General features: G+C 40.4%; 8 protein-coding genes across 14 annotated transcripts in view; 2 read left to right on the top strand and 6 right to left on the bottom strand.

The window, feature by feature from the left end:
* Nucleotides 1-74,128, bottom strand: part of grm8a (glutamate receptor, metabotropic 8a) — a 216,443-nt gene extending 142,315 nt beyond the window's left edge. For both annotated transcript variants that reach the window (XM_020644056.2, XM_065951301.1), the window contains exons 1-3: nucleotides 73,972-74,128; nucleotides 73,395-73,544; nucleotides 67,765-68,589 (exon numbers count right to left, since the gene is read on the bottom strand). In XM_020644056.2, the coding sequence (XP_020499712.2) occupies nucleotides 67,765-68,307 (543 nt within the window). In that variant the 5' untranslated portion in view covers nucleotides 68,308-68,589; nucleotides 73,395-73,544; nucleotides 73,972-74,128. The remainder of the gene's footprint in view (nucleotides 1-67,764; nucleotides 68,590-73,394; nucleotides 73,545-73,971) is intronic.
* A 1,443-nt stretch (nucleotides 74,129-75,571) lies between these two features.
* On the bottom strand, nucleotides 75,572-105,214 carry znf800b (zinc finger protein 800b). Of its 2 annotated transcripts, XM_020644059.3 has the most exons (12): nucleotides 105,056-105,214; nucleotides 94,435-94,539; nucleotides 92,226-92,544; nucleotides 89,179-89,274; nucleotides 86,403-86,546; nucleotides 82,441-82,612; nucleotides 82,067-82,247; nucleotides 81,765-81,927; nucleotides 80,721-81,085; nucleotides 79,095-80,270; nucleotides 78,513-78,627; nucleotides 75,572-77,961 (listed from the first exon to the last, which is right to left on the bottom strand). In XM_020644059.3, the coding sequence occupies exons 2-11, from the start codon at nucleotides 94,489-94,491 to the stop codon at nucleotides 78,526-78,528; spliced, it is 2,775 nt and encodes a 924-aa protein (XP_020499715.2). In that variant the 5' UTR covers nucleotides 94,492-94,539; nucleotides 105,056-105,214; the 3' UTR covers nucleotides 75,572-77,961; nucleotides 78,513-78,525. The 2 variants fall into 2 exon arrangements, with proteins under 2 accessions (XP_020499715.2, XP_065807498.1); XM_065951426.1 differs by lacking the exon at nucleotides 94,435-94,539.
* A 9,660-nt stretch (nucleotides 105,215-114,874) lies between these two features.
* On the bottom strand, nucleotides 114,875-145,615 carry atxn7l1 (ataxin 7-like 1). Of its 3 annotated transcripts, XM_020644054.3 has the most exons (12): nucleotides 145,378-145,615; nucleotides 144,864-144,941; nucleotides 139,581-139,685; nucleotides 132,220-132,418; nucleotides 131,690-132,117; nucleotides 128,244-128,326; nucleotides 126,821-127,083; nucleotides 124,773-124,983; nucleotides 123,674-123,795; nucleotides 121,034-121,582; nucleotides 120,163-120,415; nucleotides 114,875-119,029 (listed from the first exon to the last, which is right to left on the bottom strand). In XM_020644054.3, exons 1-12 carry the CDS (start codon nucleotides 145,604-145,606, stop codon nucleotides 119,012-119,014), a joined length of 2,538 nt encoding a protein of 845 aa, XP_020499710.3. In that variant the 5' UTR covers nucleotides 145,607-145,615; the 3' UTR covers nucleotides 114,875-119,011. The 3 variants fall into 3 exon arrangements, with proteins under 3 accessions (XP_020499710.3, XP_065807395.1, XP_065807396.1); XM_065951323.1 differs by lacking the exons at nucleotides 144,864-144,941; nucleotides 145,378-145,615 and adding an exon at nucleotides 132,901-133,016; XM_065951324.1 differs by lacking the exons at nucleotides 144,864-144,941; nucleotides 145,378-145,615 and adding an exon at nucleotides 132,901-133,016 and having other exon boundaries at nucleotides 120,163-120,373.
* Nucleotides 145,616-147,044: 1,429 nt separating this feature from the next.
* On the bottom strand, nucleotides 147,045-156,487 carry sypl1 (synaptophysin-like 1). Of its 2 annotated transcripts, none has more exons than XM_020644047.3 (6): nucleotides 156,331-156,487; nucleotides 155,647-155,834; nucleotides 150,404-150,522; nucleotides 150,007-150,211; nucleotides 149,664-149,855; nucleotides 147,045-148,985 (listed from the first exon to the last, which is right to left on the bottom strand). In XM_020644047.3, exons 2-6 carry the CDS (start codon nucleotides 155,713-155,715, stop codon nucleotides 148,854-148,856), a joined length of 717 nt encoding a protein of 238 aa, XP_020499703.1. In that variant the 5' UTR covers nucleotides 155,716-155,834; nucleotides 156,331-156,487; the 3' UTR covers nucleotides 147,045-148,853. The 2 variants fall into 2 exon arrangements, with proteins under 2 accessions (XP_020499703.1, XP_020499704.1); XM_020644048.3 differs by lacking the exon at nucleotides 156,331-156,487 and adding an exon at nucleotides 156,055-156,324.
* Nucleotides 156,488-157,958: 1,471 nt separating this feature from the next.
* nampt1 (nicotinamide phosphoribosyltransferase 1) lies at nucleotides 157,959-180,766 on the bottom strand. The gene is made up of 11 exons (XM_020644043.3): nucleotides 180,603-180,766; nucleotides 174,295-174,451; nucleotides 171,696-171,799; nucleotides 170,041-170,169; nucleotides 166,088-166,246; nucleotides 165,480-165,616; nucleotides 162,224-162,449; nucleotides 162,018-162,137; nucleotides 161,761-161,901; nucleotides 161,472-161,606; nucleotides 157,959-161,302 (listed from the first exon to the last, which is right to left on the bottom strand). The coding sequence occupies exons 1-11, from the start codon at nucleotides 180,654-180,656 to the stop codon at nucleotides 161,189-161,191; spliced, it is 1,476 nt and encodes a 491-aa protein (XP_020499699.2). The 5' UTR covers nucleotides 180,657-180,766; the 3' UTR covers nucleotides 157,959-161,188.
* Nucleotides 180,767-183,176: 2,410 nt separating this feature from the next.
* gsap (gamma-secretase activating protein) lies at nucleotides 183,177-217,948 on the top strand. Of its 2 annotated transcripts, none has more exons than XM_020644040.3 (32): nucleotides 183,177-183,522; nucleotides 184,192-184,262; nucleotides 185,153-185,209; nucleotides 185,298-185,367; nucleotides 186,313-186,360; nucleotides 186,477-186,565; nucleotides 186,947-187,016; nucleotides 187,135-187,184; nucleotides 187,516-187,626; nucleotides 187,725-187,781; nucleotides 187,890-187,936; nucleotides 188,120-188,205; nucleotides 188,809-188,886; nucleotides 189,006-189,092; nucleotides 189,339-189,431; nucleotides 189,628-189,796; nucleotides 190,224-190,314; nucleotides 192,322-192,391; nucleotides 194,656-194,735; nucleotides 194,881-194,961; nucleotides 195,379-195,501; nucleotides 195,861-195,916; nucleotides 197,237-197,268; nucleotides 199,436-199,497; nucleotides 201,055-201,150; nucleotides 205,512-205,582; nucleotides 205,813-205,907; nucleotides 207,298-207,417; nucleotides 210,499-210,560; nucleotides 213,226-213,330; nucleotides 214,919-215,015; nucleotides 215,203-217,948. In XM_020644040.3, the coding sequence occupies exons 1-32, from the start codon at nucleotides 183,435-183,437 to the stop codon at nucleotides 215,301-215,303; spliced, it is 2,613 nt and encodes an 870-aa protein (XP_020499696.2). In that variant the 5' UTR covers nucleotides 183,177-183,434; the 3' UTR covers nucleotides 215,304-217,948. The 2 variants fall into 2 exon arrangements, with proteins under 2 accessions (XP_020499696.2, XP_020499693.2); XM_020644037.3 differs by having other exon boundaries at nucleotides 205,807-205,907.
* ccdc146 (coiled-coil domain containing 146) lies at nucleotides 217,448-265,584 on the bottom strand. Its single transcript, XM_065951617.1, has 23 exons — nucleotides 265,563-265,584; nucleotides 264,326-264,504; nucleotides 248,372-248,454; nucleotides 247,238-247,453; nucleotides 244,960-245,017; nucleotides 243,052-243,134; nucleotides 242,756-242,849; nucleotides 242,582-242,655; nucleotides 241,369-241,596; nucleotides 241,170-241,259; nucleotides 240,079-240,175; nucleotides 238,829-238,921; nucleotides 237,593-237,760; nucleotides 236,752-236,840; nucleotides 235,391-235,555; nucleotides 234,915-234,990; nucleotides 234,235-234,383; nucleotides 233,903-234,131; nucleotides 224,197-224,307; nucleotides 223,828-223,965; nucleotides 223,190-223,315; nucleotides 221,385-221,507; nucleotides 217,448-219,870 (listed from the first exon to the last, which is right to left on the bottom strand). The coding sequence occupies exons 1-23, from the start codon at nucleotides 265,582-265,584 to the stop codon at nucleotides 219,670-219,672; spliced, it is 2,892 nt and encodes a 963-aa protein (XP_065807689.1). The 3' UTR covers nucleotides 217,448-219,669.
* On the top strand, nucleotides 252,630-263,153 carry fgl2a (fibrinogen-like 2a). Its single transcript, XM_020644042.3, has 5 exons — nucleotides 252,630-253,481; nucleotides 254,255-254,459; nucleotides 259,616-259,835; nucleotides 261,213-261,383; nucleotides 261,474-263,153. The coding sequence occupies exons 1-5, from the start codon at nucleotides 252,891-252,893 to the stop codon at nucleotides 261,787-261,789; spliced, it is 1,503 nt and encodes a 500-aa protein (XP_020499698.2). The 5' UTR covers nucleotides 252,630-252,890; the 3' UTR covers nucleotides 261,790-263,153.
* Nucleotides 265,585-288,358: the final 22,774 nt, after the last annotated feature.

The following is a 288,358-nucleotide window of genomic DNA, read 5'->3' as shown; positions in this document are numbered from 1 at the left end:
CCAATATATGAATATATTTTGGGATATGTTAATGGCATTAAACATGTTAGGGGCAACAGGAGAAAAATTGAAATCCTCACTGCAGTAAGGTGTTCATTTCAAAGCTGGACAGAGCAGAGAGATATTACACAGGTCAAAATGAATGCTTCAGGGGAAAAAAAAGACATAATGGAAAAATGAATGGTCACATGGAATCAAATAATCTCTTTTGTATGGCAAAAGTATAAATCAAGTTATAATAAACACTTAAATTTGGGCTATTTTTTGTAATTCTTTGCCACCTCATCTGAATACCTCATCTGTAATTGATTGCTTTAATTAGTTTAACATATGATGTGAAAGAAGCAGCTTGTTACTACTTTGAATTTGGTCATCTGGAGGCATAAGGTGATGTAAATGGTAAGGAGAGCATGGCCTTTTACAAATAAGCTTCAACCAGATGAAAGCCTGGATTAATAGTCATTTGATTGACGATATTGATGGATATAGATCTGCTTCACCACCACTTAACCTTTTAACCTGCCCATCCATTTATTCTAATGAGCATTTTATCTACGAACATGAACATGGAAAATATGGGACCTAAAACTGAACCCCTGATAGGTATAACATGCTCAGAATGTCAATGAATTAGCCATTGTGACACGGAAAGCTCCACTCAAGAGCCAGAAGGTAATAACCAACCCATCGCCTCAGTCTATTTTCATTTCAAGAGGAACCTTATTAAAGGCTGCACTTGTGTCGAAAAGATTCACAATAGTGGAGATGAATGTGCATCTGCTGCTGGGAGAAGGTCAGAAGGTTTGCTCAAGGACAGGACCTGTCAGATGATATAGATATAATGTGGTGGTGCAAACACATAAACACACAGTTCCAATTTTGGGGATATGACGTCTGTGTTTGTGAGGTATGAGCAGACACGAGTCACTGGGGTAACATCTGTGTACGATGGCACACACACACACACACTTCAACATATACACACAGCCACTGCCAATATCGGAGAGGTGAGGATGGCCATGCAGCTGGCGAGAGACGTGAGGCTATATCCTTTAATATATCTTATTCAATACATTATCATCTTCTCTCTAACCCCACTATGGCCCTGCATCACGCAGCTCGGAAACACACACAGCAGCCATCTGTCTTTGCATGGCTCTGACCGTTCAGAATACAAATCCCGTTATAATGCACCAGGAATACTTAAAGACAGACATCGCCTACAACAGCAGACTTAAATTGTCGTATCATGGACACTATTCAGCGTGGACATTTTGACAGGCAAAACAGCACCGAGAGTTTTTCTTTCAGACATTTTGACAGGAAATATCTATGGCAAACTGAGGCTGTCTGAATCAATTTTTAATGACCATAAAAAAACAGCCAAGACTGACAGTTTCAGGCCGTAACCTTTATGAAATAAAGTCGTATTTATCTAGAAAAGTGCAGAGATACTTTGCGAGATTAGACCAGCAAATTTCCATTACTGGAGGAATAAAAAACTCAAGCAGATGAATAAGTCATGACATGTTTCTGGAAGTTTAGAAGAAAGCTTCATTATTTTGCTCATTATGTTGTGTCTAGTTTTACAGCAGGCAATGGAATCTGTACAGAATTGTTATTACCTTAAACACAATCTATTTATCAATTTACTCAAATTTTTTTTTTTTAGGAAACTTCCATTTGATATCTTACGTTTTCTCATAGCATTCTACATCATGACTGATTTTATTTATTTAAAAAAAAAAAGTTTAATAGAATTAGATTTATTCCTGAAACCATCTTTTTCTCCTGTAGATTTTCTACCCTGTCCTCATCACCTCCACTCTTATTTTCCTCTCCTATAAACATCACTCCTTTGCCTTTCCTTGAGTGTGTTATTTGAATAATACATTCCCCCGAGAGCTGCAACCTACACACACATAGGCGGGAAGCGCCAGGCTGCTTGATCCAAGCCAGCCACCTGCAGCTTTCCCTTTCTGTTTTATCGCTCCCTGCCATTACACAAGAGCGCTATCCAACAGTGCTTCATTCAGAGTTTTTGTGCACGATAGTGTGCGTGAGTGTGTATGTCAGAATGAGCGTCTGACACCTGCTGTCATTTAGACAAGTTTGATACTGTATGCATTCATCACACGGTGTAACTGTAGCTGCAAATGTCAAACACAGGGTTTTAAACATCTCAGCCTTTGAATGAGCAATAACAGGAGGAGTATAGATTTACACAAGTAGAAAACGTAACACGCTGGCTCATCAGTATCTCAGAATTTAGAGTAAGAGAAAGTTTTGAACAGGTATTCCCCAAGCATCAAACTCATTAAGCATCTATTCCCATTGTTACACTTGTAAATGAGCCTCATACATCATGTAATATGCCAGCAGACCTGCACGGAAAGCCATCTAAATCTGTTTAATGAAAAACATCTTGGCAGCAAATTAGAGGCTAGAAAGTCTTTAAAAAACATTTGAGCGTGTGTGTTCTGTTTATGAAATAAGTTTTGGATTAATGTTTGATGCGGGGGACATTTCTTTGAGACAACACAGAGATGACAGGTTTCCCCAGGGGCAAACAAAAATCGATGCGTAGCCACACAAGGCTCAAGCACGCACTGCTTATGTCGTGACTGTCATCAGTGTGTGTGCTGGTTGTGGGATTTTTATGAGAATCCTCAGTGCTCCTCAATTTCCACGGTGTTTGCACGTGTGTGTTTTGATTTATTTTTTTCCTGCGTGAGCTTGTTGACCCCTCACAGGAGACCCATCAGCAGCTCAGCAGGCAAACACTTCACATGGGTCGTGTTTTGCATATCACATTATGTATCAGCATCGCAAGGTGTGCGAGTGTGTATCACAGATATCCCGCAACACCTGTTGCTGAAATCACAACAACACCATCAGGTCTTGAAATGGCGGAATGAAAAGTCGTCGCCCACACAAATGACGACTGAATGAGCAGAGTTCATGTCAACAGAAGATTCAATTGACATGAGTCTTGACTGTGTTGCGAATACATATACATTTAAGAATAGTCTTTCATGTCATTATTTTCAATTATGTTTTTTTTTTTTTTTTATCAACTTGTGTTTTTCACCCCAAACATCATTTGACTTTGCATGAACTTTATTCAAATTAAGTATTATTTTTTCAGTGAACTTTTGCTGCTATCATATTTATGCCCGATCTCCTACTTTGATTTTTCTTTGTACATCTTTATAATATTTCTAAACAATATTTTCAGCATAATGCTTTAGTGACTTGTGATGCTGGTTTGCATCTTGCTATACCTGATTGAGTGTCAACTGGAGATGTGTACCTACTCTGTGGTCGTACTCAAGGAAGAAGCCTTTCATTTAACCATTTATTCATTGACACACCTAAACTAGCTCGATCCTTTGTTGCTTAAATGGTCCCTGTGGGCACAACACATTTTACTCTTTGTATAAAGCATAAACAGAGTTTCTTGTATGGTAAACGATAGGTTTAAAGGGATCCTTCTGTGGTGTTGTCTGTTTGTGAAAATGCAACTGTTGTATTGTGGAGTTTGAGCAGGCTCGCTTGCCCTTTAAACAAGCTCACTAACTATAGAAATTAGCATTACTTACAACATTATTTATGGTATAGGATTGCAGACAATAACTTCTTAACATCCACCCTGCGGAAGCCAAGATGCTAGTTATCAAAGTTTAGAGTTATAATAGCTTCCTGCTCATTATTTTCCTTAGGTAAGTTTTCCATTAGGACCTGCCTCAGACTTGTAGTCTTAAATGATTCACGCAGCCATAGTACGGATAATTAAGATCCTTTGACTGCATTCGTGTTTAAAAACAAATCAGCTGGAAACATTAAAAAGTCAGCTGGAGATGGAGTTTACAGCCCACTCGCAGAGATTAACTGTAGAATTACTGTATTTTATGTTTGTTACCCACAGCGGCGAAATGGGCTAGATAATGTTTGTCTTTGTGAAGTTGAAGACTTATATTGTGACACAATAAGTGATCCGTGTCCACAGTCCACGCAAAATGTGATCCCTCTATTTCTAGTTATGGCTTCCCATTTGCTTCTTTCCATCCACACCTTTCATCCATCCATCCATTATATATGATCTATTTTTCCCGTTCGGGGTCGCCGGGGGCTGGAGCCAATCCCAACTGTCATTCGTCTTCTTTCACAACTTGAGTTCTCAATTTTCGTTTAGACAGGAGCCCCTAAATATACATTGTACTATTGATTAAAATGACTTTTGAGAATCAAACAGCGTGTTGCCACGACCCTTCCTGTTCCACCACAAAGCAGGAGGAAGCGCTAGAGGAAGCGCTAATGCATTCTAACATTTCAACAATTGTTTCAGGGTTGAAACAGGGCAGGGGATCGTGAATGTTACACTCATCTAACTCTCTTCCTTCTAATATTCCGTTCAGATTTCCTGTTCGAAGCATCACATTAAAGTCTCTGTCACTTTTCACATTCAATATGAATGTGGGGGACCATGTCGGCCAACCTCCGGTGGTGGTAACAGAGGGGGAAGAGGGACGGGATCACTGTAAAACAGCTGAGCCAGCAGGGGAGAACGGGGCTGTGTGTATGTGCATGTCTGAGTGTTTGTTTGTAGAGCTTTATTTTTACACCTCGTGCTTCCCTAACACGGTAATGCAATGTTATTATCACAGACTAAATAACACCATTGCTGAATCAACATGGAAGCACAAAGATGTTTTGACAGTGCAGCTTGATGGTGCCATTGTGGAATCGCAATTGTGGCCATTAAAGCAGGCCCACAGGTTAACACAATCAAGTAGAACAAATTGCTGTAGCTGCACTTTTGAAATAGGAGGAGTTCGTCAAATCAAAGGACTTTAAAAAGTTAAGGGAGAAGTACCTTGAGTGAACACAGGGGTTCAGTGTACATTTTGTGGCTTTTCTGTTGGTTCAATTAAATCAAAGGGGAAGTAAACATGCACTTGTACTAAAATCTAGACAAATCAAAATATAAAGAAGGACTCATTATAGTTACATATAAGCATTTGAATTTGATCCTACATTTAGTAATTGTTCAGCGGTCACTCACTCCGCAGCGATGTGTGCTCAGAACCTGGAAGGTAATTGCCCTCAATGAGAGATGATTGAGCTCACATGTAATAAAAAGCTTCACTATTAATGGTTAAATATCCCAGCTGCTTATGCCTTCAATAACAAGGTTACAGGGGAATGATACCACATCATATCATTATAGTTTCCCAATGCTAACTTCATTCCATTAAAGAAAACTCCTGATGCTCTCTCAGCCTGTGGGGGGGATGCGCACAGGGAAGAAGTGTTTGAGGACCAGCTCATTATCTGTACCATATGTCTCGAGGGAAGTGGTATCATTTTATTTTAAGGGACTAGCAGACTCATACTCAGATGCTCACACACACCCACACACGCACACACACACACGCACACACACACACGCACACACACACACTCACTGAGAGGAAGCGATACCGTTTCCTAAAAATCCTGAGTCACAAGTCCTCACATGTTCGCACTCACAGAACAACCGCTAAAACGTACCTAGGTCCTGTCATAGATCTATCTCAATGACATAGAACTTGACATATCCCTGCACAACATCAGACTTGGAGTGACAATGATCATTGCTTCAGCTGAGTGCTGTTTTGAGTTGTGTTGTCACTTTAACAAACTCCTGGTGTGACTCATCGGGTGCCCTATTAGCATGCATGACATGTACCGGACTGTGACTCATTGAATATCAATTCCAGAAGTTTCCCTGTGAGCATACACTAGTTCTATATGTGAGTCTGCGTGGAGAATGGATGTACCTTGGTGAGTGCACAACCTGTACATGTGATCGTATGAATGCCACTCGCAGTCTGCCATTATGCTGTTAACGTGTCCAGCAGGGTAACAGGCACCAGTGTGCACACATAATGTACTAATGCAGAACAGGCTAATAGAAAAAGCTAGTGCTGAAATCACGAACTCTCAACGGCCTATTAATATAATGGGATGGAGTAGGGGGGAGGGAGGGAGCAGGGAGTGATAAAGAGAGGAAGAAGGAATGGAAGGATTATATTAGAATAATCTGGGTTGGGAGTAGATTTGGGAAGACATGAGGAGAAAGGGATAAAGAAAATCACTTAAAATGAAAAAGCAAGCAAAGAGAAATTGAGAGAGGACATATGCAGAGAGATGTAATATACAGAGGTAAAATGGTGAACATATCATTACTTAAAGGGATACTTCAGCCATTTGCATTAAGCTTTGTATCATTAGAAACCTGGTAGTATTTTTGAATGGTTGTGCATCCCTCCCTCATTTTTCCCTGAAATGGGAAATCTTTGTATTTCTAAGTCTGAATAGGAGCTTCCAGTGACGCAAAATGATGAGTTTGCATCTGGAAGCTGTTGCGGTTAATGGGGTGAAACTACAACGCTTAGTTCCTCATATTTTCGACCACTGAAGCTACAGACCAATCACAGATCAGTGGGTGGGAACTCACTCCCAGAATCGAAACTATGCTATGCTAACAGGCTCTATGGAGAAAGCTGATAATGGCGAAAATATAAATATAGCGGCGAGACGGCTGCTGCAGACAGGCCGGTCTTGTGTTTTGGCTGCTGCGGCCGCTGACCGCTGCCGGCCACTCACCAGGGCTGCTTCTGGCCACTCGCCGGGGCTGCTTCTGGCCGCTCACTGGGACACAAGACCGGCCTGTCAGCAGCAACCGTCTCGAGGCTATATTGCTAAATTGCTGGCCCCTGAGGAGCCCGGGCCGGCTCAAGCTGGGGCGGACTGGTAGTGTCGGTGCTCTCACTGTTTGCCTATGGACACAGACTTAGAGTCTGTTTTCTGCCAGGAATTTCCACGGTACCAAATTCCTTCTGGAAGAAATCTTTGAATCATTTGAGGAAACAGCCGTATGTGTTGAAGTAAATATGTCTGTAAATGTTTTTATTACTATATTTCTACTGCTATATTGTATATTTTGGAGAAACTGTCACGATCAAATTTCCCACTGGGATTAATAAAGTATTTCTGATTCTGATTTGGACCTTAGTGGGAGTGGCCTGCGGTGCTGTGCATTCTGGGATTTGGTGTCTTTCATCCATGAGCCACAAAGACACTTTCTGCCTTTTCTCGGCCAAGAAGGCACCAACTTCAACATTTATTTCACATTTCTACGACATATATGACCCAATGTCAACACAGATTCATGTTTCAACGGGTGAAGTTTCCCTTTAAATGTGATGCATAGAAGAATAGAGCTCTGCAAGACTCACAACTTCCAAATGGGATGGAAAAAAAGCTTTGGGAATGGATGTGACATATCAGAAAAGTTAACAATTACAGGTGTGGTTGGATTTCATACCGCGAGATCTCACAATATCTAATGTGGAGATAATTCTTGTAGAGGTGAAAATTGCCTCGCGATAAATACATAGACACAGAGCAGCAGCCATCATGGCGTAATCTGATGCTGCCCTAGAAATGACCATAGAAGATGGTTTGTGTTGCAACCAGTAGAGAAACTGATCACAGCTGATCCGTTGGCTGATCTGCAGATCCAGAGAAAAAGTCCCGTCACTACGTTTAATAAGTGTGCAAATAGGGAGACAATCCAGTCTTAAAATATAATTTTACATACGTTTTTTCGCAGACTTTCACACAGAGACATCTCTAAAAGTTAACATTTCAGTAATTGAGGTTACTTTAATTTAAGCTCTGCCTTGACTTTAACCCGTTTAATGTCATCATGTCTGTATAGCTATATGAACTTGGCAAAACAATATCTGTTACAGAGCCCTGTAATCGCCCCAAAAACTAAAAATTTTGTTCCAAACAACTGTCCCTGGTTAGTTTTGTTTGAGTCACAAGCGCTGAATGAGCAGCCAGTGCAGACACGCACACATCCACTAAATGAACGGGGGTGTGTGTGTGTGTGTTACATGTTCAAAACTGTCAAAGCTCACATAAGAACCCAATATCATGTCTCGTCTCATCTCACGAGCTTTGTATATCCTCCCTATATTCCAGCAACTGTCCCAATAGTGACATGCAGAAAATGAGAAATGATGATCTAAAGCTTGCTTATTAGCTACAGATCCACAGGCTAAACACAAGCAGAACATAAAGTAGACATCGTGAGGTCATTAACTTGCAAGTGCAACCATGCAAGTGTTTCTGAAACTTAAAAAAAAAAAAAAAAAAAACCTCAACGCTAATTAGACCACACATTGCATTCTTATTATTTAGATGTGACGATGACTTTTGCTGTCCATGTGCACCCCGTTAAGGAAAGGTCTGATTAAGAGTGATGCAAAAATAGATGTAAGCACATTTAGAAAGGGTGAAAGGCTCATGAAAATAGTCTAATACATCTTAGCATCAGTGCCTACTCATGCCACAGAAGAGAACTCCCAGAACGACCATCAATTGCCGTATTGTATTCGGCTTAGAAGTATTCTTTTGTCCATCTTCTCTGCTGTTTTTGAACATTATCTACCTGCAGGGTTTTTAAATACTGGGCCTCAATAAAACCTGATTCTTCGTGCCACACAACCTTTTGCAATCTCTGCTGATACTTAAGTCCTCTCAACTTTTTCGCTCACCTTCCTCTGCTCTCTCAAATCCACTTTTCTCATCTTCTGCTCACAGCTATCTATTATATAACAGAAAAATATTTTTATCAAGTTTTCTCGGGGGTCCTATTACTTTCTTACTCTGCAGCCTCCTCTCATCTGTTCTTGTTCTTTTCCTCAAAGCTGTTTTTGAAATATATGTTTCGTTTGCTTAAGTCGCCTATTTCTGTGAATCAGTGTTTAATTGATGAAGAGTATCAAGATAATCATTACTGTTTTTTTTTTTTACACTTAATAAAAGCAGCAGCAGCAACAGGAGCTTTGGTCTAAATATAGCATCCCCCATGAAGACTAAGATATTAAGAGATAACCTAGGAATTAATTTAAAAAAAAGTTCATGCAAGACAAGACAAGACAAGGGGATGCCACCAAATACTGTAAGTAGCCTATTAAAAATCAAATAAAAAGCACCTTAACACAATGTTGATGTGGCAGTGACACATCCTCACTTCCCCCCCATCTGTCTCTCAGCAATCAAAGGTGCCTCCAGTCCTCCATCACTGTCTGTTTCAGTCCCCAATCTCATCTAACTCCTCTCTTTTCATCTCTACTCCCTCGCTCCCCTGCTGTCTCTCCCCACCTCCATCTCTCTCTTCACTTATTTACACCTCTGTCCCGACACCCCCGCAGGTGTCCTGTCCTCTCCCTCCCCAAAGCTTCATGCCTGCACACATCTGAACAGTTATCACACTCTTCCCTTTCCCAAAGGAAGAGGAAGCAAATGTCTTTGATGTCTTAATTTAAAGAAAAAGGTCACTACTTTAGAAATTGCATTGGGATGCATTTACTTAGACATCATATGTGTCTTTACACGGCTAGAAAACCTGGAAAAGAACAAGAAAGCAATGGAATCCATATCTGACTCAAAGACAGTTGTGATTAAAGTCAATTGTTCACGTCAATGTTCCCCCATCACTTGTCGTAATGTCCCATTTTCCCTGTGTCATTCTCGCCCATTTTCACCCTCTCTCCTCCGTTCACATCTCCCTTAACCATCTCCCATGCTTTTTCACACATTTGTGTTGCTCTGCTCCACTGTGCCTCTCTCTTCCTGTCTCTCTCTCTCTCTCTCTCTCTCTCTCTCTCTCTCTCTCTCTCTCTGACACATTGCTTCTTTTAAATCTCTTTTTCTCACTTATTTGGAAACCAAGAAGAAAGTGGGGTATGTCGTGCCTATTCAATTTTTAATCTTCTGGTTGGAAAGCAGTGTGGATGTCATCTAGATGCAAAAGCGACACCTTTTTAACTTGAGAGTGAAGTGTACTGTTGTCCGACCTCCTGCCTCTCACTCCATCATACTCATGCACTATCACTTGAAATGACATGTAACCGAACACTGAAGAAACAGGCCCAGGTCAGAGGAAAATGGTATTAGCCTGCTTTTTGATGCGAAAGATAGCTAGAGACCATATACAGACCATATACTGTATAAAATGATGGACCACTTGACAGCTCCTTTAGTGAAGCTAAACTGGTTGGAGCTCCCCCTACTGACTCACTGCTGTATAGGTCATGAGCTCTGCCTCCTCCATGTTAACAGATGGGAAATGGGTCAAACTAGAAAATCAAAACACACCTGAAATACATTTTTCTTGAACATGGTTTTGTGTTTTGTGTCAGAGAAGTTTTAGTTATGCCATACCATTAAAAGGGGTAAAAAGCCATAATTTACAGCTCTGCTTCCACTGTGCTGTGTTCACCAGATTAGCAGAGTCGAGGAAGAACTGCGAGAAGGAAATGTATGAGTCATTGAACATTTCATAACTGTGAGTGTCTGCTTCAAACTGACACAAGAATCTGTTCTGCTGTCGACTGTACATACTTGAGGGATCTTTGTCGGTTTATGGGTAAGTTAAATGTGTGTTTTGGTTAGTGGAAGGGGCTGAGCGTAAAACCACGGCAGAGTCTACTGCACAACTCTGGTTCTAAATGACATCACTAGTGTAATATGTCAGCGCCTGGGGTGTTTTGGCTTCATTTTTAATAAAATTTGAGGAGCTGTCCATCTTTATATACAGTCAATGTTCACAAGCACCAAATGATCCATTTATAAGTTACTGAGGAGATGGGGCCTGTACAGATGAAGATGTGAATCACTATTATATCTGATGTTTTGGTTAAAAACATGTTATTCCCAAACTAGAATGATCCTGCTTTAGGATGTTTAATTATGCACAAAATTGTATTAATTCAGTTGTTTTTTAAACAAAAATGTTAACAATGCTAGATGTATCTACTAAAGTGCAAACAGATCACCGTTCGCTAACACATTTTCCATGTAAACATATAGATGGAGTATAAGTGTTGTGATCAGAGGTTACATAAATTGCCAAAAATCTTCAGGTTCAGCTTAACACAGAAAAAAAAAAACCTTAAAAAGAGTTCTGGAAAAATCCATTAGGCTACTACCACATTCTAGGGCAGATTGGCTGTCACAGGTTCAGAAAACGTTCTCAGTTGAACTGAACACAGTGCGGGGTCTCTGGGACTAGTGTGTGTTTCCCTCTTCTGAGCCCCAACCTCCCAGTGTGTTTCTAATGCAGTTTGTCTACAGAAATACCTAAACTGTCCACATCTCGCTCTCATAATGGTGACGGTAATGAAAGGTGATGGAGCTGCTGTCACACACTTGCACATACTTTCCCTTAAGTAGGCAGAAAACTGTGGTTAGACACACTCCCCTGGTCCAGCACACACTCAGAAAGGCAAACAGACAGAAGACGGTGATGTTGGATTACACATAAGCAGGGAATTCTCAATTCCTGCTGCCATTTCTATCAGGTTCATCAGCTCTAATGATTCTAGACTTAGCGAGAGTAAACGCACCTTTCAAGAACATTTTCAGTGGAAAGATGTCAAAGAAAAGAAAATGCTCCTCTCCTAAAGCGTACTCTAACCCTTCAATGCTTCGTCATTCCTCTTCTTCACCCTCATCTCGCCCTGGGACTGATGACTTTTTTTTTTTTTTTTTTCAAAATGATTTTCGGCTGTCTGTCCGGGTCCATCTGTCAGTCTCTGTCTGAGAGGGACACTAATATGATTTCTGCCATGGGACACCACACTTTTTAACTGACGGTGGGTTTAGTCTGTCTGTCAATCTGTCTTTTTTCAGGAGGAGGATGGGATTATCCCACAGCACAAAAGCACCCTTCCTACCTGACTGTCTTTCTGTCCTATAGTCATGGGACCCATTAAAACTGAGGGGTTTCCAGTGTGACAGTTGCGTGTTGAAGTATAATCAAAACACTATTTGTCATTTTGACAAATAAAAGATAATTGCCGCCCCGCAACGCACTTACTCACATATAATTGAATCATCGTCAACAGCAGTATCAGCATTAATTAGGGAAAAGCAGCTGCTCACCCACCAAATAGGATGCTTAAGAAAGTTAAATTGTCCAGCTTGACGTTGATTGGAAGGCAATGCAGAGCAGCCAATCACAGGCTAAAAAAGCTCTGCAGGTAGTCAATAAGTTAATTGGATTAGCACACAGCTGGATGTATAATGGAAGTGGTATGACAATTTCCAGATAGCCAATTCAGAACAAAAATAATGATTTCTGCCTTTTCTCTTTTTCTATGCTACACAAGACAACCCATAATTTGATTGTGGATTTTATGTCTCCAAAGCTACAATCCTGTCTTCAAGCAATTTCTAGGGATTGTCAAAAAAGGTAGAATTCGGGTAAACACAAATTCGAAAGATCAAAAGCATATGTTTGAATGATTATAATTACTGCTACATGTGTCATTATCTGTTTATCTGCAGTCACCCTTAAAGCATGTCTGTCCCTGTGCATATCTCATCTTTTTGTCTGCCAGTCTGGAAGAGGTACAGTTTTCACACATTACCCTGTGACACAGCAATTTTTCTCTATTGAAAACCATCCGAGTGGTTGAAAAGGATACATGAGCGTGACCCTCTCAAAATGACACAGGCAAAAAAAAAAAAGGGGAAAAGTCACTGGGATTATATACAGAATGATGCCCCTTTTCACTTCACATCACTTATTTTACTTCTCTGCTTTCGGTACTCCTGTCCTCTACTTCAGAGAAGAAGCAAAGCAAACAGGAAGAAGTCGTTTACATTGTAGTTTAAACGACTCTACTCTCTGCAATGCTTCTATTGTTCTGTAAATGTGACAGCAGCCTTCTACGTATACAAAAAGAAAAATCAAAAAGAGAAGGTGAATAAATACAATAATTCAATATTCCCTACTTATGTATGATCAAGGGCAGAGAAGTGTGGAGTCTGTTACTGCACTGACTAAACTCATTTCACAAATTCTTTTGTTTTCACTTCCTCTTATGGTATGCATCAAAAGATCAAAGAAAGACAGCATCTGTGTGTGCATGTGTGTGTGTGTGTGTGTGTGCACACGTTGGTGTATATGTGCATGAATGCGTATGTGTGTGCGTTTCTGAGGGCTTTGAAGCTCCCTGTTGGCATGCCTGCTGCTGCCATAAACACCTACTATATTGTAAGTGTGGGCAAATAAACAAATCCAGGTTCAAAATTGAAGCGTATATCTGACTTTTGCACACGACTCTGTTGCCACACCTACAGAAAATGTATAGCTGTGTCTATATCCACACCCACTCATTTATTATAGCATTATTAACATATTAACACACTTACATTTTGAAAAGGCTGAAATCAGGGTTACTGGACAGTAAAAACATTTCAGTGTTGTCCACTTTTATTTTGGGTTGCCCTTGGCTCTCTATTCATGTCTAAGACTCACAAATATAAACACAGGTTTCTTCTTCATAATGAATCATACAAACAAAAATGCTAATGATTCAAATCTCTACCCTTTTTCCTCCTTATGAATGTTAGTCCTCTTTTGTTCCAAGTCTTCTTGTATATTTCTGTCGCTTCAGAATCTTTGATCAGTGTGTCTTTTTCATCTTTCCTGGTGGCACACTCTTTCATTTTGTATCTTTGTCTCTTGCCCGCATACTCCAATTTCCATCACATTTTACAAAGCAAATCTCATTTACAGCAGCGCCGACGTTTCCCGCTGATCCCTCGCTTCTTTTCTCAGTGCAAACACAGAAAAATATATCCAGAGTTTGGACGTACGCAAATGCATGCACTTAAATCAAATCCTTCTGTAGCTGTAAGTGGGGACGATAGAAGACAGTTTTATAGAAAAGATGGATATATGATGGGAGATTTTTATGTCATGTCAAGAGAAGGGAGAGAGGGGAAGGAACCGGATGAAAGGTTGATTGGGAAAGTTGTAAAAAGCGGGGTAGTAAGAAAGAGAGGGCATAAGAGGTAGACATGTATAATTTATTCCTTCACCATTTCATTAAATATATATGGACATTAGGGACAGGAGAGATCAGACCGACTGCAGCACAATAGATCTGCAGGGATCTCTCTCTTTCTCTCTGATGTGCCAAGAGTGAACACACACAGTTGCAGAGGCATCGACAAAGACTCCTGGACACACACACATTTTCTTGGCAGGGGAATCAACTATTACAGTATCTGTCGGCCATTACGCCTTATTCCCCCTGTGATGGATGTAACACTTTGTGGCGCAGCAAAATGTGTTTTGGAAATGTGTTTGGAATTGCTTTGTGGCACTGCTGAATGCTTTTGGAATGAGATCATAACAGGCTGAGAGCCCCTGTAATACCATTGTGGAGCAAGTGGCAGGGCGCCGCTTCCATGTAAGTGACTGATTGGTGAATGTGTGTTTATGTCAGAGAGTGTGTGTGCATGCTGTTTAAGGTGCATTTGTTATATTTGCCAACTGCATATGTATGTGATATAACAGATTGATGATTATGCATGTATGTTTATTTCTGTGTTGGAGGGAGATTGTGTACGCGCACATATTTATTTGCCACACTGTCAATTAAGGGTGAGTTTGCTTGCGTTGACAGCAAATAATGTGCGCTAAGTGGGAGTGTCGGTACGTCACCTGCTTTGTGGTGTCAGCTGGAAAACTTGCGACTCGGAAACAGAAAAATATCAGTTTAGGCAGTTTAGGAAGCAGGGATTATAAAATAGCTTTCAGGCAGTTAAAGCTGCAACACTGTTAAGATCATGAGGTCAAATCAGAGCATTTGTGGGCCTCCAAACAATATTACAGCAAAATCTTCACTTGGAATACACTCTGTGATACAAATCTGTGTCTGAGTTGAACTTTTTAATGCCTCTGTTAACTGATCGAAGCTGTATTGCATCAGACATCTATTTTATTATTTCTCAAAACCAGTATTTTCCAAGCATCAGTGATTCATCACCAAAAGCAAATGAGGTCAAGAACCACTACACTCCTCTCATGCTTTTTCATTGGTGTGAGCATGCACATTACGGTGATATTTCTGGATTCAAGTGTAAATAAACACTGATGCACACACACACACACACACACACACACACACACACACACACGCACCAACTCAAAAAGAACTATCAGGTAGAGCCAAAACTGCATCCCACAGGCCTCCAGGATTAATCAATGGATCCGAGCTTCATCGATCCAGCACATGGATGCCAGCCACGTATGGATTAAGTAGGAAGGATCTTTTGCCTCCAAGTCAAAGCCTGATTTGAAACTTTGCACCGAACTGAAATGTGGCTCCATAATGGAAAAAATATGTCTAATTTCTCCTCCTACTTCGTCACTTAGACTTTTCCTGAGGCTCCGCTCAGCGTGAGGAAAGATAACGTGGACCACAGAAGAACTTGATGGATGCCAGCTAACAGCTATTGTTGTAACTCTTTTACATGCTGAACAAAGGTACAAGGGGAGATGTTAAGTAAAGCACCAATAATTGATGATTGCAGATGGCTCAAAGAGCTAACTCTCTGTGCCTGATAGCTGGAGATCTCACATGGGAAGTAGCTTAAAACAAACTAGCAATGTTCAACCAAAAATCTCTTTACGTAAATAATACATTCAGTATGTTTAATTCAGGTTGGTAATGTAATACTGAACAAAACAGAAGAGAAATTTACACCAGGAACACATTTTATACAAGGGTGATGTGACAAGTGACAAAGGAGATAAGTATCATGAATACGTTGATAGGACACATGTAATGTGTTTTAAAGAATTCATCACACATCCTAAGCAGGTTGAGCTTGGATCGGAGACTTCCTGAACTGATCAAAGTTAACAGATGATCCTCCGAGAATCTGAGAATATGACTATATAATGGGTTCCCTGCATTTTAGATAACTATATGGAATACTGTGTATATGGCAGATTGATGGCTGAGGGTTTTCTTGGTGTTTCAACAAAATTGTATATGTATGACTGTTCATTTTTATCTGTTTGAGAAACATGCCTTTATCCCTATATCACATAAATACACACACACTACTGTATACAGAGGTCACACACACACACACACACACACAACATCTGGAAGGAGATGCCCTTGGGTGAGCATGATTTCAGCCGGACTACCGCCTTCAACATGTCAGAGAGACAAATGTGTGTGTGTGTGTGTGTGTTTGTATTTCCCCAAAGATAACATCTCCCAGGGAGAGACCACAAATGTTCACTTGAAGGCAAAGGAAATCTGTTTCAGTTAAGTGTTTTCAAGGATGTGCGTGTGCGTGTGTGTGTGTGTGTTTTGTCTGTACACTGTGTGCTTTATTGTATAATATGGTACAACTTGTTCAAGAAGCCAATAAGATGCATGCTGTGTGTTTGTAATGCTTCTCTACCCCAGAAGCTAAGAATCCAGCCTACAACTTTCCAATCCTGTTTTGTTTCTTGTTTCTCCTTTGAGTTCAATGCCAGAAAGGCATGAACTTGATGTTTATTTATTGTCTTTTTACTATCTGAGTTCTGATGGGTGGGAAGATGACTGAAATAAACTTAACTCAAATAAACCAAAGTGTGTATTTGTATTAGTATCACCTCAAGATCTGTCACTGATGTTCAGTTCAAAAGCAGAAGTAGTTGGCAATTTTTGCAAAAAGGGCATGATGCAGACAGCTCATCTTTGCACAATGGTATTGATTACATTTGAAATGACAGATCTTGTGCTAAATGATAAATGGTATGTGGCCACGTCATAAAAGAGATACGGCCCTAATTGCAATATTGGACCCTTCGGGACATTGAAGACTATGTTCTATGAATGGTTAACTGCAACATGCTTCACGATTACCAAGACAGGTTTTTATTGCACCACAAAAAAATCCAGAAATAATCTGTTAGCATACATTCTTGAGCTGTGGGGGGAAGGGTGTGCCATATTATTCAAGCATCTATTTAAAAAAAAATGCATTTCATTAACCTCTTCTACAAGCTAACAACCCCCGATGGTGTAGTGCTGAGAACCATTAATAAGGGGGTTTAACCTAAAATCATAAATAATAAATAGCCAAAAATCACTTTAAAAAAAGAGGAGAAGAAATGTAAAGGGAAATGATTTTATCCCTGTAGTTGTAAAACATTATGCATTTGAACATCAATATTTCCACTGCAGTGTAAGACAGGCTGTCTGCATATTAAGATATAGGAGAAAATGGCAGCATTCAGTTCACAGTGAGCAAGTTAGACACACGTCCTAATGAAAAGCAAGAGATTCAAAACAGGATACATCTATTTGGATTAGTGGCAGAGTCAGTCGTCCCTCAACTGGAAGGTCTGGGGTTCAATCCCCTTCTCCTGCGGCCACATTACTGGTTCCAGACACGTGACCACAAAATGCTTCCACTGCTATGTAAGCAGCGTGCGAACATGTGTGAATGGATTGTTTAATACTGATGGACACTTTACAAAGCAGTCTTTGCCATCAGTAAGTGAATGTGTAGGTGTGACCTGCAGCGTACAAAGCACTTTGAGTAGTCAGACGACTAGCAAAGTGCTATACGGAGTGCCAATAGCTCAGCAGTTATGCTGTGCACCCCACGTAAAGAGGCTAGAGTCTTCATCTTTGTTTGTGCTCCTTTAAAATCAGACAAATTGTGTGTACCCCAGTTATCCTCGTAAGCTGTATGTGTAAATGTTTCATCCCCATATCATACTTATACAAGAGAACACTTGTAAGTCTGAACATTTTTGTGAAAGCTTATTTGTACCCAGAAGGTTCAGCAAGGTGATAAAAAGGGATGAGTCATCCGAGTGACTGACCTTTCAACACACACACACACACACACACACACACACACACACACACACACACACACACACACACACACACACACACAGAAGTCTGTGTATCTGTGATCTCGTACACTGACCGCTTCTCTACTTTTCAGTATGTGGACAGCAAAGTGTGTGCTCTTTTAGACCTGCTTGTTCGTCGTATGTGTGCTTGAATGATGAATGCACCCACAGCCTGCGAAATGTGCAGGTGCACACTCTCCCAACCATCAGACTGGTTTAAACTGGTGTAATGCAGCCTGTAAGCTCAGCCCCGCTGAGAAACTTTGTGATGTCTCCTCCGGTACACCTGCCTCGGGGCATGAATATTTATGAGAACATACCAGTAAACTGAAAAGATACTAATTATAATATTGTGCCAACTCAGCAAACATGGTTTGCATTCCCACCTGCCATCCTCATAGTGGAGATCTTTTGCCCTGCCAGCTTGGAAACAGGAAGCATTTCTCCACATCCTTTATATTTATGAACAAGTCAGCAGACCAAGGAAAATGTAAAGATAAAATGGAAGAATGAAGACAGCTAAAATTGGGTTCATACTCTGCCCTCTACAAGTAAAAAGACTTAATGCAGCTATTCAAGTCTGAGCGTTTTAAAATTGTTCACTAGTAAAAGACCCATTACACATATATGTTTAATGTAACAGGTCTGTGTAGGTAATCCTGTGGTGAGGTGGTAACATTTTTTGTTCTTCAGATTAAAAAACAGTGTGATTTTGGGATTTTTTTTGAAGACAGTAGTGTAGAGAAAGTGAAATCTGATCTCTGCTTTAAGTCAAGTTAAAAATTTCCAGGTTTTATCAAGATAGAGAACAATAAGAACTAAAGCCTTAATAACACATTCAACAAAAGAAAGAGACGAAAAACATGAATGAATTGTGTTTTGCACACCACATGATGAAATCTGAATGGATCCAGCCCCCTAAAGCATGGAGCACTTTCTACTGAATCAGACCGCCCTGTGGAGCAGATGGTAAGGATGCCAACAGGAGACAACAAAGCAACTTACAAGGTTACATAAAGGCCAAGACAAAGTTCCAACTCCTTCACTGGGTCTCTGCAGCAATGTCAACTGAGAACTGTATGTTTCAGCATATTGGTCACACACACACACACACACACACACACACACGCACACACACGCACACACACACACACACACACACACACACACACACACACACACACACACACACACACACACACACACGCACACACACACACTTTGCTTTCAATTACCTACACACAGCACATAGTGCATGTGTGCACCACCATGCACATACGCACAGGCAAATTCTCTGCATCAGAAGCAGCTCATCAGCATGTCTGGCTATTTTTAGAAAAAATAACAAGGCTTGCTGTGCTTTTTTATTCTTCTCCCCAAAGTAGTGAATATTTTGTTGAAGCAAAAGTCCTTCACAAAGGAGGGAGGAACGGGGGCTTGCGGGAATGCTGTATGAAGTACATCTGAGAGACAGATGGTGTGAATGCAAAAAACGAGGCAGGGGGGAGAAGGATCAAACAGGAATGGATGCCCAAAGTTGTTTACTAATCCCTAATGTGGAAAAGAAAACATTACACACATTTTGAAAAGTGCATATTAAAAGAACCACGTTTAAAAAAAGGTGTCAGGATCTTTCTTACTAACTTACCCACATGAGACATGATATTCATTACACATTTTTGGCTGCCTCTCTTGTGAAGTGAAACAGCAGAATACGTTTCACTCTTTAAATGACTAATTTAGGGGTATCAACTGTGCAAAACTGTTTATGAAGAATGTTGAAAGATAGAGAAATTCTAACCATAAACAATAAAGGGGAAATATAACTGACAGGAAAAATACATTTTTGATTACCATATGAGATTTTAAAAGCAGCACCGTCATACCTGTCATGTATGATTAAGATGCCTCGTTTTATAATCCAGCCTGTAACACCAGGTGTTCTTGTTGTTGTGATGTAACTTTTTGTGTTCTCTGCACAAGAGGAGGAAGCCTTTTTTACAAATTCATTATCAACCTCTCTTGGCAGCTGTCTCACAGCTTGGCCATAAATGTTGTAAACACTGTCACCGTGTACATTTGGAGGTGAGCTGATGTTCACAGGTTTTCCGACAGGCCTAAAATAGACAGGTACATTAAGATTTTAAACACCAGAGAAAGCGAGAAAGTCAAATGTATTTGTGATAAAATTAGGTGTACCAAATTGATGTTTCTGCCACACACTTTATGAGTGAACATCTCTAAGCACTTTATAACAGTGCTCATTTTACTATATTCCGCTACTGAAAAGCCGGTCAATAAAAAACACTTTTTTTTTTACAATATTAATTATACATTTTATTTATAACGCACTCAAAGTGCTAACGTTTTTTGACCACCCTTTGAGTTGGCTCAATAAAAGCACTTCATAGCCACAGTTTGATTTGGCTGTCAGTCAAAACCTTGAAAAAGTCAAAGGTCTGGATGTTTAGAAAGGTACGAAACATGCCACTTAGGTCTGCGATCCCAGAAGGAACTGAGTGCAATCCTTCTCTTTATGCTAGCCTCTCCTATGCTCTGTCACCAAACTGCAGGACCAAGTTGCGACTCAGCTTTAGCTAATTCGGTTAGCTTTGCCAGCCCCTGTTAGGAGGGGGTCCAACAAGACCAGAAGACCATGACTTCACATGAACTAAATAATGATACACACACGGAGGTTAAAATACTCTTCACAGTGTTTAACCTTAAAAGTGGAACATGACTAATGTCAGCCTTGTTGGTTTTATTATTTTCAGTGTAATGCTTCGTGGATGTGGGCATATTCTTGACTTCATCCATGACGTTAGAAGTCGTGAAAGTGTAATAAAATTGTTTACGTTACAATATTTAAGCTCAGAAGAGATACTGAGATAGATACTGCATCGCAAAGAAACTTCAGCCTGAGCTCATGTCTTCATGTTTCATTACTGCTGAGTTGACACATTTTCATCTATATTGACGGGTAAAAAGTAAGACAACATAACAGAAACGCACTGAGAGAAAAATGCCAAGCTCCCGGTTGGAAGACAGCAACTTTAAATGTTGCTTCTTTTCAACTTTTGGGATTGAATTTGTGAGCAATATCAGGACGACAAAGAATGAGATAGTGTGAGAGAGGGAGAGGCCGAGAGCTACATAAAGAGAGAGCGACAGGGGACTGAGTGACAAAGATCTCTGCCTGCAGCCTTACATCTGGCAGTCCTTCTACAGCTCTATCTGCTTCTTAGGGAAGAACAGATAATGACAAGAGGATGAAATACGAGCTACAGAGTATAAACGCTTCAGGAGGTCTGATGGACGGAGTGTAAGCTGGTGCATGCATACGCACACTCAAACACAGAGCTTGGCGACTTCAGTTCTTTTCATGCTACCGTCCTTGAGGGCGGATCACACCATGAAGTGCTGCTGTAAGAAAACCTCGACGACAACCCACACACATCGCAAACACACGCATACACAAACAATGTCACCAGGTCTGAGGTGACATCAACATTGCCGTCACAAATATGGTGGCTATGACTATATAAAGTTAAGCATTTTCTTAAAAACTCTGTACCATATTGTGTTTGGAAATTGATAAGTATTAGGTTAAATATTTGTACTGCTTTATCTTCAACATCTGCTGTATTTCACAAAATGTAATAATAAATCTGTTGTAGCAGTAGGCTAATGATGCTGGTTGTCTATTTGTTGATTCCAATAGTTAGCAAATTAGCAGCATTTTTGGTTTAAAAGTTGAATGTCTTTTGTCTTATTATCTTTATGATTTAGTCTAAAACAAACATTCCAACCTGCAAGTTCATGTATAAACACAGTTTTCATCTCCAAATGAATGTATAGCAAAATATTAACAAAAACCGGCACCAAAACAGACATCGAGTTGAATCAGTGTAAGTGGGCAAGGGGTTGTTCGGCAATAACATTTTCAAACAGCAGGATGGGTTTGGAAATAACTTTAATTGATGTTTTACTTTAATTTAGCGTTCACCAGAAGACAGAAAAGTCGATGGTGTAGAGAAGCTCATACATTTTCATAGTGATCTCCTACAGGGCAAACTATATCATATAATAAATAGTGAACATGCATGACCAGTAAAGTCAAGTACAAGTGCTACCTACAAATAAATGTGACTGGTCAAGGTGACATGATACACATGACAACCTGCTAAGTCCTCATGTCATACAAATACAATTGGTTAACATTGTAAATACCAACAGAGTTACTTAAAAAAAAAGAAAAGAAGAAGAAATGGTCAATTTAACCCAACACAAGCCCAACTGTTATTTTCCTTGAGACCTGTGGTTCAAGAGGACACAGACAGACTGAGAGCTGGTTCAGCTGACGCAGCGGCACAGTGATTGATGTGACACCAAACAGACTCAGCGAGTGTCACGCGTACACAAACAATCACACATGTTCCAAAGGATAGACTTGTACAATCCTGGCCAACATGCACACGCATGCAGGATAATCCCCCTCAGGTCTAGAGGCGGATCAGAGGTCGCTGTGTCATCAGAGCTGACTATCAAACACCGTGAAAAAAAAAAAATGCATACAGCAGAAAAAGTGAGAGAGGAAGGGGGGGGGGGGGGGATATGTAGACAGCAAAGGAGAAATGGAGAAAGAAAATCACATGCAGGAAAAGATAAGGGATGCAGAAAACCCAGGGGCACAGTGGGTGGACTGATCTCTGTCCTGTTTCTTCATGCAAGCCGAGCCATAACACCACAAGATGCAGAATCCTTGTTGGAATTTTAATGACTGAAACTTTTTTCTCCCACACAAATATGGCTTACCCCATATTTGCTTACAAACTGCCAATCCAAACACTTCTCTCACAAAAATCCTCCTACAAATCTTCTTCCATCAGATTCTTTGTTTCTGTACATCTTTTGTGGACTGAAGTGTTTCATTGTTACTTTAACAAACGCACTATGCTGTCAGGATCTTTCCATTAATCAATCGACAAACACTATCAATCATCTATCCACATCCGACTGTTCTCCTGCCTCCTTTTGCCTCCATCACCCCATCTCAACTTCTCTCAACTCCTAAAAGCCTCTTTCCTCCCTGTCTGGGGCCATTAGTTCAGCCTGGCTGGTGATTCCCCCCGCAGAACCCCTCTAACCTCGCTGTGCTCCAGGGAGGGCGCTCAAACACCTTTTAAAAAGGAAAACATCCACAACACACAGAGGCAAAGCACGCAAGACTTCTGTCTTGCCCACTGCTTTATTTGTCCCCACCTCTTTCCCTCATGAAAGAGTCATCATTATGTACAATATTCATTCATTTTCAGCAACTAAACTCACCACCGTTTGAATTCTATACAAATAAAAGCTCATCCAAAAATACAGAAACAATCCGCTATCCCTAGGAATTGACTTGATGCCAGAGCTACAATGTGGGGATACGAATTGGGACTCTTTGCAGTCTCTTTCCTTCATTAGAGCGAGCTTGTGGTAGTTTTGCCATTTCTCTTCTGCAGCATTTTAGAGTGAAGTCCTTTTCTTCCCCATACCCAAACATTTCTTTTTGATTGGTTGGTTCTCTGGGAATTATGGGCACAGTCTAAAAACAAACAGCTCCTATAGTTAACCTGTTCACTCTGTCAAAAAAAAAACAGATCTTTAAGGGACATTTATTTATTGCGGAAAATCCCTGCAATAAATTTACTCTGTATAATTAATCTTTTCAGGAGACTAAGAGGGCAAATGTACTGAGGAATGAACAACTTTTTTTTGTGAAACAGAAAAAGAAACACTTGTTTTCAGGTTCTTAGAAGTTCAAAACACATCACTTGGCACATCCCTTCATTTGTTTTAGGCCCATGTCCTACGATCAACTATTGTGAACAAACCAGACCATGTATTTGTACTGTATATATGACATAGACTGATATTTCTGGAAATGATGTATGTTGTGCTGATGTTGTGCTGATGTTGTGCTGATGGGAGACAATTAAACTCATGTGTCCCTTGGTTTTATGGCTTTCGGAGCCCTCAGCATCGACATCGTCATGTGTTTTCATTAGTGATCATGAACTCTCACAGGAAATGTAAGTTACATAAAAACAGGAACTGTCACTGCCAGAAAAAATATAGTGGCCTAAAGATGTGTGTGTAAGTGTGTGCTTTGGTCATTAGTGTGCAGAAATAGTCCTGGGAGTTTTTACTAGGTCGTGGGTTGAAACGCACCAGATGCTAAAGTACATGACCTATTGATCTAGAGACTATTGCAGGATGTTACTGACCTCTAGAGAGCTACAGACTAATAGCCGGGGGGGTTCTGTTTGTTGCGTGTGTATGCACAGGTGCACAGACGGCACAAACAAGTTATCTATTACAGTTAGGATTGAGAGATGGGGTGCTTAAATATCCTTCATTAGTATCCTTAAGTAAACATTCCAGTACTTATATATAATTATATACACACACAAATACATATGTACATTCCTGGAGTCTTATATTATATAAAATATTGTATCTTATAGCATTCTTAAAAAATTAAATTCAGCTAAGGTGACATAACCAGCACATCCACACGACCAACTCATCAAAAAGGCTTCAAAAGATGACATTCTGGGTATCACTGTAGTGAAACTGAAGGGCTCTGCAGTCAAGCAATCTTAAATAAGTTTCATCTGGTAGACCTAAAAAAGTGAAGCAGGCAGGTCTACTTACATGAGCAACATCTTTATAATCTAGCTGGCTGACAAACACGTTTGAGCCCAAAACTGTCATAAACATGTGGTTTATATTATGAAAGGGTCAGTTTGTTTATGACCAAAAACAACAGATTGGTTGTGTGAAATAAGAAGATCATTGTTTGGGTTTACATAAGAACAAACATGCTTTTTACCCTAATTGACAAATGTAATGTAACCAATGCACCTTAAACATTTAACTAAATTTAACTTTTAAAAGTCATGTTCTGATACGATGCATTTGTTGTGGGGTCATATTGGAACAATCTGTTTTGGACTGTTTAGAATAATATAATATATTTGATGTCAGCTTATGTTCTGGGCTCACACACGCCTTGGAGATTGTTGCAGAGCCACACAACCACCCGCTTCAGAAATGTTGTTTTGTTTTTCCTATTTCTGTAAAAGATTCCATCTCTCCAGCAGAAACATTGTAATCATGTTTTGGGATGCAAGGTGGTGACATAAGTGAGCCAAACTGTGTCTCTAGCTGTTTTATAGGAGTATCTTCTTCAAGCTGATGTAATGCTTGATGAATGACCACAGAGGAGGAGGTTGTCTGGGTGCAAACACCCAGCGAACTGATCAATAAGTGTGTTGCCTAAACTAATCGAGGCTGACGCTCATAATTGTGAGTGCCAACAGTAGCGTGCTGGCGGATCCTGTCTTTGAATAAATGGCCATCGACAACATCTACTGTAAAACTCACTTTGATATGAGGACGGTTGAAGCATTATAGCAGTAACTTTGATGAAGTCAGTTTAGAAAGAAAGACTCATTTGTTATTGATTTCCCTTACTGGGGCAAATCTACACATCAAATTAGGAGATTTAGACAAAAAGATCTGGATGACTTACAGGATGTTTAAGGGTTAAAGGACTCAGGATTTGCCTCAACTCAGTATAACAACCTGACACTTTAAGATTGATTGAAAACAAGTTTTTTTTTTGGAGTGTATTGCTATTGATCTCTAAGAACGGAGAAAGGTGAGTAAAGATGAATTTAGAAAAACAGAGATAGGGAAGGGTAGAAAGAATTGATGCACATGGTAGAGAAAGAGGAGGGATAAAGGGTCGGAGACAGAAGATAAACAGATGCGTCTGTGGAGAGATGGGCTAAGCCGGCAGCTATTACACATTGTTATGATCGAGTACAAAATAAAACCTCCTGTCCCCTGAATGCGTCTGTGTACGCGAGTATCCATCGTTTTCTTTGGGTTACTGTCTCCTCGAGCGCCTCTCTTTTGACTCCACCCCTTCTTACCCCCAGAGCTCAGCATCCATTTTTTTCTTTGCCTGCAGTAACACTTATATCGTATTACATTTTATAATGGGCTTTTTTTTATTGCCTCGACCTTAACAGAAAAAAGGAAACAGTGCCGTATTGATCAAAATAGGAAGGTTCATTTAAGGGCTATTGAATGGAAGAGCGATAAATGATGAGGGACAGATATGAAATGAGTCGGGGGAGGTTTAGTGTGTGACGATTAGAACGACATAACTGGAGCTCTCAATAATCCACACCGCCTTCAGGTCTTGCACATCTCTAGGATATCACCTTGTCCACTTGAAGTTTGATCTTGACATACAGAGTGTTATTCCCCAGCTGAAGGAAAGAAGCCTGCCGTTGGCACAATGTGTTATTACCACTAGGTGATCCAAGCATTAAGAGGACCTGTCTCATTGTAACCCTGGAGGGGTTGCTATTTTTGGATTACACAGCCTTATTCAAGTGTTTGATTGTGAGACTTAATCTGTGGGGAGGTAGTGCACAAAAGTGTTGTGTAAGCAACTCAAAAAATACTGCTAATATATATTAACATCTTAGAGGCAACACCACAATGTAGGCCAGCAAACAGTCATACCAGAATTTGAATTAGGTACGAGACACGCTGCTCAAAAATGAGAACATCATTACATTTTTAAACAAAAAGACAGAAAGCTGACTGATTCTGTTATGAATTTCTCCTCTTTACTTTAGTTACTGTTGATGGTTTGTGTAAGGACTCACCATGACCTTGTAATTTGCATGTGTGAGGGGTCACTGTGAATATGGCTGTAGCTTCATGTTATTTACTTGTTGGTTAATCTGCTGATGTCTTCTCAAGTTTTTGACTGAGCAGAAAACATTGATTCAGCAAACACCCTCGAAGCAGGTTATTGGGTAGACACATCTACCAACAAGAAGAGACTACGATGACCACGACTTAGACGCACACTCAATTTACTGGCATGCTAAAGCTGATGGGATTGTGTAGCTAGATCACTAGAAAGACTCTCTCAGTGTTTTGGGACAGAATACTATCTGTACACTGTGTTCTTTCATTGTGTTGCGGATCCAAGCACGGTATGTGATGGCAAGTTTTGCAACAAGACCAAACACAGCATTTCATTTCATTTGTTGCACTCGAGTAAGTCCCTTGAAAAGCTTCCCCTTATGTTTTCCTTTTTTTTCCCTTTTAACAACCTCTTTTATCTTGCACCCTTTATATCTTATTACCTCCTCTTCCTCTTTCTATTCCTCACTTTCAAGATGCCTTCTCTCGTTCTTAAAACCAATCCTTTTGACCTCCCCAATTTCCCTCCCAAGACTTCTGCTGTCAAATCACTTATTCCACTGTTCTACCGGTTTTATTTCAACGGAAATCTCTCGTATCCTCTCTCTCCCTTTCAATATCTCTTGAAACAGCACCTCCAACAGCGCTTCTATCCTTTCCGTCACTCATCACTCTGAGAGCCCATGCCACTGATGCCTTCCGCCACGCAGAGGAAAAAACACATTTTCTGTCATATTGCCATGTCAGTGAAATTTAGGAGCTGTGTGTGTGTGTGTCTGTGTGTGCGCTTGTGTCTCCGCTTCAAGGGTACTTTCATCATCAAATTCCATTTCCTTTGCAGACAAACACTTCTGCCGGCAGGCTGGCAGACAAGATGGAATGAGAGAACGAACGAGTGTGTATGAATGTGTGTGTTTGCTGGCTACTCAGGGCAGGCATTAGGACGCATCGGCTCTTCTTTGCTTTTATATTTATTAGTTTGTTTTCCCCTCCTACAGCTGAGGAGAACAGTATTGAAGATATTCAGATTGGATTTCTGTCTCTCATTTCAAATTTGCGTGAAGGGGTTTTACATGAGTTTAGCACACTGCACACACACGACAAATACACACAGAGGCTCAAATGGTTAGTGCACCTTTTGGAAAGTCAATTACACTACATTGTGGCAGTACCGTTATGGGTGAATCCTGGATAGCACTGACACTCTATGTGATAACACAACAGCTTCACTGCAATGTGACAAAACCACAGAGCTTCCCAAAACACACCCACACACACACACACACATATGTGGTACATATTCCTCCCTAAAGGAAGAAAATCTGTTCTTCCGGAGCTGCATCCGGCTCGACTTTCGATGTTTCTGTACCTCCGAAAAGGACTCTGTGGTTGGTGTGTTTGTTTGTCTGTGTGCGTCCAGGGACAACCCCGTGGTGAATGACCAATAGCTGACTGGTCACTGAGCTGGCATAAGCTGGATATCCCCCTGGCACACAGCCCTCCGTGTGAGACACAGGAAGTATGGAGCTGATACAGGGAAAGACCACAGTGAGAAGACAGTTGGCACTCGATGATGCACAGCCACACAAGCAAAAATGTAAGTCAGCTCACAAAATGTAACCACAGAATGTAATAAAAAGAATCTACAAGGAAACCATAAAATCTGTAGACATCACGTCTGAACAGTGCCAACTTTTGCTAGTAAGCTACATGTAGTTCATCTCAGTTAAACAAGTAAAGACTTTTCCACACCATGAGTTAAAAACCTGACATGTATCCTCAGCAGAAGAGGATCTTTTTCCCTGCAGCACTCCCTGCAGCAGAGACCCTGAGCTTCACCACAGAGGAGTCTTAATCACCTCGGGGGAAGAGGAGCGTGGTCGGTGGCTCGAGACCAGCGGCAGGTAGAATTAGGAAAGTAATGAGGGCAAGATTGTGAATGGGAACAGGTGAGACAGGAAGTCGGTGCTGAAGCGTGTTTGGATGAATGAGATGAGCAGGGACGTGAGAGGACACAAAAGGGAGCCTGGACCAGCGTGAATGTTGCGAAATAAAGTTTCTGCAACCCTAGGGAAAAACTGACATTGTGAACCTCTTCTATTTCTGCAATGGATATTTTGTTATAAAAGTAGGAGAATTCAACAGATAAATGTGGTGTGCTTTATGTTCAAAATAAAGGCTCGCTGTCTGACTCAATCAACCCTACACAGTACAGCCAATAGAGAGACCTGAACACCAGATTAGACATGGAAACAAAAAAAACTGGCGGTTTTGGTTTGCATCAAACAGCAATACTGCAAAATGACTGTTGCACTACATGTACAGGGATAGTGATGCAGAAATAACACATCATGCTGCCCTACTCCTTGACATGCTGCATCCACCTCCGAAGTACAAAATGAACTGCTAAGTATATCATACAAATCCATTATATAATCAGTGGACCTTGTAATTCAGTTTGACATTTCGCTCTTTGAATAGTTTACCTTGTTATCTTACGAAGTGTGTCAAATTTCCATGAATTAAAACGAACCAATAACCCTCTACCGGGTCGGGTCGGGTCTGTTGCCAAAATGCTACTATTGAACAACATTCTTGAAATCCCATTCTGAAAAAGGGGGGGAAAACTAATTAAACAAAAAAAATCCCAGTAAGAAAGGTGCAGAGGAGGGGGAGACAACTTACTTCCAGGGGTGTATTGGCACTGAAAACACAATTAGTCTTTTGGGCAAAATTAGTGTGAAGAGAGAGAGAGAGCAAAACAAATTCTTTCACCAGTCCACAGAGGGATCAGAGACAATTGGCTGGCACAACTAGACCAGCACAGAGATATTACACAGTTGCCAGTGTTGGGTCTGCAAGCCTGTAATAAACCAAGCGTATTGTATTTGATAACGAGAGAACATGGAAGGAAAAAAATAATACAATAAAGGAAGAAGGCAGAGGGGAGTAGGGTTGGCTCTGACATATTGGCAGAGAAGAAACGGCAAACAGTTGGCAGTGGTATGAGAAGTGTCCACATAAACATGTGTAACAGCAGAAAATTGGAGACATGAGTGAGTGTTTTAGTGAGGGATGTACAGCCGACAACGACAAGGGATTGATACTAAAAGGTGGCAAACATTCTTAAATGTGTTGAGTCTACAAGTATTAATAAAGCCTAATAAATGATTCCTCTACAGGCACCTGGGGATATACAAGTTGCAGGCACAAGGGTGATGAACTTTTCTGTGTTCTTTTTTAGATGTCTTTTGAAGTAATTAATCACAGCAAACAAAAAAACATGAATAAATATTTCATTTATAAGTACAGCACAGGGGCAAGACACTTAAGTTTATGTAGCAACTGCCTTTCACACTGAGCTTGCATTGCATCAGCAGCCAGTCTACTGTCACTCTGTTACATTGAATCTGGTTATTTAACATAGGAAGTAAATAGAACAAGGAGGGTTTGGAGGATGGGTAAGAATGGAAGAGGTTTGGGAAGTTGCAAGGGGGAACATGAATGTAAATGCATGTATATTTTCTGTATTTGTTTGATTAATTAAACAGTGAATTTACCGTCTTCATATAAGCCATCAAATAGACAATGCATTACCCAAAATGGGCATTTCACTCAAAAGCTACAGAACATTTAAAAATTATAGTGTCTTCAACAGAGAGCTTGAGGTGGGAACCTAAGACTGACACTGATTTGGCAAAAAGAATTGTAGCAGGTCTGTTAGTGGGCATGTAAGGATGTTTCAAAATGGCGTTAATATTTGATGGAGAGCAATAAAATATGAACGTGAGAAAGTGAGAGAACCACATACTCGAAAGCTGGAACTTTGACAGTGAACCAAAAGAGTCTTTCACCTTTATTTAACCCTAACAGCTTTAGCAAAAAAAGTGGTGATGTTTGGGAAATTGAGGTCTTCCCCTGTTTGATACTGAGCTGGCTCCACGGGGCATTTCTGTGCTTTACTCAATAGCTCTGAAACTGGAGTTGTTTACTGGGGATCAAATACTTCCCATGCGCTTGCCTGTGCCAAGAGACTACCGAGAGGACACAAAGAAGAAAGGTTGCCCAGTTGGAAAGTTCTTCCAAAAATTGGCAAAGTGTTTGGATGTAAGTTATGAATACAGCCTGTTCTTCACATTGATGCTTCTGTCTTGATTGACCAGTCAGAGCGCACATGAACTGGGTCTTCTAACCGTCATGGATTACAATTATTACATTTTATTTCTAACAGCTCCAAGTCTGAACTGAAATGAGAAACACATCTTTCAAGGTTATTTACAACCTATCAACTTAAAAAAAAAAACACACACATAGCACAGCAGAACAAAAACACACCATCCTTCAGTACACAGACGTGGCAGAAAAGCATACATTCAGCTCACACAGCGGACACACAGGCCCAGATGTGCAGCTTGTGCTGCTGTTTACTCTCAGCTTGAGTTAGCATGATCAAACTGACTAGAGTGAGAGCGTAACTCTGAAGATCCTGAGGAAAGGAAACCCCCTGCTGCCCGCTGTTATCTGGAGACACTTTTCCTCTCACATCCTCAAAACCTTTCAATTCTGTCCTTGCCTGCTCCTTAAGCATGCTCTGTATTTATGCATGTGTCCCTGTGATCTCTTAGATCCTGGTTTTCATTCAAATTTGCTTACTGAGAGATTTTTTCATGTTTTTGAATAAAGGTGAATTAGTCCAAAGAAAAGATATTATCTGCCCTTGCAAGCAAATTTGGGCAGCTGTATATTTGTAGTCGTGACTCTGCAGGTCCCACAAGAGAATATTAGTTTCCACCCAGGCCGAGCTCCAAAGGATCCTGTTCTCCATTAACCAACTGTCAGGACATTCAGGGAGATTGTGCTGCTTTTAAATGGGATGAGAGGAGCCAATGTGACCAGCTGATAATGCAGATAAGGGATTCTACCTGATCCTACACCGTCTATACTCGTGTACGGTCAGTGCACCTGCAAGCAGACCACCACTTCTACTTCTTACACCCTGCAATCTGCCTGTCTAACAATAATTGTATGTCCATCTTTGTACAAACACATGTGCATGAACAGACTTCAGTAGCATTTATTTGTGCATTGGGTTTGTATCACTTTCTTACTTACACACACCACACAGCCTGATCATTTCATTGATTCCAGCTCTCTCAGGAGGCAGACATCATGTATCGTGACCCCCAGCACACAGGAAAGGGGGGAAAAAAAGAAAGGAGAAAGTAATCAAGCCTGCAGAGACCACTGTGTTTGCACTTCTCTATGCAGGTCATACGTGTGTGTTTGTATGTAACTGAGAGAATAATCAAAATCTACCGAGGCCTCAGCATGGATTAACGCTGACGACCACATCCTCCATACTAATCCTGCAGACCCCTTGAGACACAATACATGTACAACCTCCTGCAAACTGAACCAGGGTCCCATAACTGAGGTCAGTGTCTTTCTTAGAAGATACGGATCATCTGGGTAATAATAATAGAAACATATCGATCGGTATCTTAATGGTGTGTGTGCATGAAACGCTGAAGCTCTGGTATTTTGACTCTCTCACTCTCTGCAATACATTTAATTAGCTCATTTAAATAAAGATTTTTAAATGTGTATGAGTTGCACTGAAAAAGTGATGAGGCTTCAAGCTACTTTTTTTTTGCTTCTGAATATGCAAAAGCGAGAAGTTTCACAAAAGACGCACACACAGAGATACACTGCAGTCCCTCTCCCAAAGCTGACCCTCAAAGTCTGTTTCCAACTCCCAGGGAGCGTAGCTGAGGGAGAGAAGAGAGCGTTCTCTTTTATTGGGAAAACAATCTGTCCTAATCTACAGAGAGATGCTTCTCATCACCCCCTCTATTCATTCGTTCCCACCCCTTGTTCCCATCAGCAGTGCTCGCCCACACATACACGCTTCCGGATACTTAGACAGAGATACTCTTTTATCCATCTTTCTGAGCTTCTGGGGGTAGGTGTGTGTGTGTGTGTATCCTGCTGTGAATGTTTTCACTGTGTCACCAAACAGGAAGGAGGAAGTTCCCTCCAGCAGGTTTTGTATCATGGCTTCAGACCAGAAAAAAATAGTACCATGGACAGATTTCATACAATGCATACAGAGAGAGAGAGAGAGGACAGGAAAAACTGTATCCACTGGTTTCACAAAAAATAACACTCAACAGTATCTGAGCTTGTAAAGGAAAAATTGAAAATTTGTTCCATGTGAATGACCAACAATTCAAGTAATAGAGCAAAGACCTACTTGGCGGGTTCCCAAAAGAGTTGACATACATCCGACTAAGACAAAGTTCCTTCAAAACAGGTTAAATTTTATCGCCTTTGGGGATTAAAAACTTGGATTGTCTCTATTATCTGTAAGATAAAGTGCATTATGGTAGTGTCATGCTGCAATGAGGCCAGCAGGATGGCATGCTGAGGTGTCCTTGAAGTAATTAGCACGAATTGTTCTATTTTGCAAAGTCAAAAGCAGAGTTTTAATTGCCGGTAGAAAGATTTGCAATACGTAGCAGTTCTCATACACTTACACCAGAGGACTGTCCTGTGCTAGTTAAATTAATGGACTGTTGACTTCTATTGAGTGAAACTGTGCAAAGTTGTCTCTTAAAGCTGTTGTTAATATAGAGGAGAAGCGGACTGATCAATTCTCTCACCACACCAGATGGTCCCCAGGTTCAAGCTGTTGCCATGTCATTACCATAAGGCAGATTTAATTTGGAAAGTTTGTGCACAAATTGGGTTGAAAAGCACTCTGAATACTTCGCCAGGGGTGGAATGGGTCACCAAGAAGGTGAACGTGAATAGTTCCTGTGGTCGCCACTGTAGGACATGATAGTTGAACGGGCACACACGCACGCATTCACACACAAACACTGACTTCTGTCTCATTGTCAATGTCCAAAATCCGACAAATCTGTGCCCCCCTGGCTGCACGCACACAGCACCACCTCCCTGTGACCAGAAGCTATAGATTTCAAAGCACTTCTCATCTCAGATAACCAGCCAATCAATGAGCTCTGTTCAATCAGCCGGCAGTGTGAGTGGCAGGGCGATAGGCTGTGTGTTTTTGTGACTATGTGTCACCTGATAGGAGCTCTCAGAGAAGAGCTACAGGCCCTATCTCTGATTTAGGCTCTAGCTAATTGAGGAGCCTCGACATGCACACACACACACACACACACACACACACACACACACACACACACACACACACACACACACACACACACACACACACACACACACACACACACACATGCACACCCCCCCCCCCCCACACACACCCCCCCCCCCCCACACACACACACACACACACACACACACACACACACACACACTGAAGACTGCTTTTTAGATCTCCTGAAATACTCTTTTGCAGACACTACAGTCCAGCTCAAATACCTTGTATTCATTTAGAGATAAATTGGCTTTTCTTGCTCAAGAAGGCACCAACTTCAAAATGGATTTCACATTTCTATTACATATATGACACAATTTCAATAAAGGTTCATGTTTCAACCATCATCATCATTTAATTGAAACATATTTCTTTCTTTGACCACTAGGATCATTTGATTAAGCACAGTGTAGGTCATCTCTCTGAATTATGGGTTTTTCCATTCACATGCAAATGTTAAAAGTGACTGTGATCTGCATGATAGGAAGTCCTTAGCGTCAGACAGAAAATGTGTTAAATAATGTATCAGTGTAAGCCTTGGTTCTGCAGAGAAAAGCTTACGCAGGAGAGAAAAAAGGATTTATCAAGCCATAACAAACGAGTCATCACAATCAAAGTCAAATAAGGGTAAGACAGAGACAACCACAGACGTGAAGATGAAGAGACAATAATAACAGAGTGCCCATTTGGCATATTGTCAAATGATGTCAAACATGATCCTGGTAGCAAATATCAACACAATCACTGCAAATGAAAGTGTTGCCTTTCCATGCAACAAGATTTTCCATGATACAAGAGAGTAATGTGGGAAACACGCCTAATAGTAAATTTCTCTGCGCTAACATTTACATATTATATGACAGGGGGAAAAAGAAGAAACTCAGATTTATAAAATTAGGACAGTACAGTTCAGTTGAGAATACAGAAACATTAAGTACCATATAAATTGCTATTATGCTCTTGGATGCCGTCTGTTATCATTGATGGAATTCCAACGTGGGGCTTTTTATAAAATCAAACACTCATCTGGTTTCCTGTGAGGACAGGCCATATTCAATTTCATTTGTAGGGTTCTGCTTGTTTGTGACAATCCAAGCAAATGCAAAAGATAACCAAATAAAATTGGGACATGAGCCCGCCATGGTAATCCAGGTGGATATGCTTCAGAAACATAAACAAGAAACTTTAAAACAAGTCAGCAACTTACTCAAAGGTTGAAAACAAATATAGGGGAAGTGTATTTGACAGAGAAGACAGTAAAAATTGGATTTGCTACAACAGATCTGCTAGTGAGAAAACACAGATAGAAAGTGCGACAAATTTTTGGTTCATTCAAAAACAGAGATTGAAATATGAAATATTTACAACTGAAAGGAGCAGACTGTGAATTGCAGGAATGAATAGGCAAAGAAATGAGTGAATGTTTAAATATTTAAATATCAGTAAAATGAGATGACACCACAGTGTTGATAGACAGGAGTAACTCTCTATAAGACAGAATACATTAGTCAGGCAGAATTCACACACTGACAGTTGACGGATCCCTGCTTTTAAAAAAAAAAACACCTACAGATATACTGTCAGAATTTGTCCTATCCTTCAAGCATTTACTCAAGCACACACACGTGTACACACCCATTCATACAAAGGAAGCTCCTTTGCACCGCCACTTAGATCTCCTCAGAGAACCAAAATGCACTTAGACAAGCCCGTTTAAACCCCTATCTTTTATTCCTTGGCTGTCTAATATGCGGCAAAAATAACCATTCCATAATTTACACACATGTAGACACACACACACTCTAAAAGGGTGAAGCCAAGCCAATTAAAGGCGAGAAGTTAAGAAGAAAATCAAACACAGGAGATATTATTTACAACTTCAAAGTATTTTGTGACAATATGAATTTTGCTGGAGAGAAGTGCAGCTGCGCCCCCCTTTCCCAAGATATAGAGGATCTCTTTCAGCTTGCACTACAATAGGCTGCGGGACTTTTCAAAAGAAGTGGCACTCGGTAATGCACATACACACACATAATCAAAGAGATAGAGAGGGCGGTAAGAGAGCAAGGATGTAAGCGATTCTAAAGAAATAAAGGGGTGAAAGGAGATACAGAAGTGAGTGAGAATATTAAAGAAGATGTGAGGAACACATCGGGAGAGATAAGGCTGAAAGTAATACAGATATTAATTCAAAGGACACAATTGTGAGAGAGAAAAAGACACACACACACACACACACACACACACACACACACACACACACACACACACACACACACACACACACACACACAAGTACTCAGCAAGTGATCTGAAATATCCCAATATCTTTTGTTGCCGTGTCTCAGTGTCTCTATTTTCTTTTTGGCTGACCGCCTCTTTTTACTCCTCTGTGCTTACACTAGGTTTAGATAAATCTTTATCAGCGCCAAGTGGCATGAGGTGTCAGGGAACAAACAATTCAGAGCTGCAACAAGTACACACACATTTGTATGCGGTGGCATGTTCCTGTGTTTGGGGAAAACTTGCTTTCTCGCCACAGGCTCACCTTCAGTGACAAGAAAACGATGGACAAATATTTAAAAAAGAAAAGATTTTGAAAATCCCTCAACATAAAAAAAAAAAGAACAAAAACGGTCTCTCACATCTGATACACCTAATGCGTAGCAGACAAGAGTAGATTCAGAATTAATTACATTTTCAGATACAAGATCCTGCCAAAGTTTTCAATACCAGTGATACATGTTTAAGTTCAAAAGTATCAAACAGTACCCAAGTTTATGAAAAAAAAATAGAATGTAAACTCCTGCACACCGAAGTCAGTTTTCTTGTTGCCATGGTATTGAAACAGGTGTCGATATAATTAGATTTTTCACAGTTCAAAAATGCTGGTATTGTGACAACTTTCTAGTCTCCATTTCCTTTCATCTTTTTCATTCCCTGTAAAGCACTTTCAATTGCAATTCATTTGTATGAAAGGTGCTATATGAATAAAGCTTGATTGATTTTACTGATAGAAAAAGTACCCATTTTTGACTTGTATAACAACTAGGGGAGTGCACATGTTGGTAAATAAATTGGTCTAAATTTAAAAATTTAAAAATAAGATTCAAATTCAGCAGTATCTGATCAAAGAAAAAGTCATCAAGAATCTGAATCTGACAAGGTGCTTGACAGTTTCGATTTGATTTCCCTCTGCTCCAATAGAGTGTGCTGACTGAGAGGCAGGTTTGAGCTTCATCTTTCAGGACACAAGGTCGGCTCTGACTGTCGGTCAATCAATACAGACACACACTTGAATAAGAATACACGCAGAAATCAGTGATATCATTGTGTAGCCTACAGTTCCCATTTAATATTCTGGAAGATAAACCTTTTCACTTTGCATGGACTCTTGATTTTGTGTGTGTGTGGTTTTTGTGTGTGTACTAGTGATTAATCCAGTGTTACTGGTAGGATGTGGTGAAGCCCTGAGGCTGTACTTTCCTCTGATGAGCTCTTGACAGCTAAAGGTTTATTCCTCTGCATCTCACTCTCCCTCTCAATTTCCCTCCCTCTACGCTCTCCATTTCAGCTCCCTCATTGCTCCTTTTTTTTTTTTTCTTCCTCCGCTTTAATTGCAGTCCCTCTTCTCCCCCTCCGGAAGTGTGTTCCCACTCCTCCTCCCACCATCCTCTTACTCCTGCTACTCAACCCACAACCCTCCTTATCCAAATCAATCTCTGACCGTCCTCCTCTCACCCACACTTTGACTGCTGGTTGTCCACTTAAGGGCGCATGCCTTCAGGTCCTCTCATCCTTTTTCTTTTATCTCTCTGAAATCTGCCTCCCTTCTTACACCCTCCTCTCTCTCTAATTCACTTTCTGACTATCCCTCTCTGCAAGTGATTAGCAGTGCAGAGGTGAAAACATGTGAATTAGGCTTGGGCGGTATCACGGTATTAAGGTATACCAGGGTATTTAGAAAACCCGGAGGCAAGACTTTTAATACCGTCAAAAATACAAACGCTACTTTTTCTGTTAAACTGACTCAAATATAATGTATTGAGGTGAGGGGTTGTAGTGCACAGCAGGGGTCAGGTCCTATGTAGACCCCTGTTAGACATTTTAAAAGGTCACTTATAAGGTGTTGATAAATGTATACACCCAGGGAGCACAACGCCGCAAGGGTAGAGTTCAGAGCACAAGCCCACCCAAGTTTACACAGCTAATGTAGGGAACACAGGCCCAAGTAGTTTGTGTGCTTCAATACGGAGTATAATATTAAATAGGTATTGATCAGTATCAGTATTTTTTTATACTCATTTATATGTGCACTCTGTTGCACTTAATAAACTAAACAGTGGTTCTGAATATTAAGTACATATGTCCTCTTGCTAAACTCATCTGTTTGTTCATGGCTGTCTCTGTTGGAAACTTATACATAACAAACTATGCTAACCCCATAATTACACAACAAGGTTACAAAAAGAAGTTTCCAGTATTTTAGAGAGACAAACAAGTACGGGTCTGATCTGATTGGATATTGATACAAGTATCTGTATCAGCCTCAGATAGTACCTAGGTAATCTGCAAATATTAACATATTTCTACTGAGTTTGTTTCCTTAAACTTTACATACTAAGCCATTGAGTTTCAGATTGTTGCAGTCTATCGCATTAGAACAATTTCATTTTATTTACGTGATTTATCGTGTGGGATTGTAAAAGCCTTTCTGAAATGTACTCTGTGGAACAGATTTGTTAAAACCTTCACTCACTCACTGTCTCGCACACTCTCGCCTCTCACTAACAGTACACATCAAGCCCAATTTCGTCATGAATAATTGATGAGGTCTTCACTCAGTCTCTCTCGTCGCTCACTCTCTCCCACATGCGTGTCTCTTTCTTCCTCTCGACTGTACCACATACACCTACAAGAGAGATGACTGCACAGTCGGTGTGTAAGTGTGTGTGATACATTTCTGTGAGTTTGAGGATGATTACAGATGCAAAACGCATGAGAAGAGGAGGCCGTGTTTTTTTGTGGGTGTGTGCCTGCATATTTCTACCCCTCTGTCTGACAGGATGACACAGAAACAAGCACACAAGTGTACTCCAGCTCTCACCTCTACACTGTGTTGCTGCATAAATAGAAAGTGAAGATTAGATGCAAGCAGCCCTCGAGTCACCTCTGGAGAATACACAAACTTCCCGACTCACAGACACACACTATGAATCTACACGCACGCATTGCTGTGGCGTGTGCATGGGTGAGGTGTGTACAAATCAATCAATCCTTAAATCACAGCTCATCTCCAGTGCAATGCCCAGTGCCACTCAAACACTCTAAAACCAAGTGCCCCTCTGTCATGCCCCAAGACCCCCTCTGGTACACCCAAGCACTCCTTTGTCAAAAGTATACGTCCAAGCGACCCTTTGCCCAGCGATGTGCCCCTCTTATATGAAGACCAAGTTGCCAAAGGGGTACACCGCTGGCAAGAGGGAGTCGAACTATCTTATTGGTACACCAAAGTTGCTTCTGGTACGCCCAAGAGATCCCTGTAGGTACACCCATTCACCGTTGCCATCAGGATATTGTAAACCACTCCAGCAGTTACTGTAACTTCTGATGATACTCTGATGGAGTTCCTTTTAGCTGCATAAAAGCCCCCTTACACGCTGTTACTTCCTAGTACACTCAGGTGGCCCTCTGGTACATCAATCTTCTACTCCAATTTGCCCCAAAACCCCTGTACCCCAGTTCCTTTCTTGTGCACCCAAGTACCCTTCTGGTATGCATGTGCCTCTCTGGTCCAAATTTCACTCTAGTATGCAACAGCTGCTTGTTGCTGTTGGGTAACTTAATCCTGAAGCTCATCATATATTCAACCCCAAGACAAAACTTGCAGAGATAGAGATGACCTTCAACATTTTATGACATACTCATGCATCTTTTTTACTCTCCCCCTTCCCTTTTTCACATCTCTTCATATTTCTTTCCCCTTCTCCATTTCAAATTCATAAGCTATGACAAAAAAGAGGGAGCACACAAAAAGCTGTCGCGCGAATGCAATGAATGGAACAAAACTTCTCTGGCAGCCCGCACTCTCATTTGCCAAAACAAGAAATGGGGGACAAGTGTAGGGAGAGTCATGCAGATTAGGTGAGGTATAGAAGACGGGAGGAGAGGAGAAAATGAAGAGAAGGGGGGGAAAAAAAAAACTTTTTATTTCATGTTCTTCCAAAATGAATTTCAGGGCTCATCTGCTCTGGGTGATGTTGGCGTTCACGGCCTAACAGCCTCAGATAAATTCAGACTCGGCTCTGAGAGGAGGACAAACAGCCAACATCATCAGTTATACCGACATGGACTGACAGAGAGGGGAGAAGGACGGGACAGAATAAATAGAAAGAAAGAAGAGGGGTTAGGGAAGTATAAAAGTAAATTACAGCCAAGGTTGTGACATGGGCGATTAGGAATACAAATCCAGTTTACGTTAAGATGAGGACGAGTGAAATCAGGGTCAAATATAAAAAAGTATATGTTGAATGATCATGCCAGAAAAATAGGAATGAATGCTGCCGGTTGCTTAACCAACTTTCTTTAAAGCTACAGACTTGTTGACAGTCAAATATTTCACATTCTGGTCTTTGAGAGAGATTTGAAGTTGTGCCTTAGACTCTGTGGCGCACACTACAACTATCTCAGCAAGAGGCCAGCTCGAACACCGATTAGTAGTAAGTATTCTAATTGTTAAAGGAATAAAGTGGTTCATTACAACTTGGGTCTCATTTTAATAATTTGGACCATGATTGGTACTGTTTAATAACAACATCAAAAAAAGGCAAGTTAATTGCTGGGATCTGGTAACACTGTGCTACTGCTAAACAGAACCCTAACAGGGAAAGAACAAAATGGAAATAATTCAGATTTCTGACAAACCCATCGGTCAATAAACTCGCCTTAGAAGATATTGCAAAAAATAATAATAATAATAATTGTTTAAATGGTTCTACATAATTATGTAAAAAGAAAAATGATTCTAATCATGTCCTACAATTAGCTGGAGTGAACTGATTTCAGTTTTAGTCATGAAGAGAAAGTGGTTTTAGAAAACTATTGAACTACTATTCTGTCTGGTCAGCTCCCTCCTTCGATCTTATCCAGTTGGACTTTACTGTAGTAATGTCAAGATGTCAGTAGTTACCTTGTTGAGTACAATGTCATGATAGTTCATAGAAATGATCAGCAAAGCAACAAAAAAGAGGACGTTGAAAAAAAGAAATCAGAATAAAAAAAGGTTTTTTTAAACAAGACCTCCCCAAGTAAAAACCAATATCATCAGAAAAGTAAAGACATTTTTTTATGGGGTCTGGTGCAGGAATGTATCTGAGATTTGCTACCTAACTTTATACTTTTACCTTTTCATTTAAATCTTCCTTTTTGAGATTATCTCACAAAGACTCATATCATACTCAGATGGTTTCTTACAGCGACAGGAGTTAAAGTTTATCACTCAATCTACTTACCCCTCTAAAGCTTAACTGCAATGTCTGGGGCGACAATAAAGACAGAATGGAGACTCTAATAGCTGATAGGACTCCATAGCCGGAAGGTTGAAGGATCAATGCCACACTGACTGAATGAGAAGTCGCTGAAGCGGGCATGTGTGTATTAAAATCTGTATTAGACAGAAAGAAGAAATATTGCAGGCCAACGTCGGACTGTCTGCCGTGTGTGTGTGTGTGTGTGTGTGTGTGTGTGTGTGTGTGTGTTTGTGTCAGTTTTACTTGCACAAGTGTCGTAAAGCTTGATTCTGGATTGGACTATATAACCATTAACCAGTTTATTGCTGACTGATAGAAGTAAGGTTTTTTGATTGATGTGTGTGTGTGTGTGTGTGTGTGTGTGTGTGTGTGTGTGTGTGTGTGTGTGTGTGTGTGTGTGTGTGTGTGTGTGCGTGCATGTGTGTGTGTTGGCCTCGGTGGTGCCAGTCAGGCATGACAGGAGGAGAGAATTAAAAGCCGTGGGCACCCAGAGACCTTCTCACAAACCAGTGTGGTACGTGTGTGTGTGTGCGCGTTGGTTGTGCCGGCTGTGTGTCTGTAGAAAGTGACCTTCTCCCCAGACTAGTGTCACAGACGGTTGGTTTTGGTACCAGCCCTTTGGCTTTATGGAGGCCTATGGGCGACATATACTACCGTCTGGGACAGAGACTAAATGTGAGTGTTCAGGATTGTTTGAGTGTGTGCTAAAACAGGCTAGTCCCCTGCCAAACCACTCCCACATAATCAGCTCACCTTTTTATTGGAATAAACATTATGACCGGTCCAAAATACCCCTTCAAGGATATCAATATCCCCACAAGTCATTCAAATCATAGAAAGATAGTTAGGAATGGAAAACAGTAAACAAAAAGTTATCCAGAACTTTTAAAATGTCTCTCTTGTAATGGTCTTCTCGACTAAACATTTACATAGTCAAACCTGATTTGTCAGATATTGCCTATTGTCAACTGATCATCATTTATCTTTTCCCAGTCATTGATCAATATTCTAATTTGTATTATAGGAGATTAACCTTGTAATTAAACTATCTGTTTACTTGGAATAACAATCTATTCTATTATAGGACTTGATCCATCCTTTTACTAACTCATTAATTGGCATATAACGATATTACACATGCCGTTAACAATACAGGAGACATCCACATCCTGTCAGTGTGTGTAAATTCAACCACCACAGGAGCCACAATCAAACCATCTGTCAAACCACCAACAAAGAAACAACGATTTTTACCATCTTTTGACTTGCCTTTTAAAGATAATCTAGTCATATTATGCAGATAAAAATGATCCTACTGCATTGACAAGGATCCCCAGGTATCCAAATCCAGAAACATTACATCCATAAAGATCCACATACTGCTTCAAATGTGGAACAACTGTTTGATTGACACCCTCATTTGGTCAATTATGAGGCCTTTCATTCACTGTTCCCCACCTTTAATAGACAATGAGAGCCTGAGATGAAAGGAGGTGTCTACCCTTGTTCTGATGCAGCTCTCCTAATCGAAATAAAAGGAAAAACAAATACTAATTTTAAATCTAACTGCAACACCTGACACTGTCGTCTAGTCAGAGCAGCCGCCTTCATTTTATCTGAGGCAGGTCACAGTGGCAGACTTTGAAAAGTCCTGATCAAGAGAAGCTGGGTCAGAGAGCAGACATTAGAAATATTATTTAACTTTCCAAATCCAGCTGTAATGCCCAAGTAAGAACAAAAACAATCCTTGTGTGTGTTTTGGTATTAAGAAGTGAAACCTGGAACAAGTCTGCACACCAGGGAGTGAATACATAAGTGAGGAAGAGTGGCTGAAGCATGTGAAAGCATGGCACATGTGTTTTTCCTTTTCATGAAGTTAGCTGTACTTGGGAAAGAGTGATGAATTTTTTAAAAGAGTAGTCCCTCTGTCCTTCCTACATGTGCCATATTTCTTCATCTGACTTCCCATCCATTCATTCCTCCACCCTGCCATCTATAAACAGTGGTCAGGCAGAGAACATTCAGTCGTTCAAGAGACTGAGAATAATCTCATTCATTGGCTATACTAAGTGAAGACACTTCTTTAGAGCTCAGAGAAAAGTACTTATTGTCTGCAATATACATATGTTCAAATAAGAGTCTGTTTAATTTTAAATTCCCCCTCTCTGTGGTTCTCTTTGCTTTGTATTCAGCTCAAGCCAAGCCTATCCTCTTCTTCATACTAAGTACTGACACACACACACTCTCTCTCCCACTCTGTCTCTTTCTCACACACACACACACACACACACACACACACACACACACACACACACACACACACACACAAAGACATTATCTCTCGGAGCCTCCATGGGCCCAATTAAACAGCAATAATTACTGCAAGCAGGAATGAGGGGACAGAGGGAAAAAAAACGCATCCATTTTTAAACCTATACTAGATGATTCGATACTTTAATGCACCTCAACATGACGAAGATCGGGGAGAGGGGGGGACAAGAACAGAGTAAGAAGGAGGAGTGGGCGAAATTAGAAATGTGTGAAAGAGAATGAGGTTGACAGAAATGTAGTGCTGGATAAGCAGCACATATTAAATGGGTGGTTACATTGCTGAAGAAGTTAATTTAGCTGAAGCAAAGTAACCATTAAAAATGTATGCAGCAATTGCACACACTTAATCACATACACACATTTAAAAAAATGGTAATATTATGAATAATCGTCCAAACCTCATGGACTAATGCGAGCAAAACCACATTATGAGTTAAAGCACATCCAAACACAAACAGCACTGGGACCTTCTATCAGCGCTGCCAGCATGGATGTGGAAGACAGCACAGATGGATGGGAAAAGCAGCAAATATTTAAGCAAGAACCTAACTGACTGATCCAGAGAAAAGACTTGATTTAAAAACAGCATAATTTAACCTAATTTGTCCCAAATCAAATAAAATGTAGCACCAATGTGTGCAACTGCTGTTTTTATGATGATAAGTGTCCACAGAAAAGCCTTTAGCACACTATTCAGAGCCAAAACGGGGACAGATGTGGAGCCAAAAGTAAAAATATCCACTGCATGGTTTGAAAAAAAAAAGGGTAAACTTGTAAATTCTGTGGAATTATGTATGTACTACTTATTGTAGACAATTTGGCAGGCTGATTAAGTAATCCAAGTTACAGCCCTAAAACTGGAGGGTCATAGATTAACCACAGTTATGGTCAATGTGTCTATCAACAGCCGTACGTCCTGTCAAAGTGTCCTTGTTGAAGACACATTTTATGCAATTAGCACTTTGACATTCCAGCTCCTTTGAACTATAAAAAGTCTGAGCCATCCGGTCGTCTTCAATGTATGATGTTAAGACAGTTCAGACAGTACTTCTGCTGCTTCTCTGTAACGTCTGATGGCTCGCCTTCCCCCGACCCATCAGCTTGTCTCAATGACTTTCAATTACTGATCATTTAGGAAATGGGAGGGTCAGTTGGCCTTTAAGCAGTGATTATTTTCAGATGCTATTAAAATTATGGAAGGACCAGTGACAAGCAGGGAAACTCTTTTGATGAATGGGAACATAAAATTGAGATCAATTAGTCGAAAAACAGAATTAAATGTGCGTGTGGAGCCTGCTTCAACATAACCTGTTAGCTCGATCCTTCATTGTATTTGGGAGGATGGCATGCCGAAGTCCATAAAGAATCAGTGAGGATGAATGGTGCTTTGGCTCGAACCGCATGACTCATGATGTTTTCTGAATGACGAGGGGGATAGAATCTACCAGGCAGCACTCATTTGAGGAAAATGTCGGCTGGGAAATCAGATTTTGGCTCCCAACGATCAATATACAAGATAATCGAGATTAAACGATAACTGTGCGCATACAGTGTTGCGCTTGATTTGTCCATCTTTTTTTTTTTTTCATGTGTGGGAGCCTAAATGTTTCAAAGTGTTTCTTGTTGTATTGTGGTCACATTAGTCACCACTAGCTCAAAAGTACAGTTAAATTAGTTGGATTTATGATTAATCATACATTCATTTTTAATTAATTTATATTGTGCACATGTGATGCAGATGTTATTAAATGCAAAGTATGTAAATCCCGCCACCAGTCGCTCAATCAAAACAATAACAAAAGATGACATCGACTCTGGCGGGGAATCATGGGAGTGATTCTCTGCTACAAAATAAATGAGTAATTGTGTTTGATAATCATAATATCAATCAAAATAATATTGATCATACTTTTTGCCATAATCAAGCAGCACTAATCTCAGGAACTGGTGGTGTGGTCCTCCTAACTAAAATTCAATATGTAGGCGATAGAAAGAATTACAAGTTATTTATTTCATTGAAGATGTTACCATTGAGAAAAACAAAAATGACTGAATTGAAATCAGATTATTCAGAAAGAAAAAGATCGATTTATCTTGTTTTCATATTCTCTCTTTTTTTATGCGCATACTTCCTGAGGAGGCAGCTATTATTTTATGAAACTGTAAGCACAATGAAATGTGATGGCAACTCACTGCACTTCGCTGCTACACCACACATCTACATGCACACAAACCTTCAAAGCCACACACACCCTTGTTGTCTTTGGCTGCCAAAAATCTGCTATGGCAGCAGAAAACTGACGGGGCATCAGCTTGTCACGTCCTCCTCTGTCTTTTCTGGAATTCTGCTTTCTCTATGTTGTTCACGATGTCTCTCTCAAAGGAAAATACACAAACAATGGTCCATTGGCTACAAAAGGTGTGCGTTTGTGTGTCCATTTCTTTCAGAATCCAAAACAGTTTCTGTTTCTTGCTTCTTTTTTTTTAAATGAGTGTGTTTAAGTATGACCATATTTGTGTGTTTTAAGGTGTTCGTGTGTGTGTGTGTGTGTGTGTGAGAGTGTGTGTGTGTGTGTGTGTGTGTGTGTGTGTGTGTGTGTGTGTGTGTGTGTGTGTGTGTGTGTGATACCCAGGGAGCCATACCTCAAGGCAGTATGTTTTCACCAATAGCTTGCTAAATTAATCAGTACCCCTCAGGCCTCTTGACCAGACCCCAGACACACACAAACACTCACTCACCAGTCATACGTTAGGTAATATTGCAGCTACATCACTCATTGAGTCAAACAGGCCTGACAGCACCCTGTGGAGAAATACTGAGACCACGTGAGAGATACAGAACCTACATGCTAAGACACAATAAGATAAACAAAAGTACACTGAAACAAACCCAATCAATTCTTGGTTGATTTTGCTATGCTAAATATGCCAGTAAGTGTGGACATTTGTTTCTGTGTGTGTGTGTGTGTGTGTGTGGGTGTGTGTGTGTGGGCGCGTGCATGCAATGCATTTGTGTGCAAAACAGAAACACATGTCACAAGGTTAGCTATAAACACATTACCACTGCTGCTAGCACACAATGAGGAGGAAATTACTGTGGAATCCTTGTGTGTGTGTGTGTGTGTGTGTGTGTGTGTGTGTGTGTGTGTGTGTGCGCACGGGTATTGCAGCAGTGTAAATCTAATTCCCATTTCCATAATGGCACCACATGGAATACTCGTGTTTCCTCTCACTTTCTTGCTCTCCCTCTCGCTCACACAAACACACACACATATGAACAGATATAAGTGCCTACTCCTTCCAAAGAGTCTAAACCTATTCAAACATCCTCACTCTCATAAAGTACGTTGTTCAATATCACATATGCACACAAAACACCTACAGTCTACTAATTTTTTTTATTTTTTATTTTTTTATTTATCCTTTATTTTAGCAGGGAGGATCCACTGAGACCGAGGTCTCTTTTCCAGGGGTGCCCTGCAGCAATACAAAAATAGAAACAGCACAAACAGTAACACACACACACACAAACACACTAGGGCGGGGCATATGCAGTTATCTAAATACTAAACTACTTAAACTGGGTCGAAAACTTGAGTAATAACATCAACAAAGAGAAATCTAGTACCGAAGTACTTGTACCCATCCCTAGTACACACACACTGTACTTGTGTAATGCCTTTATTTTGAAACATAGCAAACACCCACTACAAGCAAGAGCAGAGGTAAAACAGTGCAATAATTCACAGATAACAACCAGAGGGAGCTGCTAACCAACCAGGACATGATATCTCACTTTACACCAGCACATAAAGAACCTAAAACTAAACCGAGGTTTCAAGACTCAAGTACCTGTTAATAAATAATAAACAAATAATTAGGTTAAAACTAAGCCATGGATCAAATCAGAGATTTGTCATTCATATCACTGTGCAACTGTAATAAACTTTATTAACAGCATTTTCAATAACAATTTGCGAAACAAACGTGCATAGTTATGGTATCTGTGAGAAAATGTTGTTAGTATTAAATGTCCTTTCATACATCACTTTAAGTTCCTACCCAAGTTCAGAAGACTCTCTGCACAATGTTCCCCTCTGTTCTTATAGCAACCATTTTCCACAATACACTTCAGTGTGACACTGTTGTTTATGATGACTATGTGGTTTAAAACTATAACACCAACTCTTCACTTAGGCATAATGGGTTTAGTCCATTAGTGGCACACTAGGCATAGAGATCCATGTGCATAGAGATGGTTTTACCACAGTTTCCCTTACCAGCCTGAAACAATCCTGAAGTTAGACCATAAAGGCAAAGAGGTTTGCCCATTCACAAGGCACAATAAAATAACAGCTTGAAAGGACAGCTTGGCTATATTTCTTCTTCAAAGTACTTTAAAGGTCCCATATTATGCTTTTTCTGGGTTTATATGCTCTTTAGTGTGTTTTCCAAGTGTCCTGTGCATGTTTAGGCACATCTATGTGCAAAAATTCAAAGTCCGCGGAAACGCGGCTTCTCCTACGTCCTCCTGTTAGCTGCAGCATTAGCTGCATGTAACGCTGGGTTCTAGCCCCCCTCGAAAAAAATGTGTCAGTCCGACGTCATTGTCAGTGTGAGATCAGTGATCTAAGCCCATTGGCTCGTTGTGGCAAGCCCAGCAGCTCATGTTGCACGCCCACGATATGCCGTAGCCTGCGGTAGCACAGTAGTGCTAAGGTGCTAATGTTTATGCTCCCCTCAGACGGAGCCAATGACTGCATTGCCAATATGGTAAAAGGGGCGGGACATTTCCGAGAACAGTGCTGAGCGACTGACCAATTACGGCAGAGCCAACAGGCCGACCAATCAGATCGGACTTGGCACACGTGGGGACTCTGAACGTGGGCACTTCAGAGCCTTAGAGAGAGAGTCAGAAGCGAGCCGGTGCATGGAGCGGCAGAAAATGAAAACAGACACTTTTACTTTAGCTATTGTGAACATACTAAAGTAGGTGCATAGATTGGATATATTGGGTACATAGGAATGGATATATAGGTCAAAGAATAGCAAAAGAATCACATACACAAATAGTAACTATTCGTATGTTTGGGAGGACTTGTGTCATGATTTGGTATTATTTAGTTTTGTATTTCAGTGTTTAGTGTTTCTTTATGTTCTAGTGTGTTTTGTTTCATTCTTGAGTTCTGTGTGTCTTTAGTGTTTCATGATTTAGTTTTGTAGTTGTCCTCAGTGTTTGTTGTTTTGTATTCCTGCCTCTATGTGTTTCCCTCCGTGTTGATTACCCTCATTGTCTTCACCTGTGTTATTAGTCTCACCTGTCTTTGGTTACCCCCATGTCTATTTAGTCTCTGTGGTTCTTCCCTCCTGTGTCAGTTCATTGTTTGTCAGTTGTAGTATGTCAGTTTACTCATGGCTCCTTGTTTTCTCCTTATTGGATTTCTGAAGTGAATTTTTGTTTAATTCAATAGTTTTTGTTAATTCTGCATCTGGGTCCTCCTCCTAGTTTTCTCGATCCGTGACAACTTGTATGTATGTGTAATCATCAGTTTCTTTAATATGAATCCCAAGGAATAGCTGGCTTAGATGTGAAAGAGCTTTTAACAAGCAAGATAACACTGAGAAATAACTTTGACTGAACACGATTTTCAAGGTTCATGAGCATTTATTGTTGATCTTTTCTAATGTCCCTGACAGTTTGAGTTCCTGACGTCAGGAGCTCCTATTTGGGGAAAAAGAAGGAGATGGGGGGGGGGGGAAGATACAGGAGACAGTTGTTGATTTTTCCAGAATGCAGACAGTAAGATGTGAGTTTATCATAGCATTGCATTCTGCCTCCATCTGCAGTTCAAACAGATAATATCAGTGGGAAAATTTAAGAAAAATAAATGACCAGGATGTTTTGCTTTTCGATTTCAGAGAGAAACATTAACCAATAATAACCATAATTACTTTTCTTTATAAACATCTCCAAAGCAGTGACGATTTGATGTTTCTGTATGGAGTGTGCCTTCCTTCCAGGGTATGCATCCTGGTGTGTACACGTGCACCCCTGTGTGCGTGAGCGGAACTATTTTTTTTCCGTGCATAAACCTTGGCAGGTGTCCAGCGCCACTTGGACGGAGCTCAGTGAGCGACTTGTCTTGTCTTAGCAGTTAAATCCCCTCTGAGGCGGCGAGTGAAACACGCTCAGAGTTTTATGTATTGTAGCGAAGCAGCTTTTTTATGGAGTTAAGCAGTGGTAAGCACCCCCCAAAGGCTTTCTCAATCGCCTCGCCAACAGGTATTATGATACACAGACTTAGGTTCACTGACAGACTCTCCAAAGAAAAGCTGCCAAAAGTCTGAAGAGGATGGGCAATTACCATTATACTGGATTACATACATATATCAGAAAGATCAGAAAAGAAATAAGATAAAGGAACTATTTCTCTATCTACAACTGTGTCTCTAACTCAAGTATTAACACACAGTTCAAACTGTAAATGATGTTTGCGTCACTTTCATCAGTTACATTTTCACATGGACTTAATATAAACAAATGACATTTTATTCCTTATATTTCTGGATGGAAGATGTTGAACCTTTTTTTTTTGTTTGTTTTTTTAGATTTATTCTCAGGATACAATTGAAGGTATTGTGTTTTTTACATGACTTGAAATTATAATATTAATAATTATATACATTTCTTCTCTCAACAGTTTTAATCAAGCACAAGCACTACTCGATGGTACTCAACTACAATAAGTAAATTAGAGATTTATTTTATTCTGCCCTTGCAGCACTCAGTTACGTTGTACCTACACCCTCCCCCTCAGAAAAAGTTAGCAAAAAGGTATGCAACCAAAATAGCTTACTGGCTCTATTTTGTTATTTATGAGAAGCTGATGACGTGGCAATCTGCATTTTGGTCTTCAAAGCATTGCAGGAAAAGCTTCCAAAGAGCGTGTTCAAAACAGGAGGACACAAATAGCAGATTCAAAGAGGGGGAGTTGTGACTGTGGAAATCTATGACGTAGTATTGTGGAGACACAAATAAATGAGCTTCAGACAACAATGGGTTATGCGGTCGCATGTTGACATCATTTGATTGTTTAATGAAACATCCCCAGCATTTTTTCAGTTCTAATCACATCTGGGAATAAAACAGGGAATTGCTTGAGTCTGTTGACCTGGGACACTTAAGAGTGTTTAACATATTTTTGTTTAGTTAATACAATACTTTACCATTATGAGGTTTAGTGTAGTCTCTACAAGTACATGTTTTAAGAGTGATTATGAAGTTGAAGAGTACATATTTAACAAATAAATACCCAACAGATACATGGCCATCTGTTAAAGCTTCAGTGTGTGTTGAAGAGAGAGAGCAGGTGTTTGGAAGGGTTACGTCACTGTGAATGATGCCCTTTGAAGGTTAAGACAGACTAAAGGAGAGGCTGGAGCACACAAGGAAATTGAAACGATCAACAGGGGGGTGTCAGTTCCTTGGTGGTTTCAAAAGTGAGCTTGTGATCAAAATGTCAGTGGTGCAAAGTTTTAAAGCAGCGATCAGCAAGTGACAGAAAAGGACATAATGTCACACAATATGAGAGGAAAGAACAGTCAAAGTAAGACAGGTAGATAAAGGACATTAAAGTGGGACAAAAAAAAAAATCCTCAATTGTAGGTGCCCATGCTGCAGTAACGTCAATTGGTACTGATGAAAAACACAGATATAAGGAGAAACGCAGCCAGAGAAATCTGCAAGGATCGTTGTGGGACCACTCTCTTTACTTGTGTGTGTTAGCACAAAATAAACAGGTTTATTTTCAGATGCTGTTGATGGTGTGATAGTGCTTATTAACAGGTGTGACAACTGAGGATTGATAAAGTGTGATGGTTCATACACAGCACCCAACACAGTTTTGGCAGATGACTGTTCTGCTTGAGTCTGGTTCTACACTGAGTTTCTGCCTGACGTTTTTCATTGCCACTGTAACTTCGACACATTTCGCTTGGTGTGCGTGATGGATTAATGTTGGGTCTTTGTAAATAATTTAACAAAGAGTTGGGTCTTTGACCTGCACTGTTGTGAAGTGTCTTTAGAAAAGATTTGTTATGAATTGGCACAATACAAATACAGATTGATTGATTAAAACATGTGTATGGGGGTGAAAGCACACGTGCGTCAAAATGTTGAAGTTTCACTCGTTTACACTGTGACAACCCTAAAAGTGGATAAAATGTGTATTTTAATAAAATGCTCTTGTTTTACTTACAATGAAGAAACAAATGGAAACATTCTGTATCCTTCACGTTAAGTTGTTTTCTCTTTGTGACGTTACTGTCGCCGTCATTACCACCTTCTCCTCTTCTCTTCAGACAGCACAGCATGAACTAATGAAGCAAATCCAAATTAATTAGATAAGGTCATAAGAAATAGCTAAAAGCCATTTTGACATTTTTTTTTATTTGACTTGCATCGGTGCAGTGAGTTCCCCTTCGTCAATTGTTGACACCAGGGACGCTTGCATGTACTTTGTATCACTTGTTTTGATATTAAGCTAATTTAATTCATATTAGAAAACAAATTAAACAATCAGAAGCAGGTGTTAGTTATGTCTGCTAATGTTCCCCTACAGACTGTGGTTTTTGTTGCATCAAAACATTACATAATCAATCATGCAAATTCATCACCAGCCCAACGCTATGAGGCACATTAAAGTGACTTCACAGAAATGACTGGAAGACATTTTGGAGAGGCCAAGGCAAAGCGCAAACCAAATAGAGAGGACACGTTTTTTTTGTGTTTTTTTTTTTCTGTCTCTGTGTTCCTCTCTCGGTGTGCCCTGACAGACGAGAGGAAACACATCAAAGCTTTCCCAAATGTCATCCTAATTATCACAGACGTCGTGCTGAAATATCAAAAAATATACCAAAATACCAAAGCCTCAAGGTTTCTCTCATCACGTAACCCTTCAAATTTAGCTCCAGCACTCAGAGCCATATCAGAAGTGGAGCCATATCGGGAGTCAACAGAAAGTCAGGCTGAGCATGTGATTCACTGTGAGTCACTTCTGACAGACAACGGGATGACCAAAAGTTTACATTTCTTCCTTCAAAGAATAACTACTTGTGCGAGTACATCTAGTGGTAATGCTGTATACCCTACTTCAATACTGGCATGCTTGCCAAGTCCTTCTGTTTGAGAATGTTAGATACCATGACAGGTGTTCTGTTGCTGTCCTGCTCCTGCATAAGTATCAGACTTTACGTCTTGATGTGATAAAACACACATGCAGATTTAACACCAAATTCAAAACAGACATTTCAACCTGCCATAACCCTCTTACTGACTTACACATTTAAAGTCACTGTGGATAATACAAATAGGTGCTTTTCACTAAATCTGCCTCATTTCATTTCTACTCAGGAGCTTGTGTACAACTGTGATTGAAAACTCTCTGAATGTTTGTTGTGCTTAATTTGTGTAACACAGCCTTTCGGTGCATGGGCTTTCACTCAAACGGAGGCTTTTATAGACATTAACGTCAATATCTATACATCCAAATTTGGGATTAGCTTAAGCTTGCATTCATGTTATGCAAAACAACAACTGCAAGGGAGGAATGAATGAGATAAGTATATGTTGATATAGGTTTGATTGTGTCTCATGAGCTGTTTGGGGGGGGGGAAAACGATTTTTGTGAAATGCAACAGGGAGGGAGAAGTTTCCATCTTAACCATGGGAGTTAGAGTCGGATGACAAAGATTGACTTTTATTTTCCAGGGTGATCTATTCCTGCATGCATATTGATATTGCTCTAGAACATATAGCAATATATTGACTCTATAAAACTAAACTGAATGTGCATTATTTGCTGTGAATCCGGCTGCACTGCACTCACAGTATCTGACCTCTGAAACTGTGCAGGCAGAAAGACAAACTGTTTGGTCTTCAAAGGCCAACCTACACCTTAACTGCCTGAAAACACATGCATGCCCTTCTCTGTGCACACAAAGCTGCAAACTCACATGCAGACACACATAGATTCTAGCTACTTTAAATATTAGAGGGGAAGAAAGTAATAAAAGAGAGGAATAGCCGAGTCACAGACATGCTCCATTATCTCATGGTGAGCATGTCGGCCACCCTCCAATGTCCATTACACAGACGGATGTGTGTGCGTGTTCTTTTCTTTTTTTGGGGGGGAAGCCGAGAAAAGAGCTTATGATGCTAATCAATAATCTGAAGTCTGAGCCACAAGCGTCCTCAACTTTCTCTACCTCTCGTCACTCTTTCCTGCCTCCCACGCTACATTATTACAGTTACCGACACAAAAAGGCAACAATTTGGGGAGGTTGAAAGGGGAGGGTAGGGGACACAGGGGTTGAGAAGGGTATGAGAGTAAATGAAGGGAGGTGCAATGAGGACAGAGAGGAGTTTTAAGTCTGGGGAGAAAAAGAGGAAGCGAGGGATGCAAAAGAGAGAGATAGTGACAGAAGGAGGGAATGAGCTGATGAAATAGAAAGACAGAGAAGAAAAGGAGCCCTAGAGAGAAAAAGAGAGATGAAGGGATGTCGAGTGAGGAGGTTAAGTAAGATCCAGGGATGGCGAGAGATAAGATAAGGGCGTAATGGAAGGAGGTAAGAGACTGGACTCTCCTCTCCTCTGTCAGAGCCGTCATTTCATAATACACTCGATCTCTCTTTTCTTTTCAATCCCTTACTGCCTTTGCAACTTCTCACTTTCCATTATTTTGTCCGAATGATATGCAATCCCATGTCATCTTTTATCCTCCTCCTGTGTTCTGTTACATAGCCTCTCTTCATTTATCTGTCCTTCTTGTGTCCACCCTAGCTCCTTTCCCCTCTCCCTCTTCTCTCACTCATCCACGATGCATAATTCAAGCTGAGATTCCAGCATGACGGGCGTGGCCATTAAAAATACATGGGGACACTGCACCGAGGCCGTTTAGTGCTGCCTTACCTCAGAGGAGGAGCGCCCCCGGCTAGGGCAGCGAGGGCAGTAAGAGGAAAGAAAGCGAAGGAGAGAGCAGGATGGTGGTGAGGTTGGGTGCTAGCGCAAAAGCGATGCATAAGAAAAAAAAAGAAGAGTAATAAACCATTGAGGATGTAGTCACTTCCAAAATATCCTCTTCTTCCATTCACTTCAATTGAAGCCTACAGGACAATCAAATTAAATCATGATGTTCTTGTCTCAATCTGATCTACATCCAGCTCCAATAAACTTCCAGGTCCTTGCTGACCTTTGCAGCAACATTTCTCTTACCAAATTTCACTGTGCACAGTCCTGCATATCAGCTCCCTCAAAACCCATGGGTTTTAAAAACAACAACACGTGTCGAAACACAACAGACCGCTGGCTCTGTACAACAGTGTACTTGTCATACAGAGGTCATGGCATCCTTCTTTCCTCATCATCTCCTCTGGCAAGATCCAAAACTTCAAATTCCAGCGCCCCAAAGTTTTTGTTTTAATCACAGCTATAGCCAAACTGAGACGCAAGCGTTCCTGCGAAAACAACACACGTGTTTTGCTGTGCTTTTATAATTTGTTTTGTTTGTTTTCTAGTTTAGTGAAATCATTCAGGTTAAGTTATGTGGAGATGTCAAATTCTTCATTAAGAATAACCCCTTGAGATGTGTCATCTCATTTTCAAGGGGATCCTTGTTAACTCCTCTAAAAAGGACTGTAACATCACAATTGGCAAATGATGTCTGTCAAAAAAAAAGCATTGGTGGGGGGTCGATTTGAGTTCCACATACAGATAAAGTACAATCAGGGAATTTAAATTTGAGTAATAAAAAGTCCAAATGTCTTATTAGTTTCTAAAACACTGCTCATGGAACTATTAGGCATGAACTTGCAACTTGCATGAGTATTAAGGGGTAAAAGAAATAAATATCCTCCTTGACCTCTAGTTTAGGGGGTAATTGGCAAAACCCTGCAAAGTAATGCACTCTCCCTCTGTTCCACCTTTTCTTTCATACACACAGACCAAAAAACACATGAAAATACTCTAAAGTCGTGGGCAAATCGATCTAACTTGAAAATAGCGATCCCAATAGGAAGAAACAAAAGAAACATGCCATAAATAAACACTTCCTGTCAATCAATCAATCAATAACATTGATCACCGCCGTGCCACTTTAAAAATAAAGATGGAAGAGTTGAAATACTGGATGAAAGTGTGAGAGAGAGTAAGGGTGTCATATCCAGCAAATGTCATGTTCTATATCTTCGAAAGAGGACATCTATTTTAAACACTCACACACTAACACATGTGTCCACGCATGCTGTCAATCCCCCTCCTGAAGACGTTGCTTTTTGCAGGAGAACCCTGCTAATGTTCTTTCCATGTCTTCTCGCCTTTCTTTCATAAATAATACCGAGCTGCTATTAACACGGTCAAAAAGAACTGCAGGAGATGGCGAGCAGGCGCAAACAGCAGCAGCAGAAGAAGAAGAGAGGCGGCAGAGTAGGCTGAGGCACACCAAGAGCAGGGAAGCAGGGATGTGGAAACGCTAAACACTTAACCTCTTTTTTCCTACTTCCTCCCACCTGTTTTCTCTGATCTAATGTAACATCGCTGCAAGATGTAAAAACACCTTCCGAAACCCGTCTTTATCCCCTGAGTCTTCCCCTGCTCTTTTACTGAACTCTCTTCCTCCGGCGATTACCATTTAACTGCCTCCCGCTCCTTATCTATCACCTTTACTGCCCTGCTGCTTTCTGTCCTATCACTTTGTACAGGCCTCACTCTCCTCTCATAAGGAATGGAAAAGAGGCAGAAATAAACAACATGGATGGGAGAACATGGGAAAATGACTAACAACAGAGTAAATATGGATTAGGAGGTGAATCTGATAAGAGAAAAAGCATCGAATTTCCCCTCTATAAGTTGATTTATAGCCACAACTTTCATTGCGAAACATCATGAACGTCCTCAGAAAATATTCATAGCTCAAAATCAAACACCTGATATCATCCATTGAGTTTTAGATCTTCACCAGTGGCTACTAATAAAAAAAAAAAATGTATTATTTCACCCCTTGAAGAAACCCCATCAAGTATTCCCTCTCCGTATTTGTCCTACTTTTCTCAAAATTGAAAGAAAAAAGTCTTAATTGTTAAACTTTCTGAATCTTTTAGGTATAAGGGTGTCATACTGATTCCAGTGCTTCATCGTTTGTAATGCCTCTTAGAAGTTAAGACTGACAGAAACTTATTTTTTTTCTCTAAAAGATTGAAAATGGATTCAAATGCTGTAGTTTTTTTTATTTCAAATCCCCGTCTACGGCTGAGTAATAGGTTATGAGAAATCGTCTATGAACCTTGTGTTAATACATTTTTAAAGAATTCATACTTTATTTTAGTTTCACTCTGGGAATTGTAATGAAATCTTAACATATTTTCCTTTTTGATGTTGCTAAGTCTACTTTACAGGCGAGACGCTGTCTGAACATTAATGAACATTGTCTCCACCCATGCAGCTCCACAGGACGGTGCTGAACTTATCACCCAAGCGTTGGTTCTGTCACTTACCGCAGCATCCACAAGTCTTCAAACTAATGAGATCATTTAGCAGGCACACGGATCAATTTCAGAGACACCAGCGAGAAACAATCAGATCATTTGTGATAACAGAAGCCGATCAGGAAGCAGCTGTTCAGCACAGATTCATTTCTTGTTACTACAAGACAACAAATGCTGCAACAACAAACAACAACATTTGGTCTTTTTTCGACAGAGAGACATCTAGCAAACACAGCCAGCAAGTCAATACCCACGGACTGAAGCTAACACACTCAGCTGAAGCTCTGTTTCCGATTACAAATACCATCCATAGTCATTTTCATGCTGCCACCAAATTTCACACCTGTATAGCTGCATAATAGAGTGTGTGTATATGCAGAGGTCTATATGATGACCCAAATAGCTTTACAAGACTAAACATGCAGCGCTCGCACTGCAAAAAATGTGACAAACTCACCATGACTTCCTCTCAACTTCTCATTTTGAGATGCAGACCTGTCTCACGTACTCAAATCTCAAAAAGCAAACTAGCACAACAAAAAAACACATGTAAACAGATCCTTGGACACATGCTCGATTTGCACATTTATCATCCCCCCCCCCCCGAAACTAAAACCACAGAGGGCAGACGGAGCTCAGGTGTTTTAGTTGAGAAGCAGTAACAGAATTTTTTGAAGAGAAATAAGGTGTAAAGGTAGAGAAAAAAAAAAAAGTTTTGCCTTTGTGATTTTTCAGTGCTGCTCCAATGTGGTGAACTACATCTACTGTATTCACAACACAGACTAACTGATTTTAGGATTTCATTACACAGAAGATTTGTGTTCACATTATACAAAAAGGTGGCTCAACTAGAATTGTATATTGTGCATATTTTTCAAATATTCAAAAATATCAAATATTCATGTAGCCTAACAAAAATTGTCTCGAAATTTGACTCACGTTTTTTGAAGTTAATGTTCTTTCTCATTTGCATGAGGAGTTGAAGCTGTTAAATCCAAAGTCCAGCATTGCCCCATGGTACTAGGCTACTTGTGTCTGTTCCAGTTCAATAGTTTAGTTGAACCTCTATCCAACTAGTTTTAGCGAATAAAATGCATTCAAGTTATTGCCGCTATCTAAATGTTGCTCAGTCACTTCACATTTAACTTCAAAATGTATCTTTTCTAAAGACTTATTCCTTAATATTCATGCGATAGTTATCCTACAGTCTACGCACGCAGCTCGTCAAATACTTAACGTTACAGATCACTTACACAGCAGCAATTTAATTTGACGCCTGAGGGAAGGAGCACAGGTGTCACCAATTAACGTTGATGAGGGCTGCGTTCCATTTGGTGTTCATTAGCAGTGAGCACGTCAGCACAACACGGGACAGTGAAGCTAACAGACCTAAATGGAATGCAGCGTTTTGTGTGAGTGTGCTTTTTTGCAGTGTAAATGGACTTTTCTTGGATTTCTTTTACCTGGTTTCCCCCAGGTAGACTGGAAACATTTTGAAGATCATGAATTCAGGAAGGCCTTTTCTCCCTGATGTCACGCATGTATGGGAAGCTCAAACGCTGTTATTATTTTAGGCCTTGTTCCCTAGAAACCAGTTCCTCAATCTCATTTTCTCTCTGTGTCCAGTTCATTTGTCTCAAATGAGAGACCCTACTGTTGCATCATCCCAATGCACACTGGGAAATCATGTATGTATCTCAGTATTATTTTTTTAATAACAGCGTTTGAGCTTCCCACACATGCATGACATCAGGGAGAAAAGGCCTTCCTGTATTCATGATCTTCAAAATGTTTCCAGTCTACCTGGGGGAAACCAGGTAAAAGAAATCCAAGAAAAGTCCATTTACACTGCGAGAAAGCACACTCACACAAAACGCTGCATTCCATTTAGGTCTGTTGGCCATAAAGATATATTCTATGTATGCTGAAAACGTTTCATCAGGGAACCAAACTGGAATTCATGTTGGAATGACAAGCTGAGTTTTAGTTTAAGTCTTTGATCCATGCTACCCTTTTGTAGAACTAGGAACACTGTTTGCATGATGATTAGACAGAATATTGTGCTGATACACATGAAACACGCAGAATAAATGCCAAAAAATATCAAACCAATATTTTTCTAAATTTTCTTGTGTCGTTTTTTCAGTCCAGCCAATATCTCTCACTCACAGCGGACATGTTTTCTTGTGAAACAGAGGTATGACTAATAGCACAATTCACGTTTGTGTTCTATGTAAGCGTGCCAAGGTCCTGATACTGTGCACACTGGCTCACTGCCACAGCTTCACACTTAATTTGCTGTTGGCTGAGTATTTAGTGCTTGCAATACATAAAACCTCAAATCCCAACAGTGTTTTACAGTGTGTTGTTTGCAAGTTATACACATGTCCACATGGGTTTTCGTTGACCAAAAAAAAATGCATGTACATGCAGGGAATTTGGAGCGTCTCTGTCTGGAGCAACAGAAGAAGTGGAGATGATTCTGTGGCACTTACTTTAAAAATGACAGACATATACATGAACACCTCTTTAATTTTTAATATCGCAATTCAATTTCAGCAATAATTAATGTGTGTCTAAGTGCATACATTTCACAGATGGACAAACGTATTGATATAACATTTATTTTTAATACCAGAGGAACACATGAACAGGCAGATTCCATTACTTTGGGAGACATCTACAGTACATTTTAAATAGTTTCAGTTTTGAGTAAGATGCAAAATGAGTTAAGTTCACTTTGAATTTCCTCTGAGGTATGCTGCCGCGACAGCCTGGTTTCCCCACAGGAGTTAACAAAGTTTCATCATATTACATGTTATGTCATCCCCTCTCTCTACTCTGGGCCGTAAAGTATAACCCCTGCAGCCCTTACAAGGCGGGGGGGCCCAGCTGGTCAAAGGGCCCCGTCCATGCCTGTGAGAGTTTTTGTTACATGTAGGCTTTATATGTATACACAATATGGGGTTCACATCAGGACGCTGTCTGTCTTTTCAGCATAAAAATGAAATAAATATTGTCTTAAATCGTTGCTGGTCGACACCTTTCCTAAAATAAGGTCTATATTTTGAACGTTACACGTCCTGTAAGCAGTGAAGGGCCGCGTCTGGGCTGGTAAATTTGTCTCATAGCTGACAGCGTTTACAGTAATGACCAGATAAAGAGTTTAATGAAATCCTGCACCGTGCAACAATATGTCATGAGAAGAAGTCAAATACCTGGAGTACCACGTACAGCTCCCGCATCATGACAGTCACAGGATCAGCACCTTGAAAGCGACTGTGACTGCACAGTTTGTCATGTTAAAAAACTCAAGACCGTTTAAAATGTTCTCACGACAATTAACTCCATAAAATCGATTAACTCCATAATAGACTTGTGTGTTCATTTTTCCTTTAGAGGCCTGTGAAATCATAACAAAAGGTTTTAATTTCTGTGTGTCATGCTCCCTCTCTTCAGCCAGTTTGGCCGGGGGGAGGGGAGGAGTCGACTTTTCATTCATGGGGCCCACTCAAGTTTGGCTCACATGTTTGAGGTACAAGGCTGTCTCTATTTCGTAGAACCCAATGAAAGAAATGGTTAGGGTTTGTTCGGGGACATAAGTCCCTCCACAACCAGACAAAAGTGGAAAACTTTGTTAGAGCATTCAATATCATCAGTTACACCTGTGTGCAACACGTAAATGTCCTCTGTGAGAATGTTTCTGTATATTACGATATGATATAAATGTTACACGGCCGTCATCAATTGTATTAGATACAACAGTTCTTTTCCTGCTATTACAAATCAACGCCTGCCTGTGGGTAATGGCTTCACTTGCCCCTTATCAGATTTTCTATTCAGCCACAGACCTGATGAAAGGAAGCGGACAGATAGAATCTTACTCCACTATAATGCTCTATACACCCGGTCCTCTCCACACATGCAGATAATACTCAGAAACTCTATCTCGTTTTCCATCTCCCTCACAAACACATTCAATTACTGCCTTTCAGGAAACCCCACATAAACACACCTTCATGGTCAAGTGGACACAAATAAATCCACACATTAACACATCAGCACTTTCATTCAACACGTTTCGATTGACCTCTGCTTTCTCATCAGAGAACTTGATTAAACTTTAAATTGCATTTCGTCGAACGCTGTAAGTGTGCTTACAGAATATATGTGTTGATATGTGACTGTGTGTATGTGTGTATGTGTGTGCATGGTGGCTTGGTAGAGGCTGTAGCAGAAAGCAGCAGCTTCTCAGATAAGTCTGTTACTTCTCTTTCCAAAGTTTAAAGAAAAATATGACTTCATGCAGTGAACTTAAATCAGGTAACACCTCAGGTAATTGGAAGTAGTGAAAAATATAAACGCAAGTGTTAGTTCTGTATTTGTTTCTTTTAAAGCTCCCGTAAGGAGCTCTGGGTTTGTGCGGATTACAGCGCCCCCTGTGGACAAACCGGTGCATCTTTTCTTTGTGCTGATCTTGTCCTGTACATGTGTAGGTACTGTTTCTGACTCATTCTGCTTCCATGTAACAGACAATTGAATCGCTCATTGTGAAAATTTGCTGTTGGGGGGGGGGGAGCGCTGGTAGCTTTGTGGTTAGCGTGTCCCCATGTATGGAGGCTGTAGTTCTCCGAGGGGGCGGCACGGGTTCGAATCCGACCAGTGGCACCATTCCCGGATTGACTCTATCCCCTGTCCTATCTCTACAATGAAAATAGGCGCAAAAAACCCCAAAATACATCTTCAGAAAAACTGCCGTGAAAAATGTCAAGAAGGCTGTTTCTTTAGCGTGCTGTCAATGTTCTCACCTGACACTTACACCATGGCAGCAGCTACAGGCATTAAAAATACGATATTGAAGAAAAGCAGTTCAATTTGTGATAAATATATTGTTAATATGCTATTTTTTATTGATTGCCTGTCTGTCATGGAAAATGCATCCCTCAAGGTTAACCCCATTTTCAGGAAGTCTGTAGCGCAGTGTTTAGTGTGCGTACCCCATGTACAGAGGCTACAGTCCTCCAAGCGGGTGTTCCCAGGTTCAAATCTGACGTGTGGCTCTTTTCCTTGCCCCACTCTCTCTCCCCCATTTCTGACTCAATCCACTGTCCTATCTCTCAAATAAAGGCAAAAATAAAAAATGAGGGGGAAAAAAAAGATGTCTGTATTGCACAGATTGCAGATCCCTTTAAAACTAATTTTGCACTCTACAGATCTACTCAAAATTGACATGACTTCTTAAGGCAGGCATTTGACAAATTATGCACTTCTTCAAAAATCCAGTTCAGCTTCGCATTAACACAATTTCAAGCACCTTAATACCTGTAAAAACTGTTCACCCAACTTTCCTGCTTGTCACTTCCAAACCCAGATCAAAAAGGATTTGCTCTATTCAGCTGCTAACAAATCCAATTTAGCCCATGTTCGCACATTTCACACGGCTCTTGTAAATGACTCATCTCCAGGCAACACTCAACAAATGAAAGTAATAAATAATTTCAGAAGGACAATTAAGTCTCCCTTCATTTACCATTAGCTCATTAAGTCTGCCTTCGTTAGTAGAGGTTGGATGATCGCGTCCTGCCAGTCTGTCACGACTCCGATATATCCCTGCTGCCAAAAGTGAAGCGATGTGAGCGCACACATGTTCAGGCACAAACAAGGAAGTTGGCACTAAAAAAACAGAGACCCACTTGTGTCTTAATGAGTTTCTCTGTTTGTTCAGTGTGCTCTGCGCCTTCATTATCATCCCCTTCTCATTGCAGAATGCCTCAATGAAAGCAATCAACACCACATCATTACACTCTAGAGGATGCTACTGTAGCTGCAGCTCGCTTTGTCTTTTTGCCATTTTTATCTTGTCTGCGTCTTTCTTTGCTCTGCTTCTTCTCTCATTAAACCCTTTCTCTTTTCCATTGTCCTACACCCTTGTTCTTCCTCTTCCTCCAAATGTCTTTTCCACTCTTTCCCCCCTTGCCTGACATTATTTAATCAAATAGTCTGCAGGATTAGGACAAGACTGTACCCCAAACTCTGCTTGACCTTGTATATAATAGCAAATCTGCAAGGAATTAGGTCTGTATTGGAGTCTGAATAAAATTAGCCCGTCCCCTGTTAATTGCATTTTAATGCAGCTGTTGCCATCCTTGTGAAGCAAATTGATTTGTAATTCAGAGGGTGTTGCTGTGCCTGAAAAGAAGATCGTTCTGGTTCAGCCTTTAAGTGCACAGGAGCCCCAGCCTTCAGTACATTTCAAGGGTTTGAGCAAACATTTGCGCTCGCTAATTTGCTCAACAGCAGAAAGTGTAAGATTTGATTTGCACGTGCATGCGGGCGCTGTGTTCAGAACAGATTTTCTGCACAAAGAAAAAAAAAAAAAAGAAAATGTTCCCTTTATGCATGTGGAATCATTCTGATGGTGTCACAAGTACCTCCTGGGAGTGAGGATGATCATGTCGCAGAATGCATGGCACAATATCCCCCCTCAAACAACACACAGAGCAGTCCTCAGAAAAAGCAATCATGGCGATGGTGATACACAGGCAGATGAATACATCAGTGATATCACACGGTGCAGCAGTTAATTCCCCCGACAGGTAGAGAGGACAGAAGGCTGCGGCTGAATTATGGAAGCAATTGTAAGGCTCGTCTGCAGCTATTTTTCCTTATACATATGTACACAGATGGATGGATGCATATAAGACATACTTAACTAGGATGCAAACCTTGAATAATTGCACACCCACACACATTGCTCACACACCAGCTCCTGCACAGCCGGACTATAGAGAGAGCGTGGGAAAGATTTCTGCTTCTGACCTTGGCTTTGGAACACACAACTTTGTAAAAAACCACCAGCAGAGACACAGATAATAAGTTGTCTTTTTGAAAGGAAAAAAAAAAAAAGTCTGTGTGTGTTTGCATGTGTTTGTAAGCCCCAAGTGGAATCAAGTGGAACTGACGCTGATTGAATGAAAGGGGAGACAGTGTTTTCTAAATTCCCTTAGGCAAAGTCATTCCATTTGCTCTCACCAGGGGACAGACACCACTTATCAATTTATGAATTGAATTTCATTTTCAGCGTCCAATACACAGCGTGAGAGTCACTGAGTAAAGAGGCGCCTTTCACTGCATTGTGAGATAGTGAGGATGTCCCTGTTACACACACACACACACACACACACACACACACACACACACACACACACACACACACACACACACACACACACACACACACACACGCACACACACACACTTTCAAACAGTCCATTAACAAAAGGACTGATATGATAGAAGCTTTTGCGTCCTCGCTTTTCAAAAGAGGTACAATTTGCATATGTAATTGAAAGAGACAGGACAAGTTTTGACATTTATATTCGCTGTAAGGTTTTACAGTGAAAACTTTCTGAATTTGCCTCTAGGCGATTTGAAAGGTGGACAAAAGTCGTTTAGGTTCGCAAATTCATGCTGTGCTGTAATTACATACTTTGAACAAATGAAATCAATAACCATTAACTTACGAAAGACATGTGGCTACAGCAGAAAAAAATACACACACGTTAGAAAAGATCTCAAAATATTACACTGCATAGTGGTGAAAGAAGCAGGGGTGGGGGGGGGGGGTTAATATGTTTGGAACTGCAGTTCATCAAAATATGAGGCTTGAAGATATCCCTCTGACATCATCCTTTGACACTGTCCTATAGCTTATTGTTTGACGAGGTGAATGTCGTTTTATGAATGATATGGGTCAAACAAAGAACTGACTTGCATACACGAGACCAGGGCTCTATTTCCATGTAAATTAAATAGTCAATGTTGGCCTCTTTTATGATGTTCAACTTTTTGGTAAACAAATTTGAGGCTAGTACTGACCAATAATTACTGATATACATGTAGCTAGTACATTGACATAATTTTAACCCAAATCATGCTCTTTTTAAGAACCCTAACCAAGTAGTTTGTGTGTCTAAACGTAACCTACTACTATATAAGCTACTGATCCACAACATGAAGCCCCTGCATGTGAAAAAAGTCAAAAATCTATTTTTTTCTTTTTTTGCAATGTTTATTTTTCTAAAAGTATTACCAGATGGTGCTTATTTCTTATCATTAGGTATACCTGAACGTTAAACTTGCAATTGCACATAGGAAACCACCACTAAGTGAAACATGTCATCATAGTTAATGATACAGCATGTATATAGTCCTTAACCACTTGGGTCTTGTTCTGGGAGTTTTTTCCCCATCATTCCTTACACTATTATAATATTGTACTGCATCAGGATTACTACTTAGCTTGGGTAATGCAGCAAGATTTCTCAGAAACGAAGAAACGTGTAGGTAGGTGATCAAACAACCTCAAAGTGGCCACACAGAAGGGAAACAATAACTTCTTCCCTACATACGCCTAACGTTCTAAGACCTCAGCCATTACTTCTGAGTATAATGTTATCAGAGCTGATATGTCCACAGCCATCAAAATAAGACCCTTTCAATAAACCACAGCTAAAAAAAATGCAGCTTAAATGCAGTTGTGAAATTGCCTGCTTAGTGTGTTTGGATGACCCCTGTTTGCACTGTTTCTTTTATATGCTAAGTTCCTTTGGAATTTCCTCAGAGCTACACTGCTGGGACAGCCTAGTTTCCCCACAAGGATTAACAAAGTTTCATCATATTACATCTCGTGTCATCCCCTCTCTCCACTCCGTATATCATCCCACAAAGCAAGAACGGTTAAAGATAATCTTCAAAAGAAAATCCAACAAAAGGGACACCAATAACTTTGGTTCAACTCGATTTTCTTTGTGATTGAGAGTGTAGCGTTTCCTTGCCGGAAGAGCAAAAAAAATTGGAGAAAAGAAAGCGTCTGTTTTCTAGGGGATTTGGATGTGGAATTTTCACACAATCTGTTGTTTGAATCTCTTTTGTCTGCAGCTAGATAAGAAGTCACACACACACACACACACACACACACACACTCGATGTGGCTACTGAGCCCCTTGTGTTGAGTGGGCGACTAGCTGTGACTGGCACTGTCAGATTAGCCCATTTATAAAGACATATGTTTATTGCAGCATGTCTTTGTGTGTGTGTGTGTGTGTGTGTGTGTGTGTGTGTGTGTGTGTGTGTGTGCATGCTACATACAGTACTATTTACAGCCTGTGATACATGCAGCATTATTCATGTTAAACTGTGCAGAGAGATACAGTCTTGTGTCAAATAATACCGCTGTCACAGGCTTCTGCTGGATTGCTTGATATCATCACACACACGCACACACACACACACACACACACACACACACACACACACACACACACACACACACACACACACACACCCAGGTACGTTGACTAATCCTTAAAACTCCCCCACACACAATCAGTTGCACACTTACCCAAACATGCTGTTATACATCGGTGGAGACACAAGATTCACTCCCACACTGACATACAATACACACGCATGTACACGCGTGCACACACACACACACGCACACACACAGGATGCACCTAATCGCATTAGGCAAATGAGAAGGAGGCAGTGTGCAGTCAGAAAGGCGCTCTGTTCGAGTGCTGTTGCTGTGACGGATCCTGACATAAATCATGTTTCATTGTTGTTGTTTTTTGTTTTTTTTTATGTGCAAATCTCCAATTCAACGCACGGAGTAGTTGTTAACAAGCACTTTCAAACACACACACACACAATAATGTGTGGATTTCCGAAGGAAAAGGAACCAGAAATCGTGTGGCAGCAAACGCACGCATTTGCTGTGCAAGTGCATGGGATAGATGTGGATGAGAAATGCCATGGCCGTCATTACGGGAACCATATTTCATAATCATGTGGCCATCCATCAGCCCTGTTCAGCTAATGATGACAAAGCAAACACACACACACACTCTTACTCAAACTGCTCACACAAACACACACCTAGAGAGTGTTCTCCGTTGCAGGTTTGAAAGCGTCTGCAAGGACAAACAGGAGCAGCACAAAGAAGAGGAACACAGCCACGTGCATTCACATGAGCACTCTTGAGGAAGCACAATTACGCCATCACATGTTTAAAACACATCAACACAAAGCCATGTCCAATTGGGTACCACACAAACACATTCAAGCACACGCACTGAATGAAGTGGCTGTTGACAGATTCAAGCTGTAATTGATACCCGTGTTTGGCAGCCATTTTTATTTGGCTCGACCACAAGCCAGGAATGATCTAAGCTCCCAAGCACAAACACACACATACACACACACACACACACACACAAAGGCTTTCTTTACAAGCACCACTTGAAACATCTTGACACATCGCTCCACACACACATACATGGGAGATAAATCCACACTTTAGGCTCCTTAAGGCTAATGCACACAGGCTGAAAAAACTTTCTATCTCAGTTGGTAAAAATAAACGTGGCACTGCTGCCGCTGATGGAAACTCAAGGAAGACAGCCTGCATTTTAATTGGTTGTCGTCACTCCACTTTATCTTGCCAGGAATGTTGGGTAAGGGGACAGGTGCAAATTGAATTCACAGAATCCTTCACACAAACGTAAAAGGCAAAGAAAGGAAGAGATTAATGAGTTAAATCTTACCTTAAACAGGCGCAAGATGTTGGCCACCATAATTGACACGGAGCTAGCTGCAGCTCCAATCACCCCTACGATTTTATCGGGCTTTGTGAAGATCGGAGGGTCTCCATTAGCGCAGCGAACGTCGGATCCATCCCTCTCTATCAAGGCTTGCACAAACGTCAGCGACTGCTCAAGTGCGTATGTGTCCCTGGAGCAGGTATCCAAGATTCGGGCCCCCAGTGTGATGTTAGGCAGCAGATCGGGGTCCTTGTTGATCAGATCAATGGCGAACATCATGGCCTCCAAACGATGGATGCCCTTTTCCTTTTTCAGCTCCCCGCAGGGTGTGCCGCGATCCCCCCTTGAGTGCACAGGAAATAATCCACCGAGGATGATGTCCCCATCCAGTCGGATGGAGTGGGCATACTCAGGTGCGGCCTGGGGGTCTATTGGGATCCGTTGAGGGGAGGTGACAGGAAGGAGCCAGGTGTAGGAAGTAGCCATAAGCAGGAAGAAGACAGAGGGAGACCCTAGGGAGGATGCCGGGCTCCAATGTGGTTCCATGATCAACTAATGATTACCAAACAACAGCTAAGGTGATCTTTACAAAGATATTCTAAAACTCAGGATGTGTATTTATGAATATTACTAAGGGTCTTCCTATTGGTCAAAAAGGGAGGGGAAAAGGTCCCCGGGGATGGAGCTAGCCGAGCCCCATGAGCAAATCATATTCCAGAATAGGCAGTGTGGTGCAGAGAATGGTTTCCTAAAAACGTGGCAGTGATGTACTGTAGAGGTCTTGTTCTGGTTGATGCTGTAATCCACAAGTCACATCTTCAGCAGAGCCTGTTGAAAAGAGACAGAGAGAGAGAGGAAGTCTGAGCACCAGTGTGATGTGAACATCAAGCTGCTGTAGGGATGCACGGTCCACATGACAAACATGAGTAAACCACTCACGGGCTAGAAGAAAACGCAGCCAAGCATACAAAAAAATAATAATAACTAGTCACAAATACACACATGCTCATTTGCCTGCACACACTCACATGGGTATAGTCTTTCTAGGAGGAGCTGTCAAATTTGCACTTACATTCTATAATTGAAAACCCAAAGTCTGTCAGTTTATAATCACCTCTGCACAAACACACACATTCACACTCCTCTCTTGGCATATCGATGAGTGGAACAGCTGTTGAAATGACAGCGGAGAACCCTGGGCTATTCGCGCAGAGGCTTCAGACTACCTGCTGCAGTGGAGACGAGGAGAGCAGGAGAGAGAGGAGGGAGGGAGGGAGATGGGGGGGAAACACGGACCGAGGCGAAGGGAGGTGAGGGAGGAGAGGCAGAAAGTGAAACCATGTGAGACAGTGCGAGGGAAACAGGAGACGGCAGTGAAGAAGACAGAGAGCGGCACCTCGGAGCAAGCGTGCTGCATCATTCAACAACACCTGTTGTTTCTGCTGCAGCTAAATGAACATATTACATCCAGTACACCTAGCTATGCGCACACACCACAAACAGACACACATACACAAACAAACAAACAAACAAACAAACACGGGGCTTGAAATCTTAAGAGGTAGTTTAAATTCTGAATGTTGTTTTAAAGCATTAACAGCATTAAGTGCGTAAAAGTGAACCATCCTGGTCATGATACAAGTGCTAATGTGCTTTCAGTAGGCAAGGCCCTGGGGGATTTAGTTTGTCATTTGCCTTTTGCATGTTGGATATGTCCAATCTGAGAGCAATTTTTCTGCTAAGTTTTGTCCCTTTATTAGTAATATATTGGGCCCTGCAAGGCAAACGAGCATTTGTTAATCCATTCCCACAGTTTACAAATCTGTGTGCACAGTTTAGGAAACTGTGCAGCCACATTGCATATCCATACGCATGCATTTGTAATCTGTGGGGAACAGATTTGCAAACGGCTTTTTCTTTAGTTCGCTAAGCCTTATCGATAAGACTGGAAATGTGGGAAACAGTTATTTCCAAAAATCTGCCTTACACCTTAGAAGCTTGTGTATTAACACGGTTTTGTTATTACTCTTACAAAAGTTTAGGTATAAGAAAATATATCTTTTTTTTTAATGCAGGTCCATCTGTTGCAAAAAATTCTAATCATTTAGCACAGTTTGAGCAAATAAGTAAAATTTTTTTCTTTGGGCTTTAGTTATTCTGACAGATAGACTATGTTGTTTTTTTTCTCATTGTCACATAAAGGCAAGCTATCCCTCCTTGTTTTTAGTCTTTATGCTAAGCTATGCTAGCCCTCTGCTTGCTGGAGTGTCATATTATACCGTCCCATTAACATATTCACATTTCACTTTCAAACACTTAAGAGTGGATTATATGAATTTATGAACCCAGGCTATATCCAAGGCTAGAATACCAAGTAGGTAAAACTGCTCTGGGCGCTGGACCCAAAGGGGCCAAAAGAATTCAGGCTTACTTTAGGGAAGTTAGAGTGAGGTAATTTAATGAATTTCAAATGTGACTGTCTGTACTGTATGCATCTCTAAAGCACATTATAAACCTTAATGTAGAAGATCCTTCATTCTGACACCATCTATAGGCCTTCAGCTCTGGTTTGCCCCAGGGTCCCCCCCAGTGGGTCTGTCCCTGCCTCCATCACGTCATATGAGGCCCTAATGATTATTTTAACCAGCACCTTTTCTACCGACTTAGGATCAGAAACTACTCTTTTACACTCTTAAAGCTTTCTTAAAGGAGCAATTGTAACTCTGACACCTAGTGTGTAAAATTAGTACTGCAGTCTAGCTTCGAAGCATTGGCGCAAACTGTCTCCCCCCCTGCTGCCTCCTCCCAAGAGTTGATGTGCAGGTTGCTCATGTCGTGGACACTGAAGCTTCAGTGTTTAACCAGCTCTAACTTATCTTCATTTTTCATTTTACCTCGTGTTTGGTCGTGGAGCTTAATAGAAACATTCATTTGCTTTTTTTTTAGGTCCGGTAGAATCAGTTAAATCTGAACCTGTTTGCTTGCCCACTTCCATCGCTGCAACACCTGTTGGTTTGCCGTCTGTATGTCAAGTGAAGGGCGTCTAAATTGGTCCGTGAGGGAGCGCCTAAAAGATGCCTTTACTTCTCTGGTCCAAACAAAAACAAACCATTTCGCACCCAAATTGAAACTAAGGAGGAGGACATACCGGTTTCTGCACTATTAACGGAAAAGGTAATACTGCAACATAGCATGTTTCCTTAATGTCTGATGATAAAGTAAGGTCATTTTATGATTTCATTCAGTAGATATCTTACATATTGGACGTTTAACTCAGAGAACATCAACTAAAAGGTGGCCAAACTAATAGCAAGGCATCATCTATGAAGCTTTGATTGACCTAGGCTTTCTAATTTTACCCACAGGCGCCTCTAACATGTTTCAGGTTGAGGCCTCATCACAGCTAGAGTCACACTTCCACAAATGTGTCTATAATTTGATTCTGTCCCAATTGATTCATCAGTTTCTTTCAACTCTAGATGGAATTAGGTCAAAGCCACTCAGAGTCAGCCAAGCCCCCTCTATGATTAAAACCCCTGCTTTACATATAGGTTAGCCACTACTCTTCTTGTCACAGAATTGTTTATTCAACACTTTTTCCTTGGACTCAGGCTAAATATAGCCCTAATAGGATCCACTGTAGCTCTCAGACTCAGCTTCTGTTGATCATCTCTCTTGCGATTCATCTTCTCGCTTCTCAGAAATGGGATCTTCCAGTAAGGGGGAAGCTTCCACATGGACTTAAATTGACCTAATGGATGTCTTTAATCTGGGGAGAGCATATTTATGATTTAAGAAAATGTTAATTCATGATGTAACTGCATGCAACGCTCTTAGGAGACGTGTCAACATAAATCAGATGTATATGTTTCATGAGAGAACTAAGGCCCTGAGGTTATTAAATGTTTTACATCTCATTTGGGCTGATGATGCTCCTGTCTGAGCTACGGTATATCAACACAGTACTTCTCACCTGATCTCAACACCCTGATCTCAGCTATTACTCTTTTAGTCCTGTGCCCCCATGGGAGTCCTTGTCCTTCATGACGCCTTACAAAGGCTTAAGAACCAGACTTTTTCCCCCATGTGGCAGCCTAATGGAAGGCACCAGATCTACCAAAAAGGAGGTTTCCTGACTCAAAGATGAAGATGGTCAAACCCCGGGAGGCTACAGCTGGCTCATCGCTTGTTTTCATTTAAACTCACCTGCCTGGCTGTGCAGGTGAGTGTTTCCCCACTTCTTGTTCTTCTCTTGTTTTATCCTGTCTGCTTTTTGGTTTCACTGCTTCTATTTTTTTCCTCTCATCTGGCCTCCTTGCCCCTTTTTCTTTCCTTCACTCTTTAAGTCATTCTCCTTCCTAGATTCTTTAATTGTCACCCTGTCCTTTTTTTCTACTTTTTCTCATTCACACTTTTTCTTTTTTTAAATTCCATTCCTCTCTGCCACCGTCTCCTCTCCGTCACCTCCTCATTTCTCTGGGGAGCGTGTTGCTCTTTCTGAAAAAAACATCAGAGCTTTTCTCTCTCTCTCTCTCTCTCTCTCTCTCTCTCTCTATCTTAGAAGGGTTTTCTCCGAGGCTCCCATTCAACCATTTCTGTCCGTTTTCCCTCACAATCTCCATCACCTCTACGTCTACGTCTCTTTCCATTGATGTCTTACTCTTTTTAATCCCTTTTGCTCTGATCTCAACCATCTTCACCACTTTCGAGCTGATTTTTTTTTGTGTGTGAATAAAGCAAGATCGTGGGCAGAATGGTGATCCTTCTTTTCTCACGCACACACACACACACACACACACACCCACTCTGTGGATACACTCCCCTAATTCAGCGAGGCACTGGCTTACCCAGAATGTGAATAAATTCATAATGAGGCATTTCCTGAAAATACATACATGGAAAAGACACCCATGCAGGAAATTTCATATTCAAAACTGTGTGCAAACCCTACACGTTCTCTCTTCAACATTATCACCAAGTGGAGAGACTTTCAACCCATGTTCAATGTCATATTTGGATTGATTTTTACATGCATTCATTCGTAGAAGTCCCAGCTTTTATTGCTAAGAAACACGCAGACTATAGCACAGCCCTTATTTCTAAAAGCCCCATGCTTCTAACATGATTAAGTCATGTGTCTGGAGATAAAACGCAGCCTACAGGTTCAGAAATAAAAATGGGAGATCAAAGTCTATGGTTGAAGCTCATTATGCAGCGCTATATAGGCTTCCTTTCTGCACAGCGTTGATGGTATTCTGATTGCACCACAATTAAGACATCCACTGTAAAAGCGGATGTACACCATTGCATTGGTATCTTCAGGGAGAGCAAATTATGGAGCTTTTGTTCATGGCTCTGTGTATAAAACAAGGTAAAATTGAGTTCCTATGAATGAAACATACCTCTTTCTATTTACTCACCTAACCATCATTGCACAGATTCCAGGTGAAATGAAAAGAATAAGTCGGGATATTAAGAAAATCCCATAAGAAATAGGCAGCAAGAGGAATTGAGACAATAAATAAGACAGAGTACCCAAAAATCCATCACTGGAGAGAAAACACCCATAGAAAAACAGGAGGTTATGGTGTTAAAAAAAAAAAAAAAAAATACAGAATAACTGTATGAGGTACCTCAGGAAATCAAATTTATCCGACAGTGTGTGAAGGGTGAGGAGCTCCGTCTCTCCAGACCTCCCCCGCGGACTCCTCAGGGTCCCTGTCCGCCTCAGGCAACTTCCTTGCGGAGCTCAGCAGTTTTTACGCCCAAATGTATCAGTTCTTCTGGAGAGAGAGAGAGAGATGTTTTCCACAACAGCAAACGGATTTACAGACAATATGATAATCCCAATGGCGAAGACATGACAAAGAAAGGCATCTTTAGGTGGTCGATGTTAAATGTTCAATTGTTTTTTTTGGTTTTTTTTAAAAGTGCGCAGTCGTGAACCAGCAGCGCAGATTTTCCTGGTGAAACGCAATTATTACGCCTGCACTTGTTTAAATGTGACAAAAAGAGGGAGGCTGCCTGTAATGAAGTCAATACTAAAGAATGTGAGTGAGCTACAGAGAGGGGAAGAGAGAGAGAGAGGGGGAGAGAGAGAGAGAGAGAGAGAGAGAGAGAGGGGGAGAGAGAGAGAGAAGAGAGAGAGAGGGGGGAATCCATCATAGACGGAATCTGTCAGTCATGATCAATATTGTTGGTAAAACCCACCTGATTTCCATCCACGGTGCTCCTTTTCTGTCTCGAAGCTTTACGCACTTGGCGCATAGACCCCCGTCCCCGCGTGAAGTCCACTCGTGTCGCTCTTCCACGGACGCGCGCGCACACACACTCCTTCAGTCGGTCGTCGGTGCTGAAAGGGACAGCGCACGACTCCACAGCCGATGAAATAAACCCCCCCCCCCCCCCTTCCTCCTCCTCCCCTCTACATGAAAACATATGCCTATTCCAGGCACCAAATCATCGTCTAATTGCGCCACTGTCGTCCGGCAGAGCCCGCACATTCAATCAAGTTTATGACTAATCAATGGGATCGATAGTTTCCACAGTGGAAGGCTTTGGTTATTTGAACACATTAATAAGTCATAAAAATATGCTCACACAGGCGTTGCGCCACACACTCTTTAATTGCCTCAACTTCAATCCATTTTTTTTACAGCGCCCATTGATTCCCCTTGTAAAAGCAGAGCGCCACGCACGGCTCTTTGGGGCTGAATGGAATTAAATAAATGAACCGCGTCCCATCTGCTGTGTAATAACAATTTGATAAGCTGTGAGGAGGGAGAAAGCAGGCAATCGAAGCGGACCCGGGGTGTTCACTCGTGTGACAATGTGGAAGATGTGCGCAACATGTCCAATTTGCGACTCTGCCACTGCAGAAGGTGAAGGGCACGCGGGGTAATGGCGCCATCTTGTGGCCAAAGTCGTGTAATTGCAGCGGTGTGGGGGGTAAAAAAAAAAAAGCAGGTTGGGGTCTGTTAGTGCAATCATCTTAAAATGCCAGAGCAGGAATTGTCCTGAATGTACTTTTTATCTTCTTTATTCATTCATTCAGAGTTGTCTTTATGGCAGGTCTACTGCTTGTGTGTCCAGACGTCATCAAGGGTCCTTCAGGGTCTATTCATCCAAAATAAAGGTTATACAATTCTTTAAATAATGCTTCCTTCAATATCAGGTTGCTGAGAAAAAACGAACATTTTGAAGTGTTTCTTGAGTGATTTATTTGATAAGCTTGAACACAAAGATACCATGACTTTCCAATCCTAAAGGACTGCATGTCCCATGATGCAACCATCTTCAGACCCTTCTCACCTGGAAAATGAACATTTTCATACAATGCATCTTTTATTTTATTACTTTTTCCACATCCCAACATCGTTATCAAGTCTATCTCCAAATCAAACCTCAATGACGTTTTCCTTGCAGCAGTAAGATCATTAGTTTGTACTAATGTGTGCTTTTAAACTTTTTATTCATACTGCAGTAAGATACCCTGCACTGATTCTTTCCACGTTACGCTGTTTCATATGTGCTCAAACTCTGATTTAATTCACAGCATAAATCCTTGTATCACTCTTTGAGGTGTCAGAAGAAATGACGTACTGCAGTGCAGGAAATAATGCAGGAAGGGAAACTAGTAATCTTTTAAAAAAAAATGAGTGAAAATGCAAATGTCGAAAGAAGCAATTCCTGAGAAGGCAAATGAAATCCCCTCTCTGCATGCACAGTAACAAACAAACATGATTGATGGAAGTTTGTGAGTCATATACAAAAAAATAAAATAATAAAAAAGCCACACAAAGTCCCCCGGTGAGGTTTGAAGCAGTACATTTTTATTTATTAAGTGGTTCGTTTTAACATTCTGGTCACATCTGAAAGGCTTCTGGAACTCTCCTCAGGTTTCTGTAGAAGGTGAGCTTAATAACATGTTACAACTGATCATGAAAGAAATGATATTAATACAAAAGAAAAGATGTCAAGGTTTGAAGCCTTTTCACTTCATGACTCATTCCAACAAAACCTTCTTCAAAAGGAATGAGATAAAGTAATCGTGGAACAACGTAAAACAGACAGATTGTAACTAGTCAGACATGTTTGAAGGAAATGGTCAACCAACAGTTAAGTACAATTCAGTAACTATTTTCACTGATATAATAACTATACTTTATATCATCCGGTTGAGGATGAATCCATATTTACATGTTTTCAAGACCTTGTTGCAGCAGTTATAAAAATAAAGTTTGGTCTTTCATTTTCTTCCGGTTTTGTTCCACTTCATGGCTTTCTGTTTGAACATTAAGACGTATCTACATTTGGTCTTTCTCAATATCTTCCTCCTGAACCATGTGCCAGTGTTTCTAGACTACCTCTGGGTACTGTTGCTGTAAACCAACAAAAGCTGCCGCTCGAAGTTTGAGTACAAGCAGAGATAACAATGAAAGCAGAGAATCCATAGATGAAGGTCAAGACAAGTTGACAGAGTTGTGAAACAGCATGTGATGTGTGATGTACATTTTTCAGTTTGTAGAATGAGCTCTTGAGCTTTCTTTTTCGTCACAGTGGTCAAATTTAGCCCCATTGCATCAGGATGAGGACCACAAACTAAAGATTCCCAAACAGCGGGTATCAGTTCAAGCCTGTTAAGACATGACTGCCTTTTAAAAAAAAAAAAAAAAAAATCACCGGGCGCCACATTGCTGTGAAAGTGCATTTTTGCCAATCAGGACGAATTTCTGGAGAGTTGCAAGACTTAAAGCAATAAGTCACTAAAAAGAAAAAGTCTTCTTCTAGTTAATGGTTGCTACGATTTAAATAAGAGTGACTGTTATTGTGACACCGACGGCAACCTCTCCACATAAAAATGTATTCAAACACAGGAGCAATAATATGTGCAGTCGTCTCGTCCATCTTACTGTAAATTGGATTCTTGCGCATTAGCAGAAGGGATTTACAATAAAGGGGATAATAAAGGTGTTAATTTGATACTTTGAATGTTTGGCCTGTGGTTGCACACCTCAGAGTTAACAATGTCAGCTGTTATAAGTAAAAAATAATCCACATTTAGCAGAACATTAACGTAAAGCCGTTGTCATTTAATATTCATTAAGCATCTGTATTATCATTGCATAACCTTCAGCCCATCATAATTAGTGCCACTTCAGTGATTTCTTTTGTTTTTGGTATTCTGTCTTGTTTCAGGGCATTGCTCTCTTAGCTCAGAGTCGTAGGCTAATGAACATCTTAAGACACAGATATCATTTGGACTAACACGTTGGCTGAAGAGTTAGAGCGTGAACAGGGGTTGGTCAAAGATGGAAAAACTCCTTTGAACATTTTTTTTTCCACATGCAGTCCAACAAACAAGGAAGAAAATAACAAGCAAACACAAGTGAGTGGAAATTGATAGAAGTGTTTCAAGAAATAAAAAGAAGCAAACATCATTTTTAAGAAGAACAAAATATACTTTGGGTTTTTCTTTTCCTTACTTTGACCAAACCTTGCAATCGATAAACAATTCATCCTGTGATAAAAGAAATGGCTGCTGTTGGTCACTGCAAAGCTGATCAAACAAAATCAGACTGTGGGAGAAAATGAAAAATAATAATAATGAAGTGAGTACTGTTCAACTGATCTGAAATGCTCAGAGCTAAAAAGGCAGGTAGGTTTGTGTGTGCGTCTGTCTGAGCCTGCATGAGTGGAATCCTTTTCTTTCTCAAGCGGGGGAAAAGAAAGTTTCCAGTTTTCTGTGGCGGCCACGGTCCAGTTGATTCCATCCCTCTTCACTGACACACTCGTCCTTCCATTGTCTCACGTTGTCCCTTTGCTGAAGGATTTTTACAGAGAGCAAAGCTCTACAAGTCAGTCTTCTGCATATTATCTCTATTTACAAACTGTTGTAAGTAAATACAGATAGAAACCGCCGCAGTGAGTCTTCTCGTCACTACAGTCTGTCTTCTGATAGCAGCGCCACCATCCAGCAAGCTGGCTGGCTTCATAATGTAACTATACAAAAAAAAAAAAGGGTTCGGATTCCAACAATATATTTGGTTCCAAAGCAAAAGGTGGAATTCCTTTGTACTTCACTCCTCTTGTTTGTTTCTCTCTGCTGAGCTTGTTCCACTCGACCATTGTTTTTCTTAACTGAAACTTCATACGGCTTCTTCTTCATAAGTGTCTGTCCCCTTCATTATCACCGGCAGACTGTGAGTAGAGAGAGAAGAAGAAGAAGAGGTAAGAGGTGTGGAAAGAGCAAAACAGAAGGAGGGGGAAAGGGAGGAATCAAGTGAGGGGAAAAAAGGGAGCATAAATAAACAAACTGCAAGAAAAGAAAACAGAGAAAAAGAAGCCAATGGGTCTGATTGAAACGCAGAAATGAGTAGGAGGAAGATGGGAAACAGCTGGCAAACGGCGGAGTGGTCCATTTAAGTCTACAGAATGACTTGTCCCCCCTCATTTCTCATCCTGGTGAATGATCTTTGTCACAGACAAAAACAACACACACATCTCTTTCCACAAAGGAACCTCACACACACAGACTTTTACACATTTGCTCATGCGCACACCACACAGCGGCGTCTCGTTGTGGTTTTTAAAAACACTGCTGCAACTAGGAGAAAACAAGATGGTAGAGATATCTACTGTGACTCAGAGAAGAACAGAAAAAGAGGGGGGGGGGGGATGAGAAGAGGAGGTGCAGACAGGCGTGAAGTAACAGAGTCTCTGCAGAGGAGGTAAACTCTCAGTGTACTCACTGTGTTGTGTGTCTCACCAGACCAGAGATTTGGAGCGGGTGCTGACTCCTTTCCTCCTGTTGGCTGCTGCTGTCGCTGCGTTACGATGGCTACGCTTGTGAGACTCCAAGTACCTCTGAAGAGAACAACAATAAAAAAATATGATGATTTATTCTGTTTAATTAATAACAAAGTGTTTAAAATTACTTGTGTTTTTTGTTTTCATACTCCCAAATTCTCCTCTTTTTATATCTTGAATAATTGATTTAAAAAAGTGGTTTTGTATCACTTTTGACAGGTAGAGACTTTAGAATTAAAAAAATATATATTTAAAAAACATCTAAATGTTGAGTTTGATTCAGCTCATCAACCACAATATGAAGTAAGGGACACATTTAGTAAAAGGATTTTGATTCAAATTTAAATAAAGTCCCTTAAACCTTCCCTTGAGTCTTTTTGAGACAAAGAAGCAGACGACAGGAATGATCCTCAGTATAATGAGAACTATCTAAGCACACACTGACCCCTCAGACTGATATTCATACAGTGGATCATTTTACTTTGACAAGAGAAACGATTGGTCAGAAGCTCAGAGTCCATTACCTTCTTGGCGAAGGCTCGTCCACACTGGTCGCAGGCGTGGAGCGAGAAGTTCCTGGTCACTCTGACCTCGGTGGACCCTGTGCCGCTGCTCTCTGATTGGGTGTCCTGTCGCCGGGTGTGTGGGGTTTGATTGCCAGAGGAGGAGTTGCGCTGGTGCGTGTGCTTGTCGCTGCGACGGGTCAGTGGGGGGCTGACGGGCCGATGCTGCTGGTGGGTCTGCTGTCTCTCCTGCTTGCGGGTGACAGGAGGGGACGGGGTCAACGCAGGCGATGAAAGGTCCTGCTGCTTGCGAGTGATGGGCGGAGGTGGAGGCGGAGGCGGGGCAGAGGAAGAGGAGGAGGAGGAGGAGGAAGTTGAAGTGGTGGCTGAAGGCGCTGTGGTGCACTCCTGCTTGCGAGTGACCGGGGGTGAGGGAGAGGAGGAAGAGGATGAAGAAGAAACATGGCGTCCGTTCACTTCTTCTTTGATGCTGCTGCCCGTCCTCTTGCTAGGGTTCGGGCTGTTGAGGACGACCTCGGCGAGCCTCTTCACGGCCCGGCTTTCCAGTTTGGGCATGATCTTGGCCAGGTATGCGGACGACTTCTTATGAACCACCGTTACGTGGCGAAGGACGTCGCGTTTGCGGCGCGACTCGTAGCGACAGAGAGGGCAGCGGTAGAACTTGATGAAGATGTCGTTGCCGTCCGTGTGCAGCTCAATGTGCTTCGTTAAATTCTGGCGGGAGCTAAACTGCCGCTTGCACAGTTTACAGAAGAGCTGCTTGAAATCAAAGCCCACCGAGAGTTTGGTCATTTTGGCGGGCACCACAGCGCTGCACACGTTTGCGCCGCGGGAGGTTGAGGAAGATGAGGACGGCGGCATCTTTGGGCTGGGCGGAGCCTCTTCCTCCTTTACCTTCAGGGCCTTGTGTGCCACAGGAACACCTTTGGCTGTTCCAGTGCTGCCGCTAGGAGAGGGCGCTGGGCTGCTCTCAATTTCCTCCTCTTCATCATCATCGTCTCCCTCTGAAGGTTCCACTGCTTCCTCCTTCACTCGGACGCTGTTGCTTGGTGCTGTGGTAGTGCTGCTGCTGTTGGGAGTGGCTGCAGGAGTGGAGGGAGTAGGCGTAGTGGCGTTCTTGTTACTTTTGATGCTGTATATTTTGTGGACGATACGCATGTGTCTCTTCAACATGAGCTGAAACAGAAAAAGAAAAATAACACAAAATAATATTTTCCTTCTTGAGAAAAAAACAAAGTAATATACATTTAGGATGACCCGTATAACCCCCTAGACTTCAAAGTGCTGCTGAGGCCGTTCAGCTTAAAACTTAAAACTCTTATCTTTCCATAAAACTCTCTCCTCATATATATCTGTGGTAATTATATCCCAAGTTTTGATTCACTTTGGATTGTATAAAAATGACAGGCCCTTCAGGGCACTTGGAAAGATAAGAGTTTTAAGTTTTCAGTTTCTTTCTGTATATAGAGCTGTTTGTTAGGATTGAATCGATAATTGCTTGTTTGTGTGACGTGCCGAGTGAACTGCAGTAACATGACACGGTTCTACCAGGGTCTACAGGGTTAACATTACAAAGCATCACAAACATGACAAGATTGATATCTCACAGTTTAATGACAAACAAACCTGGGAGCTGTAGTTCCTCTTGCAGAGAGTGCAGCGGCATGAAGCAGGGGTCGTCTGTGGAGAGGCCGGGGCCGGACTCTGAGGTTTGGACTGGTTCGGGTTTGAAGGCGGCGTCTTTGAGCTCACAGGGGTGGACTTTGAGCTTTGTCCACGTGTTGGAGAGGAGTTGTTGCTCTTCCTGGGGGGTGTGGACTCCAGATTGAAGGGCTGGCCGGGCCGAGAGGCGAAGCCGGGTGAGATGGTGTCCCTCCTCATGCCGCGATGCACCTCGTCGAAATGACGACGCACGTTGGCTTTAGTTGCAAAGGTTTTGAGGCACACCGGGCAGGATTTTCCAGTCGGTGTGCTGAGAGTCCTCTGTCGACCTCCAAAATAAACACAGATAGTTCAATTTATTATTCAATGTAATTTCTTTAACAGGCACAATTTACCCTTGTGACATTAAAAAAACTGGTCAAATGTGAAGAAATCCTTACACATCGAACCCTGCACTTTACTCACACAAGTACTTAACAGCAGCAAAAACAAAGAACTGACATTGCTGATTTTAAATGTAGTATAGCGGCTAAGCCCAAACTTAAAGCCACTGGCTAATCTAGCCTATTAATTGACGCACTTGCCGGCTTTGCTCCTGAGTGTAAGCATTCGAAAATAAGACAGTCCAATATCTTCTTTGTTTAGGAATATTTATTTCCTCGTTCCATCAATGTCTTGACTACTGTCGCATGTGAACTGTTCAAACAATAATCCACACCTGTCCATTTACAATCACTCCTGTTACCTCAGTGTGGCGTACAGCGGTCAAAAAAGTGTATTTGCTCCCCGTCTAACAACACCTGACACCCCAGTGATAGTTCCTACTTATATAGAGTTTCACCTTAACCCAAAGGCGACACCTGCTGGAACAATTTGTGTTTGCACTTCGCAAACATGGCTCCTACATGTAGGTTTATGTCAGGCACGTTTTCCCAATCCACATCTTAAAGCGCTGATCAATTAAGAAATAACCTTTTTTTTTTAACTATAAGTTATGTAAACTCTTACCTTTAACCATAGAGAGTAGGCTTGTGGGAACTGTACGTGTCTCTGTGAACTTTCGGAGCTCTTCCAGTTTGGTCTGGTGCATCTTTCGACAGTGGCGCCTGATGCTGCGGCGAGAGTTAAAGTCCTGACCGCACAGGCAACAGGAGATTGTCACATCTTCAACCTGGACAGGGAGGAGAGAACAAAGAACAGGTTGACCAACTATGATCAACGGCTCTGTTGGGGAGAACTAGCCTGTCTTTCTTCTGATTTGGCATTTAAAATGCATCATATCCCCAGCAGGAGCATGTCCAGCCTCCTACCCCACTAGTGGATTCTTCATCTTCATGCTGCGGCTGCTCCTCTTTATTCTCCTCCTCAGCCTCCCATCTCCTCTGTGAATGATTGAGCCCTGGGCTCTCTGGCCCTCCCTGCTGGCTCGGCTTGTTGCTGTCTACACCCTCCACTTGTTCTCCTTCCCAAGCCACTGGACTCTCCCTGGCACTGTGAAGGACGATGAGACAAAACAGCCCGAGATGAATAAAAAGCTGAGAGTGGCTTTAAATCCCAAACTAACAATGAGGGTCTAAGAAGTCTATAGAAACAAAACCGTACATTCTGGACTTGTGTTGATAAAGCATGAAGTAAATGCTACAGTAGACTGAGTACAACTTCCATCCGCTAGAATTCCACGCACCTGGGGTTGTGTGATGGATATCTAGCCAGCTCCTCCTCGGTGGTGAGGTACTGGAACACAGCCTTGGTAGTGGTCTGAATGGGCTCCAGTCGGACAACGTAGTCTGGCCGTTCAGCTCGGGGATATATGGCGTCCAGTAAGTCCTTCATAGCTACACTCTGTCGGTCATCACCTATAGGACATAATGTTTGAATGATCATAACAGTCAAGTTGGTGTTTAGTCCGAGTTGTTTACTTCAGGTCCAAAACTAGACTAGAACCATTAGAACCATTAGACTTCTTACTTTTATGGCTGCAGAAAATGTATTGTATTGTATTATTAATGCGTTGCTGAGCTCAGTTTTTAAGTGATTGTCTGAAATTACCGTCCATCAACAATCCAGTGTGGACAACTGTGCAGCACTTTCAGACATCCGAGGCAGTTCATGACGTTGCCAATGTCAGCAACATTACCTACTGCTTTTTTTTGCTTATATTATTGAACATCCACCAGATGGATTTCTCCACAGTATACAAGTGATTATAAGGTGCTGTTTTACTGGCTGTTTAATTCATTTACAGATCAGGAGGGATTTTTAGCCTTAACATAGCAACTAAGCTTTGTACTGGAGTGAGTTAATACTTAGTAACAATGGACCAGAGCAGATAAAGAAAAGTTTATAAGACACGTCTTGTTTTTTGGGGGTCTTTCAGAGGGAAATCTGCCTTCTTGTGTGACTATTTCGCTGTGTTTAGTTTCTGTGCAGCTCTTTCTCGTGCCATCTGTTGTTGCCATCTCGAGTTTGCACTCCTGTTAGCCACTGATAAAGTAGTTGAGCTCTCAGCCTGACATTGATAGTTGTGAGGTCAGCACCCACAGCCCACGACCAATTGGCTGGTGAGTGTTTTCAATCAAACCAGCACTCTTTAAGTTTTATCTAATTAACAGCGTACAACTGTTCTCTTTAAAGGAATACTTGTGACCTAATGAGGCAGAAAAATAGTTCAAAAGTGGCACCACAAGCCTGCTTTACTTCTATATATACCAGCAAGGTGGCTGCATGCACTACACAATGAATCGGGGCAAATTTTCAATTGCGTCAGGTCGCTTGTGAGGGGGTGACGGTGGCAGCTGCACTCAGGGTGTGCGATGGTCTCCGAATTGTACACTGGTATATAGGTCTCTTGGTATATAGGACACAGCACGCTTTCTAGTTGAAAATAGGTATTCAAAATTGGTCTTGTACACAGAAAAGCTTTCAAAATGTATTGTAGCAAGACCCTGAACCCCAGCCTGCTTTTATTCTTCATCAGATGAAAGCCTAAATATCTGAGTAGATAATCTCACACATGTCAAAAAGCCCTACTCTTGAATCTGAGCTTTGTTGCAAAAAAAAAAGAAGTCCTCAAGAGGGAAAAAATTGATGTGTTATTGTCCATCTATGTGCTGAAAGGATACGGCTTCAGTGCCATCCAACATTTTCTGTTTGCACACTTTTTTTTCTATACTCAATAAACTACTATGCCTCTGTTGAGCTTTCTTTGAGTCAATACTCCACCTTTAGTAAATGAACAAGTTTCTTTGGTAGAAGTCTTCATAACTAGAGATACGGATGGATTTTATGCACTTAAAAAAATGGAGCACAAATCATTTGGACACTGAATGAGTCCAGTGTCAGGGCTGAATGGAGAAAGATTAAGCTTTTTAAATAAAACACTTTTGTTTATCTTGTATCCATGCAATAATGCTGAGCGTCTTATTTATGAAAAACAGACACCAATTAAGTCATTTATCAAAATAACAATACTATACATATTCAGCCACTTGTAATTGACTCTTGATTGAGAAAAATTAAGTCGCTGGTGCAAGGAACAAGATCATTAGGAGAACAGGCAGATGAAAAGAAGATTATGATGAAACAAGGCTCTTTTCTTACGACAGCGATCATTATAGGGGATAGAGCTGAGAAAATTATAATTGACCATTTCTGTTGAGATTGATTTCTCTTTCAGGAGGAGATGAGAGGAGAGTTGGGTAACAAAGAAATTACTTTTAGACTCTCCTAAGTTTCATCCTTTCCCTCAGTCTGCTACCACTTCTAAGCATCAAAAAAGCAGAGACACAGACACATATGGTGGCTAATGAGAAGTAGATAAAACACCAATGCTGCGAGATCAAAGTCAATTTTCTTCGGGATTCAAGAGAAGAGGAGAGGACAGACTGCACTTTGGGTACCAGACATGATTGATGGATTGAACACTTTACGATGTGTATATGTGAGCTTTTGTGTATTATGTGTGTAATGGAATGAAAGACCGCGGTGTGCAGACGGAGAACAATGAGCGGGAGACAGATGTTGTGTGGCAGAATGTGAAAGAAAATACAATGAAATAATCATTGATTCTGAGCATAGGTCCGTGTATGGATGCCTCATAGGGATGCGACAATACAGTCTGCCCACGGTTCAATAAATACCTTTTCTTTTTGGTCACAGTTTTTCGGTTCGGTTCTGAAGGCCCCGCTGTTTTGTTTTTTTTGGTATTCCATTCTTTAGAGAACTTTAAAGTTAAGATAAAAAGCAAATTGTTTGAATCCAAATCTATTTCTTTATTTCACTTTGAAGCAAAACAACTTTTCTATGTATACACATTCCTTGTGTCTGGCTTAAAGTCTCAGTGAAAAGAAAGCAGCGTTTAAGTAGTGCCGTGTAGACCTGCTGTACAAATAGGAAGACATTTCAGTGATTTTTGTGGACTTTCACACAGAATCAGTGAAGTGTTTCATCGTGTATGGTAACTTTCTTTCAAATGCTGCTTCGTCTTTTCTCCGTCCACTCTCACCCCGTCTGCATCATACAGGAATAAGCTGGTGTCTGTGTGTGGAACAATCAGCAGCTTCATGTGAGTAACTTAACAGCATCCTGTAGTCTGTTGCTTTAAACTAAGTCAAACTCCATTAGTGTTTCCATTTGAGAAGGTGGCACGTGTGAAACAATATTTGCAGACAGTATTTTTTGTTTTGTTTACCGTTGTCTCTTTGTCATTAAACTCAACGCTGAAACCAAAATGTTCCCACAGCACTGATTTAAAAGACGATGGTCAATGTTTCCCCTATATGAGCCGGGTTATGACAATAGGATGGTTGTTGGTTGATTATTTTGTCCAATAAATGTTAATAATTATTTTAATGACAAGAATTTAAAAAAATTGCACGCAACTTAAACATTGTTCCACTTCACCACCGCTGCTACAACTCCAACCGAGGGGAAACACTGATGGTGCTTCCAAATATTGCTGCATCTCTTCCCCGCTTGCCATGTGAAGATAATGTGTTTTCAGCTTCCCCCGACTGTGGTGCATTCGAGTTTACTTATCTGGTTCACTATTGTATTGAGAATTGTTGCATCCCTAGTTTTGTTTTTAAATTGTAGAAACCAACAAGTTTGCATTAACGTTTCCTCAGCTTACACTGAAGCGCTGGGTCCGGCCCTTGGAATTATCGTTTCACCTGTTTTGTCTGCTGCAGTATTTTAAACATTTTACAAAAAAAAGGAGGAAAACAAAACAAAAAGATGCAAGATCTGCTGACCTATTGTAAAAATGTCCCACTGGATATAGTAAATAAGTTTACTGCACACCATAACTGGACACCTTTCGTTAGAGTAAACTGCTGGGATGATGCTTTACCGCCTCTTTGTCTCTAGGATTTTCCATGGGAACAAAGTCTTTCTGCTCTTCACACTGCTATTCATTTGCTGTAAATAAATCCAAATTAGTAACTTTAAAGTAACTTTAAACGTGTCAGAGTTTTATCAATTCCATGTATAAAAAAGCTGTTCACTACTCTTAATCCATGAAGACTATTGGGGAAATGTCTCAAGTGACGTGGTTGAAATACAGTTGAGACTGTGATTACAAGCATGTGGCATTCATTGACTGATGTTACATGAGTGTGTGTCTGTATGCTGTGTTGTGTCACTAACCGTCGGGTTCGGGCAGTCGTGACAGGCAGTAGTACTCTTTATGTGTGATGAGGTTGGGCAGACCTCTGAACAGACTGCGACACAGTTTACACTCAAAGATGGTGTCCACCTCCCTCAGCAACATGTGTCTCAGCTGGCTGGTGCCTGTAAGACAAAGAAGTGATAATTACTAACATCAACTAAAAAGGGAGAGATGTAGGACATTTGTTATCAAGCCTTTTATCATCATGGGAGAGTTACAAAGAAACACTGTCACAGGGAGCCAGCAGCTGTTATATCACTGTGAATCTAAATTCAATCATGTCTACTCTCTTAGATGCTAGACAGAAGTCTGCAAGGTTGTTTACTAGTGATGAGCCCAGTTTCCCAGAAGCTACGCATCTTGCTAAAAAGCTCAAATATTACTATAAAAGATTGGTATTTTGGGAATCTTTTATAAGCACCATTTAATTCACTTAAAGGCAGAGTTGGTAATTTTCGAAAACTAGCAAAACTCCCTCAAAAGCCACGCCCCTCACTTACATGCACGAGCGCCATTGGTCCAGAAGCGGACCTCAGCTCATGCTTTGAGTGTGGGCTCATGCATGCATGAGGTAGAGAACGAGCAGGGAGACAGGGAGGTGTGTGATTGGTTCATCAGATTGGTACCTCGTGGCAGACGATGGTCAAAGTTTTTACACGCTTAAAACTGCTACAGATGACGGATTTTCTTTGCTCCTTTTTCAGAGCACATGATATTAATGTCTGTCAGGACCTAAAGATAACTTCAACTCAAATCTTAAAAAGTGTATCAGGAGAAAATTACCAACCCTGTGAGAAAAACAAGACTTGGAACAGAGAAAACAAGCAGATTATTGTCACTCTGTAACAAAGCTTGACGGCACAGATTTCCTCTTCCCTAAAAAAAAAACACAACTTTTAGTTTCTTCCTTTATTAGAGGCCTGTAACGGTCCTGGCCTTTGTAACATTAAGTGCTGTTTTTGCGTCACCGCTGTCATCACCTTTACTTTCCTGTCATTGTCGTCAGCATGCTGACTCATGTGTCCAATGCCAAATTTGTCCATAAAGAAGCAGTCAGTGCTTTGTTGGGATTTGTGACTCATATTTGCACACAATCAGATCAACTGCTCTGTCTGCTGGACTGTGCAAGGACACACACACACCCACACACACACACACTTTATAGAATCACTGCCTAAACACTTTCGTATTAATTCCCACTGATGTGAGAACCTGCACATCCTACTGTCACACACATTTACACACACATTGTTGTGTCCTTTCACATGCCACTTATTTTACTCTTTTCAGATTTGCGTGGTCTCTGCATTTGATGCTCTTTTCCCACTGGCTCAGCAGAAATGTGGCTTGGGTGTGTTAAAAGGCTGGCTCTTAACATACGTAGGTGGCCATGCAGGAAATATGAGCAAAGGAAACACCTTTAAATGTTTTATGCTCTGCTTTACATACCTCTTTAGCTCTAACTTAAAGATGACAAATTATAGCCATTTTCCACCTTTTCAAACAGTCCCCCTGTGGTATAATGAAACATCTGTGCTGTGCTTTGGTCAAAATATAACATGAATCAAGCACCAGAGGAGGTTTGTGACTCTGTATAAACCAGCTCTCTCAGAACGCTCCGTTTCGGTGTGTGTGTCTCTTTAAATGCAATGACCCCCCCCCCCCCCCCCTTTTTTCCCAGCAGACATCACTCCTCTGTAGCGAGAATAAAAATGGCGGACCTGCGTAAAAGTTTTGTTCTCGGCTGGGGATAGAGTCCATGGGTGGAGATATCAGGGGAGGGGAGGGTATTTTTTTTAGACCAGAATCCAATTTGTGACATCACAAGGAGAGCACATTTAAAATGGAGCATTTTTCCCTGTGTTGTCTTTGAGAAAGACTTTTGCAGACCACAAAAAAGCACTGGATGGGTTCATTTCACATTTTGTGTGTAGGTAGACACTCAGGTTACCCAAATATCTGTTCAAAAACACTGTAAAAGTGGATTTTTCATAATATGTCTCGGTTAACAAAGGAATTGGAGCTGAAAGAGTCTGCTGTTGTGCAAATGCCAATCTATTCCTTATTAACAGATACCACAATACGACAGCCAAGTCTCAAGACATGGGAGATTTTCTTTTTTTTTGGCTCACAGTCATTTGTAGACATGCAGTATTGACAAATCAGGGACCCGGTCATTATGAAAACAAAGCAAAGTCTCCAGATTAGACAATATGTTTTCCTGCAAAGGTGTGAAACAGTATGCACTGGGCTTCCGGGTACATTTACACTCTTTTGGGGGGGGGGGGGGTGTCAGGACTAAAGGATCGGCCATTGTGCTTTCATCAACAAAACATTTTTCTGATAACATCTAGTCTGTGTGTGGCGCAGTGTTAGTGCACACTCCCCATGCACGGAGGCTACAGTCCTTCAAGCAGGCAGCCCAGGTTCAAATCCGACCTGTGGCTAATTTCCTGCATGTCATTCCCCACTCTCTCTCTCTCTCTCTCTCTCTCTCTCTCTCTCTCTGATTTCCTACTCTATCCACTGTCCTAGTTCTCCACTACAGACACATAAAGCCCCCCCAAAAAATATTTAAAAAACTAAATATAGAACTATAAACTAAATTCTTGTTCTTTTTCTTCTTGTTTAAAGTTCAGTTGTAACTAAGCCAGCGTGTTGTTTCTGCCATTTGGAAAAACATCGGTGCCGTAACCAAATTTAAATGATCATTAATAGAAAAAGAATGAATAATAAATGCATTATGTCACATACCTGAACGGAAGCATTCTATTATCTGCTGAATACCAGACTTGGAGGTCTGCAGTGGCTGCTGGAGCAGAGGAGGGTCTCCTGGCTCCACACAGAGACCTAGACAGTGAAAGAAGGAGAGCGATTGCACTTTATAAAAGTAGAATAAATAATTAGATCTGAGTACAACAGTCTTTGAAAGAAACAGCATGACCTGGGAATTATGAACATCTTGTAAGACACAAGGTACAGTCTGAATGTGGCAGTGACTCACTCTGGCCTCGTTTATGTCACAGACACACACACACACACGCTCCAGCCTGAATGTGAGATTAGCTTATTTTGTGATCAGAAAGGAAAAACATGTTGCAGGCGTTAAAAAATGAACGACACATCACAGTGATTTCACACATGAAATCACTGTGATGTGTCGTTCAGAGGAACACAGCTCATGAGGGACTTTTAGCAAACATGCAGTTGAGGGGCAGAGCCATGCTAATGATAAAAAAGATGTGCTTAGTCCAACAGAACTCAGAGCCAGCATAGCATCTGATACCTCAGCATGGATGTCAACTATCAACCAAAGAAGGAGTGTGACCAAACATAAAAGTATTAATGGGTATTGAAAAATGATTTGCTTTTACTCGACACAAACACCAAAGAGTGCAGGGTCATCTGAAGAACAGCCATTCTGGTGCTGGTAGGGATTTTATGTCTGTTTGATTTACTGGTCAGGTTTTTCTGTATTGTCACTTCATTGCTTTTTACAAATCGCCTGCCACAATGTCACAGTAAGGGTACCACATCATCACCTTTTCTCCCTCACATTTCAGGTTGCTAATAAGCTTTCTTGATCTGGAAACAAATCTACGTGCGTTAACAAAGCAACACCCTCAGCATACGATGTTACAATATGATCCTGCCAGCTTCTGCTTTGTCGTGTTATGCTGTCTTAAGTGTTGACACATATTTGTCACATCTCCCATATAGTATTGCTCTTGTCGTGTATCTCATTCATCATGTACTTATCAACATCGCTGATGATAAAGAAAATAATGAATCAAGTTAATGTAAAAAAGTAGAAAATCCAGATTCATGCCTGAAGCAGAAAGAAATATATAACAGACACCAATAACAGGTGTTATTTCAGCTTATTGATACCAGTGACATTTGCTATTAATTATCTAATGTTGATTTTAAGTATTCAATTATTATTATTAAGCATTAAATAAAAAATGAAAGGTTTTTTTTTTTGGTCCTTTAATGATTGTTGCAGCAGACCCTGGCTCCATGACCAACAAGGGGCTTCTGAGATGTATTGCAGGGTGGTTAAGAACTCTCATTTTATCTCTATTAATGCATTTCAACAATGAAAAACTTTTTCCCTCGTTATCCTCTTAACTTTTTAGGCAGACAGGACTCAAAAGAGACTTAAACAGATCACCTACACTCACAAACAGATTCACAGACTCTTCAAAAGATTGCGTATAAGTTCTCACATTATGAAGTGAATATGGTGACAGGGAGAATATACTTTTTGCAGCGACAAAACAACGTTCTGTAACAGTGTTGACTGGGACATAGCTCCAAATTAAACACTGTCAGTGTTACCAGCTGTGACAAATATCCAGTGTTTGTTTGGCTTTCAAATCACAGACTTCAACTGCATCGAACAAACTGCAACTAATGTTTAGTCAAGATGCACAATCACCGACCCTAGCAAAATGCTTTATTTTTCATTAATTAATGGCAAATAGTAATAAGACCTTTTTGCACTTATTTGCAAAAATAAATGCTCTTTAAAAGATTAAGTTGATTCTGGTCATATAACAACACAAGTATTTGAGACGTTGCAGGTTTAAACCCTTTCTGGCCCCACACATGCTGGTCTGGACACAAAGCCAAGTTCTGGGTAAGTAGAGCAATGTGGGACAACGTGTGTGTGTTTGTGGGCGGATGAGAGACAGACAGAAGGCTAAAAGGCCAGCAGCAGAAAGACTGACATGCCCAGAAAAACACAAACAGAAGTAGGGGTTAAAATGTAAATGAAAATATGGTGAGTTGTGGTATTTGAGGGAGGGAGAGAGAGAGAGAGAGAGAGAGAGAGAGAGAGAGTGAGAAATTATGCATGTGTGACAGAATTTACCCCCCACCCATCCCCCCACACCTCTCCCATACAAGCTACCATCATCCCAGCAAGCCAGGTCAGTGACCGACTGACCTCCACGCCCCCCTCTGCAAGAGGGTCAAAGATCAACCAATCAGGAACATCAGTTGAAGTCAACAGCTTCTTTTTTCACCGTGAGTGCAGAGACTTTCAGCAGCCGTTAGAAATGTAATCCCAGAGGCAAAAATTTACATCTGAATTGAACCAAAATCTAGGGTAACATTGAATGATTCTGCTCTTTCCAACATTATGATCAGAAGTCTTCACTTTCTTTGATTATGTTTAGACTTCTCGGAACCCCTCGATGCGGGCGCCAAGATGAAAAACTACAACGTGTTGTGAGTTGTTTCACTCTGCAGGAAGAATGATAAATAAATTACGGACTACGAGAGTAAACGGACAAAAAAAAGCAATCAAACATTCCGGTGTACTTCATCTAAATATCTGCTAATATTGGTTAACATGAGATTAAACTTTCTTAAAAGTTTATGTATGTGTTAATCGTCTCTGATTTTAGTGTGTTGCAACAACCCCAGCACCCCTACTTCACAAGTCCTTGGATATAGGATTCATTTATCAGGTCTGAACAGAAGAAGAAGAGTTTTACTCTGTTTTAAAGGTACATAATATTTGTTTAGGAGTATTTTCCTGCTCAGTTACGCCTGAGCTGGTTCATTTCTCCCACAGCTTTCATTATGAGATTAATCATGACTTTCAAGTTCCTCAAACCATTGTAGTTGTCATCCTGAAGCTTGTGTAATAAACTCAGTTCCTGATAAAACTTTCATATGTCAGACATGAATGTGCGGCTGAAGCTCCACAGGAGGCTGACAGACAGTTTTAGCCTGTGGGGGTGTGAATCACAGCAGCAGGGAGTGCATATGGAAGACAGAACTTTCCCCACCTGTGTTATGACTGTTGTCCTCAGTCTGACAGCTTTGGTCCCTGGTCCCGGTGCTGTTACCGCTGTGGGGCTCGGGCATCAGAGGAGGAATGGGCTTCCACAGCGGTTTTGCCTGGAGCTGGGTAGGAGAGTCGTCCTTTTCCTGGATGTCCATCGTGGTTTCCGTCTCGTCCAAGTTCTCCGACGGAGCCTCAGCCAAAGCAGAGGTCTCCAGTTGAGTTTCATCATGAGCTTGTTCCTCTTCTTTGGGCTGCTCCTGAGATGGTTGCTGGGCGTCTATGTTGAGCTGGTCTTCCTCCATCTCCGCCTCACCACCACTCTGCACCGAACAAAACCAGACACATATTCAGTTCCTGTATTATTAATTATGTTTTTTTTTGCTGTAAATGTCAAATGTTTTTCCTTTGTATTTTCAAATATTAAGTTATTAATTCCAAAACTATTAATTTGGTTTCAAAACATCAGCAAACATCAGCATCATTATTTTAAAATCATGAGTTATAAACATATGAACAATGGTGCAGGCTGTGTGTTTCTTTAAGTCAGATTTTCTGAGTGTTCCAGGTCAGATCTGTGAGTGGTTGGGAAAGCAGCAGACAGATTACTTTCCTTAAACTACCGCTGGATGATGCAGAAATCAAAACATTAACATTCGAGAGAGATAGACTTCCAGTATATCATTTAGAAGACTTTTATCTTCCATCTTGTTTTGAGATATCGCTAGCGTCAATTTTGCATTTCAAATCTTAATTATCCAGATCATCGCTGTGTTTCTTTATCAGAAAGGAAAGTGTGACCTACTGTATTGAGCATGAGAGACACAAAAACATAAAACACACACTAACACACACACACACACCATTTCTTAAAGCTGAAACCTGATCATACATAAATAAACTGGACTCAATCAAACTACCAATGACGTCCTCTCACAAAAAATGTTTCACTGCTTACTGAAAATTTGCATATTGCAGGGCAGCAGAGGGAGGGGTCACAGCAGGTGACAGAGGGAATGAGAGTGTGTGTGTGTGTGTATGTGTGTGTCTGTTCGTGCTTGTGTGTGTATATGTATGTGTGTATTTCTGTCATGTCTCCTGAGCATCCAGAGATTTTGCAGGCGGGACATTAACCTTGTCGCACAAACCAACCCTTCAGCAGATAAGTGACTCCTCACTGACCCAATGGATGCACATGCATCCATCTGTGCTAGTGTTTTGTGTGCATGTGTGTGTGTGTGTGTGTGTGTGTGTGTGTGTGTGTGTGTGTGTGTGTGTGTGTGTGTGTGTGTGTGTGTGTGTGTGTGTGTGTGTGTGTGTGGGGCTGCGTCTCCTGACCAGACCTCCCTTTTCTCTAAATCCCCAATCTTTCTCGTTGTCCCACCCACCAATTTATCCTCATTTTCTCTGTGTCTGTCTCTCCTGCTCCTCGTGTCCCTGTCGCCCTTGAAGAGGGATAAATGACTCCAGCGTTCAGGCACATTACAGCACATCACCACAGAACAAGTGGGCCACTTGGACACTTGTGTGACTCTTACACACACATGCACACAAACACATCGTGCATCAAATGATTACAAAATAGCTTAACTGCATGTAACACATGCTCAGCGAAGCCATCTGTGCAGTACAACATGTTTAAATGATTTAAGCCCAAACAGTCTCATGTCAACCAGATCTGATCTACAGGAGATTTTGAAGACATAAACAAAATATCATAAAAAGTTAAATGTACCTTATTGATATGATGTTTGTTTTTTTTGCTCAAAAGTAACTTAAATGTAATAGCAATGATTTCGGTTTATTCCCAAACACAATAACTAGCTAATAGATACATTAAAGGGAATGATCCGGATTATTAAGTCTGATTATATAAAACCTTTATTGTTCTCATTTATAAGAAAGAAGTATCTATTTTACCAAAGTTTTTCTGATTTGATTCTTCTTCTGTGTACTGTACTCATCAGCTGACTGTCAAAGTAAAAATCAGTCAGTGTAAAATGTACTTTTGATTGGTGCTAATTGTTAGATTAACCGGTTGCACAAGTGGTGGTCACTAAGAACTTTAACTTAAAACGATAAAGACTGCAGGATAACTAGATAGATACTTTATTAATCATCTGCAGGAAAAGACAATGTTACAGCAGCTGCAATCACAGTCAAGACATAAACACTGGATGATAACATCCAGGCAGTATTATTGATTCCAGTACCTGTCTGCGTTGACAGAGAGAACTCTTCCTCCCAGCTGACTTCTGGGCCTTCACCATGTTGCCAAGACTGGCCTCCTGCACGTTCACTACCAGCACACCTGTAACCTGCAACAACACTCCACATGAGCTACAGGAAAAACTGAGGATACAAGTACAAAGGCTCCTCATGTCTCATAATTATTTATACAAATGTTTTTCTTCAGTATGGATTTAAACCTGTTAGTAAGAATGCCTGCAACAGCAAAGCTTTTGTTAAGAACTCTAAACAACATCTAGCTTCACTTCACTGTACACAACCTACCTGTAGTATCACTGAAAAGTGTTAATGAAACAAGTATAATTCAAGTTTAAATGAAGTGCAAATCAAGCTCCACCTTCTTAAGTTTCAAGAGCAATGGAAACAACATGTGTTTATAAAGTTCACACTGATTCAGGTTGAATTATGTTGTTGGAGTTGTGCAGAGAAGCTGAACTTTAAAGATTAGAAAGTTTAGCAAATTTAATTCTGCCACAAACATCTCTGAACGAGGAGATGTTGGATGAAACTCTTCACTTTTCCACTCTATTATATTCTGCCATCAGCAGTTTTGCCATTCACCAATTAGATCACATTAAAGTCACAAGAACAAGCAACCAATTAAAAAAAAAAAAAAAAACATAAACCACCTCTGTATATTTGACTTCTGTTTCCAAACAGTACATCTCCAACACATTTCTGTTTGGATACTTCTTGTGAAAGCATTTGTATTGCATTAGAAGTCACACAAGCAACATAACAGCTTCGTGGGTTACCTGGCTGCAGTGTTTGGAAACCACCAGGCCACAAACATGATCTAAATATAAACAGAATTAAATAATTTAAGGTCACAGTAATGATTTCCCACAATGCTAATTTGGCTGCTCCTCATATTACTGTGAGGGAAATTAACCCTGTGTTACCTTCACCATTACTCTGCATGAGGCATAATATCCTTACTGAGTGCATTAAAAATGAGAACTCGGGCCTTTCTAACATAGCACACATACCGATGCCTTACCCAGAGGGCCTTGCAATGGTGGGGACACTGTGACTTTAAATCAGTTTCTGCATGAAAATGTATTTAATAACAGATCATTGTATGTACAGACAGTACTACTGACACATTCACACCTACAATTGAAATCCAACCTCTAAGTTTGGGTTTCAATTGTGGCTACATGTTTATCCACCTTAGATCTTCTCTGGCTCATAACTTATTTCTGCCATACAAGAGATTGTGTCAAGATCAATATTTTGCACCAGTTTCTATCATGTTGCATGTTGCATCCCCTACTGGGAGATAAATTAAGACCCCTGGAATACATTCACAGTCTTATTATCTAGTGGGTCCATCTAAATCGTTTTCACAACCTCAATTAAGAAATTTGAGCTTTAATTCCTGTATCACAGCATCTTTCTGGGAAATAACACTTATTGCTGCCCTCTAGTGGCAGTCTTAATTAAAACTGCTTGCTCCAACTCAGCCACATGCACCTGACTCCACAAGGATGCTCAATTCAAGTGGAACAATGTGACAACGTATGCTTCACTCTAGCAATGCTAAACAGCCTCACTGATTATTAATTAGATAAACTGATTAATTTGAAAAGGTTCAGGATCTGTTTCCGCCAAAGAAGGCGAACAATCTGATAACTCCAGATTTTGATAAATTAACATTTGGCTCTTCAGTTCTCTGTCAGTTGATTAGCTTTGAATGCCCCAGGAGCAAAATGGTGTATTAATAAGATTTGCTGCAGTTGATAAGTGCTTAAAGTTTGTACATGATAAAGCAAAGCGTCCCAGACAACAAGCAAACAGCATGATAAGTACATTCAACTTAGCAGAATAAGAGGGAGGCATACACTTGTTCTTCATGTCATTTTAAGGTAAACTATCAAAAAGTAGTACAGGAATGGACTTAAAGCTAGAAATGTTGATTGTGTAGTTAAAGTCCGGGAAAAGTTAGATCAGGAATACTTATGAAACATGACAGAAAAGACACGTTTTTTTAAAAGCTCACTGTTTAAAGAAGCTTGAACCTACACATACAGATGCAGCCTGAGTTACACGCACAAGCCAGTAGATTTGTAGTTCCACCAGAAGTCCAGCAGAGGGAGACAGAGCGTGTAAAGTATTTTAGTCTGGTGATGTCTTCAAAAGACTCGACACAGAGCTCCAAGTAACACACGAGAACGGCCACAGAGGGGGATACGAAATGCTTTCTAACACAAAGTATGTGATCTGCCTGTAATATTTCACAGATTGAGTCTAAGAATCAAAATGATCTGCACACTGTATTAAATGCTCCCAGCAACTTCATTGCAAAAGCATCTCTGATCTTCATTTTTTTTTGATCAGTCCGATATCTGATACATAAATGACTTCAATAAAAGGACCGGATTCGGATTTTAGATTAGGACTTTGCCTCCGTATGTGGGGTGCACCCACTTACCCTAAGGCCACCGACGCCCCCCATCTGCTTCCTCTTTAAAAATGGCTTGTGAATGTTTTCAGTTTGTTGTCACACTGAAGTTGCTTTTCTGTACTTTTTGCAGCTATTGTTTGAGGTCAATTCTAAAAATATAGGAATGTGTAAGCAAGAGTGTGACTGACAGTGTGTTTAATGTATGTTGATGTGTATGGTGAGGAGCGATAGGGGGCGCTTGGAAAAATGTTCATCTGCCAAAGGGGGGGCCAACAGAAAAAAGTTAGAGATCCACTGCATTAAGTAGATGTGTGTGTGTCTGTGCACTGTCTGTGTGAGTCAGTCAGAACAAACTCATTTGTTTAGGAACTATATCTACAGTTATGGACTGAATACAGCGCACTGTAACAGTTTATTCATCTCAGTTAAAAGATACAACCACCAAGTGACACCTGCTTGATAAAAACCGACACGAGGAAATGAGAAAAGTCAAAGCAACATTTGAAACAAAATGACTGTAGACAGTGAAATAACAAAGCTTTACGTCCCTTATCAAAATCATATTTTTAAAAAGATTGTATTCCTATTTTGTACAGCGGATCTACACGGTGCATGCATGCATTACATAAACGCTGTCATCTTTTCACTGAGACGGCACAGGGAGTTCATACATTGAAACTAGGCATTAGCTATAATGGGAAATTAAAACTGTCTTCCATACCAACCACTCACGTCAGGAAACAACCTCATTAAAAAAGAAAATCTTATTCCAGGATTTAAAGAAAATTAAGTTATTTCATACTGAGGGCTGATAAATCATATCAAACCCTCCTCTCCTCTAAAACACTACACTATTGACTGTTAGGCCCCGTAGCCCCTGATGACCTGTTGAGGTTGGTTCAGAGCATTTCACCTGATGCATGCTGGGATAAACTCTGGCAACCTGTCAGAAATCAGAATGAAATATATGAATACATGTAAATCACAAAATTGGGACAACAGGAGACCGTGAGGACGAAAAAGTGTAGACGGAAACTTCTGTGGAAGTATCATCATAATATGAAGCACATAAGTGAATAAGCTTGATGGAAAAAAAATGTGTATTCTAAATCCTTCAACTCAGACTGTTTCAGGTGAGGCTTACACTAACAAGTCAGGTGAGGTGTACACTAAGAAATCCTCTAAGGCCCCTTTCATAAGAAGCTCTTTACCTCTCAGATTTGATCTTAATTATACTTTAATTGCTATACTTAATTATATTTTATAGAGTAAATAAAACTCCCCCCCCTGTAAAAAAAATACTAAACTCAGTCATACTGGAAGGGACACTTTGTTGTTTAGAATATTTTGTATGTTGTGTAACTAGAAAGTTCTTTCTCGTAGAGCTGCCAACCTCATGTCATCAGTGCATGGCTATACAGGGATGGATATAAAGAGGTACTTGTTCGACCACATGAGGTTATGCCAAAAAAAAAAAAAAAAGGTTTTAACAAAAAGTGATCCATGACTAATACGAGGGTCAGTAATGTGAAAATCACAAGGAAACTTGAGTTAATTTTCACAGAAACGCGGGAATTCCTAAATGTCTCTCAGAAGAACAATAAGAAAAATATTAGAAAATATTAGAAAATTGAATATTTCTAAATGTCTTTGAGTGCTACAGAGTTTGTTAACCATATTCATATAGACTGGGGGTCCACGCAGATACCAGAAGCGGTCTGGCAGTCACAGGATATATAAAAAAGTTTTATAGTCGGCTGTGCTCTAAGATGGTTTAAAATTGTTACACCTCAACATTTGTTCTCTTCATTCATTTACAATATGATTTTATCTGGTAATCAACAGCTATGTTTTGTCTTGGGATCTGTGTCTTATTTCAATCTGCTGTGGCACCGGGAAGGTTGGAATTCCCAAGCCAAGACCAACAGCAGCCTAATTACTCTGTCGAGAAGTGTTTCATAAAAAGCTGACAGGCAGCCGGTGCAGCCAGAGGATTACAAAGCCCAGAATGGACAGCTGTCTGAGAACATAAACACTTATTCAACTCACTTTTTAAAAGGCTGTGTGTACTACAAGGTTGAAAATAAAACACTTCCAACCACACAAGCGCATGTGCCAATGATACACTCACATGAGCACGAGGGACTCTTCCGTTTCCCTGGCAACAGACAGACGTGGTTGTGAGGTAGTGCTGTCCTGTTCTGACTCAGGTAATGAGAGCGAAGGTGTTCAAACTGATTGTTGACGTCTGTGGCTAGGCCTCCTAATCTCCTCTCCGCTCACTGCTTACTACTGGACACTTAAAGTGTTGATGGTGACATATTAAAGTTTTAAATTCAACTTTTCTATATAAACTCAGTCCTAAAATATGGGACAGTTCAACGACATTCACATAATTAAGCTTCAAATTTGAACTTAGTGTTGTTTGGTGCTAAGTGGTGCACACTAATGTTACAAACATCCTTACAACAGCTGAAGTATAAGTGATATTGTTTACCGGCTCTACAAAAGCCTAAAGTACAACATCAAAAGATCAATATGAGAACAAAACAAATCTGAAAAGGGTAATATCTCCCTTTCTCCTCAGCGTAGAACTGTTTAGGATAGGAGTAACACTGCAAGAATGGCTTATACTGCAGAAAAGGATGAATAACATAACTCTCTGTTATAAATGAAAGGTTCAGATATTATTGAGAAACCTGAGACACTTCTGGCACCTTGGATTTCACAAAAATATCTGACACTTTCGGTCCTCAGAATGAAGAATTTGTATAGCTAAAATTAAGGAAAGTGCTACATCTTTGCTTAATAATTAACAAATACACCTGCAATTTATTCACCAGTGTAACATATTTATGAGCAAATATGTTTAAATTCAATCTCCAGCCATAATCCATAGTGTGTTCCCAGCCAGAAATCAATTTATCAAAGCGATTCCTTTTTGGGAACATCTCTTATTTTATTAGACAAATCCTTATTTGTCCTTTCAGAGGCAACTAATGGGATGAAATCATGTCAGAAAAGAACTTTGTCGTCGCCGGTGAAGCCTCAGATTTTCTGCTTTCAGTCAGGAAGCCTAAGCTTAACTTGCTTCATTATATACAATTGTGCATGTATACCTTGTAATGTGTGTTTTTCGAGCAAATAAATGGAAGCCTGAAATCTTCATTGCGTATACTCAATTATATCGGATGGCTGTGTGGGGGCGATCTGACAGGACTTCCTCCTAATGGAGGGACTCCACACTCACTGACACTATGCTGACGGCCGGCAGACAAACAATCACAACAACCTGACCACAGGATAGGATGGGAACATAACTGACTTATAGATTTCCCTTATGCTTAGAACTACTGCTTTTTTTACACTGTGTTCATGTTCTGTGGCTCTGACTTTCTTCTACCTCACTAATGGTTCTCCTTATGACCACAATGATCCTCATAGGTTTGTTGAACTGTCACTCTGAAAATTACATCATATGCTCTATAATTAAGTTAACTTACAAAGCAACACAAAGATTCATGCTCCTCATTTAGAGCATGTATCACAAAAATGCTGCGTTTATTTCCCATCTAGACGTCTTCTTATTAAGAGCAACCCGCATACAGTACATCTGTTAAGTCTATTAAATGAAACCACTCGGAAGCTTCTTTGTAAACAGCACAGAAACAAGCAGGAGGCTGTTTCCAAGAAGCAGGTGTATTTAATCAACAGACTATCTAATATTTGACAAATGCATCACCATCCCAGATCTGTGGCTATTAAACTGACTGACAATTTGACACCTGTAACAACAAATAAGGAGTAAATTAAATGAATGGAATCAAACTTTTCAGGGCAGAAACAATACATTGCTACTCATGGTTGTCTCACCCTACTGTCAGTTGCTGTCAGTTCACATGTCAAACTGTTAGCGCACATGAGCACACATAATCTCACATATCCTCAGTGTCAAAGTTTTAAAAACACTATAGGACATTCCCAAAAACTTAACATTTGCGATGACTAAACTTTTTCTGCACATGTATTTTTGCAAATAGGGACCTTTGAGATACACGCACACACACACACAAAAATGACACACTTCTGCGCACGTAAACACACCTACATTACTCCAAATGACAGATTTATCAACAAATAACAAAATGAGTTCCGACCAAGTTCCATTGCTCAACAAAGTTCACCATGCTGAGACACACATGGAGTTTTAAGCTATGTTCTGGCATAAGCTCCACTGTTTGTATTTTTTTCACTGTGATAACTTCCATCACCCTATCAGGCCAGAAGATACCATGAATTTGGCTCAATTTGCAACTTCTCTTCAAAAAAAATAAGTCAAAGAAATTCTGCACAGTGAATTGTGAAGTCTTGATTGAAAGGGGCGACACCGCACACATGAACACGGAAAAGAGACGCAGCAGCAGAGTGTGGAAATCAACACGGACATGGATTTGAATAAAGTGGCCATGGAAGACCCATAAAAAAAACATTTTCAGGGCAGGTGTGAAAGCACAGGCTATGATCATTAAAATCAAGCCTCTAAAACTATTTGAGAATGGCGATGTCAAAAAGAAATGGGAACACAAAATATGTGGAAAAGTGATATCCAAAAATAATTTGAAACAGATTGTAAGGAGACAATTGAACTAATCTTCGCCAGGTTGTGGGAGCAGCTTTCTTTAAAATGAGCCGAGAAAGTCGGGGCTCTCTCTGACAGGTTGTGCTCTACTCTACTCTTTTTTTTTTTTCAATGAGTGGCTGACACTGATTTTCTGATTGATGAACGACTATTTCAATTTTCTGTTTGCTTACTGACAGGTTGTATGACTGTCAGGTTAATGAGTGTGTTGACTGACTTAAATGAGCGCAGATCTGGCTGCTGTTCTAATAAGGAAAGACTCATCTCAGGTTGCTTTAACCCCGAAGTCTCAGGAGATAATGGGAGGCCAGCTGAGGCGCCCAGGAAACATGCAAATTGGGATAAATTTAAATAATATTTTCAAATTAAATATAAAGTATTTTGTAAATGATGTCAACTTCATACCAATCTTTCCTTCTGATTTTATTTCGGTTCCTTATAACCGACTTTATTATCTGCCCTCATGTCCTAGTTACACATTCATGTTCCTTCTCAAGGTTAGACTGGCCATCTATTTCTTTTTCACTTTTTTGTATTTCCAAAGAATGAAAAGACACCAGCATCAGTGGTTAAACACAGACTGGCCTTGTCTGTTTTGTCTGTATAGCTACACGTGTACTGCTTTTACAGCGACTGATGGGCCTAAATGTACTGATGAATTAACTTCACAACACATGTTCAGTGAAAAACATCTCTACATCTGAACAAAGCCTGAGCCATTGTCTCAGTCAAAACTTATCCAGTCATACAATCGTATGAGAATAACAGACACATACTGGTTGCCCCAACGGACCTTGAATTGAACATTCAATTATAGAAGATAAAAATAGCCCATCGCAGCAGGGCTGCCTGACTCAGGACCTCTGGGGTGAATCTGTCCCCTAGGGAATAACTTTTCTGGATGCAGGTTAAGAATTTATTTTCCTACAAGTGTTTTGTTACAGCACCTATAACAAATATAATTGATACACTATGTGACTGATTCTGAAGGTTTCATAAAACAGCACAGAAGGTGCACCATGTCATCTTAACTAAATACGATCATGTAAACATACAACTTTAAAATTGCCTCTTTATGTTATGGCAAGATTAGACAGTGCATCTGTTTGAAATTATAATGCTATTTCAACAGTATAACTGATACAGTACCACAACAGAGACATTATTTCATCGTCAAATTCTCATTACATGCTTCAAAGATCAGACAATAAAATGGGGTGTTATTGTACCAGCATGTTACCAAATATATCTGCAATATCTATTCAATATAAATTACATCTACCCCAAAACATAACCTTTAACAGGATTACCATGCTGACTGAATATGCACTTTTTACTGACACTTTCGGGACTTTCTGCCTCGTGAACAAGTTCTCTGAGCCCTGCTGGATGAAACCATGCGCAGTGCCCAAAAGCGCAGGAGCAACAAATAAAACGTTCCTAGATATAAAACGCCCAGCACATCTCTATAGCTGGAACGCATGGCGCGCTGTGGATGTAGAAACTGACTCGGTTGAGTGTCCAGTGTCCCAATAACAATCCGACCTAATAGTCAGTGCTGTCAGTAAAGGCTTTACGGTGTTAACATCCCGATCCAGTCGAAAGATTGATCTACACATGAGCGAGTCCACCACAGCCACATGCATCGAGCACCATGAGGGGGGGACCGGACGGATACACTCCTCTCCGGCCGGCCTGTCGAGCCTTTAAGCTGGTTTAACCAGTGTGTGTGTGTGCACGCATCCACTTACGCATCCCAGGCAGGGCGAAGGAAACCTAACCATCGCGAATATACTGCGCGATCTTCCGTGTTCATACACAATCTCCTTGTCGGTGCACTACTGGAGAGTGAAAGCGCACGGCGATTGTTGCCGCCCGGGTCCGTGTCTATTGGTTCCTTTTCAGCTGGGGCAGCGTCAGCACACACACACACACACACACACGGTCTCCATTTGCAACTCCATCGCCCCCCATGGGCGTGCGAGGCCGCGGGCTGTGACGCAAATGGCACTGGGTGATTTGCAAATGACATATCTTCCTCAATCAGTGTCGTCGCCACGGGGATTGGTCCAATTCACCAGATTTTTACACACAAAATACCCATCCGATGGTGGGTGACGAGTAAATAGAGGCGGATGAGCCGCTCGCTCTACCGGGGATGCGGTTGCATAACTCAGGAAACTTAATAAAAATGTGTACGGAGCGATGTGATGTGCAGTCTCCATGGCTGATGTTTCGTTGTTGTTTCGATTTGATCAGCATGGCCTATGCCACAACACTCGGCACACGATAAGTTCCGAGTTTTGGCCACAGGAGGAACCAAGCGAGCGTCTGCACAGGGAACCGAGTGGCCTCGCTATGGTGGATGTGTGGTGGCCAGTGCTAGGACGCATGCACGTAGCTGACAGGGAGAGACAGGACAGCCGGAGTGGGACTTAGGACCGCATTCAAAAGGCCATAAAGGGCCCGCATGAATACTATTGTGCTCTTTTATCCAAGAGTCCCCCAAACTATTTACAAAAGGTTGGCCAAACACACACACACACGCACACACACACACACACACACACACACACAAAAATATCGCGGCGAAATGGTGGCGGCGGTTACAGCAGCTGCCACCGTGCTCTGCGCAAAGCGGCAGCACAATCGTTGCGCAGCGCCGGACTTTCCCCAGTTCCGTGCAAACTATGTGATCCGTCAAAAAAAAAAAAAGACTTCTTTTTTTTTTTTTATATTCCTCTCATTCAGGCTCTCCTCCGTCTTGCAAGAAGTGAACCAGAGCGCAGGAGCAGTCGCCGTTCGCATGGCACGATTTGCATCGCCCCCCATTATCCCCGAAAAATCTCCTTTTACACGGTTATATTGTGAGCCGGAGAAAAACGCCACTGTTTTCACCAACAAAAAAGGGGCAGCTTGACTTGATCAAAAGGAAAAGCCAAGTACGAAATGCACCTTTTAAGCCGTTGGAGAGGCCCCTCGTAACGATTGCAGCATGGCAGGGGGAGTGCGGCGTAAAAACGAGCTAACCCGAATAAAATACACACAAAGACAAGGCGCAGTGCTGACACAAATACGTCCATCGCCACCCTGGTCATAACACTAAACCACCCGCGGTCATTTGGCGTGGCTTCGCGTCGGTTAGGGTGGCGTTATTGTGTGTGAAAAACGCTGCGTTTTGCGGTTCCGTGCCACCTTTTCCAAGAAGCAGCTTGGCGCACAGAACCGGTGACCCTTCCATCTTTGCGCGTCCTTCTACCGAGCGAAATCATCAACTATCTCCTCTTTTGACGGTTAAATGTGAAATGTAACACATCGCAGTTGGCGATTGCATCGTTTAAGCGGTAAACGCCGCGTGTAAAGGCTGCTACAACTCTCTGAAACTATTGCTCTCCCCATCGCGGCCAGGCAGAAACAAGAGGGCGATGACGCCATTTTCTGCAAAAACAACCATGCTCGGGAAGCCAAAGCGAAGGAAGGTTTAACCCGCTCCGCAGCCTCCCTCTCCTCGCTGAAACGAGTAAAAACAAGTCCTTACCTTGTATTTGTTGGATCGATGGGTGATTTGTGTGCTCGAAGAGGGTGGAAACCGAGCTGCTGTGGCTACTTGGAGTCCCGGAGATTGTTTATTTCGCCTCCCAGCGTCCCCGGTTCACTCTGAACAAGTTCCTCTGCGAGCCGCTGTCTTTGTGCACCCAGAGGAGCCTCTCAGCATTAACCAGTCTCTGCGCAAAGGTGCACCCTCTGCGTCCAGTTTGAGCTGAAAATACAGGCACTTCAGGACAGCATTGGGGAAAATACAAAGCACCTGACCCTTTTTGAATTAGAAAAGTTTAATAATTTCACATTTTTAACCATATTGCTACCATTGGTGCTCTGATATATGCCCCAAAACGCGCAAAAGGCTCTTCAGTGGAGCACGACGCAAACACTAAACAAAATACAGGGGGATTCAAACTCCAACATGTAGAGAGGCTCAATGATTTAAAAAAATAAATACATAACCCCTAAAAAAAAAAAAAAGATATTAGCAATAAGATATTAAAAAGTTATCTTCATGTTCCCAAAACTATATGTAGTAGGCATGATTAAAACACACAAGGTGTCTCTCAGATTCAGAGGAGACCACGCCTGAGAAGTTAAAAGTTTCAATCATAGAAAATGTCATTTAGGATTTACTTTCTGAGCAAATTGAAAGGTAACAATGATTGATGACGAACTATCCACAGAAACTCGTTGCCAGCAAGTTGAAAATACAAGCCACCAAACTCCAAACCAAATCATAAAGTCCAATAAAAGTGGCACAAGTTAAATCAACCTGACGGCTCAGACTCTCCTGTCTGACTGAGAGCAACGTTTTGAAACACAATTCTTTTTGTTTTAGGGTAAATTAAGTCCACATCTCCGACGAAAACAAACATAAACACGTTTAAAAGCATACATATTATCTAAAAGTGTTGAAAGGGAAGTGGTAATTGAAGTGATTCTTCTCTCCTATAACATGTTTAATTCAGCTACAAGCTAACTGAATGTAGCAGAAAGTTTCAGCTAGGTGAATTATGTTCAGAACTTTTGAAGTATCCATAAAATAAATAACTTGCTCATAGACAACCAAGAGAACCAAGTCGTGGTGGGAGGGTAAAAAACTCAGTTTTGCTCAATAAAATGACAGCTGTTGAATATGTATTTGTGTGGATATATTAACTTTGAATATCTTCACAAAGTTAGCTAGCTTAAATGCAACAGCAGCAATATTCATACAGTATTGAGGCACTGCATTCAGCTAATATTTCAATATTTCTTAATATAATGACAACAGTAGTTTAGGACATACAATTATTTACATGGTAATATGATCAAATAACATAAAAATAGCTAAATATTAATTTACCGTCAAGAGTAAACCGGCTCCAGAGCAAAGAAGATATTAAGTTAACTTGATAATGAACAGTAGAAATGATCAGGTTAGTTCAGCTAATTAATGACAGCTGGTTTAGAAATTTGACATTATGAAGGTGGGGTTATAAAAGTACATTCAAGGCTGGGGTCAATACTGTGTGATTGTGTTTATATTGTTATAATTGGCATGCAGGTGTAGATTATATTTGAAAAGGTTCTGGGAAATGGGTGACTAGTTTGAGGACTATTTCTCCTAAAGTCATGGAGAAAAGTGAACTTGCATTGACTTGATTGGTGATAAGACAGTTGAAAATGTGGATAAAATGATCCGCGTTGTGTTACAGTTGCAGTATGAGGCCTGCAGCAGTGAAATGCCATGTTGACTGACTATTTTAGAGAAGAATCGTGTAGTTTTCATCTTTGTTGATCATGGTGTAAGGAGCCGTTTTGTGTTTATCGTTGGGCATGTTGTATAATTAGATTTATCTGAATGTATTATTTTCCACTAGGGACACTGAATGCACAGGGGCATGTGGCACAGGTGACAGGTGACAGGAAAGGGAAGGCTCAGGTAGGGGGAGCACCTACAGTTCTCACTAGACCGGCATTCATGTTTCAGACCAACTACAATTCATTCATTCTACTGGGTATGGTTTTTGTTCTCATATCTCCATCAAGTCACTTCAATAAACCGTCAACTCAACTTTAATAACGGCTGGAAAATCATTGTTTGCATCTGCGTAAGACTTCACCCCTACCTGTGTATTAATGGCAATAATTGGAGCAAAGGGAAAAAAATGGAAAATTGCCATTACACATGACATTTAATGAACTTTAACCTACATGAATTTGAGGCACAACTTTACTCATACAAAAGTATTTAATAGTAATGCAAAAGTTTGTATGCAACAGTAGGCTACAGTACGCTCCTCTAATTGAATAAATATGATGTGACTCTGTTAACATATGGGACACACATTAAGTCATTTTGCAGTAACAGAAAAGTTTGTGAAATATTTGTGCTTCTGCTCTGGAGGTGGTGTAACACACTATTTTACATTCTGGTGCACAGTAGCCTTCAGAAACATCGTATAACACAAGCAGAACATGTAATGCCATCATAGTGTACTCTATAGCCTAATACACGGTTAGGTTTGTCAGTAGTCGTTTTAAAGGTCCAAACAGAATTCACAATGGAAACACACTTTTTACAGCATATCTGGAACTCCTTAGAGCTTTACTTTGTGTGTGCGCTCCTATTTGTTTTGCTACTTGGAGGGGTTAACAATAGAGATTCAGGACAACAAGGCGTCATCAGCTGTTTACAACACCATTAACAGGATCTGTGTTTAGATGCTGTCAAACCAGCCAATGAGCAAGCCCACCTGTTGACACATTTTAATGAGAAAAGTGGATCAGCTAAGTAGCCTAATGATGCAAAATGTAAACACAGTAGAAACCCTCATTAAACTGTAACTGGAACCCTGCAATAAGAGATGGAAGAATGGTAAGATGTGGAGAGGATGTTTGACTTAGGCTCAGCTGAAATTTTGATTTGGACACATTGTGAGCAATTTGAAGTGACCTGTTGAAAATCCTTCTTAATCTTGTCACATGTCGAGCCACTCACAGACATTTTATTTAGGCAATTTATGATACATTTTTAAAAATGGGGGCGCCAAATAGCCAAGCAGTTGAGCTATGCGCACCGTGTATAGAGGCTACGGTCCTCGTTGCAGCGGCCATGGGTTCAAATCCCACCCCGGCCCTTTGCTGCATGTCACCTCCCACTCTCTTCTCCCACTTATCTCTCTTCAGCTGTAAGGGCCAATAAGGGCAAAAAATAACTAAAAATATATATATATATATATATATTTCAAATGAGTAAAGTATTACAAAACGTCTGCTACCTATCCTAAATACAATCTACAAAAGATCTTATATCAGTAAGAAAAACCCTCAACTCAGTGAATGCAAAGTGGTCGTTTGGGGGAATTTGAGAAGTTCTATGAGAGTTATAATCCCTACCAGCTCTTTCCTTGAGGCTCATGAGAGCTCTCAACAAAGGGTGCCCACCACTATCGCCTATACACAATTAACTAAAGCACCAGCATTATTCCATTATCATAAGAATGCTGTTTGCAATGGGGGGAGAAACTCCTCGGCATTCATAGACGTAGCCGAATAGAGCCCAGAGCTTTTATCTTCTCAATTACATGCAGGCTGCATTTATCACACCACCTAGTGACATGTTTGGACAGGTTTTTTTTATGCATGCTAAATAATTAGTTTACACTGCTTATTTAAATAGCCTGTTTATAATTACAGCAGGGGCCACAAGTGGGCCTTGTTTGAAGATGCTGCAGATTAGGGTACTACTTGATTCCAGTGAGATCCACTTGGATAAACACAAACAAGTTGAGCAGATTGGTCTGATAAAATCCCCGGTCTTTTCTTATTTGCCATTTCAATCGGAGTGAATATCATGTTTTAGAAATGACAATCCCAAAACACGATTTTTTTCATCAGATATGTGCTCTTGTGATCTGTTGAAAAAGAGTCCTTGGATGCCGTGACAATTCTGACATTCCTGGAAGTCGCACAGTCGCTGCTGTGATTATGGATTCAGCAGATGACCTGTGCAGTAATTGTTCATCCCAGCAGGCGTATCTGAATAAACGAAGCATAAATAAGAGCAGTTCCCCACTTTGAGGTTAACATCATTTGTTCTGCATTCATTTATTTCTGAGTGCTTTTGATCTGATTTGCTGCTGATGAGATTTAGGGGTCGTGTTAGAGGGAACTGACCACAAGGTGTCAATGTTGTTGGGAAAGTGTTTTTTTTTTTTTTTCTCACTGTGTCAATTTCAGTCCATTAATGTTGAAATCACTGAGGAGAGCAGTAAGTAGAAAAATGCTGGTTAGACGTCATGCTCAAATAAATCTAATTGGAAGAAGCGATTTGTCTGGAGAGCAGTAACAGACCGGAGTAGATTCATCTGTACATGTAACTAGTGCCACTGCTACAGTGCTGCTATATGACTTAACACACATATTAACTCTTTACCATTATCTACAACTGCTCCATATTACAGGGAAAAGATGAAAATATTGAATATGTATTAAGTAAAAGCTTTCCTCTTAAAAGAAAAATGATGTTTGGAAATAGCGGGAAGCCTATGAGGGACACCACAGTGCAGTACCACCGTCATGAAAAAAATAATGCAGGAGTTGCTTTTGTGGGAAAACTGTCAGCAACCTCCGCTCAAGATAGAAATGTTGGAACAATGTGTGGGGCCACACATTAAGGCACCACAAAACCATTGGAGTGTTGTGTGCTTTGGCCGGTGTCCTTTGCCTTCAGGTGTGATTTCACTTTGAACTGTTTCTGACCTTTGTCACATGCCGCCTCCTCTTCTCAGATAGGCCCATTAAGAACAAGAAGGAAAAATGGTGTCTGAAACTCTTTATAACTTGAGGAACGTTATAAATATCACTCCAATGGCCTGTAGTTTACGATACTGTTGACATTTTTCAAACCGTCCCCGACCTTAAATCTCAGAAACAAGAAAATAAACATCAATATTTGGATGATTGTTTATCTACTGGGCCTGTTACAAGAAAGTGTTACATGTCATAAAACATAACTTTTTTAAGGAAAACCTTGTCCATGGATTAGATTAAATAAACCAACATCGTCTTCTTAAGGAAAACAAAAATCCAAGTTTGTACCACCTGACTACAGGTTACATGGCTGCACACGAGGGATTTTGAACACCAGAACACCACGTAATCGCACGCATATCCAACACCAAAATACTAAATGGATGTAGTGCTCAGGGGCTCAACATGAAATATTGAAATGGTGCCCTCTTGAAAAGTATTGCACAGATGCCCAACACCAGAAAACTGTGCAGGTGCTTGACACTTAAATACTGTACGGGTACTCTACACCTGATAATTAGGCAGTTGCCCTTGACCAAAATACTGAACAGCAGGAGTATGTCCAGAATGTGGCCAGGGGTGACATGGACCCCCTTGAAATCTTATTGCCCCTGCCAGGTGCTACACCAAAATCCTTGACTATTATTGGCTATTTGCCTTGCCAGAGACGGGACTTATGTTGACATCCACTATTCAGGCTGTGTTGCAACAGGCAGTTCATAATTTTCAGTGTGCAGATGTTTTTTTTTTTTTTTTTGCTATTTTAAAATACTTTAAATTGTGACTTTAGATGTACATATTGATTTGAGTCCATGAAGAATTAAGCTAAGAAGATGTATATGTTGCCATTATCCTGTGTAACTTAAAAGTTGATTGTGATTACTGCAGACATAAAGGTGTGCACACACTTCAGGCCCCCCCCCCCCCCCCTTGCAGAAGTCAGTCCACCCCAGTCCAAAAAGTCTGGACACTCCCCTGTTGCACAGGTACCTGACACCTAGGTTTTGCTCAGATGGCCTACTCCAAAATGAATGCACTGATGCCATCAAACAAAACATTGCACAGGTGCTCGCACCAATAAATATCACAGTGATGGCTCGCATCAACATATTACATCAGTTCCTTACCACAAAATGATAGACAGAAGCCCTAAAATACTCCTTATGCAGATTGTGGTTTGGGTAACTGGTGATTGTATGCCCTTCTTTCTCACTGGGTCCTCACATATCTCCTGGAGACACGTTTGGGGCAGAATGGCATTTAATATAGTCTCAGGTGATCAGGGTCTAGAGTAGTGATCCCAGTTTAAATGACTCTTACTCAAGCTAACTAAACCATGTTGAAGTGTTACATCGAGTAATGGGAACAATGGCTGCCCTCTAGAATAGCATAATGCCTCTGTCCACTCCCTGGGCCTTCCGAGTCGCAGCAGGAAACTCTGAATGATTTGCGAACAAAGACTCTCCACTTGATGAGCCAATTGTACGAGAGCATGAACGGCGTTACCTGCTCAACTCTCTTCCCGTTGATTACAACTGCGCTGCAATCACCTTTAAGTCAGGGAGATATAAACGGCACCACCTGATTATATGTGGGTCACCTCCACCTGTTTCAGCTCGTCTAACAGAGTCTGAGGGAGTACAGTGTCCAATGCCGAGTCTGAGTCAATAAACATGAGTCAAGCATGAGCTGTGGGATTTCAGAGACGCCTGGAAAGAGGTGTGTTTACGTGTTTGAGCATCATCTGTGCCTGTCCCAGTCCCAGAAATATAAATTATTCATGACCATAAAACGGGAGTTACAACACTAAACCTCAGAAATTGATCCGGCTAATCGTTGCAGCTAATTTGATATTGACGTATCCTAAATATATTAAAGTAAAAGTAATTATGAATTTAGCTAAGATGTCTACATGTCAGTCTGCAAGTTTTAAGTAAAGTAGAAAGACCCCGGACTTCCACTTAGAATGGAGAATAATGACATAATTAGCAATTAAAAAGAAACAGTGTCAGCCTTCCTGATACACCTTTGATGGTAAAGTACTTTTAAACGTACTCATTGTCAACTCACTGACTATGTTTCTCTTCATTATTATCCAATAACTTCTCCGATGGGGGCAGCAGGCACTGGACAGCAAACATGAACTACATGTAGAAAGTTTATAAGAAAATTAAAGCTTCAACAGGGGAATGTGAGATGAGTGTTTTTTTCCTCATCACTTCGTGTTCAGCTGCAGTATTCCTTATGTCCATTGTGTTCCTTTTTTTTTTTCCCCCTCTTAGTCTGTAGTCGCCACACTCTCATTGTCTAGTCACATCTGAGTCACACTTGAAGACAAATTAGCTGCTCTCCACAACAGTGGCACTTCCAAGGGTTGGCCCGAGGACCGGTCTGTCATCTCTGTATGGAAAATGTGGGTGAAAAGATGAAATAAGAAAAAGGAGAAATAATACTACAAATGTTTCCGAGATATACCATTAGATTACAAAAGTTAATAACAATCAACAGCACATTTAGACGGTCTAATTTGCAGAAATATCCATCTTTTCAGCGATGATGATACACAGAAGAGATATTAGAAATGCATAATTGTTTTTGCAATTAAAATGGCTAAGTAGATAAATCAAAGCAATTTATCTGATCATTAGAAGTAAAGTCAGGAAATAAAGCTAGGGGAATCCGTCTCTACTGCTCTGTAACGACATGCAAAACAATTATTCTTGATTAACACTTCATATCAACATTTTCTTTTTCAGAAAAATGATTCAAACCGGCCTCAGTTTTAAAGTTAATGTTCAATGAACATAAGCTATCTCCTGAGGTCAATTATTTAGAATTGTGAGCTCGACCTGAGTACACTCACAGTCATCTGGAGGGTTTCTGTTAAAGAGAAGATGCAGAAACACTGTAAATATAAATTTTAAAAAAGACAATTAACCGCACATCAAAAACGTTTTTATGCGCTGAGAGATAACAAACCTTTTTTGGAGTGCACCACTTTAACCCTGGAAATGAAGTTGAATGGAAGGAATCTGCTGCCCACCGTTACTTTGAATGTGATACATTTTTTTTTTTTTTTTTTTTTTTTTTTTACATTTCACCTGACCTCTGATCATAAAGCTTCGCAGGTAAGGTCGAGTAAAGAGAGCCCTGGAGAGAAATTGTTCGTCTGCGCTGGAAAACTGTCAGCAACGTCCTTTCTCAAGCTGAGTGGGGATTCTGATGAATGAACAGAAAGAGCTAAGATGGTCTCAGTAGTCCACTTTCAGCTGAAAACAATAGCGAGAAAAAAGCAGTGAAGTGGCACGATTAAAGCAACAACAACAACAACAACAAAAAAAAGTGTCCTCCTGGCAAAATCCCCACTTCATCAGGTGAACATCCAAAAATGTTCAATCTTGGAGTTTCATCGGTTCGGCTAATAAGCACTGTTTAATGTTTGAAGAGGGTATAATTAAGAATTAGTTTAGCTCCAATTACAAACTCCAAGAGGAATTCCCCAAAGATCACTTGTTATGTCATTAATTAGATGAGCCACAGAAATGTGTTTTTGGTTTCATTTCCTTGCTAAAATATTTAATTTGCCTGCTGAGCTACATTGTCAAGAGAACAAGCGGTGCTCGAGTGTTATCAGTCATTAGAGCTGAACCTTAACCTTACTAATCATCACACTGTGGGACGAGGAGGAGAGCAACGATCCAGGATCCTTTTTCACTACATGATTAGAACGGATGTTGTTCAATTACACTGCAACATGCATGTCATGTTTTAATTCAATACTGTATGCCTTAGTACAGTATTTAACACAGCCTGACGTTAACTAGTAGATCAGGAAAGCTTTGAATGCACTTTAAATGACTTTCTCATCGTAATAGGGAATGGGAAATAATTTAGGATCACATGGTAAGAAGCAGGGGCGCTGCTTGTCAACAGGCAAGGCAGGCAACCGCTTGGGGCCCCAGACCAGCGGGGGGGGGGGGGGGGGGGGGGGGCCCTGAGGACTCAAACTCAAACAAAAGCAGTGTCCCAAAAATGTGTAAATTCTGCAATGACAGTAGGAAACCCTCACATCTGACAGTACTCACGCTTGTCGCCCTGCTAAGCGTTGCATGCATTATTAATGTGAAAACAAAAGCTTGTAAATGAAAGTCGACAAAGACGAGTGAAGACGAATTATCCGGCTAAAGGAGAGAAAAAAGAAACAGGAAAAAAAGAGGAAGAGGAGTAAGCGTCAGGACGCTGCCAGGACACAATGGTATAAAACTCTGGTTGAAGGTGAGCGAGACGGTGCGTTCTACTAATATTTACAGAAGTAATGTAGCCAACTGAATTACACATTTTGAATGATCTTAAAATAATATCATTAATTTAGAAATGATCACAGAAACAAAGTATCCACAGGGGGTGCTATGCTATGTATCTGTACCATCTCTTTTGTTGTAAATGCATTAGTTATAAGTATTTCATGAAAAGCTTCAAATGTCAACCTGTTTATGTGGCGAAGTGAGAGGAAAAGTCAGGAGGTCACCACAATCAGCAGGTTTAGCCATCGTCTTCTAATAGTTGTGTTGTTTCAGGCTAGACGAAAGGAATCGATGGATTGTTGAAACATCACCATCACTGGAGGCAGGATTCTGAGGGGGGGGGGGAAAGTCTTGTCAACAAGACAAAGCAGAAGTGTCTCATTCTGCAACAACACTCGAAGTAGACAGAGCTTAGTGCAGTTCAGTGTAATAAAAAATGACAACAGCAGATATGTGTTGTGAAACTCCAGCAAAACATAATCGAAGCTCCTTTGTGAACACTGAAAACCACAGAGGACTAGTTTTCCTGTCTCAGGCAACACAAAAATATCCTGTGACACACCAACGATCATGAGTTGCTTTGACAGAAAGCATTCGACACCCATTCGCAATAATAACAAGTCATCACACAAAACGGCCATCCATCATCAGTGGGACTTTTCCTCCCTATTCCACAGCAGCACGTTTTGTTTTACAAATAACACAACACCCACTTTCAATCATTTAATAAAAGCTTGAATATAAGACCATTTTCTTTTTACAGCAAGTGTTCAGTTGTTCGGGGGAAAATCTTTTCTTCTGATCCTTACTGCAGTGAGACTGAATTCACTCTTACAAGGCAACTTTTCAGACGATCACCTTTCACTTCAGTCTGGATCAGATACAACAAACAAACAAAAAGAAAAAAAAAACAGCACGCTGGTTTCGGCGCTTTTCAAAGCATAAACTCCTCATCTACTTCACCTGTAGCTGCAAGAAAACACTTTTTTTTTTACAAATATATAGATAAGCTGTTTTTTTTCTTCTTCAAATATTTATATAAATAGAAGTTGATTAAAGATCTGGGGGCATTATGACAAAGTGCAACAAAGAAAAAAAAAAAAAAGAAAAAAAAAGGAAGCGGAGGAATTTTTACAACAAAAAAAATGTTAATACCTCCAAAAAAAATTTCAACAACAAATCATTAACTGTACAAAGTGCTCTCAAATCGAACATCCATGAGCTTCATCATTGTAATTTTGTTTAGCTGCAAAAAGACTTTAACCTTCTGTTTCCAAGACTGTGAACAAGTCTGCGTGGTATTTCCCAAAAAACATTGTTTTTTTTTCTTTGATCTGTAAACAGATGTGAAGTTATTGAGCATAACTCCACATCTTAACCATCCTTAGAAACATCTCCATACTTGTACATTTGTTGGTAGGTTGTGTAAAACAAGAGAAAGCTGTAGGGGGGGGGGGGGCATGTTTATCATGTAACTGTAGGCATGTTCACCAGTCAACTGACAAACCATGCTGTTATCTATAGTGACAAAAAGACTACTGAGCCGTTATCACTGAACTGATCCAAGAGCTGGCCGACAATCTGATGAATCAAATGTCACCATGGGAAGCACAAAAACATTGCGTTATGTACAATTCATTCATCGTTAGTGCCAAGATGCTTTAGATCAATACAACAAAATAAAAATGAAAAACAGTTTCCATAAAGCACTTTGAAAGAATTGTAGCAGGTCGGAACATCGCTGATGCTGTCATCAAGCAAATAAAAATGTGTTCACTTACTTTAACTTCATCAGCCACACTGCATGAATAGGCTACTTTTGACTATTTGTTTGAGATGAGATGAGATGAGATTCAACTTTATTGTCATTACACATATACAGGTATAGAGTAACGAAATGAGGTTTGGCATCTCACCAGAAGTGCAAATAACATATGTTTCTGACATATGATGGGCTCACTTGACTTTTAAGAAAGGAAATCCTCTCGGACTTCTTGAATTTAAACATTTCCTGTACTGGGTACAATGTCATCCGCAGGTAAAGTTGTGATCTTGAGTTTTACTTTCACACTCAGCAGTTTTCTCTTCGATTAGAACTCATTTCTAACTCTTGTAGATCATATTGAAGTAGATTTCAGGTTACAGGAGTGGCTGTTCTGCAGCGCCACTCGTCGTGTTTGCCAATGAGAAGCAAGTGAAGGCATTTTCACCTGGCTTTGACTTGAAACACAGCAAAGGACAGACCTAATCGGCCCTGGAAGATTTAAAAAGTTGAAAAATAGAGCTGTAGTTTTTGAACATCGGAAGAAGTATGAGAAAGGGAAGAACCACAGGCAAACAGGAATGTGGAGGCCCTTTAAGAGAAAATACTAACCCGGGGCATGGTTTCACAAAAATCTTCAGAATTGTTCATTAGCAAACAACAAAGAACTCAGTGGGGGGAAGAGAAATATCAGAAATGTTAAGAAATACTGGTGTAGAAGGATGACTGGAAACTGACAATTTGGATCAACATCTGTTACGTTCGATCACTGAAAGGCCCATACGTCCATATCATTTAGTGTGATTTGGTTGAATAAGCCAAAATACTTGTTTTTCAAAGGCAGTATACAAAAATGACTCAAATGTCCTACTACATACAGTTGCATGTTTTTCTTTTGGCTATTGTAACACACTTCTATCAGACCTGTGTTTCTCTTGCTAGTTCAGCAAATGGCTTTGTTTCCCTCCACTTTTTTTTTTGTTTGTTTTAAATTAAAAATGATACAAAATGTAAGCTTCATACTGCATCCAATTACAGATCAAAGTTGTGTTATGACCATGTTAGACGTCCCAACTGTTTGCATACTGTATGCAAAGTATGGATTTTGCAAGGGCAACTGCAGAACGTGCCGTCGTAAAAAAGAAAAAGAAAGATGCAATTTGAAAGGCAGGGGAGAATCTGGACAAGGGGGGTAATAAGATACAGCTCTGTCCAAAACTTTAAAATAAAACCATTTGAATACACCACATACTCAGAGCATGCACACAAACTGGGGGGGGAAACAATATCCAGTAGATTAAAAAAAGGCAGTATACTTTTTAAGAATGAATGTTTAAAAAGTCATATCTGTAAGAAAGTTTTATAGATGGATTCCAAAAGATCAAATAAAATAAATGCATATAATTGGTAGATTTCCTTTTTCGCATAAAGCTGTTGATTCATTGTGTTCTTGACTGCTGCTTGATTTAGGACACAGCGTGTGTGATCCCAGAAAGCTCCATAATAAAGTCTTAACTGAGATATTGTGTTTGTCATGAGACATAATTAGCTGGGTTTCTGTGGAAACAATTGAAAGGAAAGGTCTGATAAAGTCTGCTTCTCAAATTGACCACAGGTTGTTTTTGAAATGGGAATGACATACACAGCAGCTGCTGTCGAAGCTTATTTTTGGCTTTGTTGTATTATTCAATCAAATACTTTTGAGTGAACTCATTCTTTACGATTCCAATAAACTCAATCTCGGATTTTTTTTTTTTTGAGAAACCAGGCGAGATTGCTTCGACATTATCGAACACAGATCAAGGTAGGAAGGCAAAAACACTCCTCCCCCCTTTAGCTCGTAAAAAGTAAAAAGGGGACAATTATTAATAAATACAAAAATAATAACAGATATGTACACATTTTCAACAATATGAACGACCATAATACTTTCAACATTTCTTCAAAATGCACAGAAGTTTTTTTTTCTTTTTTGCCAACAAAAAGTCTCTCAACCTCGATGGTCAGTTCAAAAACAAACATTATTTAAGAACGATAAATTAGAATACAAAAAAAAAAGAGATCCAACACGGAAGAAGTAATTCCTTGTTGGATGCAAGTCCTGACACACAGACAGGAGTTTGTGTTTCTTGCAACATTTCAAACAATCTTCTAAAAAATGAAAATAAAAGCTGATTCCTTCCTATACTGAAATACAATGCATTGACACGGCGTTGTTGGTAACACTAACAGTGTTTCTTTTTTGTTTTCTTCCCTTGTGTGAGCGTGTCCTCGTGTGGCACTGCTGGAGACTGCTGTGGAGTCAGTGAGGAGGGACGCAAAAGGGGGAGGGGGGGGGGGGCAGTAAGTGCACTTTGAACACAGGCATGCTGGGAGGAACGGGGAGAAAGGACAAAAAAAAAAAAAAAGAAATTAGAGAAATGTAGAGTTGTACAGAAGGATTCGGATAATAAGAGGAGAGAGCTGGATAAAACCCAACCAAAGCTGCTGCGATTTCATATTTAGGGAAGAGGAGAAGCTCAAATTGAGAGAAGGATAGAAAAAGAAGGGAGGAGGGGGTTAAGGTGGTATAGCTGAAGGCAAGTAGGAGTCCTACAGTTATTGTGTCAGTAGGTTCTTCAACCATCTATCTCCCAAAAACAATCACTTTTCTTGTTAGCGGACAGAAGAAAACAGTCAGAACGAGCAGAAAATCAAATTCCAATTGTTTTAAATGTATGTCTCCCCAGAATGTATACAGTGATGGAGTTGTTTATACGTCTTGAAGACTTTGTGAAGCAATTTCCCTTCCCAGGCGTCAAGTTTTTTTGGGCTCCACTGTCTCGTTATAAAAAGGAACATTTTACAGCGAGGCCTGTAAAACGCAAGAGGTGAAGAGTGAAAGTGACTGCCGGCTGACTGTTGGCAAAGAGAGCCCTGATGTCACAGCGGGTGAACTGCGCTGTCATTGGGTAAGCAGGGGGTGACATCGCCAAGATGAAGCAGTCTGATTGGTGCCGTCAGTGGAAGAGTGGTGAGGTCAAAGGTCACAAACGGTGGTGGCCTGCACAGCTGCCCAACATTCAGTCCATGAAACAGGTTTGTGTCAGTGATGCATCTTGGCCTGTAGGGAGAGGAGGGCAGAGAGCTGTTAACTTACTTTCATTTATTATGTGTTATTTGCTTCATTTTTCAGAGGGTAACAGCCTGAATGCATATGAATTTAATCACAGCAGTGATGTTTAATCAATTCTCGTGATTCACTTTGCCGTTTTTGACTGACAGAGCTTGTAGATTTTTCTCTTGGAGCTCTGTGATTTCAACATTTGATGTTAGAAACGAGACCGACTAATTAACAAATTCAAGCAGATATATGTGCGCATACGTCAGAGCCTGTAACCATGCTACCATTAGCTGATAAACACAGAAGACACAATATGTTTTCATATACGCACTCATGAAATGTTCCAAAGTTGTTAGTCATACACGTCCCTCACAGTGTGAGGATTTCCCTGAAGAACGGGAGGACATGATGTAAAAAGGACACTGCGCTCTTAAGGTTTACAAATGATCCAAGGTGGCGGGTAAAGCAAAGTCTGATAGTATAATGACAGTTTTTGGGTGTTACTGGAAGTATCCACAGTATCAACAAAAGAGCAGAGAGGAACACACTGCATGAAACTGCTTCATTACGTGTACAACGATCACAGATAGTTCTTGCTCTTCTCACACAAAAGGCTCATCACTTCCTCACACAGAAGTCTTACTTGGACGCTCACAGAAAAAAGTCTGGGTAGAGGTGGAGCGAAAATCCGACAGTTTGCTATCACAAATGCGACAGGAGATTTGTGCATATGTGAATACACCAACGTACTTAAAAGTACACTTGATGGGAATGATATTTGTACAAGATAAGATCAACTTCATTGATCCTACATTAGGGGAAATTAAACATATTTCAGATTCTAGTTTGTAGTTATTTGCAAGACGGTTGAAATAAAGTCAGTAGTAATGATGTCTGAACCAAATCTCTAAACAATGCATGTGACAGTTTACTAGATAATATAGTCTGGACCAAAGTGGTGTAGCAACCATGCAATCCACGGAGTTAGCTGCTAGCCTGGCTACATATGTAGACATTCCTGTCTCAGCAGTCTATAGTAGTAAGTAATAGTTTTAAAGGTGGTATGCATAAAGCCAGGACTAGAATATAGTTAGCAGTGGATATAAAAGAAACAGCCTGTATGTAACACTGACCTGTCTGGGTGACTCAGGTCCCGAAGCCAGTATTCCTCCTCTCTCACTCCCATTCCCAAAGAGGCTCTCCAACCCTCCCGGCCTGTTCAGCTTGCTGGCCTTCCCCTTGTATGAGCTGGGACTTTTCCTCTTCCTCCCCTCTGCTCCTCCTACATACGCCAAGGGTCCGGAGGGGGGAGTCAGGGGCAGATGGGGGGTGCAGGACGGCTCTCTGTTGGGTGAGTAGGGTATACTGGTCGTGCCAAGTTCTTGACTAGAGAAAGCCAGAAGACGAAGAAAATTGCCTCTATTAATAATATAAAGTCAGATAGATTTTCCAGAGCTGTATATTTAAGAGGAAAGCCAAACACCCGTCATCACAGCCTCTGCACTGCTGGCACTGTCCCCTCTGTTTACACACTGCTCTATTTCTAATAAATCACTCGCCTATACACTTTGTCAAGTTATGCCGAGCTCAAATTGTGTTATTTCAAGCCCTGACTGCAATCAAAATGTCCTTTGTTAGACCATTAAAGATTAAAAACCCTTTCATTTGACTGTACGAGGAGAGGGAGACTTTTCATGGTTTTTAACCCTCCATTTAGACCTTCTAGAAGGACTTTGCAACAATAATGTCCAAAAACCTTAGGATGTGACACAAGGAAAACATTTACATTCGTCCACCTTGGACTGATCCCTGAAGGGCTAAGTCAAAATGACACCTACTTCCTGAAGATCTTTGTCGCAGCAGAAAAAAAGGCTTTAACAAGACACTTGCTTCAGTGAAAACAGCCTCACTGGTCACTTTTTCAAAAGAACTTTAAACATGTACTTCTCCTTAAACCCACTGTGTAAATAAACAGTGATAAAAAAAGAAGCGCAGTGTTCTTACCTGTTCTGTGAGTTGATGCTTTGAGACCCCTCAGCTTTCGATAGCCAATCGTCTCCGCTGCTCCAAAGCCCGCTTCCCCCACGCTCTAGTCCCTTTTTCCTTACTGTGGTTGCTGCTGTTCCTCCTGCACCTTGCAACGTCGGATGATAGCTGCTGCCGTTCCTCTTGTGATTATCCACAGTCAACAAGGAAGAAGAAGAAAAGGAGGAGGAGGAGGAGGAGGAGGAGCAGTAGGAAGAGTTTTTTCTCTTCTTGAACCCCACCACAGAGTCCTCCATGCCTTTGGATGGGCGGCTGGCTTTGTGTGCGCTGTTTCGCGCTTTACCCAGCGCAGAAACTGGGGCGACAGGCTGCGCTGCCTCTCGAATGCTGAACACTCCGGCCGCGGATGCAGACTGAGGAAATGAGGCGGTGTAGGAGAGGCAATTGGAGGGGGAGGAGAGGAGAGGAGAAGTGACGGAGTTGGGAGACGGAGTCCGCTGTGAAGTGATGGGGGAGGAACCAGAGGAGGAGAGGGAAAGGAGGCTGTCAGTAGCCAGAGGCACCTTCCTGAAACAGGAAGAGATTCTTTTAGTCAGAATTGAACAAACAAAGCGGCTTAACTACTCATATAGATTGGCACTAAACCTTCAGTGCCTAATCAATAAGTTGTAATCAACCAGACAATGGGTTTCTTGGTCTACAAATATTGGGACATTTAGTCTGATTTTATCAGACACCATTTCTTAACGTTGAGCTCCTGTTGCTCCCCGCTTGATTTTCTTGATGTAAAAATGATTTTAAAAATCTTTTTAATGCCAGTAATTCTTTAATCAAACATGAATGAAACCTATCACATTTTTTATGTTTGTGGTCTGTCTTATATCTGCATGTGGTCTGCATGTCTTTCTCTGTCATTTTGTCTTTACTGGTGTATTTGTTTAGTGTGTTTTTGTGTATTTTACAGAGTTCTGATTTGCAAACCATTGCAACCCCATCTTCATAAACAAATATGACAAAACAGTCCAAAGACAACATATCAAAAACATATTGAGACAGAGAAATAGCGTTGTTTTTGTCAATTTGATGCCGACAAATAGTATTTAACAAGTGGGGCTCATGGCAACAATAGTCTGGAAAAGTAAGAAGTTAAGCGAACACCTGATGGAGCTTCTTATCGTTAATGAGATTAACTGGAAACATGTAGGTAACATGATTCATTATAAAAAGAGGAGGGGTTCACCTCTCTGTGAAAGACTGTGCTTGCCATAGTGAGACACTTTAAGAATAAGGCTTTATTTTTAACATAAAATTATAACGATTTCATCATCTACAGTCAATAATACCTTGAAAAGATTCAGAGAATTTATAGAAATCAAATGAAAAAATATTAGGGGGGCCTTGATCCTCAGTCCCTCAGAAGGCCGTGCATTAAAAACATTTCTTTAGTGGACATCACTTGCTCAGGAACTTTACAAAAAGTCATTGCCTGTGAACACAGCTCATTGCTGCATTTATAAATGCTAGCTGAAACTCTACTATGCAGTATAGAAACCAGATCCAGAAAAGTCCCCGTCTTCTCCGGCTCTGTGTTCATCTCTTGGAGAACTAGAGCCTCCGGCGCACTAACCACTACTCTACGAGCGCCCACCCTCTTTACTATTTTTAAGACACATTTACCTGAAGTCCAGAGAAACATCTTGTTTTGAGATAAAACAAGCAAGAAATGCCTGAAATTCTTGTTATACATTTTTAAAAAATCTGACAATGGGGCAAGCAAACTTGACTTCATCATCTTGTAATAAGACACAATATCTCAGATAAAACATGTCATTTTTCACATAATGACCCAACCTTTAAGGAATTGGGGTTGCATGTTACAGAGTTCCTATGTGCTTTGTTTGTGTTTATCTAAAAGTGGTCTTTTGTGTGATTTGAATACATTTTCAAGTAGTTCACAGCAGAGTTGGAAATCAGCCCCCGTCACCCGCCAAATATGGGTGTGCTTTTAAAACAACAGATAGATTATCTTGTCTCTCCAGGTTCATTTGAAGCTAAATCAGCTACATGTGTTAGTTTTTGAGGACATCATGGCTGCAATAGAAACTCTAACCAGCCTCAAAATAATAAAATGTACTTGTGTCTGTTTATAAGTGAGGCAAAGAGCATCTCAGTATTTTTTTCTAATAGTTGAAACATTTACCTTCATAAAATAGCCTACTATAAGCCGAATACTGTAAGCCCTGATTTGCTAATATACGTCATTACATTATGCTGTAGGTTAAAATACATACAATAGAATGACTGGTATATTTTGAATCCACCAGTCACAGTGGCAGGTAGGCAAATGGGATTGGACGTCTAACTAACTTTCATCATTAAATTAATTAGAGTATTTTACAGAACATCACAAGGGATATTACAAAACATTTTCCAGTCTATACATTTACTTCATTTAATCCCTTCATTTAACATGGTTATGAACACATGGCTTCCTCACATGTTTACAACACAATAAATCACATCCTTCTACATAGAAATGTTTAAATGTATACTTCTTTTTAAATATGCTGTTTGTGTTTACACATCGTCTCATTTGACAAAGCTCAACCAAATCAAGATATAAAATAAATATCACACTGTCCGTTCAAGCATACTCACCTCCACATCTGTGCATTAAGGTGTTTCTCCACCGTGTTCTGCAGCGCCAGCCTCATCCTGTCCCATCGCCTGTCGAACACGTAGTGGCCCCGTCCCATGAGTCTGCTGCTGAATACGCAACACTGCAGAGAGACAGGATGAGGAGGGTAGAAGGGATTGGAACAGATGGGAAGTAAAGTGAGGCATAGAGAGAGAAATGTTGATGGTACAACAGGAGGCACATTAGATAGAAGCACATAGGAGGGAATAAAAGGGACAGGGAGATGAGAGAAGAGAATGCGGAGGAGACGAAAGAAGAATAAAATACAGTTTGAGATTTTAAAAAAGAGGGAGGGAAATACAAGACGGATCGACAGATCAGGATGTGGAAGAAAGGGTGTCATAGCTGGAAATAGCATAAGTCCTAGAGAGAGTGCAGAGGAGGCCATACAAAGTCTAAATTTGGCTGGCAATATTTCACAAGCAAAACCAAAATCAACACAAGAATCGAACAAGTTTAAACATCTAAAAGTGTTGTCATCCCAACCATCTGTGAAGGTATATAGGAAGCAATATCACCAGATTGATGTTTGTTTGTAGCATCTAACAGAAGACTTGACTCCTAAACTTTAAATGTTTCTGAATCACTAACTCTCATGTAGTTTCAAAAAGACAGGAAAAGGAGTCATGTCTACTTCCTGTGACCCCATATAGCCTTGACCCAGATTTTGTTTCTCAGTTCATTTTGTTCCTTAACGACTCCTCCATTTCAAGGTAGATTATGCTTTAAGCTGTTCAGCTTGGCAGGAAACAGTCGACAAGTGTTTTCAATATGCATATTTAACCACAGGAAGCATAGCGGTGTACTATCAATATTTTAAACAAATGACTGTGACATAAAAAAACATAATGGCATGACATGATACATGACTTTTACCTTGAAAACATTGTGAGCTACTACTGAGCCTAAAAAACGCACAAACATTATTCCTCTATTTGACATTTAGAAGCAGGGCCGGCGGAGTAAAGATGGCAAATGTTGCCTTGGGTGTTTAATGTTTAATGCAAGGTTTTGGATTATAAAAAGTGTAAGTGGAGCTTAAGAAGTGGTAGTATTTACCCCTAAAGGCTGTGGGTGGTGATTGGAGTAGTGATAAGCTGGCCTTTCAGAGTCCTCCGGAGTCTCTGTGTCTCCCTCGTCGCTAGAAAGTCGACTGCCGTCTCCCGCTGCCGTTACCCAACTGTGGGCTGACGGCTCTGGGTTCGCGACCTGGGCGGGGGCTGATGCTGTGGGCAGAGGACTGGAGGTGAAGATGGTGGCGCCGGGAACCCTTGGGTATAAGAAAAAAAGAGAGAAGTGAGAGACACAGAAGAGGTTAGAAATGAGGAGTGGAAGAAGGTAGAGAAAGGATGTGAAGGATATTTGAGGAGAGATGGAAGAGAAATATGAACAGAGTGGAAGAAAAAGTGGAGGAGATGGGATACAAATAGAGTGAAGATTAAATAAATGAAAACAAAGGAGGCGAGGATGAGAAAAGGCGAAGAGAGGCACAGGAAATAAATTAGATAAGCATTAAAGCTGATGTCACAAGAAATGCATTCTATGTCATTCTCAATGTTTCCACATGAGACAAAAGCAGAAGAACAACTTCAGAGAGTCATCTTTAAAGGCGAGAGAGGAACACATTTCCTGGAAACAATTTCACCAAGCAGACTCTGCCTTTCCTTTAATTTCCTCATTCAACACTCTTGTTTACAGCACCCCCTGGTGGGAACAACAGGAACTGACAGGGAATCCCCACAAGCATTTGTCTGAGACCAGCACAGTAACACAGACATGATGTGAAAAAGCAAACTATAAATCACTGAGAAGATGACTTCAATAGTACAAGTTTAGAATAGTTTTGTTTATAGTGTGAGCAAATGTATTGAAAAATCTAAAAGTTCAGGCAAATGATGACGACATACATAAATATAGAAAATGCTTTACTTTTCAAATGATTATAAGTTTTACAAACAACAGATATGCCTCCCCCTTGTGTCTCTCTGAATATTAGACACTTGGATCATGTGATGGACATTACATACCCTGATTGAACAGAGATCTAATCAACCCTTATTGCCCGCATTATTAGTTTCAAGTTCTCTGTTTGAGTTAAGCAAATCTAATTTAGGCCTCCTCATTTTTAGACTCAAGTGTCAAATGGTAGTTTTGAAATGTACAATTCAACCTTACTTTGTAAACTCTAGAAGCCGTGAGAGACTGACCCTGATGACGGCCACAAGCCCAAACAAGGGCAACAAGTGTTGCTTTTGAGCTTTTTGACCTCCTCAAGCCTTTTTCATTCTCCATGCAACTTAGACCTTAATAATCTCTAGAAGACATAAGCAGACTAAAAAAACTTTTTTAATTTCTCCGTCTGGAAATTACATGATGGAATAGACAGCCAGATAGTGGTTTATGGGTAGTCATATACTCAAAGTATTCAGGACTTATAAAAGTAAAGATGAGCTTTGCTTTTGCTTCTATGTAACAAACTGCATCTCTGTCTGGTCCGGAGCCTGCAGTGCCTCCGACTGGAAGTCCCTGCAGAGAGTGGTGAGGACGGCGGAAAAGATCATTAAGACTCCACTTCCTCCCATCCAGGAGATCGCAAAGATCCGCTGTCTGACCAGGGCTCAGAAAATCAGCAGAGACACCTCCCACCCCCAACCAAGGACTGTTTTCGCTGCTGGACTCTGGAAAGAGGTTCCGCAGCCTCCGAAGCAGAACTTCCAGGTTCTGTAACAGCTTCTTCCCACAGGCCACAAGACTTTTGAACAGGAAAAAATAATCCCTCCATTCCCCCTCAAACCCCCACACTACCCCCCCAGGACTACCTCACTGGACTGTAAAACACAATATAACGTGCAATATATTTATCTGTATAGTATTTTTACTCATAGTTTTTCTTTTTACATCTATTTATATCTGCACCTTATTTTAATTTTTTATATGTAAATACATGCTGCTGTTTTTATCCTGCACTACAACGAGCCAAATGCAACGAAATATCGTTCTTATCTGCACTGTAAAGTACAAGTTTGAATGACAATAAAGAAAGTCTAAGTCTAAGTCTCATGTAAACCTGCATTGCTATAATTGTGTTTGGGGGTCCACTCTCCTACCTTGGTATGTGTGCGTTAGCCAGTCGAAGCTTCAGCGTGGACAAGGGTCGTCCATTAGGGCAGTGAGGCTTGATGGGAGACACTGTCTCCTGTGACACAACACTCTGGCTGCTGCCTTCCTTTCCTCCCTGCGATGCATCCTTGTCTTTTTCCCTCTCCTTCACTACATCCTTCTCCTTCGCTCGCCCCTTGTGTTCGGCCAGTAGGATGTCGAAAGTTTTCCTTCGGCCAGGAACGGCTCGCCGGTGAGTTAAGGAGTGAGTCTGTGGCAGCCAAGAAAACAGAAAAAAACCTCAACAGTAATCACTTTTTCATTCCAAGAGCTTATAATTAACAACTGTTTAGTAATATAATGTTATTTCTACAGAGACCGTGCTGATGAAAGTATGGATCTGACAAGAAATTAAACATTCTTTGGCAGAGCAGATTTTTGGACCCACATCAGCTTGAGTCATGGCTCCTCGGTTTCAGGAAAGTCTCCATAATCGCTGCTCCACGCTGCTGCCATCATCACACCAGACTATCAAGGGTAAACATTGCCAGTGGATGGTGAGCTTGTTAACCTTCCAACTACTTTGGAGTATAGCCGGGCATCAAACATTTGATTTTCCAATAAATAAATGTGTGTCTGTGTGAGAGAGGGGCTGGTGAGGTTCTGGTTTGAACAGGTTGCCTTTGCTTCTAAAGAAAAACATTCTTTGCACTCACTTTGAGAGCATCCTGAAAGCAGAACCTTCAACATACTAAAACATATCTTGAATGATGAATAACAACTTTTCTGGAACATTCTAAGCTGCATTTTAGTATGAAGGGCGCGATACAAATACATCTGTCTTATTATTTTGTAGCATTTGAGCTGCAATGTTTCTGGGATAAATCCTTTAAGCTTAATAAAAAAGAGATATAGGCGTGCTTATTCTAACCAACCACTAAAACAGTCCATCTGTTAGCCTCATTCATCTTATTTACTTAACAACCAGTTTGAAGTGATTAGGAAAGCTTGATAGGAGTAATTAAAGGGCAGTTAAATGGAGTTTTACAGCTGAAAGATGTCGCCTCATCCAACATCTATAATTACCACATCAAGGGAAGTGCAGGGAGCTGTAACGCTCCAGCACTACCACCCTGCTTTAACTAAGAAGAGGGAAGTGTAGACTTATCCCAGAGACAGACAACGGCGGCAGACAGGGTCAAAGCTTTGGTTTAGAGTCCGACAACAGTGAAGTTGGTGTGCCCTTTAATATTACGACTCTCGTAAACAAACAAAGCGGCTTACCTGGTCAGAAAAAAATAGGAGGCATGGATGAGCAGGTCAGAAATTACAAAGAGCTTCTGCGTGTGTTTGATGGAGTACTTGTGTGTGTGTGTGTGTGTGTGTGTGTGTGTGTGTGTGTGTGTGTGTGTGTGTGTGTGTTTCAGTTACCTTGCAGGTGAGAGACCTCGTGCAAGGTCGTTTGGTCTCAGGATCCTGGACTCCACAGTGCTTGTTTGGATCAAACACTCTCCCTGTAAACACACACACACACACACATTAGACAGATACTAAACAGCAACCATCTAGCAATGTGTCCATCCTTCCTTCAAGCATCCAATCACATTTTCTGGTTGGTGGAGCGTCCGAGTTGTCACAAGTTTGTTAATTCGTCTTGCTTGTGATGCTCACTCGTTGACGTCGGCCTTTTGTGTATTCAATCATTCGTTTGCGGTCTCAGCTTTCTGTAGTCTCTTAGTACTATTCAGTGTGACATTATTATTAGCAATGCTTCCACTCTCAAACAGATCTACTGGACAGATCCCGCATGCTGTGACTAATCATTCTTGACAGGACATGCTGGCAGTCTGACAAGAGTCAACTGTGACCGACAGCGCGAAGAAACTCTCTCTGAATAGAATCAGAGGGGAATCAGAGGAAATGTAAAAAAGAAAACAGAAGAAGAAGCACAAAATGTAATCCTCAACTTTTAAGAGTTTGGCTGCCAATATCGCAAATGTGTACTGTAAAGAAACTGTAAACTGTATTGTTACTCTCCTCACTTCCCAGGCATCTTGGGCAATGTAGCAGGCTCATTATCATTTAGTTATTTCACTTGATAGAAACCACTTCTTTTGTTTTAGTCCCACTAGTTTGAAGTGTGCAGGGATTAATTGTTTTGTAAGATTTAGCAACATGTGGGTCACCTGAAGACAATTGGTGGGTCGTTTTATTCTCTGTCAATCAAATCTGATCAAACCATATTCACATGTTATGTAACTTATTTTTGTTTGTAGTTTTTAACCATCACTGGCATCAATTATAAAAAAAAACATTACTAACAGTCAGAAACAGGCTTGTCCATTGTAATGGCTTCACCACCAAACAGGCAGTGAAAAACCTTACCCTGACAGACTTCATTTCTAGTCCTCTCTTTCTCTCATTTACGTTAAGACTCAATCACAGGTAGTTCATATGTGGGTACAGCCAAGAAAATCAGATTTAGCATGAGCGCATTAACATTGTTGTTCTTTTTCATCTTTAATATTGAGTAGTTAGCAAGCTGTCTGCCTAATCTTTATTTTGGCTGTGTTAGTCATTACGAGTATAAAACTGATCACAGTTGATCTTTGATCCATTCAGAACTGCCCCACCCTGCCCCATTGTGAATGTGTTCCGCATATCCATGAAAAGTGTTTCATCATGGTGTAAAATAAATGTACTGCTGCTAAACCCCTGTGCGGCTTCTCAGTGAAAAGAAGGCAGTGTTCAAGTATTTTGTATAGGCACCATGGAGATCCGCTGTACAAATAGGACGACAATGAAGTCTTGTACGGCATCATTTTATGAAATGTATGGCGGCTGTAGTCCTCAAAGCGGACGGCCCAGGTTCGAATCCAGCCTGTGGCTCCTTTCCCGCATGTCACTCCCCACTCTCTCTCTGATTTCCAACTCTATCCACTGTCCTATCTCTCCATTAAAAATAAATCATCTGAAATAATGACTTCAAATCTGTGCACTGTGGTTTGTACAAAGAAGGTCAAAGGTCATCAAGGAACTTGTTCTGCTAAATCTAATTGATGATATCAAGCGGCAAGTTAAGGGACATTCATCTTCTCTTTCATACGAGTGTTTTAGAAGTGGCTAAACCCAAATACTACTTCAAACTTGTTGATTGTTGTAGTTGCTTCAATCCTGGCTTTAGTTGTAAAACCTTATCATGTGTACACTTGTTGCCATCACTTTTCATTTTAAGAATAAAGCTGTTGAACAAAGATGTAATGAAGACAAGATGGTCACTCAATTGGAAAGTAACTGTGCGTGTACATGCATCATCGCTTGACACTCTGGATGACATGAAATACAAAAAAAACTCCAAAATTAAGCACTTTTTACAGCAAATTGCAGATTATTTGGGGTCAAATAGTGATACTGACAATAAGTGGATAAAAGTTGAGTGATGATACCAACAGTAAAAGCATAGCTAAGCTGAGAACTAGCCAGCTAACAACAACCTCTGGTCAGCAGGTTATCGTAAACTGTCTAACTGTCAGAGGGCTGTAATCTAGAGTTGGCCCTACCTATAATCCCTGTAATCTATTTGTGTTTGCAGCATGAGCCAGCTATGATGGACACAGTAGGACTGAAAAACACATGAACAGCAACAAGCATGTTCTCAGACATCAACAAACTCACATGCTCTCTCTCTCGCATGACCTTTAAGAGGAAGTGAATCGAGAGCAGAATGGTTAGCGTGAACGGACGAGATTAGAAAGGGAAACAACACACAAAGTTAAAGAACAGGACCAAATGGCAACGAGACCATGATTAATGACGATAAAGAGCCAACAAAGAGGAGAGAACAGGGGGTGTGAAAGAAAAAAAAAGAAAAAATAGGCCAGAGAACGAGTGTGTAAGAGAGAGTTTAACGAAGAGGTCGAGGCAGGAGGTGGAGCGAGAGAGAGGATTGAAATATATAGAGACACAGGAGGTGGGGGAAATCTCTCAAGAAGACAAGCAGCTTTTTTGGCAGCGGGGAGCTCGTGAATTACAGGGTGTAAATCAGACACTCGGCGCACAGCAAGACATCGCGCAAACAGGGAGAAAAGAAGAGAGAAATGAGGAGAGGAGGGAGAGGAAACACTGGATAGAGAGACACAACATGAAAAAGAAGAACCTGAAGCATCAATCAAAAATGTCTTTGTTGCTGTGCATGTTTTTACTTTACTTTTTTGGGATGACCATAAACTGAACTTGACAGCGCAAAGTTTAACTAATATAACAAGACGTGGAGTATAATTAAAGAAACAGAAACTGGATTTAAAAGGAATAAAGATCAGGAAATAAGATGCAGAGACAGAGAAACCAAGAGAGAAAAACCATTAAAAACGAATAAAAAGGTGACCACCAGTGTAACGCATAAAATCTCAGCACAACAGTGTCCTGTCAGGAACCTTACAACAGGGTAGAAGCTTTCCAGATGATACAAATGAATAATTGTGCTTTCGGGAGGTTGAGAGAGCATTTTTGTTTGTATGATTTTATGGGAATTCTTGAGCAAAGCTTACAAGAGTAATGTCAGGAGAAAATAAAGAAACTTGTGCCTTGTCCTGCTCAGGAATGTACTTGTGTTCTGAGCTACAAATTGATTAATCACATTCATAAACAAACCATAAAAAATGCAGGCGGGAAATGAGTGATTTATAAAATAATCTCAATCTTTTTCAAATACATTCAGACTCTTAACTAAACCCATTAGTCAATAGTATAAAAATGTGGGCACGCTCGGAAGCTCGAGGATTACGCAAGTGTCATTTGTAAAACATAACGTTTCCAGAAAACAAACTTTTCAGCCGCTAAAGGGTAAACAAGAGAAAAGTAAACATCTTACAACTCACCTGAGAGTCTTCTATGAGACTTGGAGGACGCTTTAGTCCCATTTTGCGGCTTCTTCTCCAATGGTGACAACGATGGTGACGGCAGGGCGCCGGATCGGTGTGCAGGGGAAGGGGATGGGGAGGGTTTTCTGTCCAGAGGGGAAGAAGAGGGCGTAGACGGCGGCCGCTTGTCGAGGGGAGAGCGCGCAGGACTGGGCCGCCTGTCCAGAGAAGATGGCGACGTGGTCGAGCGTGGCGTGGATGGTCCGCTGGTGCCGCGACCGTTCACAAGCTTCTCTGTGGACCGTTGTGCGGATGGGGGTGCGAGGGATGAGGGGTTGTTAGAGGATGGAGAGGGGGTGGAAGAGGAGGTGAGGCGCACATGGGACGCCGAGTTGGCTCGGTTGAGGCACGGCATCTTCTCCAGGCTTACCACTGGAAGGGAAACACTAGAGAGAAGTAGAGGGAAGTTAAAACACTGTTGCGTTTGGAGCTAAAAAGCCTTTAAAAAAAATGCTACTATTATATTAGGAAAGTAAACATGTGCCGACCATGTCTTGATCCGAGATCCCTTTGGTGGGTAGACAGCAAGTGGAGCCTTGCTGAAGCGGGAGTGAGGGTAATCTTTAGGGACCCTGAAGGCCAGCGTGTCCCCAGGACTGGGAGCCACAGCAGGGGCCACAGCAGGCGCTTTGGGCTTCATAGGGACCAGGGCACTCCGGGAGGAGACAGGGGACACGTGGCGCTTTTCTGAATCGAGTCAAGAAAGAAGCAGAGAAAAAGATGCATGACAGAATCATGAAACACTCCAACAATAAAGATCAAGCATTGCAAGGGGGTGCGACTTGGATCTGATTAGCATCCAATTAGCACCTGGTAACATGCAGTGTGGTACTTAAACAACTTTTTTTTTCTTTTTTTTTTTTTTAGTATTTGTTAGCCTGCTTAGGTGCCAGGTGGCTGTGATGTAGCACGGGAGGTACAAATCCATGCCACAACCTTTCCAAATGAAGTACTTACAAATCAATTAAGTGCTATTTTCTCTAATGAGCACCTTGCATGACTCCATCTCCAAGAGCAACAATTATCCCAACATTTTTGACCCAGATCTGATCAGAATACTGAAGTGCAAAGGATGCTGACATACAGGAAGAATTGTAGAGATAGAGATAAATCACAAGGCTGTGGGGGGGGGGAGAAAAAAGTAGGGTAGGAGTGGTGTTTACACTTACGGTTTTTGCTATGCATGTCTTTGTGGGAGAAGGGTGGGGAGGGAATGAGGGGGGATGTGGTCCGGGACTGTATGTCTCTCTCTGACTGGCTCACAGGGAAACTACACCCCAGCTACCTGAAGGAAAACAAGAGGGGTCAGAATGTCAGAAAAGCAGAGAAGTATGTGGGAAAAAACAGACTGCACACACAGTAAATTTCCAAAAATGGGTATTGGCCTCTGCTTAAAATATCTCCTTCTAGACCTGCAGAGATGCAACACATCCTGCTGGAGACAACGGGAGGGGGGCTGGCCCTGTCCTCACACCAACCAATGAACTGACACCTATGGCATCCTTTCTGGCCGGGGCATAAAAGTTAGGACGCTTCTAAGGTCCCTAAAAAAAAAAGTTAGTTACTTATCGCAATATGATAGAATCGTTTTTTGTATAAATGTATCATATTAATCACATTTAAAGTAACAGTTTCATAATACTATTGCAGTAAAGACAGTCCTCTTTGGAGTAGTACTTAGCTCTTTTCCCAGTGAGCTAGCGTAGCGTGGATATCAACAAAATGAATGCAATCTCTAGATTCATGTGAGATCAATGAAAAGTGAAATATATTTCAAAGTTTTATCTAATTCCATCGTTTATTTCAACTGCAGTAGAGTTCATATTTTGTCCCCATGTTTTTAAAGTATTTTATCGACTTTAGAATGAAAAACGACAACAGAGTGTTAAGGTAATGATGTGTAAAATGTCAGGTGTCTGAAGATTGAGCTTTGACAATGTTGAACATGTAACTTACACACACTGTTCATTTTGCAGTTGTGTGTGTGTGTGTGTGTGTGTGTGTGTGTGTGTGTGTGTGTGTGTGTGTGTGTGTGTGTGTGTGTGTGTGTGTGTGTGTGTGTGTGTGTGTGTGTGTGTGTGTGTGTGTGTGTGTGTGTGTGCACTGGCTGGGGGTTTACGAACGCAGCATCCAGCAGCAACCTGAGCTGCTATAACTTAGTGGTCGCCCTTGTGTTAAACAAACTCCTGATCAGGTAGCAGGTATGATTTTCCTTACTCAGTGAGCAAGAGAGTGATTATGTGTGTTTGTCTGTGTGCTTACCAGTGTGTAACAATGTTGTGCAAGCAGGTTAATGAGTGTAGTAGTAATCTACCAACAGCAGCCGAGGGAGACAAACGGCAGAGTGGACAGACTACTGACAAACCCTGTGTGTTTATTCAGAATGCACGAGTGCTGCTGCAGGTGATCAGGGGACAGTGTGTGTACAATGTGTGAGAGCGCATTGTTAGTGTGTGTATGAAAGAGATTAGCCGCACATGTGCAAGTAAAATAGGTCTGTGTGGGGGTAAGATACTGTCCTCATGCTGCAGGTGTGTGTTTCTCTCCATGGTAAAGGCTATAAGTAGATTGTCCGCAGGGCAGAGTGTGTACAAATCTGTGTGCGACATGTAAGAGAATACGTATATGAGCGTAAAAGTGAGAATATGGTGTGTGTGTGTGTGTGTGTGTGTGTGTGTTTGTGGCAGGTGTGTAAATAGGCCAGTGGCAGCACAGGCAGCTGTATTCAGAGTAGAAGGATCAAAGTCCAGAGGCACATTTGCAGGTATGCAGCTACAACAGCAATAACTTCACACATTGAATCACACATCAAATGGCAAGGGTTCAAACGTTCAACTCTCAGAGTATTGTACATTATAACTAGGAAAACTGTGTGTGTGTGTGTGTGTGTGTGTGTGTGTGTGTTTTTGATTTAAATATGTGCATTGGAGTGTTCTGGTATTACTGCAATATCTTATATATCCAGACTAAAATAGTATAATAATAAATCTTAACAATAAAGAAACCATACCTTTGGATATTCAGCCAAGTTGAATAATTTGGTGGGTTCAACTTAACACTTGTTTTCCCCCCTTCCTGTCCCTTTTTAATTGTTTATTTTTATTACATAAAAACAAGTTTTTAATTGAAATGCTTTATGTTCCAAAATGGAAAATATAAATAAAATGTATTATTATTATTATTATTAAAACTGTGACTTAGATAGAAAAATTACAAATGGCAAAGCAGAAGGATTATATGAAAATATAATGAAACAGTCCAGGTGATAATTGAGGAGAGAAAGAGATTTGAAACATAAAAAAAAAAAAAAAAAAATCAAAGTTATCTGGCTTTTTAAAATGATTGCATATTTTACAGTTATTCTGCCTGTAGGCACAGGTGGGCATATGCATGATTTCTGACAACTGTACAAACTCAGAATGATTATGCTCTGTAACACAGCTCATTCTGTGAGTACAGAGCCTGCTGGGAGTTAATCCCACTGATTTACAATGCAGGGATGGCTGCCCGTGCAAGGTCACCAAGGCGCTCCGACCACAAGGGCACCCTCTCTACTACGATCTCCTGCCTGTCTGTCGTTATGGCAATACTGAGAGCCCAGCTGGTAGCTGATTGGTTGCTGACTCATTATGTGGGTGGAGCTGTTGCATGATGAGGAAGCAGTGGCTTGAAGAGCTCAGCTGGGTTTGTTTACATTGAGAGGCGAGCAGAGGAGAGAGTGACGGAGAAATAGTTGGTGAGAAATAAAGAGAAACACTTGTAAACCCTTCCAGCCATTCAGGTTATGTACAAAAATGTATTTAACTACGATTTAACTAGGCTTATACTGCAAAACAAGCTTCCAACATGCAAAGATAAAACAGAGAGATTAAAGACTACATTTGCAAATGTAGTTAACAAAGCAATGGGGAGTTTTACCAGAGAGATTATTTAAGGACAACTTAACAAACATGAAACCTTACATTTTTTAGAACATTTTCTCACAAAAATGGCAATATTTACATTCTTTTTTTTTATATATATCAGATTATTACACGTAGAATAAGAATTAAACATCTACATCTACAAGATTTGGTGCTTTGAGTAGGGCTCTGAGAGATGCTTGATATTGGAGATGTCAGAAAGAGATTCCCCTAGAAGCAAGTAGGTTTTTATTTTATTTGGCTCTCTTATATAGAAGCTGTGATGATGAAAGTCCAGAAAACAAAGCAATAAATGAGAACTTAATTCAGAAATATCAAAAAGAGTATTCAGGCCTCCTTGTTTGTATTTTCCTTAGTATGTCCAGGGCTCGACATTATAATAGGCTCGCTGGCCAGGATGCTTGATTGACAGGACCGTGCCAGCCGATTGCAAGGTTATGCACGTTTTGTCCATTGGTTATGTCAAATAATTATTTTTTCACTTGTGTATTTTCAATGAAGTGTTCAGAATGTCAGTGTTATTCCTGTTAAAGTTGAATAAATGCATGTGATCCAGAGTCGAGCAGCCCGATGATGTGTTTAAGTACATAAAAGGTGAGGTCTTCCTCTGATGATATACACTTGGCTAATCTCAACAGCACAAGTGTAAAGAAGCGAAGAAAATCCCTCTCATCTACATGAGCAGCTGGCAATTTAATTGGTCAGAGCCTCAGTTAATGTCTGACACACAGCCAGGCTGCAATAACAATAACACAAGACGAGCAACATCCCCAATAAACAAAACTAAGCAGAGTCTCTGCGGTTAAGGGAATGTGAAATGTATGATGACACCACCGCCAAGACACACACACACACACACACACACACACACACACACACACACACACACACACACACACACACACACACACACACACACACACACACACACACACACACACACACACACACACACACACACACACACACACACACACACACACACACACAACAATAAACTGAGAAGCAGAAATACAGAAGTTAACAGTGAGATGAGACCAACTGAAAACAGAGGATTGTTCTTCTTTTTAACGCCTCAGAGCTCAATTAATCCACAACTACAGAGAAAGTTGCAAGGTTCGTCGAGAGAGCAAAAACACGACACTTTCATCTTGCACTTGACTTGCTCACAGAGCAGGCCACCAACAGGGAAGAGGAAACAAAGAGTGGAGAGATGAACATGTAGTTGATGGGAGAATTGGAAGGAATACACTAAAAAGATCTTTACAAAGCTTCAAAAGGCAAACAAAAACTAAAATGACATCATCAAGTCATGACTCTTCAACTCAAGGTGTTTAAGGCCTAACCAGGTCAACTTGATCAACATGGTTAAATCATACCTTCACAGGAAACATATCTGTACAACATCATGGCCTCTCCATAATACAAATGAAATGATTTCTTGGAGATTGTATGGTACGGCCGCTGCAAGCGTGAGGGATTTATTTGATATCCCACTGGGGCCACTTATGCTAAAATTATACATGCATGCTTTACACTAAGGAGATTTAAATAAACAAATTCACTAAATGGAGCAAGGTTCTGATATATCAAATGCAGTATACGCTCACCTTCTTATACACAAACATTGAATATACCCAGCATGCATCCAGTGCAGGTCCCTTGCTTAAGTTGTGAACACTCTCTCTTCTCCACATAGTAAAACTTGAGCAGCAAACTAGGCGTATATAAATCAGAGCCACTGACCCCTGAGGCAGCAAACCCTCTCCTCCCTTCTCTGTCTGTGTGAGTTTGTGCATGCATGCATTTCTGTATATGCAGGGCCTTAATGCTGATTCGATGCACTCTCGAGCATGAAAGCAGACTTCCATGTCGGATACACACACAGAGACAAACACAAGGCCATGGCAATGAATAAAAATGCTATAGTTAAGGTAGAAACCACCAGCAGCAAAAAAGTGGCGCTATGCTTTTGAGGAGGCTACAGTGACATGATGTGAATGGGCAACAATGGGAGGAAATGCATAAAACATCGCGAGCATATCTTGACAGGGTCAGTTCCTAGAGGCAATCCACTCAGCAGAGGTCAGAGGGAGCATTTTTCATGTCATGACAAAGAGTATTGGTGTACATAAGGCCCCAAATTTAACTTTGAAGTCAATGAATCACCTTTAGCAGCGAGACAGTTTGACTTTAAGGTCACTGCAATACAGTTGAAATCAGAGACATGAAAGTATAAAATAAAACAACATAAATTATTCAAACCAGAGACTTTTTTTTACTTGTCTGCAATCGACTTGGCCTGCTTGTTATCACATTTTTGCTCGAGGATCGTTTTGTTTTATCAGGGAACTCTCAGGAGATTCCCTCTCTTGATTTGTGTGCGTGTGTGAGTGTGTGAGTGTGTGTGCGTGTGTGTGCGTGTGTGTGCGTGTGTGTGTGTGCGTGCGCATTTTAGACCTGTTGTTACCCGACTCTGTGTGCGTGTCAGCAAGCAGAACCTCTGCCAACAAGAGGGGAGGGGGTGGCGGGGACCTGCAGGGGGCAGGAGTGGGGACAAAACAACAGCGCCTGCCAGGAGTCTGTGAGTGTGTGTGTGTGAGTGTGTGTGTGAGTGTGTGTGTGAGTGTGTGTGTGAGAGTGTGTGTGAGAGTGTGTGTGTGCCTCACAATACCACTGACCTCTTTCTGCTGAGAACCAGAAAGTGAGAATGTGTGTGCATGCAACTCCACCGGCCTCTCTCTCTCTCTCCTCTCGGGGAGAATAATGTCTGCGTTTGTGTGCATGTGTGCGTGCGTGCTCATTAAGTGTGACCATGTGTCTCCCCCTCCCCGCTCAAACAGACGGCTCAGGCTGGTGCACGTGCCGCCAACAGAAGGAAGTAGCAGCTCGCGGGCAGATGCGAGCACGCTCAGTAGGGCCTCAATCAAACGCAAACAAGAGGTAGACGGACAGGTTGGAGAGCCAATGAGAGATGGGATCAACAAAACACAAAATGTTTCCTTTCGATTATTTGAATAAAGCTAGGGATGCTTCTTTTGATTTTAAATTCCATAGGACTGCAGTCTCCATAGCAACAGATAATGGGTTTTAGTGATGTTAAGCATATAGGTATAAAAATCATACACAAGCTTAGCAACTTTCCTTTTGCAAATGCAGTTTCCATACACAAACAAGAAAAGGGAAGGAGAAGGATGAAAAATGTGGAACAATTGAGGTTTACAATAAAAAATAAAAATGTATATATTGATTTTTCAATTAAACAATCATCCCCTTATGTCTGCCTTTTGCATGTTGCAGCTCCTGCAGCAACATGTCTGATATGTCCTTGAGCAAGACACTTAACCTCGAATTGCTCCCACTGCTTCGTCAGCGGCGTATGAATGTGTATGAATGTGTATGAATGGGATTAGTTACTTCTGATGGTCACTTTTCATAGTATCCTCTACCATCAGTGGAGGGTATGGGTAGGTGTGACCTGCCATGTAAAAGCGAAGACTAGAAAAGCGCTATACAAGCTCAAGACCATTTACATGTGGTCCAATATCTGAATTATTTAGTGGTTTTTAGTTTATAATCTGCCTGGTGAGCATTTGCAGACACAACCAAGTGGAGTTTGTTTATGGAGGATACGTTGCAGTTAGACTATTGTTTAAAAGAGCCCTGCAGGGACAAGTTGTTTTGTTATTATTATTGTTGAATTACTTTCTCTGAATGGCTCTGTTACCATCTATGTTTATGCGTGTGTATGAGCCTGTTTGTTCTGGGCTTCTGTGTGACAACAGGAGATATACCCGGAGGAGTGTGTGTGTGTGTGAGTATGAATACTTCTGTGAAGTGTGTGACTATGCCCTGAGGGTTTTTTTTTTTTTTTTTTGAGCGGGACTGTTCCCTTGAAATTTTGTTTGCATTTGTGTGTGTCTTACCATAGTGTGTGAGGATGCCCTGAGGAGTGACCACCTGATTGCAGACATGGCAGACAACAAGACAAAAATCCTCCAGTGCAGAAAACTGGCTGTAGACGAGCATCCCTGGAAAGACATGAGGAGAAAATGTGATACAATTATTATAATGCTTATTTATTTCCAAGTTAAAATCAAAACAGAAACGTATTTTAATTCTATAAAAGTTTCATTTATCAACAAACTGTTGATCCCCTTCACCTTATGACATATTTAGCTTTAAAGTTTGAATTAAGACAAAAAAAGCAAGTAAAGCAAGACAATGAGAGCAAAAACAAAGGAACAAATGACCAGATTTTGATAGGTTGTTCTCGACATTAGCATTTAGCTTTGGAGCTTCTCAAAGCTCTGAAATTGCAGACCTGTTGAATAATGCCGGGACCCTGTCGCCAAAATGATCAGCAACACATCATAGCTAATAATACACAACAAAGAAACAGATTCAGATAAGTGTTCACTTAACAGACAGGCATAAAGAAAGAAACAGACGGACGTACAACCCTTCCAAATACACACAAAAAAAGCATGTTCTAGCCAGCATACAGCAACATTGTGCATGGATTTACAAGAGACACCCCACCCACTCAACAAAAACTGAGGATTATTAGAAATACAGAGGAAAAACAAATATGTCCAATGGAAAATGGCAATTATCTCCTCTGGCTAAGCTTTGAGAACCTAATCTTCCTGTACCCAAACAAGCTCTGCTGACAGAAATCACAGCACTTATTAGCATGGGGCTTAGCCAGAATCACTGAGGGGTGGTGGTGTGTGGATGTTGTTTTTTTTTTCTTGACAGCTAACAAGGGAGGGGGGAGGATTGGGGAATTTCTCGGAGTATATGGATGGGCGCAAAAGCATCATGACCTTGCTGGGTCATGTGGGAAGCCAAAGAGACCCTCTGTCATGCATAGCACCGATGAGGTCTGCGTGTGCTAGTTCACACAAGGTCACAGACATTTTATATAGAACGATATGTGTGAATGCGATCCGTGCCTTGAGTGTCACACTGTAAAAAGGCTCACACAGAGATGGTTTGAACACTCATGCTCACACACTCTAAGGTTGTCATTTTCATTTACTGGAATATTTTAGAGATTTCAAATCTCAGATGGAAAGGTTTTATGTCAGGCCTACTGTAAGATGCAAAGCAGATGCAGTGAAGCAGTTTGCAGTAAAGATGCTTTACACAAGTTCACCTTGTCGATACAGAGGACGAGATTATTTCTCACTAATGCTCCTTGATTTACGATACAAACGCTCAGATTCCCGTGTTTCCTGAAAAACTGCTTTTCCGCCGTAGCAAATCAACCGTAGTGTTTGGTTTTCACTGAACTGAAAATGGATCTGAGCTACATTAAAAACCAAACAAGTATTGTGTTTTTATTAATAACTTCAAAGTGTGAGCAGTTGAGAAGACTGGATCAAACTACACTACAGTTTGTGCCTGTCTTTTTTTTTCTTTTTTTTTTTTCATTTTGTCATAAACTATTAACAAAGCTAGGCAAAAAAAAAAATATCATGGGAACAATGTGTTTTCTGGCGAAGAGATAATCCCAGTGTTTACAGTAACAGAAAAGGAGTTTAGTGGGAGTAGTGAAAAAAAAAAATAAAAAAAAGGAAGGAATGCAATTTCCTCTGAATCTGCCAAGTCAAATGCAAGCTAAGTGCGTAACCTATTCCAGCCTGGATTGTGTGTGTCTCTCAAGCCAAGTTTCACAGGCAGACAAATGACTGACAGGCCAAAAAAAGAACTACAAAAACATCACTCACTAGTGAATAAGCAAATTGGGAGATACTAAACCAATACATCACCGGACACTGAGCATGTAAATCAACTCGTTGGGAGTTGTGACCTTCCTGGTGAACAAGCAGTAACTATAAACAACAGAAGAAGAGAACACACAGTTACTCAGCCCTACTCTACAAAACTGAGGTTTGGCAGGCTGTAGAGTAAAGTAATAACCGCACTGTGCCAAGGAACAAGTTTCACTGAGAGCATAAATGAACCAAGTTAGCGGAAATCTGGCCCGGTAGAAGCCATGTTTGAGTAATCGCTGTGCTACAACAGTTTCAGACGAGGGCACAGGCCACAGCAACCGCTTCAACTGAAGTTGTTTGTTTTGATCTGGCACACCAGATAATGATATGTACAGCACCAAAATGTCTGGTGGTGCATACCAGCCTTCACAGTGGATAGCTGGCAGCTAAATGTTGCAGATGCCACACTACAACTTCCAACATTTTCTACAAAATACTAAAATATCCCAGATATTTATCTCTATAACACTTATAACTAACATTGTAATCAGGTATCTTCAACATTTAAGGTCAGAGCCAAAAGTAGGTGGCAGACCTTTTTTATGCCAGTTAGCCCTTACACAAGAGTCGAAGCTGTGTTAGCAGGATGTGACAAGGAGAAACTTAACAGACAAATTGAAGCTGTTTTCGAAACAAAGTATGTGAATAATTTCACCGAGTGGTCTCAAGTTGATAAGTTAGAACAATCTCATTCCATTCTTGTATAAATAAAGAAGGAACAAAATAGTAATTGTAGACATTAAAAAGTGTCTGAAGTTATGACTTTATCACTGTTTTATATGATCTAAAAAGTGCCTTTTTCGTAGTAATAATTGATTTATTACTGTTAAACTAGTATAAACTAAGATCACAAATGATCTTTGTTTAATGCTACGCTTTAGTTAGGAGAACCTGCATGGTTTTATCTTATTATCAATTTATCAGCAGATTTGTTTGGATGAATACATTAATTTTCTTGTCTTTTAAATTGCCCCATCCACTATCACAATTGAACACTTTAAAACAAAGATATTCAGTTGTGTATAGATGAAGAAGAAGAAAATCTGTGAATCCTAACTGTCTAAATGTTTGATAAGGTGAATGTTTGACAGCTTTGCATGAAAAAAGATTATTATTTTATTTTTATTTTTATTTTTTAAATCAAAGTAGTGGAAGAATCATTATTTATTCATTTATCGTGTATTATTTATAACTCATTACTCAGCTGTTGCTTTTTTGACATACACTTTACATTGTTCCGCTTTAATGCCTCTTTTTTACACAGTCAACCTTTCGAAAGTCAATATGTCATGTATCTGTCAGCGTAAGTGCACCATTTTCTTCAACCTTATTCAAATGATGACAGCGTAATGTCGTGAGTAATTTCAGCTCAACTCATTTAAATGCAGAAAAAAAGTACCACTTTTCCTGAATGACTAATTTTAAGTAGTCTGCTAGATATCCGAGAGACTTCTCTGGTTTCAAAACCAGACGGAAGAGCTAATGAACTCCAAACAGAACTGTGCCAATGCCTGCAAAATCATCGTGGTTTTGCTCCTTTGTGTCGGATGCACATTTGGCATGGAAAAACATTCAAAGCATGCTTGCAGAAACGATGACGTTCCTGATGATCACCGTCCTGTCGTAAGTCAGTGGTAAACACACAAACAAAAGCATCGCAGCACTGCCTATTTCTAGTGAGGAGACAGCCCTCTTCAGATTCAGAAGCTCGGCTGTCATTACATCTTTGTACTCTCATATTGATTCCACGATGGCTTAATACTGGTGACTCGTGAATTCACATTGCGTTACGGCGTTACAGAAGCACGACGTGTGGAGAAACAGCAGGAGCTACACATACACACACTCCAACATGCACACACACACAGTTCTGCTCTCCCCCGCTGGCACTGCCTATCCTGTCTCGCCCTATTAATGCCCGTTACTACGTCTGAAGACAGTACAGAGGGGGAGGGGGGGGGGGGGGATCTTGTCATCCCCCAATTATGCCTCTGTGACATTCACAGTAAAGGTGAGACATCAAAGGGACGGTCTGGCGGTCTTAAAAGGGCTTATGACAGTCTAGCAGTACTACATCGTGTGTGTACGTTTCTTCTTTTTTTTTGATGTCTAAATATGAGAGAGTGAGAAAGAGACATAGATACCAATCACATGACCTCAACATCTACAAACATATGTGTGTTTGAAACATGTAACATAAAGATCTACTGTAGCTCACGACGCCTTCTGCTATGCCGAAACACACCAAACGCATAAAAGACGTGCTTCCCTGTGTGTTCATGAGGCTCTTGCGAGTGAGCTTGCATATCACTCTCAGCAGGCCTCGGTGTCAAGTTGCCAACAGATCAGCAATTCTGGGAACACCGCTCAGGTTTGGCTCTGAGAGAGGAAGATGAGGCATGTGAGTGAGTAAGTGTGTGTGTATGTGTAGGAGGTGGGGGTGGTATTTGACCAGGGAGAGTGAGAAGAGTTTCCCCGGCTGCTTGTGTGCATCAGTGTGTATTCCTACGAGGGCTGCAGTATGCTAAAACTTTCAGGGATGACTCAAGAATGTTAGTGTGCAGCGCGTGCTCCTGTGGGTATATACAGTATGTACGTGGTGAGGTGTGGAGGAACTCCTCCATTTCTTTCTCCTGGGGACAGTGGGGAAGGTACCCACTCGCTGCTCGGGGGCACCCCCTAACTCCCGACACACACACACATCACGTTAACTGTGTTGTACAAAAGAGCAAATGCCAAAGACAGTATTTCTACTATAACAATCGTAGCCCCGAAAACACCTTGAAGTTGTGACAATGTGTAGCTAAATTGATCACACACTCCTCACCAAAACAGACAACTCTTACGGCTTTCTGCTGATTAATGTAGGCTTTTACAGGTCAAGTTCATTTGTAAGTAACATATCCATAATTTATGAAAAGTACAGTTTGTCTTATACTTATCCTAAAACACATTTGAGTCCTTGTTTACTAGCTACATGCATTAATGTGACATTTCATAACACTGTATGACACAGGTAGAGGTGAAATTATTGGTAAGCCTGGGCATAATCAAAAATGATTTTTTCTTTAACATATATATGAATGATGTTGCATTCAAAAAAAAATTAAATAAAAAAGTGTTTGAAAGCCAAACACTCTGTTAAAGGATTAATTAATGATTAGTCATTGATACACATTCGTAATGCAGATATAGGCTGCACACATCACAGGTAAGGCCTACTGCTGTTTCCCATTGAAGTTGAAATTTAAAAAAAAAAAAAAAAATTAAATGTTTTTTTGTTTTACTTAAAAACACAAACAGAAACATCCTTTTTTAAGAGGTTGGATTGGGGAAACACAATCTCCTCCACGATACAGCAGAAACTGTTCAATAAAACCATAACAAACCATGAATGTGTACGTGACAACAGTGAAACTTCCTTACCTTCCTTGCCGAGCTTCGCAGCTTCACCGGGGCAGTAAAGCTCTTCGTCGCTGTTATCCAAAGGCGAGTCTGCTGCGTCTGAACAAACACAACGAGCCACTTACAAAAACACGCAGGAGAGCAATCACAACAAAACTTTGGGGCCATGCGCGGAGCCACGCTGGTCCGAGGGCTGGCTATCACTTTAGCATTTAGCTTGTTAGCGCCCGAGCTTGCCTCAAAGCGAGTGAAGCTGTCAAAGCTAACAAACTTACAGCTGGACAGTTGAGGGCAACATGACGACACGCGTCAAATGGACAAACTCTGCACGGTAGCGCTTAGCTTTTCTCACCGTTAAACCAACCCATTAATTTTGCATTTCGTAGTAACATATGTGACAGTTACTTTGCTGCGCTTTGACAGACCCCTGCATGGTGGAGGGGCTTACTCAACTCAATCACAGACAGTTGTTGGACCACGCACTTCCCGACACTTTGCCAGCAAAAACAACACCGCGACCGACGTGCGAACTTACTGTCAACAAAACGTAATTTAGTGGCACTGACGAAGGAAGACCAAGGCTCGCAAAGGAAGGTATCCACACTTGGTATTTGGCGATCCAGTGTCGCCATTGCTCTTCCTTCTTGTTGCTTTTGCTGAGAGCCGTTTTTTCCCTCTCTCTCCTTCGCACGCAGCAGGCGAAAAAACGAAAGAACGAGATATGGTGACGTCGCTCTCGGGTTGGCTTCGGCTCGGTTCGGCATCTGCCGGAGGCTTTTGAGAGCGACGAGCGATAGAGAGGGAGCTGCTGTCGAGTTCAAAAGTTCAATGTTTATAGGCCGAAGCCTTTGGACATACACGTTTACTTACATTTGGCAGGTTTCTCACTGTTGGATGCTAACATTAATTAGTATTTGTAAGATATTACATCTAGTTGGAGAGGAGTAAAACACATAACATTGCCAATACATGCTTAGACTATTATTAGGCTTCATATAGGCTACATTTAGATTGCATCAAAAAGAGGGGAGGGGGTTTTGAAGTTTGAGGTTACAGTTGTTGTCTCCAATTAGAGAAAATACAACTAGAATATTATCTTTAATAGAGATTTAGAGTTCAAAAGAGAGAATAAAATGATGGGGGTCTGGCAAAAGCACGACATAATTTCAAAGGATAACCTTCATATTTATTGACTTTATTAAAACATGTTGTCAACTGGGTATTTTGTAAATATAGTTATTGTAAGGATTAAGGGTGGAGATTTCAGACACAAGACCTTACTTATGTACCATGTGAGTTCATATCACTGAGATCCTTCATTGGTTTGTCTGTTTAGATTGTTTGTCTGCATACAGCTGCGCCTTGTTTAAAATTGTACCTAACAATTTATTTTGTATTGTTTGACTTCACTGAGGGCCTTTAGGTGTCTAAATCCATTGCTTTGTGCAAGTCAGGTCCAATGGAAGGCTAAACAGCAAATACATCCATAGAAAGACTTGTTTTGGCTACTTAGTTTTAAACTTCAAGAGTAACAGATAACGTTTATTTTTAACGATGCATTTGAAATGTACCTAAGGCAATCTGTCTGAATTGAAAGAAGTTGTCCCAAGATATTTGTTTTTTTAGGTGGCCCAGTAGGTCAGGCTAATGGCACTACATTGACCTCTTGTGGCTGAAAACAGAAACTGCATTTTTAAACTTTAAAACTTGAAATCCATCTCTCCACATCTATTACTACCACTTGTATTCTAACAGAGGAGATCACAGGATGTCCTGTAAAGTCTCCTGTTTCAGCTGAATTATATGGGGACACTGGAGGAGTTGTATTCTTAAATGAGGGCAAAAAAAGTAAGTTTTCATCAAATTAGGTATAATCTTGTGCAAACAGCTCAAACAAAATAATAACACGTAGTTGAATGAATTCCCTTTTGTCTTTCCATCAGATTCTCGGGCACACTTCTGTTTTTTCCATGTCTTTCAAACTCTCACATACAAAGCATTACCACAGAATGATCTGACGTCACAGGACAGAAAGGAACAGCACATATCAGTGAGAGTGGTAATTTTCTGTACCTTCAAGGGTCATCATAACAGCTTCAGGTCACAGTAGCTTCAACCTCTTCAAATGGATCCATTGTGTCTGAGCTGCAAACAAACGTATAATTCTGCAGAACTGTTCCAGACAATTCAAACACATGTATGGTCACTTGAGAGGTTCTTGAAAAAAATCCTTCATTTTATTGAAAAAACAGACAAAAACAAAGGTACTGTACATGGAACTTGTGCTTGTCACAGAGAGAATATATGTCACTCTGGCAGGTTTAATGCATAGAGATCATTGACAAAGCTATAGCTAAAGTTGGATGAAGATTACAAGAGTGAAAAGGCATAACCAGTATAGTCGTTTCAAATGGTTTCATCCAACGTGCATTTGTATATATATCAAAAGGCAGTGGACAAAAAAATAACAATTTAAATCAGAAATTCCTGCAAACAATCATCAACACACACTGAAGATATAAAAAAAAAAAGGAGTTTAAGAACGCAGCACCAGCCATCTGTCTCGGGAAGGTCTGAAAAACACATTAGAAAATCATAAAACAAGATGGACTGTTTTGACCACAACAAATAATAGAGATATATGACATCATCATAAAAATGTAAAAACAAAAAAGTATGTCAGTTTAACAGTGAAAACAAGAAATAAAGGAATTTAGAGGGAGTCGCCTCTAATCCCAAATGATGACTAAAGCAATCTGTAAAAAAAAAACTTCAACTGGTACATGTAGAGACTAAATAATCACTTTGGATGCAGACAGAGCAAGGTTTTCCTGAAATACTTCTCGCTCAAGTCCTCTTCAAAAATGTACACTCTTAAAGCCCAATAAAGCATACTAAGCAACGAACAAGTGCAGCGTGCATGTCACTATAAGAACTTCCTACAAAACATGTGCAAACTGTCTTCATGATATTTTGGTTGCAGACCATATTACATCCATCTCCATGCGTATGGATGGACCTTGCGAAGGGCAATCTGTGCAGGATAAAGACTTTCAAACGGATTGATCAGATCAGTGTACTTCATAAAAAGAGTGAACACTTTTGTGTAGACATTGCAGTACCTGCCAGAAACCACTAGCTGGCAAGTGGGCTAACTGCAAGCGAGAGATCGAATGACTCCCTCACTCAAACGTATGAATATCTTAGTGGTAACTCGTTTATAACACATTACATTTCCTGATGTAGTAGTATGGCATAGAGTATTCCATTTCATATTGCACTACAGACAAACAGTCAATGGTACCATGTCAGCATCATACATAGTAATGCTGCAGATTTAAACCTTTTGGTTGGTTTGATGTCATAGACAGAGAGTTTAACGTACCTTACATTCATCAGAAGGGCCATGTTGTAAATCAAAAAGAAACCCAGCCAGTTACCTTAAATTGAACTATAGAGTATTAAGGATGTTTTTCTCATTCACCCACAATTCACAATTCTGAGTTTTAAAAATTTGCATAAATATTTGGTCATTTTCTGTGCAAGTTTCTGCTTAATTAAGGACAAGAAGCCACTTCAGAAGGCACTTTAAAATGAGTTCATATACTATTTCTTTACACTGATGTTGCTATAAGAAATTAAAAAATGTAAAAAAAAAAACAATTGTTAAGACACTTACTCCTCTATGGGCTTCCTATTACTGCAGGGACCTTCAGCCTTATGAAGGAAATCTTTTGGGAAATTTAACTTGCGTTTAGAACTATTCTTAGTTCATGTGCGCCATACAGGTGTAAGGAATGATGCAACATTTTGAGGTCCGTTTTTTTTAAACTGACCGTATATCAATTTATCCTTCATTTGGATTATTACTCACATGTTGTCATACTGTCAGTGTATGTGCATGTGCTCAAATTGTTGGTCCCTGTGCTTTGTGTGGAGTGCACAAGTTGATATCTGCAGTATGATTATTAGCATGTGACTGTGTGTTTGTGTTCTTGTTTTTTTTTTATGTTAGATGGTTACAGGGACATGTTGCCTTCCAGGTCCGGGAGGAGAGGAGAATTTCTGGGAGTGCCAACGAGTCTCCTTGTAGACAAACCAGGCGTTGAATGCCCACACAAACATGTTTAGGTAGCCAAATACCTGAAAAGATACAAAGAGCAGAAAGAAATTATGGATTAACAAGTTCTGGAAACACTAGTGATAAAGGATTCAAGTCTTGATTGTCTTTGTGCAAAATAACAAATCAGCGAAGCATCTCTCTGAGTTACAATAGTGTAATAAATTAAACAAATTAGACACAGATTTGTAAATAAATCTGTAACTTATGACCGGAGACAGGAGTCTGTAGCGGATCTAGCTTATTGTCTTGAGAGAAGGCAGCTATAGAGCAAGGGGGGGGGGGGGGGGGGGAGTCTGTGCTGCATGGGCGAGCTCAAAGCCGCTCTGTGTCCTTGCCTGGGGTCATCTTGGCTCTTGGAGTCAAAGTTTTTTTATAGTGACACATTCAAACTAAACAACATCTTGCTGTAAGATTTGCAAGATCTGTAAGATTGGTCACAAGCCCTTTCCGGTCACACTTTTGTTCATTACAATAAATTTGATTGGGATTGGGACCCAGATGACATTGAGCACACAAGTGTCTGAACATCAAAGAGTTATTGCTGAGAGGCTCATGACTATGAGTCAGGCTACGTCATGTGATTTAAAAGCATAAAACAAATCAAAAAGCTGAAGGAGCGTTGTCCCTTGGGCACGAATAGGCTGACATCGCTGTAACTGAGACCAAACTCTTCTCAATTGTCTGTTCTTTCTTCTCACCACAGAAATGTTGAGCGTCCGCATGTTGGCGTACTCCGTGACCTCACAGGTGATGCTGCTTTCCTTGCAGAGATCCAGTGTGGCACTGAGGCCTTCAGTGTCCGTAGCATACTTTACATTCTGCAATCCTTTCGCCCAGGCAGACGAGCTCACAAGCCACAGGAAGACCAGAATTGCTGTGACAACAAAATCCTGGAAGCAATGAGGGACACCACATCAGCTCAGCAGAACAGACGCTACAAATGTCTAATTTTCAGCAAACAACAAGTCCTTGTGTATAATCTCATCATTTCCACAGCTTGAGTTGTCTGACTGAAAGCTGAGCAGCAAGGTGAATACTCACAAGAATGGGCCCAAATTCAGAGTTCTTGTAAACATGCATGTAGCCTAGATACACCAACAGAGCCACCATGCTGTGCAGGAAGCAGATGATGGCGATGGCCACAAAGAACTCCGCCGAGGACGTCGAGTCTCCAACCATGTGTGTCAACGTGACAGAGTGGTTGCAGACAGTGGTGTTGCCCTCAATGAGCGGGACTTGGCTCAACCTGTGCGACATTAAAAGAGATTAAAATCACTATGACTGTGTTCAGATGACTATTCACTCAATATGATTTTTCTATTCCAAGCATTATCCATCTTTTCTGGTGATCTTTTTGCAACATATTACACAACTTTCGGTGACAGTAAACATCTTTGCAAGACGATGAAAAATCCCTACCATGTATTCTTATTCTTACCTGAATGGGTAGTGGAAATTTGCGTTGAGAGTTTCATTTCTGCCATCACCACATAACACTGTTAGGATGTTCTTCCCTGAGAATCCACCGCAGCTTCCAAATGCAAACACCGCAGTGAGCTGTTCATGTGGACACAAGAGAGAGAAGCAAGATGGTTGAGAATGACGTTAGCAAATCAAGAAAGTTAAAGGGACTGGGTATTTGTTCAAGACCATTGTGACATTTTGCTGTGGTTTTTGCTACTTACAAAAATCAATATCCAAACTAACTCCTCCTACGGTCTTCATACAGTCTACAGAAATTCTGTATGCATAATGAAAATACCTTTAAAGGGGACATATTATGAAAAATCCACTTTTACAGTGTTTTTGAACATATATTTGGGTAACCTGAGTGTCTACCAACACACAAAATGTGAAATAAACCCTTTTTTGTAGTCTTACAACACAGAGAAAAGTGCTCCGTTTCAAACTTGCTCAATCTGTGATGTCACGAGCTGGATTCTGGTAAAAAAAAAATCCCCTCCTCTCCCCTCCCCTCCCCTCCCCTGGTATCTCCACCCATGGACTTTATCCCCAGCCTAGAACAAAACTTTTACGCAGGTCTGCCATTTTTATTCTTGCTACAGAGGAGTGATGTCTACTGGGAAAACTCAGGGGGGGGGAAAACTCATTACATTTAAAGAGACACACACACCAAAACGGAGCGTTCTGAGAGAGCTCGTTTATACAGGGTCACAAACCTCCTCTGGTGCTTGATTCATGTTATAGTTTGACCAAAGCACAGCCCAGAGGTTTCATTTAGACCACAGGAGACTGTTTGAAAAGGTGGAAAGGGGGTATAATATGTCCTCTTTAAGATGAAAGCTGTTGAAAGCTTGAGTTGTTCTGTCTGAGCGTTTGGCAATTGTGACGCCCAATTAAAGCATTTCACCATTTAAAAAGAAAGTGATTTTAACACTTATATGCAATGTCTAATCTGCCCCAAAGAGAGAACAACAGATGGCCAGCATTTTTACAGCAACAGACAGCCAAAATGAGACTCACTACTCAACTATTTTCACCAGACCAGCTTTTCTTTATTCTTTGCTTTTGTCATAGAAATAGCTGATCTAAACAAGCCATCTAGTTACCAGAATACAAAGAAAAGCAAGAAATGTCTTTTTTAGGAAACGATTTGGCATCCTTTCCACTGATAAAATGGCTATCTGATACAATACAATGAAATGTGGCTTACATGGCCGCGCTAATGCTGCTATTCAGCTCTTGAATTCTTTCTTGCAGAGGCAGAAAGCATCTGATTCAGTGTGTAGGCCATGTGACACTAATACTCTCCTTAAAACCAACACATACTGAATTCTTTTAGTCAGGGTGGCTGGCACTAGGCTTAACCCTCGAACTGCAGCAGGCCAAACAATGATCATATAATTTGTAGGTATTGAGGTCATTTAGACTTCAATGCTTAACTTTATGGGTTATGCTGAACTGGCATTGCCATGTGCACTGTGGATGACAATACACTGCAGAGGAGGGTTTTGTTCTACTTGACATTTTACGTATCAGTTTTTTTACACATTTATGCACTTAACATGCATTACTTTATGGCACAGTCTGTCATCACACATCTTTACTGAAGCTCTCAGTTCAACAGACAGCAGTGTTCAACATGAATTCAAAGATTTATTCTGTGTTTATATTGGCTACAGGGGCAAGTGTTTTACAAGTAAACCAATGCTACATACCACCGCATTTACAGCCGTAACTAATTTACCGTTTCCAATCCCTGTAATGGTATTAAACAAATTTAACATCTGAGTATAACGCTTATCAAAGAGCAAGGGCCTTCAGTCACAAGTCAGACATCTTTCAACTTTTTATCTTTGTGGGTTGGAGACTGTAGAGCTAACTGGTCTTTAGCTCAGCTGTTGGCTGTCTTGGTATGAAGGAATTTGAAAAACAAATGTATCTTGTCCTTCATTTGTTACGGTGTTTAACCTCTTCACACAACACTGAGCTAATTTTGCAAAATAAGCTGATTTGGTAAACATGCTAGCAAACATTAGCTTGTTTGTTTGCTGGTGGCCATGCAGGCTACGTTAGCATTAATTTGAAGAAGTTTTTTATGCCACTTGATGAACTTCGGTCAAAATATGTATTGTCACTTTAGCTCTATTTTGCGCTTAACCAACTCTTGAGAGAAATCATCGGCAATGCTTTAGCAGCTAAGTGCTACACGAGAGTCACATGCAGGCTGCTAACATGTCCTGCCTGTTTATTGGCAATAAGCAGGTAGTTTCCAGTGTTGTTTTGAGAGCTCAGCACTGAAAACCTTCTTTTTTTTTTTTTTTTTGCCTGCAGCACAAATGAGAACTGTGAGATTAAACTGAAACTGTTGTGTTGTGTTGTGGGCTTGGCAACCAAAGCATTTAGCCAAAAGGCACTCAAATGATCGAAAGAGTTGAGGGAAACGGGTGCATTGGATTACATCAGTATGAGTTTGACACATAGCCATTTAATCCTCTGTTCATTCAAATTATTGCATACAGCAGACGGGGCATCATCATTGACAGAAAATATATAAAACGTAGATTTTCTGGAAAACAAATTGAAAAAAAAACAGAATATTTAAAAGACAAAAGTTGAACTAAAATCCTGCTTAACTTGCAAAACCATATCACATCCTAAAAAAATGCTTAAAACAGGCCAACTCAACTTTTATCCTTTAGCTTCACACCACAAGACCCACACACATAATGTACTTTGCATCTAGTTACACTCCCACACACACCTCGAGGCCTCTCTCCAGATGTGTCTCCAGATGTCACTGACTGCCACTTCCTGTTTTTCTGGCTGCACACACCAATGTCAGCTATACTTTTCTCATATTTTTGTTTCACTGACCGTGTAACTCTCCCACACGGAGGTCAAGGAGTCACTGAATTGACTTTTGTAACAGCCAGCTGGAACCAATCATTTTTATTATTGTATTTATGTTCACATTTTTAATCAAAGCATCAATTCTTCCGGGTAGTTTGTCTCGTTTCCAATTTTCGTCGCTTAATCCTTATTTGACACAACAGGTGATGCCTTTCTCCAAACCTGGTGCCAATACAAACTACTCTGAACACAAAGCAGTATCTTACCAGTCCTTCATTTATTTTTATGGGGCATCCAAGACATCTGCATTCCCTCTGTACCAATTTATAGACATACCAGAGACAGCCAAACGAAGCTACAGGCAGTCTACAACTCCGAGACAAGCTGTGAGATAGCATAATAGATTTTGCAACATTAAACCACCCAAAACGTGAATTTAAAGTTCATTTACAGGTTCTCATAGAAAAGAAAATGTTGCTTCCATTGCCTCTTACACTCACACTCCAGAAAGAGATGATCAATTTTATCATCATTATTCAATATGTCGAGTGAGTGTGTGGCAGCCTTGGAGCATTTGTTATTCCGTAACCCACTTCCTGTTTACTACTCCATGGATGATAATATCTATGGAGGTATGAGCATAGAGGAAAAACATGAAACATGTAAACTGGTTTTGGAAGATGGAAAAAACTGTTGCATTGCTTTTAAACAAGATGACAGACTCGATGCCATTCAATTCATGACAGCAGGAGTAGTGGGCCTAAAAACCTATTAACTTCTGTGACCTGAAAGTCGAAACGTTCAGTATATTTGAACTGTTATGTTAATTAAAAGTAGAAAGTCGAAGGAGCATGCATGCAAAAATTTAAATGAAGGGGCTGCAACGTACAACTATTTCCACTATGGATTTATATACAGTATATGTATAAAAAATATTGTTTCTTTTACAGAGCAGTATAATAATAAATGTACTAAAAATGCATTGTCTACAATATACATTGAATTTGTCACAGGTACTTTAAAAACTGAAATACAGTACTTTCTTACAAATGTTAAATGTCAGAACTAATTAGAATTGTTATTTCTGACATTTAACTTAACGGTAAACTGCATTCTGTTTTCAGTTCTAATGTCCAGCCTGAAACACAGCACTTTAATGCATGTGCTCATGCAAACCAGGGTGTTAAATATGTCTCACGTTTTCTTCTGTATAAGAGCATGTTCATCTTCAATATGGTGGGAAAGCTGCTAAAGTAGATGTAGGTTTTCTTTTTCTGGAAAATAATGTGATAACATAAGAAGAAAACTAGGTTTGTTCAGCTATCACCTTAGTTTTCTGATGTTTAAAACCTTTGAGCCTACTTAATGGTATCCTGTAATGCTGTCTCAGCAAACAGCATATATTGGAACATAGGACATTAGAAGCATTACATGTTATATATAAAATATTGCCAAATGTATCATCCAGACCCCTGTAAATAACAAAATACGTCGGGTTGAATTAGGCGAACACAATGAACCACACACACACACACACTCACATGGAGTCAGATGACTGGGTGTTACTGCTGCTTCCTAACTCTCTGTGTGTGTGTGTGTGTGTGTGTGTGTGTGTGTGTGTGTGTTTTTTGAGAAAATAGAACAGCTGAGAGAAACTGTAGTTGAGCCAGATTCCTTCTGACCCAGTTATGTAGAGAAAAACTCATTACTGGACCTTCCTTGAGAAAGTCTCTGAGTGTTTCCAATCTGTTAACCTCCTGGCTGCACAGTTATCCAGAGTTAAATTATTACAGAGCGGTGAATTAATCCCCAACTGTTTGCCTCTGAAGGGCATGCAAAGAGCAAAATGATGCAAATGCAGTGAGCTGTACTTATTTGAGTTTCCTTTCCTGAGTTTCCATAGCCGAACAAGGTTCATTCAAACTTTTTAACTAGTCAATATTGAATAATTTAAAGAAAAATATCATTTATTAACATTTAGGCCATATATTTGGATCCAAGCTGGATTCTTCATGCTTGATAAACCCTTCCAGAGTTTAGATTTGAAGGTTTATTAAACAAATGACATGTATAAATCTTGTTCAGTCTTCTAAAGTGCAAAACATCAAAGCTGCATGTAGAGAGAAAAGTTGGTATTTGCATTCTAAGGTCATGTTTACGTGGTTTATAAATATTAATGTCATATACATTCTTATCAAACTAAAACCCTAAACAAATGAAGGGTACTTCAGGGATTTTTCTCAAGAGTGCAGGGAAAAGGGAAAACCCAAGGACTGAACCTCCCTGTCCTCTGGGTATCTCTCTCTTTCCCTGTCTCTCTCCCACAAGCACTAACACACAAATGAAGTATATCTGCATCCAACTTACCCACTCCACTAGTTTGACGAAGCCGAGGGGCTCCTTCAGCGGTGAGAAGTTCAGCCGAAATCCGGTCATAATGGCTGTGCTTCTGACCCAAAATCTTGATCCAGTTGTTTCTTAAATGTGGATGTTGGACCAACAGGGAGAAAAAGGGGGGAGTACTTTCACTGAATGACGTGGTTTGGCTGCCGACGCTGCAAAAAATGACCAGCAAATGTGATCCAAAGTCAGTTTCACGTCACAAATTTGCGCTGAAGCAAATGAACCAAAATACACACATGTAAATGATACAATTCAAGTTACTGCTGTTCCACAATTAAGCATTTCAGGAACGTTTAAGAAAGTCATGGGGAAAAAAAAAACTATTAGTTTAGGTTGATATCTTTTGCAGTGTAGCTTGAAAAAAACGAGTACCTAGCGCTCCGCTCAGTGATGCGCAAAATACGCAACAGATATGGAGAATAAAAAGCGTAAAGGGTGCCAGATTACGCGCACAATTTTCTTAAAATGGGTAGAGGGATTAGAGGTGAAAAAAGCGCATCCGACAGCTTCCAAAATGTCGAAAGATAACTTTGGTTCCCTTGTAATGGATGGAACCACGGAAAAAAACAACAACTTAAAACTATCGAACGATAAATGCGATCAAACAAATCGGAAACAAATTCAGATATATGCAGCTCAATCGTTCACCATATGAACACGTATGCAGAGTAACTCCAGGAAACTTCCAAGACAAAGTAATATTCCGAGAACCGAGAAGCATCAAAAGCGTCCAGCTGCGTTTTCATTGGACCCATCCGCCAGAGGACGCGGGCGTCCAGCCTCCTCCTTGCTGAGTTTGCAGATCCTGCGTTAACGCCTCTCCGGTGCTGACTGGGTCATATGACTCTCAGATCAAAACCACAGACTCTTGAAAAGTATTTCAACCAAGACCAGGGCAACCTCTCGGGGACCAAATGCAACTGGTGGACTCAAATTAAGTAGAAGTAGAAGAGGAACACTCTCTTGTTTTAAAATCAGTCAGAATTGCTCTGTACATTAAGTAACTCCATCAGATGTCTGACCAGTCATCAATATTTAGGAGTTCAAAGGATTTGATCAAATAGAAAAGACTTGCAAATGCATTGTTGTTTGAAAGCAGTCCTGTCTTATGTTTTACACACATTTTGTTTTTAGCATGCATAGAAAGTTTTCATTAAATTCAATAACCTGGATATCTCATTCTGGTAATTAGAACATAGGCTACATTTATGTTTATGGTTTGAATATTTCTGAGAAATTACCAAGATGTTTTCAGAAAAGGGATCATGAATTTTACTGCATGCTATGAGAAATAAAACCATTTGAGCCCTGATTAGACAGATCCTTTCAGGAAAATGCTTTTTGGTTGCATAGCTCTTGACCAATTCATCTACCTCTTCCCATGGAACATATATTAAGAAGAAAATCACAGGCTGATGAAATAACGTGTTACCTTACCCTCCTTAGAGTTTTACTTTGCAGTTCTTTTTTTAAAGATGTATTTTGGGGCTTTTTGTGCCTTTATTGGAGAGATAGGGCAGTGGATAGAGCTGGAAATCAGGGAGAGAGAGAGAGAGTGAGGATTTGGATTTGAAACCTGGGCCGCCCACTTGGAGGACTATAGCCTCCGTACATGGGGCGCGCACACTAACCACTGCACCACTAGCGCCCCATACTTTGGAGCTCTTAAACATGTCTTTAGTAAAGATCAAACTGACGGATTTCCAGAAGTTGTGTGACTGGAACACCAATGGAAAGTGTATTTTGTTTGGATTTTATCAATGAAAACAATTCAAATTGATGTACATTTTTCACAGCACTTCAAAATCTTGTGAGACTCTTCGGGGGGGGGGGGGGGGGGGGGGGACTCAGTGTATCTGACTTTGTGGATCATTTTAATTTATTTTAGTCAGCTAACAGCCAAAACACTCCAGGATTTGTCGATATGGATGCAGGGATCGATGATACTCCATGCCCACTTTGTGTACCCGTTCCTGCTCATGCATGAGAAACTGAACCGTGCTGAAGCTCACCTCTTCCATCCGTGCCAGGGCCATGGAAGTGTACCCCATTGAGCACAGAACAGAGCACTCACACTAGTCAAACAAACTGGACTTTAGGGGGTTAAAGCGTGCTTAGGCACAGTACAGATTGCCCAGTGTGAGAAAACATTTTTTTGCAACCACTGCTATAGGAAATCAAACTAAGTTGGTTAAGTTCCAGTCTAAATCAGCTCCACACAGAGGTCAGACAAAATTCAATAAATATATATTAATAAAAAAATCCACAATTTCAAATTGACAGGGTGGCATCTTTAATCAATGTATTGTTGACAATATAGCAAGTTATGTTTGTTAAAATATCAGTTGTGTTGGGAGAGGATTTGGGACAACCAACATATACATACAAGTAAAACAACAACAACATAAAGAAAATAAAGTATCCACAAACACTTTTTCATCCATTATACACAAGGCGGTCACACACACACACACACACACATTCACACTCATGCGCAAACTGAAGCTAAAAAGCTTGACAGTCACAAAAAAAACAGTCACACACGTCCAATTCACACGAGCTGTTTTGGATATTCTTCTGTTGGTAGAAAAAACAGTTGTTTCCGACAAAAATAATAATATCATCTTTTGTGGTCGTCTCCCTAACCTGCCCGCTCTGCTTTCAGTCAAACTAGTTGTTGTATGTACAAGTGAGAAGGCAGTATGGCCGCATTGTAAATAAGGATATTTACTGCAATAATTCGAGCATTTTCTTTCCATCCTTGGTCATACAAAATGAAGCTTGAGGTAAGAACTGAGACAGTATCGAAATAGTGAAATGGATGCACCTCTGAATTTGAGCAATAAAACAACAACAAACACTGAACTGTGTTGTTGCCCCAGAAAAAGCTGTATAACAAATAATGTGACAGGTCATAACAGAGAGGAGTGCAGACAGAAGGAAAACTAAAAGAAGTGTTATTTTGTTTTTTTTTGCATGTGTTGTTTACCAGCCAGGAGCAGCTTAGTCGGAGCCAGAGAGGGGGAAATTGGAGTAAGTGACAGCACAGGTTTCTTCAAGGTCTTCCCTAAAAAAAAAAAATCGCAGAAATCTAGCAGGGTCAAACGAAAAGGTCACGGAAGCTCTAATAGATCCATTGAGGCTGCTAACACTTAGCAGGTTTTATTATCATTAGTGAGCTCCCTGTTGAAAATGTGTGAACCGATGAGTTTAAAAAAGCACCAGGGGGCAGCCAAAAAAAAAAAGAAAAAAAAAAAGCATGTAACAAAGATTTTAAAGGCAGTCTACTGCTATGCGAGCAGCCTTTTGATGTTACACCTGGAGCTATGTGCTAATGTGAGCAAAATGTGGCATGATAGAAACCCACAAATTGCAATTGAGCCCGATAGGAATGTCATCAGTTTTGCAGGCATTTGGTCTCAAACAACTTTTAGATTTATTATGTAGGTTTATAAAAATCCATCCAACAGTTGTAGCTACTAGTGTAGACAGAAATAACATGTTGGAATCTTTTGAGTTGTATGTGGTTCTACACTGGCAGTGTGTCTATTATGTGCCAAAACCCAAAGTAGGAGGAACACACATATTTTGCTTTTCTGTATAAACAACCTTTTTTTTTTTTTTTTTTAACCTGTGATGTCACTAGCCCCTTGCTCCAATCAAATCCCTTCACTCTGAAAAGGGCCAACTCAACCATGTGACTAAACACAAATGCAAAAAGGGGAGTGGCACTCCGCCTGTTACGTATGCTCTGGAAAGGCTTTAGATGCAAGATTTCACTTATATCTCAGCAACAAATCCAAACAACACACCCGGCTTTTCCCTCTTTAGGGCAGTGATATCGAGGGCGACAGAGTCTCACTTTTTTTTGCCTCTTGGATACTTTCACTCACTTGTATGTCACAACGCTGCGTCTCCTTTCAAAATAAAAAACGCCGGCAAAGTAAATGGAAGAGTGTTTGTTGATTATTCCCTCGATCAACAAGTTCATTTGCATAAAGGGATACAAGACGATCCTTCAGAGGAAGAAATTATCAGTACACACACACACACACACACACACACACTACACAACCACGCACACTTCATTTCATCATTCCTGCACATCAGAACCAACATTTAACAAATGTAACATGTCTGCCTGGGAGCCACATATTTAATCTTTCATAAACACATAGTTAGATCATCTTCAGTCCTGTGAAGACAATTTCAATGTATGTTTTTTTTTTTTTTTTTCAAACCCAAAGATTGGTTTTCAGAGCATTCACCATCATGAGGGCTTAATCCAAAACTTTTCACTGGAATTTAAACATGTCATCTTGTTAACATGTTGGGCTTATTTAGAATATCAAATTGTTAATAGGAAATTATCTCCTTATAATTAACCTATCATCATAATTATAATTTACACATGTAAAAAAAAAAAAGAAGGTAAATCTTTATGTAATGACTGGGCTGGATTGGGCTGTCATTATGGGGATACTCTTTGGGCAACATAATGGCAAGTAGATCATTAATAAACCTTAAGAGATGCACCAATAACATTCGATTTGGCAGAGTAAGAGTAGAAAATATTCAGGTAGTACATGATGAATAACTTCGGCTAAAGAGCAAGCAAAGGGGGTGAACTCCATAATCACCCAGAAATATAAGTTTACATGTTTATGAAGCAACACATTAACAGTTTTTGGGTCAATGTTATTGGTGCATCATTATATACTACCATTATCATTATCCTTCACATAAAAAGACAAAGCTAAGTAGATTCAGACATGTAATTCTTCTCTAAACAGTTCTGTACACAATACACGGGGCACGGTCATTGGTGTGGGCGTGGCTTCATAATTGGATATCTCTCTCAGCCGTGATCGTCCTCACTCGGACTTACTGTGGGCTCATTGCGCTCGGAGCTTATTTAAAAAAAAAAAAAAAGAAAGAAAAATCTACAATCTGCTGATTTGCTTGTGTGTCAGCATGAAAAAGTCTGCTAACACATCGGCCCCCGATAGCCAATCACAGTCTCACTTTTCAACATGTCTAGGCCTATCAGTGCAACGTGCTGATTTTTTTGTTTTTGTTTTTGTTTTTGGGGCGGAGGTTGAAGAAGTCATTATAATGGTTTCTTCTCTCCCTCTAACTCATCTGTAATTTCCTGACTTGCACTTTTTTCCCCTCCTCAGGTGTTGTGTTGATTCCAAATTTCTGACTCTGTTAGAGACCCAGAGCAGGTGTTTCTTTTTTTAAATTGTGAAGGTAAATTCTGTGAATATTAAGGTAGATCTTAGGTTTTCTTAGGGAACATTTTTTTTTTTTTTTTTTTTTTTTTTTTTGGGGGGGGGGGCTCTCAGGCTTTGGGAGTGGGTTGTATTAGCAGTGCACATTACCACCGTTTTCCGGCGGTGACGTCAGAGGCCAAAAGGTGAAATGAAGAAGGTGGGGGGGGGGGGGAGGGAGGGGGGTATTTGGGGGGTTAGGGTGAAAAGTTGGGGGTTCAGTAGCGCTGTGTTCAGTGCAGCAGCTCATCAAGCTCACTCTCTTTGAGCTTGGCATTGTCTCTGACATCATCGAATGTGTACATCTTCACCATCTTCCCGTTCTGAAAGACTGTGTGCAACAGGTCCTGCAGTTGTAGGAGAGAGGACAAACAACCAGGAGGGAAGACGGAAAGAAAAAGTGAGAAAATGCAAAAGTGAGAAAAAAAAAACAAAGAAGGCATTTCTGTTGTCATCAACCTAGTTCTTTTATGTGCACAAAAGTGTCTGTGGGTTATATGTGGGCACTGGACTCACCACGCCATACTCCTCCAGGTCACCCTTCCCTTCTTCTAGGGTGACAAAGTCTCCGCCCTGTGTCCGGTGCAGAGACAGGCGACCTTTCTTTGACCTCTTGTTGGGGTCCGCCACTGGGTCCTTGAAGACATTTACCTTTTTTCCACCACACAGAAAAAAACACGTTCAACGCTCACACCCTCAGAGTCAATCAGATAGAATTATTTGCAGGGGGAGAAAAAAAGAAAAAGAAAAAGGAAACTCGAGTAGACAGTCAAGAGTTACTACATTCACATGTGCTGGTACTCACCCCGAGGCCGTTAGTCACCACGTAACTGCATTTGAAGGAGCAGTTGAGCAGGTCTCTGGTCAGTTTCTGCAGCAGAGCCCCTCCGGACCCAAAGGCAATGTTCTCAATGGACCACTTGTGTTCCTTCATGCCTTCCACAATCTGAGAAGTAAACCACACTGAGTCAAAAACTTTGCAACAGAGCTTGTTCCCATCAGTTGCCATGGCAGAGTTCTCTCTCTTGGTGCAGCGCCGTAATAAATAGCGTTCTCGCATACCTCTTGCAGTGTGTTGATATCTACTCCGTCTCCTTGAATGACTCTGATGTAAGGAGGGAGGACCTTGAATCCTTTTGAGTTCTCCTTTGGAATAAATTTCTTACCCAAGATCTCCAAAACCTGAAGCAAGAAAAAAAAAGTGGAAAAGTCAGTGCTTTGGATTGTTTTTAAGACCAAGCTTGATAAAAGAAAACGATGCCGCATACCTTCAAAACTGTATCGAGAGGGTTCCCAGAGTCTGGTCGAACAACCAGCGGGGCGTCTGCACTGCGTTTCTCTATCAGCCCCCGCAGGTCCTCTCCCCAGATCTTCTCACAGGCGTTGTAGATGTCGTAGCTGTCGCTGACTATGGACACTGGCACGCTGGGGAACTGCTTGATGATATGCTCAAAGGCGTCTTTTTCATGGTCCTTCCCCCACGCTGTGATGGTACTTCAGAGAGAATGGCAGCGCAATCAGTATTTTGTTACCCTACAAACATTTGATAAGGTTGACCAAAAAACATCAGCATGTTGAGATTAGCTCCCATGGTTGGTTGATTTGTGACTTTACAACACAAATGAACCCAATAAAAAAAAAAAGGTATGCAGACCACTTCCCATCATTTACTCAAAACCCCCCAAAAAAAGGAAAATGAGTTTTTAACAGCAAGAAACTGGGAAACGTTGAGAACAAAAAATGGGAGTAGAAGAAACATTAAACATGACGGACGTTTAATAATAGGCGAGAAATATTATTACAATGCAACAGATGAACCAGAAGAGGGCAGTGCTAACCAGGATTTAGATGTGCATCTTAGGTTTATTTGGTAGTTAACAAACATTATTTGTTTCTACTGTATAAGGAGTTCAAAACAACGTTCAAACCAACTGCAAAAAAAAAAAAAAAAAGGAAACAATTTAACCAATTTTATCAAGTCAAATCTGAGCCTAAAACATTTGAGACTGTGAGATTTTTCTTTTTGCTTTCTTTGCCTCTCGGATACAAAAAAAAAAGTGAAACCCGTAAACAGGACACAGACTGAACCTAAGCTTCCTGGCGCTTAGTTACAAACTAGTCCTTGAAAGTAATATTTGAAGAGCACACTTGTCTCCATTGTTTTGCATTCCCTTTAATAGTCAACGTTTTCATTACACACTAGAGGGCACTCCCAAGTTTTACACTTAAGAGCTCTGAAGGTGACACAACTTTGCTCTACCACCCACCCCTTTCCCTCTACATTAAAACCAAAGTGGAATTTCACTGTGGCTCCTCCCTCTGAGGTAGAAACCAATTTTTATTTTTTTTACAGGGGTGGGGGTGGGGGGGGTGTATTACTGGACGTATTGCGTAACGGTTACCATGACAACTACTGCCACCATCCCACAATGCACTGGTGCAGGGAAGAAGGGTGCGCTGGAGCAGCAGTAACTGCCCTGGTGGCTAGGAAGAAGTGCCTGTGTGTGTGCAGGAGAGCAACAAGAGAGGGAGGGGAAATGTGTGTGTAGGCTAAATGGATCAGTGCCATAAAACAACAGCAGAGACATGTGAGGCACATGTGCGTCAGGGCAGCTGGCTCGCACAGCCTTTACCTACAGCCAATCACACCCCTGTTCAAAAAGATGACACAGATGAAGGACATACTTAGTTTGAGGGAGACCACAATTCAAACAGGAGGGAGCAAATTAACAGCAACCTCAGCCAAATGATGAGTTAATTTGCTCTCTGGCCGATAAATTCTCTCCATTGACACATTTGGCAGATAACCAACTTTAAAAAAAAAAAAAAAACGTTTTCGTTGTTGCTTGTGAATAAAAAAAGCAAGTGTCTTAGTTAATACACTGATGAGCAGTGGGCCCCTGTGGATTACGACTGCATGCTGATAATTAACAATTTACACAGGAATTCAGCGACCTCCAGAGGCAAAATGTTATCCTCAAAGGTTTCTCTTCACCTTGCATGTGTGTTAAAAGAAGTGTTGACCATGTTGGCAGACCCCACTCATGCTTAATTGCTGCGGTCATTATTAAAGTGGATGGTGAACTACTGCCCTACATCACAGTGACAATCAGGCCTCTGGAAAAGCTGGGAAAGCCTCTACAGCTAACAGATAAAGGCTTCATATATGTACTCTCAGGCTGTCAAATGATTACATTTTTTTTTTAATCTGAGAATAATAATTGTTGGGCTTTTGTTTAGAAAAGTTTGTACCGTCTTAAGCTGAGAGTAAGTTTACTTGCCGTGTGCTTTTATTTTGAAATAAAGTTAAGACCTTCTGGTAGATTGAAGGTTACGACATTAACTTGACCACGGAAGAAGAAACTCATCACGGATCAAAAACAAAATGAAAACAGCTCAAAGGAACGATAAAAGAAGTGAAATGTTTGATGTCATGAGGTGAATATTTACTTTTGAATGAGCCGTCTTTTTTTTTTTTTTTTTTTTTTTTTTAAGTGAAATGAAACATTCAAAGATGCAGAGGTGTTCTTTTCCATCACTGTGCCTACAGAGAAACTGCTGATTCTATCCTAAAACAAAGTCATAAAATAGGATGTGATTCAAACAGATCAATGCATTAATTTAAGAACTTAATTAGTGACATTTAAGTAGTTAATTCTGAAAGCCCAAATATATATATAATATATATCCTTAAATACAGTATATATGTATATCTTCTTTGTCCATGTGTAGACTTAAACACAGATGTATTTTTATTTACAAATCTATTTTAGGTCGACTTCCTTCCTACCTTCTGACCTACATCAGTCAGAAGAGTTCAGGGATAGGACTGTTGTGGTGAATGAATTTCCACTGCGGAGAAACAAGGTGGCTCATTATTATTCCCCCCCCCCCCCCCCCTTTTTTATAATTTATAAAGCAAAGTTGTTTGTGAATCAGCAGTCAGAAACTTGCCTGTGACTTTTACTTATTTGATCAGTTTCTTAACAACAACGCCGGAACAATAAGTGACAAAAGACAAACACTCCCAACACGGAACAGACAGAAGACAGCAGACAGCGCCTGGTGCTGAAGTGAAGCACTGTCACAGCAGGAACAGGTATTAACAGAATCACCTCCTCTTAGGCCTTTTGACTCCAAAAAAAAAACACATGTTTTTCAAAAACCTGTACAGTACGATTTGGATACAGAATACATAACATGACGAGAGAGAGAGAGAGAGAGAGAGAGAGAGAGAGAGAGAGAACGAGCGAGCGCGCGGATACCCTGCATGGACCTCACTGAGTTCTGGGCCAGTTGAGCCCATTTTTACATTATGTAAGCACTCAGTCTGTCGTTATGTATTCTGTAGCAAAGTCGTATTGCACAGGATTTTTTTAAAAAAGCACTGTCGTGGTTATACCTGTTGCAGCTGTAATGGTGCTTTTTTTTTTAATCTCAATGATCTTTTTCTCCTGCTTAAATAAAAGGCTACATTTATACATATTTCTATGGATAGAAAAAAAGAGCGTGGGTGTAGATTACCTGTGCTCTGCAGCGGGCACTGAGAAGCCTGGCACGGGGTCCTTGGTGCCGTAGTACTTCTTAATGACACCGATGCCAGCGACCGTGTCTGTGCCCTTGAAGTTGACCAGATGGGCAGAGGCCCCGATGCCCGCAGTCTGCAAACAGTGGACAATGTTGGGTTGATTTTTATATCATGAACGAACAATAAGCTCATCCCAAAAACAGTTACAGGGCAAGGCATTCTATTATAAGGTTCTTTTTAATTACACTTTTTTTTTTAATTCACCTTTTACTATTGGCATTTTACATTATTAGCCCATCCTATCTTAAATATTAAAGCTCTAGAAAAAGCTTTCACAGTCCCGTAACACACTGGGAGATAGGGTGAAAAGCTACAGGGCACACCAGTGTGGACCTTGAGCTGGGACTATGTTGTTTTGGGTTTTTATTTATATAAGACAGTGGATATTGTCTTAAAATAACTGATTTCAGTCATGTCATTTCCCAATGAAGACTACTTTAAAGTGTTGAAAGTTCAGCAAAAGGCTAGACTGTACCTTCATGTATTCATCACATTTACCACCTCATTGCATGCAGTAAGGCGTGGTTGAGTATGATTAGAATACCTCCTGTGAGGAGACGCCTCTGTAGCCAAAGTCATGTAGTTTATACTCCAGGCCCTCGAGGTTCCCAGAGGTCTCCTGCAGGTACTTAGCGAGGATCTTCTTCTGTTCTCTGGAGTTGGTCGCCACAGTGATGGGGTACCAGATCTGAACCAGGATGGTCTGATGGAGGAAGGAAGGAAGCAAGGACAGTTCACATCAGTCCAGTTCCCTCGATATTTGTGCTATTTCACACATGCACCGATGAATAAAATCCAGTTGTAACAGCAATTTAAGTCTGTTTAAAATCATTTTCTTTTCATTTTTTCGTTTTTCAGGACTGAACACACAACCTTGTTGTCCCAGAATTCGACTGGTACAAGGAGCCCAAACTAACAGGCTCAGGGGATAAAAGAGGACTGCTTATTCACACAAGACAAACTCTGGGAAAAATACATTCCTCCATGCCTCATGTCAACTCTGGACGAGAGTCACACATTTCAAAATGAAAACAAGTGGCTTACCCGTGCTCACAATCACCTTTTGAATACACACATTTGACCAGGACTAGTATTTCAGACATGTGTGTGTGAAGCTCCGTAAGCTAATGCCTCTGTACATGAATCCATACTGCGCGTAGGAAAATACTGATAGAAGAGTCTGTCAAATTCAATAATAATCACGATGGATTACATAATCAATCCTGCCTTTTATCCCCATTTAATGAAAGTTCAAATCAAATGTGGCTACGACGATGTTATTGACGGGTGTTTTGTTATAATTACATGCTGTGTTCAGGGTCAGGTTTAGTTCAGGTTACTTTATTTGTACGCGTATCTGCTGGACTTGTTCTGCAGCCGGCGAGAAGACTTGAAACATTTCACAACACACACAAAGAGATGTGAAAAATACGAATAAAAGTCAGGTGCACATGTATGTCGAACTTCATCAGCAGCAGATAAAGAACACAAGAATGACAAATATTCAAAACACCAGGATGTAGCTTTTTATTTTCCCCCTCCCCCACTGTGTTCTTTTTTTTTTTTCGTTAAAAGGGAGGGGGAAAAGAAACACATCTTTGTTAACTTCCTGTTAAGGTTTCCCCTTTTGACTGCTAATACTATGCAGTGTGCCTCTTCACTTTATGACCCTGAGCAGAGTCACATGCCTCCTCAGACTAATCACAATCTAAAGCATAATATGGTCTCATGTGACTGCCAGAGCGCGGCTCCTGTCCTGACAGACACAGACACTCACGAGCCATGCGCCCTCTGCCTTATCTGCATGTCGACCTTTTCATTAAGTATCTCTGATGGAATGAGAAATAAAACACTGCGATAAGATTTGATTAAGATTAACATGCTGTTGTAGGTTGAGTGGGATTTCTCCATAGGAGGAATTATTATATCTGAAGAACACTATTTGTCTTTATCAAAAAAAATAATTCCCCATGTTTAATTCATTTGGACATTTATAGAAGTAACATATACAGCAAATAAGGTCTGTGATTAATTACGGTCTACTGGGGCAACAGTACAGTAAAAATAAATAAATAAAAAAACACTCAGCAAGGAATGTTTGCACACACTCTCATGCACACGCGTGCCAACATATCTTCCCGGTCAGCGTTCCAGAACAAAATGGAGGGAGGTCATGGAAGGAGAGCCGGGGGTGACAATGAAGGTGGAGACATAAAGAGAAAGAAAGATATAACGTGAGAAAAAAAAAAAAGGATGTTAAGACGGGGTGAGAAAAAAAAAGCAGGTGGAAACAGTGGAAGCAAAAAAAACGAAGAACAAGAGCATTGGGGAAGACGGAAACAAGCCCAAGGACAGCAGGCTAATTTTACATCACCCATGAAGAATGACTCTGTGTGTGTGTGTGTGTGTGTGTGTGTGTGTGTATTTTTATCAGCTGTAGAGCCTGACCAAGCGTGTGTAAGCGTGTGTGTGTAAGTGTTGTGTATCTAAATTTATCAGGACTGTGTGTGTGTGAGAGTAATAACTCGGCTCTTGGCGACCTATGTCCAAACTCTCTTTCTCAGCATATTCAGCATCATAGTGGAGTATAGAGAGAGAATTGTAGAGATCTAATTGGCAGAGATTTGTTCAGAAAACACTCTTAATTGCCAAACCTGCTTGAACAATTGAGGTATAAAAAAAACAAAAAAAAACTTCCTATTAAATCATGATATTCATGGAGCGAGCCGACGTGGAGAAAGAGAGGCTGAGCGAGGATGAGTCAACCGAGAGCACTTTGGAGAAAGGAAGACACACAGAGCGGAGGTAAAGCTCGCGGTAAATGAATTTAGTTCTGCCGAGTCATAGCGGACAGTCTGTTCACGGGGCATTAAGTATATTACATGTTCCTTATCTCGGAGGGGGACACACACACACACACACACACACACACACACACACACACACACACACACACACACTCGGTGCTTTCATGTTGAGGATCAGGTGAAAAGCCTCTCAAAGTTATTGTGCTGGTTGTGAAAGGCTTTCTTTATGAGATATGGGTGTAGCCATCATGTTGTCATTCATTGGTTTCATTGGTAGCACTGTTCAAGCATTCTGTCTTCATCTTGTTTTATGTCAGAGCTGACCCAGTGCTATGCCCTTCAATCCTGCTTGACAGGTTGCCTTGATCTGTGACTCGTCAATCAAAGGAAGCCACATCCCAACCCATGCTTTATCCTTTCTGTCATTTCAAAATGAACATCATGCTTCATGAAGAAGATTAAAAAAAAAAAAAACTAGCTATAAAAACCTTTAAACTCTTCATGGGAGCAGTACAGTCATTTCGTTTATTAGTCCAACAAAAATTGTATTATTTTGTTTCCAACCAGTGCAGCCGCTCCCTGCTGATGGTTAACATACTGTAGTTCAGGTATGAGGCAGCTTTGTATTTTTGTCAAACAAGAGGCTACGTCTATCATTAAAGACTGCTGCTAGATGCTAACAAGCAGAGAAGAAGCACGATGGCTAGGAAACGAAGATCTAAATAGAACAGAGCCAGGCTAGCCATTTCCCTTTGTGCTGAACTAAGCTAAGCTCTATACAGTGTATGGAAACAGATGTGTTATCCATGGACAGCTTAGTCTAGTTTATTGGTTTATTTGACAGGAGTCATGGACAACACATTTGTTTGGCTAGAGTTTGCTATAAAAGCTCATTTATATCCGAGCTCCCTGGGCAATATGTCAACCTAACACTGAAAGCTATTCATCAGGAATATAAACAGCAGCATAGTATTAACTACCGCACCTACAACAGCTACAACACCAGGTACTGTAAAAAAAAACAAAGACTGAATTCATTACAAGTGAACCTGCTGTCCATGACTGTCTGACACAGCCTTAGAGTCAATGAAATTAAAAAAGTAAATACACTTGACATACATTCTTCACAGTTTTCAGAGCCATTACAAAGATGTGGTGCTCTTTGGGGAACTGAACATTGCTTCAGGGCAAGCACTTTTTTTTTTTCCCAGCACCTTACTCTCCATTTCTACTTTTCATTCAAGCTGTATGAATGACTGTGCTGCAGTTACAGCTCCAGCCATCGAGTAATAAGCCATGACAAGAATGTAATTCAATACGATTTAAGGAGAGGTTTAAGAGGTGTGAGCAGGACGGCTGCCAAGCGGCCAATTAAAAAGAGAATAAATGTTAATGATATATTTTGTCTTGTAATCAATAATCCATTAAAGGTAACTGTTCAAAAGGGGCGACTTTTGGTGAACCTTATCTAGAACTGAAGTGCTGTTAAAGGGATTTAAAATGTGTTCATGAAATTAACATCAAAAGGACTGTTTCAGCTCCAAAATCCTACACAACCACGATGCATACAACCACATCTTTTAGACCACTCCCTGTCCGACACAGTCTAACTGAACAATACACTTGTGTCATGTACCCACCACCCCTTGTCCACGCTGGGCCCGGAGGACAAAACAAAACAAAAATTTACCTCCACCCAGTTGGTGAGCCAATAGCATTCCGGGTCCGTGCTCTCCACTGTGAACAAAACATTGCCCCGAGGGATGACACTCCCCTCCGGCACCGCCTTGATTTCAATAGGCAGGTGTCCGTTGTATTTCTGTAAACACAAAAAGCAAAAGTGCATGCACAGTTACACCAACCCAGATCCAGATTTACACAGTGCTTTTATAGAGGGGTTTTTATCTTCAAAGAGATGACCTTAGAATGCAGACATAGGACACATGGACACATTGGAAGCAATACTGCTTCTGATGAGATCAGGTTTGTGCTTAACACGTGCAACCGAGAGAGGCAGTGAGACCAGAGAAATCTCACCTTTCAAATCAGGTCTTGAGTACATTCTCCATTATTTTGTGTTTGATACAGTAGCACTGCTTAAGGTGAGCAACATTTGTAAGCTTGCGTGTGCCGGATTATAGACGATCAGCTTAAAAATATAGTGTGCTTCGCAGAAAACAAGGCTAGTAAGAGCTGATGAAGGAATGAGGTTAAAAATGATGAAGGGAAAAACAGCGCTGTGCTCTCTCCAAGGTGCTGAAAATGCCCCTCCTACAGTAATAACAAGGACCATTATACAGATATTTTCTATGAAAGATAAAACGACTTCTAGACGTTTCATTTGACAGTTTCACTCGGATAGCCTTTCACTCATTACATGGAGAGTAACACAAACAACTAAACTGCCAATTATCTTTTTTTTTGCTGTTCAGGCTTTCATAACACATCAACAGGGGTGTGACGATACACTCCTCTGATGAGACGAGGAACGATATTTGGTTCATTTTGACTTATTATAACATTATTTAGAGACACAACAGTGGATAGAGTCAGAGAGTTTTTGAAAAGGAGCCACAGGTCGGATTTGAACCCTGGCTGCCCGCCAACTGAGGGCTTCAGCCTCTGTACATAGGGTGTGCACTAACCACTTACTACTAAAAATATTCATTGATACGATTGAAAGTCACAAAATACAAAACAAAGCTGGTCCATTTTGAAACGTTTTGACTATTAATCATCTTGTAATGACCGTCACTGCTTACATCTTGTTTGTGTCTTTTCTGTTACTCCTACTTAAAAGTGGGGGCGGAGTCTTCTATAGTCATTCCCAGTTCAACATCAGACTTCATGATGGCTACTGCTCTGCGTCTACGTACTGATATCACGAGGGCAGTTCTACACCTTCACAAGAAATATCAGGACTATATAATATTGTTACACCCCTTCTTATCACAGCTTTTAGAGAGCAACACACCATCACAAACCTTGATTTGGGTTATTTTTGGCCCTACTTTGCAACTGCAGAATGCTGCCCAAAGGCCTTTCCGTTTTAATGATCAAAAATTGTTACAAAAACCTTTTGTGTTCTTCAGGAACTCACTGTATGTCCTCAGTGTGTGTGTGTACACGTCTGATTCAGAGCCTCTCCGATTATAGAGAAAACGCCTTCAGAATGTTTCATGTGCAAACATTTAAGTGTTCTGGCACCTGTGTATGTGGACACCTGTATCCATGCTTCTACATTCCAGCTTTTTTTTTCCCTCAATAAAGCATTACCTCTAAAGACGCCCTCATTGTTTATAAATATAAACAACCGTTTAGCTTTCAATTTTCTGAAAATATTACCTCCAAGATATAATTCCATCCCTTCTCGTTGAAAACGTCATCCTGGAAGTGTTCTCTGTATACCTCCTTCGCCTCCTGGATCTTCTCTGGAGTCACCACCTTTCCTGGAGAGGAGGAAGAGAGGCAAAGAAAAGAGGGATCAAAGAGAGCAATGGCAGAGCCAGACGCACAACAAGGCCCAAAGACAGATACTAGAGAAGGAAACAAACCAGTAAAGGTAATGTGCAGGAAATGTTACAGTCCATCGTGTAACTGAATCAGAAGCATGCCATGCCACACTGACAAGGAGTCTTTGTTCGAACAATCACACACCAACACATTTTCTTTCGTCACATTCAAGTTCAAAGAGTTGTACTTTCTCAGAAATGGGCTTGTTGCTGTCTCGTCTCAGTGAGATGGGGGGAAAAAACATGATACCACTGTCATAGCTGTACAGTAAATATGAAACTACTGTGAGAAGCCAGTTAGGGGAAAAGCATGTGTAAAGCATAGATATACAAGCTTATACTGTAGTTAGGGATGGACCGGCTTACACTGTCATTGAACCTGGCCCACTTAAACTTGTTCTCTCTCTCTCTCTCTCTCTCTCTGTATGCATATTCATGTCCCATTTAAGTCACTAACCATATACTTTCCCTGGAGTTCCTGAGCTCCCTTGTCTCATAGGTTCCTCTGGAGTTTTTGCTGCTGCTGTGGACCTGCCTAACTCCAACTGCTACAATTATTATAGTCTTACGTCTATTATCATTATTATAAACGTTAATGTGAATTCAAAAGCTGCTCAACTTCAACAGCTGTCACTGACACCACCAGTCCTGAGTCCTCCCTGACACATTACAGTTGCTTATGTCAACACTAGACTGGTCAATCTGTGATCCTACATTGTTGTTACTGCTAATACTACACTTACTTTGACCGTTATTACAGGCATTGTTGCTTTAAATCTCCCTCCATTCCACTTTTTAAGACCCTAAGAGTGGTGGCAGATGGCTGTTCCAACGTGAGTCTGGCTCTGCTCGAGGTCTCCGCCTGTTTGAAGGACGTTTCTATAAGCATCTGTTCCTTTGCTGCGTGTTGCTTAGTGCTGTGCTCATGATGGATTAATGTTGGGTCTCTGTGTAAATAATATAACAAAGAGTAAGGTCCACACCTGCTCTTTTTGTAACGTGCCTTGAGATAACATTTGTTTTGAATTGTCGCCATACAGATAAAGATTGATTTATTGAAGTAGATGAGTGCTTGACTATTAATCGTGTGGCGCAGTGACTTTCTTGCCACCTCAACTACCCCCAATGACACTAAACTTGGGAATTGAATTTGCTTGAACGCTCTAGTTATGCTTAAATCAAATAAGACATTAAAGGTAAAGTTATGAGCTTTGCAGATGTTAGTAAAAGCCAAGTTGGATTTGACCTGTTTCTAGTCTTTGTGCTGAGCTAAGCGAGACACTAAGGTAGTACCAACTTTCTCACCAAAGTTTTTCCCTAGAGATGTAATTTCCCCAAATGTATCACAAATCCAGCCGACTAAATGTGTTTTCTTCATAACAATTTGTTGGGAGACGTTTTGAATATGTTTGTTGCTGCCTGCAGCAGCAAACCCAAATTCAAATGAATCGTGACTCGGCCCAGAAGAATCACGATGCACACTTTTGGTTTCACAAGTTGAAGGATCAGGGATGCATCTCTAATGCTCGGCCTAATCACTGGGCTCCGAGGGGCGCTCTATGCAGGCAGCTGGCCTTTCTCACGCACACGGTGAAAGAGCAGCTGTGCTTTTGTCTTCTCTCTCTCTCTCTCTCTCTTTCTCTGTTCTCCCCCGCACCTCTGCTACGGCACCATGAAATCCTTTTAAGAGACAGGAGGGAGATGCTTTCTGCTTCTTTCTTTCCACTCCCTTCTTTTTTCGGTCTCTCGTGCACTCTCTCGTGCCCCTCAGGATCACCATAACTCGCTTTAACATCCACTTTTACAAAACTGAAGTTAATGAGAGCGAAGCATGTATTGTATAGATGAAACTTTCGCTGGCTTTTTGTTACGCTCTGTACAGTCTAATCACTGTGAGGCACATTGTAAACCAGGCTGTTGCTGCAGACAACGACGGCGTGCACCTGCCCTGCTGAAGTGCCCTTGAGCAATGCGCTGAATCTAGAGTAGCTAGAGGCACGCTTTTCTGCAGCCGACCCAGCACCAATCACACCTTGTGCTGGAGGGAGTTAAACGTTGAAATGCTCCAAGAGGGACCCATAATGCATCACAAAAGGCTTTTGGTATGTGCCCTGATTGCAAACTGGACAACAGTAGAATATTGTAAATCCATGCTTGGGTTATGTAATCCTAATATTGGAATGTTACCCTGATTTAATGTGTGAAGTTGACTGGAAACACATTTGTTTTTACACAAACACTCTGGAGAATCATTAATAAAACGGTGGCTTTAGAGGGCCGCAATCCTGGGAAGCTGCAGAGTCATTGAATCGGGCAGTGTTTGTGGCTGAAAAGCCGGGTTTGTGCTCGAGGGCGCTTTTTTATTTGAATTGACGACACAACAACAAGCGGCCCTTTAGCGCAGCAGAGGTGGAATCTGAGTACGCACTTACCTTTAAGGTATTTCTGGAGGATGTACTGCAGGCCGTAGAAGACGGTTTTGTCATATTTGACCTTTCTGCTTTTGCTCGGGTCTGTCCTCGTCTCACGGCACTCGAAGTAGGAGTACACTTTACTCGTGTTGGGGGGGTACTGTTTGTAATGTGTTACCTGCAGAGACAGAGCAGGGCAAATTAGAATGGCCATTTACAGCAAGAAAACTGAGGTACAATTTGAAATAAAGCACAAACATTAGAGTTCCCACAGGACAACCAATGTCACATATTATGCAAAATACACTACCATGTTTTTACGACAATAATATGTGTCCTAATCTGTCTACAAACCTCCAAAACTATAACAAAAAGCCATCCTCTCCTTCTTTTGCCTGCGTCCCTTTAGAAAATGTGCGCTCAAACAGGCCGTTTGTGACATCATAAAAGGGAAGTAACTCCTCCCCCAGGTGGGTGACACCCACACAGCTAGGTGTTTGTTCTGCCCTCTGAGTGCACCTTTCCACTGTAAACATTTGGGCACAAAGCAAGAAACCAAGCCGTCCAAGAAAGGGCATGGTCAGACCCAGCTTACATTTAAAGCTACACACACACACACACAGAAACAGCCTGTTCTGAGCAGGGCTGAAATGGAAGGGTCTGTAGGCATGATACAATACAGGATGAGAGTGGATTTCTCACAAGAAAGTTCCAAGACATGTTTTGGGGAGCGCTGAGACTTGTTTTAAACTTGTTTAAAAAGGATTATAATATGTGACCTTTAAACAGTCTGCAGCATCACAGTTTAGCAAACAATGACCTGTGCTAAAAATGATCTGACACTGGTGGACGATGTTGCACATTTTATGATGAAGTGGTTGAGAAAGCTGCCTTCTGGGTATCTTCCAGTGGTCATATGGGTTTGAAATCAGCGTACAACCCTCAAAGCAAAAGTACATGCCATTAAATTTGAAATATTCACAATAAAAGGCCGACTCATCATTATCAGACTCCCTTTGGGGGATGCCTGAATGTATACCTCCTAAAATCTGAACATAATCTGTGATAGTATCTTTTATATGTTTTAACCTCGGGCCAAGAGTGATAGTGCTGGCAGTGCGCCCATGCTTTTATAGCCCCGGACCCAAACAACAAACACACACAGGCACACACACACACAACTTTAAGCAGCATGATTAATGAGAAAATTCATGCTCATCGTTTGCTCTCTCTGGACTGTTCTTTACCTCAGGGTATTAAAGGAAACAAGCTCTCTCTGTCCAAATGAGCCACCTTCAATTGCCAGATCAGGAGAATTATAAAGTGCATGTTTCATTCATAAGGTACAAACAAGTTGTTTCAGTTATTCCACCTGCACTGAGGATGCATGAGACAAGCCAATCTTGTCATATATATATTATAAAACAGATAGTAGCTTTTTAACATTTCACAATGTGAAATACTTGACTAACAATCCTGATAAAACCTTGAATATATACAGTATGTTGTAACACTGAGAAATGTTAACTCAAAATGAAGCCCCCAAAACGTCAGATCAAACATTTCATTTGTGGGATGTTGTCGAGGCAGTTCCTGAGATGAAGAAGACATTTAACAGGCAGCAAATCAAATTTTCATACCCTGTACTGTGGAAGAATTCAGTGGCTGTCTTTGAAACGACAAAGTTCAGATTCAGGGTCACACAGCTAAACGTTTAAGGAGCTCTGCCGTTACTCTTGTGATGGTAGCGAACAGCCCAGTTGAACAAAAGAAATAATAAAGTCTGAAAATGTCACAGAGTTTTCCCACCCACGCACATTCTTTAATTTATTATTCTATGTTGAATGTGTGTGCTTTGGCTAATCTTCACATTTACTGTCAACTGCGTGTGATAAGAGAAATAATGACAGCTTGAATAAAAGACAAGACAAGTTTGAGACTTGTCCAGGCATGTCTCACACAGGAAGGATAGACCGTTTTTTATAAGGGCTGCACAAACATGCACCAAGGGAAAGATTCAGAGTCATCTGAAGACATCTGGCCATCAGTTAAATCCCAGATGAGTCGAGGGTTCTCAGCCGAGTACACTGGGGCATTGAGGGGTCTATTTTTAAAAAAAGGTTGACAACATGATGGGAGCATCTACGTTTCACTCAATCATTTTTTTAATTCACCGTACTTTCAATATCCAATCTGTGAGAAATAAAAGGTGGGACATTCCCATAAAAAGAGGAAGAAAGTAAGTCAAGGGTTGGTTTAGAAGTCAAGAAACCTTGTCACACCTGATTTCTCACCTACGTAATGTAAACACATTGAGGTTACATTAGAGTCACAGGTGTAAACACTCCGGCTTCCTCACCGTCATTCACTTCAGAGAGGAGATAAATGTTAGTGTCTTTGACCCCCCCCCCCCCTCCCCCCCCTCCCCCCCTCCCATCTCTGTCCTTTCCCCGTGAGCTTTCTGGGACTCAAAATAGAGTCAAGACACACAACATGACACTAGGCCTGACCACGTGTGTGCAAACACTCGCTGGCAAACAAACACATCGATGTATACACAAACAAAGTTTCAATTTTAAAAAAAAAACAATAATCACAAAACGTGTATCAGATGTCACGGCACACAAGTGAGACCTCTTTTATCATCATCTGAGGATAATAATTATCACTGATTATCTATAATAATATTATTACACTTTAAACCAATATAAACATGTATTAAATTCAAAGTAAAGACCCACTTCTAAACTCACAGAGAACACAAACTACACGCTGAAGCTCAACTCAGTGTTGTTGCATCATCCTCGAAATCATTGTTTTTGGTTAAAATGCAAATAAACAAGGATGCAATGTGCACCTCCACCCTTTAATATAGTCAAATCTTACTGACTCCTAGGGCCAGCACTACACCCAAGCATGCGCGTGTGAGTGTGCGTGCGTGCGTGCGTGCGTGCGTGCGTGCGTGCGTGCGATAGGCAAGCTTGGCTTTGGGGCTACACTTCTCTTTTCAGTTAAAGAGACGAAACAGAAAAAGGCCTTCAGGTGCAGCGTAGCTTTGTGTCCTACCAGCGAAGTAGATCAGACAGGTACACTGCTTGCTTTTCTCTTGATTATCACACTGGCATGAACGGACAAGACCGATGCACGGTTGCCTAGTTTCAGGCGTACAGAGACACAATGTAAACACAGATATAGCTCTTTTTTTTTTTTTTTGATTTATTACCAGGCTTTTTATGTCTTTATTTTAGAGACAGGACAGTGGAAAGCAGGAAATCAGGGAGAGAGAGAGAGAGTGGGGAATGACATGCAGGAAAGGATTTGAACCCGGGCTGCACGCTTGGAGAACTTCAGCCTTCGTATGTGCACTAACCACGAGGCTAATTCGTTTTTTTTTTTTTTTTTTACATCTGAACATTTTGAAAACCTATGAAAGCTCAACTTTTCTAGATGAATGCCTGATTTCTTCATGTTTAGTTTCTTTACAGTAATTTAACTGGCTGATTCAAATGGAAATGACAACAGATTTAGGAATGCAGAACGTGCTTAACCTCTCTGGCAAAGCCTAAAAATGACATTTTGTGCATACGCTCTCTGTCTGTGGCACCGTCAGACTATAATTCTTATAAATAATATTTATGTTAAATTCAGCGCCATCCTGTCTTGAGTACAGCTTTGTGGTGTGTGATTAAAAAGCTTCTACATGCTGACGTATTGTAGAAGTACCATAAAAAAAAACAAAAAAAACGTTGATAATAAACAGACAGCAATATGTCGAAATTGGAGATGCAAAGAAGGTACATTAAGTGAAAAACATCTCTGTGTCTCCCGTGTTCATCATCAGACTCAATGTGAATGATGACATGTTAAATCTGCTTGAGTGTGAAGAGTGACGTCCACACAGGACGAACCAGATATTTCTTATTTACATGAAAGAATTTCCCTTTACAAAAATAAAGGGAGAATAAATCAAATTTTTTTGACAAATTAAATTTGGTGCATAAAAATAAACCAGAATACAAGAATGGCAGTGTTGTACAGTGATGCTGAAAATGTCCTTGTTGTGGAACCCAAGAAAGACCCCCCCCCCAGGCTTAATATTCAACGTCTTTCACCTTTAACTGTAGATATCAACTAATTAGCTTTTATGTTGTATTGATTTTAATTTCGATCTGGGCACATTTATTTGTATAATACGTTAGTTCTGAATTGGTTTTTTTTCAATTAGCCTTTACAAATATTAGAAGTCCTCATGTTACGTATAAAGTGTTGAGCTAGTCTGCACAGCACACCTTTAAATGTACAAGGTTGTAAAAGTAGCATCATCTCCTCATTTTGAGCCAGGAAAAACCCCTGGATACTGAATATTTGATAAGGACAACAAGCTATATATATATATATATATATATATATATATATATATAGAGCTTTTTAATTTACCTAATTATGTCCATAAGCTACTTTACAATGGTTTATTTAAAGACTCAGAGAGAACAAAACCAAGGCGGTGACTTCTGCTACAATAACAATGACACTTATGTAACAAATCAGGCACCTCTTCCTGAGAGGTTTTATTTCAGTCCATGACACCTTAGCTCGCAGTTACGTCTGTTTTCCTTAATCACTTCTCTACACATTGGCTCAGGACTAAGCAGTGGTGCATTAAAACAATGACACACACAATATTGACTGTTTCAGATCAACACAGTGTGCAGAACCTTAAACACAAACACTCTGCGTCTGAACTCTTCTGATCTGACCTTAAACTTTTCAAATAAACTAGAAATACGTGGCATCAAAGTGAAACCAAAACTAATAATTTCCCAGAAATAACAAAATGTTTTTTTGAAACGACAGAAATGACCAATCAGGGGAGTAAATCAAAATTGAATTAAGACGTTTATGCCATATAACTGTAAGAGAGATTCGAGGCAAAAGCTACAACTAATTTTTCTGGGCCTTAGTTGCTGCTGTACATCACAAAACATCTGTCTTACAGTCTGATACACCTGACATCAAAACGACCTTTCATCATAATCTCACCCATTCTCACAGCCTGGCTGAGAACTGAAGAGAGATAAGGAATAGACACAAAAAAAAAAAAAAGATAGGCTGCTTGTGCGTTATGAGGCACATCAGAGGAATAAAGCGGTACTCTACACCTTCTGGAAAACATTTAGACTGATTGAAATATTACATCTACTCCAATAAACATGATGAAGAAACAAAACCTAGAAAAAATATCAGAGACATACCAGTAGTTCATACAGGTATTATAATGGTATCAACACACTGCAAAAACATTGCATGTTTTGATTGGTTCCTGATATTATGTTTCAGAGATACATATTCATTTAGACTATTACTTTGCACAGATAGGCATACATTTTTTTTTTTTTTGCACAAGTCCAATTTTAAATTTTAAAAGACTAATGTTCACTTTTTGCATTTAAAAAACAATCTGACCTCAGTGTAAAATTATTATTATTTTTTTAAAGTTTATTCCTGCATTTTGCCTTCAAACTTTAACCCTGCTGATGCCTCTCTCTCTCCCTCCCCTGGGTCTATCTCTCTCTCTCTCTCCTGTCCTGCAGACCGTATGTTCAATGTTTTCACATGACTGCTGTACATGGCAACAAGCATGGCAACCATTTTCAAACGTGCATTCACTCACACATTCATTCATTCATACATACATGCACATTTGATCTCTGTTTACATTGTTATCGAGCAGTCTGTCAATGGCATATTCGCAATAACATCAACAATGGAAAAATTAAAAATGTCCCGGGCGTGTCACTTGTCCCATTAAGTGTCTCTTTTTAACTTTCACTTTTGATTTCCCGAAAGTGACGCATTGCACAGACTGTGGCTAACTCCATGCTGGCTAACATTTTGACCTGCTGGGCTTTTGAATGAGACTTGCCCATGTGCAGTGTACCGGTCCAATCCGCACAGCACCTGCTAGCTAGCGGCTAACATTAGCTTTTATTATGTATCAGTGATCAATCCCTACTGTCTCCAAGTGGGCTAGCATGCTAGCTTACACAGCTAGCCTGATACCACTGTGACTCGCAAAGCCGGTGGCTCCCTAATAACCAAAATAGACAAAGCTAAGAAAGAAGGATGCGTCTCATTTTGTCACCCGCCTCTCCTCCCCTTCCTCCTGCCTATTCGGCCCGCCTTGAAGCGACGGAAACCGGCCACAGAGAGCACAGTGATGGCCTTGGGACTGATGATGAAACCACCTTGACTTTATCAATTTTTTCACCCATCAGCCGCTCCCTCCACCCGGGCCTCCCGCTACATGAAACCACCGAGGGGTACGGTACCTTGTACGAGTCGGTCATTAACATTATGTTGCAGTCGGCTTCTCTGTGCTCCATCTTTCCCTCTTGGTTTTTTTTTCCAGTCAGTCGCAGGCAGCTGTCAGAGTGTTGTGTTGCGCGCCGTGCTGCCGGGGCTCCAGCCTGTAGTGTAGCTGGGCAGGAGGGGGGAAGGACGTGCGGGGAGAACCGGGCGGGATAAGGGGCGGGGGGACTGACGTCACACACAAAAACTGTACGGACTCCCTCCTTCGGCTGTATTCGACTCTATTCGGGAAGCAAATCCGATTCAACCAAAGCTTGTCTATCCTGACGAAGATGTACCACACAAACATTAATGCGAGACACTTACACCAAATCTATTGAATCTATTAACAGTCTATGGGGTAAATGCATTTCTGCTTTTCATAAAGAAAATTCACTCTTAACATTATTATTATTTATTTCTTAATTAGCAAGGCTGGACCAGAACCCAGCTTTGGCTTGACTTGTGATTTTTCCCCAAAATATATTAATCTTTAAAGGATGTTAAAGATTTTTCTTATTACACTATTGTGTGTTAGTCAAAGATGTTTTGTCCCAGTTGAACTATTTTCAACTATATACTTTGTAAACTTGTTAATTAAGATGTTATTCACCGTAGAAAATTAACTTGTATAAATGATCCAAAGTCATTATTACATTCATTTTGGAACATGATTTATTGAGGACAATTTATAACTTAATTGCCACAGTATGAAGTTTTGTGGAAGAAAGAAAGGACAGGTGACTAATAGACAGAGTTAAAGCTTTGAAGTCCTTAAAAATGTTTTATAGCATTGCTAAATTACATTCCCAGTTGCATTAGGAATTATCATTTTTATGATGTTTTATAGTTGGCAGGGTCTGAGGGTCTCCACCAGAACATTTTAAGCACCATACATTATTTTTTCTGCGTTATGATGTATTTTGTATGCACACATGTGTGCATTTCCAGACAACTTTATGATTAAGATCTATTCTTGCTATCCTTTTTGTGTATTTTTCAAATCTCCTTTGGGTTCATCAGACGCGTGTTTGTTTTTCAATGAACACACACACAGTCCCAACAAGGACAGAAAAACAATCTCACACATGCACACACACGGTCCACACCAGTGTAGAAAAAAAAACACATAGGCCTACATGTACAAACAATCCCAACCAGGATTTAAAAAAAAATGAACACTCACACAGTTAAGAAAAAAAAACACAGTTCAACCAAAAACCTATAAGGCTCTGTATCTCAAAAGCCGCACCCCAGGCTGTTTCATTATCTTCTATTCCCCTCCTGCTCTTCTGTATGAGTATTTCAAAGTAAAAGCAATCTGGCACTTCAAACATTGATTGGTAACAATTTTTGCTGTCTTATTGTTTTAGAAAAGAAATTACCAAGGTCCAAACTTTAGTAGGCCTACTGGTTATGACCATGGTACTAATGTTTGGACCTCTTAACCTTAAATGTTCTCTCAGTTGTGTTGCACAGACTGAAACTGCAGCTCCCTCTGCTGCGGGAACATAGTATAACATACATCTGCTTCCGTTATGTGAAGTATAGAGCTTTTACAATTTGAGAACTGAAACTTAGCTCACTGGGTGTTCATTTGTCTACATACATACATATTTTTGGCGTTGTTAATCAGATTTCAGGTTTCCAGAAAAGTACATTTGTTCAAACTCATGTTCAACCTCATTAAAGGCCATACACAATAACAGGTGATTTAGTGTGCAGTGCTTTCTGTTATAGCTGAACGCAATAATATATAAAAAATGTGTCCCTGTACTTTTATTTGCCCAACATCAACAAACCAGAGTTCATGCACTCAACATAGCCTTAGCCTACATGAGACCATGTTGCAGTTAGATATACCTGTGCCATTTCTAAAGGGACTCAAAATATTATCAAAAGCATTGACATGACTGAAAATGCATCAATTTAAATATTCAATAGGGCTGCAGTTTGTTTATTTTCCCAAGTATTTACCTAGACTCAGGACATTTTATGAATAAGTCACAAGTTCCTTTATTTTCATAAAATGTCTTAGGATAAAAAAGTGCCATATGCACAGATATTCCTTCTATGACATTTTTTTCCTGTTTTAGTTTACATTCTAACACATTTTCTTCAGACGTTTTTCCCCTTTCTTTTATGTGTTGCTGAGGTTTTTGGTTTACCTTCTCTTCTCATGTTAAGGTGCATAATGACTAGTCTCGCCTACATATCAACGCATATAGACGCAGCTATTGTTTACCATATGATGACAAGTTAACCCGCATATTTAATACACATACTTTGCAGAAGCTCAACTTTAGAGTTACTTTATCAACAATTGATAGTCACACACTGAATGCTCACCAAAGGAAAGGTTGTCTGCATGAGTGTATTATAGGTTTGGCTGTCATAGATATGTCAGAGCGTAGAGCCCGGTAAAGCCTGTATGTGTCGCTCATTCAGCGGGGTGGTGTGACATTCCAACCCGCTGGACTGATACTGTCCTCGGCCTATGGTAACGAATCTCCTCGCTCCTTGGCTCCCGTGGGAGGAGGGAGGAGCCAACTGTGGCACAGCGGGACATTTCCGCATGTCAATAAAAGTCAATTTCTCGAGTCAAGAAGATGTTTGTCGATCATGTGAATAGGTGCTGTACCGCTTTTACCACATTTAGCCTACTCAAAGTGACTTTGTAGACTTTCGGTCACATGATGCCCAGCCTGAACAGTCACCACCAGCTGCCAGGTGCTGCCTCCTCTCAAGCAAACAAAACGCATTTTATAGAAGGGGTTCTTATCTGAAAGCAAAGGATCCTGAAAACTTGAAACATGCTGAAGTTCAAGCAAAAGTTCGACCTGCACAGAGAAGTGGAGAGTGATATCCTCAGGAAGGAGGCGTCGGTCTGCAGGGTGAAAGGTGAGGCGTTCAGGTACCCACGACTAACTTTGCTTCTTTATTGTCCTGCTCTATTGTTGACATACTAATTCTTATCTAAATTGCTTGGAAAAAAAATAGGTAGCTTAAAGTGTTTGGTCTCTTTAACAATGGTAATGTGTGTAATTGGTTTGAAATGAGTCTCTTGTAAAGTTAAGTCAGCTTTCCGGAGAAAATGTAGAGGACTTTCTTTGACAGTCAGCTTTAGCTTCTAAAAACGAAACAAAATAAAAAAAATCAAATCCCCTATTTTGAAAATGGTACGTATTGGCCAGTAGATGGCGGTAGTTACTCTTCATATTTCATCTCTAATTACCATGTAAATAATATGATTAAGTCAATCCTTAAAATTAGTAGACTTAACCTACTAAAACGGAGTTTAATTCTAAATGAAGATAGACTACAGCTCTTAAAGTAGACCTACATTAAATATCTGTTTTTGACTTTAGTACAGAACACCCAGTGCTTTAATTGAAAATATAAAGCTGGTGAATGGGACACAATACAAATCCTGCCTACACATTTGGACACTTACACATGTAATAACAACATTGAGAAAGAAATGTTTTTTTTTAATTGTCAGGGCATGTTGTCATTTCTTAAATTATTGTTGGCATAATATTGATTATTGTTGCTCTGCTGTGCTTGCAGAATACTCTGGAGCATTGGACATTCGTATCCTGAACATTGAGAGAGATGGGGGCATCCTTTACTCCTGGAAGGTGAGTTTATAGTGAAGGACTTGCATTTCAAATGTTTAAAATCCGTCTTATTTACGGAGTCAGGAGTTTTTTTTTTATACACAGTGATATTTTTTGTAATCCCAAATTTAACTCTTATATGTGGAAATTAGGAAAGAGAGCTAATTAAAAGCACACATTGTAATAACCTTGTCTGTAATATTAACAGAAAAACATCTTAAAACGGTGTTTCCTTCAGTGTGACATCTGGCTCAACTTGACATCTCTAATAAACTCAATGCTCATACTATTTGGCAAACATCGCTTGTGTGATGTTTTATCATTATCTTTAGTTATCTGCTTGCCCGCATTCCCCATTGAAGTTTAAGTGAGTGATCCAAGACACCATTTTTTTTTTAAACAGCAGTCATTTGTCATCAAATGGAAAAAAAAAAACACCTTATTTTGTTGGGCAGATTTCTCTACGTTCGTGATTGACGTATTATAATTTGGAAAACTGATCCTTGCTTGAATTTAACGTACATTTTCACTGACAGGCACAACAAGAGTCTGCGGGTTTAGCAGGTTAAAGACAGCATGCAGCCTGCAAAGAGGAAATAAGCTCTCTGAAAGTGCAAGGTTCACAGTATTATGCACGCCTTGCTGTGCCTTCAGTGTCAGCATAGATGTCGTTTTAATTTAGAGGCAAAAAAAAAAAAAAAGAGATGGATTCTGGTTTGAAGTGCAGCAGGTTTAGTTGGGATAATCAGCAGGGTAGGAAGAGGTCAAGCGTGACGTTCCACAGGTATCAATGTGATAAAGTCACTAGTGGGAAAGTATGTCCGCTTCGTCAGGACAGATTAGGATTATTGAACTCTGCGGTTTGATTGATTTAAAGACACGTGACCTAACTCTCGGATTCTATTCTTCAGGGGGCAACGGGGACAACAAGGATCGGGAAATATGACTCCAACACTAAACAGAACAAGGTATTGTTTGTGTGTGTCTCACCTGTTTTCTTTTCTTTTATGTACGTGCACAATTAGTTCCAATGTGGATTTCTTTTCTCTCCATTAGCTCCTGTACACATTTGACAAGCAAGTGAGTGTCAGCAGCTGTTCCCTGAACAAGGAGGAGACGCTCTTAGGTGAGTCTCTGCAATGTTACAGATAACAAATCCAAATCAGCAGACATTGTATGCAGTACTGTATTTCATCCCGACACCAAATCAGTCCATAGAGTGAGAGGTTCACATTGAGTCTGACCCTGAACTCTGAGTGGATTCACTCTCCGATGGGAAATTAGGGAGTTTCTGGTTCCCAGAACAGCTGATCTGAGTAGTTTCACTCTTGAGTTCAGCACGTGCACCACGACTATAAAAAGGCAACATTAATTGAGCCCTGATACGACAATTCACCATGGCAACAGGTGACAAAAAGAGGTAACACAGCTGCAGCGGCAAAGGGCAGAGAAGTGGTTTGGGAGAACATTTCTGCTCAAAGTCAATGCGTGTGAATGTGGTCTATTCTGGGGCGGCTGTAACTCAGTTTGTAGGGTCTTGGGTTTTGAACCAAAGGGCCACCGGTTTAAGTCCTCGTGCAGGCTAGGTCTGGAAATTGGCCTGGTAGCTGGGGAGGTGCCGGTTCACTTCCTGATCAATGCTGAGTTTGCCTTGAGTAAGGCACCGAAGCCCCAACAGCTCAGATTTTAGGTTCACAGACTCAGTTACACATGGTAAGTGATTCAGCTACCTCTGTTTCTGGAACAAGCTTGAGTTACCCCCCCTTTCTCGGGTTTGAGTGATCTCCCTTTCTGAAACAAAAAACCCAGAGTTTCCCTCATTTCAGTGTTGACAGACTCAGTGTTTCCACTAAACCTGGCGTCTGACCAGCCAAATTCAGGAACCACCTGCAGGACTTATAACACCGCCTATAACGAAGGTGGTACCGACAGGAATAAGGCTACAAACACAGCTTTCACTGCAGCTGGGCAAAATCATAGCTAACTAAAACAGTGATTTAGCCACGGTGCTTGGAAAATATATTTAAATCAAGTGCTGTGACATTTTCCCTGTGCTTCTTTTTCCTCTCAGCTGTCAGTTTGGCACAAAACACCAGAGGAGAGGAGCGCCTCAGACCAAGTAACACCTCAGATCTCCTTCCCTCTTTTTCATTCACATTCGAATACAGCCTACTGAAATATTCAATGTGATGAAAGCTTAAATCTAATCTCTTCTTACTCTTTCTGTCTTTGTAGTATCCAAGTGTCTGACTCTTCTGATTGAGATCCATCCCATCAACAACACTAAAGTCCTCAAGGCTGTAGACTGCAGGGTCAAAGTGCAGGTAGAATTTATGTGTGCTGTCTCGAGCCACTTTCATGCTGGGTGTTTTTTTATACTGCAGCAACAAGCTGATGCTGCAGCTCGGGACCATTGGAGCTTACTGTGTACAAGTGTCACAGCTCATTTATTTTACAAGCTAGCTGAAAGTGCATTTTTTTTTAAACCAGTCTCTCTTTCTCAGTTATATCTATTTTTATGAGAGAAACACATTAATTATGTCTCCCAGCCACTGTGGATATTACAGAGGCCTTTGCTTGAATCACAAATGCACAAGAAATGTTTGACGCTCACATTTAAACATGGAGATCAGCAAGCTGTCAACTGGCAACTCGTTATAAACCCCACATTCACACGCTGACTCGTGTTTTCCTCGCCTCCATAGTTCCTCAATTCAGAAACTGACCGGAGATCAGTGCTGGAGAGCCACCTGCTGCTGCTGACCGAGGACGGATGTGAGTCGGTCTGCGTCTGCCCCTTAATGCTCCTTCTTACAGAAAAACATTTGCATTCTCCGGTGAAAACATTCGAGAAAGTGTTAGAAATTCATCCACGCTCATCTGTGCGTTCCAGATGTGGACCTCTACCATGTTCTGCTGACAAAACAGGAGGGATACAGGGTGGTATGTTGGACTGTGCATTCACAACAGGTTTCATTTTGAACACCTGCTCTTTTGAGGAAGGTGTCAATGGATTCCTGCTAAGCACATAAATTGTGTAGTGCATTCAGGATTTGTGGTGGTGGGGTTCTCTGCTGATTTCTAGCGGTATAAATGGTGCACATATTTTATTATTAGTAAGCAAAAATCTTTAGGTAAAGGTACAAGCACATATTTAAATACTAACGCAGTGCTGTAGTATTCAGTTTTGGCCTCAGTCTCAGGTCGTAAAAACAAACTGTCTCGCGTCCTCTTGTTGAACTGTGCATTAAATGAATGCGTCCGTGTGAACCAGGTGATGGCCAATCCAGATCATTTGACCAAAACAGCAGAGCGGATTGTGGAGGATTTTAACTGGGTCCAGTGGGACGGACACACACAGAGACTCTACTATCTCACTCATAATGTAAGACACACACACACACACACACACACACCTTACATTAATCCATAAATATAGAAAAAAAGGCTTTAGATATTTTAAAAAAAGTATACATTTTACAGGTCAAGTTCCTCATGCGATGTGTTCAGTTTTACCCCAGCCATAACTGTGAGACTGTGGTGAGTCATTTCCACGTCTAGTAATTTAAGAAATGGCCAGTCTCTCTCTGAAGCATAATGACCGAACAATAACTTTAAATCATCTTGCCTTTTATTGCTGCCCCACAGTTGGAGCTCCCATTAGACCTGCCCGCTAATCCTTTCCGCACAGTCAAGTAAGGAAACAACTACGAGTACAGAAAAAAAAACATGTTTTCTCGGCACGTTTTTGGTATTCTGCTTTTCTGCAATGCCTCTGACATGCACCTGCAACTGAAACGAGTCACTGTGCACCTCATGTGCTGTGAAACAGTTTGCTGGGCTCCTTCATAACTATGTTTGCTGTGCATCCCCGACAGGTTTGTGAATCTGGGTTTTGACCATTATCACGTGGAGAAAGCAGAGCAGGAGCCTGTTAGGATGGAAGTGTTCACAAATAGAATAGGTAACACATTCACACACTCGTTTAACCACAGTATTTCTCTTATATTACGTGCACTTGTTCTTCAGGACTAATTCCATTTGTTGTTGTTTTCCTTTCATTTCTCTCTGCAAAAAACAAGAAAGTAAGTCCAAGTCGAACACAAACTGTTAAATAAGTGAATTTTGTTCTCGAGCACCATGAATCAGAAAATCAATCTGTGGGACAATGAAATTATCTAAAGATTGCTGGAAGAGTTTAATTCAGAAAATGTGCCAATCAATATCAGGAAGTGTTTTTAAAAGGTTTAGAATTGATCACGTATCCCTTGATAGTATTCTCATACGATTGAAGGTCCACTCTCAAAAAAGGGAGGAGTCATCTTTACAATCTATATTTGATTCCTTCATGAAATTGTGGATTACATCTTTGATTTCTAACTACCAGAAAATCTCAATTTACTCCTATTTCAATTCGTTACTGATTTTAACACCCTAACGAACTGATAGATTTTAGATATTGATATGTAGATACATATCAGGAGTGATTTCATTTCTCATTCATCATAAATAGATGTGACTTGACGTGTGTGATCTAATCCAGCTTTGTCCTGTGGTCTGCTTTTAGGAAGCATGTGTGTATGCTACAGCCAACCAATCAAAGACAAACAGGAGGTGATCTACACTGTGCTTTTGGTGCACAAAGGTGTGTATTTTATACACACATTTTATATTCAAATACAGTACAAAGAATCCATTTCTCCCATATCTGAATCGCTTTACATCCTGTTTTTTGTCCTGACATTTCCCTCCTTTTTTTTGCAGACTGCAGCAGAGCCTTCAGAGTATCTCTGGGCAGTGACCAGTCACAGCAGAAAGCCACACAGTTCCATCCACTCTTCATTCCTATAGGTCATTGCACAGATACTGTATAACACACACACACACACATACACACATATGCATAAGAATCTTCATAAATTCAACCAAGTCTTAGAGTTTGTCTGCCCAAATGCATTCCCTACTTGTGCATTCAAGACAGATGCACAAATACAAACAAGAGTGTGTGTCCTCGTGCAGCCTCGATAAATGTCTGGTGTGCAGGCTGAATACCAACATGCACGCCGACAGTGACGGCTGTGTTATTCCTGTATGTAGGTTACTTCATCCTGGTGTACCTGCAGGGTTATTTCCTCCATTGTATCAACACCAGGCAGCAGGAGATGCTCTGTCACTCCCTCTTTCTCTCAGGTAAGACGGAGGCTTTTTATTTTTTTTCGCCCACATCATGGGTACGCTGAGCGATGCCTGTGGAGCAGCTTGTTTACCAGCTGTAGAACTCTCCCCCCCCCTATGTATGTTTAACAAAATTAGAGCTTTTTACCCTCATATGAAGCCAATTTTTCATGTGTTTAACGTCATCTCTGTCTGCTTCACTCGTCTCAAGGTCCTGATGTCGATTTGGGCCTGCAGTGTCAGTCAGCTAACATCACAGTGTTGCATGCAGAGGAAGAGTCTAACGGTAGTCTTTTGGACCTGGCTACTGGGAGGATTCACTCTGCTGAGCTTAGCCCTGCATACCTGCTGCAGATACTGCGAGCAGACCCTCCTTCTAGGTGAGTATGATGCAAAGCGTCTTTGAGTATTTAGAAAAGCGCAATATAAATCGGATTTATTGTTATTCATTATTATAACTGCATTCAGAAATAAATGATTTATGTATATTTGGGGGTTTATATGCATAAAAGGGAGCAGAAAGGAAATAGATTTCTCCTTCCGTGCACCTGAAGAATCTTTCTCGAATAAAAATGTGCTTGAATTTGAATCCTTGCCTGCAGAAAATGATGCATTAGTTCCCCTTTGCGCTGTTTTTGTACTTTTCATGTATGCATTTTTAAAGATCCACTTTGTAAGCAGCACATACATCACAGTACAGCATCTGTCTGTCGATTGGCTGCCCGTGCGTCTGCGTTCGTGTCTCCCTGTTTGCGTATGCTTGTGTTGTGTGAAAGTAAATTTGTTGTAACGTCACCTCCATCCAAGGTGTCCCAGCGGCGAGAGCGAACCACAGCGCCTGGCCGCCCTCCACTGCCTGCTGGTTTACATGGGAAACAACCCAAACCTGGAGCTGAAGGTACAAATGAAGCCAAAAAAAAAAAAAAAAAAAAGTTTCAGGAGGACAAAATTATTGTCACACAAAGCACACTTACAATTATGTAATGTTTAAATTAACATCAGGTTGCATTTTTACCCCAAACAAAGACACAACACAACAACAGAGCCCACAGAACACACACCTAGAATAGTCTTTTTCACACAACACAGTGCCGTTACTTATTTGTAGAACTTGAAGTAGTTGTACTAAATGTTAGATTTTATATCTTTTTTTTTCAAACATTTATTCCAAATGTATCTCCTAGGTGAAGGCGATATATTTGAAACAAATGTAATTTTCTGCACTTCCATGGGAATTCAGTAGGTGTCAACCTTGAGTTGGAAGTGAGCCGACGGAGGGAGAAGAGAGAGAGAGAGAGAGAGAGAGAGAGAGAGAGAGAGAGGAGGCAGGAAGATGCACTGACTCTGAAGACAAGAGAAGACAAGGGGACAGAGATCAAAGTGACTTAAACACTAACAAAAAGAAAAAGGGACGGATATGTTGTTTGGGCACAGTGCTCACGATGACTCAGCCTTTATTAGTGGTGTTCTTAGATTAAGATGTTCCAGCTGCTCTGATAGATTGTAATAAATTCTCTCTTTAGAGGTTAAATGAGTCACCAGCTTCATTAGTGCAGCTTGCACTGGGAAATTGGACACCACACAGAACTTTTTGTATTCTTTGTCGCCTCCATTAAATGGGGCCAGCGACACAAAAAGCGGACGCTTTGTCAAAGGTGATTGCTCGTGAATATACTTTGCTTTGTTGGAGGCAGTTTGTAACTTGAAGAGAATACTGTGCAAATTGGGTCCCTTGTTCCTTATCTGCCTCCCTTTTCTTCCTCCTCTTACAATGGTTACACAGTGTTTGAAGAAATATCTTTATGTCAATGTTAGTTTGAATCGTATGTTCAAACAGATGAGATAATGTCAAGAGAAAAAAAAAAAAAGAGGTTTTTGAGAATATCTTAGAGGGCATCATTGAAGCTACAACGATCCAAGAATTCTTTTCAATATCAAAGTGAACATCCACAGTTTGTTAGCATGCTAATGTTAGCTCGCAGCATGGCTTAAGACTCTTTTTTTTTTCAATCTTTAATACGCTATTGTCCATCTTCACTTAGTGTGCAGGTATGCTAGGTACGCTGCTATGCTAAATTAATCACGTACATAGACCTCCGTGTAGTGTTAGGTAAAAAGTCAGGTGGCACTAACCAAGACATAACCGAGACCAGAGTGCCCCCGAGACCTTTAGGGATCGAGACCGAGACATTTAGGGATCGAGACCGACACATTTAGGGATCGAGACCGACACATTTAGGGATCGAGACCGGGTCTAAGCCGAGATCAAGGCAGGGCGAGACAAGACCGAGACCATACATATCATTGATCATCATCTTGTTTGCTGCAGGCGTGTCACTCACTTAGACCCCAACTAGGGGAAGGTTGTGGCCGTAGCTAGGCGATAAAATTCTAATTATGAATCAATTGAAGTTATTTGTTCTTTTAGAAAGAGGCATTTTCCTTCTAATCACAATAATGACGTGGGAAAAAAATAGCCTCTCGGCGGTGGTTTTGATTTTAAATCAAGCCTCCGACCCCACTGTGGTAACAGTTGAGTGACGTCACTCAGGCTTTCTATTGATATTTACAGTCCATGTGTAAAACCCGGGTTTTGTTGACTTGATTCAGTCTTTTAAAAAAAAAAAGGGGGGTGGGGGGGGGGGAGAAGTTGTTTCGATAAGTTACAGTAAGGTTATAAGTGCACAGCCAAGCTAACTGCCGTCCCCTGCTTGAAGTCTTTCCCATTAGAAAAGTGAATATGTCACATAATGTCACTTTGCTCTGAAATGAAACAAGATGTGTCCACTTGTCAATCTAGTTCGTAAGGAAACTGAAAGAGGAACATGTTGTACAGCTGCTGTCCCACCACCTCTGACCCCCCCCTCCCCTCTCCCCTCTCCCCGTGTTTCTGCTCTGCCTCCAGATCATCGAATGGCTCTGTGACAATGTGAACCCGTTCGAGTCCTTTGATCAGATCCAGGAGTTCATTCTGGGTCAGTATCAGCTGCAGCATGGGCGACAAAAAAGTATCACATCTTCTTCTTCTTTTTCTCCTTTTAGAGTCTAGCTGCAGCTCTTGCCTTTTTATGTCTCCCTCTGTGTGTGTGTGTGTGTGTGGTTACCAGAGTGCTTACATCTTGTCTACACAAAACAGAATTCTTTCATCAAGTCTGTTTGGCTTTCGCATCGCTTCTCGCTGACTTATGCCAGGCGGAGAGATGCAGGGTCTGGAGAGATAGATTAGAGGATGAATTTAGTTATTTTTAGCCAGCACAACACAGCTGTATGTCCACGAGAGAGAAGGAAATCACTGAAAAATGCGACAACATTTTGATTCCATATTTACAAGAAAACAGTTTGTCAGCGAGGTGATTAGTTAATGGAGCTCCTTCTGTAACAGAGAATTCATTTTTTTTGATTTGAATAGTTTACACGTTGTAATTGAGAGCTATGCTTCTCACACACATACAGTACGGCCCACGAAATACACATGTGCACAAAAACGTGTGAACATGCATTAGTGGAAAGAGTGTGGGGCTTGCTGCACACTGCAACGCGGGAAGCGCGCCAGAGCCGTTGGGGGGTTTCGGTGCCTTGCTCAAGAAGCGTCCTGGCACCTCTTCAGCAACTTCCATCATTTTGTCAACCCCCGGGGACTTTTATGTTGGCGTCCGAAATTGCAACACAAGTAACCGACTTGTTCTATATCACTGATGACTATGTGACAGGACTTCTTCTGAGGCCCCTCTTCACACCGATAATAAGAGAAATGTTCGTGCAAATATTGCTCATAAACATGATTTACAAATTGCAGGTATGCCCCCTGAAGACCACAAGGTATTGTTTTAGCCTTGGATGTTGTGAATATAGACCTCCATAATGTCTCTTAATAGGATTTAGAAGCTTAAATTAAGTGAGTTTCAGAGAGATGAACATAAGCTAGAAGCAAACACATTCCTCAGTGGCTTTGATATTTGTAAGATATTCACATTATATTTTATTAATGACTGACTGGTAGTCGATTTGTCCTGTCCACAGCCTCTCTAGAGACTCTGGACTGGAAAAGCGATTTGACAAAATTTGACAAAAAAAAACAAAAAAAAAAACAGGTTGTTTTGGCAGTCACAGTTGCTTTTGCCTTTTAAAGATAAAAGATAAAGATAAACTTTATTGGGAAATTTGTGTATTACAGCAGCTCCAGAAAACAGGGGACGGGAATATACTTATAAAAAATAAAAAAATAAAAATAGAAGTTAAATATACTTATAAAAAATAAAAATAGAAGTTAAGTTTCTGTTAGTTTATTAAAGAAAAACAAAAAGTACAAAACAAGAAGTAAAATAACAATTAAGACACTAGAGTACAAACCGAGAGCATGCCCTTCGCATCGTAATGCATCAATAAACATGATAAAAATCCTCCCACTGTGCTGTTAACAACTTCACAACAGCAGGAATAAAGCTGCACAGCTGTATTCCCGGCTTATCCCTTATCCGAAAATTGGCAGGACTGTTTTTCAGCCACTAATCCAGCATGCCAAACTATAGCTTCTCTGTTCCCCTTCCTCCAACAACCAGAGAATCACAAACACAGACACACAAAATATTGAGATGCCAGGTAAAAACCATGATACCGAATTACTGTCACTAAAAAACAAACAAACCCAACACATGTAAACGTGCACTTTAAATGTTTATCCCTCTGTTTCATACTGTATAAACAACCTGATGGTGACTGAGAAACAGTAGACGGACAAATAACAACAAAGATCCCTGTTTGGATTCATCTGTGAAGTAGATTTGAGGATTTCTTTTTATTTCTCAGCAGCTTAGCCTTTAAAGACAGCAGCACGGTATCTCACTTGCTCTTATTCAGAAAAGGACACACATTCACCTTAACTATCCCAAATTCTGCAACTAAAACAGCTTCCTCAAATTCAAATTCTCAAATCACAATTGAGCTTTTGTTTTTAGATTGATGCTTGTTGTGTTTGTTTTGCCTTAAAGAGGCACATTAGGAACCCCACAGTGCAACAACACGGGCACACACATAAAAACATTCTTTACATCTAAACCTGCTGTTTGGCAAAACAACTGTTGTCAATGTTTGTCTTCTTAATGTTGAGTGCCTTGTTTCGATGATTGAAATGTTGCAACTGATGTATGGAACAAAAGCCTAACTGTTATGTCTCTATCTCTCTCTCTCTCTCTCTCACACACACACACACACACACACACACACACACACACACACACAGCCTCTTTGTACAGGATAAGCTATGAGAAGTCTCTCAGCCTGGATAAAGTCCTGCCTTACTCCTCTGTGTGCGACAAGAAGGTACAACATACACACATGCATAGAGCATGTGTTTTAAACTCTGTTTCTTTTTTTTGTTAACACACACACACACACACACACACACACACACACACACACACACACACACACACACACACTTAATACGTGTCTCTTTGTATTCTAGGAGATACCAGTGTGTCTATCAAAGGTCCCTGGTGTGTCATGTACCACCGATTTACATACTGAATGTGTGTTCAAAGGGAAGGTAAACTGTATTCTTTAAATACTTGAAACACATTTTATCTCAATCAAACTGCTTCATATAATATGTCTGTTGTATTTGTTGTAAGGATACAGAATTATTGAGCTACTTTTACGGTTTCCTGAACCAGTGCATCAAACTAAACTAAGACTAGTGTGGCGGGGTCAAGGTGAAATGAAAAAAAAACAGTAATAATGAAACGTGTGATTTTTAAACTCACTGTGTGTGATTGAACTTCATTAAGATGCAACATCCTCAGTTATTTGTTGCAATGTCCTTGCTGTGTCACTGTGGGATTGTGTGTGTGTGTGTGTGTGTGTGTGTGTGTGTGTGTGTGTGTGTGTGTGTGTGTGTGTGTGTGTGTGTGTGTGTGTGTGTGTGTGTGTGTGTGTGTGTGTGTGTGTGTGTGTGTGCGTGCAGGCCAGAAGTCTCCAGGGTTTCTGGTTAGAGCTGCAGTGGAACACAGAGAGGACAAAATGTCTGGATGCTGGTCCTAACCCCAGATACAGAACGTCTCACATACGAGGCGACTGGGACGAACTGGTGAGTGAGTGAGTGAGTGAGTGAGTGTGTGTGTGTGTGTGTGTGTGTGTGTGTGTGTGTGTGTGTGTGTGTGTGTGTGTGTGTGTGTGTGTGTGTGTGTGTGTGTGTGTGTGTGTGTGTGTGTGTGTGTGTGTGTGTGTGTGTGTGTGTGTGTGTGTGTGTGTGTGTGTGTGTGTGTGTGTGTGTGTGTGTGTGTGTGTGTGTGTGTGTGTGTGTGTGTGTGTGTGTGTGTGTGTGTGTGTGTGCGCGTGTGTGTGTGTGCTCCCAATAAGAATCACAAGCAAATGAAGAACACATTGTGTAATTGTTTTGTATTAAGCTAACAAAGTTGCTTGTTTTTTTGTTTTTTTGTGTGTCAGAGGTCGGAGAGGAAACCATCCAGCCACATGACTCACATGCAGGAGAACACAAAAAAGTAGGTCTGCCTCCCCAGTGGAGCTTTTAAGAAAAGTAGACGCACAGACCTGAAAGTGGAAAGATGACTGCGTCTGTGTCTCAGTGTTTTCAGTGTCTCTTTGGTGCAAATAGTTTCATTTTCCCAAGACCTAAAATGAATATTGAAAAATGATTGGGGTTTAGAAACATTTCTGAATCTGTACTTTTCAGAAATGAGAAAGAGGAGGTGTTACAAGAGACGGATTTTACTCAGCTCTAAATCCACTGGCTGCTACCGATGGTGTAACTTTCAGAGGATAAAAATATGAAATTGCTTTTTGATTTTTCCACAAAGTCTACTTCTTGAGAACTATTGTCAGCTGTGGATTATTACCCATTTTGGAGCCCACGTCGAGTATTAATAGCGTCAAGATGGTGTTAGCAGCATGACCTTAGAATAAACTGTATTGACTTGGAAACATAGGAATCTCTTTATTAGTCGGATTGAGTCATTATTCATCTTCAAAAAACAAAACAAAATCCTTATTCTCTAACTATGCTGGAGTGCATTAACACCCTATCTAGATGTTTGAGTGATAGCTCAGATATGTTGAAAGTATGATTGAAGAATTAAACAAGAGTCTAAGAAATGCGACCCAAGTACTTTTCAGTGTAAAACGACACATTAGTAAAACTCTCAGATCTGCTCTCTCCCCCCCCCCCCCCCCAGATAATTTGATATGTCCTGTCTGGAGCCTTAATTGAGCTCATACCTTAATTTTCATGACCTGTTGGGAGCCCTGATAAGTATGCCTCCACTCACTCTCCACCGACGTGTTGTGAATGATAATGTGCATCAGCATTGTGGATGGCATAAGTTAAGTTTCCATTACCAAAGTCAAACAACACAGAAAAAAAGTCCTCACTAGTATACAGTAACAGGTTACGCTATTAAACACTCAATACTTACATTGAAAAATACATGATAAGGCGCCACTGAGTAGTTTATGATGAAATTTCTCGATGATGGGCCTGTACCTGAACGCACCGCAGATGTAAACCTGCTCTGAATTACTCATACCTCTCCCCTGTTTGTACTCATGATCAAACCAACAGCTTTTTTTGTTCATAATTAGCCTCCCCTAGGCCAAACTTCAGCACCTGCAAAAAAAGAACCCAAAAAAAAAAAAAAAAAAAAAGGTTCTCTCAAAGTTTAGATATATTTTTGTAGCCGACCGCAGCAGACGAGAATTATACTGCATCTGCTTCCAGCATAAAAAGTAAGACTCTTATTATAATGCTGGCTGGAGGGATTTGTTTTTTTTCACTCACAGCTTTCTTCTTTCTTTTTTTTCTGTAGAGTTCTATCAACGGTGGACACCTGGTGTCTGGGTAAGAGACGGCACCAAACACACACAAACACTCAGACGTAAATCCATAGATGCCCCACTCACACAGACACACAACACAAAGAGAGTGAATGTCATAAATAACAAAAAAAAAAGAGGTTCTGGTTCGTGTGCTCCACGGAGGTCACATACTTCACGGCCACTGGAGAATTCAACTAAACAGAACCACCACGTTAATTTATCTTGGAGGGAGAGAAAGGGAGGAAGAGAAGAAAGGAAGACGAAAAAGAGGGAGGGTTGCTACAATTATATAACAGTGTTGAGATGGGTACTTCCTCCCCTTGTCTCCTTCGTTTTCATTCTCTCCTTGTTCATCACGCTCGCTCTCATGACTACAGTGAAGCCGTTATGAATCAAAGACAACACGGGACCTTCCCTAACCTCAGTTAAAATACACATGGATGAGCTCATATATCCACAGACTGCCTCCAATTACTTATGAAACAAACAGTCTCTGCCAATTCAATCACATATCTTATCGCTGACAAGACGTTCACCCCTGGTTTTCCAATGCATGTTGCATCCCTTGCTGAAATAGTTATTTACAACCCAAGGCTCAAGCGGTATATCGTGTTACTTGCAGGCTGTAATTTGATCACATGATAACATGCATGTTGCTGCCCCAGTGATGTTCTAATAAATTCACTAGATGCATACATTTAGGTTGCAACAGACATCTTTGTTAATACTATAAAGTCTAAGAAACTGTCATAATGTGCAGTGCAGATACTGCAGGAAGGTGTGCTGATTGATCTGCATAGTTGACTTACAGGCAGGTGTGATCAGGCAGGCGGGTCCAGGACTGGTGCACAAAAAACATCCATTACCAAATCTATCATTAAGAAATAGCAGCCTAACAATGATGCTCTTTTAATTTAACAGTAGAAAGAATCCAGTGTGCACGGAGTGAGGATACACCGTGAGTGTTTTCTTAAGTGATTTAGTGCCAACAAAAAATAACTTTTGTGATTAAGTGATGTGTCAATATATATATTTTTTAAATTCCCATTGTTTAGTCTATCAGATATAGGAAGTAATAGGAAGTAAAATGCTTAAAATTCTCATGTAGAATTTTGCATGGTGACATTTGCTTCTTACAGTAGTTCCTTCCCTTCGAGTAGTCAGAAGACTTGAAAAGCTATACCAGCTCGTCCATTTACCATTTCACATGCATTACATCACTTTATTACTTGTTATCCATCTAGTAAGTTAATTTATTCATACAATAATGTACATAGTGTTGCAAAATGACCATTTATTCTGCCTTACTTCTTTATATTTTATTGAACTAACCCTGGCTGGTTACACCTCCTCATTTATTTTGGTATCCTGTGTGTTTCTTGAATAACTGTGAGAGTGTTTTTGTAAAGCAATTGATCAGTTATTTATCAGACTTTAATGCTAAAAAAATACCATCTAGCGCTGAACTGTTTATAACTAGATGAAATTGATGGAACAATAAGCGTTACCAATTTCAAATCAAATGAGTCCAAATATATTCTGAGTACAGGACGACACAATTCTCTTACATATGTAAATGTGAAGTGGGTGATCAATTGAAACTGCTGACAGGCATCCAGTGAATGTGGCGGTGCAGCCTGTCAGTAAGCTGGGCTCTGCTATATTTATCTGTAACATAGAACACTAACATCAAGAAGCCTGCTTCTGCGGCTGTGCAAAAGGGATCAAAAAGATGGTGTGTGCAATAATTTATCTCCAGTAACCGAGCTGGAGCTTGGTCCACTTTTTTCCTTGTGGCTGACATAAGAAAAGCTGCAGTATGCACACACACGCTTAACACACAAATACACACACACACTCACACACACACACACCCCCAGAGGGATTGCAGCCTCATAACCCCAGAGCTTTGTGGTGTATTTTTTTTTTTTTAAAGCCAATACACACTCCTCAAGAAACCATTAATATCCTCGATTCAGTCCTTTTTTTTTATTTTTTTTATTAAAGCCATAAACAAGTCAGAGCTCAGGTTTCTTCGATTCCTACTGATGGCCTGTTTAAAGATGTTACTGCACCGACACACCTGAGGCTACCTGTGGTGTTCATTGGAGTGTAGATGCAGCATCAAACGTGTCTTCAAACAGTTCTGTTATGTGCACACTCTCACTACTGCCTGGTCTCTTTTTTAGATAAGAAGCTGGTGCCACTCTTCCAGGAGGAGGACCAACAACAGAGGGCGCTCATAGGCCTGGTGAGAGAGACCGATGCTGAAAACAGTCAATGGCTGCAACATATGCACACACTAACACTGCTAAAATGATGTTGTTTTTTTATGTTTGGAACTCTGCAATGTCATTCTCCACACTCTCTCTCTCTCTCTCTTTCCCCCATTTTTTTTGACTCTATCCACAGTCCCCCAAAATAAACCTTTAAATATCAAAGAAACTTGGAATGCACAATGCTCGCTCATGCTATCATGGCTAAATGCTAACCAATAGCTGCAGCCACTTGAGTTGCAGTGTCAACTCATAAATAAAAACCTCATTTGCAATCATCAATCTTTATGCTGATGATATTTTTGCTCACGTAGCCCATTAAGGAGCATCAGTACTAATTTCTGTCAGTTTCATAACCAGCTAAAAAAAAACTGCTCACTGGAGCTTGAGGTGCGTTTTGTGTTGGACTCTTTGGGTGTCTTATACTTTATTTTTTGGGCAGATAGTCAAATGCATCTTGAAAGACTTCAAGGATTTTAAAATGACTCATTCAGGCAAAGTATCAGCCAATCATTCATTCATGACAAAACATGGGGGTATTTGAAAAGCAGGAAGTCCTTCAACTATCTCAAACGCCAGTAGTTCCAACCCTGCCAGTCAAACTCAAAGAGCAGGATGAGAATAGGAAATAATGAAACAGCCTGGGATGCTGCTTTTGAGATACAGCGCCTTCTGTGAGGTCCCTTTGTTGTACTGTTTTTTTTTCTTCTTCTCTTTACTGTAGTAGAAGTAGAAGATGAACAATGAAAGAATAGGTGCATGTTGAAACATTCCTCTGAAGAAGCATTCAGATTGTTGATATCCAGCAGTTCAACAGCTGCTGTAGGTGGATTGTTCCTCTCACATGGGCTGATGATATATAGACCTCTAAAGATCCATAGTGAAGTGCTGACAGCTGGTGCTTTCCCTCCATAGTCATCTTTTAAGGTGAAACTGCTGTTACGCTTCAGATGAGTCGACACTTTAAAAAAAAAGAGGGCGTTTTAAGGTCCCCGTCTGCAATTTTTTTTCTCCTCCTGAACGCCGTTTGATGGACAATTTCATATCCTCCGGTTTTCCCCTGTACTCAGCATAGTTTCTAAAGAGCAGATAGCTTCAATTTAATGGAGTTCAGGCTAGATGCTAGCAGTCGCTCAGCTATTCTTAGAGCGACCCAGCCCTCCTGTCTCTGTTTTTTCTCTATACATCTTCTTTCCCTTTCACATCAATCCCTCTTTTTCCTCTTGCCCTTTTTCCTTAAACTAGTTCTAGACCTTCACTTTCACGTTTTTTTTTACTCCTCACGTCCACTTTTTCTTTATTCTCTACCTCTTCTTCCTCTCTTCTTTTTCCCTCTCTATGGTTAAATCAATTTAAGGACACTGTAGTCGAGGGAAAAGTCGAGGTGAACTCAATTTGACCCTGCTGAGTGCACGGCAAAGTATGCTTAAACACACACACACACACACACACACAAACTCTTACCTAAACACATCTTCACACACACATAGTCGCAGAGAAAATAATCTGCGTTTTGTATCTTGAATTTTCAGACGGTCGACAAGCTCCGCGAGCATCTGAACAGACACCTGCCTCGACTGGGGAAAAAGAAGATCGACTCGCTCGTTGTCAACTACGTCGCCAAACTGGTTGGTACACACCGTGTGGGCAGTGTGGTGTTTGTGTGTGTCGGAGGGAGAAAAAAAATTGAGAAGGAGGGTTGCCTCCTTTTTGTTTTCTTCTTTTCTTCCAAAGGCACATCCTTCTACAAGTTATGTTTACTTAATGTCCGCCCTTAGCCTTTTTCTTGGTGAAGGTTAAGTGACACTCAGCGCGGATGGCTCAGTGGAAAAGGCAGTGAGTTTTCCACTTTAACCGAACACTTTGACAGAGCTCTCAGATGGATGTGTGCTCTTCAGTTTAGAGAGGCTGCTGGAAGCCATCAGGTGTCACTCTTTTTTAAAACACACCGCCGTTCTCCGGGTGAAAGATGTGTCCTTAACCAGCTCCAATTCATGTGATTTCATCCCGGGATGTGTTTGTGTCTGGGAGATTGGATGTTTGTTGGTGAGCCTTTAAAAAGGAAAAAAAAAAAAATGATTGAGCCATAAAGAGTTGTCAGTAATGCTTCATGTAACAGACTGGAAGGCTCATTTCTCCCTGGGTTTTTCCCTTCCCAAGGTTTAAAAAAAAGAAGATTTTATGTTGCTCACAGTGGAGGAACACACAAGTCAGCATGTCTTCAAGATTCAAAAACAGAGTGTATTTAACCTCTCTTACTCACAGACATTAAACTTTCCAAATCAGTCAAAACTCTCAAGAGGAGTTAGTTACAGGAGATAAGAACTCAAATTAACTCTTTATCACACTAATGGAGTAATAGACTGTATGGATGCTGAGAGGTTTGGTACTTTAGGGTTCTTTTAAGGTGACATGAATCCCTAGAATTGATGCGTTAAAGGAATAGTTCAACATTTTCTGAAATAAAGTTGGATGATTAATCAGCCTTCAAGTTGCTCTTTCACAGGATCTTCTTAACTTCAGATGGAGCTGTGCTAGATGATACCACTGTTTCTCATATCCCAAGCTAAGCTAAGCTAACTGACTGTTGTAGCCTTTAATTAAGCGGAAAGAAGCTCATCATTGATCTTCCCATTCTCACATTTTCCAAAACACCAAATTATACTTTAACAATATAAGTTGTTTTCCATGGGTTGCAGAACCTGGTAAATATTTTTTTTAAAGCACAAAGACAATTTAAACATCATTTCTAGATTTAAATGTATATAAAAGTACAACTTCTCTTTACCTCTTCGAGGCTTTGAAAGCCACACCTCCATGTTTTGTAACCGACCAAAGAGCATCAGGTGGGACCTGCATTACCAAGTGGAGCAGACGTAACCACTCCGCGTCTCGGTACCCTATAGAGAAAGAGGTTCTGTAAAGTCGGTCTTTAGTATTCCTGAGAGGTAAATCCCTTCACAGCTTGGAGCCGCTGAAAGCAGACATACAGCATATATCAACAGAACGGTATTAAATCAGGCCAAGGGTAAGGCTGGAATTGAATAGAAATCAGGATGCACCACGTTTTTGGGACTTTATGGAATTGCAAATGACAGAAGAAGAAGAAGAAGAGGAAAAAAAAGAGCAGAGAAATCCTCCCTGGATCGGTCGATGTCTTGGCTCGGGGGACGACAGGCTCATGAGTCTTAACCTGTGTCTTCAGAATCAAAATGAAAGTAATGGAAATAGGCGTGTCTGTAATCATTTTTTCGTTGCCCTGCGATTGAAAAACGAGGTGATCATTGAATTTATTCAGCTGAGTAAAAGTGAAAAAGTGTCTCAGTTGAGGAGCCATTTAAAAAAAAAAAAAAAAAAAAAAAAAGCTTTCTGCGACGTCTCTCTTCAAGAAAGTCGACTACCTCACCAGCCAGGATGATGTGCTAGGACATTACGCTGAGTCATGCTTTAAAAACTCCGGCTTGTAGTGTTTTAAAGAGTGCCGACCTCTCCTCCACAAATAAAGGAACATCTCCCCCTACTTGTCGCTGCTTATTGAGACTAATGGCTGCGTTGACACACGGGAGAAGTTGGCGGTGAAACAGATTAGAGCTTTTAAGAGCGAGGGAACTTCTCTTATGATAAATTACAGCTCCACTGCACATTATTGTCAGACTTATTCATCTTCTTTCCCTGTTGCTACACACAACCCACATCTAGCTCTTTCTCTACCTCAACGCATGTAAAGAACAACCAGCTTTTTTTTAATTATGCATGAGGGTGATCCTATAGGTCATTAAACTCTTCCTCAGCAGGGGAGGTGCGCCGAGCGAGTAAATCCAGTGTCTTTGTCGAGCCGACGCTCATTAAGACGAATCGCTGATTCCTGATTTTATTCAAATAGAAAGTCACACAGGGAATAGAAAGCCTGAGTCAGTGGCTTTAAATCACTTGTACCCCTTTTGTTCGACTTTCATTTCAGCTTGAAAACATCTTGCCTACATCACTCCGTCCTTCTTTTTTTTTTTTTTTTTTTAAAGGAACTTTAGGGGCTTGGATTACAGCAGCAGCAAGCACATGATATATTAGCTGGAGTAATCATAAAACTAAATGATGCATTTTGCTTGAAAAGTTGCCTCATTGTGTTCCCAAATATGAATATTTGAAGTTGGAGAAGAAGTGGTCCAATGCATCAAACATTCAGATTATTTATTGTTTTTTCAGACTGCTGGATGAATAGTTTGCTGTGTTACTTTAAGGGGATTTTCTTTTCCATCTGTGTTGACTTAAACGTTAAATGAATCCCTAAAAGAATAAATCTCTGTGACTTATCCAATGGAAAAAAATAATACAAAAAACCCCCAAGGATCCAAGAAGATACATACAGGTTCACACAAGTGGTTATTGTAAGCACAACCTTCAGCTTCTAATATACTGTCTGTCCTTCTTTATTCTAGGAGGTATAATGATCAATGTTTAACCGTCTCAAAGAAATGTTTACATCTGGATTGTTGTGAAGCAGAACATAAACAAGATAACTCACAAGTAAGGAGAAAATAACAGGGACATAGACATTAAAAGTGAAATAAATTGAAAAATATATAAAATAAATCATCTCAATTAAAAGACACAGAATGAAAAAACTAATGAAAAATACAGTAATTTAATTTAAGATACGTTTACATGTGGCTTTTTGTGAAACAATTAATAATTAATAAAACAATAGTGAATCCTAGATTTATCAAAAGAGGTAAACAACAACAACACGACAACACAGAAACATAGGGAATAAAAAAATGAAAAAGAGAAGGAAATAAATGGATACACATGGGCGACATAGAAGAAGTCATTGAAAGTGAAAAGAGAAAAATAATTATACCAAAATAAGATAGATAGATGGGTGAATAAGGAATCATTCCTATAATAACAGTAATACTTATTATAAATATTATGGGAATAAAATCATAAAGAAAGATTAACAGGACTACAAAGGAAGGGAGGACATTTAAATTGGAAATCATTCCAACAAAGAATTAGAGGAGAATATGACATTTTAAAAAAAGGACAGCAAACAGAAACAATTAAATATAATCTCTGTTTATTTCATATGAAGTTAGGAAAAAAGGAGGTAGTTATACGCACATCATGTAGGTGTACAGCAGAGGAGGAAGAAAGAAGGCCTGCACACTTGATGCTCAAATGCCAGAAACGCTTTGGATGAAATGTTGTGAGTGAGATGAATTCAGAAGTCTCCTTCATATAACGTTAGGGCTAACTGTTATTGTGGACATGCAACATTTTGCAAAGCAAATTCATTTTGTGGGATTTTCCATTGTGATACATTTTTATTAGGGATGTGCAATAAGAGAAAATGGTACAACCCCCCCGAGGAGCTTATTATTACATTTGTCCCCACACCTCTTTAATTTTGGTGAAGTCAATTTCATAAGTGAAGCTAATTAAATTTCCCACCCTGAGGTCACAGGAGGACATTTGGAGGGGCTTGTGGAGTGTTTCCCACTGGTGTGCAGGATGTGAACGAGGCAGATTCTTCCTGTTATCGCACAGGAGATGATTGAGCGATGAGTGTGTGTGTGTGTGTGTGTGTGTGTGTGTGTGTGTGTGTGTGTCTGAGCAGGCAGCAGGCATGTTTCGGACAGTCAAGTGCATCTGAAATGATCCTGGATGCTGACAGGAGGATTGAGAAATGACGCGGCTGAGCGTGAGCGTTTGCATGCCGAAACCCGAGTTCACATCCTGTTCATCTTTGTCATCTTGTTCAGTGGAAATTAAATTGGGAAGTTGTTGGGAGGCAAAAGAGAAGTGACTGAACTGAATGTACGTTTCAGGAAACATCATCACAGCAACAAAAATGTCTAAATTGCATGTTTCACAGAATATATCATCGTTGTGCAAAGTTTCCTGTAAATGCGACTGCACGTGGAGGACAAATGTTTCTCATCTCCTTCCCTGCACACTAACATGTGCATGTCTGTGTGTGTGTGTTTAGCTGGAGCTCATCAGACACATGCTGGAGTCAGTCTGGCTCAAGAGTAAACTCGGCCCGTGTGTTTTGTGCCTGTGAGTACCCCTTTCTCGTCCTGTTAAGTCTTTATTTCTAACTAATGTATTGTATAAAGCGATGACAGAATGTGTGCACCTTCACGCATCTGTGCACCCACCCCCCCCTCCCCCCCCCCCAAAAAAAACTCCCCGTTGTGTGTGTGTCCACATGTGCAAATTGTCGGTGACCCCTCTTCATGTGCGCTTATATAACATTCCTGTCCAAAATTCTTCTGTTTGAGTTCCAGCACGCAGCAGGGTAGTCCGGCTGAGTGGTCTGTGTTTCACTTCATGTTTCGGATCTTGGAAGCCACGAGGGGTCTCTGCCTGCCCCTCCCACCTGGTACCATCCACACACACACACACACACACACACACACACACACACACTTACTCGTCCACTTTCAGTTGTTATAAACCAGCCTGTCTCTGTCTCACCCAGAATAACAATGTGTGTTTGCAGTCAGGGACAACAAACCCACCCCCTTCAGTACTAATGTAACCAAAAATATGTTTAACATTAGCATAGTGCAGACATGGGTAAAGAAGAGTGTGAATACATTTTCAATCATTTGAATTTATTTTCAAAATTTTGTCGCATGATCCCCTCCCCGTTGGCAAATCTCATGGTTTTAGAATGAGTAAAAGTTGGTTGGAACCGGGAAAGGACACGAACCAGGACCGTACACTCTCACATAAATAGGTGCTGCAAGTCTAAGTGTGTGTAAATGTTTGTAAAGGTATTCTGAGTTAACTTCCCCTTGGTCAAAAAATGTAAAACCAAAAGCAATTAGATGAAAAAAGTAAAATAGAAACTATCCTGCTTTTTTTATTTATTTTTTATGTTTTTTTGTTAAGCCTGCAGGTTGCTACCTTTTCCAATACTTTTGTCCATGTCTATCTCATATAGTTTAAGAGCCGCTGTGGCTCAGTGGTGGAGTTTGTTGTCTCTAAACCGGAAGTTTCTCGATCCCCAGCTCCTGCAGCCACATGTGAATGTGTCCTCGGGCAAGACACTTCACCCTAAATTGCTCCCGCTGCTTCGTCTGAACTGGTGTATGAACGTGTATGAATAGGATTAGTAACTTTACATAGCAGCCTATCCATCAGTGTGTGGATGTGCTGTGAAAAGAACGAAGTAGTCAGAAGAAAAGAAAAGCTCTACACAAACTCAAGTCCATTCACCATTTCTATTTAGTTTTACCATCAGCCTCAATTTGTTTCATGCAAATTAGCATATTAGCATGCTCACACTTTCACACGCTCTAAGACAGTGAATGTGGTAGATACACAGACTGTGGAGGTGAACATAATACATGCTGAAGATCAACATTAACTTGCTAAGCTAGCACAGTGATGTAGCCTACGTTAGCATTTTTAGCGTCAGCATATTAGCATACCGACTTGCTGAGCAAAGACAGAGATGGGAGAACATACTGTAATACACGCCGAACTTGTCGACATGAGCATGTTAGCTCACTTCGCTGAGACTGTAAATGTGATAAACACTCATAATGTCAATCTAAAAAATGTCACTACGCTAACTCACTGAGCTAAGCTAGTGAGTTTAGCTAAACATTTTAGCATGAGCTCTGAAGATGAACATGATGAACATCAGCACTGTTAGTGTCGATGGCCGTCTTGTTTCTGCTTCTTTGTACTTTTACTGAACATCAAAAGCTAGAGTCTCTTCCTTTTCTGGACCTGTTCTAACTTTCTGTCCTCCCCTCCAGGCTATCACACCCTGTTATCAGTGTTTGCGGTGCGTGTGCTTCCGCATCACACCTTCCTACAGTACATTGACCACGGTGTGCTGCAGCTCACTGAAACCTTCCTGTCTCGGCTCATGACAGGTACACACACACACACACACACACACACACACACACACACACACACACACACACACACACACACACAGTGCTGAATCTTTCCTTGCCTTTGTGTTTGGCTTAACATTTCCAAATAGAATTATTTTATTATAAAACTGTTCAATTTACTTTTAATGTCAGTGTCTGTGAGCATGTCTGACACTTTTTGGCCAAATCTGACGTTCTTTAACCAACAATTTAATAGATTGCTGTGAAATTTTGAAGCTCACTCATGTTTCCCTTGAGGATTAATCTTAACACCTTCAGTGACCCATCACTTTTCATTACGTGCCACCACCTGCTCAAGATTTCATTTCCAACTGCTCATGTTTCTGACAAAACGACGACAAAGCTATCAGCATTCCCACAAGCCTTTGCTGTACATATTAGGGGTTCATACAAATATAGGTTATCGTGCTCATCTAAGATAGGAACCTTCTTAACATTGTATGCATCATCATTGTGATCATGTCTGGTTAGCATTTAATTGCAGCGGAAATATAGTTTTATCAGCCTGTCACGTCTGCTGTAAAGTTTTCTTGAACTGGGATTTCTTTAATTTTCAGAACGATAATGTCATAAGAAAAAAAAAAAATGTCACATTTCCCAAGATTGGCTCGGGGGAAAGGGGAGTTTAAAATGTAATTCAACCGGGGGGAAAAGGAAGTGATCTAAGTTTCACTCAATAAGGCAAACTATGGCAGGTAAACAGAACTTTACAGATACAAAAAAAGCTTCTTTGTGCAAAATAAATAAATAAATAAATGCTGATCCAAATTTCCCATGAAAAAACCCCCCACTAAAGTAGAGGAAAAAGACTCCCTCTATTACAAACGCGCAGCACTAGTGAAGCTAAACAACGCACCTATAGCCTCTTCTCTCCTGCTCTTGTGCTCTGTCCTTAATTAGGAAGTGGACACAGGTGAGATCAATCACCTGCTGCAACGAGGGCGAGAGAAGCAGCTGGAGAACAGAGGAGAGAGAGAAAACACCCCCAAAACTACACACAGAGATACAGCACATAACAAATAGATTCTACAATATCTGACAACAGTAGTTTTTAAAACATGACAAGTTTTACCAGTTAATCACATAAAATAAGCACCACTGCACTTTGCCTTTTTAAAAATTTACAAACATATATGTGATCCGCAGTATGCCAAAAATACCCGGATGTTGTATTGATTTGGGAAAAATGTACAATATGCATCAGAATTCAAAGCACCAGGTCAGAGATCAAATGAGGGACATCCAGCAGGTGGCATTAATGCAACATTTGTGAGGCCAACTGAAATAAAAACCAACAGAAGGAGAAGAAGGAGAAGACATGATGGACAGCAACGGATATTGTAACAGAGGAAATAATCACAATCAGACCAAACCACACACAGATACCAACAATCATCTTTTTAGATGATCAAAAAAATGTAAATAAAAAAAGGAATAACGTGTCAGCTTTTTTTTTTAGATCGTAAGTGGATGCTACAATGTAGCTGCATTTCCCATTAGCTGGGCGGATGTTAACTTCCACATTCTAAGACCAGCCATACTACAGACGACTGTTGAACCCAGTATGCAGTACATACTACACACTGGGTTCAATAGTAGTATGTAGTGAGCGGTTTCAAAAGCATATTTAGTATGTTTTCGGGTGGATGTCATATGATGACAGGAAACACTGTTCAAAGGACAAACACTGAGACTTGGCACTGACATCAAGAACCAAAATATCTTGCCTCCTGTGTTACTCTTGATCTTGTTGTACTTCACAAGTTTATCTCCCATGAAGAGAACAAAGATCCACAACGATAAAAAAGATTATTTAAAGGACAGTGTCCACATGGTTTCAAACTTCAAAGTGGGAGAAGATGATGGTTCAGGACTTTGATGCGTCCTTTGGGATTAATACAATAAATATCCTCTGTAATAATGTTCATATTCTGCCTCATCACAAACACACACACACGTACGCTCTCTTTAGGAATATTTCAAAGTAACTAGTTTTGCCGAGCCAGGTTCCAGATTTCTAAAATGCTATACTCGCATAAATCATCAAGTGAAACAAACATTTGACATTTCAACCTATTAATCAGATTTACTTTCCCCAAAATCACCACATCTCTTGGATGTGCTGGCAAATCTAGAAGTCAAAATAACTGAATGTTGAAATGCTCACCACTTTAATGCTAACCTGCTAATGTTCTGCAGGTAAAATATTGACAATGTTTGGTACCTTAGTTACTTGTGTTAGCCTACATTCAAGTGTCATGTAATGAGGAGTGGAAAAATAAATAGCTTGACTTTGACAATTTATTTTTAAAACCATCCGTTAGTTGTTGAGACGTTGCCAAGAGACGCAAACGTAAACTTGCTAAGAGGCTCGAGAAAGAATCTGCACAATGCACCTTCTTGGAAACAGGAATTACACAACAATGCTACAAGATAATCTACCTGACTGGTGTTTAAATATTTTTTCAAATCATACCAAATATCGTAAAAATACTTCATAGATAGCTGTTAGCATTGCTAATGACCTCTGCTAGTGGAGAAATGAAGGTACTTTTAGGGTGAAACATTAATCAGGTGCAACAGCTGTACTTATGAGAAAAGGAGTTTAATTGTCTGAGAAGGACTCAAATTATAGGATTTATGTGCCCATGTGTTGTCAGTCAACACTACAACAGGTGGGATGCACAGAAATGTACTACATCTCCCAGAATGGTTTGAATGGATTGATCTAACTGCATCTAAAGCCATCTGTGAAACATTTTTAAAAAAAAGTCGTCAAGCCAATTTAGGAGATCACTTGTTATCTAGAAACTTTAACTTATCCCTCTAATATGTGTTTAACACATTGAAATTAGCATATGGGAAGAACAGCTGAAGTCACTACAGCTGGGATTTGTTGATTTTTTTTACCAGCAGTGTCTTCATAAAGAAGGGGGGAAAAAAAGCAGCAATATTTCTTTAATCCCATGTTTCCTTTTAAGGATTTTGAGATGCCATATGAGAATTTTCTGCAGACAAGTAATTAGCATCATGTCTTCTCTCTTTTTTGTTTAGATTTGGACAACAGCGATGCCAACGAGAGACTGAAGTTCAGCGTACTTAAAAGGCTCCCTGAGGTACTTCTGTGTTTATGTCTCTCGAGCGTGTGCAGCCAAAAATATTTATTTAATGCAGGGCGTTAGGAGTAGTTTGTCTCACAATGGTAGATTAAAGGAGCTCGTTCAAACCCTTTCTGTCTGGTTTAATGACACAGAAAAGAAACACTTGGCAGGTGAACAGCCATCCACATTCTGACATGCTGTGTGTGACAGGGCTGGAGTCCATGTTGGAGTCAATTTCTCTGCCTTCATGTGAAACAATTCAAGAGGCTATTATAGTCCTATCTATTAGCGAGGGGAGAGTTTTGATCTTTTTTTTTTTTTTCCGAATGGCTCTCTCTTCCAAAACGTCCCATTCTGGTCCAATTAAGAGTTTGAAGTTATTTTGGGTCTTATCTCCTTCAAGTCCCCCTCAAGCCAGCCACAGAGCACTTGTGTAACTGGCTAGTGTGTATGTGTGTGCATTGGGGAGGGTTTAGTGTGTGTTCTGAAGGTAGTTTTTCTGCTGAGTCTGAGGCTGAGGCTGTTTTATGTGTGTCCCTATCTCTTTTGTAACTTTCACGTGTTCCCGTGTGGGTACAATATATTGTGCGTGTGTGCGTGTGTGTGTGCGTGCGTGCGTGCGTGCGTGCGTGCGTGTGTGTGTGTGCGTGTGTGTGCGTGTGCGCGTGTGTGTGTAGTTCACATTGTGATCAGAGGAATGTTGAGTGTTTAGCTTCTGCGCTCTGTTTCCTGCACATCAGACTTTTGTTCGGTGAGTTTGGCAGGCAGGATAGATTTAGCAGGTACAAAACACACACACACACACGTACACACACACACACAAACACACTCCCACAGAGCCAGAACAGGAGATGTTGGCCCCCTGTAGGAAAATCATACCCTGGCTCAACCCAGCATCCTGATAATTCCCATTATGTAAGATACAGGATGCTTTGCGTCAGTGTCCTGCATCACACTGTCAGGGTTTGTTTTGGTTATAAGGACTTTCTGCGGTGCATCATTTTGCTAATAATACAGCAGTTTACAAGAAATAAACACAATTTGACAAAAAAGTTGTTCTTGGAAATTATTTTTGGTGATTTAAGATTTAAGAATGGTTGCATTGATACGCTCGCCGTGGGCTAGGGTGCAGACAGAGCAGGGGAGCAAGTTGCGAGGTGACTGAAACGATAGTTGGGAAAATAGCTCGGCTTCTTTTTGGAGGCACAATGTTTATGTCCCACTAAAAAGGAGAAAGCCCTGGCCTTTTTATTCTGCTGAGGAAGAGGACTAGACGAGCAGCGAAGAAGAAGAAGAGGGTGTGGGTTCCTAAAATCCTCAGGGCACTGGAGGATTTGGCGGAGTTAAGGCTCGTCTAGGAAGTGCAGCTCTATAACGCACGACACACATTTCTGCTGCTTTTTTAAAAACACACCTGGTACACCAAAACAGTTGAAAAAAAAAGAAGCAATTTTTCCCATGTCCCTGTGTGTCTTTAAACTAGAGCTCAGGAAAGTGGGAACCTGTCTGTTGTGATCTGATCTTCCTAGTATTTACATTAAGGCAGTGTGCATAGATTGATGTCAGATGAGGAGGATTACAATATTTACATGATTAAGTGAGTGACCATACATGGACAAATAACCTTGGGGATTCCCTGGCTTCATTAAAGGACACTTGTCACATTATCAAGTAGAGACACTTGAGAAACTGCAGATTTTTGCACTACTGATTTGACTTCAAAACCTGAAGTTTGCCACTTGATTTCGACCAAACAGCATCAGTTATGTTTTGGGCTTTGTCGCCTTTATCAGATAGGACAGCTAAAGAGGAGAGAGTGAGGAGATGGCATGCAGCAAAGGGCCGGATTCTAATCCCCGGCCGCTGCGACGACGACTACAGCCTCTGTGCATGAGGCACCTGCGACATAACCACTAGGCTATTGGCTTATCTTTTACGTTTGTTTAAATGTACTAAGGATTGGGCCCTGGTTTAGATCGGTTGGTAGAGCAGGCACCCTATGTTCAAAGCCTATATTAAGGATAACAACCTACAGTTTGTAAGGATTGGAAGTTTCTTCTTTCACATGGTTACTTTTGCATCAATGGTGATGAACAGTACAAATAAACACCTCTTAAAGTTTAAAAATTTTGAACATCATTCTTTTTTTTCTTAAACTTTCAGCTCATTAAAACGGTTATTCTTTACTTGTCCCATATGTCAGCTCATAATGAGTTCAACAACAGCATGAATACGGCAAAAAAATAAAAAAAAAGTTTGAACACTGGTGATACAATGTGAAAGCATTAATCAGCGGAGGAACTTGGCAGATGTGTTTGTCTGTACTTGCTTCCTCTCACCTCTGATAATACCACCAACCCTTCAAGTGATTCAGCAGCTCCACTTGGCAGCGTGTTTGAAGCTAGACAGAAAGCCGCCTTGAGGAAAAGCTGCTTTCTTTCTTGTTGTCAGTCACACCTGTAGGTTTTGTTACTCAAGTGTTATTTATTACCGCAGTGTGCATTTCCTAACACTGCAAAGTGAGATTTCTCTGGAATAACTCATTAACAGTCAAGTCCTCTGCAGTTCTTTTGGGCTCCAGTTAACAAAATAGAAAGGGACAGATGTTCGTATTTTCAGGGTGTGATTGTCTACATGCCTAAAATTAAAACTGTATGTTGTGTATGTTTGTGTGTTTTAGCCTATGGCGCAGAGGATCTACCATATGTGGGACCATCCTGTCAGTTCAGCTTCAATCTCCAGAAATTATGTCAGGACTCTGCTGGAGAAATACAACAAAAACAAGGTAACAGCCTTGTTCATGCCTTGTGTCTCTGAAAGCACCGTGGTCATCTACACACAATGGGGAAATCATAATAAGATGTGTAAAAAAAAACAGAGGATATACAGTATAATGTCTAGTGGTGAAACAGTTGGTAGGTAAATCAATCAGTTTATGATTGAAATATTATATCAGTCATGTATTTAACAGCAGTGCTAACAGCCTACAGTATCAAATATGTTCGGCCATAATAAGCCCGAGCTGTGCTTTGACCTAGCTAAAGCCATGCTAACATCTCTAGAAGGATTTACTTAGCCACAGCAGTGTTAGCTTAGATATCATGCTACCATCTATAAATGACAGTGGAAGACATTTAAAACAACCTCAGTTGACCAGAATGCTTGTCAAGTGTAAAACACAACACAAAACGAACTAATGACTGCAAACAAAGCTCACATTTAGCTGGCTTGATTTTTAGCATGTTAGCTAGTTTTGATTGCTAAAATTAGCTAGTTTGCTGCTAATTAGCCTAATTAACAGCAGGTAAAGTGGAGACTTCTAAGCTAAAGTGTTAAGTTATTTCTAAGGGTAAAGTGCTTTTCTATCTATCCCAGTTATCCCAGAGTGGAACAAACCAGCTCCCTTGACTAAATACACTTCGAAAAGGGAAAATGAACCACTGCTACCTAGCTTACTAGAAAGTAACCTTTTAGAGAGACCAAGTAAACCCTCCTCAAAATAAAGTACAACAGCTGACAGACACGATTTAAATCAAGACAGCACCAACAAACTACACTCTGAGAGAAACTACAAATGGTGAGTAAATCACACAGGCAGGTTCTTGTGATGCTTCTGCAGAGATACAAACCCCACTTTACAACAAGAGAAACCACTGAATGACCCTCTCGCTGCCTCTGATGAGGGGATGAGTCAGTACACACAGCTCAAACCTCAGGCTTTATATAGACTTCCCACACCTGGTCCTTAATCAGTGACAATTAGACACACACACCTGACTCTGCACTGGGATGATTCCCTCATTAAACTTCTTTGATATCAGTATGATTTGTGGTCTGACTGTTGCTATGACAAAATAAGTCTTTTATACATTTAGACTCTGGAAAAACAGGTAACAAGTAATGCTAGCAGCTCTTTGTGTGCTTTGTGCCTACATCATGCTAAAATTTGCTTATGAAAAAAAAATATATAAAAAACAATAAACACAAATTACAGCTAAGCTTACAAAGCACTTGTAATATATTTTTTGTCTCTTCCTGCAATGTTACAAAACAATCTCCCACTTCTGCTTCTTTATTATATGTCTTAAAACAGTGACCAAAGCTATACAGCTAAAATAGAGATACTACACTGAATGTACTTAAGCATGCTGTTGGCTAGTTCCAGTCAACTAATTGGCTGGCAGACTGGCACAGAGAGCTACTCGCATTTCTAGCAATGACAGATACAGTAAGTTCCAGGACATTTCAAATTTATCCAAAATAGGAAACAAGTGAGTTTCTGGATTTGCTTCAGATTTGACTTGACTTTTGTATGTGTCCTGGAGAAAAACCTGAAGAATCCAGTCATGTGTTTGTTTTTCTTTCCTCCACAGGGATTTGCATTCACCGGCAGAGACAAGCCGGGCTTCAGACCCGAGTTTCTGCCTCTTACCTACCTGGCAAAGGTACTCTCTGATATAGAAGAACAAGGTAAGACTGTGTGTGTGTGTGTGTTTGCTGCCCAGTTTAGATACAGACGTCTTTGGAGGATTAAGACAGAATGTGTATTTTTTCTGTGCAAGTTTGGTCCGAATGCGGCAGGAGAAAGTTAGGCAGCATGCGATGATATTCTTATGAAACTGTTTCTTTCTCTGTTTGTTCCTCTTCCTGTTTTCAGCTCTCAACCCTTTTGAGGAGCAGGAGAATGTTGATGCTCGGTTCGTGGAGGAGACGGCTCTGAAGCAAACATTAATACTGCTGGGCTATGAGGAAAAATAAAGGATGTGGGTGGGGGGGGGAGTAGGAGGGCAGAGTGAGACGGCAGTGGATGGATGGATTGAAGGGGAAACAGATGAGGGGGAAAATGTGTTTCAGAGAACAGTCATCATCGACTGACTGGGCCTTGAGGACAAGTAACGGATGGGTGGATGATGGAGGGATGGAGTGCGAGAAATGAGAGATGCGTGGAGAGATTGAGAGGCAGAGCGCTTATAAACAAGCTCTCACTGGCTGATGACAAATGAGGGTGGGGCAGAGGGGGAGATGGATGGAGACGCCCTGGAAGGAAAGATGGAGGAGAGGATGAAGAGCTTTTTTTCCCCCCCACTTTTATTTTTTTAACACTGAGGATGCTGGGACGTGAGAAGAACCGTTTTTTTCCCACACAAACAACAATGTACAAAAGGAACCAAAACTTCGAGGACAATAGGGGGCAGTTAAAACGGAATTTAATTTAATTTAGAGGGACATACTCTTTCAAATTCCTGTTGAAAATCTATAACCACAGGCAGCTTTTCACATGAACTCATAAATCTGGGGACATAACAATTGTGTCCCGTTCCTCTGCAACTTTCTCTCATACAATTTATGAACACGAACGTCAAAAACTGCAAACACACTTTATAAATCATACGCACTTGTTTATCCTCCTCATGCGGCTGCACCCCATCAACTTGATTACATGCTGACAAAAGCTTCACCAACACACGGCAGCTTGATTTGGTCGGTCGCCGGCTGCTGTGCATTAAATCGGATTTCAACACTGAGTTACGCAGAATCATTGCAGCTCTATAACTCAGTGGCACTTGAAGGACTCAAAATTAAAACCCCAAGGAGATATAAGAAAGGTAAAGCACAGACTTGAATAGACTCATTACTCTTGATTTGAAATGCAACCTGTCTTTTTAACTTTTTTTTTTTTTTTCCAAAACTAATTGTCAAATTTATGTTAAGCTTTTAAGACGACTGAGATTTAGAAACTCAATATCAGGGACATGTCTAAAGCCTGGCTCACACTGTGCCATTTCTCCCCGATTGTATAAAAGTTGGCGTGGCATGTCAGCTCAGACTGTACGACTGAATCGTTTACGACGTCCGACCAGACCTTGCGATTTATGTGCTCACACTGTACGACTCGATTGTCGGGCACAGCCGGAGAGCTCACACTGTACAAGTGAAATCGAGACGGAGCGTTGGCAATTCTTCATAAAGTTTCATTTGAAAACTTCAACAGACTGCGGTTGGTGAAAGAAAAGGAAGTGGAAGTTGTTGTAGGATAGATGAAAGTAGATACAATCGTAGATGTATGGATACAAGTTTCAGAAATCGATGAAAGAAATTGATCTGTACCGAAAACTCAAAAAGAAGCCGGGTAGCGTGCTGCTGCTGGTCGCCATGACTACATTCCTCCCTTGTCTCTCGTGATTATATTGTGGTCACAGAACTTCAGCCGGACCCTTTTCATGACGTAATTGTCAAGATTTTAAATTCTAAATATCAAACATGTTTGAAATAAATCGCCCGACGATCACAGGGGCAGATTGGGGATGTTAAGATTGGATCTTTGTACCGCTCGCACTACAAGATAATCTGAGCAGATAATCGGTTCCGAGCAGCCTTGAGTCGCGAGCAACCCTGAGATTTTCAGGAAGGAAGAATCGGAGGTCAAATCGGCACGATTATCCTGCAGTGTGAGCCAGGCTTAGGATATGTAAGAGAAACACTTATTGTTGCCTCTTGTTGAGAGGACAAGACGGGCATCATTTGAAGATATTGCTGCTGCTGCTGCTGCTGGTTAGACACTTATGTTTCAGTACAAATGTATCACTGTCTGACTGTATCACAAAACCCTTCTCTAAACTCTTCTCATTAGCGTCATATGTACAACAGCAAGCAAACACAAACGTTTGGCTAACTTTACTACATTTTCATTACACTGACAGTGTTCAACTCACAAAAGACAAAATAACACATTACTTACACAAATCACACCTTTAATCTGTAAAAAATGAAAGTGTTTTGCTACATTTCATACACTCTGGGTTTGACTCCTACTGCCGGAGGATAAAGACCTTTAGCCTATGACGGCTAATGTTAGCGAACGTTAGCCCATACCTTGGGCTGAATTTGTTACAACAGAAAAATATAATACCCAGTTTTATTACATGTAAGTTGGTACAACATGGGCAAGCAGACTTTAATATCTTTAAAGTGACTTTCTTTATATAGCAGAGAGCAAAAAACAGTCCTCAAAGGAGTTTATAAAACACCAGATACAGAAAAGACTAAACAAACTGAATAAGTAAGAAAATAGAAATAAACTCGGCCATTACTCAGCCTGCACGCTCTCACACACAATGAAACATCTGGTGTGAATAAAGTTGTCTTGTGCCCTCACACATGACTGTCCTCTTACTGTAAGTGAAGTTCTGGTGAGGATGTGTGTGTCGTGTTCATAATTCTTTACGCAATGTCCGAGAGTGTTGGCACCCTGCGAGACTGAATACCAGAGATTATTTACATCTCATGTTCAAACTATTGCAAAGCATTCCTCTGCCAAAAAAAAAGGGATTTTATAAACAGATATGTTTACACTTTAAGAGTTTTGTAAAATGGATTGTAAATAAAGAGATTTTTGCAACAAGTGCACCGCGTGTTTCTCTTTAACTGATGTACTATTGGAGAGCTCGCACGCAGGAGCTTAAAGGAAACGGTTGAGCCTGGGCCATCTTTGTTTCTATTGAATTTTCTTGGAATGCTGAAAAAAAAAAAAAAAAAAAAAAGTATGTTTTACTGTTGAGCCTTGAAATAAAAAATAAAAAATGATTTCCACTCGCAGTGAAATCGTTTTTCTAGGTTGAGGAGAATCTCTGCAGAGGAGGTGAGCTCTCTGACAGCACCTGAGTGTTTTGCACAGACTCAGCGGAGTTCCACTTAAGTCAGGAAATGATCTCGGCATCAGTCATACACGCTGAGTCACATTATTGCCAAATTACACCATTATTTTCTTTTTTTACTGAGGCGTTGTCTATATTACTACAGATGTCCTCAATCTTCTGTGGAATTTCGCTTAAAACGTGAAGACATCCCTCACATGATTTCCTCCTTGACGCCTCTGTTATGCAGTCAGTGTTATGTAGCTGGACAATACGCACAAACAGTCAGGGGAACGTTTGTCTAACAGAGCTGACCATCGGCCCTGCAGTGGATAATCACACACGCACACGTCACTGACCTGCTGCCTTCTTAAAGCTTTTAACATTTGACTCAGAATGTGTTGTTAATTAAACTAAAGAGGTGCTCAAGTTTCTTTTCTTCTGCACAGCTAACTGCTAATTTGAAGCGGTTTCTTTGCCACGTACAGCTAGGTTACTCAACTGTGTATCCTTTTTTTTTATCTCACTTTTCTGAGTGTTCATTGATTACTTTAAGCTAACTGAATAGCATTGCAGCATTTAGCCTATTACAGCTGAGAGCTTATTGTTTATTATGAGAAAACAAAACCTTTAGCATCCACAGCTGCACTCAGAAGTAGTTTGTAGCCTATGGCAACCACAGACGAGTTCCCCCTTAAATAAACTGGGTTCCCAGCGAAAACAGAGCTCACAAATCTCGCAAAACATGATCATGAGTAACCGACTCTGAACTTTCCACCCCATTTACAGCTGCACTCTTTATCTGTTTTAGTCCCTTTTTAGATTGCCATCGCCTGTTCCTCCTCATTGACATTCTCCTCTCACTTGTCATCCTCTGTGCGCTTTCATTGCCCAATCTTCTTTCTCTATTTACATTCATCATTTCAGGCGTTATTCTGGCACTCTTAGCCTAGCTTAGAGCTTAAACCTTCTGCAAGATTAAAAGTGCGGGGGATGAAAACGGCAACAAGACTGACAGAGATGTTGAAATATTGCAGTGTCTCTAAAGAACAAATTTATAGTACCTAATGAACCAAGAGGAAACCTGCATGTTGCTAAGGGCCGAAATAAATCCACAACAACACATCACCTGGACATGATGTAACAAAATACTCAAACATTTTATCTCCCCCCTGTACTCTGTTTTGCCTTGTACTCATCTACAGTATTTGGTGTTACAGCAAGCAAGAGTGTAAACAAGCTCTTGCCAGTAAATTTGAAAAGGGAAACCAAATTACAAACAGATGCAGCCTGCGAGAGTTGCTCCCTAATGACACAAACAGCAGCAGTATGCAGGAAAGTGAGTTTAAAAAAGGGATATAAAAAAAAAGCTAAATTACTGCAATACACTGGAAAATAATTGAGTTTGATTTGTCAAGTGTAAATTAAATGTATTTAAAGGACAAACCAAAACAAGACTTTGAACTTTATGAATATATTTGTGTTGTATTCTAGGTCTCTAAGGATTTAAGCGCTGGTTTGCGGATGTGTCTCATGTTGGCACCGGGTTGGGAGGGTTTGAAGGGGGCCTGGGCCCCATAGGGTTTCGGCAGCGGGAGAGTGTCATTCTCAGGGATGTAGGCGTTGGGGCGAATTTCGGCTGTGGTGTACTCTCCATTAGGCAACTGGGTCCACTCGACTTCTTCAGCCAGCTACACACACACACACGCACACAAACACATACACACACACACACACACACAAACAGACCAGAGGCAGATTTAATATTTAATGCAAGACTGAATGACCTTGGACGAAGTATTCTAAATGTAATTTCCCTGAATTTTAATCTTGGAAATGGAATAATTGAGCATTTTTAAAGATGAAGACGAATGCAAGGGCAGCATTAAACCAAGAGTGCAGGAGCTCAGGCTCCAAAGGCTGATTAAAGTTGGATCTATGATTTTAAAAAGATTCATTAGAGAGATTAAAGATTATAGATTATTTGGATTGGCACACAGGGTTTTGTGTGTCTGGGATAAAATAGTATCCAGAACAAAGTGTGCTGATATGGCACACCTACAGTTTGTTTAGTGAAGTACGAACAAATAAGGTCATAAATATACCTAAATGCAGTCTTACTCCCCAACACGACTCAGATTGTAACCACTACAAAGTGAAAAGTAAAAGACTTGTAGTTAGACCAGAAGTCTTTAAGCACTTGTGATCCCCCCACAAAACTGGTAACATCTGAACTCCTTCATATGCAGTTTCTATCTGTGGGTGAAAAATGTCTTTCCTCCTTTATAAGACTAAAAATAAGTCTTTTAGAATTCTGAGATTGGCGGACGAAATTGATTCAAACCCAATACGGATGATGGATCAATTTCTAACCGTAGCGCGCCCCCCCGCTGAGAAAGAAATATCTTCCAATGTGCATGAGAGTCCTCTCCCCTTTGACTCTCGCCCCACGACGGCATACAAATGAACTGTTCCTACAGCTCAGTGAGACTTCAAAGAGGTGGCGATTTTTCTCATGCATATGAACAGTTTATCTGCTGGCATGTGATCTGAGGAGCTTCATAGAAAAACAAGGAATAATAGCTTTAAATGCAACAAAAAAACAAAAAAAAAAAAAAAAAGGGGGGGTGGGAGGGGGCTGCCAATACATAAACAGGAAAAGCATTTGTGCTATCCAGCTGAGGAAACAATTTTACATTTTAGGAAGGAGCTTATAACGCAGGATTATCAGTGGGTGAGAAGGAAGGAGACAGCTTAATTGTAAGCTCAGACACTCATAAAAATAGGAAGTACCAAAATGTAGTCTGTTTGGACTGATCAGTGTTTTCTCAGACGGGCTGCAGACAGCTGCACGGGCATCAGACACAGCTGATCCCTGTACAGCATGTGTGTCTTTCTTTGTGTAGACAGCCTCTTCTTATGTTTGTCTGCCAGTCTGCCCTCCTTGTCCTGTGTTGGTACTTATACTCCCTCTAATCTGTGTGAGAGTTTCAACCCACTTCTCTGTCTGGGTCTGTGCGTGCTCAGGTAGGCCGCAGCCCTCTGTCCCCCAGGATCTCAATCGATTCCTGCCCTGAATCATGTCCCCACTCCGCTTCTTTTCCCTTTGTCGCTCTATCTTCTTTTCTTGCCCCTCAGTGCTTTCATCAATTCCTGACCAGTGATCATTGTGAGTGTGTGTTGGTGTTTTTTTGTTTTTTTTTACCCTCTCTCTCTCCTCTTTGTTCCTCTGTCTCCTCTTCTTCTCTCTAAGCATCCTCTTCCACTCCTCCTCCATCTCGGGGCACGGTGGCAGGCCCTGCTCCAGCTGCTGCTGGCACCTGTCCATCTGGAAACATAACAACATTCACTTTGTATTCCTGCCACTCCTGTCGTCCACTCCGCACTGCCCCGCCTCAATTGGATTGTAACCATTCCCAAAAAAACAGACGGTTGCATTAGTGTCAGATTTTGGGCAAAGTTATACTTCTGCATTTTCTACTTGGGGTTTGTGTCAATGTAGCGCTGCAGGCATACATCAGCTGCAGGGGTTCCTCAGGTTATTAACACTGTTTGCCTGAAACATTTACAAGGCATGTGGGATATCTTCTCCCTTTAAGTAGTTTAATTTTACATTAAGACAAGAAGCTGGGAGACTCTCTGTTACAGTCAGAATTTCAAAACATTTTGCTAAAGTGATTCAGCTTGGGCTCCAGTTTTTTTGCTTAGCCTAAATTAAAAACACACGATGGCTGGTCATTTTTAAAGCGTATCTTAAGCGTTAGCTCGCCCCTTATGTTGGATTTGACTGAAGCAAATAATGGTGTTTCTTAGAGTCTTTCAGCTCAATGTTTCGTTTTTTACGGAGTGCTAATTCATGTCTGAGTTTACCCGTCCTGTTTCCAGCAAAAGGTAGCAAAAAAACAAAACAAATAAACAAGTAAAATACGTTACAATGTAGAGTACATCTATTCATTAGACATAAACAAACAAGTGTATTGTATTTAGCAGCTGGAGAGCCACATGCTTCCCACAGGACACAGAGCAAACAAAGCAAAAATAGGTTATAGTGAAGACTAGACGTGTAATAATGAACCACATGCTGCTTTACAGCTTGACTAGTAAGAGGACAGGATTTAAAAAATGACCAGCTAAGTGCTTTAAAGGTAAATTCCTTACAAGAGCGGGACTATTCAGTTAAGTGTTATGACAGTGTTAATGTGTAGTATACACCACAAATACAGATTATTAACTTAGCTAACAACTGAAAAATGTCCCCTGTTTAATGTTATATTTACAACTCAGAGCCACTATATAAGGTTCACTTACTGTTAATATAGCGTCGAGTCTTTTGAACATTGCTAGGAGTAAACAGCTCAGTTTGCTTCAGTTCGATTGAAGGCTAAATGCTAAAGCTAACACCTTGCTTAAATGTAAACAACAACAGAACTTGACTTGGTTGCTTTGGATACAGAGGTTGCTAACAGGCTCCTGGTGACAATGTAAAAAAAAAAAAAAAGAACCTGTGAAAGATTCTATAATGAGCTTGTGCAGCAGTTTGACATCACAGTAGCTCTTCTGGGGTGTTTGATCGATTCTCAGATTCTGAGTTAAAAACAGCTGCTCTCTGTGACTTTTTGTAACATTGCTAAATATGAAGCGTGAGTCCCCGGTGCTTCAATTTACTGTGTTAGTGATATTTCAATTATTTCTTTTGTCAATGTCTCATTTGTTATGGAAATTGTTATTGGATTTGTATTTTGTCCCCCAGTGTTCGCCTCTTCATCTGTCGTTCTTTGCAAACAAGCCAATTAAAGGGTTGGAGGTAAATCATGGGACATCTCAAAATCAACAGCAACTTTTCTTGTTTTGCTTGATTGAGTTCAGCGGAGAGTGACAGGATAAATGGGAGAGACAGCGGGAGACTGAAGATAGAGAGAGGGAATGTGTGACTAAGATCACACAGATTTTTTGGACTCCAGACCCACAACATTGTTGTTAGTGTTATGAGTGACTGGGACCTCCTCCAACCTGCAGCTCTTTCTCTTTGATCTCCTGCTGCAGAGCCAGAGTGACAGCTTGCTTCATGGAAAGTTCGGCGGTGGCGGCCATCATGCGGTGGTTGGTGTCGATTATGTGAGCTCGGAGCTCGTTCAGCTGGAGGCAAAACACACACACACACAGAGATAAGGAGGGATTTCACACTCAACATGTGCTTAGATACAGAATTCTTGTTTAGACTGACATTAAATACAAATTATGAGGCTAGTCATTATAGTCTTATCTAGGCCTGTTTGGTTAAACTATAGTCCTCCTTTTGTAGCTGTAGGTGTCTAAAATACATGTTAGAGTCAATAAGTCTTGTTCCAGAAGCTTGTGTTGAGGCTCATATAATTGGCATGTATGTAAGAGGCATATGGACAATCAGGCAGAGAGACAGAAAGAGCAAGTACGAGGAAATCCTAATGCTTGGTGAACTCCTTTAATGCCCTCTGTGTTCTCCTCACATGGACTGCACATGCTCCTTCAACAATGTGTAGAGATAAAGCCTGCACCGTCTGTGGACTAACTACTGCATGATAAGAAGTGTTTGTGTTTGTTGTATACAGTAGTTGTGTATGCTCCAACTGATCCTTCTCTCTGAGTGCAAGTGGCTCTGAGTGGTCTACCTTCTTTGCCAGTGAGAGTTTGTCCTGCTGGCAGCTCTCCGCCTGCTCGCTGAGCGGCTTCGAGAGCCGGGTCAACTGGTCCACGAGGAGTTCTTTTTCCAGCACCTGCCTCTCCCGCTCTGCTAGATTCACCTCCAGCTATACGTGAGCAGAGACACAATGATTATGTTCCTTTTATTCATGAACAAAACTGTAAAAATTAAAGAATGATGACCTACCTTTATAAATAGGTACAAGGTGCAGGGCTGGATAGCAAAAACTACCTTACATATATATACAAAGTTTGCACACACACACACACACACACACACACACACACACACACACACACACACACACTCACACTCACACACACACAAGGTTGCGTACCTGCTCGATCTTCTTGACGAGTTCAACAGGGGAGGGGTCTTTGCCTTTTAGCGCTTTGTATTCTACTGTTCCATTCAGACGCTCAATCGTCTTATCTCTGGCTTCTGACAACTAAAAGACAAAGAATTAGAGACAGAAAGAAAACTAGAAAACAAGCTGTAAGTGAATCGTGTACTTATAAGATATAAATACAAACAGGCGTCATACAAAATGTAGCTTTCAGGTCACTGTGATTGTAGTCTAGCAATGAAAATAATTCAACAGCTGCAAAAAGGACAATCCCCTACACATAAATAAATAAGTAAACAACATAAAAGTATAAAAGTAAGACGTCTATAAGTCAGCTTCCGTCTGTGTCTCGAGCACCTTCTTGTTATTGCACAGTGGGGGAAAAAAAAGGCTTTAGACATTTCTCAGCTAAATGAGTCTCCGACATGGAAGCTATTTCAAAATAGGTGACGAGCTACAGGCAAAATGTGATGAAAGAAACCACAAATTAAAATACCAGAGGATCCCTCTAAGGGGTCACTTTAAAAAAAAAATATTCAGACATCCCCGAAGACGGCAGAAATAGAAGAGTAGAAAAGGATACACAAGAAAAAGGAGGCAAAAAGGCCAGCAGGAGGACACGAGAAATTAAAGTGAAGTAAAGGGGACAGTGTAGGAAATGTTGGATTCAGGCCTTGAGCTGACACTATTATCTTGAAACAGCCACAATGGCTGAGTGAGTGGATTAAAGTGGTAAGGAATGTAGTAGCACTCTCGTATCAGCCCGGGAAACGCTAAGCCTCCGCCAGCCTCCAGCTGCTGATTAGCTTAGCTTAGCTTAGCACCGAGAGTTTCCGCAAAAAGTAGTCTTGATGGTTAAACATTTGTTTGTTTATAAGAAAGCTCTACACTGCATCTTTAAATTAATCTATCAAGCAAAAATGTCAAACATAGAGTGATTGAAGCGCTCGCACGCAATGACTTTCTGCTTTTCTTTCACTCAAAGTGCAGAACTTTAAACTCCCAAAGCTTCAAAAGATAGCCAATATGTCAGGCTGGACTTTGGGGTAAAAGGGGCATACATTTTGCATGAGACCTCGAGACTCTTTTGATTTGATGGAACGGTGCCGTAAATAAACTCGATGATACAGAATTCATACTCATGGTACACGGGGAATGATATATTTCCGGGACTTTGAAAGGTAATGTAAGAGGACATAAAAAAGAAACTTGATGCTACGCGGTAAATAGAACAAATCTGGGTTTGTGAAAGCAAGCACTTCAGAAACTCATCTCTGGTGCATTTGATGCCATTTCATAAACTAAATAATTCATCAGCCCTATGAAAACATATTGAACTCATTTAAGAACAGAAAGTAATCTGTGATTGCAGCCCTAAAAACCCATAAATCTGAAAGAGGATTGTGAGCCATTGCAGCTCCTGGATTCACCTGGTCAATCAGTAGGTTCAAACATAATGAAGCATATTGTAATGCAGATTATAGAGACAAATAAAAAAGAAACGTGGTCTTTTAACCTGTGCTAAGACTAAAGATGGAAATCAGCAATTAAAGTAGCCGCCGTATCTCAACAGGAAAGTTAATGAAAAAGCCCAATGGCCTCATTGCAGTGGAATGAATGTAGCGTTTACATACAGATATAAGAAGCTGGAATGATCAAGGAACCATGACAGAAGGCCATAAAAGGGACGTAAGCGGAAGATTGAAGGAGGAAAAAACCTAAAAAAGAAAGAAGTGATGCACAAAAAAAGGATGCCTGGAGAGATTGGAGAAGAGGATGAAGATATGTGAAAACATTGATTGGCTGCATAGCAGTGAAGAAAGAGAGGAGCAGGGAGGAGCAGAGGAGGAAAACAGGGTGTTGAAAAATGTTGTACACAGGCGGTCTGACCTGACGTGACCCGGCTTATGAAACAGCAGCTTCTCTCCACTCGACCGTACACAACCTGTGTGTGTGTTTACGCGCCTGTATCTAATGCGAGAGTTTATGCGGCAGGCTTGAAAGACAGCGTGGAACAAAGTGATGATTCCCATTTCCCCTCCTTTCACGGAAGAGATTAATGAAGATTAACTGCCGACATCCCCTTTAGAGGATGCTTCCTACCTTGAAGTCACATGACCCCCGTCTTAACTTTAAAGTATGACTGTCATGTGATTAAATAGAGTGTTTTGTAAGGCTTAAGTTACAGATGTTCAAGAAGAAAAAAGAGATGAGAGGCAGACAAACGCAGAGATGGAGATGCAAGGGGAGCAGATGTACACGGAGAGACTGATAAAAGGTTGACAGGCAGAAGAAGATAAAGTGAACAAGAGCAAAGGAGAGGCAGCATAAGGCCCACAGTGAGAAAGGTTGGAAAAGAGAGGGAGAGAAAGGTTGGAAAAGAGAGAGAGATGGTATAGAGATGTGAAGGAACAGGAACTAGGGTTGAGCAACAGGGACCAGGGTTATCTGCAGTTTTCACTGAGAGCATGACTTTGGTGACAGCTCCTTGTTCATGGTGTGAGGAATAAGGTGCATGCTAAGTACGTTTAATAAAAGTCAGATAAGGCAACACAAACGGGCAAAGTGATCCTACTTCCTGCTCGTATTGCAAATATAGGGTGTTAGAGTTCTTCAAAATCCAACTATAGCCACACTTTTTATTCGTATATTTTTCAAATCCTCATATTGTTAAACAAAGAAAACACTGTTTTGAGGACATACTGTATTCAAAAATAATGGGCAAGACTTCCCCATGATAAGGCTTGATTGACATTAAAGGAATGTCTTTACTTTAACAAGCCCACATAGCACTAAGTATCACAATATCCTTTTACATGGTACTTTAACAACATTCAAAAAAATCACACCAGTTGTGTTGTAGAAGTCATAATCCACTCAGAAGCCAAAGAAAGCTCGATTATATGCTTTTTTAAAATATTGTCACACTCATGCCAATAAAGCTAAGTCGATGGATGCTTGCGAGCTACAGGGTGAAAGCCAGCTAGTAGGTCTGCACTACATGAGAAAAACATGCGATAACATTGTTCGAAATGTCATTTTTAAATATGAAGTGTAATAAATTAAGAGTTTAAAGTAGTTATAACACACAGTTTACATATTGTTCATGTTTTACACACAATATCTGTGTTGGTAACGTGATCATCTGACTGCAGAAGAATGGCCTTTATATTCAGGCCTCCTTCCATTAGATATAATGTACATGCTGAGTAAGAAAGCACTGTTTGTTTAAAAAAAACATTTTTCTTTGGACTTTCATTTTGACTTTTGCAAAGTGTTCGTTGCAAATGCTCATATCGGGGTTATGATTAAATTGTGATATATACGCGGCCCCACCAGTAAGCTTCGTTGAGTGGATGCAAGAATTCAGAGCATTTACTTCACTTTTTGGTTATGTTATTCAGCACTTGATGAGTTGTTGTCGAGCTCCTTTACAGTCAGTTTGAAGTTCTCCCACAGTATGGAAAGAAAGAGGGGAGTGGCTAGCATTAGCTGTCTCTCCTGCAGGGGCGTGTCCAAGAGGGGTGGCCAAGGGTAACATAGGATAGGATAGGATAGTACTTTATTGATCCCCAGAGGGGAAATTCGGGCGTTACAGCAGCACAGACAAGAAAGCTCAAATACACATTAAATAGAATCGATAAGAAAAATAAAAATAAAAATAAAAATGAAAACAGGGGGTATATACAGTACGAAAATGAATGTTGCTTAATAAAGCAAGGAAATAGACGAAATAAAGAAAAAAAAGAGTCGGAGCTGCTGCAACAGGCTGCCGACTCTCAGCGCCCGTAGAGGGTTTCTCACCCCTTGAAATCTTATTGGCCACCCCAGGTGCCACCCCAAAATCCTTGACTATTATTGGCTATTTACCTTGCTGAGATGGGACTTATGTTGAAATCCACTATTCAGGCTGTGTTGCAACTGGCAGCTCGTAGTATTCAGTTGCAGATTTTTGTTTTAAATTGTGACTTTGGACGCACATGTTGTTTTGAGTCTTTGAAAAATGAAGCTAAGAAGATGTACATGTTGCCATTATCTTGTGTTACTTGAAAGCGGATGTGATTAGTGCAGACGGAAGGGGTAAATTAATGCTCTTCATTCATATGTGTGCACACAAACTTCAGGTCCCCCCCTTCACAAGTCAGCGCCCTAGTTGGGCCACCCAAGTCCAAAAAGTCTGGACACGCCCCTGCCTACTTTAGCATAGTTGTGGTAATGGCCTAAAAACATATTTGATGGTTCTAAGTAAGGGTATAGAAAGAACTGACATTGTTAGAAACAGTTTTTTAATTCTGTGTCAATCTCTTATCTGAGGGTAAATACAAACCCCAACCATGAACCATTAGTGGGCCAGCTTAGACCTAGTCCACAACAAAAAAACACTAAAAGTCAAATTGTTGTCATTACACTGATTTTTTTTTTTTAACACCTTTATAAAATCAAGAACTTTGGTTCTAAATATTTTCATTTCACACTAAAAAGAAAGACAAAAGGTCAATATCCCAAAATAATGCAACCTCAGCTGTGATTTCAAGAGGCTGAAATGGCTGTTGGATTTGTAAATGTATGTACATCGGTGTATTTCCATAAGATACTGATTTAATGCAATACCGGTGCTAACATTGTCAGCCAGTAAGCTGCCAATAATACAAGACTCTCTGGAGAATGTGTATGTAGGGGGGTTATCACAGCTGAAGAACAGATCAAACTTCACTTTAGTGGAGTAATTATAGCTCTGAAAAATCAATGAATAAATTTTTTGCTGTTTGCTTTGAGTGGTGTATTGATTTGGTCAGCTAGCTTAATGCTATGTTGCTATATTCATGGTAAAAAAAAAACTCACTGCATTAGAGATGTTATTTATGTCGGAGCTTTAAATGAAGAATGACTTTTTCACACTGTGGGAGAGTGAGCAAATTTCAAAGTGTGTGCCCACTCCTGACTTTTGAGTTTGATTGATCTGTGTACCACCCTCATACGTGACAACCTTAAGCCATTTAAACAGTGCATGATGGATGGACGCGGCCCGTCTCTGTCACTCTCCTTCTCCTCTATCCAATAAATCTTTTTTCCACCCTCTGTTGTGTCCTCGTTCTTAACATTTTCATTGCCACCCTCCCGCCCTCTGTTTGTATACACTGATGTTTGTCTTTCTCTTTGTATTCATCTATCTCTGTGTCAGTGTCTGTGTTCTGCCTGCCTGCCTCTCTGTTTTCTTCATCTCACACTCACAAACAATCGCTGCCTTCTTGGCTCATGAATGCTGTAAACTGTTGCACACGTGGCAGCAACGACGCAGAATAAATTAGCATACGATCTCCATAATTTTGCTCAGTTAGTTAGTTAGCTAGCGTGATGGTTAAAACAGCTGCATATGACAGAGTGCGCGCTTAACAGCATAAGATTAGAAAGAATTAATGAACTTATTTATATACTGTTTCTGAAAAGGAGGTTACAAAGTGCTTCACAGTTAGAGAGCGTAAAAGACAAAGGGACAGATCGGTGAAGCAGAGAAGGTCAGTAAAGTAAAACAGCAGTAAAATCAGAATCATAATAAGGTTATGTAAGGTTAATTAGCAGAACATGTGAGCAGAGGAGCTGAACAGAACCTTTATAAGCCTCAAATGAGGAATAAATTATAATTGGATATTAAATTATGCCTTTTATCTTTGTTTCTATAATACAAATTTGACAGCATGTCACTTAATATAAGACACAAATTCCTTCTGAATGTATTTACACAGGTAATGACAAACTGAAGTTATGACCAAGTCAGCTGTTTGCTTTGCTTATAAGGGTTCAACCTGCAGAGGGGCTGATTTTATAGAAGTGATCATTCTGATCATAATATCTTTAAATAGACGAATACATTTACAGTGTCAGATGAGGGAACTGATGTGAACGCATATGAAAAGTTAACAGGTATTACATACACTGTGGGGTTTAAAGAATAAAAGCAGCCCTGACAGTCTGAATTCCTGAGGCGAGTCACACCAACAAAAAAACAAAACAATTCAAGAGTCAATTTCAGTCTCTAACTGGGGCGCAGACAAAGTTAAAGGTTAAAGTGAGGCTGTAAAATGACAGCAAACTGAGTGCCAGACCGTGCATCACCTTAAAAGTAATAAATGATTGAATATGATTTAGAGAGACGTCGCCCCGAAAGTGAATACGAGCAAACCAAGGTGTGCATGTTCTTTCCATCTGTAAAGCCAGTGTATAAATCATATTAAAAATCTGCTGCGGGGAGTCTGGAGCAGCTGCTGACTCCCTGGTGGTCCGACTATATAAGATGCTAACACTGGAAATGTGCAACAATGCTATGACTATATAGTATGAGGGGAAACACATTCACTTTGCAAGACACCACTCACGGCAGGTTTCCCTATGGTGGTAATCAGCTCCAGACAGGTTGGGCCAAGATTTAGGAGGGACAGACAAACGATATGACTCACCACCTTAGGGACGCTGCAGTACGTCAGCTCCTCCCTGATGTAAATCCTCCATTACTGACTTGAGTGTGTGTGTGTGCATTCTGAGTCTAACTCCTGGTGTTTGTGATATTATGTGGCTTCATATAATAGAAGTACAGCTCGTCATTAGAGGACTGTAGAGCGGTAGGTACTCAAATGTTGCCGCGAGGCAATTATGACAACTTCCCCAACACGGCACTGATCTGAGCGTGTGCACTGATGCGTGCGCTCACCTGTATGTGTGTTTGAGCTGTCAACGCGCCACCAACTCATAAACAAGTAGTAAATTCAAACTCTGACACCAAGCTCTGTTTATTTTGCGGCAATTAAAATTCCTCTGAGCAAATGAAAGCCTCAGAGTATATTGAACTTCAATAGTCTCACAGATGGCCCGATTTATCTTTGTCAAAATTTCCCATCAAGAGGAGGGGGGAGGTGGTGGTGGGGGGGGCTCGCCGTCTGCAATGAACAGATAAACCGGTCACAGATGAATACAAATACAAAAATATACAATAAATCGACAGCAAGGCAGCTGCATGGAAATTGAATTCGCATAGAGAATGAATTCACAGAGAGGATGAATTGAGGAGGCAGGCTTTTTTGAAAAGAGGAGCGACCCATGTGATCTACTTTTTTTCTTGCACCCAAGGGAGGCAGACGGCTGCGATTTAGAAAATGATTTGCTATTTACTCACAGGACGGAGAGAGACGTAGAATGAGTGCACGGATGAATGCATCACTGAACAGATGAATTGATTAACTAATCAGGATGCTAACTTTTTTTATACTGCGATTCTGCAACAGTGCCATGACAAAGCTCTACCAAAGCTACCTTTGTACTTTTACATTGAATCTGCGGTGGTGTAATATTGCAGGTGGGATTTTACATTGCATCACAGTGTTGCACCAGAGGCAATGCGAATTAGTGTCTGGATGCTAAAATACACACAGTGAACAGGCTAATATGCAAATGTTCTTCAGGTACAATTTTTTCAAGCAGGTTCATCATCTTAGTAGGTGTTAACATTTAGCATACATTGCAATTCATTCTTAGGGTGAAATTAAGGTCTACACCATATGCCATGTCACTCCCTCTGATAGCTTTTAAGATATTTCAGTCTGGACTCAAGTTGTTGACTGACTAACCAGCAGGCACTCATTGCCATTCATAGAGCAAGCTGCTTTCTGGCTAAAAAAGGAGAGAAGGTTGGAATGTACCGGATCTTTGGCCAAATGCAAGGTCAAGCAGAAAACAAAAAGGGAGAAGAGAAGAATGTGAAAAGGGAAGGGATGGTGGACGGGACTTTCTAGTAAAGAAAATAAAAATATACCACAATAAAATAATTCAAGAATGCCTCAAGGGGAAGAATAAAAAGAGAGTGTAGTCTGATAAGGTGAGGAGGGAAAGAGGAAAGAAACAAATCATGTGAGACACAATAGAATACAACAGTGAAAGAAAAAATATGGCACCAACAAAAGGCGTGTTGTACCAAATGATAAACAGCAGAAGGAGTAAACAGATGGAGAAAAGGGAAAGGGGCGTTTTGTTTTTGTTTTTTTTTGTTTTTTTTGAAAAGCAACACATGGTGAAGCCTGTTCCAACACTGCGTTCATCCAAAAAGGCAAAAGACTCAGATGAGAGAAGTCTGGTCCAACAGAAAGTGAAAAAAACACTCCCTCTGATCCAGAGCAGCAACACACCCATTCCCATGACGCAGCCACTGGCAGGGAAACGCAGCGTGTGTGTGTTTGCCTTTCTCAAATCTCTCTCCTTCAATATGTCTGTCACTCTCTAAGTAATGCAAAGATGCTTGAGTGTGTTTGTGTTTGCGTCTGTTTTTCTATGTAGAACTTTTGCTGTGTGGTTGCTTAGGGGTGTCTCGATTGGCTTGCTTCTTCTTCCTCTTTCTACGTGTTTGTCTGAAGAGTTAAGTTAGCATAAGTTTTGGTTCCGTCATTGATTGTACGTCTGAGGACACTCGACCACAGACAGGTCACCTAAGAAACTATTTTTGAGAGGGTCAGCCCCCCCCCCCCCCCCCCCCCCGAAAAAAAAGGCTACAACATCAGTGACATTCTTTAAGCCTTTGTTGTGCAAGTGATTCAGACTCTGCGCTTGCTTGCACCAGTTTAACGTCAAATCTGCACATGTCAAACTTTTCATGCGGATTGCCGTCCAAACAAAACACTTGGGCTGATTTTACTGCACGCCAAGAAGAATAAATGATTTACTTATTGGATTTAACACCAAGCCCTCCTACTCGATGTGTCTCAAAACAGAGATGGGCTCATTAGTGGTGAAAGTGAAACGTTGGGTGCAGGTGAAGTCATCTTGAACTTGTACTTAACCTTTCTTTCTGGAGTTCCCCTAACTTTACAAACACACACACATAAAGCTGAACAATAACCTGAGACACTCACATGTATAAACCATCATGTACAATGAGGACTTTTCCCTGATTTCACATAAATCACATGAAACCAGCTGCAGGAACATACAAACACATAGCTGGAAAACATTTAGGACATTTTGCACTTTTGGACACTAATATGGACACAAATATACAGACTTTGCCAGAAAGTCCAAGGAAATCCAAGGAAATCTTGCTCATTCACACACAAACACACACACACTGTGCAGCATTCATCATCTGCTCACACCAGAGAGGAACTAAATAACAAGAAAAAACTGCCCCCAGATCGGAATATGAATTCAATAAGTACTGGATATATTGTTGCACAGGTACAAAACTGCATATGTGCAGTGCATTGTTTTGTCAATGTAGCTTCTGGGAACTTTAAATCCTCTGCCCTGTTCTAGAGTTTTTTAACCTCTTATTCGGCAAGAAATATGCAAAGATTCACAGAAAGGAGAAGAAGAAGTGGGCGTATAGAAACTGCCACGAGAAACTGTCATCAGTGTTCAACAAAAGAGGAATGAAGGATTGCCATGAAATTTGTCTTTTATCCATCCTCAACAGTTTCAAAGATTGCACATCTTTCCGCCTACATCTTTTGCAAGTAATTAGTTTGCAGCTCTTAAAGTTTACACAAAGAACTTATTTTCAATCATACTTGTTTTCTATGTTCTTTCAGTGTACGACTGTGGATACAAATATAAATAATAACTTGCATATTATGATGAATATGCTGAATGGCCCCAAAAGATGCACTTTTCACTTGTATCTGTGTAAGGATGTTTACTTTCTGGTCAATTCTCCCACCTCAATCTGCAGCATGGTGATATCTTCCTCCAACTTTTTCTTTAAAGGCACCTCCTTCTTCTTCAGCTCCGTCCGTCTCTTCTCCTCGTTTATTGCCAACTGTAGGTCTCTCATGTCCTTCTCCAGGCTCTCCAGCGCCATGTTGCCCTTGGTAACGGCCGCCTCCTGGATGTTCACCTTTTCATAGTAGCTGAATAAAACCTCCTCGTGCTCCAGCAGCTGGATGCCACTGCAGACGACACACACAGGGTACAGATCATAATTTACATTTCTTAGTCTTAGAACAAGCTTTCATGCAGCATCTAGTTAGCAATGCATTATTATTAACATACAGGGAATTGCGGCGCTGTATGGCTGTTTCTTGATTGCGATTTATTTCCAGAAGTGCTTGTTCCTGGAGGTTGATCATCTGTGTGAGTCTCACTGACTCCAGTTTGTTGTCCTCAAACTCTTGACTGATCTGATGGTGCTTCCAGGCAGCCTTTCGCACAAAATAACCACAAAAAAACACAAAACAAAACAAAACAAAACACTTTAAACACACATTTGTCATTCTTAATTAGGAAAAAGCACTTGTCTTGGCTAATGTCGTCGTCTTTTACGGGCTATGGAATTAACTTACACTTAAGGGATGATAAACAACCGCTGCAGTAGACTACACAAGTTCACTAACTCTTATAAACTGAGTACTGGGCGTTGCTTTCTGAATATGTTTTATGTAACACAGAAAGATTAACACAGGGGAACTTTGAGTTGGGCTCCTTAACTGTGAAGCTGTCAAAAACAAAGGTTTAAGTGTCCGGCCAGAAATCTTCAGTGCTCCCCAAACGTCTCAACAGCCGTTTTTACTCTGCGTCTCTGTTCAGCTCTGTGGCCTCCTGAATCACAATACTCCATAAAACTTATGTAATCAATCTATTTAAACTGATCATCAACAACTGATCATGGAGAGCATGTTTGGACTTCTCTCATGCCGATGTGCTTGTGTGTTTTAGTGGGTGTGTGTCTTGACCTTGGAGATGTCATTGTGCAGTTTGTCCCTCATTTTGGAGATATTTGCGATCTTCATACGAGCCTTTGTGAGTGATCTTAAAAAAGATAAACACAAAAAAAAAAAAAAAAATGAAAAAATGAATCTCAAATGATTGACAATAACATGGATGCAGATATAGCTTCAATGATTGGTTAATGAGAAATGTACTTGTCAAAAGATAACAAAGAGCTGTAAAGATCTATTAATTTTTTTAACTAATGCAGCGTTTGTGGAAACACTATTAAGGTTCAAATGATGTATATTTCTTCATTTTTATGTATTATTTTACTGTTCATCTTAGTCCTACAAATAGACCCTGTAGCATCACTGATAGTAAATCTACATAATAAAAGGTAGAAAATGTGGAGAATCTGCATCAGGTGAAAAGGCACTCAGAAAATCTTTTTCACAGACCTTCAGTGCTTCTCTGTAAAAACACACGCCCACACACTCACCTGTCCTTGTTGATGGCGATGGTGCGTTGGATCTCCGTCTCATTTTCCAGCACCTTGACCTGCTCCATCAGCTCTGTGATTGCCTGGGAGGCAATCTGCTTCAGCTTTACATACTTATTCTTCTCCTCCATAATCATTTGGCACAGCTTACAATACTGCGATACCCTGAGGGGAGAAGCACTGATTAGTGGAGAGGCCATTGTGGATCTGGATTACGGGACTTAACGCCAATCAAGGGCCTTTGAAAAAAAAAAATATCATTAATGGTTACATGTTGCTTGATAGAATTTATGTACTGAATAATGCATATCTACAGCCAATGAGTATTTTCATCGTCTGACTTAGGTGATATAAAATGACCAGATGTGGTCTACATCTGGATTTGAAGATTCAATGGGCTTTATTTGCTTGTTTGGCAATATGGACACAAACGTTATTCACTGAACATCATGGTGTTATCTTCATATCACACATTATTTAAAGAGTTAAAAATATGAGGTTTACCAAGATAAACATGGTGAAACAACTCTATCCGTGCTCATAAAATGATAAGTATATCAAAAAGTTGTTATGACAGAGCAAAGTTTAAATGCATTGTGACATTTCATTCATTTCAGTTCACAGTTTGTGCAAAACATGCGAGTTGTGAACAATGCCTGCTAAACAGGAGAACAGTTTTCTCATTATGATTATAGACAGAGCGTACACAACATTTAATTATCATCCTGCCGTGGTTTTTGCTCGACATGATGCAGCTAACGGAGCAGATTCCATGTCAAGTGCATCCACATCAGAAGCCGTCTGTGGTGGTGCACACCCTAATTGAATGCACTGCAAGCGTCAACTGTTAAACTGGGTGGTACCAGTCGCATTAGTCTGTGTCTGTACACTGAAGTATGACCAATTAGAAAGTTCTGGTTTCCTGCCCAGGCAACATGTGCAGATGTCTGAATTAATTGTGAGCCCAGCTGTTACACAGATCAGAGCAAGCAAACAAATAACAAGGGAATCAGTTATCATTTGAGAAACGAGTCCCATCAATACACCGAGTACAGGAATTCAATCCGCATCATTTCTGCTGCTGCATGTGATGTGAAAAGCAATCATTTAGGCGTTTATGAAAATATCTTTTATATTAATGCGACATCTAAAGGTTTATCTCTATAAAAAAGAAAAAACTAACAAGGAGGGACTTAATGCCAAAGGCAGGAAACATGGAGACAGGCAGGTGATTATTCTTACTTACTACTGCCTATTAAAAGATTAGTAGCGTCTTTGTAACTTCTTCATCATGACACAGGCCTTTGTTTTTAATAAAAGGTGGCTGACAAGGAAATAAGAAGAGGAAACAACAGTGCCACCTGCGCTGCAGCATAGTACTCAGTTTGTTGTGGTCCATGATGATTAAGGCTTTTTCTTGCAGCTCCTGCTGGATGTGCTGGTTCAGCTGCTGTGGATGGAGTTACACAGGTAAAATTACAGTATCATCACTTCCATGTGGGTGTGTGTGTGTGTGTGTGTGTGTGTTTGTGTGTGCTCATAAAACATCAACCTTCAATTGTATTTGTGGGTTAGCAATTTTCAGTGATGTAGCAGCTTTTCCTCTGACAGTTTTAATGCATAAAAAAGGGAAGCTTAGCAGTTCTGACTTAGTGTACAGATTTTTCTGAAATAACCAACATTTGTTTGGAGCCTGTTATTGATTTGGGTTTTATCATTTACTAATCAGGTGTCTGTTAATGCAAGTGTAGCTGTAAAACATTATTTGGAAAGGAAAAAAAGAAGTTACTTTGGATTTTGGTTGGAAAGAGTCAAATTTTTGAAAGTAATTCCAGATGAAAATAAAACCCCTAGGACTTTAGTTTCATTTTTTTTTTTTGACTCAAATTGTCTGGTGTCTACACATTTGCAAATCATACTGAAATTGACACATTATGGTGGCAGAGATATTGATAGGGAAGTAAAGCTCAGACATTTCCACTCATCATTTTTGGTCGCTCTCATGTCACATAAAGAGTGCCTGAAATAAAATAAAACCTACTTTAGCTCCTCTTTGATGTTTCTGACACATTCATGCATATAATATGCATGAATGTGTTTGCATAAGTGATTCAATGTACAAATAAAAACATCAAAACCTATTTTAATTGCACATTTTGTGTGTCAATATGTGTTGTGTGTGTCTGTATGTTTGTATTAAACCTCAGCCCTAAGCCGTTCACGGTGCTTCTGGCCCCTCTCCTCGGCCTTGATCTGTGTCAAACATCGGAGGTTATGGAGTTCTTCTCGGAGGCAGTTTGACTCCTTCAGCAGCTCCTGAATCATCCCGTACTGCTGCTTCTTTCTGCTCTCCTCCTCTGCTACTGATAGCTGGGTTGGAACATATTAAGCATCGTTTTGAGTTGAAAAATGTCACAACTGCATTTTGCCTAACGGCAGATCGGCAGAGCAAAGTGGACTAAGTGTGCCTTAATTCTAAGGAGCTGGATAGAGGACAGTTATTGAAACTTTCCTGTGCAAATGAAGAACTTTCCCCATAGTAATCATATAGAAAAGGGTAAGACTAAGAACATTTTTTAAAAAGTTCAGAATTTAAATTTAACTTATTTAAAGCTCCTGTGAGGAACTGTCTGTTTGTGTTGTTTTTGGCGCCCCTTGTGGACAAAGCTGTACCTTTTTTTCATTGCTTTTCTGATTTTGTCAGTACAGAGAGAGTTTCTTACAAGAAATCTCACCATATTTCCTTTTATATATCAAGGGGCGGCTGTGGCTCACATGGTAGAGTTCGTTGTCTCCTTCTAACCGGAAGGTCGGGGGTTCGATCCCCACTTCCTGCAGCTACATGTCCAACATCACCTTTGGAAAGACACTTAACCCCAAGTTGCTCCCACTGCTTTGTTGGCGGCATATGAATGTGTACGGATGGTATTAGTTACTTCTGATGGTCCCTTAACATAGCAGCTTCTAGCATCAGTGTGTGAATTGGTAGGTGTGCAATGCGCTAAACAAGCTCAAGTCCATTTACCATCAAAAGTATCACTCATTGTGAATGATAGCTGTAAAAAAAAAAAAAAAAAAGCTTCTTCAGCGACCTGGAAATCTTTTTGCCTGACCCCTAACCCCCTCAGCAGGGGTTTGTTGCAAAAAAAAGAACTACATTATATAGAAATCATCAATGTTGTTGCTGATGGTCTTTATTACTAACTCACATACATATGGAGTACTCAGTATTCATTTCAGTCTGTTTCATAAGGAGCTACAACCTACTCACAGGAGTTTTTTAAAATCAGTTTTATAGATGTTGAATCAACATGTACAAGAGTACATCTTCAGAATAAAAAATACAGAGTCAACAAAGAAAGATCTGTTAGAATTAGTGCTACTTTACATTCCACAGTCGCTTATGATGATGTTTCCACACACACACGATATTCCTACCTGTGTTTCAAAGCTGACTCTGAGAGCATCCACTTCTTTCTGAAGCGCCATCCGCTGCTGAATGCTGGTCTCTCTTTTAGGAACAGCCTCCAACTGGAAACCCAAGTTGGAATATCAATTAAAAAACCAGTCTGTTGAAACTGATGATGCACATGCACAAACTTTACCGACTGTCAGCTTTGGGTCTTCTTAAGAAAAAGCTGCACATGTGTAATATGATCTGTTTCTGTGGTTTCTTTTTCTACTTATTGAAGAAAAATTAATCATGGATATCCAGTAAGAAATGATGAAATACAAATCAAATCTAGTCTCGTATTGATATTAATCATTGATGGAAAAATAATTAATACTATACATCAATGTTTCCCTGAGTATTCAGATAGTTGTTGGATCAAGTGACACTGAAACTCTGAAACTGATGAATAATAAATGCCTTTAGGGGTCGCGATGGCCCCTCTCTGCAGGGTTTCAGGCCTTTGTGTGTAACATAAAAAGCTCCATATCCAAAGAATATGAGTCCCTGGTAGACCAATAAGACAAGCTCAGTAGGGTTAAGACTTTCTAAAAGGACAATGCGGTACCATTATTTGCGTTCCAAAAGCAAAGAATACGCTCAGCAGTTTAAATCAGTATATGCAGTCATGCTGGGTTAAGTTTACAAGACAATATTCTTAAATATCAAAGCCATCAATCACATCCTTCTTCTGGAGATTAATGATGCATTTATGTGGTTATCCCGCAGACTCCACGTCTGAGCCGTTGCAGTCTTTTTATTTATAATGATTTACTGCTCATGCGAGAGTCGTTATTGATTGGCAAATTAGCCGAAATGCATGAATGACACTACACCGCTGCTTTTGTTTTTCAATACATGTGGAATTCCCAAGCGTGACATCGAGATTTCCTTTCATATTACGCGTCTGTGAGATGTGCTGACACATTTCCCATGACTGTCCCTTTTCCTTTCCTTCTCGCTGATGAAAACTGAACATCTGTAAAATTAAAGGAAGCTTCAGAATAATCAAAACAGCCTCGTTGATTTAATGTGGGGATTTACTGTCACCATGACAATTTCACCCTCGAAATGTTCCCACACTTGTGCCAAAGCCGGGGAATATTTTCTAACCAGCGGTCAATACCAGTCATAAACATAATTTTGCCAACTGTGCTCCAACATCACAAGTTTAGTGGTAAAAATTAAGCAAATGCTTCTTCTATACTCTTATTAAAAGAGGTAATCTACAGGTTACCTGTGCGTGTAGTTCATTGGAGATGGACTGTGTGTGTTCTAGCTGCTCAGTGGCAAAAGTCAACGCCTGCTCCAACCTCTTTAGGGCTTGCATCTGCCTGAGGAAAAAACACACCTTTTAAATATTGATCATAATAACCTCCCTTGCATTTACAAACACATATAAAGAAAAACCCTTTATAATGGGCTTTTAATAAGAGTTAACTTATGCTATGCTTATTGCTATATCATCAATATCATATTTTGATATACAGCTCTGATGAAGCTCAGAATTTAAAACAGCATTTTTCACTCAAGACTATTTCACTGTATCAACCTCGACTTATAATGATGGACCTTTTGGATGTGCAGGAAACACATTTCATTTATTAACATTATACTGACTGAACCTGTCGCCGTGTCTGAGATTTAAATCGTCAATGAAGTTACAACCAGTGGGTCATGCATAAACAAGCCCCACAGCCTCTCTTAATGGGGAGACACACTGATCGTTTCAGCTGCTGTGGGATCACTGCAGGTGTGTAATAAACTCCCAATGCACGGTGATAAAACTGCAAAGCACGAATCACGACGACACACAAACTGCTGCTGGACAACACAGCATGTTAACAAGCATGTTGGTGAACACACGTGCAAGCTTTTTGCTCAAAAACGGAATAAATCATCAGGACAAAGAATGAAGAAAAAACAATAACTCAATCTTATCGGTCAATAAGTCAGAGTCCTCCTCTACATCTTCCAAGTCTGCAGTAAAGTAAAGTATGCAGTAAATTCTCGAGTCCGAGTCTAAATCTGAGTCATCGGTGTTCGAGTACAAGTTGAGTCAAAAGTCTGGAAAATCAGGACTCAGGTCTCACAACACTGGCAACAACTACTTCAGATGTTGCTACTGGCTTTTTGAAATGTATCTAAAAAGTCTTCAGTAGATGGAAAAATGATGCACAGACTGGAAAGATTTATAGAAACACTTAACTGCAAGGACCACATATTTCTAAATATTCTGACTTTATTATACAGAGTGTACTGAGATGTATTAATATGTGAGGAGTCATTTACATTTGCAACAGAGCTTGCTTTGACATCATCCTGTACCTGTTTTTCTCCCTGAGCTGCACAGATTGGCTCTCATACAGGTACTTTCTGTCACACAACACATTCTGCATCTTCATTTCCAGGATTCCTCTGGTGAAGAAAAACACACAACATGTGACAAATGTGTAATTAAATCACATATTTTTCTTGTAATTTCTATTTATCCATTTCTTTTTTTTTAACGCCCTGGGACTCATACCTGTTCCCAGTTAGTTCAGCCTCTTCCTCCTGTTTGACCTCTTGTTCTTTTACCAGCTGTCTGCCCTCCCTCTGAGTGGCCTCTACTTTGACCCGGAGACCCTCCAGCTCCTCATTCAGCTCCTTCTTCTTCCTCCTAAGAGATTGGTTACACAGCTCCACCTGCTTCACGTGCAGTTCCTTTTCGGACATCTCTATATTTAGCGCTTCCATTTTCTTCATTGCAGCTCTAATGTGTGTAGGAGAATAATAAAACATTTCAAGTTGTACAACTGAAGACCAAGAGCAGGGTATCCACTGTGACTCTTCTCTTGCAATAGAAGAGTGCACATCTTATGAAATAACAGCATGTGTATCCATATTTTACACACTTCCCCCCAGTGCCCCTCAGCTTTGTGAATTTCAAATTACAAGTCATTGCTCACACGGCTCGTAGAGACAGTTCCAGTGCACCACTTGCAAGGCTAATATTAATTTGAAATAAACATAAAAGAGACTGCAGAGAAGCTTCAAGTGGAGCCATTCTCTGGTGAGGAAGCTTTTGGACTTCAGCTGCACTCCAGCTTCAGCAGCAATAAAAAAATAATGATGTATGTTGCATGTGTTGGCCTTTAAAAAAGGAGGAGGACTTGCATCTTTAAATTATTAAGAGTTTGGTCATTGCAACAAATTTTCCTCTATTTTTTGAGTCCCTCATTTTGACTCAAATATGCATATCAGAAGTTGTACTATCCATAGAACATCAAAAGAACTTTGGCTGTAAAGAAACAATTCCAAGTGGAAACCAAACAGCAAGAACAAACCTGGGATCTGCTGCTTCTTGCAGGAAAATTAAGCAAATCTGTAGCTCCAGTTTTGCACTGATTGTGTTTGTTTTTCTGCCCTACATTACGCGGGATCAAAAGTTTACAATGAGCAAAAAAAACAATTAGCTGCAAATTCTTCTCTCCATTATGAAAGCTCAGATCTCATCCGGTTTAATCCAGTTCTTTTGTGTACAGGAGATCAAAAAAAAGGGAAGGAGATAGATTATAGAGGGATTTGTGAAAACAGAGGGATTGTATGAATCAGCGAGTCATTTTCTAAAGATATTTCTTTCTCAGTGTTGTCTCCCTTAAGCATCATAACCAGGTCATTTTTATTCCTAGTGTTACAAATATCAACTTTGTTCTTCTTTCCAAATAAAAAATATGAAGGTGTTAAAATGTACTTACTCCCTTTTAGAGTTTTTCCTCTTGACCTCCTTTAAAATCTGGTCGGGTACGCTAATGAGCCGCACTCTCTCAGCCTACAAACACAAAATTGAAATGTAAGACAGCAGATTTGTTTTGCTATTGATGTTTTGCTGTGAGCTATGTCAACTGACTCACACATATACACACACACACCTCTTTGAGCTCTATGATCTCCATCTTGTCTTCCAGCTCCTTCTGTTCTTTCAATATCTGCGTTCCATGGGCTTCAACGTCTTCCTTCAGACTTCTGTGCAGGGATTGAAGGCAAGACGGACGCATAAAGACTCGTTATTTGAATCATTTTGACAAAAAGCTGTACATCTTACAATTGTCAAGGTAAAGAGAGGCTCAGAAAAAGCAATGCAGTGAAGGTTGAATATGGATGCCTGCAGGCAGGGCAATGTGGGAAAACTGCACGTGGCTCACTGAACACCAGCCAGATAAAATACCTGAGTTCCAGTTGTTTCTGGGCAACTTCTTTCCTCAGATCTTCACTTTTGTCCTGCAGGGCCTTTGTTCGGCTCTCCAGCTCCTTGAGGACAACCAAACAGTTAGAACTTTAGATCAAGTGGTAGACTATCACATCGGTAATGAGGATTTAATTGAGTCAAGGTTTCAAAAGCACTTTTTTGTCTCATCTTAACTCTTACATGCTTTTTTTTCTGAGGCTGATGAAATTACTTTTGTCCTTAAATGCTTAATTTTACAGCCTTTTTAAGAAAATACAATCATATGTATTACACAGGTGGTTTGACTTTGTGGTCATCGCTATTTTGTTATTTTTTGACCCTGAAGTTAATGTACTAAATATGTCTGAGGGTGAGATAGGACCTATGGGTGACGGGCTTAGAACCTAAAGATCAAACCTACAAACTCACAAGAAAATGTTAACTTGGGTATAAAACAAGTTAGAAGTAGGGCCTTCTTTACAACCAGATGACTGACCCCCTGCTGGCCAGTAGAAAGAATGCAGTTATAAAAGGGACTTCTTCAGACCTAGAGGCTAGATGTCGTAATTTGAAACTATCTGTGGTAATAAACAATGTTTTGGTAATGTAACTATTTCTATTATTAACATAAACAACAGCTACTTTAACCCGCTGTTATTAATTCAACTTTGATGCTTGCTTGTGGCTTTATCCATCTGCTGTAGAACCAGTGAGAAATGTAATGTGTGAGGATTAATAGGCTTTACATTTTGTCACATTTGTTGTGTGTGTGTTTGTGTGTGTGTGTGTGTGTGTGTGTGTGTGTGTGTATGTGTGAAAGAGAGAAGAATGCAAACTCCCCCTCGAAACCTTGAGTGTTTTATTAGATTTAATCCCACGCTTGATTCTGTAGGTCCAATGGGAAAACGTCTCATAAATGGCCCTATCACACGTACTCTCTTTTACATTTGCACAATAAATTGCTTGAACTGTTCCAGTGAGCAGTTTTTCCTACAATGACTTGAATATTTGATTCGATCGACTCAGCACAAAGACAGGTGATTGTAAGATAAATTGGTTAGGTTCCCGCTGTAAGTTGTTATTTAGTTTCATTTCTTTGAATCAATCGTAAAATTAAATGCCACCTTGACTTATAGGAATTGACAGGGTTTTTTTTATTTTTTTATAGACTTTGGAAATTACACGAGCCCGAGGAAACGAAAGCAGAATTGTATTACATTTGGAATGTTTGTTTTTTGTAATCAGTAATTAAACAGTGGTTGCATAATTGAAGCCCAAAAGGGTCGAAAATCCAAAACATAATTAAAACTGTTGAATTTATTCAACAAGTTCCACACGGCTCAAACTGTAAGCTTCTTTTGCCAGCAGCCACACAAGCGAAAAGAACATTGAGTGAAATTTTGATGACGTGAATTGTGAATTGTGAATGCATTCTCCTTCACATTAACCTAAGGGTCTCATGTTTTTATTCTGTGTCCTCTGATCAGATTCTCTTTTTTCTGAACACAATAACTGATTTTTCAGTGCTGATGAATGACTGATATTCATATAGATTCTAAAGAGTAGAAATGAGTCGGTATGCTATCAGCTAACGTCCAAGGACTAGGCTAGGGCTGTGGTGTGAGTCAAGCTCGTTGTCAATTCCCCTGTAAAAAAAACAAAAAAACGCAAGGACGAAATCTTTTTCAGCTCATCTTAAAGCCTGAATGGGAGACAGAAATATGAAAAATGTTTTACATTTCAACAAATAGCTCCAAAAAGAGCCATTGGCAAGTCATCATATAGAGGGATTAAGCATGAATGGAGGCTTAAAGCAGAAGTCATATTTATCCCCTCTGAAGACCTGCTGTCTCAGTGGTAATCCACAGACTCTGAAACTACACCTGGATGGTGCAATGATGAACTTACAGCAGGTTTGGGCTGAATCTCATTCTCCCTCTCCAGATATTGCTTCTCTTCCCAGAGACTGCGGAGGGGTGAGGTAAGGTGAGTGGAGGAGAAGAGAGGAGAACATTTTTAAAAGAGAAAACAAAATGAATGTGTTATCAAGGGAAGTAAAAAAAAAAAACATGGTACAGGTTCTGGGTCAGCAGAAAAAGGAATGCAATAAGGGTAGAAAAGGCCTTAAAAAATACATTAATGTGCAGTTTCCAGCCGAACTAAACTTGTGCTAAAAACTCCAAAAAGTCTGTTTTAATGTGCAAAACATTATTCTATGAATTCTTCATCTTGCCGCCTAGATGCTTCTTGAGCAGTTAATTAAAGTCAGTTTGAAACAATTTCCAGTCAGCTCCGTCATTGTGAAAAACCTAAGAGTGGCACAACATGCACAGCTACACATTTCACAACGTAAATGATATTTATCTTCCTGACAAGTTGATGTATTTGAATATTAACAGATACACAGAGAAAACTGGGGAAAAAGTGCTGAATTCCTGTGAAGCGGTTTGGCTTAAGATTAAGGACTCAAAAATGTTTAAAGGCATATTTGCATGGCGAGCATCTGTCTGTCATATGCAGGCCGCTGGCTATTTGGACAGAAGAGAGAAGAAGGGAGGAGATGTGAAGAAGAGTCAGGAAGATATAAGACCAAATGTATCTAAACAAAGAGATGATGGGAGGGCAGGAGCGCTCACGACCTCAAAGCTGTCACAAGTAATGTGCAAACTCAGTGTTTAATATTGTCTATAACTGCATCCTCAGAGATCACTCTTGAAGTGCTTTTCATTTAAAAGTTCAATTACTGCTGTGCCTACAGCTCTGTGCCTCAGTGTCTGTGCTCTGCGATCAAAAATTACTGTATCCTACCGATCATACCCACTCAATACAGAAGTGAGTTTATGTGCTGCGTGTGTCTTCACCTCTTGAACTTACTGACACTTCAACTGCCTTCACTGCTAAACATTTAGAATCTGTACTCAAATGACCCAAATGTTAGCATTGGAAGTGTTATGGTTTCTGTTTGTAGTAGGTTTGTAGTCTAAGTTGTATAGACCAATCACACATCAGCAGGCTTTGTATAGAAAGCAAAAACAGGCAGAACTCAGTCTGCTGTAATGACACCCAGGCACCCATCAGCGGTAATCTGATGAGGACTACAGCTATCTACACACTGTTCAACAAAAAGTGAAAGACTTGTTAATTGCAAGTTAATCACAAAAAGAAAACAGTTTCTCTCTCGATTTCAGCACCTACACATATTTGGCAGAACAAATTTCTATACTTCCATTCACTCAGATAGTTCAAATGATATCAGCAGCTGTCATTGTCAATTGTCAGATAATAAGTGTCTTATCTCTGGTGCTTTTACTTTGACAGTTATTTTCAGCTGTTGAAAAGAAAGGAACAATTTCATACATATTTTGCTGTTTAGTTTGACTTTCTTAAAAAGAGAATCCATCCAGTAAGTAAAAGAAATAGCTGAATTGTTTATCTCACCATAACCTTAAAGCATTTGCAACCTGTAAAAAGAGGTCACAATGAGTCATTGCATATTTTTTAGGGGTCATGAGCTAAAATGTTTGGGAAACCCTGCTGTATGTTCTCTTGTTGCTTAGCAATGTTCCACTAACATCCCTTTAGCCCTTGAAAAGTTCAGTTTGTGTACAAAAAAGGAGATAGTAGAAGTGGGTTTGTTATTTTCCACTTGTGTGTCCGTGTGTGTGTGTATGTGTGTTTGACCCGTTTGACTAATTGGACACACTAACATGGTCGTTGAGTGAGCTTTTGGTAGGAAAAGGAGAAACCTGTGGCCGGAAGAGGAAGATTGGCTGCAATGAGAAAAGAGGCTGTGTGGGTGTGTGAGTGCGTGTGTGTGTCCATGCATGCATATACTCTCTTACTGTACACAGTACACACCTACTTCTCCCTCTAACACCCCAGTTTCACTTCTATGTTCTGCCCTTACTCTCCTCAGTCTCTTGGTTTCCTGTCAGTGTGTGAACTTCATCTCTGTGTATTTTGGCATGTGTGTGTGTGTGTGTGTGTGTGTGTGTAATCGTTTGTAAGATTGACAAAGCTACAGACAAATCTGAGTTTGTATTTTCTTGGATCAAATGTCATTTTTATTTCTTTCAGCTGATGCTCGATCAGTATCAGATTGAGAATGAACGCGTAGCATGACTAATAACAATAATAATGAGTGTGTGTGTGTGTTGGCGTGTGCGTGTTTATATACACAGCTCACCATTTCAGTTTGTGCTCCGTCTTGTACTCTCTGTCCTCGGCAGCTCTCAGTTCATTGTATGCCTGGAGGAGCTGCCGCCTCAGTTCATTGACCTCAGTTTCAGGCTGCTCAGAGGTGCTCTGCTCCTCTGCTCGCTCCAGCTCGGCCTGCAGCCTCTCTAGCTCAGCACGACACCTCTTCGCCTCCCCCAAAAGCTTGAGCTCAGAGTCCTGGCTACTGTCGGATCAAACAATGAAACAAGTATGTGGTATGCAGACGCTTTTGAAGCCTTGTCTTTATACATTCATATGCATTCAGAGATTCCAAAAGTAATGTGAAACAGTGCTGGGACTCCACTGTTATTCCTTTCCTTCAAAGTTATGTGATAAGTTGAATAAGAAAAAAAAACTACTTTCATCAACCAATTCAAAATATTAATATTGGCAAATCATTTTTTATTTATTTATACAACAAGATAAAATGGAAATTCAGGAAGCTGAAAAGCAGCTATGAGGGGGAAAAAAAGCTAATTACTAAGATAAAAACATGTATTTGTACAATATGCATGTAAAAAAAAAAAAAAAATTCCTGATTTTTAAGATAGGACTTTGTAGAACTGTGCCAATACAATTAAACATGCCTGGTTTTCTTCTCTTGTTTTCACAAGAAATTACAGAAAGATCCGTCTTGTTTCCACATGCAAATTGGGGCCCGAAAAGTTAATTTCACTTCCTCCATTATGTGCCTTGGTTGCAATTTTCAGAATCAGCGTTTCATTAAGAATTTCATGGAGCTTAAAAAGAAATGTATTTTGGAACCGGCTACAACAGTCTTTTTTGCTCTTCTGCTCCTTTTTCTAAGGATTCCAGTGAGTCAGGAATGACATCCAATGAAGGTTTCAAACTGCATCTTAAGAAGCCAATAGCTGATGGGATGAGATGCTATTTCTATTTTTTTTTTTTCGAGCCACATAGGAGAGGTGCACAACTACATCTGATAAGAAGTTAAAGTACTTTTCAAGGACACTTGAGGTGGATGGATTCTGGCTGTCACAAGAATTGGACGTCCCCACTGTGCTGTATTCCCAGCATCTTAGCAGGCGTAATGCACCTTCAATATGAAACAGTGGCATTTTGTTCGAACAGGAAAACATACCTCTTTAGATCATCATGGAGAAGTCTGTAGCTGGATTTCAGTTTGGCCACTTTGGTCTGACTGATTTGGCCAGACAACAACAACTGAGAAGCACAAAAATATAAAATATTATCAACCACATGGACACACAGAAGACTTTTTAAAGAATCATTTGCATGAAGTACCATAAATAAATGACTTTGTATCCCTTCTAAGGTATATTTTAAGATTGTAAACAACATTTTTGAACACTCTGTCAGCATAACATTGGTGGCTGGAATTTATAAACTCCTCCAGTCCAACATCAACATCTACAGTCTTTAACTTTATTGAGATAAGTTAGCAACTAATTGCATATTAGTGCATATCTTTAGAGTTCAAGCACTAAACTGAGACAGTCTTTCATTCATTTTTGCAGATATGGACAAAATGACAAGTGCTACAAAATAATTCCGGGTCAAAAAAACTGGACAGAAATCTTTGTTTTAGACTTTCATTTTAAATAGATGTTGGTTAAGCCATACGTTTTGGACTCTCAGTCTTCCCTCAGAGTTTTCTGTACATGAATGAAAGTATATTCTCTAGAATGCGCTGTTCCTCCAGGAGAAAATATTCAATACGGCAATATTGCAAAGAACCACAAAAGATTCTAACTACCAAGCAGTTTTGTTAAAATTTTTCTGAGACTAAAATTAAACGTCAGGAGTAAGACCAAAGAAACCTAAATCACTAGAGACTGCAAGAGTCTGAAATCTCATGAAAGTTGAACCTTTTATGATGAAAAAAATGATTCATTTTAGTTGCGCTTATACTGGTGTATGAAAAAGCCCTTTTATGTGTGTCTGGACTAGCCAACAAAGGAAACCCAACTCCCTGATGTCTGTAAAGATTTACCCTAAGCTGAGCTGAACACACTTTTATCAGCACAGCAGGTATCACAGTATCAGAGCACCTTACCACAGAATGAAGTTTGAAAAACAAAAACCATCTGCAGAAATCTCAAAAGGGGAAGGAGAATCTTTTAAATTGGCTGCCTAATGACAAGTAGATAGAATTCTTGAGGTAATAGGGACCATTAGCCTTGATGTAATTTGGAAAAGTTGATAAAAAAAAATATATAATGCTCTGAAGAAAAACACAATCAAAGAAAAGATCAGGTCAACAGCATTGCCAAAAGACCAAACTATCACTAAGTGTTGTTAATTTCTCTCCAAGGCAAGATTCTGTGTGCGGTTGTGTGTGTGCAGCAATGATGGAAACAGAAGACAGGTGTTTTTCTCCTCTTATCTTCACCACCAGGTTGGACAAGTGGGGGGTGGGGGGGTGGGGGGAAGTGATGAGGGATAGCCCGTTCTGTATCACAGCGCTGCAGAACAGAGGATATCTCAGGTCGGACTGAATAACGGCGATGAACACACACATACGCTCTGATTATACACACACGCGCGCGGACTGATAACTCACCCCTACTTCAAACATTAGCTATAGCCGATTACGTTCATAGATTCATTCCATTACAGTGTTTACCGCACTGTTGTCAAAATGTGCTCGACCACGTTTCAAGGGCTCAAAAGGACAAAGATATTATTGTTGTGAATGCTGCAGATAAGCGCTGTGGTTAATATGATTTGTTCAGATGTTTTTTAGTCTGTTTGTGTTCGACAAGGTCAGGTCACTACAAGAGGAAACAGCTGCATGATATTACATGATCTGCATTTAAAACACTTCTAATTCTCAGACTCTACATCTAGAAATGTAAAGAGAATCATCTGGTCTTAACTTGTCTTTAATTGCAACCTTAGTCATATCATCTTATAGTGACTCTTTAGGAACCAAAAAGAAGAATTTAAATCAGATGTCGAGGCTGCCTGACACATCGAATATGGCCGCTGTCATGCTTTCAGCAGTGTGGATGACATTCCAGGGCTGCAACAGACTTCCTGGCCGTACACCGGGCATTTATCTGAGAAGAAACAGCCTGAAGCGGTCTCGGGCAGCCTCTCTAATTCTGCTGCCAACACTTATCTTCAGCAGTATAGAGTATTTTTCCGTATGGGATTGCTGCAAAGGGCTCACACGTGGCAGACCATCTTTGAAGTGAGACAGACAATGACTGGAAGATATTAATGCAGGCACATGGACACACACATGATACCTGTGCTTTTACTAAACACACACGCACACATAAGGGAGCATGTGATCTGTACAGCATAGCAGCAGTACTGTATGTGTGTGTGTGTGTGTGTGTGTGTGTGTGTGTGGGGTGGATTGGGTAACAAAAAGAACCTGTAGGCTTTAAAACTCTGCACCCTCAGGGAGAAAAAAATAATGACCAGAGAAGCACAGCATTGAATTCCACTGTGTGATGGAGTGAAAAACCATTTCTCTCTCCTATATGTCCCGATATTGAGAGTTTGAATTGGAGTCGAGCCTACAGCTTGATAGAATCACTTTGTTACAAGTTTTTTTTTTTTTTTTTTGTGCAGTGTTATTTTCCTTTCTGGAGCTGAGAGCCACTTCTGAAGATGAAACCCATTAATGGAAAACTGTGTCACTTCTCTGGAAATATGAGATGTGCATGAGATATTGTTATCCAAACAAAACAAGAATCCAATTACATGACCTGTTGCTATAAATCACATGATACACAGAAACAAAAAGCCATGTCCTACAAACAAATAATCAAGTTTACAACAAGACTCCAAGTGGGCCAACATCCAGAATCTACAGTCACTGTGTGAGGATGTGAATCGAAAAGAGATGCTGACTTTGCTGAACAAACAATTGATTTATTAAGACGACGCCTCGTAAAAAACTGCCACAAGTATGTATAATATTTGTGGGATACTATTGGTGCAATGGCGACCAAAAAGCCCACAACATTGCCACATCATTACAGTCAAAAACAAGTGTATTGTTTATTCATGACGTTGTTATTGTCTCTTTGCTTTGTTGCATATCTCAAACTACTCAAACTCAAATTTATATGGTTTTTGATGACTATTTAATTAAGTTTTCTATGGAGAAAGATTAAAAACGAATCATGGCATTATTGGGTAGACTTGTGAAAGTATTGTAGATCAAATTCATTTTCAGGATACACTCTGATTCGTATTATTTCTTTTTTAGGGTCGTAAAAAAAACTTTTCTGAAACATTTATAATTACAAATGTCATTGTCAAATGCCAAGGTTACAAACAACACAGAGCTGCTGTGTGTCTCAGAGAGCTAAATGCTAGAAAATAATTCAAAAGAAACAAATGAGTACAAGCGGCATACAGCTTTGATTAATGCCATCCACACCGACAGCCAGCAAGGTGGTTTAAGCCAGCAGAGCCATTTAGTTGAAAATAATATATATACTGTATACACACACTAGATAGAGGATGTTTTGCATTTATTTCAGGAACATGATGCAGGTGTTTCGCTAAAATGGTTTTATAATTTCCATATTTTGTTCACGCTTGAAATGAAGAGCAGCCGTGCCATTTCCGTCCATGTTCTCTGACACAACACAGAACAGTATAGTGTCAGATAAAAGACACTGTTTCAAAACTTAAAGAAAACCATAGAAGATGCATATTACTTTTAACATAATTAAGCCGACTAAGCATCTGCAAAATATCCAGAAGGGAAATCTGAATGCAGATTCAAAGTTAATTGTTTGTCTGGTGGTGCATAGGAATATTTATAATCAAACAAGGTATCTATCAGGAGTCTCTTATGGATTCTTGTTCTTAATTTAAACATCCTGAGTAATTCCATAAAACAAGATGTTATACTTACTGAAACAAACCCTCTCTATTGTTGCTGCTGGCTAACCATTGATTTCACAGTGATTGTGTCCACCTGAGCATAATTCACAACAGGACAGTTACTGGTAGAGCTGAAACAGCTTTTTCAGTTGACTCTAAACCAGGTCAGATGATGACAACTCACAAAATTGTGTCTTAAATGTGAATTGACTGGATAGTTCCTGTGTACTGACTCATTTTGCTCTTCAGGGAAATGTACTGACTTCAAAGTTGGCAGGACAGAAGTTGGGACCGTCCACTGACTGCAGGCAAAGCGCCCCCCCCTCCTTTTCTTCCTGCCCCTTTTTCTCCCCCTCTCCTCCAAACATTTTTGCCTGCATCTCTGTGGTTTTTCCACAATGCTGCTGATATGGTGCTTAGAATTACGCAATAGTGCTGCCCCTCCCATCTCTCTCTCTCTCGCTCCCTCCTATCTCTCTCTCCCTCCCTCCCTAACGCGTCCTGATATTAATGACACAGCTATCTGAGGCAGCGGCAGTTCCCCTGCGCGCTCTCTCTCCTGCAGGCTGTGCTCATTCACATACTCTCACACACACACACCGCAAACCAATAGGATACTGGACACACACTCACATACTCCTATACTTTTAATCTACAGCTGCAGGCACTGATATACACTCACACTGCTATCTGCATTTAGAGAGTTTTGAGGTTATATCAGAAGCAGCTGCACACACGTTGACTTTAAAAACAGTTATTTCTCCATCTGAAATCTCACTCAGAGAATGAGGACAATTGGGATTTGCGTTTTTGCCGGTCTCCTGCTGACAGCCAGCTGGGCAGCGGACTTTGCCGTCAACTCACACCAGAGATGGGATGTTAGAGGAACTCTTCCTTTGGGATCTGAATCTGGTACCCCCTCCTCCTGTCACATGAAGCTGAGACCATCCGGCCAGTGCGGGACCTCTGGGGTCGGGGCAGAGGACGGGGACGACTGCCCTTACCAGCTCACCCTGCCTCCCCTCACTATCCAGCTGCCCAAGCAGTTCAGGCTGCTGGAGAAGACAATGAAGGAGCTGCAGAGCTTGAAGGAGGTGGTGAACAAGCTGAAGAGCGGGTGCCAGGAGTGTCGCGGCACAGCACGAGGCAATGGAGCTTTTGGAAATCAGCAAGCGGACCAGGGACAGTTCCCCATTCAGAGGGACACTGGAGAAGTGAGGCTGGACCTGACGGGACAGGAAGGGCTAGGTGGGTCCAGTCAGGAAGAGAGGGGAGATGGGATGGTCCCTGGAGCTACTGTGGATGTTGCTGGACCAGGACAAGGCTCTAATTTTGGGAAGATTACACCGAGCCCGAGCACTATGCAAGAGATGCAGGTATGAAGTACGGTCTTAAATACAGAATGAAGTAAAGACATTAATAATAAACACCTGATTGAAATAAGCAGGATTTTACAAAGGGATAAGATCAGTTTTCTCAAACATTCTGGTTTAATGCAATGTGCATGTATTTTATAAATTCATTATTCTTTATTCTAAGAATTTCTTCTGACAAATGTTGATAAAAGTTAGCAGTGTGCTTAGTCATCCAATCCTAAATCAGGACAGGAAATAGAAAATGTTTAAACTGTCCCACAAAAAGATATAGTCGAACAGTCCAGTGGCGCTGCACCAGGTTCTGTATTTCAGAGAAAACCATGTAACTGAGTAACCCAGCATCATTAACAGTTTTATAACTCTGATTTAAACAAATTAAACAAAGAATGTGCTCTAGAAACACTGAAGGAACTATGTCACCTGACTCTGTTCAGCCAAATGTACCCAGCTGTAATGTAAACAGGTTAAAAGGACCTGTAAAGTCCTACCGGGCACCCATCCACCAGGGAAAATTCCTGGTTTTGTAAACAGGGTGGATAATCAGCGTCAGACAGCAGCCAAACGGCGGTCAATTTTTGCTCTGTCTGCTTAGTTTGTTGACTCTCACAGCCACTTTGGCAGACGGCCAACCATCATGCAGACTCGTTTTGTATTCTACCATTCTAATTGGATGGTAAAAAACAATGAAGGAGGGCTGGTGACTTCAGTTAATCCACCTGCTTTGTATTCTGTGCACACAAGTCATTCTCTCTCATCGCTCCGGCCTTTCCCAGGTGAAGCTGAATAGGATGTCAGCCAGCCTGCGCAACGCCCGGAGCCAGATCTCGGCTCTGCAGGGCCGTCTGGAGGGGATCAACCTGCTCAACATGGACAATGTGCAGGCCATGGTGGACAGGAGGGTGGAGAACATCACTGGAGTGGTGAACAAGCTCAGTTCCACCTGCACCAGCCAGTGTGCAGTGCAGAACACACCTCAATGTAAGGCTGCTTTCAATATAATTAGTTTGTCTTTAACAACAATCTTTCCTTTCAGCATTTCAGTATACATGTATTCTCTTTGGCTGAACCCCCACCCCCATTTGTGTTTCTGTTGCGTTATTTCTGTTCCATCTTTCCTATTTCAAAAAGATGCCTCCCCTCCCCCCTCTCTCCTTTTCATGTTTCTTATTTTCATGACACCCTTCCTCTATTTGCTTATTTTCTCTTTGCTGCTTTCCATTCCCTTTAAATCTAAAACTAGGGGTGGGACAAAATATCAATACGGCAAAATATGGTCGTCCTGACTTGTGTGATCCAATCATCGAATCACTGTTGCCAAGGATGGATTTTTTTTTTTTAATTGAAAAAGAATATGGCACTCTAAACAAATTTCACTGCCAATTTGGCTCACTTTGGCGTCACTTCTTCATGATTCCTCACAACGTCGCCTCCGACATAATTAAGGGTAATGTGAACGGAAGTTATTTGGCCAAAGAAGCAATTGGCAAGGGGATGAAAGGAGATGACAGAGGGATAATTTCAGACATTAAAGAAAACAAGTTACATGATGAAGCATGATAAGAAGTGAAACTGACACCAAATTGCAGTAAATAAATACATTAGTCCTGCCCTTAATCTTTTTAGGGTAATTTTATATTCTTCAGCTGATCAAATATCTTCATGCACCATTGTATGAACTTCTTGGAAAACAGTAATCATTGTATAATCACTGTATCGTGATGTAATCGTTATAATGGGCAACATATCGCATGTGTATCATAATGTATTGTTAAGCATCGTATCGTGAGTTACACTGTGATGCCCATCCCTATTCACCACATATGTTGGATGTAAAATCCTTCAGCACATAACAGGTAAGTCTGTCATCTTGGGTAGTTGCTAGGAGATTTTTTTCTGGCATGAATCAATCCAATCACTCCTAAGTGAACATGGTGACTTCAGTAATCAGTCCAAATGGCCCAGCTCTGGGGGCTCACCTTCACCCGATGTGGCCTCTCTTTCTGGGAAAAGGGAAGTGAAATCATCGGGTGACAATTACACTAAAGTACACAGAGTCTTTTTTTGTTTTTGTTTCGACATGCCTTCTCAATCAAGTATATGGAAAAAAATACTCATTTTTTATGCTAGTGTGGGTAAAGCACCATCTATATGTCCTTTACATTTTTCTTAGTAGTGCCTCATATGGCTAAGTGCAGCCATAGCAAAAATCACGACAGCAAAATAACTTTGAGGTTGAGGTCATGCTTTGCACGAGTGAAGCAGTATGACAACTAGGGTCAAAGTGAGAAATCAAATTACCCCTTATATAACAAATTCAAGTGCTCTCACATTCTTATACTCTCCATATGGACAAACTCAAAAAGAGGGGAGAGATAAAAATGAAAGAAACAGAGACTCCTTGACTTCATGGTGAGAACATGTGTAAAGGGTTTCTTCACTCTGTAAAGAGGGAGTGGAAAGATTACTAGTGGAGACTAATGATGGAGACTTTTCAAAAACTGTATCTCAAACTAGCCGAGCATCACAAACAATCTACTTTACATTAATGTAAAAGCTTATTTGGATGAGGGCGCAGTTGAAAGGCAGGCTTCTTTTCAGTCTGAAACTGAATTATATCCTGGTATTGCATGAGTGAATGTGACACTATATTGGGGCTTTTATGTTGAAAACATGCAAGCTTATTTCTAAGTAGATTAGCTGGGACAGTGGTGTGAAGGGAATCCCGGCTTTCTTCATCTTCCACTGTGTTTTCTTCTCTCCTAAACTTGCCTCTCCTTCTCCCTAAGATCTTGTCCTCTTTCCCTTTTACATTTATCCTCTGTTCTCCATCATTCCTGTCGTATCTTAACTCTTTTTTCACTTCACTTGCTGTTACGTTCCCAATCTCCCTCTCTTTTTAATCCCCTTTCCGAGTGCCTTACTTCTGCCTCTACCCCCTGCCTCTCTCTTCCTCTGGAGGTCATGCTCTTGAGTGCTCATTCCTGCATAAAACAACTCGCTCTCATTATCTCTCGACGATGACACAAGGAGTAATGTGGGCCGATTTCCCGACATTAGTCACGGATGGCACGCAGGGTCGGAAACGTTTGTGTTTGTACATCAATCCTTCATGTTTAACTCAAGAAGATGCAGCTCATTCTGTTGCAAGTCAGAAAAAATAGTGCCGGTTTGTTATTAAGTGGATTAAGACAGGAGACAGCTGTTGTTTTCATGGAAACTCACCAAAATACTGATAAGAGATCTGCAGTTTTGCAACATGGATATAAATGATGTGATTGCTGTTTTGCTCAAGTAACTCTAACATGCTTGAAAAGGCATAAGGAAAAAGATTAAGAAATGTTTGATCCATTACATATAAAGAAAAATAACATGAGTCATTCAAAAATGATATATTTCCCATTTAAACTTTAAAACTATTCCAAATTTATGTCCCTCCCTCCACACAGTGCAAAAGGACTTATAGTGAAAAATACTTTCCAGTTATTTATCACAATGTGAAAAGTGCTTAGTGAAGCAATTCATGGCGTAATGGCTCTCCTGACTCCTGAATACTGAAACCATCCAGCTGCCAAATTGACGCTGAATCATTAATCTAATTACTTGTTAAATAGAGATTTGCACAAACCAAATGAAATGCTGTTTTCACTGAAAGCAGGAAATGCAGGCATGTCTTAAAAGTATTTAACTCTAATGAATATTAAACTAGATAATGTTATTTGGAGTGGTCTTAGGCAGATTTCTTTGTGTGGATAGGATCCATGGCGAGGGGTCATTCAAGAACAAATGTAAACCACTTGCAAACACTGTACAGGGATTTAGAAAGTAGCTGCACTAGTACAGCTCATTAGGCTACAGTACTCAGACAGTTCAAACTACATTTACACTCAGTGGGGTAACAAAAAGGCATTTAAGGACACACTTTTTCCCTTCCTTTACTCAAACGATTCTGCACCAAGCTTAAAAACACAACAGGGCATAAGCTAGTGCAACACTGGCATACATTAGCTAGACATTTCAGTAATGTCGGAATGCAATTTCACCGTCAAGTACGTTTGTCAAGATGCTTTTATCACTCACAGCCTTGTAAGCATTTATTCCAACCTCTTTGCCAATTTCCCGACCCTGCCCTAAACACTACTCTTCACTTTCACTCCTGCAAGACATACAAGGGCCTTGAGGTGAATGGATAGCAATTCTTGTTGCTGTTCAGCTACATTAACTCAATTATAAACAAAGAAAATGGATGCCCCGTCCGACACATTGTCAGGAACTGCTCGACTGCGCACAACTTCCTCGAGGAAGAGTGTTGCTTTTTCACGGGAGTTTCTGTCAAAACAGACAGCGGTATTCAATACAAGCCGTGTTTGTGGGGAAAGATTATTCTATCACTTTGGATAGGTGTTTCCTTCCAGTACAGCTGCTAATCTAAGTCAACAACAGGGAATGTTTTCCCGATAAGAGTCTTCTTCCTTTTATGCCAATCATGTATCTGTGTGCAGTCAGTCAAGCAAGCAATGTGGTTTTAAAACAATGGGTTGTCTATTAAAGCAGGCCAGTAATCAGCCTTTAATCTCTTATGGAAGTTAGTTAGCAGGCAAGAAAGCAGGCAGAGTAATCAGCCACCCAAATTAACCATTCATTTGTCTCAACAGCCGCCTCAACAGTCTGAAAGCAAATCAGGCAGCAAGTCATCAGTAAGAGGCTGATATCACAGTTATTTAGGTCAGGCAAAGTGCCAGAGGTAGTTAGATGAGACGGCTCCTGTCTGTCCTGACATACTGAAGGTCCGGTTGGACAGATGGGGACAAATTAGTAGAGCAAGATGCGAAGGAGGAACGACTTTCAGATACTTAAAAGGAAGGAATAGATGAAATAATTTGTATTTTGAATGCAAGGCAGACAAGGGTTATATTTTTGACCTCACACTTAACTTCAAGACTGCCTTCTAGATCTGCTGCCATTCTGTACCTTGTCAAGAATGGGTAAATATAAAGAATGTAGATTGCTGAAGAGTCAAAGCAATTTAAGACATTTAAGGTGCTTTTTAGTTTTGACGTTTCTTCTACAGTGGTTACAATTGCCTTCTAATTTAATCTTTAAAAGGAAAACAAATGTCTAACCTTGCACTAAAGGCTCGAAAGCACCATGATGGCACTCAAGGAAACACTTTTCTGTCAAGACTTCCCTGCTTGTACTCAAAGAAACCTGACGTCTGGGCTTCTGTAATCAGTGCCCCCCTCCCCTTTTCCTTGCTCTTTTTATAATCTACCAAACGCCTAAACAGATTTAACAGCGTGACAAAACTGTATCAGCAGCGGAGTGCGCCAAACAAACTCTGCATGCAGCCTGCCCAATGTCAGGATGATTTTAGCCCCAGGTGCCGAACATGCAGGGAGGGGGTACGCCTCTCTAATCCACTTTTACACTTTCCCACGTTTTGACAAGTCTGTTCCTTTCAATTCCCAAATGCTAACTGACAGGGGCCTTTGGACCTCAGTTACTGGTTAGGGTCAGTGGCCTGCAGCGCGACACAGGGGACAGGAGCAGGAGTTTGCAAAGTAAGTGAGCAGGTATAAAAAGAAATTAGGGAAAAGATCTTGGAAAAGTAGCGAGGCTTGATGAAATGGGCCTGTGGAGCAGCACAGGGGAAGGTCAATGACTTTTATCCTCCAAAAGTAGCTTTTGTACTTTATTTGCTTTCATGTCGGATACAAAGTGTGATTTTTTTGAAGGGGACATTATGTTGAGGACTGGGAGATAGGCTAAAGTTTGTCTAAAATGCTTGGATTGCGATTAATGCCTTGATGCCTTCTCAACTTGAGCTTGATCCCTCGAGGAACCCGGGAATATTCTGGTAACAGATTGGCTAAAGAACATGCTGAACTACTTTGTGATGGAATAAACTGCCCCGGAAATTAATGCAGAAATGAGAACATCCAAAATGGTTAAAGCCGGATTTTGCGCTAACTTATCGCATTCTCTTTTCCTATCCCTAGCTTCAGGGGCTTTTTCTATTAATGCCTCATGGTTGAGGCAGAGAGGTGCCATATAAAAGATTGAAAATGATACACCAAATGGCCCTTAAATACTGCCCTCTTCTTCTTTTTATCCTCATTCTCTTTGCCTTCCAACAGTCATCCTGGCCCCTCGGGACTGTTCTGACTACAATGTGCTGGAGGCGAGGAAGAATGGTGTGTACCGCGTGACCCCTGATCCCCGCAACGGGACATTTGAGGTCTTCTGCGACATGGAGTCTTATGGAGGGGGATGGACCGTGATACAGCAGCGGCTTGATGGGTCTGTCAGCTTCAATCGCACATGGACAGAGTATAAGAAAGGCTTCGGGAACCTCAGGTAACCAGCTCGGGTATCATTTAGGATTACCTATCTTGAGATGTCAAAAGATTTGGGAAAACTGTAGACTCAGGCTAGAGCCTGTCAAGTCTTGGATAGAAGAGGCTGTTTATAAAAGCCTCCAGCAAAACTGAACTTTTATTCTTTTGTTTTCTTTGAAAAAAATGTACATCATTGTTAAATAGTGCACATACAGTATTTGAGAAATGTGTTTACTTGATTTTTTGTTTGCATGATTAAATATTCAAACAGGACAAAGGTAGAAAAGAGAGGAGTTTTTATATGGACTTTTTTGGATGACTGTAGTGCTACCAACCCAATTGAAAAGACAGTTGATGTTTTTTGGCACCAGAGCATCTTTTAAATATTATAAATCACTATGCCTTTAAAGGATAGTATTCTAAAACACCTGAGTAACCATTTAACAAAAGCATTCAAAAGTCAAACTCAACTGCTACAAACAAAACATCCACTGAGAAAGTTATCGTATACTCTCCCACATCCATGGACCAGAAACTGGTTATTTAACTATCTTCTCAGACACACTTTACTGGAACCTACCATCTGCTTAGTTAACAAAAGGAGCGAGCTTAATTGACTCAAACCTTTTAAAAAATAAATCATCTAGGATACAACACTAATTAAGGATTCTAATGTTACTTATGACAAGCACATTGTATCTATTAGCACCAAAAGAGACCCAACCGTGCTGAAACTTTAACAGAATGCATTTGTTAAAAAAAACAGCTTCACACTTGCCCCCACCACTTGAGAGTGCCCAGTCCCTCAGCACTGAGTAGACTTAAGGAAGCACACCTGCTGTCACTTTGACTGATTAGTCACACCTGTTCTCACTGTCGCTGACTGTCACACGCAAAGAACAACAAAGTTCACCACTGAAATAGAACTAAAAGATTTTAATTTAGAGCAAACGTTTTGACAAAGTTTTGATTTCAGCTCAAAAGGAAAATTACAAATAGTTATATTTTGGAAGCAGGACCCAATAAAAATATAAGGAAAGCTAAATTTCAACACTGCCTCTATTCCGTTATTGCAGCACTCTACTATCACATGATTCATTTTTGTTATCTACCTCTCCCCTCCTGGCTGAATTTTACGAGGGAAATAACCCTAGACACCTCTTGATAACCATGCCTACAGATCTAGTATAACCTCCCACTGAAAGAGTAATGTCTCCTCTTATATTTCTTTTACTGTCACATCACCGTCTCCTCTCTTCTCACCTGCTCGGAGGAATACATTCAGTTGAAGCTACTGTGTGCATTTTCTAATCAAGTGTAGAAGCCCGTTCACAATCCATCTTTCAGTGCTCATTGTTTTTTCTCCCTCCTTTCTCTACTTTTTCCTCTGCTGTAGAGGTGAGTTCTGGCTGGGCAATGATCATATCCACTTGATGACCAAAGCCAAAGACATGATCCTGCGTATCGAGCTGGAAGACTTTGAGGGGGTTCGAGAGTCTGCTAAATATGACCAGTTCTACGTGGCTAATGAGTTTCTGCGCTACCGGCTGTCTATCAGTGGATACAGGTACAATATCTGATTCTTTGAGTGCATGCATATGAGATCATATTACCAAAAAGGAGGGCTTAATCTTATATAATTGACTTGTCATTCTAGTGGCTCAGCTGGGAACGCCATCAGTTTCAACAAGCATTTCAACCACGACCAGAAGTTGTTCTCCACGCCCGACCGCGACAACGACATGTACCCCTCCGGAAACTGTGGCGCCTATTACAGCTCCGGCTGGTGGTTTGACGCCTGCATGTCCGCCAACCTCAATGGGAAGTACTATCACAAGAGGTACAAGGGGGTCAGGAACGGGATCTTTTGGGGAACATGGCACAACATGTCAACGGAGTACTACCCCACCAACTACAGGCAGGCCTTCAAAACGGTCAAGATGATGATACGGCCCAAAAACTACGCTCCTTAAAAGTCCGGATAAATATTCATGAGTAAAGTCAGTTGGAAAGATACACTGACAAACATAAAGACAGTCAGAAATGGAAAAACACTCCAGTCAGAATCTCATACACATAGTCAGTCATGCATACGTGTACACCTAAAAAAGACTATAAGCTCTGTAGACAGTTTGAATGCAGTAAAAACTAAAATAATTAGGAAAATGAGCTACACCTTTTCCCTTTTTAGTGAGTATGGCCTTCAAAAATGTTGAATTTAAATGATCCCAATAAAGGACAGTGGACTATAAATGATGATGGACTAATAAAAATATCACCATACATGCTGTGTAAAGGCCAGCCCCCTATAGGGGCCATAATATTATATGGAGGGTTACAATGAGAGATTTCTCACTGTTTCCCTGACATTTCTCCACTTTCTGTTCTGCTGCCTCCTGATATACACCCAGTGGAGATGCTGCACAGCACACAGAAGTAGTAAAAAGTAATGAGCTATCATTTTTCTCGCTCTGAATGGTTTAATAATTAAAAGCGGCCACTCAAGTGAGGTATATGGAAGGTAATGATACAGTTTTGAGTGGGACTGAAATTCATTGTGAAAGACTTCATGCTGGGGTTAAAACTGTTTTTTATTGTGTGTGTTTTTTTTTTTTTTTTAAGAGAAATAGAATTACAGGAAGTGCTTTGTGCAGCAGTGCTAAAGTGATAGTTTCTGTGTCGTTTATTTAATAACACCAGGACACTTCAACTAATGTATCATCATCCTGAACAATATTAAATATCCCAGTATAAAAATATGCAGCCTGAAAAAGATTTATATTGGATAACTCCCAAATGCATCCTGGATTATTGATGCTTTAGTAAATTGATCTTGACAGCAGCCTCAGAGAGGGACATGTTACGTTTCCAATCCTGATCTATAGCTGCTCTGAGGTACAGCACATTTACTGATGCCATACACCAGTTTTTTCCACATATCTGAAAAAAAACTAAGGCCTACCAAACTCACCACTTGTACAATACTGCTGCCTAATGTTAGAAAACTGTATTGCACCATTTAGTCCATTCTATACACACTGTGAATGGGAAGGACGGGGAACGTTTTGCTTAAAGGACGTGTACAGTATTTATTTTATTTTGTGAGATATGATAGCTTTTATAAAATACATAGGGCATACAGAACAAGGTTCAATGATTGTTGATATTTGAGCAATGATAAAGACTGTGCATTATTGTGACCATTCATAGTACTTATGTGTGTGTATTTGGAGCTTTGTGTGTGTACAATATTGATCTTTTCTATCAGTCATATTCAGCTGTCATGCCAAAAGATATGCACTTTTTATATCAAAAGATGAATAAAGTTCTAATTACATGGCGGTGTACATTGAAGTGTTTTGTTGTTTTAGATCAAACTTTTGCCCTGTTTTTAAAATGATTTTTATTTTCTCGTAACCTATTGATTAATCTATACCCAAATGTACGTTCTGCATTGGTCTCCAAAACTCTGCAGAGTTTGTAGTTGAACATTTAGGGCTATTTAAAGCATTTATAAACCGAGGGATGAGTCGCTGCATGCACATAAAAAAATAAAAAAAATGAGTTAAAGAGGTGCAGACTCAATAAAGCAACTCAATAAAAGAATGAGTTCAAATTAACTCCACAGAGGATAAATGATCAAACCGTGTGCCTGTGACTTAATGTCTTTTTTTCTTTATGTGATAATCAAATTGATAAAAAAAAAGTTGTTTCAGGCATAGAAGCGAGGTAACGAATGAGGAATGGAAAAGTAACTAACTACTAGTTGAATGTATCTAGTTTAATGGGGAGGAATAATACCAGGGAACAAGTGAGGAACAAACTACTAGTTATACTTTAGTTCAGGGGAGAAATTTGGGATTTATCACAAGGGGAAAAAATTAGTAAATAACTACAAGCAAACCATTGTATAGTTAAAAAACTGGGTATCGCAGCTAGGGAACAAATGAGGAATACATAAGGAATTGACTTCTAGAGAACAACTAGTTAATTGCAAAGTTACTAATGATAAGTCTACTAATGGTTCACTCTTAATTAGTCCCAATTTCCTGGTAACTATGTCATTTTTCCCCCACAAACTGTTCATGGTAAAAATTTGGCATAGTTACAATGGATCAAAGGAGGAACAAATGAAGAGGTAACTCCTCGTTATCATCAGCCAATGGTAAGAAACACTGACATAGTTAATAGAAACAAATGAGGAGTGAATTGTTAACCATTAGTTTACCTCTTCCATATCACATTTTTAGATCAGCAAATTATAGACAACAACTGACTATTATATTCATTCAAGAATCGCACATGTTTTATGGAGATCGTCCTGATACAAATTGATCCAGCTCCTGTATCATGTTCTATTCTAAACAACAATTTCACAAAAAAAAAAAATGAAACAACAAGGGATTTTTTTTGCCTTGTGTAATGTGTGATAAAACAAATTAGATCCCTAGGACACAACACAGTTTTTTTTTTGGAAATCTTCATGTTTTTCTTGCTTAAGAGTCTTACCTCATCTAGGCACTGGAAAGCAGGATTAGCAGAGACAGCAGCTGTAGGAGAGGGCTGCTCCTCCGGGAGTGGAGCATCAGGTGCAAGTGCCACCAAAGGGATGTTTTCTTTTTGTTCTTCCACCTCAACTCCAGCTCTGCTAGGAGGCCTGTTTCCCTGCTGCTCCTCAGATAGACTCACTAATGTAAAACACATAGACAGTGACAGATTGACCAGTCTGTTATGAGACTATGGTTGACTTTGGGTGAATTTATAGCCCTTTTCCTCAACCAGTAAAAATGAAAAATGATATGTTAACAAGAACATATAGGCCAATTACTCAGAGGTAGAGTTTTACAAATGAAATCATCCTTTATTTAAAAAAAAAAGGTATGTCACTTTAAGGTGAAATAAAAAGCATGCAATATTTTAGTTTTGTGACCCATTTAAACCCACTGTTAAGTCATTGTTAGTGCAAATAAAGCAGAAAAGTAAGAACTGTTTCTCTCGTTGTTGTTTTTCTAGCCTACTATATGCAAAAACTGATTTAAAATAACAAGACCCTGTAGTCATGCAGCGACAGACGAACATGTTATAAAACCCAGGAGAACAAAAAAAAAACGTGCAAACATCAATGCAATCGACTTACTTTTGAATTTTAAGACGCTTGACACACTTTCTCAATGCTCGGCTATTTTTTTTCCCTATAAAACTGCAAGACTATGTGCTTTAAATCGTGTAAAAACAGCTAATGTTGATGTTAACAAAACTCAATCACAGACTTCTCTCGCACTTCCTCGATAGCGTTTTGCGGTTACCATGGCAGCGACGCAGCACGTCCCTGCGCTGCACTGAAACTCCTCATTTTCACATCGGCTGTCCTGTCATAAACTGTTTAAAGTGTAATTATTAACAGTCAATTGTTTGCATGTGAGCATTAGCCTTCTTAGATTCTACTATGGAGATAATCAACAAAGATGTAACAATTTTTTTAACAAGCACATAAATCCAAAATACTTACTTTACACTTGCAGTGTCTCTCCAGCAGGTGGCAGTTTATAGCAATTTACTGTGATATATCGCCAACATTTGTCATGCAATTGGCCACACAGAGCAGCGGCAAAGGGCTGCTGACTGAATACTTTGAATGCAAATGCTCTAAAATGAAACAGTATTCAGTTGACCTGAATCCAAGGTGAAGGAGATGGTGATGACGCAATATTGCTTTTCTTCTGTTATCTATTTTCTCACAGTGCACCCTGGGAGCTGGCATAGTCCATTTTTCACTCCCTGGAACAGCTGCAGGGATGTATTATCTCAGGAATGTATGTGCATGCCAGTGTATATGAGTTTTAATACAATATAAAGAAGAAAGATATCCTTTTGGATTTTTTTTGTCAAACAAATACTTTTTTTGTGCACATAGTTTAATAAAATTGTTTTTTTTTTAGTCTTTAGCAGTCTTTAGTGAGTGCACTGCAGTTTTACTTAACACATTACCCATAGTTCGGCTTCTGCTTTAAATTCTAAAACTCTGTCTCTTAGTCAAATCATAACAGTGGCAAGCTTTTTATAATATAATTCATGGCACCCCTTACATGTAAACATGAAAGGCTTTAATGATTTATTTTTATGAATTTTGTTCATTTTGTTCATTTTGTTATGCTGACCAGTATGGTTATTGATGTCCTTTTTTTGTTCTTGATGCAAAACAAATTACCCAAATAGAAATAAAGAGTTCATTCATTCATGCAGAACGGAGATCAAATAAAAAGATTTGGTTTGATAACCAGAGGGGTAATGAATGTAAGTTTTATGCTCTTTGTACATGTAAAACCAAATTAGACTGCATAGCAGACTGTTTAATGAAAATTGTTGATAGGATCATTTTTTTGCTGTTCCTGTTAAATCCAAACTAACCCCTCTGGACTTGGAGAAACTGTTTTTGAACTGAAACCAGGTTCCCAAATTAACCTTGAATCATCTCCAACTGTCTGGCTATTCCAACTTCTAATTCCTGGCAGACTGCAGTTTACTTTCTGATTAAATATGCCCCTCCATTTGCTCCTTTTATTTGTATTACCATTTTTGGCTACGTAAGCCCCAGTGTAATAGTTATTTTGGGGCAGAGCACTGGCAAAAGAACAAGAGTACCCGGGAAGTGTCAGAGATAATTGTTTGATGCTGAGTAAGTTGTCAATTTATTTGATTTATTGACATCAACTGAACCATTCCAGTGCCCTATAGATATTTTTAGATGTTGCTTTACTCTTTAATTTGAGTCGGTTTAAAAAAAATGCTGACTAAATGTGTTATAAAAGTTGTTTTGCCATGTTTTCCCGTCAAGCCAACCGAAATTGCTGGTTTGAGATTCATGAGCTGAGAGGGTTTTTTTTGCTACATTTCACAGAAACTGCTGTGAAGTTTAACGATCTGCAACAGATGTTGATGATGCATGTTGAGTCAGTTAGATAGCAAAGAGAAAGACTGGAATTACACAGAATGTTATATAAGTGTGTGCCTGGGTAACAGCAGTTGATATGATAAGTTGATAACACAGATACATTACATAATAATATAATGTTATGGTGGTTATCATGGCATTGTACAGAAACTCATCCACTGAACCAGACTGAGTGTTGGTGAAAGCCTGATATTTGATCTAGTACGATTTGGTTCATAGATTTTTTTTCATCAAAACATTTCCAATAACTGTGTTTGACTGCCAAAATAGGAATGATTTAATACCATCAGCCTCCGCTGTGCTTTGTCTGTGAAGCTAATAAGCAAATAATGGTACACTACAGGCCAAACTGCAATTTTGAACATTGTAAACACTGAACCTTCTAAGTATCAGCATATTAGCGATGTAATGTTAGCATGCTGACATTAATAATAATAATGCATTTGATTTTTATAGCGCTTTTCTAAGTACTCAAAGACACTTAACAAAGAATAACAACAAAACAGTGAGCACGAAACAACAAAGAAATAATGTAAAAGCAGGAGGATGAGAACAGAGTTTGTTAGTGGTTGTAGGCGATGTTGAAGAGGTGAGTTTTTAGGGATTTCTTGAAGGTGGAGAATGAGGGGGAGTTTTTTTTGGGAGTGAGTCCCAGAGGGTGGGAGTGGCAATGGAGAAGGCCCTGTCGCCCCAGGACTGATGATTTGTCCTGCAGAAGGGGGGGACAGGAGGTTTGCGTCAGCAGACCTGAGAGTGTGGGTGGCAGTGTGCCTATGGGGTGTTTTAAAGGTGATTATGAGGAGGGTGGATACGCTGCGATGGGGAGCCAGTGGAGGTTATGAAGGACGGGGGGGGGGGGGGGGGGGGGGGGGGGGCATTTAGGGTCAAAGTATGACTGTGCCGCTGAGCTACTACCACGACATATTAAAAGAAGGGTAACCTCTGCTGCTGGTTTCGTTTTTTTTATGAAATGAGAGCAGGAGCAGGTCAAGAAAAAGAGCAACCACAAGTCTCACATTATGTGTGGGCATGCCCTGTCCTGCCCTGTCCATGTGTTTTTGCTCCCAAGTTAGTCTGTGCAAACTCTGGAACCTCTGGAAAAAGTTACTGTACTCTCTGGGGGGATGTGTCCAGATTTCTGTTTTACTGCTGCATTGTAGTCACAACAAACTCAGCTTGAGGATTGAGGGTAATTTTACAGCCACCCCTCCACCTCTTGGTTCCTCGCTTTTCATGTGCGGCTAGTTGTAGGGAGACTTAAACATTCTAATTAAAAACACACACACAAATACAGACACACACACACAATGTGCAGCGTTCTTTTTCCATTCCCTAAATCTGCTGTTTCAATTCCTCTTGTCAAAGACTTTGTCCTTCAGACAACGTGTCTTTAGAGGTTTTATAAACAGATGTTTAGGGTCTCATAAAACCTTAACCTGCTTTTATTGAAGCACAGACTGATCATTTCCACACTTTAAAAACAGAACTAGTCCTTCAGAGGTATTGACCTCAAAATTCACAGATTATTAAGTCATTTCACCTGGAGGACAGAAACATGAATCTCCACATTGTTCTCGTTTTGGATCAAACTCAACTCTCTTTTAAGTTCTGTAAAAATATTTTGCACCAGGTAATCTGAGTTAAATAGACTTCCTTAAACATAAATCCCCCAGAATTTGAGAACTGTGTTTGGCAATCTTTGAGTGGTAACTCATTCCTCACAGTCTCTGCAGGATCCAGGGAGAATCCACTCTCCGGTTGTGTGTCAGTGAGCGGAAGCCAAACATATGCCCCCCCACTGCTTGAACTCCTCTGACTCACCTCTTCACTGTACATGCTTCTTACAACAACAACAACAACAAAAGATCACATGTTCTGAAAAGTTTCGACTTTGTCTTTCAGTATTTAAAATTCAACTAATGCCACGTTTGTGTGCCAGAAACAGCTGCTGTCATTTTAAAAATAATATCTTGACTCGTTTGGCTCAAGTGTGGTCCTTTGAGGAGGTCCAAATAATCAATTACGTGAACAATAGCTTCTTTTTGTTAAAAGCAAATTAATTAGGACATGTGGACGTGCAAATGTTTCAGAATGTGTCAAGTCATAGGATTTTAGAAACAGGCCACAAGCTTGAACTGTAGACTGAGTTAAAAAAGATTAAGTTCCCCAAAAGTGAAGACAAACATTTTAATAGCTACCTCCAATGGCTGGCTGCACTATAGGTCATAAAGCCCGCCTCCTCCATGTTAACAGATGAGACGTGGGTCCAACTACAAAATCAAAATACAAGTCAAATACATTTTGCAAGTTAAATGTTGGTTTTGGGTAGCAGAAGCTTCACCAGCCAATCCCTTCTCCACCAACACTTGTTAAAGCGACGTCATTAGCGCATTGCGTCAGTACCATTCACTGGGGGTATTTTGAATTCTTGTACGGTGGGAGGAGGTGGAGATGTGTCGTCCATCTTTATATAATGGCAAACTTTTGGAATATATCATAAGTGACTAAATATGATGTTAAACCTTATTATTTTTTATTTTAGATGATACCATCAAGGTTCTATTAATGTCACATTTAGTCATGCAATGTTGGTTATTTAAATGATGTATCATTTATCAGGGCCGCCCAAAACAAACACATACACATCTGTCTGTTACACTTTATTACTGGACTACACGTTACAATGCAACATGCAGGATGTCAAACATGCAAGTTAATGACATTTATAACCTGCGAGACTGCTTCACTATGTTTTTATGAGATATTCCTTTCAGCACTATTGCAACAGCACCTGGTTGTGTTTTTAAGTGTGTGTGTGTGTGTGTGTGTGTGTGTGTGTGTGTGTGTGTGTGTGTGTGTGTGTGTGTGTGTGTGTGTGTGTGTGTGTGTGTGTGTCTATACTTCAGAACAAATTCTTTGGCTTTTTGAAGCCTTGATTGTTGAGATTGGCTATAGGGCAGACCTCTGGGATGAGGTCATCTTTTCATTCCTTTCCTCATTCAGGAAGTCTGCACACATGGGCATATAAAGACATAAAATAGAAGATATTTATGTTCTTTTATTCTATTCCTACAGTCTACAATTGCCTAACGAAAAAGAAGAGGTGCAAACTTCAACTGACAATGAAATTCAATATGGAAGATTTTAAAATTCTGATAGAATTGAGTTGACAAAAACTGGCTACATGCTGTTCTTCTCCATGGTATCAATATTGTCCTTCTAATGAGGAGACCAGGGGCCTCTTGTTCTCTTTCTACCTTTGATGTGGTGTTTCTTGGTATTTTACACAGCCAGACCCCGTTCCTCAGAAGGCCTTTTTCGCTTCTAAGGGGCGCACATGTGGAGCTGCTCATGTAACAACTAGCTAATCATCCATGGCTAGCTTGCACTTTGTGTCCAATAAAGTGAAACAAATTGCAAACTGCTGCATGGATATTTGCATGCAGGTACAACCACACAAGAAAGAGTAGGCCTCATTTAGCCTTTTCTGCTTCAATTGGGTTTCATAATGTAGTGTTAGCACAGCGGGCAATTCATAAGCACACTAATGTTAGCTGTGTATTTTTTTTCCTCAAAGAAATGTGTGTTTTTCCATTGTCTTCAAAATAAAAGCTCCACCTGCCAAGTAAAATTTTCTGAGTTAATGAAGCTAATCTTACCTTCGACACACGAAACAATGACTGTATTCAGTGTCAAGGTATACAAATTCTAATTCCTGGCAAAAACCAAGGGAAAAACCAATATTTAAAAGATAATTAGAAATTGTTTCGGAAGCTTAGCTCCATGCTAAAGAAAAGCTTAATTAGCTTAAGTTAATGTTTTTTTTACCTCAAATGCCCAGTCAAATGATTGCTCACTGGAACCCCGTGAATACGTGTCTTTGTTCACATGGAAGATTTTGGAGGATTGCAGAATTGTAACCAGTAAAACCAAGTCCAGCCATAAATGGTAAAAATAAACCTAATAATTCATCCAAAGAGTCTGATTTTTGCTATTATTCTACACATTAAGACAGAAATAGACTTGTTATTGCTTAAATTAAAGTCAGATATCCCTGTTTGAGTCTTCAATGTCTGATATATTCTGGGTAAAACATTGGCTGTTAGTGCTAGACGTTAATTGATTCCAGGTATGTGACCCCTCATGACCTCTGTGGTGGAATTTATCCAAGCACACCCTACAAATGTCCACAGGGATTAGAGTAAAATCACAACCACCTTCCAGTTTCCACTGAGGAAAGCATACAGATCCCTGTATCCATCTTACTGCTTTCAACAAACCTGTATGGATTTCATGGTCAAAGAATTGGGGCTAAATTGGCATACCTCCCAAGGATCCTCAAAGCTCACACTACCTCAGATACACAGGTTTCAATTTGGAGTAGAAATAAACATAGAGGGTCAGATTGTCTCAATCTGTCACAAGTTACGATTCACTTGGACTTCTAGCAGAGAAACACTAAAGTTACGTAAACATCTTCGTGTTTGGTTTGGGATTAAAGTTAATCCAGGTGGTATTAAGGCTATTTTTCACATGTGCCAAGACCCTTTTCTTCTCCGTCTTTATCCATAAAATTCCCAGATGCAGGTTCCTTTAAACTGGCATCTCACCCCACAATTACTGGTCTTCTTGAAGTGATTAGAGTGAATCAGCGTCTTGCTATAAATTCAAATCTTTTTCAAGCAGCACACGTTATCAGACTTTTATCGCGTGTTCAAATTGAACCCTTTTGCCTACTTCATTATGTTCCCAAAAGATGCTGTTCCCTTTGCATGTAATCCAGATGACCAAAGACTAAGATGATGGACATGGTAGGACATGTATTCCACCTGGTCACGATCAACATGCTGCCAAGGGACTGCAGATGTAAACTAGCTCTAAGCTAACTCTGGTACAATGCATCAAATGGCAACATTTATGTTTTCATTTTGTACATGGACACTTCACAAAGAAAATTAAATAAATAAAAAATGTTAGAATTGTCTTGTATGCCTGTTAGCATGTTTAAATTAGCATTAACTCCAGTAAAGCCTCAGAGGCGCTTTCATTGCTGACTCTTAGACGCACTCACAATAGGCAATTCATACCTTTGCCAAGCACGCTTCACCCCTAAAGTCCAGTTTGTTTGACTAATGTGAGTGCTCAGATTTGTGCTCAAGCACGGCACACTGGTACGCTTGGAAGAGGTGTGTTTCGGCACGGTACAGTTCATGCACGAACACACGCACGGGAAAACATGGACAGCCTTCCATTATCGTGAAATCTCGGAAGGTTTGTTGAATAGAATAGGTTAACAAACATCCTGGAGCAGTGCGAGTACAGGCCAGTGGGGGGGACGATTGTGCTTAAGTACGGTGCGGCACAACCTTGCCTGGTGTGTAATCTTGTTTTGTTGTTGTGGTTCTGGGTGAAAGTTTTTGCAAATTTTATACAGTTACAAATAATCTGGGGTAAAATAATGTTTGTTATCAATTTATTGTTACTTTTTCTTTACAGGTTTAGAATGAACACAAAAAAAACTAGAAGCCATTGCTGAAGTATAGTGGTGAAAAGTACAATATTTGCCTCTTAGGTGTTGGGGCAAACATTTTAAGTACTGTAGCAATAAAAACACTTTGTTCATTCATTTCATATGTCTGTGTGGTATATAATACAAGGGAAAAAAACAAAACAGGGAGAGAAGACAGTTATTGGAAAACAGGGAGATGCATGCATGTTACATCACGCCAGAAGTGATTGAATCACCTACAAATCTGTAGCATCTGTAGCTGACCCATCCTTGAGGGTATTAACCTCTTTTATGAGAACAATGGAATGTCGGGAGAGAAAGAAAGAACGAGAGAGAGAGAGAGAAAGAAAGAAAGAAAGAAGGAGAAAAGCTCCATGATCTGTCTGTAGCATAAGTTAACTTTCTTAGAGTTGCACATTGCCTGTTTAGAAGGGTGGAAGCAATTAGCATCATCTGTTCAACAGATCTAAAGGATAGCCTCTCATTTACATGTTCAATTTGTTACAATAAGCGTGTGTGTTGTGTTTGAACGCGTGCTCTCCGCAGAAATTCAATGGAAGAAGAATCCTCCAGGGTTTCTGCCTGGTTTCCTTCGCTTTCATCCCAGCCACAGTCCACAGACAGCCACATCCTTGCAGAGGCAGCCCTCCATGGTCGAGATGGTTAAAGTCTATGGAAAATTTACGAGACAGATCATGTCCTATTTTCTGTGTTTAGGTTTCAGTCGGTTCTCTTGTTTTGGTGTGTTTATACCACATGTGCTCTTGTCTCCTGCTTTTCTATCCGTTCTTTAAAATGTCTTTCTCAATTTATCACATTGTGAGTAATTCTCTCTTAGTTTCAGATTCACTTTAACTTACATACATAGTTGACACACAAGCATACACAACATATCTGCTAACCTGTCTATCTTCACCAGTAATAATGATAACAACAAAATCTGTGAGGGGGAAAAATGGCCATTTCAGATTTCTGAAATGCCTAAGCTCATACAAGCCTTTAATATCATCTTTGTTGCCGGCTGTTTCAATTGGAAACTTGGGGTCACTATCATGGAAATACTGTATGTGTGTATAACACACACAGAGCCCTCACAAGGATACATTATACATTAATACATTATATATCATATTTATATATCATATGGTTTTCCAGTAAATCAGCATTGAATATCCCTTTGATTTTAATTTCAGCAGTTAAAGTTCTGAGCTTAAAATTGTATTTCTAGTATTTGATTTTTGACATCTAGGGGGCAACAAACTAACAGAAAATACAGCATTAACACAATTGCAACTTATTCGGTTGCTTTAATGATGTTAGCAAACAGGGGCCTATTTACAAACAAAAGACAAGTAGCAATGTGACATTTATTTGCAGTGGTCAATTTGGCCACAAGGGAAATTGAATGTAAATATGTAATATTTTCAGCTCTGATTTGGTCTCCACCAGGTAGGTATTTTTGGTCTGATTATTCAAAATGTTTTTTGTTTATAAAGCTGCCAGTAATGTCTCTGATGAGAGCTGTGAGGTTAAACTAAAAAATGCACATTTGTGGGGGAACCAAAACAAAGAGCTAAAAGAGGCTAAACGGCTCCTTAAAGTTGAGGAAAGTTCTTTGATCATAAGAATATCACAGGTTGCAAAACTGAAAACTAACATTTTAATGAATTTGTTGTATTTCTTATTAGAAAAATAATTAAGCACATTTGTAGAGTACTTTTAATAATTGAATCACAAAGTGACCTGCAGGCCGATCATTAAATCATCAAGTGAAAGCAAATATCAAGATATCCATATTTTAGAAGACATTAACTTCATTGTAAAAAAAACCCTATAGAATTAAATTAAGGTAAAATCAGGAATGAATAAAAAGCAGCTTAAACAAACAAACCGAGCCATAAGCACTCTCACTTTCACTTTTATACTTAATGTTCAACTCTATCATACATCTGAAACCCTCACACTACTACTTTTCGTTGTTTTCATTTTCTGTTTGACTTCAAGTTAAAACCGCAGAGGCAGCCTATAATTTTCCATGGATGCTGGTGCCATCCAAAAGAAGGCACACTTTTTTCTCTCTTTTATTGCATGATATACTAAATCCACAACTTATTTTATTTCTGTTTTTTCCCCTCTCTATGGTCTAAAACTGCTCCTTTGCAGAGCAGAGTTTTTTTCTGTTTTGTCCTCGGGGAGTAGCCTACACCCCAAAACCAAAATTACAGAGTAGAGTCAGACTGACTGAGGGGGAAGGAGGGAGTTCTTGTTGTAGTTTGGCTCTTTCAGACATCTCGAATTCATGAAAACTCAATCTCAGTCTCATAAAAACGTTCCCTTTCTGCTAAAGTAAGAGAAAAACTAATGTTTGGAGAAGACAAAAACAACTTTGTTTGAAGTTTGTGTGCCTATATCAAGGACGATGGCATCCACTTCTCTCTCTCTGAGTCTCAGAAAAACCAGTACAATTTGAACCTTGAACCGACCCCCCACGATGGCTCCGGTCCTCACACGGTTAAATGCATTTCCAAATCCTCCAGACTCCTCTATTAAATGACCAGTTTAGTGAGGTCTTAAAACCTCACCACAGTAAAGTAAGTGGTGCAAAACGTAACAGGGGCACAGAGGCCATCCACTGGACCATAGATCTAAACCAACAAGGACAAACGAAAAAAGGACAAACGGAATTGGAAATAAGCTGCTAATGTGACATCCATTTTACTAAAAAGTCAACAAAGCTCAGCTGTTGAGTGAAGGTGACTGAATAGGAGCAAAGATACTGAGATCAGGGAGCAAATATGCAGCCTCAGGGTCAGCTACAAGGCTCTGCTGGTGACCTTTGACCCTTCTTTCAGGTGGGTGGGATGTATGCCAGTGTTTGAGCATGTCGTAGCTGTGCAAAACAGCATACATGACTAAAAAGCATGTCTGGAATCATTTGAGGATATTAGTTGTGAAGAAGTATGTGGGATCCCTTCGAATACACTTTCTGACTACAGTAGCAGTACAGAGACAAATTTAGGTACCGTTATGTGATTCAGTCTGCAAAATAAATGTGACAAGTCAACATTTTCAATGCATAACTTATCATTTATATTTAACATGTTATTACATTTTGGGAATATACCTTGCATCACTTATTTCCTGAAGGATTAATAAACATTATAAGCCTGTAAGTTCCATCTCAGTTCGTCAATTATTTTACTTGTTTTTTTCTGTGGTCAGTGTTCTTGATTGTACTGCTTAATACTGGTTAAATTCAAATATATACATCTCTGTAAACAATCTCAATTAGATATGGAGAGACAAGGATTTAAGTGACTTCTCGGAGTATATGAGTTACCGAAAGAAATATATTCACTTAGTAAGTATTAGTATTTTAGAGATAGGACAGTGGATAGAGTCAGAAACCAAGGGGAGAGAGAGTAGGTAAAGGCATGTGGGGAAGGAGCTACAGGTCGGATTCGAACCTGGGCTGCCCAATCTAGAGGACTTAAACCTCAGCATACTTACAGCAAGGCTACCGGTGCCCTGACTTAGTAACTCTTAAAACTCTTGCAAATTTCTTTAATCTGTGTAAAATGTTTTCTTATGTGCAGATTCTCTTAAAATATCAAGAGTGTATAGTATGATTCTCTTTAATTGTTTTGCTTGTATTTAAAAAAAAATGAGACTTTTGGTCAATTTATAGGTTGCAACCTTCTACAAGTGGATATCATGGTAGTGCCAATAATGCCTCCAGAGAGCAGGAAATCTTGAGTTGATGTCATCTCAGGCTAAGTTGCTTTTCTGTGCTTCATTTGATGTAGCTGAAAAAAGGTTGACTTTTTTCTGACCAAAATACATATTTCCTGTCTGTATGCTGGTTTGTCTTTCCACCACAAGCCTCATACAGAAAATAACAAAGAGTAGCGGAGGATGAGGTGTAGTTGGACTCATGTGGCCTGACAAAATAGGACAGATCAAAGATATAATGGCAAGTAAATATGTTGACCTCTCTGACTAAAAATACAATTAATGGTAGATTCGTTTAACAGTATAGGTAAACAAACATCTTTGGAATCCACGACAGTTACTGCACTGAAGTACAATTTAGCCCATTTTGTACTGCTTCACCCTATGAAGAAGTTGCTGGAATCAGTCCCACCTACTGGTTTTAACAAGTTTTATTTTTTTAAATGAAAGATGTTAAATTGGATGCACTGAGCGAAGAGGATGCAAAAAAAAACCTTCCCTTAATCCTGCCATAACATATAATGTTAACTTGATCAACATTTAAATAACATTACTGCCAATGAGCACTGACTGACAGTGATGCTAAAGAAGCGTGAAGAAGCTGCTGTTAGCTAATAAGCATTCAACTTTAGTACGATGTAGAGAATTTCTTGCTCTTCATTTTGATCATCAGCATTATGCACCCAGCCACATTGAATATACATAAAGCTGTCTATCTTTTGTAGACTTTCATCCTGGCAGCTGTTTTAGGGGAATGATTACTCTACTAGATATGTCAACATCACCGAAGTTAATTTCTGGCAAGGATTTTGCTGTTTTTTGCCAATTGAAATAATGTTACAGCTGCTGTAAAAGGTGCGCAAATAACCCAAAACTTGCAGTTCATCTTAGTATCTTTGTTTTTCTGCAGTTGATGTTGAAATGCATCCTTATTTTTTTGAGGAATGAGACAAGATGCTGTCACTTATCACTTAACACAAAACAGATTAGCCACAAAACTGGCGCCTCCACGTGGTTGATAGTACTTGCATTCAGACACACACATAAACAGATACATGCCGTTACCACACTGCTGACTGCCAGTGCTTGAAAGCAGACGGTCCAATAAGAGATTACTCTGTATAAGGGTTGTGTTTTTTCCTGAGTGCCTGAACAAACAAAGTAAATTGTTTTTAGGGACTTTGTGGGAGCTTATGTGTTTTAAAAAGAAAGAAAGAAAGCAGCAGGACCAGAAGAACACCACTGACAGCAGTGCTGAAACTCAGGATGAGGAGCGGCCATGAGTGTAGATCAAGCTGAGGAGGAGAAGCAGGAGGAGCTGCTGTTACGTTCAACTGAAGTCATCTTCAGCTGGGGGGGGGGTGTCACATCTGGAGAACAAGTACAGAAAAACTCATTCAGAGTGGTTCCAATGTAATCTCAAAGGGTTCAGAAGGAAGAATAAGAAACTCATGTTAGACAAGAGTCCCTGTGTGGGGAAAGGAGATGGAACTCTGCGGCTACACAATCTGGAGATGCTGTCAGAGGCCTTCAAACAGGGGGGCTGACATGTGAAATTCCTGACTTGAGGAATAAGAGAGAAGAAGACTGTGGAGGGGGCGGACAGCTGCATGTGTACAGGTTAACTAAACAGATCTTTCTCTCCTCCAAATGGTCATTCCCAAGGCTCTGCAAAGTTTGTTGGAATGGAGTTCTTAACTGCCTTCTTTTGCACATAATATAATGAAGGGCAACTTCACATATCTTGCTTGTTGCTTCAGGAAATAGAAAACCGCAATAACAAAAAACTACAACTCAAGCCAAAAACTTCCCTACGTGTGTCCCATAGGCTTCTTTCACACATGCACTTTGCTCGTCAAAAACAGGTTCTGCATGTGAGAATGAAAATGTACAAATCTGTACAGAACCTTTAGAGTTCTCTTACTTTCCCCATATACTTAGTCCAAAAGGTCTGTATGATCATAAAAAGGGGTCTTTGCGACATATGCCCAATCGCTAACATGGACAACTCTGCCGCCAGAAAATAGTCAAATTTAACAAACTCAGAGCCAACTCTGATATAACAAAAATATGAAGAAGTTACACTCTTAATCCAGAGTATATCACTTTACATTTTTAGAGCATCAAAGCGCCAGTGCTTTAATCAATGAGTGGGTGGGGCTACAACATTCTGCAGAGTTTGCAGACCACTACTCAGCTTAGTGGCCTGTTTTCTTTTTTTTCTTTTTTTTTTATTTAATTCAATTTAATTTAATTTTTTGGGGGGGAGGGGGGGGGGGGGCTTTGTGTCTTTATAGTACAGATAGGATAGTGGATAGAGTTGGAAATCAGGGGAAGAGAAAGTGGGGAATGACATGCGGGAAAAGAACCACAGGTCCGATTCGAACCCAGGCCGCCCCCTTTGAGTACTATAGTCTCAGTACATGGGACGTGCACACTAACCGCTATGCTACCAGCACCTGAGTTGCCCATTTTCTGCCCTTGGATTGGACAGGATTTTATTTAGGTTGCAGTAATATACATTTAAAACCAGTCGCTAACTAAACCCATTAGAACGTATTTCCCCCTGTGAGATTCATGTGTCTGGGAAATGTCTGGACCTGAATGTCTGGAACTTTCCTTGGAAGCGTCAAAAGTTGATGTATGAAAGAGCAAGTACAGACGAAGTCTCTACCTTATTGTCCCGAGATTTTCTTGAATGTATGTGCTTGCTTGTTGTAGTTTGGTGCCCCTTCTTTTTGGCTTTGTCCTTGTTGTAAGTGCATCCATTTTTTTGTCTGTGCATGAGAGTCCTGTAAATATGATGAGTCAAATTCCCTTAGTGTGCCCACGTACTTGAGCAATAAACTGATTCGGGTTCTGTTTTTGCCTAAATCTAAAAACACAACCAGGCCTGCCTGAAACATGTAGCACTTCGTAAAACAAGAGAATCTTGATGAAAAACATTGGCTTTGGATAAGACTGACTAAAAGTTGAGTGAAGAGACACGGCCTACTGTGCAACTGGAAACTTTGGATCAAGGAAAAGGAGTAAAGCAAAGAGATAAGGGATTTGGGTTAAAGGATGACGTTTTGCTAGATGTTTGGATACAAAAAGCCAAAGAGTAAAAAGAGGACTTCAGGATCCCGGGGAGGATCTTGTGCAGTAATCGTTAATATGCTTTCTGTGGAATGAGCTCAAGCTTCACATTGGCTTCGTCTGGATGTTCTTACAGAAAATGAGATCAATCATCTGACTCACACAGTCACAGTTTGACAAAACAGTCGGTATTAAGTTGTTTCTAGTAGTTTTAAACAACTATAAATAAAGCTTATTCACTTGAACTGCAGCGATGAACGATTTGTAGAGTGTTAAGATCACATAAACTTGATGTTTCAAAGGCTTCTGCAGCACTCTTTTATTATGTCAGAATGCCCTTAAAAGTATCCGTGTTTTAAATAGAACATTCATTTTGATTTATTGATGATTACATTCATTTTAGAAATATCCATGAATGTCAATTGAAGAGTTCTCATAAGTTAGGTAAGGTAAGGCAACTAAAAGAAACATTGAATTTCTTCATCATTGGTTCTAAGGTTAGGTAAGGTCACTATAAAAGCGTCACAATGTGAGATTGTGTGTGTGTGTGCGCGCCACTTTGTGTTATAGCCGCTATAAACAGCTAGCGACAAAAATAGATGTCCCACAGACTGGCATGCCATCAGAGAACTGTGACACACCACAGCCTCTATTAGTGGTCGAGGGTTTATGGTGCTGCCATCCTATTAAATCACAGATTGCAGCTAAAGAGAGAAAGATAGAACCTCTATAAAAGATCCAATTACAGAAACATGCAGTTAAACAGATGAAAAACCTTCAAGTGTTATGCACACGCCAGTGGTTTTTATAAAGCAGCAAAGGAAAATTAGTCCAGAGAAAGTTCCTTTCTTTAAGTGTCCTGTATCTCAAAGTGACTCGTGACTGCAGCTTTCAACCTGGAGATGTCGTCAGGCGGTGACAAACTTTAACCGGATGTTTCGACCCCAAACCTCAAAATCCTCCAGTTGGTGGTTTTGCAGGGATGGCCAGTTTCTGCCCATCTTCTCCTGGTTTGCAGCTCATCTCCTCCCGCCTGAATCAAAGCCATCAAGAGGCTCTCTCTGCTGCCTCCCCCAACCTGTGAGGAGCTGCCTTCCTCTCCCTTCCTACTATTCCTAGGGCTGTTACCACGCAGACTGCTCAGGGAAACCTCTGCAGCCAACTTCCACTGGGAATAGCCAGGCCTACCACCCGTTTATCCCTGCACAGCTGGACCAGGTCATAGTACTTGGTGGCTTTCGTCTCAGAGGCCTCCTCCCAGCCACCTTCTCATGGGACTGTCAGTTCCATCAGGATCACATCTACTCATCCACTTCCTCTTACATCTGACAGCTGTGTAAACAGGATTTACTCTGTATGAATCAAGAATCCCTTCAAAACTTGTTCCATCTTAAATAATTCAGACAGTACTTAAAGCATCTACAATCAATACACTTTCTAATTTCGAATACTAAACACAAAACTAGAGCATTGCTTCTTTTGTGATCTTGTAGAAAAGCTTTTTATATATGCAGATGATTATGTGTACTATCTTACAAAAGACAAGATTTACTCAAACAAAACAGGCCTCAGATCTCTAGAACATTCTGGTGCTTCTACAGCATGAGATTTTAGATTACCTCGACAATAACTTATTTGGGCTCCTGAGGGCAGTGACACATACATATACACAAAAACAGGAAAGTGCAGGATCTGCGTTTGAACTGTTATTAGCATGCCAACACATGCATTGTGTTACGACATGATCTGTAATTATGGTGACACCTGGTCTTACTGACTTTGTGTTCTTTCATTTCAGTTCTGCAGAAGTCAGCACAGATGAATCACACAGAGTTGTTTGGGCAACAGAGATGTAAAAACACCACAGACTTAGAGAAGAGATTCTGTGTGTGAAATGGAGGAAAATCAAAGCGCACAGTGATTTTTTTATAGATAGAAAACACTATGGAAAAGCACAGGAGATGGTGACAGTAGGTAGCATTGCTGCTAATTAATTTACTTCCAAGTGGCGACAAGTAGAATAAAGAAACACACCAAAAGTTTGCAAAACTTCTGATCCAAATTATGAAAGGACTACATATACTCATGCAGCCTTTAAATATAGAGACAAACTTTGGAGAAACAAGATTTGAAAAATGATTAGATGTTGTATGGTGAATTTGAATATCAAAAAAGTGTTTTTGTGATTATTTATGAAGACATATGTAAATGCAAATTCCAAAATTTTAAAATCAATCTACTTTTCTATTAACTTAAGCATCAAACTAAAGAGCAGTAAAGATAATACCCTTACTGTTCTTGGAAAGAAGTGATGATATTGACAGTGCCCGTGTGCAATAACCAATGCAAATAAACACTAATTATCACATGGGACAATGCACATAATAGGTTTTATGAAAGGATGAAGGGCCTTTCTGAAAAGTTGAAAGATTTTCAACTTGAGTGCTCGGAGCGGCTGCACAAAAAAAGGCGAGCACTTGAAAAAAAAGACGCTGGGCGCTTTGTTTTTTTCCGGACAGAAGCTTGCTGTGGATGCTCTCTCCTCATTGAAAACTACTGAAAAAGAAGTGGGCGCTCAGAAGAAAAAAGGTTGGACGTGCAGCCTTACAGAGCAAAAATATGATCCTTCACTGACTTCCATTTAGGAATGCCACTAATAGTGTTTCAATTTGTTTGGTATTAAAAGGTTTTAAAGTTCTTTTTTGAACTTCAGAAGTTTTATGGAAGAACTTTTCTCACCCAACACATCCCAACGCCATTATTTGAAATGTTTGATATTATGACCCCATTTTCTTAGATTTATTTCTGGCTTCTAATTATTCAATAATTTTCAATGTGTATCCATTGACATGACTTTACGACTCCTGCATCAGAACCACACGAGCCATTGGGCAAATGGGTTAGGTTGTTTTTTATTGTAATGGTTTACATGGGTTCTTCCACTGGATCTGTACAGTAACACAAACAATATTTTGCTGTAAGCGAAATCAGATTTTCTATAGGAGGGGCCAATTTTTAGATGCCATTTTAATGTTTGACTTCTGTAATGGCCAGGACCATTACATCAGGATGAAAGCATTGGAACCTGATATGAAGCACACCAGTTGGAGATAGCTACATCTTTTTCTCAGACCTTGAATTTTTACACAACACACACATTCAGCCAGTAGGTTACTACTACCAGACTGTACATCTACAGAAATAATAGTTTTTGATACATTTAAGAGACTACATTGAGTCAGTATGAGTCATCAGATGGAAATCAGTTGAGGTATTGGAAAGTTTTTTTATTATTAGATTTAATTCAATGCAATCTGCTCTTTATATTCTCCTGCAGTCCTCAATTAATTCATTTCATCATCCATAGCGTGGGTTAGAGGAGCACAGGGGGTAAAGATTCCTCAGTTGAAAAAATTAAGAGAGGAAGAAACTGCCAAGAAGTGATGTTCACTCTTTCCAGGATGTTGTCATCTAGAGACGCAGCAGTGGAATAAAGTAATATGGGGTGATAGGACATTAGGGTTCACATTTTCTTTGGGCTATGAGTTACAGATATAACCATATGGTTTCAGTAAACAGAGTAAAGTTAATGTTTGGCAGCTGCACAACTGACAAACTAAAAGCAGGGTTGCATTCAAAAGGAAGTAGCTTGCATGAGAAGAAGATGATGATTAATTGTACAAACACGGTTGAAAACACAGACTTTTAGACATTAGAAAAATATTTGAAATCTTGTATACTTTCAGCATTATCCGGAGACTGATGGTTTCATAAAGTAAAAGCAGGAGAGTTTCAGATGACCCCACATGCACTCGGTTTGATCATAGACTGTGAAGGGTTTGATGCAAACAAAAGTCTTTTAAAGGCTGCTTTCTTTTAGGCCTCTTTCTCACAGGGCCGTCACAATTCATTACATTTGTTTCATCCTGCTCACTGGAAATTAACTGGGCATAGATCTGAACCATTCTTGACAGGGAATCTAAAACAAGAATCTTAAACCAGCGTAAATGATTCAGTGAGCGAGTTGTTATTGTCTGTGCGATCCTCAGTATTGACATTTCACACTATGGAAAGTTGATTCAAAATAGCTGTCAAACTGTCTTCAAGGGAAGAAAGTAGGACCAGTGTTATGTGAAAACTGCAAGCAATTACTGCGTGACTAGAGCTAGAGCTTTTAAAATGGATCTGGGAATACTGGTATGCTAAAAAAAAAGCGATTATCATCTTGGTTTATTTTGAGTTGTATTAGGGTGATTGGATAAAGAAAACATTTTTAAGAAGTCAGATAAGAGGGAGTGATGGCACAGAGGGAGAAAGTATCACTGAGCAGGACGTTCAAGAATGTATTGGTTGGATTCAACTTGCAGGCTTCGTCTGCTCTCAGAAAACATCCACGGGAACTGTGTCTTTGCTGTTTCATCTCACAGGCCTTCACGTTTCTTGTAAAGTTTTTTTTTTTAACAACTCGAAATGGTTAGATCTTACACTAAAATGTCACTCTTGTTGAATTCACTGCTACATTACATTAGGCCTTATTTCTCTTAGACATACTTTTCTTTTCTTTTTTTTCCTTTTCATGTCATATTTTTAACGAGACAAGTCAAGATAAGGTTTTATCCCTTTTCACTTTCTCATGCATGTTTTGACAACTGCAGATAATGATATATTTGGAGCAGTAGGTGCATTTAAACTGTACTCTCTGAGCTCCTACTTGTTCAGCTTTGTCAGATAATTATATGGTAGAAAATGTAACTCATACAGTAGCACCACAGCAACAAATGATGACATAAACAACTGTTCATCAGACCCGTGAAGTTGTCCAAACCCTGCCATAAAGCAAACTCGTTAAAGCTGCAGGCTCTTGAAGTCCGCTCCTACAGACTTGGCAGCGCAGCACAGAGTCCCAGAAGCAGCCACTCTATGCAAATGTGTTTTACATGAATATACCTCCGGTCGCTTCCAGCCTCTGAAAACATGGAGCTTCCTTTGACTAATGTTTGCTTGGCAGTGGATATATCCGGAGCTGCAGAAATAGTCTTGGTGACCTCAGGTTGATCCCCCCTCAGGGAGAACAGTTATGTTGCATTTAGGCTAATATGACTTTAAATTAGGCTGCAGTCAGGTCTGCTAAAGGTTACACAGGCTGGATTTTGTTGGTCCAACCCTTGAGGGCAATTTAGAAAACCAGAAGGAGATTTTAATACATGTTGTGCATTATCAAAAAAAGGCAGTGGTCAGAAATTCCCAGTCTAAAAATTTGTTAACATTGAATCCTCACTAGAGTTGTAGCAATTAATATGAATGCATTCTTCTTCAGCGGGACTTTATCACTTTGGGTTCTTAGGGTTTGGAATCTGTCTGCAGGGAGACAGACAAAAGTTTTATTTCTGTTATTATATCACATTAGGGAGTACAGATAGCAGCTATGGTGATTACGCTGAAATGGGATATGGTCATGGAAGGAAAGAGAGAGCGGGATGATGAAATAGCTGACATGTCAGTTTTAAATAATCGACTCAGCCATTACAACCAACATGTAACATTTTTTATCTGTCGAGTTTTTATTATTTAAAGTTGGGTCAACTTGACATTGGGGGATATTGATATTTCATCACTGATTTCAGTGAACTTTAACAGTACAGTTATGGATGGCGATTGATGTAAGGTATCTACTGTTTATGGGAAATATGAATGTATTTCATCGTTCAAAACAAAAAAGTGTTTTTGCCACATATTAGTTTCCTCATCATTGGGAAGGCAGGTTTAAGTTCTAACGACTTTATAGTTTCTATTGTACATCCAGCTGACATCATTTGCAGTCGGATGGAGTCGTGTATCTGGCCACCTAATAAATTGAGGTCCAATCATTTTTGTACATCTGGTTTGGTCTTCACTAATTTTTTACAGTCTAATTACGGTCCATAAAATGGTAGAGCAAAGGACAAAACCTTTTGCCTGAGTGATGTTGACCAATCACATTCTAACATGTTTTGGTTACTTCAACGCTGTAGGAAAACTTTCATCATGGAGTGCAAAATATGCAAAATGCATTTGCCAAACCGCAATCATGGAACCGATTAGAAATCACCTAACAACAATTACCAACTGAAATAAGATAACAATCCTCTGGTGGAAGTTCGCTCTCATTTTTGGCTCTGCACACATGAACAAAGACCAAGACCCAATCATGTGAGGTTTTCATCCTTGCTAGAAGTTGCAAGAAGGAGTGACTGCACAGAGTGTATCACAGTGATCAGTCTGCAGAGAGACTCAAATGACAGACAGAAAGAAAACTCCTTTCATACATGCCAAGGAGGAAGGAACAATATTGACAAGCTCTGTTGTAGGAGACAAGTAGTGTAACACGATAAACCTAAACAGAAGAAGAGCAAATGTCCATGCAGAGTCATCCTTGTTGACATCAAAGTTATGTTATGATCCATTACTCAGATAGACCCACAGCAACACATTTTTTAAGATAACTGTATTATGTTACAAATAATCAAGCTCAACAACACAGGAACAATTTATGATTAGCTTTTGTTATTTATGGCTCTCCTTACAGCTTCCTTTTCAGAGGAACAATGACAAAGCAATTAGCTTGCTGGGTTCCCAAACCTTTTTTACCCTACTCTCTGCTGTCTTCAACCAATCACAGAGGAGCTCTCTGATTAGCGTCAATCTGATGCAGGTGCAATCAATTTCCCAGGACCTGGAGTTAACGAGTCTCAGCTACGCTTTAACCAAAACACGAAGAGATTCAGCCAAACCATCCATAATGTTAAGGAAGTAAATTTGGTACACGTTCCTCTCTGTTAAAGTTACACAACAGCCAAAGTCATTAAGAGCTGCCTTTGAAGTGAGCAATCACCTTGAGATAATGGACTAAATAAGTACTGCTTTCTGATTAAAGGAAGTCATTGTGCAGTGCTTTGGTTAAGAAGCGATTAGGTTTATAGTTACAGAAGATGGAGGGTCATCCAGTTTGTCTGGATGTTCACATTTAGAATGCCGTGTTTGTGTCTAGTGTTGCTCCAATGCGATTAAAGTCTGTTGTGGATTGGGTCCAGGTAGAGGAGCAGGGGACACTAGCTGAGTGAGAAAAATATTCAGAAAGACATCGAGAAACAATTCCCACACAGAAGAAAGAGAAAAAAGAGCCAAAACAGAGAAAAGTAGAGTTAACTGATATAACATGCGTTTAGGATTAAATCGTTTCCCAAAACTCATAGAAGAAATGATTTTGCATCACCTCCACACACTTAAAAAATGATTATTAGTACTTGTATGATTACAGTTTTTAGCAACAAAAATACAGGGCAAATGCCTTTAATGAAGCTCTAGAACAAGTTCAGTCAGGATGACTATATTTGCCTTCACGGTTGGGTTTATCTGTCATTCATCCTTCTCACGCACGCTCACTCACATTTCCGCTGTCATTTTCTGGGACTGTCATTGGGTTATCAGTTGTCTCGTCAGCTGGCCTCATCTAACCAATTGCATGGCGTTCCTCCCTCATTGTCAGCATTATCATCGTTCTGCTCCCCTTTTAAATACGATTCTTTCTCTGCCTTTATTTCCTTCATGCTGATGTTTCATGCGTCCCTCAACCTCCCCATCACAGCTCATCTTTGCAGAATCGTCATCCATCAGTTCTTCACCAATCCGGTCTCAACAAGTCAGTAGCATCACCACCACCAGATCCTGGACTACTTGGGGGGGGGATTCTTTTTTTTGGTTTGCGTAATGCTAGTAGCAGCTAATGTATAGCCTCAGCCGTCTATAGTTTCAAAAGGTTGGTAGACGGCTATCAATCTCTCCTTGTTATTGTGATTGCAGGTATTTTTTGTAAATATCCAATAGACATTAGGTAACAATAACATTGATTTATAAAATTAGGTTTAGTTTTCATCAACTGCTGAAGGATATCTTAAGCTAAATGCTGCATCTCTATGGTCAATACAGAAGCAGGTAACCCCATGGTGGGGATTTAGACCTTGTTTTGCTGAAATGTTATGCTTTGGTTGGAAAGAAAGCTCAAAGTTGGCTGGAAACAAAACAATGGATGGAATGGATATTGGATTTTTTTTTTACAGATAACAAAGATTACAAACATACCTTGAAGAACCTGTCCTGACAATTTAGACATGTTCACACATTTGGCTTTCTTTTAAGATTTATTTCAGCCTTTATGTAATACACAGAGGCTGTAAAAATGCATTGAAAGGATGCACTGAGATTTTTAAAGAATGCGTTTGAATCGATTTAACAAGGCGCATGTTTTTCATCTCCCCAATGGAACAACAGCTGGCCTGGCACACATACAGCTCGCCTTATCTCTCAGCCTTGGCAATACAAAACACACTCAAGCAAATGCACGCTAGCTTTGACGTAGAAAATCATTTTCTTGCAGAACCCATTGTGTACAGAATGTCCTTTAGTCCTTTTGTTTTAAATGGGAGTACTGTCCTTAACTGGCTTAACAGACAAGTTGACTCTTTTATGTCTAACCTTTGGCAGAAGAGCTCAGGTCTCCTTTCCAGCTCCTCCTACTTAAAACAGTTGTCCTGGTGTAAGTGCCCACAGGCTGTTTTAAGTGTTTGCCAGTAAACAATCCCTTTAAGCCAGTGCAGAATGGTGGTCCTAATATGGAGCTGTTTCACTCAGTGCTGCTCTAGAGAAGAAAAGAGAGTAGAAGAGGAGAAAAGAGAGGGGCTCGCATCAACTGATTAGCAGGGCTTACTGTCCTCTGGCACCGTAAAATTACACAAATGCCCCTTATTAATAGACTATAACTATTTAAGTGGGAGCTGTTTTGTGTCAGGAAGGCCAACTGGTTCATGTTAGTAACAACTAGAAAGTATCAGGCCACTGTGGGAATTTTCTCTGCTCAATGAGTAAATATTGACTACAGATGCACTGCAGTGCAAAAATGATTACACAAAAATGTATCCAGGACAAGACACCATCAAAGAAATGACAAAGATAGCCCACCAAACAGAATAAAACAGATACATCATCTGAACTAGATTATTAATGCCAACTAAATTAAGTTTGTTGTTTACAGGAAAGTACAAGAGTCTAAGTCATTGATGCTTGCAGCAGGCTATTTTTGCCTTTCTAGCTTTCTAGCTAAATGTTAGCATCACAGACACTGCTAGCATGACCTTAGTACAATACTAGCCTATTTGTTTAGCTAGCTATGAGGCACTTTCAGTTCTAATGTAATGTTTAGCAGAGGGCTATTGTTTTTTGCACTTTTATGTATTTT

Source organism: Labrus bergylta, chromosome 23, assembly GCF_963930695.1.
Source record: "Labrus bergylta chromosome 23, fLabBer1.1, whole genome shotgun sequence".
In the NCBI taxonomy this organism is placed as follows: Eukaryota; Metazoa; Chordata; class Actinopteri; order Labriformes; family Labridae; genus Labrus; species Labrus bergylta.
The sequence above is the reverse complement of the archived record's forward strand: the minus strand, read 5'-3'. Positions and strand labels throughout refer to the sequence as shown.

Bases quoted from the DNA above. Each gene is read 5' to 3' on its own strand.
- znf800b (XM_020644059.3), bottom strand. From the start codon at position 94,491: ATGGTGAAGGCCCAGAAGTCAGCTGGGAGGAAGAGTTCTCTCTGTCAA. The intron at 82,613-86,402 runs GTTAGTGACACA...TATGTCCTATAG, and splicing joins ACGACTGCCCGAACCCGACG to GTGATGACCGACAGAGTGTA. The intron at 82,248-82,440 runs GTGCGTGGAATT...CGTCCTTCACAG, and splicing joins TATCCATCACACAACCCCAG to TGCCAGGGAGAGTCCAGTGG.
- atxn7l1 (XM_020644054.3), bottom strand. From the start codon at position 145,606: ATGCCGAACCGAGCCGAAGCCAACCCGAGAGCGACGTCACCATATCTC. The intron at 139,686-144,863 runs GTAAGGAAGTTT...ATGTCTTTCCAG, and splicing joins TGCGAAGCTCGGCAAGGAAG to GGATGCTCGTCTACAGCCAG. The intron at 132,419-139,580 runs GTAAGACACACA...GACTCGATTCAG, and splicing joins GGGCATCCTCACACACTATG to AAAAGCGCCACGTGTCCCCT.
- sypl1 (XM_020644047.3), bottom strand. From the start codon at position 155,715: ATGACCGGATTTCGGCTGAACTTCTCACCGCTGAAGGAGCCCCTCGGC. The intron at 150,523-155,646 runs GTAAGTTGGATG...CCACATGAACAG, and splicing joins TCGTCAAACTAGTGGAGTGG to CTCACTGCGGTGTTTGCATT. The intron at 148,986-149,663 runs GTGAGAAGAAAG...GTATCTTTTCAG, and splicing joins GGACGCTCAACATTTCTGTG to GTATTTGGCTACCTAAACAT.
- nampt1 (XM_020644043.3), bottom strand. From the start codon at position 180,656: ATGGAGCACAGAGAAGCCGACTGCAACATAATGTTAATGACCGACTCG. The intron at 162,450-165,479 runs GTAATCTACACC...TTCTCTCTGAAG, and splicing joins GTGCCCGCTGCAGAGCACAG to TACCATCACAGCGTGGGGGA. The intron at 162,138-162,223 runs GTATGCGGCATC...TTCTTGCTTCAG, and splicing joins CTCTCGATACAGTTTTGAAG to GTTTTGGAGATCTTGGGTAA.
- gsap (XM_020644037.3), top strand. From the start codon at position 183,435: ATGCTGAAGTTCAAGCAAAAGTTCGACCTGCACAGAGAAGTGGAGAGT. The intron at 187,937-188,119 runs GTAAGGAAACAA...CATCCCCGACAG, and splicing joins AATCCTTTCCGCACAGTCAA to GTTTGTGAATCTGGGTTTTG. The intron at 194,962-195,378 runs GTAAACTGTATT...GTGTGCGTGCAG, and splicing joins AATGTGTGTTCAAAGGGAAG to GCCAGAAGTCTCCAGGGTTT.
- fgl2a (XM_020644042.3), top strand. From the start codon at position 252,891: ATGAGGACAATTGGGATTTGCGTTTTTGCCGGTCTCCTGCTGACAGCC. The intron at 253,482-254,254 runs GTATGAAGTACG...GGCCTTTCCCAG, and splicing joins GCACTATGCAAGAGATGCAG to GTGAAGCTGAATAGGATGTC. The intron at 254,460-259,615 runs GTAAGGCTGCTT...GCCTTCCAACAG, and splicing joins AGTGCAGAACACACCTCAAT to TCATCCTGGCCCCTCGGGAC.
- ccdc146 (XM_065951617.1), bottom strand. From the start codon at position 265,584: ATGGACTATGCCAGCTCCCAGG. The intron at 247,454-248,371 runs GTATGTTTTCCT...TTGATCCGACAG, and splicing joins CTCCATGATGATCTAAAGAG to TAGCCAGGACTCTGAGCTCA. The intron at 235,556-236,751 runs GTGGCACTGTTG...TTCTCCCCTCAG, and splicing joins AGTACTATGCTGCAGCGCAG to GGTATCGCAGTATTGTAAGC.